This window comes from Vombatus ursinus, unplaced genomic scaffold, assembly GCF_900497805.2.
Source record: "Vombatus ursinus unplaced genomic scaffold, bare-nosed wombat genome assembly UNPS02007612.1, whole genome shotgun sequence".
Taxonomy (NCBI): domain Eukaryota; kingdom Metazoa; phylum Chordata; class Mammalia; order Diprotodontia; family Vombatidae; genus Vombatus; species Vombatus ursinus.
Genome location: NW_020947390.1, coordinates 2,986,872 through 3,275,229, shown reverse-complemented (window position 1 = coordinate 3,275,229; position 288,358 = coordinate 2,986,872). Strand labels below are relative to the sequence as shown.

At 37.0% G+C, this 288,358-nt stretch overlaps 1 protein-coding gene and 1 pseudogene across 1 annotated transcript; both read left to right on the top strand.

Annotated features, from left to right (window-relative positions):
* Positions 1–64,225: 64,225 nt before the first annotated feature.
* TRPC6 (transient receptor potential cation channel subfamily C member 6) lies at positions 64,226–223,692 on the top strand. Its single transcript, XM_027849550.1, has 12 exons — positions 64,226–64,746; positions 154,770–155,544; positions 175,439–175,624; positions 177,183–177,347; positions 180,064–180,280; positions 186,188–186,415; positions 190,765–191,029; positions 193,459–193,654; positions 195,146–195,349; positions 219,919–220,002; positions 221,304–221,379; positions 222,750–223,692. The coding sequence occupies exons 1-12, from the start codon at positions 64,583–64,585 to the stop codon at positions 222,899–222,901; spliced, it is 2,712 nt and encodes a 903-aa protein (XP_027705351.1). The 5' UTR covers positions 64,226–64,582; the 3' UTR covers positions 222,902–223,692.
* Positions 168,300–169,669, top strand: LOC114033877 (annotated as a pseudogene).
* Positions 223,693–288,358: the final 64,666 nt, after the last annotated feature.

Here is a 288,358-nt window from a genome sequence, read left to right as displayed (position 1 = left end):
AAAATGACATCACGATGTTAGAGTCAAGTCACAGTTTGTCTGGCTGTGGCTGATCAGACCAATATGAGCTTGGGACACTCTACCATAGATGGGGCCCAAATAGTCCATGTGAATATTTGGGGTGGATTCTCTAAATTGGTGCTTCTTGCATTTCTTTTGAGGTACTTCAATTCTGCCTTGCTCATAGAGCACAGCATCTTCTCTGATGAGGGCATGTCATGCTGGGCGGTCCTGTGCCAGTGTTTTCGATGCCATGCAATCAAAGGTGGCTCTACCTTAGGTGTTAAAGTAAGGAGCTGGGGGAGAAGCCAGATAATTTTTTGCTCCTGTTACCGTATAGCTTTGGCGAATTTCCAGGAGGTGTTGCCAAAAGTGATTCTGTTGGTCTTGCCACGTGACCTGGGTCTGAACACTTTCACAGGTGACCATAACAGTGTCACATAAGCCCACCTACACTCTGAAGTTTGTGTGACATAGGCTCTATGACCCAAATTCTAGAGGCAGGACCCTCCTTGCTCCAGGTCTATCTGGATAATGTTTCTTATAAAAAGTTTAAGGGACATAGTTTCTGGGTAATTAATCATTTTATTAATTATGCTAACAGATAATTAATAAAAGGGGTCAGTGCCACTTTTAAAAGCCAAAGACCCCTCATGGACTCCACTCAACACTTACATGCCTTTAGAAGAGTGGGTATTCTTGAGGGTGGCAATCAACTCTGATTGATTAACAATTAATGAAAAGAAAGAATATTGTAATGAGAGGTGGACATAGTCTAATGATGGACTAGGGGGTGATACGACTTTGATCACTCTCAATCCCAGACCACAGCCAGCCCCTAGCAATCTAGACAAAGGATCTACCCTAACCCAAGCCCAAGTAGAACACAAAGGAATTCTTTGTAAGGTTCTCTAGTTGGGTGGGGTCTTTCACCCATGGTCAAAAAGCACGTACTTTGGGGTTTTGGGCTATCTCATCCATCAACAATGTCCTTCAGTTCAATGTAATGCAATAATTGATTATCAATATGAGAGAAATAATTATTTCTCTCAATAAGAACTGAATCTGTGATTTTGTTGATTTAGGGAACTTCTAGATGAGGAAGCTCTCTACCAATGCAGGTTGGCACCTTCTTTGAAACTTACATTCTTAAAAGAGTTGCCCAGAACACTGAGAGGTTAAGTGACTTGCCCAATGTTACACAACACGAGGCAGAAGTCAGATTTGAATTGAGGTCTTCTTGGTTCTAAATCCAACTCTCAATTCCACTCTTCCATGGTAGGTTCTCTCTCCACAATTCCTAGTAAACACTAATAGAGAGCAGCATCATAGTAATATGGAGAACACCAAATTTGGAATCAGAGAGCCTTGGGTTGAATTGTGGCTCTGCACCTTACTGCTTTTGCTTCACAAAGAAAAACAATTCTAATAAAGAGAGGGAAAATAAAGGTGTGTTTGAAATGACAGATGTAGATGCAAAGAGAACTCACTAACCAATACAGATTTCTATCTATATCTATATTATATATATCTATATCATCTATATCTATATCTATACCTATACCTATATCTATCTCTATCTCTATCTCTATCTATACATACATAGATACATATGTATTCAAATATATATATTTAAGTATATATACACATATATTAAATCTATATTGGCATATATACATGTATATTTAAATTTCCATATGTATATATAATCTACAACACATACTTGTATGTACATATACACACATGTCACATACACACATGTGTATGTGTGTATACACACATGTGTATGTGTGTATACACACCTATATGCAGAAGATGGAACAAAGGATAAGTAGTGGAGGGTGAATACAAAAACATGACTGTACTGTAAATATATATATGTATGTGTATGTGTGTGCATATATATACATACATATATACATACACAACACACAGGTACACATTCATGTGTATGTATATGTCTATAGATATCAGTAGTGCTAAAGCTCAAAATGCACTGAGTTGGCAACAAAAGTCACAAAAAGACAGTGGATTGTTCCGACTATACTGAGGGAAAAAGGAAGATCAAAGAGGGTATAGGTCCACTGCCTGAGGCCCATAGGGCAATAACTGACATTAGAAAGAAAGCAGAGCTGCTTGATGCCTTTTTGGCTTTGGTTTTCTTTGCCATGAAGAATGGCCTCTGGATTGGAAAGCACAGAACAAAAATATTACAAGGGGGTCAGTTCCCAAGGTAAGGAAGAAGATAGCAAGGGAATATCTAGCTGTCCTTGATAACTTCAAGTCACAGGCACAGACGAACTATATCCTTGGCTGCTGAAAGAACTGATGGAGAGAACTGCTAAGCCCCTGTCAATTATATTTGAAAGATCATAGAGACTGAGAAAGTTACTACAGAATGACAGAAGGGTAGATGTATCAGTTTTCAAAAAAGGGAAGCAAATAGAGTCTATAAAGGAAAGGTCCCTGAGCTGGACATTCCTGCAAAATTTCTAGACCTAGTTTGTGAACTTCCAGCAGCTAGAGTGAGCAACCAGGTCATGCATTGGATAGAGCAAGCACTGGCTCTGGAGTAAGGAGGATCTGAGTTCAAATTTGGCCTCAGACACTTACTAGCTATGTGACCCTAGGCAAGTCACTTCATAACTGTTTGTCTCAGTTTCCTCATCCATAAAATAGGGATAATTATTGTACCTACCTCCCAGGGTTGTTGTGAGAATCAAACAAGATAATAACTGTAAAGCACTTAACACAGTGCTTGGCACATAGTAAGCACTCTATCAATGTTAGCCTATATTTATTACTATTATTGTTATTATCATTGTTATTATTCAGAAAAGGAAGGTTTGATCCCAAAGAGTTACTATGGTTTCATCAAAAACAAGCACTATTTGGGGGCAGCCAGGTGGCACAGTGGATAGAACACTGGCCCTGGGACCTGAGTTCAAATCTGGCCTCAGACATATAACACTTACTAGCTGTGTGACCCTGGGCAAGTCACTTAATCCTATTGCCTAGCAAAAACAAACAAACAAACAACAACAAAAAACAAGCATTATCAGTCTAACTACTTTTTGTTATTTGACAGGCTGACTAAACTGATAGATGAGAGAAATGTTATAGACATAGTTTATATATTTTTCAGTAAATCGTTTGATAAAGCATATCATGCTATTTTTGTGGAAAATATGGAGAGATGTTAGCTAAACCATAGTACCATTAGATATATTTGGAACTGATTAAATGGCCAGATGCAACTTTCAGGAATAAGGAGATGCTAGCTAGGACCACTGTATGATGTCATGGCCAGACTTTCTATGGAGTGAGAGATATAGTTCTGGGTGCCAGAGCTTAGAAAGGATGTTGGGGTAGTAACTTCATTCTTTGGGTTGCAGTCTTCTCATTTATAAAATGAGGGAGTTGGAGCACATGACCTCTAAGGACTCTTTCAGCTGTAAATCTAAGATTTTAAGATGGGAGAGGAAAATGAACATAGTAAACATGGGCAGATGAAGAATATGCATCCATCTCTGGAAAGAGATGGAAGCAGCTTGAGACATCACTTCATTCATAATTCAGTGACAGTGATCCCTGAGGTTGAACAAGCATGTATTGATCAACATATGAATCTATTCATTCTAATCTTATTCCACAAACATTTATAAAGTATCTACTATGTGTAAGTCACTATCCTTGAACCTGGAGATACAAAGACTAAACTGAGACAGTCCATACCCTCCAGGGGCTTACAAGTCTAGTGGGAAGAAGGGGAGATACAGAGAAACAAGTAAAGGTAATTTGAAGAGGTAGGAAAGACTAGCAGCTGGGGAGGGGGCAAGGAAGACCTCATGAAAAAGGTAGCACATAGGTCAGGCACTGTTACTACCCCATGAGAAAACCATTGGATGTATGGCACAATCTCCTATAAAACTGGACACTTTGGAATAGGTTAAGGGGGTAGGCTTGAGAAATGGAACTGCCAGGGATAAGAAGAGGAGGTATAAATAGTAGTAAGTTCAAGGAAATATGCAAGATATGGTTAAGGGGTCCACATTTACAGGAGAGTTCAGTTTATGATCTGCCCACTCAACTTCTAAAATTCCTTAGGACTAAGGATTGTCCTCTTTCCGAGCACTTCTTTTAAAATATTCCTTCAGCCATGAACAGGGAGGGATAATACATTTAAGTTATCAGTACCTTCATTTGCATGAATTTATCACATGGCTTTTCTCAATTACCAGAGAGAAGTGGCAGCATCAGACTCCTGGCCATCTGCAAGGGAAATGGGAAAGGCAACAGAGGAAAGGAACCTGAGAGAGGAAGGAGGAGAAGAGCACCAAAGACAAACTTCGTATGCCTGAGACAATGGGGTGTAAGAGAATAAGTACCAGCTTGATAGTCAGGAAACCTTGCTGCTGCCACTAAAGATCTGTGTGACCTCAGACAAGTCATTTCTGTTTTGAGTCTTAATTTCCTCTTCTATATGCACAAGAGTTGTACATATTCTAATATATTATTATTCTCAGTTATGTCTAGGGACAGATCTGATGGCAGACATCAGTGAAGAGAGGCTTGGACAGATCTATGCCAGGAAGGGAAAAAGGAAAAGAAAATATCTCATGATGTAAATGTCAGTCACATTGATGGAATACCCTTATGCAAAGAGCACTGTATTTGATGTTTTGACAATGAACAGAATATTAAACACACACACACATACACACAATTCTCAGTGTAATTAAAATCTCTCCATGCACATTGAAGACATGGGTATCATCAAAGTTTGACTCCAGAGCTTTCTTGGACAGTCTGAATTCTTATACAAAAATAGATCTTCTAATGCTTCACAATATATACAGAAAATTTGTTTTAAAATATGACACAAAAACATCTAAAACTATTTACCAAAAATTTAAACAACCAAGGGATACGCATCTTGAATGTTTAACTTAGTTGCTTTGTCTTAGTTCAATCAACAAGCATTTATCAAGTGGCTATAAATACAGAGAATGAAACAATCCATTCTTGCAAGGAGCTCACATTCCAATGGGGAAGACAACAAGGATGTATATAAGTATATGCAGAATGATTATTAAAAGAATAAATAACAAAAGGAACATAGTGATTAAATACCAAATAGTTTGGGAAGGAGGGCAGTAGCAATTGGAGGGATAAGGAAGACTTCATGAAGAAGATGTTTCCTGAGTTGTATCTGGAAGGAAGAGAGGATTTTATGAGAGAGACATAAGGAGAGAGTGCATTCCAGACATGGGGGATGGCCAATACAAAGGCAAAGATATAGGAAATATAGTGCTGTATGAAGAGCAGAGAGGCCAGTTTGGCTGGAGTTTATGAAAAATGAGTTTAGAAAGCAGTTTAGGCCAGGCTGTGAAGAGAGGAATTTATATTTTATTATAGGGGCAGTAGGGAGCCATTAGAATTGATTGAGCAGGAGAGTTACAAGGTCAGAACTGTGCTTAAGGAATCTTTAACAGCAGTATGTAGGATGGACTAGAGTGGTAACAGAAATGAAGTATGAAGACCAATCAGGAGACTGTTGGAGTTAATCCAGATGAGAGGTAATGAGGTCCCAAGCTAAGATAGTAGTTGTTCTTTACCTATGGCACTCCATGTCTCTGAACTGGCCATTCCCCTTGCTTGGAATACTGTCTCTCCTCACTTCCACTTTTAACTTAAGCATTATCATCTTCATGAAGTATTTCCTAATCCTTCCCTGCCCCAATTGCCGGTGTTCTCTCTTCCTAAATATTTTCTATTTATTTGTCGCAAGACAGTGTAGGGTAGTAGATAAAAAGCTGCCCTCAGAGCCAGGAAGATCAGACGTAAGTGATTAAGTCATGCTTCTGAAGCATGAAATCTGTGTGACCCTGGACAAGTTACATCTTTTAGCACCTCAGGAACTCTTAAAGACTGAATCACAAACAGGTACTGACCTCTATTGATAAGGAAAGCCCGTCAATGGGAGCTCCCTAAACCAATGAAAACACAGCTTCAGTCTCTATCTCTGGCTCGCCCCCCCCCCCCACCAATTCTATATTTGTACATTGGAAAAGCAGCCACTGTGGATGTCCCACATTAGAACAATTACCAGGGCTAGAGCAGGCTGGCAGTCCCTGGGCTTATGGGGCCATGCATGTGAGTGGAGCAATAGTGACCTTCCCTAGAAGGGTTCCAGGAGTCACGTTTTAAAACAGTAGCCAGAGGAAGCATCATCTAGGTTATTTAGGACTCTGACTTGCTGGGGTGGAGTGGGGTGGGGTGGGGGGAGGGAACTGAATGATGGTACCTGAGGTTGAACCAAGAAAATCTGTGGTCAGAAAAGCCAGACCCAATCTAATGTGGAACACTGAAGGCACTGTCAGACTTTGGTTTTCCCTGAAGACATAGTGTCTTCCTTTTCATGTGTGCATCACCAGACATTGCTGCACCATTTAAAGATTAAGTGGGAATCTAACACTATGGCTAGTCTGGGAGGGAGCCCTGACTCCAGCCACCTCCCGGGGGTACTATTTGATTCAGGAAGTTCTTAGCAATCATAGCCACTCAGCAAAAACCATACCAACAAAGCAGGTGCCAAATGTTCATTCTTTGTCTCAAATTTCATGATGAATAGAACGGAAGACAATGGGGATTCAATGGGGCTGATTTGCTGGGTGTAGTAAAGATGACCTTTTCCTCTCATAATAACAGAAGCAAATTAGACAGACTGGCTCTGCTAGAAGCTATGCAGTGATGGTTATAAAAGCGCTAATACTGTTGCAGATTCAGACTTTAGTAAAAAGAATTTCCTAAGTACTTTCTTTATAAAGCCATGCTTGAACTTCAGACCCACATTGAATCACTAATGGATGGAAGAATATAAAGCACTAGGCTAAGTAGTAGGGATATAAGTAGAAAAGAAAATGTCTTTTCTTAAGGAGTTTACGTTTCCTTGCTGAAAATGTTTGCATTTCCAGATGACACTACTGTAGGTGTCATCTACTACTGTGTCTAAATGTAACCCCAAAATAGACCATGGCATGGCTAAAATAAGTAGGACTCAATCCACTTGAGCCAGCCCACTTGGCTAATCAGTGTTGGTTTTAAAGGCAGATACAGATCACTACCCAAACAATGGCTGCAAGGATGGAGATCTATTATGAAGAATGGTGGCAGTGAGCACACATGAGCTAGGCATCTGTCTACTAACTATGTTCAAGTTCACTTTGTCCAATTTGAAAGAACCTGAAAAATATGTGGTTTTTTGGTTATCTTTTACTGTATGGACAATGTGCATGCTAGCTTTGGAATTAAAAAGACTTGGGTTCAAATCCTGCTTCTGACACTATCTGTGTGACTCTGGACAAGTCCTTTAACTTTTATGTCCTTCAGGTAATTCCCTAAGACTTATCTGCCAACTCACAGAGAGGGTTGCTATTTGATCTTCATGGGGTAAGGTGGGAGGAAGTTTCCACATTGAGAGTTTCCCCATATTGTGATGTTGGGATAATAGATCTTCCATCCTTATGTGCCATATAGTTTAAGTAATTATGATCATGTCACTCTAGTTCTCAAAAATTCTCAATGTTGTCCCATGGCCTTTAGCTTTTAATTCAAGGTCATCCATAATCTATCTCTAATTGATACTTCTGGTCTTTCTCACATTACACTTCATGTCACTCATACTTTAAACTGGCAGTTTCCAAACTTTTTGGCTTCAGGACCCATTTACACTCTTAAAAATTATTGAGGACCCCAAAGAGCTTTTATTTAAATGGGTTGTATTTATCAATGTTTGCTGCAATAAATAAAAATATCTTAATACTTTTGTGAAAATAATTTTGACCTCTCAGATACCTTGAAAGGGTCTCAGGGATCTCCAAGGGTCTCCAGGGATCTCTCCATCACACCTTGAGAACCACTGCTCTAGAAAAATTTGAGCAACCACCATTTCTCAAAGATGTCTTATACTTTTCTACCTCTGCACTTTTGTTCATACCATTCCTTGTACTTAGATTACCTTCTTTCCTTTGACCCCCATCTCTGTTGAAATCCTGTCTACTTTTTAAGATGGTTAAAATGTATCTAATTTCAGATGGAAATGATCTCCCTACCCCTATCCCTCCTTGGAATACTTAAAGGCTTTTCTTCCCATTTCTGTTTGGATAAAGGGGTAGTATATCTGGAGCTGGAAAGGACCTTAAAGGTCATCAGAGATAACCCCTTTAGTTGACAGATAAGAAAACTGAGGCTTATTAAAATTATGTGACTTGCCTAGGGTCACACAACCAATAAGTGTCTGAGGTAGAATTTAAATCCATGTCTTCCTGATGCCAAATTATGTGCTGTATCTGCTACACCATGCAGCCTGAAATCTTTGCTCTTCATTTTTACAAATTAAGGAAATGATGGTCAGAGAGTTAAGTAAGAAAGTTTATACTTATCTGTTCCTGAAATTCTCTTCCATTAATAGTAGCACCACTCACCCAAGAACATAAAAGAAGTAAATATTAAAATGAAGTATAAAGAATAAAAGCAAACCATCCTCAGAAGGTTAAAACTATACTGTTCCACCACAACCAAAACTGCACTTTATTTAAAAGTAGGACTTGTATTTAACAGACTCAATTTTACTTTTGTATTCAAAATTTCAGGTCAAATGGGTAAAGTGTTCTTAATAGAAAAAAGAATGGGTACATTATTATTCAAACTCTGAACGACAGAAATTGTCCTAAAATCACAGTCACAAATAGACACAATTGTGAGCCATTAACATCAAGGTGACCTTTTCTCCTGCCTTCCAGAGATAATCAGCTCTCTGCCTTAAACAAGCTATTGACATATTTATCTCCAACAACAACAAAAATAGAACATTTTTGGTAAGCTTCACATTTTTTTCTAGCCAGTTTTCAAATCCTGTTACTTTCTTTTATACCAGCTGCTGTACTTACTCTCTCTAGTCTCATTTTTTGAGAGTCACAACCCTCCTGCTCCCATTAATATCATCTACATTTCTCGGAATAAGTCTGACCATTTCACTGTACTACTTAAGAAGCTCAGATGACTCTCTATTGCCTTATAATTAAATGCAAACTTTTCAGGTTGGACATTAGAGTACTTCATGTTATTACTCCAATCTGTCTTTCCTTACACATGACTTTCCTTCACTCTCTCCCCCAGCAATCTGGACTGTTTGAGAGGCCAGAAACTGACTTTCCATCTCTTGCTTCCATATCTTTGAATGGACAATATTACAAGCCTGGAACTATAGCACTGCCTCACTTTTAACTTTCAGAGTTCTAAGCTTACCCAAGGCTCAATCACTTGTCATCTACTACAGCTGTACTTTCCTAATCTCCCTGGCTATTACTGTTCTCTCTCTCCTCAAAGTATTTTATACCTACTTCACTGATACCTTTAATATTGTATCCCCTCAACAGAATATGTTATTGAGGACAAAGACTGTTATTTTTATCTTCCCCAGTGTCTATCACTGTTCCTAGCACATAGCAGGTACTCAACAGAAGAAAGAATTGGTTCATTATTATTCAAACAATGAATGATAGAAATTGCCCTAAAATCACAGTCCCAAACAGACACAATTTTGAGCTTATTTAATTGAATTGAATGACCTACTAACTCATATAAACAATAACATATTTCTTAGGCTCTCCACTTTGTATCTGTTGCCCTGCCTGAACAAGATGTTCTTCTCAGGATAAGCTCATCACCACCTTATCATCTAAACTTACCACCAAGCTGCTAACTCATGCCTTGATTGACTCACTTTCCTTAGACTCTTCTCTCCTCTGATTGGCTTGTTGAAAGGTGGACTACCAAAATTCTCCCAATGCCTTCCTTTAGACAGGGCACAGACTGGACTCTCAGCTTCCTCCACTTTGTATCTGCTGCCCTGTCTCACCATGGAATAAGATGCCCCGACACTGTATATCCCCCTGTTGTCCAACAGGACACCCTGCTTTCCCCACCCCTGCTTTCTTGCCTCTTTTTGTGTGTTGTCTCCCACCTTAGATTGTAAGCTTCTTGAGGGCAGGGGCTTTCTTTTATTAATCGTATCCCCAGTGCTTAGCGTAGTGTCTGGCACACAGTAGGCACTTAATAAATGTTTATTAGATTAGAAATATTTACTGTATTAGAGAGAGAGTTTACAAAATATATTACTCCAAACAAACTTGTGAAATAGGAAACTGACAGCTACTTGGGACAGTCTGTAACTTGCAGGGATGAGGTACTAAATGGAAATTATCTTCTTCTCTCCCAAATATGAATCCATTGGGCTAGGTGTATCATTTATTTGACCCAATATGGTAAATTCTAACTTGTATTCTTTTGTAATATAACCCCTCTTTATGCTCCCCATCTATTTCAAGAGCTTTCTCCAGGGGATACTAAACACAATTGCTACCAAAGTTGTCTTCTCCAGCCATCATTTTGCCCAGGTCATTCCACTCCTCAAGGCTAAGGAATAACTTCCTATTAGATGTTAGATCACACCTTTTCTTGTAACTTATTTAATAATGTGTCCTTTTATACTCTTTTAGACAATGTCTCCATACTTTCATCAACCCCCTTCTCGCCTTTTGCATATACATTACCATTCCTATTAAAAGTACCATTCCAATAAAAGTTCTGTGTCCTGAAAATGTCTTCTTCCAAACTTTTAAATCAAGGAGGTTCTGCCCCATTAATGATAGAGAGCTGATGCATCAATCCAGTCACATGACTCAATGGAGCCCATTTTTCTGAAACTTATTGCTCTAGCTAAAGTCAAGTGAAGAAGGAGCAAATTCCATTATGACAATTCCAAATAGTCAGAAGTAACTCATTTTCAGTTGTAGTTATGATCTTACCAAGAATGGCAGGCAGGTAGAATTTTTTTCTACCATCACAAATGAGGGACGTATTCATCCTACCCACTCTTACTTTAATACTGGGTATAGGACAGAAAGAGAAAGCAGAAGATACATTTTAGGCCAGGTAATGGGGTAACTGGGAGCAGATAGGTAGCATAATGGATAGAACACTGGGCCTAGAGTTAGGAAGACCTGATTCCAAATCTGGTCTCAGACGCTTACTAGCTGTGTGACCCTGGGCAAGTCACTTAACCCTGTTTGTTTCAGTTTCCTCATCTGTAAAATGAACTGTGGAGAAATGATTATTAATAACCAGTATCTTGGGTGAGATTCAGAGCTCTCCCTTTCTTCCAAAATCCTGATTTAAGTTCAGTCTCTAGAAGGACATTACTGATAATGAGATTGATTTAACTCTCCTCAGTCTTGGTCAGACTACATTTTTAAGGAATTTTAATCTAAGTTGGGGAAACTCATTGTGTTCTATTTGAGTTGGGTGGAGATAGTCCTTTTGTCTAGCTAGCCCAAGGCTGGGAGTGCTCTGAGTATAGGGATAGTTTTTCTGTCTAAGGGTGACATGATGTCATTCAGCCCCTCTTTGAATACCTACTCTTTGAAGGGTATATAAACTGTGAGCCCTGCTGGGAATGATTGTCTTTGATCTAAGAGAGATGACCAAATAACCATGCTTTCATTAATAACATGCTGACTTTATTAATAAAATTATTAGATTACCCAGAAAATGTCTCTAGTCACAGCTGGGGAAAGAAATGGCAAATCACTCCAGTATCTTTGGCAAGAAACCCCAATTAGGTTCATGAAGAGTTGAACATGAATCAACAACAACAAAATGGGGTAACTAAAATGATTTGCTAACACAAAATGTGAGAAGCAAGAGCTTATTGCCATCAAGAAACAGAAAACTTATGAGAAAACTTTTAAGGATGCTTGGAATGGTAAATAGTAAATGGAAGACTGAAGACCCAAGTTATTCTTATAACAGTGCTCCTCCTTAAACAAACAAGAATCAATCCTAACTGATTAACTAATATAGAAAAAATTCTGTTTAATAAAATTAATTCATCCTTGGCAGTATTTTATAAAGGAAAATGCACTCCCCTTAGAAGCAGAAGATGGTGTCTTAATGTTACCACTTAGTATCAATGTGAGTTGAAGTTTTTGGCCCTGAACTGTCTCATCTGTAAAACAAGCATAATAATCTATCTTCTTAAATCATGGAGCCTGGACCAGATGGTGGCTTAAGATATCTTTCAGATCTAAGATCTATAATTCAAGCTTCTCAGCTACTAGCTTTTTTTAAAAAATATTTTTTTTTCATGAATTCCACACTGTACCATTCTTATATCTTTCCTTTGTGGTTTAGAATCATTCATTCATAGGATCATAGTTATAGAGGTGGAAGAAACCTTATATATTATCTACTCCAAAGCCCTCATTTTATACATGAGGAAATTGAGGCTCAGAGGTCTTGGTGATTTGCTCAAGATCACACAGTTAGTGAGTGTCCAAGAGAATCCACTCTGCAAGACTCTAAGTCCACTGAACTCTCAACTACACTATGCGGTCATTTCCCCATCCTAAACCTTCATCAATTCTCTTTACAGTATAGAATATAGTTTATAATAAGTTTTGTTTAATAGCTGCCAGAATCAAGGTTAAGATTTTGCCTTTGAGAAGTCTGTTGGTTTTACTTTTAATTAGTTGTATTTGGTTCTAAAGTTACTCTATATGTCTCATACCCATTAACCTGTAAACTCTTGGACCTAAACAAGGACCTCTGTAAGCAAGGAGCATAACTTATTTGAATTTTGAATATATATGCTCTGCATACAGAAGGCCTTTAATAATGAATAAAGATAAATAAGATTATTTCTACCCTTTAGGGGCTCACAATTTAGGAAAGACAAGATAAAAAATAATAACTAACATTTATACAGCGTTTCTATGTGCCGTGCACTGTGCTAAGTGCCTCACTAAAGTTTTTATCTCATTTGAACCTCACAATAACTCTGGGAGGTAGGTGTTATTAATTATCCTCATTTTACAGAGAGAAACTTGAGGTAAACAGAGGTTAAGTGACTTGCCCAGAGTCACACAGCTAGTAAATGTCTGAGACTGGATCTGAACCCAGGTCTTCCTGACTTCAGGTCCAGTGTTCTATAAACTGCACCATGTAGAAGTATGCACAGATATCCTAAAAATGTAGTTATGATTATTCAATAAACATGCATAAATAGAAGTCCAGGAAAATCATCTCCCCCCCCCTTGCCCCCCCCCCCCCCACAGCAGTGACCAGACAGGAAGTCTGAAAGCACATATATAATATGTACTAAACAAGAGCCTATTGGCTGGTGACTCATGGGAGTGTGGCTGGGCATGGACTAGTTACTTTGAGAGGTTGCATGAGAGAAATGGAACACCTGTGGAGTAGATGCCAAGAGAGGGCATCAGTGAGGCTGGATGCAGAGTAGAGCTAGAAAGACACTGAAAAGCACTGGAACAGAGGCTCAGAGAGCCATGGACCCCATATTTTCATGAAAGGTGCTCTACTTGTACTGTCAATGAGGCTGTGAAGCCCTTTATAAGGCAGGGATGTTATTGGATATCCTTATGGTTATCCTAAGGTTAAATCCTTAAAGGATAGGAGATTGAGAGAGAGAGAGAAGTATTGACACACACACACACACACACACACACACAGACAGAGACAGAGAGAGACACACACACAGAGAAAGAAAGTCTGATATTTCTTAACTTTTCAGAGTACACATGTGTCTTTATTGTATCCCAGACCCAAAGGAAAATAAGCTGAAGGACAACACACAGAGTGTGATGAGGAGAGTTAGAACCATTTCTTCAGCCTGAAGGCCCCGAGGCTGGTTTACTTTGAGCATCTCTATAGGTGGCCATTTTACTTTGAGGCTAGAGGCTGCTGAGTTCCTGGTTCTGTTGTTAATCTGGACTGATATTAGAAGACTTCTTGTACAAAACATAGAAACATAGACCCAGTGCTCCACCAAGGAGACTATATGCAATAGTTACTATTGCAACTTCATTTACCTCTGATTTGGGACACAGTAATTGTTTTTATGTGACAGCAATCTCAGAAAGAAATGTAAAAAAAAATCACTATATTATAATCTTCAATTATTGCCTTCATGCACTTAAAACTTCAGTAACTCTAGAATAAACAGAATGCATTTAATGAGCCTGGACAATATCAGAATCTATAGCAGCAAAACTTAGCACAATGCTTTTGTTAGCTAACAGTGTCTTTCTTTAAGATGCTACTTGAACAGCCAAAATTTTTTCATCCATGTGCTATGTTAACTAAAGTTGATGTTGAAAAGACATTTGTTCAGGAATGTCCTGATGTATCAATGACTGCTAAGTTATAAACACATATGTTAAACCTGGATTTGCCTCCTGACTTCTCAAATACTATTTTGTGTTTAACTACTACCATCTAATTTATTAAATTGCTTGCCTAAACAAAAACCTTATTCAAATCAGAATTCTCAAGTGTAGATTTTTTTTCTTTTGCTCTGTGTCCAGAAAATAATGTGCAGAAACTTATGATATAATTATGGAAAATTTCACAGCAATCCTCAACCCTGGAGAGATTGTGGCACAGTGAACAGTCAGGAAGACCTGGATTTAAATCCCATTGTGGAGATACCCCATTTAAAAGAATTGTAGATGATATAAAACACCTGGGAGCATATCTGCCAAGACAAACCCAGGAACTACATGAATATAATTATAAAACACTTTTTATGCAAATAAAGTCAGATTTAAATAATTGGAGGAATATTAATTGTTAATGGGTGGTCAGAGCCAATATAATAAAAATGACAATTCTGCCGAAACTAATATATTTATTCAATGCCATCCCAATTAAACTACCAAAAACTATTTTACTGAGCTAGAAAAAATAATAATAAAATTCATTTGGAAGAAGAAAAGGTCAAGAATATAAAAGGAATTAATGAAAAAATGTAAAGAGGGAAGCTTAGCAGTACTAGATCTCAAACTATGTTATAAGGCAGTAATTATCAAAACTATCTGGTACTGGCTAAGAAATAGAGAGGTGGATCAGTGGAACAGAGTAGACATGCAATACACAATAGTAAATGTAACCCTGAGTTTGACAAAAAGTAAAGATTTAAGCTTTTGTGATAAGAATACACTATTTGACAAAAATTGTTGGGAAAACTGGAAAGCAGTATGGCAGAAATTAGGTATAGATCAATACTTTACACGATTTACCAAGATTAGGTCAAAATGGTGAAACTTAGCACTGTGCTATCCACTTCCAGAGAAAGAACTGATAAATAGAAGTATGCATGCTATGATTCTACATATATTTATAAATCTGTGTCAAATGGTAGCCTTCTCTAATGTGGGATGGGGAGGGAAGGAAAGAGACAATTCAGAACTTAAAATGTAACCTAAATAAATAAAAAGTCCCATTGGCACTTATTACTTGTATGCTGTCTGTTTCACAGTGTTCTTGTGTAGCTCAAATTAGGTAATTTAGACAAAGCTCTTTGGAATCCATTTGCCACGAAAATTCAGGCTAAAATTTCCATGCAGCAGCATAGGCCAAATTCTCAAGGTTCCTCTCTGAAACTAAGTTATGCAAAGCTGGTGATGAAGTATAGCAAAAGACTCTGATGATCTACCTTTCAGCTTGGGTTGAGCTTTTTGTGTTTTTGAGTGCCAGATCCTCTGATTTGGATGGTATTTTTGGAAAATACCAAGCAATTAGGAAACAACAACAGCAAAACAAATATATCACTAATTCAGAAAAGGCAGTCAAAAAGATATCAATAATTACTAATCCATGTTCTACTTTCCATGTTTTCATAATACACATGTATTGAAACCATCCTTGATTAAGGTATGAGAAAACAAGTAGGCTTTTACAAACAATACTTTACATATCTTTTTTGTGTAGGAATTTTTGCATCGGAAACAAATGCAGTTGATGAGGGGGAAGGGAGTACAAAGGGTGGTCCACCTAGGCACATTCATACAAGGACAGGTGATGGTTTCATCTGACTTCACAAACAGCTGCACATGCACAGAGTGCAAGTGATGGTTTCTGAATCCCCTAACCCAAAGAAAGAGGAGGATGTGGTGTTAGAAAAAGTCATACTCTGGAAAAGGGCACCTTGGTGATCAAAAGATATGTGACAATCATAAATAGGTGCATTAATAGGTGCATTACCAATGACAAACTGCACAGAGAATACAGAGAATTTCACAGAGAAAAGGTATCATAAAGAATGACATATGGCTGGAAAAAGATGTGGGCCAGTTATGAAATGAGAATGAAGAATAATATTTGGGCAGACCATGTGTTCCACTGGTACCCACGTTACATTAAGGGACCTGGGCCATTAGCATACTGGGTAAATCCTTCCTTTTGGGAAATTAAATTATTAAAATTAATAAGGGTGGACAAGACCCACATTCCGACCCTCGACAGCATCTCCTCTCCTCGAGTCTCCCCTAGACCACCCTCCCACCTGCCCCAATGGTGGGGCTCCCGGGGCCGTGCAGCCCCTGCTGGGAGGGGGATGCATGTCTACACTATTATGGGCTGCAGTCCCTGCACCGCATGTTCCAGGTGGTGGGCGCCCAGCTGACTGAGCAGGAGCTGTCCCTGCTCTCCTTTCTGCTGAATGAGGCTCTGCCAACACCCAAAGATGGAAAGCCAGGCCGGCCCCAGTGGGGGCCCCAGGCCGGCCTCGGGCCAACTCTGGGCTGAAGTTTCTGCTGGAGGTAGATAGGAGGGGCCAGTGTGACAAGGCCTACCTGGGACCCCTGATGCAGCTGCTGCGGGGGCTTGCCCAGCAGGATCTGCTGCCCAGGCTCTCGCTCAAGTGGGCCCGCCCAGTGTCTCCCTGAGTGCTACGGGCTGTGGTCCTTCTGGATCAGACGTAGAGAGGCTGGAGGGTAGCTGTCTGGGCTCGGCCAGCACAACTTCCCAACGGGCTCAGTGGGAGGCAGGTTCACCTCCTGGGAAGAGGCAGAGGAGAAGAGTGGGCCGCTCCAGTGCCAGAGGGAGACGGGGGCGAGGACCCCAGGGGTCTTCGTGGTCAAAAAATCATCATCTCCACCAAAGTGACCCGAAACATCTACCTCCCAGTACTGGCCGAGTACTGAGAGCACGCGGGGCGGCCCTGGCTCAGGGTGTGATGGCCCGCGAGCAGGCCATGGTCGTGCTGAAGTCCAGGGACCTGGGTTCCGTGGTCTGTGACATCAAATTCTCCGAGCTGTCTTACCTGGATGCTTTTTTGGGGGACTATCTGAACGGGTCCCTGTTCAGGCCCTGCGCGGTGTCTTCCTGACAGGCTCTTCGAGAGGCCGTGGGCCAGGAGCCGATTTTCCTGCTGGTCGGCGTGGATGAGGGGGACTACAATACCGGCCGCAGCCGCCTGCTGCTACTGGGTGGCCGTCCCTCCAGGGGAACGCAGGCCCTGCCACCACACTGACTCTGGACTCTGCCCAGGGCACTGCTGGCTGCTGCCCTTGTACACTCGGGGAGGGTACTGCTGCTGCGTCCCCCCGCCCCCCGCCTCCTTACCATCCTTCTCTGACTCCTTTCTGGGACAACTAGGATGTCTGAGGGAGAACCCCCTCCCTGCTGTGGGTGGGCTTGTGGGGCCCATGATGCTGCAATCCAGCTAGCCCGGGGTGGGAGGGGGAGGAGGAGGGGTCTTCTTTCTGTTCTCCCCTCCTCCCACAAACCTGGAGTATCTCTACCAGTGACAGAAGAGTGTATACGCAGAAAGTAGCTCATGCAGCCTTTTTTCTTAGCCCACAGCGCTCCAAGGCCTTTATAGACACATCCCCGGACTGAACCCTAGAGGCTGGCCCTACAGTGCACCTCCACCCAAAGACAAGAACACCCCCTCCGCAGCCCGTAACCCCTCCCTTACGGACTCCACGCCTTCCAGCTGGTGGCAGGGTTCTAGGAAGGGCTGGTTATGGCCGTGGCCATTTCTGCACGTGAGCAGGGTTTTAGAGCTGCTGGGACTTTGGAGACCATCTAGTCTAGCTCCCGCATTTTACAGGTAGGGAAACTGAGGCCCAGAGAGGGCAGAAGGGTTTGCATCAAGATGACAGAGATTTGGAGGCAGGGCTGCAATTCCCAACCAAATCGGCTGGTCCTCAAACACATGCCTTTAACATTGGTCTACACTGGTTTTGGGTAGAGGCGTTTGTAGAACCACGCCAAAGCAGGATTTCTCTCCACTATCCTATAGGAGGCAGTGTGGAGTCCTAGCCAGATCACTGGCCTTGGGTCCAAATCCTAACCCTGATACTTAACCCTTCACCTCCTGAGCTTCAGTTTCCGTATCTGTAAAGGAAGGTCATAGAGGTGCTTGAGTTGAAAGGGACCTTTGAGGCTATTTCATGCAGCCTTCTTCTTGCATGTGAGGAAGCAGGACCAGAAGAGAGGAAGGAGGTTGCTCAAGGCCACGTTTTTGGCTGAATTTTGTTTCTGTGACAGGCTTTGTAACCTTGAGTAAGTTCCGAACCATACACAGGGAAATGGTCCCAGTTGTATGCCATACAAGTTGTTTGGATGGCTCGTAATGGCAGGTCAGAAGGATTCTTTGGGCTCAGGAAGGCAAGTGTGGGTAGCTGGAAACCACTGGATGTGGGCTTCAGAAGGCTCAACATGAAATTCTGGCTCTGTGAGACTTCAGAAAAGCCAGTGTTCTACTCTAGGCTTCAGTTTCTGCGTCTGGAAAATGGATTCTGTACATAAATGCTTGTACTACCGACCTCCCACAACCTATGAATGTTGAGCTAGAGAAGGTGATTGTCAGGCTAGGGCTGTAAACCCAGCTTGCTCCTGACACTCACCCACGTGTGGTCTGGGCACAGCTTCACTTAATCTTGGTGGAGGGTGGGCCTCAAAGCCAGCTCGTACCAGTCTGTGACCCCAGAAAGTCGCTCCCTGCACCTTAATGAAATCCCAAATCTTGTTCCTGTCCCTACATGTAGGGAAGTTCAGGTGGATCTATGCCATCTGGCTAGGGAAGGCACAGAAACCCCTTGGGCACATCTGTTAATCTTCAAAGTGATTTAAAGGAAGGTGGTTTTGTTGTTTTGGTTTTTTTTTTACACCCCCTTGTCCCAACCCCCTCCCAAGCATCCAGCTAGCCTCTGTGTGTGGAAGGGGTTGGAATGTTGGTGCCTGGGCCTCAGTGGGCACTTGGAAATGCGGTTGGAAAACCCTGGCAGGTGGAAGAAGAGTCCAACTGATGTCAAGGAGGCCTGGGAGAGGCCAAGCTAGGAAAAAAAAAATTAATAAGGATGAAGCATTGAAGCATGAACTATAGAAACTCAAATTGTATAGACTACAAAGAAATAAAAAAAGAATAATGCCTTGATATTTTGCCACTCTGTCATTCATACCAACAACTGTTCAATGGATAGGGAACAGAAAATGGCACATTTTTACTAGCCTGAAAATATTTTTTCTTCTGAAAGTTTTGTGAAAATTACTAGAAATCTATAATTAAAGAGGTAGAGGGGAGAGACCACAGATCAAATCTAGCATTTCAGGTCAAGCACCATGATTCAAATCTCAGAATCTTCTAAGCAGGGAGAGGGCTAAGTGGAATCTTGAAGGAATAATTAAAAATTGGTTCAATGTGATGGGCTCATTTTAGCTCAAAGGCAATTCAGTGTGTCTCAGCATGAAGAAAGTCACCCAATCCTGAAGGACAGAATAGCAGCTCTTGTTTCAAATAGAAAAGGGTATTCTCTCAAGGTTATGAACAAAACATCCAGAAGACTTTACTAGAGTTGGCATTAAGGGCTAGGGAGTTTCTTCTTGACATCCACATCTTCTGAAAACTTATAAACTTAAAAAAATACTCAACTAACATTCCTCTTCCTCGTGCTCTGCTCCTTTCCTCTGTCATAACTGCTCTTCCTTGGCCTCTGCATCCTGATCTAGGAGTCTTCAGGAATCATGGTACTGATGCTATGGATGGTAGACCAATCTCAGTTAAAGAATCACGACATTTTACTAATTTGCAGCATAGTGTGAGCTAAAAGCTCTGCAGGACATAATGATTCTGCTGTCTAGTGAGTCTCATTTAAGCCAATAATGAAGGCAAAGTTTTGCAAATGCCATTTGAATTTCCTCTTTGCTACAATTGTACAAATGAGCATTACAATGTATATGAGTGAATTAAGAATTCTATTCTATCTTGTATGCATTCCCAATTTTCACATTGATGAGGACAACAAAACATTTTTTTTTGCAGCAGCAGTAAGTGCACATGCCACTCATAAGGAAGAATGAAATTTGTTCAGTGGCATGAACCAATTTTTAAAACATATTATTGCAATGCCACTACAATGGTGAAGATGTGATTATTTTGATACTGTATGATGTTAAAATTATTTTCAAAGCACTTGAAGCAGATGAAAATATAAATGCTACATAAAAAGCCACCATTTGCAGAGGATGGTGTTTTTTTTTTTCAAAAATAGTACTCATGGAAAGAACAGTGCATTTCCTCAATAACTGCAAGATAATTTGAAGGAAATCATAAACTATTTTGTAGCAGTTTTTCTTCTTTTAATGACTTTAAATGGGGTGGGTGGAGAAGAGTACCTGTTAATCTGTGCACAGATTTAGTTTTGCTAGTTATTCTTTTCTCAAAAAAAAAAAGACCACATAAACTGATTTAAGGGCCACATAATAAATACTTGCTGAGCTGAATCAAACTGAGCTGACCACAATAGATTGGTTTAGACCATATAGGCAAGGGAGTTAGTACAAGCAAACCATGTTTCAGTAATACATGTGGGCAGTCACAAGGCAATTACATTATTGTGGACTGACTCAGCAAAGAGAGACTGGAATCCAGACAAGAATGTGGCTGGGCATGGTGTGAAGAAGCTACTATTTTTGTGGCTGAGGCAGAACACAGAAACCTTCTCTCATGAAAGAGAAATCCTGAGTTGGTAAGATTATGGAGCAGCTAGGTGGCACAGTGGATAGAGTGCTCTGTCTGAACTGAGGAAAACCTAAGTTCAAATACGGCTTCAGACACTTCCTATCTGTGTGACCCTGGGCAAGTCACTTAACTCTGTTTACCTCTGTTTCCTCCACTGCAAAACAAACTGGAAAAGTAAATGGCAAACTACTCCAGTATCTTTGCCAAGAAAATCCCAAATGGGGTCATGAAGAGTTGGACAGGACTGAAAAACTACTGAACAGCAAGAATATGACACTTAGAGATTTTAATATCCCCACAATCCAGCATTTGATTTTTTTTAACATTTAGAAGTGTTGTACCTTTAAAATGTATTTTACTAGTTGTATGGCCTTAGGCAAGTAACTACTTCTGTAGGCCTTACTTCCCTTACCTGAAAAATGAACTAGATGGGTCTTTAAGGTCCTTTCTAGCTTTAAATATACAGGATAAGCCTATGACTCCACAGTTTGTCTCCTTCCATGGAATCAAGACAGCATAATGTGGAGGCAAGAGCACTAAATTTAGAGTCAGAGGAATTGGGTTCAAAGCCCTTCTCTGCCACTTAATTACCTGTGTTACCTTCAGTAGGTTATTTAACCTCCTTAAGCCTCATTTTCTTCTTCTGATTTTAGGCTTGATAACCTCTAAGGTCTCTTTCAATTTTAAACCTCCGATCCTGTATGTCCTCGAGCAAGTTAATTCCCTCTCTCTAGGCCTCAATTTTCTCACATGAAGGGGTTGGACATTCTTAAAAGAAGGGAATTAAGCTACATGACCTGTGATGTCCCTTTCAGCTCTGATTCTGTGATCGTATGATTTCAAAGGCAAATATTTTTTCAGTTACTTATTTTCTCTTATAAAATATAGGATACTCAGCATTTAATAAATGTTTATGCATTTAAGAGAATCTGGGAAGAGGGAACCAGCAGCGCTACATGTAGTCTGTAATAACAAGGAAGGCAAATAATTAAAATTGCCAAGTGTTTTTGTTGTTATTGTTTTTAAGGACCCCGAGGCCCTTATGTAAAACTGAATTAATGACTGAACATTTATTTAGAGACCATTTTGTCTCTAGCACTGAGCAAAGCACTTGTAAGGGACACACACACAAAATATAAGGTATGGAGACCTACCCTCAAGGATTTTATAATCTAGTCGAAAAGACAACATCAGCACATGTAACAATGACAGAACAATAAATGCTAATCAGCAAGTGCTGGCTGTTAGTACAGTGGGAAGTTCAGAGAATTCAGAGCTCAGTGAGGGCTGGAATAGTTGGAGAAAATGTTGGAAGGGGAGATTTATTTGAATTGGGCTTTGAAGGAGAAATGGATTTGGATAGAGGGAGGGCATTCCAGATAAGAGAGTCTGCAAAATTACAGGTGGTGGGAATGAGCATGTGGTATAATAGGGATTATCAGGAAGGTGGCTGGATTAGGGATAGGATTCATTTGATCAAAGATATGTATCTTATTTTACAGGTGAGGAAATTGAAACACAGGGAGATTAAGGGACTTAACCAATGTCACACAAGTATTAAGCAGCATTCAATAGCACTCAAATTAAGGTCTTCTGAATCCAAATTTAGTATATTGTCTAATAATACACCAGAGCAGGAAATAAGTAAAACTCTTGCTCAGAAACTCTAATGGCCTGATCAGCCTGGGTACCATTCTAGAGTTTTTTCAAATCTCTTGGCTTATTTTCCTCCACCCTGGAAACCTGAAGAAATCTTCGCACTGCAGAGACCAATCACCAGTTGTCAGCACACCAACCCTAACATTTCCTATTAAAATTTTTATTCCTCTTACTTTTATATCCCTGTCAATTCTAGATATTAATACTCTTGCCTCTTCTCTCAACCCTACACTAGGACCTTCCCGGGTAACAAAGAATAACTGTGAAGAAAAATCATGAGATACAGTGACCACTTGGCTCCAGGTTGCTCAGAGGAAAGACCACTAGGCCCAGAGTCAGGAAGACCTGAGTTCAAATCTGACCTCAGGCACTTACTAGCTAGTGATCTTGGACAAGGCACTTACCTGCTTTTTGCCTCAGTTTCCTCAACTTTAAAATGGGGATAATAATACCTATCTCCCAGAGTTCTCATGAATCAGGGAAGATATTTGATATGCTTAGCATAGTATCTGGTACATAGTAGGCATTATATAAATGTTATAATGCTATAGCTATTATTATTAATACCACATATGGCAAAATATATATTTTACCCTAACAATTTGCTGGCTTTCTGCTGAGAAGAAGGAAATATATTTCTTTCTTATTTTCTGCATGAATATTGTTGGTTTTTCAATTACTTAGAATTTGTATTCTTTCGGTGTTTTTTTCACATATATTGTTGTAGTCATTGGATATATTGTTCTTCTGGTTTTACTTATTTTCCTGTTTCAGTTCATAAAAATCTTTCCATAATTCTTTCAATTACTACTATTTGTTGTTTCTTACTCTTCATAAACTATAACTTGATCAGCTATTCCCCAATCAGTGAATACTTACTTTCTTTCCATATCCTTGCTACCATGAGTGCTCCTAGGAATGTTGTTTGGCATAAGTTGGACCTTTGTTTATATTTTTTATTTCCTAAGGACATGCGATCAGGTAGTGGAATGTCTATGTAAAAGGGAATAAACAGTTTAATTACTTTTAGTGTACAATTCTAAATCATTATGCAAAATAGTTGAACTAACATCTCTAATAATGATGTATTAATGTTCCTATATTCTCATAGCATTTCTGACACTAATCTATTCATAATACTTCAAAAGATAGTCATATTGAAAGATAACAAAAAAGAAACCATTAAGTGAACACTTGTTATATAGTATAATATATAATATATAACATTAATATGTTAATATTTAAATATATTATAAAATAAATATAAATATATTGTTAAATAATATGTTAATAAATGTATAATATAATAATATATTGTCTAATATAATATAATATAAATTCCCATAGTAATTCACAGTGCCAAACATGAGTTCCTCTAACCGATAATTCATTACCTCTTTTCCAGAAGATGGAAATATGTTCCATCAGAGGCTTTCTGGAATTTAGTGCTGTTTTCAAAGAGATGATACAAGAAAATATATTATTCACGTTCAAATGTTGCTTAAACTGATGCTAAAAAGTCTGCATTTTTTCTTCTCTATGTAGAATGTCATCTAAAATATGTTGCAGATATGCTTTTAGATTCTCTTTTGCTTAATACAGGGCATCATGAACATCAAAGCTAGCAGATTGACCTTTGGTATACCATCTTGCCATAGATTCCAAAGGTGAGGTCAAATTGTTTTTAAGCTTGTCCATATTTAGTGGAGAGTGAAAAATCATATCTCTGTTAATATTAGTGTTCTAAACATCCATTTTCTGGTTCTTGATTTGTCCTTTCTTGGAATTTTTGGTAGCATTTCATTATTTTAAGCAGGTGTGATTTTGTTAGTTTCAATATTCCCTCCAATGATGCATATTGCAATTCCTTTTATGATTTAGTATATTTGTCTTCAAGAGTTGCTTAAGTGCTTAAGTTGCTCACCCTATAGCCAAATTCATCATTACCCACTTCAAAATTTGCTAGGCTGCTCCTTAAATAGTAGGCCTATAGATTAATCCTGGATCTATATTTGTCAGAGCTTGCATATGTTCTCTTAGCATAACCTTTAAACCTCAAGGCTTACCTCCACATCATAATAAAACATCCTAGTATGACTTTACTTCTGTGTATATTTATCAATATGGGAAACTTAGATTGTTGCCTACCAGAAACAGATTTAAAAAACAAAAAAAAGAACAAAAATGAGAATCTAGAAAACAATTTGCCATGTGTCAAGTGAATATAAAAAAGTAAGAATTATAATTATGTCATCAGACAAAACAATAACATTCAAAATATAAAAAGAATAAACAACAAAACTACATTATGCTGACAGCAATTATCAACAGCAAACCAATATCAATATCAATATCAAAAGGGCAAGTAGGTGGCACAGCAGATAGAGTGCTTGGCCTAGAATTAGGAAGACCTGAGTTCAAATCTGGCCTCAAACACCTACTACCTATATGACTTTGGGTGAGTCACTTTAATCCTGTTTACCTTAATTTTCTCATTTGTAAAATGAGAAGAAAATGAGAACCACTACATTATCTTTGCTAAGAAAACCCTAAGTGGGGTCATGAAGAATCAGATACAACTGAAATGATTGAACAACAACAACATTAAAAGGGAACCTGTAGAACTCTAAAAATTGCTAGAGAAACTAGATCTAAAAGGCTTATGACATTTTCTAAATGGAAGTGTTAAAGAATATATACATACATACATATACATACATCTATACACATACATCTCAGTGACAAAAGGAACTTTTAGATATGTTGACCAAATATTATGGCAGTGAGATATTTTAAAGAAATGTAAAAAGGTAGAAAGAGTAAATGCATCCTTTAAAAACCATAGCTCAATAAAAATAATAGTCACTTCAGGGATCACAAACAAAAGACACAGACACAAATGGAGACTTTGTAATGAAATCCTAAATAATGAGTGAGTTAAAGAACAAATTATAGAAACAATTAATAATTATGTGAAAGAAATATATAATGGGGGCAGCTAGGTGGCACAGTATATAGAGCACCAACCCTAAAGTCAGGAGGACCTGAGTTCAAATCCTGCCTCAGACCAAACACTTGACACTTACTAGCTGTGTGACCCTGGGCAAGTCACTAAACCCCAATTGCCAAAAAAGAAAAAAAAAGAAATGTACAATGATAATACACATAGAGGCCCATAAAATGGAGAATTGCTAAATAAATTATTTTACATGATTATAATGGAATTTTACTGTGCTGTAAGAAATGATGAATGTGATGAATACTAAAAAGAATGGAAAAATCTACTTAAATTGATGAATAATGAGGTAAGCAGAGCCAAGAAAACAACATACACAATGACTACAACAATGTAAACAGAAAGAACAACCACACACAAAAATCAAAAGTGAATGTTTTATATACAATATTGTATAAAGAACAAGTATAGATTGAAAGAAGGGCTTTGAGACAATACTACACAAAAGGGCCAAAGTTGTAGTATATTATACATATTTCAAGACTTTTTTGATGTATTGATCAGTTATGCTGATTTTTTTCCTCTTATTTTTCTATTTTGTCTTTAAAAATACTATTTGTTATATGCAATGGCACACTGGGAGGAGTAGGGGAGGGATACTGGAAGAAACAATGCTGATGTACAAAAAAAGACAAATGAAAATTTATTTAAAATATGGTAAACATACTAGAAAATTCAGACGGTCATGATTAAATAAGGAAATAAATTAAATAAGGAAATCTCTCTCAGAGAGAGAGAGAGATTTACCTCCTGTTAGCTTTAGGAGTTTGTCAGTATGAAAAAGTAAAGATGATGGTGTGGGGTTGGGTATATTTCTAGTTTGGGATCACTTACAGAGCCTTCTTATCCTAAAAGTTCATGCTACCTCTGTGACCCATTCCTCTGATTGGTTGGTTACTCCCAGAAACACTATTTTAAAGAAAGTGCTCTGGGCAGCCATGTCTTCATTCTTCTCCAGGCTTAAGTCCTGATTCCCCTGACCTTTTTCATTTCTTCCCTTGACTGCACCCCTTAGCTTCCTTTTATGTGTTGTTTTCTCCCATTAGAATGTAAGATCTTTGAAAGAAGGAACTATTTTCCTTTTTATATGTATTTGTATTCCTAGGGCTTAGCACAATTCTTGGTACATAGTAAATACAGTTATCCCTTCCACATTGTGGGGGTCAGGGGTGCAGTCTCTGGTGATGTGGAAAACCTACATAAAATTTTTTTGGCCCATACTCCCTTCATATCAGAGAAGAAGTCTGAATTTTTTCTTTTTCTTTTTCTTTTTCTTTTATGGGGTGTATGTAGTACCTTATTGTAAAATTTGGGTTGATATTATATAATACTACACATATATTTTATGCATTTCTGACTTTCTAAACTTTTTCGTGTCATCTGCTGGCCTTCATGTGCTATTTGTAGCTTATGCAAAACTCCCTCAAAATTCCCATTTAATTTCTTATGCTGACCCATGATACACTGAAATTGTGATGGGGAAAGTCATGATGTGGAAGGGATAACTGTCCTCAGTAAAAATCAGTTGGTAGTTGCTGAAATATAAGCTTCTTGAGAGCAGAGACTTTCTTTTTGCTTCTATAAGTATTTTCAGAACAGCACAGTGCCTGACACAGAGTAAGTCCTTAATAAATGCTTATTGATTTGACTTGATTGTAGGTAACTAAATTGTCAGGCAATGTACAAAAAAAGCAGTACTAGATGCCTATTAGCACCAATGACTTGCAAGTTAGGCACAAAGTGATTCTGAAAAAAACAAAATGGGTTAGATAATCATTTCAGTGTTATTTCAAGGGTTCTGTCACATGATAAGAATTTATAGCCACAGCCCCCAGTGGCACAAAGTTCTGTGCCCATATTGCTCTTCCATGTGAATTGTGAGGCTTCATATGGATTCTGTACTAAGTGGTGGAACTCCAGGTGCAAAGCAGAGGATTCCAGTCTGTGCAAATCTCAGAATGGGGAGAGGAGTTCATGAAGCCTTTGATAGTATTGTCTGTCTGTGAATTGTGGCAATAGACTAGGAGAAAAAAGATAACTGGTCACCTCTCAGAGAATTGAAAATAAGAATAAGTTGGTCCTGGGGGAAGGTCCTGATTAGTCTCTACTGATGTATTCCCTCTCTCAAGAGTAATATATATTAATTATATTATATTATGTTATATTATATTATATTATATTGTATTGTGTTGTATTATATTGTATTGTATTATATTATATTGTGTTGGGGTGTGAGTATATATATATTATATATATATGTAAATATAATTTTTTTTACCTGCACTTTCATTGGTATAGGGAACTCTCAGGTGAAGAAATTCCCTCTACCAATGCAAGTCTTAGAAAACTTTTTTAAAGCATTGAGAGTTGAGTGATGCCCCGGGTTACACAGCCAGAAGTAGTACCAGTAGTGGTATTGCTGGATCAGAGGGTAATGCATAAAGAATACTTAAAACTACACATGATCTTCAGAACTAGACTTTATAGTTTCTATTTAAAATATTATTAGTATATTTCTTATTATGAAACCACTATGCACTTCTATAGCATCTTTCATAAAAGAACTGCAAAGCTCATAAGCATTTAATGAATTCTTACAACACTCCTTTATGAAAGATAAGTATGACAGCTGCAAAATATAGATGAGGGAACAGAGGGAACAGAGAAGCAAAAGGACTTACTTCTTCAAATGCAGTTGTATGTCAGCAAGAGCTAGCAGCAGAGTGCTGACTGGACCTCAAGAGTTTCTCCAATGTTAAGGGAAGCAGCATGAGTAGAAAGAATGTTGGACTTGGAGTCAAGGGCTCAGGGTTTTATTTTTTAAATAGCATTTTATTTTTCCCCCAATTACATACCAAGACAATTTTTAGCATTCATTTTTACAAGATAGGCTTAGAGTTTTAATCCTGCCCTTCTAACCCTGTCTGATCAAGTTGTATGACCACAAGCAATTTGCTTCATTCTCTGAGCTTGTTTTTCCAAATGAAAATTGTGATTCAACAGACAATTTAAAGCACCTACTATGTATGGATCAATGTGACAGGGACTGAGAAGAATTTACTCATATGGCTCACAGTCTAAACAGGAGTTCTTAACCTAGGATAAGTGAACTTGTTTACTTTTTAAAATATTTTGATAACTTTGATTATAATTTGTTTTCTTTGTAATCCTGTATAGTTTATTGAAAACATTCTTCTTTTTTATTTATTTATTTTGATTTATCAATAATCATTTCCATATGCTTTTGAGTTTAAAATTTTTCTCCCCCTTCTTTCCCACCAACCTCCCTAAGATGGCTCACAATCTGATATAGGCTATACATTTACATTCATATTAAACATATTTTCACATTAGTGATATTGTAAGTAAAAATTAAAACCAATAGGAGGAACCATCAGAAAGGGGAAACAAAACTCAACAGAAGAGAAAAAATTCAACTTCCATAGTTCTTTCTTTGGATATGGATAGCATTTTCCATCACAAGGCCTCTGGAGATGTCTTAGATTCTTGTATTGCCAGGAAGGGTTAAGTTTATCAATATTAGTTATCACACAATGTGGCTGTTATGGTGTACAACCTTCTCTTGGTTCTGCTCACTTCACTCAGCATCAGACCATACAAGTCTTTCCAGGTTTTTCTGAAGTCAGCCTGTTCATCATTTCTTATAGCACAAATAGTATTCCATCACATTCATATACCACAACTTGCTCAACCATTCCTCAATTGATGGGCATCCTCTCAATTTCCAATTCTTTGCCACCACAAAAAGACCTGCTATGAATATTTTTGTACATGTGGGTCCTTTCCCCATTTTTATGATCTCTTTGGGATATAGCCCTAGAAGTGCTATTGCTGGGTCAAAGGGTATGCACATTTTTATAGCCCTTTGGGCATAATTCCAAATTGCTCTCCAAAATTTTTGGATCATTTCATGACTCCACCAGCAATGCATTAGTGTTCCAATTTTCCCAAGTGTTCTCCAACATTTATCATTTTCCTGTTTTGTCATGTTGGCCAATCTGGTAGGTGTGATGTGGTACCTCAGCGTTGTTTTGATTTGCATTTCTCTAATCAATAGTGATTTAGAGCATTTTTTCATATGACTATAGATGGCTTTAATTTCTTCATCTGAGAACTGTCTGTTCATATCCTTTGACCGTTTATCAATTGGGGAATGGTTTGTATTCTTATAAATTTAACTTAATTCTCTCTATATTTTAGAAATGAGGCCCTTATTAGAGAGATTGGTTGTAAAAATTCTTTCCCAATTTTCTACCTTCCTTCTAATCTTAGTTGCATTGGCTTTGGAAAACTTCTTCTTAAAAGGGGTTCATAGCCTTCATCAGACTCCCAAAGAGATTCATAACCCCTCCTCCACCAAATTTAAGAACCTTTCCCTAGTAAATAATAATAATGATCATTTTATTACTTACTATAGGGTGCTTATAAGAATCAAAGGAGATATTATATGTAAGTTATTTTACATATTATAAAGGCCCATATAAATGCAAGCTCTCATTATTATTATCATTACTCATGCCTAGACTACATAACAGTCTTCTACCTGCCTGAATTGACTTCTCTTTCTTTGCTCTGCTCCATATCTCTACCTATTAAAATTTCCACCTTCCCTCAAGGTCCAGCTCGAGTGATACCACATCTTGAATTCTTTCCTGATCCCATAACCATAAGTATGTCCCTATTCTCCAGTCTCTATACTACCTTGTGAAACCTCTTCAATGTATTTATTATACCTCAACTTTATTACATTAATTTGTTTATCTTAGCCTTCCTACTGGATTTTTATCTCCTTGAAGGTATGAAATGTCTTTCTTCTATCTTTATCTGTATCAACACCTAGCACAGTGTTTAGCACATAACAGACAGAAGCTTTACATGCCAGTGTTTGTTGAACTGAATTGTCTCCAGGCTCTCTCCATCTCCATCAGACAGCCATAAGACTAATGTTCCTGAAAGACTGTGCTTTCACCATATCAGTCTTTTGCTTTCAAACCTCTACTGAATTCCAATGTTTATGGGACAGAGTACATCCTTCTTGATATGGTAATATTCAAGGTCTTCAACAATCTGGTACTATTCTAATTCATTCAGTCCTTTGACAAATATTTATGGAACCCTCCCTATAGTCTTTCCCAATATGTGTCCTCTCCTTCAGGCAGACTGCTTTCTTCAGTTTTGTCTAAATATACCATGTGCATTCCTACTTTCCAACCTTTGATCATGCTGTTTCACTGCTACCTAGAATGACTCTTTCCACCTCTCTACCCCATGAACATCCTTCTTTTCCTGAAAGGCCCAGCTTGAGTCTCACTTCCTTTATGAAGATATCTGGACTATTCAGGTGCATATTGATTACTGATTCTACCTTCTCTGAAGTCCTATAGCATTTATCTTTTTTTTTAAACACCACCCATATTGATATTTAAACATGCACAAATATTGATAATCATTACTACTCAGTTGTTTCATATGTGTGTGTATCATCATCATAGATTTAGAACTCAAATCAACATTTGAGGTCACCTAGCCCAATATTTTCAATTTATAGATGAGGAACCAGAGGATCAGGAAGATAAATTTATGACTCACCAAAGGCTAAACAGTGACAGAGCCGAAATTTGAATCCATCTCCTACTTCCAACTAGAATTCAAGTTCCTATAGCATATGGGTCATGTCTAGCTTTCATTTCTTTCATAACCCTCTCACCAATAACTTGGTATTGGTCAAAGAGAAGATGCTCAAGCATTATGTTCCAATAAATACTTGAACTAACTAGCAATCCTGGCAGGGGCTGTTGTTTAGTCGATTAGTCATGTCTGACTCTTTGGACCCCATTTGTGGTTTTCTTGGCCAAGATACTGTAATGTTTTGCTATTTCTTTCTCTAGCTCATTCTATAGGTGAGGGAACTGAGGCAAACAGAATTAAGTGACTCGCCCAGGGTTACACAGCTAGTAAATGTCTGAGGCCAGATTTGAGCTCAGGTCCTCCTGACTTCAGGGCTGGCACTCTGTCTACTGAGCCACCTCACTGCCCCAAAGCCAGAAGTACTCTTTGGTTAATCAGTGTCCAGCTATACCACATCTGAGTTGATGGATAAGAGATATCTGATTTTTTTTTTTTAAAACACAAAATTGTGGAGTGGGAAAAGTGAAACAATCATTTTGCTATCGTGGAGTTTTAAGTGATCATTAAGAACATCCAAACTCTCCTGGACAATTATATGATGCAAAGACCTTCTCTACAAGGGCTTGAAGTGAAAAAAGAAGAAACTAAAATAATTCCCTCCACCAGTCCTATTAGAATGATCTCCTTCCTCCCCAACCCTAATGGAATTACCCCCTCCATCCCAACCAATGCCAGTGGAATTTTCCTGATCACCAAGGCTCATCATAGATGTAGATCCAGTAGATCTAGAAGAGCTTCAGAGGCTATCTAATTCAACCCCTTCATTTTACATCTAAGGAAACCGAGACCAGGGAAGGCATGTCCTAGTATACACAGGTAGTTTCATAGGTAGAATTTGAAACTATATCCTCTGATGACAGTCAATTCTCTTTCCACTGTGCCATAATCACTGTATATCTTATCAACCTTCCCTTCCTCCCCCACCATGCCAACCTATTTACTTTGGATTTTAGTGGAGAAAATAGGAGGAGAGGTGAGAGAAATGAGGCAGCTAGGTTGCACAGTGAGTGGAATTCTATACTTGGAATCAGAAAGACCTGCATTCAAATCCTTTTTTTGGCACTTCTGACACTGTAAACCTACCTCCTAGAACTGTTATGAGGACCAAATGAGATGACAGAAGTAAAAGGTTTAGCAAACCATATAGTGCTATGTAACTGCTAGGTATTATCAAAAGAAGAAGAATGAAGCAGAACAGAAGGGAAAGGTAGGGATTCACCACAGATAGTTTTTATCTTCTGCTCAGCAATGAGAAAGTGGAATTAAAACCATGGTAAGAAAGTACCCAAAGTACTCATAGACAATTTGTCATTGTATTCTGGAAATGGGCTGGTTGGAGAGGCAAGGAATGGAAGGGATACTATATATGTATATATATATCCCTTCTAACATTCTGAAGTAAGGATACTGACTTTTCCTAGGAAGAATATTAGATTTCACTTCTAAGGTACACTCTACTTTTCCCTTTCAATAATAGCAGGTTATCAAGCCTACTGAGAAAACAAAACTGAACAAAACAAAGCAAAGAAGAACCTAGTCTAAAGCTCTCAACCAGTACCAAACTGCAGATTCAGATTAAGGCATGCTAAAGGAAATAGGGGAGGAGGGAGGTAGCTAAAGAAGAGGGACTAGAGATAGGGAAGAAAGTTCAGGTAATCCAGAAGATACTCTTTAGATACTACCATAAAGAAAGCAAAATAAAAAATTAAGGTTATCTTCTCTTGCATTAGCCACTACCCAAGGAAAAACAAAGATGGCAGCCCTGACTGCATTTAAAGTTTTAAAAACTGGAATGATGATTGCATGCTTGAGCTGCTTTCTGAACTTCTAAAGTTTCAATGAATTTTAATTAGAGGATATCTTTGTGAGTTATTTTAAGACCTAGATCAGCACAATAACCTCAGGGATTTCAATTAAAAAAATGTGTGTGTGTGTGTGTGTGTGTGTATAAACACATGTGTGTATGTATAACTGTATCTTTATGGAGTATAATAAATGTGTTCCTGAAAATTTGTGAATAAAATGAATTTTTGGAACTTGAATCCTAATTGTTAATTGAATGGAAACCATCAGTTCATTCTTTTGTAATACATCTAAACACTCAGGGATGTATAGGTTTTGGACCTCAGAGTATTATTTCTCAAGTTTTCTTAGGTGTGTGTGTGTAGGACACAACTATATAATAAAAACATTGGCTGACAGTAGGGGTCCTGAGGGGCAAAGAGAATAGAGCTGGGAAAGCTGCCCACTCTGAAAAGTCAGTCCCCTGAGGAGGACACTGGAGGGAAGTTTTGGGCTGTGAACCAGTCATCTCAGGGGTCAGGGCAGCTCTTGATCCCCAGGGGAACTCTATCCTCTACAGTCTTGTCTTGGAGATGTCCAGAAGAGACCTAGGGCATGTTCGTGTGCTGAATGAACTGGGGTGAAGTTCAGAAAAGCAGCATAACTTGCTATTTTTTTTAAAAAGCAGTTGTTTTCAAGCCCACATGAGAGACAGTGAAGCAAGGGGAGAAGTTGGGGAACTGAAAAGGGTCCTGCACCAAATGGACGCTTGATTAATGCTTGTCTTCAGCATGAGCTGTTTAGGACATGCTCTCTGGTGGCAATATAGCATCTCTGCAGCCTTTTCTGAAGTACTAAAGACAAGCAATGCACAAATTAGTGAGCTCAACTAGTATTAGTTGTTGAATCCGACTCATTTTCATCTGAAATTGGAATCAAGAAGGAAAATATGTATCTCAGCTGAGAAGAAAAGTGAGACAAATGAAACAAAGATGAGAACTGAATCAAAGGTTTCTTTAAGACCCACCGAACACTAGCCAAGTAGGAAAATGGGGGAATCATTTGGCTAATTTAGGACAAAAAAAATTCACCTGAAGCGTCAATAAAATGGAAAAGTATTGTTTTACTTGATTCATATAAATAATTGCTTTGCTTTTCCATTGTATTTTAATAGTATAGATTTGGTCTAATGTATAATAAAACTTTAGACAAGTATTCCATAGGTTACCTGAAAAGGCCTTATACATAGTTTATATGGGAAGCTGACATGCATTTATTAAACACCTACCACATGCCATAGATACTGAATGCTGGAATACAAATATAGGCAGAAGAAAAAGACAGTCTCTGTTTTCAAGGAGCTTATAGTCTAATGTGAGAAGGCATCTCAAAACCAGATGCTGAAAAGTAGGGCAGTGGGGAAGGTACCCTTAATGAGGCATGGTGGAGACTCTGGAGAATCAGGAGTACAGGCGAAAGACGAATGAAGACATGGCTGGCCTGGATAATTTCCTTAAAGTAGAGGTTCTGAGAGAAACCAATAAATCAGAGGAAAAGTTGGAGGGGTGAAATGAGCTTCCAGGGTAAGGAGGCTTCTACAGCATGGTAGAGAAAGTCTGAAGAGTCAGGAGTGGAGCTTGAAAAGGAAAAAGGAAGACATGGCTGACCTGGGTACTTTCCTTAAAATGTAAGTCCAGATTATGTGAGAAGCCTTAAATAATACAACATGGGAGAACAAGTCTTTTGATTCCTGATCTACTAGGCCTCTTTCTATTAGGCCATTATTTCAATTTGCCATTGAATTCCCACTATCTGTGAGATTTTGTTTCAATTTAGCATTTTTCTTATAGAGAAAAACCATATTTTGCCAACAGTAAACTGTAGATGGAAGGAAAAAAAATTTGTAAAGAATATTTGAGAGATAAAGAGGTGGGCCTCATAGGGACAAAAACTTCATAATCAATCCTACCAAAGTCCAAAGGGACTCATTTAAAAATTTTTGGAACAATACATGTGTACTTTACCCTTGGAATTGAAATGTTTTATAACATCCACAGAAAATCAATGATGCTATTTTTATGCAAAATGTTAATAAGCTCAATTTATGGTCAATCATTTGAGATTTATTTACAAAAGTCAGTGGAGTCATGAATAAGGTGAGAATTGGGGTTTAGAAAGGATATCAAAATGGCAGAGCAGCCTCGTCTAAGCCACACATAGAGAGACAATGGGTCCCCTAGAGAAGACATAGAAGTAAACAAAAGGTAACATGACTTGTTCATCACAATGAAAATATTGGTACCAGTTGAAGCCTTTGCATCTGAGTTTAACCTTACCACTTATCCCTTCCTCAGTTTCATCCCCCTCTGAAGGAGAATCAATTGTTGACAATTACCTACCATTATTAGTACTTCCCATGAATTTTCACAACTATGGGAAAGATGCGACTAAAGGAATTTCACATTACTATGGTCCACCACTATTTCAAATTCAACATGTGCTCATGTGTAGTGGAAAGAAGGTTGGATTTATAGTCAGAGAAATGGAGTTTATATCAGTTTTTTTCTTAACTACTTGCACTATCTGTGTGATCTTTGATTAAGACACTTAAACTTTCTGAACCTGTTTCTTCATTTGCAAAATAAAGGGTTCAGACTAGATCAGAGGTGTCAGATAGACTGGTTGGGTCACACAACACTTCCAAATATAGCAGAAACCAGATTAAAATGTAATTAGGAAATATTTAACAAAAGAAATAAAAATACAATAAAATATAAATAACATATTTTAAAACTTAGTCAACATGCAGCCCAGAGAGATCCTTATTTATGGATATGTAGCACCCATTTCTATTTGTGTTTGACATCACTGGACTGGATGATTGTTTCTAAGTCTTGGTATGTGATTCTGTCCCATGCCCCATGGATCCTGTGTCCCATGAACCCCATGTCCAAAATAGAAAGCATAATTTTTCTTACTCAACCTATCCTTTGCCCAAACTCCTCTATTTCTGTTATACCCCATTCTTCTAATGTCCCAGATCTATAACCTTGGAGACATCTTTGACTCTTCCCTTTCCATCACCTCCATATCCATACAGTTCCTGACTCTTATCAATTATCTCTCCATAGTACCTCTTCTATCTGTCCCCTTCTCTCCACTGGCACTGATAAATCAAGCCATCATCACCTCTCCTTAGTACTATGATAGGGACAGGGAAAGCAAGAGAGAGCAGAAATGGATCTGGGATTTCATTGAGAGCTTCTGAGTGAGAGAATTCTATCAATGCAGGTCAGCACCTTCTCTATGATTTAGAGTCTTAGAGGGTTGGTTAAAGCATTGAGGTGAGTGACTTGTCCAGGGTCACACAGAATCAGAGTAAACAAACACCTAGTATGTACCAGGCACTGTGCTAAACTCTGGAGATACAAAGAAAGGCATAAAATAGTCCTTGTCCTCAAGGAGCGTACAGTCTAATGGGAAAGACAATAAACACATGGGGGCATAATGAAGGGTGGGAAATAATTCATGGAGGTGCAAATTATAGAGTTGAATTAATCTCACAGAATCATGAGTTTCTTGAGGTCATAAAGTCCAGGAGAGTAGCGGGGTGAGAAGTGATGATGGGAAGTTCCTAGTGTAAGATTTAGGAGGAGCTCTCCAATTTCTACCATCCATTCTCTTTAATCAGAGGGAGGGAGGAACTGTGGGGGCAAGGGATGCTGAAGAGGTGTGAGTTTCAGAATTTAGTTCATCTTACAGAATGATGAGTTTCTGGAGATAATGAAATCCAGGAAAGTACCTGGGTGGGAAATGCTGATACATAGGCAGTATTTGTCAGAGGTAGGACGTGAACTTTTATCCTGGAGGCCAGTTTTCTAGCTACTATTTATACTACTTGTCACAGACTATTGTAATAGTTTCTTAATTGGTATCCTTGCCTCTAATTTTCCCCCAATGTTTACTCTACCTTTAAAACAGTTGCCAATATAATCCTCCTTATCATACCCATGCTGATAAACTTTGCCACAGGAATGAAATATAGACTTTTTAGACTAACATCAAAGACTCTTCACGATTTGACATTTGAAAATATGTTTTATTTTGTTCCACTCCCCTTCATGGATACTATATTTTAGCCAGACTAAGTATTCAGGTACTACATGTTCCTCAAACACATCTTACCCTCTCCTATCTCCACCTGGAACCCATTTCATGTCAATTCAGACTATTGGAAATCTTTACTTTAAGGCCCAACTCAAATGCTACCTGCTGCATGAAGTTTTACCCTGATTTCCCCTAACTTACCCACCAACTTTTCTGAGCATATGTTTTCTTGATAATGGATTTCATACTATTTTGGGGGCACCCTTCAAGTTAGAACAAGTGGCTAGCACATGGTGAAAGCATGAATAGTGGGTATTGGACCAACTTGAACATTCTACTGGTGTTGCTATATGGTAGAAATACTGAAGGCTATAGTTTTTGAACTATTAAAATCAATATTATACTGAGAACAATGGAGAGAAACATGGTGGGTATGAGTAGACTGCAATGAGGAACACTGAACAAGTTGTGGTATATGATTATGATGGTACTACTGTGCTATAAGAAATGATAAGCTCAATGATCTTAGAAAAACATGAATAGACTTGCATGAGACAATGAGGAATGAAATGAGCAGAATCAAGAGAACATTGTATAGAGTAACAGCAATAGCTGTACAAACCCCTGAAGCTTGTGACAGTACAATCTCCACACTGGAAGCAGACTCCCACCTTAACAAAGAGTTTAAAACTCAAGTAATTGGCTGGGATCATGAGCAAACAAACGCTCAAAAAAAGTCAGACCATAGAATCCTTTTTTGGCAACGAAGAAGATCAAAACATACAACCAGAAGAAGACAACAAAGTCAAAGATCCTACATCCAAAGCCTACAAAAAAAAATATGAATCAGTCCCAGGCGATGGAAGAGCTCAAAAAGGATTTTGAGAAGCAAGTAAGAGAAGTAGAAGAAAAACTGGGAAGAGAAATGAGAGTGATGCAAGAAAATCATGAAAAGCAAGTCAACAGCTTGCTAAAGGAGACCCAAAAAAATACTGAAGAAAATAACACCTTAAAAAATAGACTAACCCAAATGGCAAAAGAGGTCCAAAAAGCCAATGAGAAGAATGCCCTAAAAAACAAAATTGGCCAAATGGAAAAGGAAATCCAAAAGATTACTGAAGAAAATACTTCCTTAAAAATTAGAATAGAGAAATTGGAAGATAGTGACTTTATGAGAAATTAAGACACTGTAAAACAAATCCAAAAGAATGAAAAAATAGAAAACAATGTGAAATATCGCATTGGAAAAACAACTGACCTGGAAAATAGATCCAGGAGAGAGAATTTAAAAATTATTGGACTATCTGAAAGCCATGATCAAAAAAAGAGCCTAGACATCATCTTTCAAGAAATGATCAAGGGAAACTGTCCTGATATTTTAGAACCAGAGGGCAAAATAGAAATTAAAAGAATCCACTGATCACCTCCTGAAAGAGATCCCCAAAGGAAAACTCTTAGGAATATTGTAGCCAAATTCCAGAGTTCCCAGGTCAAGGAGAAAATATTACAAGCAGCCAGAAAGAAACAATTCAAGTATTGTGGAAACACAATCAGGATAATACAAGATTTAGCAGCTTCTACATTAAGGGACCACAGGGCATGGATTATACCCTGAGGGCAAAGGAGATAGGATTACAACCAAGAATCACTTACCCAGCAAAACTGGACATTCAGTGAAATAGAGGACTTTCAAGCATTCTAGATGAAAAGACCAGAGCTGAATAGAAAATTTGACTTTGAAATGTAAGACTCAAGTGAAACATGAAGAGGTAAACAGGAAAGAGAAATCATAAGAGACTTATTAAGATTGAACTGTTTACATTCCTGCATGGAAAGATGATATTTGTAACTCATGAGACCTTTGTTAGTATTAGGATAGTTGGAGGGAAAAAAATTATATGTATGTGTATATATATATATATATATACATACATGTTTGTATGTATGTATAGATAGATAGAGGGCACAGGGTGAGTTGAAGATGAAGGGGTGATATCTGGAGAATAAAATTAAGGAGTGAGAGAGGATTACAGGGGGAAGGAGAAAGAGAGAGGTAGAATGGGGTAAATTATCTCACATAAAACAGACAAGAAAAGACTTTTACCATGGAAGGGAAATGGGGGAAGGTGAGAAGGAATGAGTGAATCTTATTCTCATAGGATTTGGCTTAAGGAGGGAATAACATACACACTCAATTGGGTAAGGAAATCTATCTTACCCTACAGGAAAATAGGGGGGGAAGGGGACAAGAGAGCAGGGAGATGATAGAGGGGAAGGTGGATTGGGGGAGGGAGTAATAGAAGCAAACACTTCTGAGGAGGGACGGGGTCAAAAGAGAGAATAGAATATATGGGGGGTGGGATAGTATTAAGGGAAATACAGTTAGTTTTTCACAACAATACTACTATGGAAGTGTTTTGCATAACCACACATGTATAACCTGTATTGAGTTGCTTGCCTTTTCAATGAGGGTAGGTGCGGAGGAAGGAAGAAAGAAAATTTGGAACCCAAAGTTTAAAAACAGATATTAAAAAAATTGTTTTCACATGCAACTGGGAAATAAGAAATACAGGAAATGGGGTACAGAAATCTATCCTGCCCTACAGGAAAATAGAAGGGGAAGGGGATAAAAGAAAGGGAGGGAGAGATATAAGGGAGGGCAGATTAGGGGAAGGGGTATCCAGAATGCATGCCACCTTGGGGTGGGGGGAGGGATGAGATGGGGAGAAAATTTGGAACTCAAAATCTTGTGGAAGTGAATGTTGAAAACTAAAAATAAATAAATTAATTTAAAAAAAGTACTAGAAGAGACATCTATATTAGATGGCTGAAGGTAGAATAACAAGCTGAAGGCAGAATAACAGGGTGATTTTCTGAAGAGTCTTATGATCTTGATTTATTGAAAATAACAGTTGAGAAAATATGTGACTCTGTAAATAATAAAATTTGGGAGTGCTTCTAAAAGTCATGGGGCTGGGGTAGCTAGGTGGCACAGTGGATAGAGCACTGGCCCTGGAGTCAGGAGGACCTGAGTTCAAATCCAGTCTCAGACACATAACACTCACTAACTGTGTGACTCTGGGCAAGTCACTTAACCCCATTGCCTAGCAAAAAACAAACAAACAAAAAAACAAACAAAAGTCATGGGGCCTAGAAATGCTCCAAAATGGGATAGAAAAAAAACCTACATAAACATTCAAAACATAGAATAGGATTATTCAGTTCTTTAAAATTTAAATATTTCAAACATAGAGATAGCAATGAGGAAAAATAGATCCTCCTGAAACACGGTGTTGGGAAATTATCTGTGCTTCAGCGTCTTCTTTTTAGGCAAGGGTGAAAAGTTCAATGATTCATTGAAGTCCTCTCACAGGCATTTCCACAGACAATGTTAGTTCTTCCATTGGATCCATTTTTTTTCTCCTATTTTTAAAATAAATGTATTATTTATTTATTTATTTATAACATTCTTTTCTTTTTAAATTGTGAGTTCCAAATTTTCCCTCTCTTCTACCCCTCCCCCACTTACTGAGAAGGCAAGCAAAATGATATCAATTATACATGTGAAATCATGCAAAACTATGGAAAAATATTTCCATATTAGCCATATTGCAAAAAATATAAAGAAATCAAGAAACTTATACTTTAACTCGTACTTAGAGCTCATCAATTTTCTTTTTGGAGGTGGATAGCATATGTGTGTATATATATATATATAAATGCATGTATGTGTGTATATGTGTATATACGTACATATATGTGTGTAAGTGTATATATACACACAGAGATGTGTGTGTATATTAGTGTGTGATATGTATATATGTTTACATATACACATGTATACATACACACACTCACACAGACATTTCTGTATATATATATATATACAAGTGTGTGTGTTTATATACACACATTTATATATACTCATATGTGTGTGTGTGTGTATGCACAGATACAGAGAGACAGAAAGAGAGAAGGGCTGGCTTGTGCAATGAGTAGAGCACCAAATCTGTAGTTAGAAAGTCCTGCCTCAGATACTGCTTGACCCTGGGCAAACCACATAACTGCTAATTGCCTCAGTTTTTTCATCTGTAAAATGGGAATCATTATAGCTCTTACCCCTCAGAGTTGTTGCAAAGCTAAAATGAGATAACATTTGTAAAAGTGTTTTTGCAAACTTTAAAGTGCTATAGAAATGCAGTACAATATTGTCATGGCCTAGTCATGAGCATTGCATATTCCCTCAGCTATTTAAGTCATTATTTCTTTAAGGATCATTTTTTAAATTAAATCTACATAATATTGTGTGTACTTTGGTGGATTTTACATACTTTGTAGTTGTTTAGAATGGAATTTCCCTGAAATGCTGTTGATTTTTGTGGGTTTATTCTGAGTCTATTAATTATCTTAACCAATATCTTTGATGATTCCTTAGGATTTTGTAAGTAAACCATCATGTCCTTTGCAAATAAAGATGGTTAAATATCCTCTTTGCCTCTTTTTACAACTTTAATTTCCTTCTCTTACCTTGTTGCTATCATTAGCATTTCTTGAAATCTATCCAGTAATAGAAGGAAGAGTGGGCTTCCTCATTTGCATTTTTGTTATGACAATAAATATTGTTTTTATTACCTTTTATTTTGTTGCACTGTGATCCTTTATGATGATGAATTTTGAAAAAAATAGATTTAGGCTTTGTACTTTTAGATATCTTGTAGCTTTTTTCTATAGCATTTAATTATCTAACCAAAATCATTGTAATGGTGAAAAGGCTTTATGTTTTAGGAAATGTTAACTGAAAACAATCAAAATATCTATGGGAGAAAGTGTATAAAAACTACACAGGATGAGAAAGCATGTATGGCTTGTCCACCTGCATGGATGGAGGGGATGTTTACACTGACAAGAGCACAGGCTTGCACAGCAGACAACTGTATAAAAATGAGATCCTCTCTGTCTCCCTCATTAGAGACAAACTGGTTATGTGTTTAGAGAACAAAAAACACTTAGAAATGAGATAACTAGGTTAGGGAAAATGAGAAGGAAAGTTAAAGAGGGAGAGACAGAGAGACAGAGAGGCAGAGACAAAGAGAGACACACAGAGACAGAGAGAGACAGAGACAGACAGACAGACAGACACACACAGACTTTTTGAATATAAAAGAAAATTGGAAAGGGGATGAATTTCCAAAAATGGCTGGACCAATCAGAGCTCTGCCAACAATGTATAAATGTACCTGTTTTCCCAGTTACAAAAGGCTGAGAAGAAAGTAGAATACAGACTATCCTGGGTATAAGGATTATGGATAAAAAACAAACTGGACTCAGCAAAATGTGCAAAAATATCTAGACCAAGAGAAATAAGTCAGAGTAGTCTTCAAAGCAGAATGTGGCTCTCTGCCTCTCTGTCTCTGTCTCTCTGTCTCTCTCTCCACCCTCCCTCTCTCTGTCTCTTTCTCTCTCCCTTTCTCTGTCTCTGTTTCTCTCTCTCTCTCTGTCTCTCTCCCTCTCTCTGTCTCTGTCTCTGTCCACTTCTCTTTCTCTCTCTCCACTACCTGATCTCACTGACCAAAATAAAGCAGTTAGTTGTATATGGAGGAAAGCTGACCTGAGAACTGAGTGCTATTATGGTGATTTATTGTAAAAGGGGATACAGCAAAGAAGAGATGATGATATTTGGGAGTTGTAGCTACAAGAAGGAACCCAAATCTTCAAGTGTTGGCAGCAAAGAAAGGGAAGCAGCAGCTGGCCAGCTGCTCTATGGCTACACCTGGGGAATGAATCAGAGCATTATTTAGTAAAGGTTTTTTCTTTCAGGACATTTTGGCCTTTGAGGACTTTTTGGGTGAGCATCATAATCTCCCAAAGTAGCTAACTAGCCCTGGCTTGGGACCCAGGCATTCTAGCATAAGGCAGCTAACTTTCCACCTGCTGGGCCCTTTATCTTCTCTCTGTGACTAACAAAAACTGAGTTATCTTTAGAACATGAAACCTCATTAAATACCTTTCAGGACTGACTCAGTATCATTCAGCTTGGGAAAAAAAAAACAAACCTTCCCTATCCTGTATTTTTCTCTAATTCCCAAGAGTCAAACCGGGCAGAGGCACAGCCTAAAATTATCTCAGGCTAAGTTGGTCTGGGTTAGGTTTTTATACTAAATTTCAAGCTACAGTGAATCTATGCTGTTTCTTCCCCAGTACATAAGAACATTCTTTTTAGAGTTTTCATTTACTTCTAGTCATTTTATTAACAGTTACTATGAGAACATCTATGGATATCCAGGACTTCTTTCTAGTTACAATACCTACAGCGGACTTTGTAAATAGCATACAAGTAAATAGATAATGTATACACCTAAGAAAGGTAATGTGGTATAATGGATAGAGATCTGATTTAGAGCCAGGAAGATGTTTATTCAAATCCCACTTCTAATATGCACTTGCTGTGTGATCCTGGACAAGTCACTAAACCTCCTAGTATTCTAGGCAAGTTACAGAGAAGGTGCCTGCATTGGTAAAGGGGATTTCTTCATCCCCAAATTCCCTGTTATCAGTGGAATCTTAGGTTTAGTCTCTATTTTTATGTAAGTATTATTTTCATTATTCCATTAAATTAATTCCCCCCTGAGTGATTTTATTTAGTACCAATTATTTTCCTTAAATCACATTTTAGTACATATATTTTTACATTATGTTAGCACACACATATGCATATCAGTGTTTATATTTTTAATGTAGCAATAAACATACTTTTCTCACCTTTTGCATGAGGACATATAATATTCAACCAGGTCAACAAGTCCATTCCTAGAATCTAAAAATTAGGGGTGGGCTTAAAAGAGAGCAACATACGCTGGATGCCTCTCACTTTCTTTTAGATTTGGTTTTCTAGGAAGTCTTTGTGCTGCTATAATCATTGCAATGGGGTGATCATGTTTCAAAATTCTATCCTTTATTCCAGTCAGGCTGCTCTCTTCATTCATAACTTCCTTTACACACACACACACACACACACACATATGCACATACACCATATTACACATACATACATACATACAACACACACATACACACACCACATGCACACACCCCACCACACATATAACCACCACACACATATCACACATATCACACATATACACTCCACATACCAAAAAACACACACAAACACTGCTCATTCCTATTTCTGTGCTTTTTGTCATGTTAGTTCCCATACACAAAATATCCTTTCCCTCACTTCCATTTAACACTTCTTGTACTTGAAGTCTGACTCTTCATGATTTCTTCATGATCCTTCCTTGATTTCTCCAGGCTAAACTCAGAACTCCCTTTACACTTAAAGGCAATACATTATGGTTTAGCAGTTATTCATTCTCTCATTGTTTAGGTTGGCTTTGTTTCTTTGTAACTAGACTATAAGCCACATGAGAGCAGGGCCAGTGTTTTGTACTCTTCTGTGTACCTCACAGTACCTCCCACTGAGTTTGTCAAACACTCAATATGCTTAGTTGATTGTTTATGTTATGGGATTATTATTATTCCCACCTTTTTAAAGTTAACTTTTTTAAATCAGCAAAAATTCACCTTTGCTTCCTCTCCCTTCCCCATTTCTTCCAAATAAGAACAAAAGAAAAACAAAATCCCTGTTACAAACATATATAATCAAGTAAAACAAATTTCTGCATTGTCCTTGTCCAAAAAATAATCTGCCTCAGTTCGTAGTCTGAGTTCATCACCTTTCTATCAGGAGGTGGGTAGCATGTTTCATCAAAAGTCCTATGGAATCATTAGTATTGATTATACTGATCAGAGCTCTTAAGTCTTTCAAAGTTTGTCTTTACAACATTGCAGTAACTGAATAAATTTCTCTCTGGGTTCTGTTTGCTTCACTCAGTATCAGTCTGTACAAGTCTTTCCAGGTTTCTCTGAAACCATTCCCTTCATCATTTCTTATAGCACAATTGTATTCCACCATTTCATATGCTATAATTTGTTCAGCCATTCCCCAATTTATGAACACCCTTCAGATTTTAATTCTTTGCCACTTCAAAAAGAGCTATAAATGTTTGCACATCTTTAGTTAAGGGTTTTTGTTTTTTGCTGAGGATTAATGCCTCCCTCAACCTCTTCTCCCTCTATTTCTCCCTTCTCCTCTTTCCGTCCCATTCTCCTGATGAGTGTATGTGTATTCTTCTCTCCTTTGACCAGTTCAGATAAGAATGAGGCTCAAATGTTAGCCACTCCTCCTACACCTTCCTCCATGTTTGCATAGATTTCCACTTGCACATCCTGATTATATGAGACAATTTTCCCTAACTTTCCTTTCCCTTTCCTCCACTTAGAGTAATCTTACTCTCACTTTCCATTCTTCTTTTTAAGATCAAGACATAACAGAAACTTCCAAAGTCTTCTAATTGCACTCCCTCTACGAACCCTGATGATGATAGAGTCTATAGGTGACACACGCATCATATCTCCATATTAGAATATAAATAGTTTATCCTTGTTTAGTCCTTTAGTTGTTCATGTTTATCTTTTTATGTTACTCTTAATTTCTGTGTTTGAATTTCAAAGTTTCTATGGAGCCCTGCTCATTTCATTTTTTTAAACCAGGAATGTTTGGAAGCTCTCTATTTCCTTTAATGCCTATTCTCTTCTGCCACCTCTCCCTTCCCCGCCCCTCCCTGTGGGATTATATTCAGTTTTGTTGGCTAAGTCATTTGTTTGTAAGCCTATATCTTTTGCCTTCTAAAATAGTGTACTCTAAGATCTTCACTCCTTTATGATAAATTATATGTGATTTTGATTGTGGCTCCTTGATACTTGAATTCTTTCTTTCTGGATGCTTTCAGTATTTTTTGATTGATCTGGAAGCCTTGAATTTTAGCTATAATGTTCTCAAGAGTTTTCATTTTGGGGTTTGTTTCAGGTAGCAATTAGTAGATTCTTTCTATTTCTACTTTGTCTTCTACTTCTAAGATATCTGGGAAGTTTTCTTTTAAGCCATCTTGAAATATGAGGACATATCTTGAAATAACTTTTTTTTGGTCATGGTTTTCAGATAATCCAATCATTCTTAATATTTTTTCTCTTTTATCTGTTTTTCAAGTCAGTTGTTTTTGAAATAAGATAACTTACATTTTCTTTAATTTTTAGGTTTTGTTTTTGCTTTAATATTTTTTGTTGTCTCATAGATCCATTCTATTTGATCCATTCCAATTTTCAGGGAGTTTGTTGATTGGGTAGCAGGGTTTTGTGCCTCTTATATCAACCTCTTAATTTCCTTCCTAATTTTTTCTTCCATAGTTTTCAATTGTTTTCCAATATATTCCTCTAGCACTCACATTTCATCTATAAGAACATTCCTAACTTAAAAAAAAACTGTTGCTTCATCTTTTCCAAGAATTCTAATTGAATTTGTTTCCACAGTATTTTTCTTTTATGTTTTGCTTGTAGATATTTTGGAGTCATTTTATTCTTCTGGGTTTGTGTCTTGAGTATCCCTGTCATTATAATAGTTTTTTATGGTGCAATTCCTTTTTCTTTTGTTTATTTATTCTTCCAGCTTACATTTTGCTCTTGGACTTTATGTTAAGGCCAGGCTTTTTGCACTTCTAGAGGGAAGGTCTGAGTTGGCTCTGTTTCTGCTTTTTTGGTATTGTGCTATTCCAGGATTTTGGGGACATCTCAGGATGGAGACCTGAAAGCTTTCAGTGCTCCCAAGGTGGTCTGATCCAGGATAAAGTCTTATCACTGCCCTCCCTGGTCTGAACTCTGCAAGTTTCCAACCTGGGTTTGAGCAACAGGAAATTGACTACTGCTAGACTTAGCCACGAGCAACCAGTTGGAAAGCTCTGCTGTTTCAGAGCAACAGAACTCGATGCTTCTATATGGTCTGGGATTCTTGCCCTGGTTTTTCCTATGTAGGCTTCAGATTGGACTAGCAGCTGGAACTGAGACCTCACTTAGGTTGTCTGAGACACACAGCCACTACTTGTTTCTGAACTTGGCCCTTGCTGGGTACAAAAACTAGGACCCATACCCACTCCTCACCTTGGACTGACATCCTTAAGAGCAGGTCCCCTCCTCTGTCTGCTTTTGATCTATATCCCAGAAATGGGGAGTGAGCAATAGGGCTGCTAGTTGGCATCTGTTCTTACACCTTAACATAGGTTTAGACCTCTCTGTGCTGGCTATGAGACCCTTTCTTGCATGTTACATTAACAAGACACTCCATCTTTTGGCTCTGGGCATTTTTTTCTGGCTAATCCCCCATGCCTGGAACACTCCTCCCCTCCTTTGCTCCAGCTACTGACCTCCCTGGCTTCATTTAAGTCCCAACTAAAATCCTACCTTCTACGGGAAGCCATCCCCAACCACTCTTAAAATTCTAGTGCCTTGCCTCTTATTATTTCCTATTTATCTTATATACAGCTTGCTTTGTATACATATGTTTGCATGTTCTCTCCCCCATTAGATTGTAAGCTCCTTCAGGGTAGGTACCATCTTTTGCCTCTTTTGTATTCTCAGCACTTAGCACAATTCCTGGCACACAGTAGGAGCTTAATAAATGTTTACTGATTGAGTCAGTGAGTGAATGGGTGTACAACCTCTCTTTACACTAGACTGTTCCATGTAGTATACTCCTGGACACATCTCACTCCTGATGTTCACAGACCACTCTGTCTCCCTATGCCTATCTGGGCAGGAAAATGACTTTCTGCAATTTTTTTTTCTTGGGTTTACCAAACATGATTCAGTCTGTGGATTTTCTAGATTTAATTGGAAGAGTTTCTTTCCTGTTTTAGAAAATTTGATAGGAGGGGTTCACCATGTTTCTTCTTAATATTCTGCCATCTTAGCTCCACCTTAAGGCCTCTACGTCCCCCTTGCAAGTGACTAGGGAAGCGACTTTTTTTCTGAACCAGACCTGTAGCCATAGAAAGCAATATTTGAAGAGGCAGATTGATAAAACTCTAGTCTCATACTCCTCTTGGAAATATGTAAGGGAAAGAGCAAATGATAAATGACAGCACCTGCCTCTCTTAAAATGGAAACCAGAGTCTGCCTTAGAGTTAGGCAGATCAGCTTCCAGAAGTATCTGTCCATGCCATCTACTAGTTGCACCTATATATTTAAATAGCCCAAGTGACAAGGCAGCTAGGTGGCAAAGTGGATAGAGTACCAGCCCTGAAGTCAGGAGGACCTGAGTTCAAATACGGCCTCAGACCAAACACTTGACACTTACTAGCTGTGTGACCCTGGGCAAGTCACTTAACCCTGTTTGTCTCAGTTTCCTCATCTGTAAAATAAGCTGGAGGAGGAAATGGCAAATCATTCCAGAATATTTGCCAATAAAACCCCATATGGGGTCATGAAGAGTTGGACATGAATGAAAATGACACAACAATAAATGATAGCAAAAGGAAGGTTCTGGCAAGACTTATGAAGCCAGAAAGGCTTAGAGATGAAGGGACTGGATGTGAATCCTATCAAAATCAATCTAAGTATGAAGAGACTCATCCCTAGGTTTGCCATATGGTGATAAGGTTTTAGTGAATATAACACTTGTAAAGTTGCTTTGTACAATGCCTGGCACATAGTAGGTGTTAAACAAGTACTTATTCCCTCCTCTTTTCTCCACCCCTCCCCCAATGAAAACAGCTCACTTCCTGACTTGCTCTATTTCTATTCTTCTATTTTTGGCACTGTTCTTCTAGGCATGAAGGCTAGAAATCTAGGAGTCGTGTCTGACGTCTTCCTCTCCCTCTCTTTCCTATCACTAGCAAGTGTCTAATCTGTTGCTGAACATTGTCATATCTACTTTCGCAACATCTCTTGTATACACCCTCTTTTCTCCACTCACACAGCGCAATATCCTGGTGCAGGCCCTCGTTACCTCACACCTCAACTATTGTAATAGCCTCCTGTTTGTTCTCTCTGACTTAAATCTATCTCCACTCCAGCCCATTCTCCAATCAGCTGCCAAATCAATCTTCCCATAATGCAATCTAACCATGCCTCCCCCTACTTAATAAACTCTAATGGATCCTCAGTGCCTCCAGAATCAAATATAAAATCTGCTGTTTGGCTTTGAAAGCTCTTCCCAACTTGGCCCTTTCCTATCTTTCCAATTTTCCTACATATTACTGCCCTCAACACATTCTACAATATAGCAACACTGGCCTTCTTGCTATTTATCACATGCAATACTCCATCTCTGGACTGTAGGTGTTATTATTATTTCCATTTTTATAATTGAGGAAACTGAGGCAAACAGAGGTTAAATGACTTGCCTAGGGTCACAACTAGTCTATGAAGTTGGATTTGAACTTAGGTCTTTCTGACTTCAGGCTTGGTCTACCTCTCTTAGAAAACTTTTCTCCCTCAACGTGTTCAGTGTTCCTGTCTGCTAATGTCCCATCTGATACCCTTTCCTCATTAATGCTGGCTGATCAGAATGAGATTAACAAGAAGTACAACTCTTCATGAATCTATGAGTTGGGAGGACAGGAAGGAGTGGTGCCTGCTGGAGACAGCTGCAGGTAAAGTAGTGTCATCGTATGAAAGTCTGTTTTCAGTGAGGAAGTGGAAGGCATTTGAGAAAAGGCTTGAAGATGTAGGAGAATTTGTTTGCAATACAAAGGGCATCCCAAAGATCATTGACCTTCCCTAGACCCGCCTAACTGATATGCTTAAAATACAGGTCTGACTGTCATACTGTTACTCAAAAATATTCAATGGCTCCCTATTGCTCAAAGGTAGTATAAAATATAAACCATCTACCTGGCATTTAAAGCTCCCCATAGTCCAACTCTCACTTACCTCTCTAGTAAAATTCTGTAATATTTCCCTTTATGTACTCTATGGTCCAGTCAAACTGATACACCAACATCCTATTTCCTGTCTTAGCCTCTGTGACTCTGTGTAGGTTCCTTTTCTTCCTCTCCCAATGTATGGAACACACCCTACTTCACTTCCAACTCATGGAATCCCAAACTTTCTGCAAAGCTCAGCTCAGATGCCACTTCCTACATGAGGTCTTTCTGATCTCTATCCTCTCTCTGTCTCTGGCTCTGCCTCTGTCTGTCTCTCTGTCCATCTTTCTCTTTGTCTTTGTTCTTCTCTGTCTCTTTGTTTCTGTCTATCTCTGTCTCTACTGCTGTCTCCCTGTCTTTTTTATTTTTCTTTGTTTTTGTCTGTCTTGGTCTGTCTACTACACTCCTTGTTCCATGCCCCAGCAATTTCCATGACTGTCAGCCAGGTTTCTCAGTTTGATTCTCCATTTTATGTAAAAAGAATGGACAAGAATGCATGTGTGGCAAAAAAGTAGCAGGCAAGAGAGAGATAGCACATTCAAGAAACAGGCATAGGCAGAATAGAAGCTTGTCAAGGACAGCTATTGTTTCATTTTAATCTTTGTATCTTCATAGTGTCTCACATAGTGTCTAGCACAGACGCTTACTAAAAGTTGAGGTGAATGATGTGTGTGCATGTGTAGGAGAGAGAAATGGAGATGGTCATGCTGCAAATTAGGAAGTGGGATAAAAGAGAAAGCAATAAAGGTGTTAACAAGTTGAAACTGCAGTCATGGAAAACTCCTCACTAATTTCTTTTCCTTCCAATTCCTCTTGACTTTCTACTGCACCATGCTGCTTCTCTCAAAGAGTCATCAAGTTCCTTTAGTGACGCAACTATTTTTTTTTTAAAAAAACATGGGTGGCAACTAGATTGTGTAGTGGATAGAGCAGTGGGCTTGGAATTAGGATGACATCTTCCTGAGTTGAAATCTGGCCTTAGAAACTTACTAGCTGTGTGACACAGGGCAAGTTACTTAATCCTGTTTGCCTCAGCTTCCTCATCTGAAAAATGAGAATAATAACATCCACTCTTCCTACCTTATAGGATTGTTAGGAGGATCTGATGAAGTAATATATTTTAAAATGTTGGTCGATGATAAAGCCCCTCATGGATATGCTATGACTAGGGGCCAAACCCAGGAAGAATAAATTAGAGGATGATATAAGATTTATAGCAAGCCCTTGTTTAGCCAGAAATCACTTTTCTGGAAACTTCAACTATTTGGAATGCAACCAAGTAGCAGGAAGTAAGAAGACAAGTGGAGGCAAAAATGGTTAAGTTAAGGTTTATGAGCTTGGTTCTGAGCCTATGGACTCTATTTTTATGCACACTTCTAACATATGTGGGTATCTGTCCACAGTGGATTACAAGTCCGTAAAACAAAAAAAAATAAAGTGATAGTGGAATGGTAATGGGGGAGAAGAGACATTAACCACAATGAGGAGACAAAAACATAAGTGAACACAAGAACTCAGAAAACCTAACAGTCTTGGACAAAGTGAGCTGGGACAGCAGGCTTTACACATCTCAGTGGAATCTAAGGATATTGCATCGTTGTACAGCATAGGGATCCAAACCCAGCTTTACCACTTATTAATTGTAGACTAGTCACTTAACTAAGTGACTTTAGTTATGTTCCTCAACCTTTTTGGATCTCAGTTTTTTCCTTTGTAAAATGAAGGAATTCTACTAGATTACATCTCTAGTCCCTTCTGGCTCCAAATCCTGCAACCCAGATGTTCACAACTATGATGCTGATTCATCAAGAAAAGGCTTCAATTATGCACAAGCTCCATGTAAAGAGGTAGAAAACCCTATAATCCATTTAAGAAAGATTTTCATCTCAGATGTTTAAACTAAAATTAGCTTTGGTATCCAAAAGGGCAAGTTTCACTTTTCCATCATTTGGACCATAAATGAGTTGTTACTGTTGATAATCAAATGCTTAATTGTATGCTTCAGACTATAATCACTCAAGTGGATCAAAGAAGGGAAAGATGACAATATGAAAAATATGGATTTCTATATGTGGCCATGAATGGCATTGAATATTCTCTTTTCCCCTCCATTAACCCTGCTTGTAAATATTACACCACTGTGCTAGCCTTTCTTCCCATAGTCCTAGGACATAAAGTCAACATCAACAACGACAACGATGATGATAACAGCTAGCATTTATATAGTGTTTTATGGTTTGCAAAGCACTGTACATGTTATATCATTTGGTTTTTAAAATAACTTTGTGAGGTAGGTACTATTATTATCTCCGTTTTACTGATGAAGAAACTGAGACTGAGAGAAGTTAAGTAACTTGCCCAGGGTCACATAGCTACTAAATATCTGAAGTAGGATTTGAATTGAGAGCTTCCTGACACCAAATCCAAGGCTCTTACCTACTCAGTTACTTGTGTGTTAATTAATTAACTTAATGAATTAGTTAGATTTGTATCATCTCCAGCAGGGTTTCTTAACCTCGTTGTTGTTGTTATGGAGTTATTTGTCAGTCCAATAAAATGTTGGTCTCAGAATAATATTTTAAAATGTATACAATAAAATACATAAGATTACAAAGGAAATGAATAATATTGAAATACAGGTACCAATTCAAAAAATGAATTCTTAGACCCCAGGTTAAAAAAATTCTGAAATACAGGAACATCTCACATTTATGAAGTTTTTTTTTTTTTAACAGTTTAGGAAGCTAGGAGGTAGAAGGAAAGCCAGGGAAAATGCTCAGTTAGCAGATAGCATGTCACGTGTGAGGGACAGCGAAGCCAACAGTATCACTGGATTACAGAGTATACGGTGGAGAATAAGGTATTAGCAGATTAAGAAGGTGGGAAGGGGCTAGGTTATGAAGAACTTTAAGAGCTAAGCAGAGGATTTTAGATTTGATCTTAGAGGTGCTAAGAAATGACTAGAGTTTATTGAAGGGGGTGGGATTATGTAATTAGGCCTGTGCTTTAGGAAGATCATTCTAGCAGCTGGGTGGAGGATGTATTGGAGTAGGGACAGACTTGAATCAGAGAGACCAATCAGCAGGTTATTGCAATAGTCTATACGTAATGTGGTGAAAGGAGAGAACAAGCATTTATTAAATGTCTACTATGTGTCAGGCAATATGCTAAGTGCTTTACAATAACCTGAAGAGGTACTCCATCAGGGTGGTGGCAGTGTCAGAGGAAAAGAGAGGGTACATGTAAGACCTATTATGAAGGAAGAAATGAGAAAGCCTGACGAGTGATTGGATAAGGACGGATGGTGAGAGATAGAGTGAAAAGTTGAGAATGACACCTAGGTCATAGATCCAGGGTTGAAAAGGGATCTGTGCTCAGTGGTGGCACTCTGGATAATGGGCAGTCTCAGGACCTATCCTGTGCACCAAATAAGGAGCAAGTTCAGAAGCAAGCAACAATAGCTTTTGGTGTGGCTCAGACCCTCAGTTCCAGCCTCCAGCACAATTTGAAGCCTGCATAAGAATAACCACGGTAGAAGGGAAGCATAAGTTCTTACTCTGAACCAACAGAGCTTTCCAGCTGACTGATAGAGCCTGAGTCCAGCAGCAGTCAGTTTCCTGTTGCTCATACCTAAATCTAGGTCAGGAACTTGCAGAGTTCAAAACAGGGATGGCAACCAGACTTTGCTCTGGATCAGATCACACTGGGAGCACTGAAAACTTGTAGACCATCACCGTGAGCTGTCCTGAGATCCTGGAATAACGTAGCAATCAATGTCCCTAGAAAGTAGCAATAGGACCAGCCCAGACATTCCTTCCAGAAGTGCACAGAGTCTGACTTTCACAGCGAGTCCAAAGTCGAGAAGTAGGATGGAAAAATGAACAAGCAGAAAAAGAATCCCATCATAACAACCTTTTTTGGGGACAGGGACACTTAAGATATAAGTCCAGAAGAAGAGAATGACTTCAAAACATCTACAAGCAAAGCCTCAGAGAAAAATATAGCTTCAGCCCAAATTAACTAAAATTTCTGAAAGAGATGAAGTGAGTGTTTAAAGATAAATTTTAAAAATGTATTTATAAATGAAATGAAAGTTCTAGAGGTAAAAAAGGAGAAGAAATATGAGCTACAGAAGAAAAAATTAGAGAGGATATTAATGGGTTGTCACAAAAAATACATATTTTTACCCAAGCAACACATTTTGAAAATTAGAATAGAGCAAATAGAAGGCAATTACTCCATTAGACAATAGGAAATATATTTTAAAAAATCAAAAGACTGAAAAAATTGAAGATAATATAAGGTACCCTGTAGCAAAAACAACTGAGCTGAAAAACAGATCAAGGAGAAAAAAGATTAAAAATCATTGGACTATCTGAATTCAAGTATTGTGGAGCCACAGTCAGGATCACACACAATATAGTAGTCACTACTTTAAAGCAATGGACATATTAGAATACAAAATTTCAGAAGGCAAAGAATAGAGACTTACAATCAATAATTAACTCAGCCAGTAAAACTGAGTATAATCTTACAAGGGGGGAAAATTGGAATTCGGATGAAATAGATGGCTTCTAAGCATTCCTTTTTTTATTTTTTTTTTATTTTTAACATGTGTTTTTAAAACTTTGAGTTACAAATTTCCCCCCTTCCTCCCTCCCCACCCACCCTCATTGAAAAGGCAAGCATCTTGATACAGGTTATAGATATGTAGTCATGCAAAACACTTCCATAGTAGTCTTGTTGTGAAAAACTAAGTATATTTCCCTTCATCCTATCCTACACCCCATTTATTCTATTCTTTCTTTTGACCCTGTCCTTCCTCAGAAGTGTTTGCTTTTGATTATCCCCTCCCTCAATCTGCCTTCCCTTCTATCAACCCCCTGCTCTCTTGACCCCTTCGCCCCTTGTTTTTCTGTAGATTAAGATAGATTTCCATACCCCATTGTGTATGTTATTCCCTCTTTAAGTCAAATCCTATGAGAATAAGATTCACTCATTCCCTCTCACCTTCCCCCATTTCCCCTCCACTGTAAAAGCCTTTTCTTGTCTGTTCCATGTGAGATATTTTACCTCATTCTACTTCTCCCTTTCTCCTTCTCCCAGTATAATCTTCTCCCACTCCTTAATTTTATTTTCCAGATATCACCCCTTCATCTTCAACTCACCCTGCATCCTCTATCTTTCTATCTATACAAACATATAATTTTTCCCTCCCACTACCCTAATACTGACAAAGGACTCATGAGCTACAAATATCATCTTTCCCTGCAGGAATGTAAACAGTTCAACCTTAATAAGTCTCTTATGATTTCTCTTTCCTGTTTACCTCTTCCCTGTTTCACTTGAGTCTTGCATTTGAAGGTCAAATTTTCTATTTAGCTCTGGTCTTTTCCACAGGAATGCTTGAAAGTCCTCTATTTCATTGAATGACCATTTTTTAACCCTGAAGGATTATACTCAGTTTTGCTGGGTAGGTGATTCTAGGTTGTAGTCCTAATTCCTTTGCCCTCCAGATTATCATTCTCCACACCCTCAGGACTCAATGTAGAAGCTGCTAAATCTTGTGTTATCCTGATTGTGTTTGCACAATACTTGAATTGTTTTCTTCTGGCTGTTTGCAATATCTTCTCCTTGACCTGGGAATTCTGGAATTTGGCTACAACATTCCTAGGAGTTTTCCTTTGGGGATCTCTTTTAGGAGGTGATTGGTGGATTCTTTCAATTTCTATTTTGCCCTCTGGCTCTAAAATATGAGGGCAGTTTTCCTTGATAATTTCTTGAAAGATGATGTCTAGGCTTTTTTTGATCATGGCTTTCAGATAGTCCAATAATTTTTAAGTTCTCTCTCCTGGATCTATTTTCCAGGTCAGTTGTTTTCCCAATGAGATATTTCACATTCTCTTCTATTTTTTCATTCCTTTTGATTAGTGTTTCAATGCCTTGATTTCTCTAATTGTCCCTATCTTCCAATTTCTCTATTCTAATTTTTAAGGAAGTATTTTCTTCAGTAAGCTTTTGGACTTCCTTTTCCATTTGGCTAATTTTGTTTTTAAGGGCATTCTTCTCCTCATTGACTTTTTGGACCTCTTTTGCCATTTGGGTTAAGCTATTTTTTAAGGTGTTATTTTCTTCAGTATTTTTTTGGGTCTCCTTTAGCATCACTTTCAGTTTTTCCTCTACTTCTCTTACTTGCTTCTCAAAATCCTTTTTGAGCTCTTCCATGGCCTGGGACCAATTCATATTTTTCTTGGAGGCTTTGGATGTAGGAGCTTTGGCTTCGTTGTCTTCTTCTGGTTGTATGTTTCGATCTTCTTTGTCATCAAAGTAAGCTAATATAGTCTGATTCTTTTTGCGCTGCTTGCTCATGATCCCAGCCAATTACTTGAGTTATAAACTCTTTGTTAAGGTAAGAGTCTTTTTCCAGTGTGGAGAATGTATTGTCCCAGGCTTCAGGGGTTTTGTGCAGTTGTATTCAGAGATACTTCTAGGGACCTGTAAATTTTCAGTTCTTCCAAGGTGGTATGATCAAAGAGGAGGTGTTTACTCCTTTCCTGGCCTGTGCTCTGGTCTATGAGCACTCTTTTCTTTCTTGGAACTGTGAGGAGGGTTTCCTCTCCACAGCCACTACAAGCTCCACCATGCTAGAGCTCCTCCTTGCCCCAGGACCATCACCCAGAACTGTGACCCAGAAGCAGGCACGGGCAAAGCAAGAGAATCCTGCACCAGCAGAGAGATCCCTGCAATCTTCCTCTGATCAGCCACCCGATTCCCTCTCATTCTATGGGCCGGAAGCTCAGGAGGCAGTCGCTGCCCCCACCCAGCTTGGGTACTGGAGCTGAGACCACCAGCTTCTCTCTCTCCCTGCTGACATAGACTTACCCCACTGACCTTCCAAGTTGTCTTTGGTGTTCCTGGGTTGAGAAGTCTGGAAACCTCCACAGCTGCCCAAGATTCAGTCCTCTGAGGCCTGCTCCAGGGTCACTACGGCCTGCAAGCCCACGTAAAATTGCACTCTCCCAGCCCGGTGCAATATACCTTCGATCAACCATCCAGGCTGTCTTGGGCTGGAAATTTGTTTCACTCTGTCTTTTTGTGAGCCCTGCTGCTTTAGAATTTGTTTAGAGACATTTTTTATAAGTATTTGGTGGGGTTTGGGGGAGAGCTCAAGCAAGTCACTGCTTTTACTTTGCCATCTTGGCTCCCTCTAAGCATTTCTGATGCAAAGACCAGAGTCGCATAGAAACTTTGACGTTTAAACATAGGAGTTAAGAAAAAGATTAAAAAGATAAATACAAATGAATAATCATAGAAGCTACACAAGAATAAATTGCTCACATTCTAATATGGGGACATGATCCATATGTCCCTTCTGAATCCTATCGTGATTTGGGGTCAGAGATAGAGTTTCATTGTACAAGGCCTGGGAATGGCTCTGTTATGTCTTGATGATCTTAAGAGGAGAGATAGGAAGAGAAATACACTGGGGATGTGGAAAGGAAAAGGAAGATTAGGGAAAATTATCTCACATAATCAGCTTATGCAAGTAGACATCTATACAAACAAGGAGGAAGGAGTGGAGGGAGTGACTAACACTGGAACTTCACTCTCATCTAAAACAGTCAAAAGAAGGAAGAACACACAGACACATAACTGAGTGCAAACATATATTTAATTCAATGCAGAAATAGAAGGGAAAGGAAGAAGGGAGAAAGGGGAATTGGAGAGAGGGTAAATTAATGGAGGTATTCATTCCTCCTCAAGCTAAGGATACAAAAAAAATTTAAAGCTCTCTATGAAGTGGCAAAGAATTAGAATCTAAGTGGGGTGGGTATTCATCAATTGGGGAATAGCTGAACAAGTTATAGCACATAAATGTTGGGCACTAGGTGGATAGGTGGACAGAGTACAAGCCTGGAGTCAGGAAGACTCATTTTCCTGAGTTCAAATCCATCCTCAGACATTTACTAGCTAGGTGACTCTAGGCAAGTCACTGAACCCTGTTTGCTTCAGTTTCCTCATCTGTAAAATGGGTTGGAGAAGGAAATGGCAAATCACTCCAGTATCTCTGCCAGGAAAAACCCATCAGGGTCACAAAGAATCAGACACAACTGAAAAATGACTGAACAATACTATTGTGCTGCAAGAAATGATGAAGGGAATGATTTCAAAGAAACCTGGCGATACTTGTATGAACTGATGTAAAGTGAAGTTCAGAGAACTAGGAGAACAATTGACAGCAATATGGTAAAGTCAAACACCTTTGAAGGAATTGGGGACTCGATCATCCTGCTGACCAAACACAATTCTAGAGGATTTATGATGAAACATGCTACATACCTCCTCTTTGTTGTTCTTCCTACCTTTTTGAAGAGGACCAGTTAGATCACAGGGTGATGCCTTGACTTGAGCATGAATTGAAGTGAGGCAGAGTTGCACAAAGTCATCAGCCTCTCTCTCTCTCCCAAAGTCATCAAAGTCCAGGGACAAGATAAAAGTCAGGATGACTGATGATGGCCCAGGTTGCAGTGGATGACCTCAGCTTCTTCAATATCTGACCAAGCTCTGAGTGGTCTGCTTCAGCTGCCTTCATGGCCTTTGGAACAAACTGTTCTCATTCACCCATTCTATTGGGGAAGTCTTCACATGCTTAGGGTAGGCATTCCCCTAATTCACCTATGGGTTTGAGGCCTTTTGGTTACCCTCAATCTGGTTTAGCACATCTGCTGAGACAGTTTTATCAGTGTGGTCATTGTGCATGCTACAGCTCCTTTGAGCCACAGGTAAGAGCTGAATGACAGGTGTTCAACAAAGGTACATGAGCAGCACTGAAAAAGGTGTGGCAAGGCCTCCTACCAGAGGCTCTAGTCCTCTCTGAACACCTCATTCATTCTGCATACCTCCTCATAGAAAGGAGAAGGGCTCAGAGTACAGAATGACTTTTTTTGGATGTGGCCAGTGCTGAAATTTGTTTTCCTTGATTATATATGCCTATAATCGGGATTTTGTCTCTCATTCTCGTTGGTATGGTTGGAAGTTGAGATGGGAAGGAAAGAAAAGGCATATTTTTGCTAATTGAGAAAAATGAAATACAATTTGAGGCAGGGAGGGAGAGGAAGAGGTTCCTGTTACCCGTAGGATCAAATACAAAATCCCACTTGGCTTTTAAAGGTCCTCATAAACTTGTCCCTTCTTACCTTTCCAGTCTTCTTACACCTTACTCCCTTCTGTGTCCTCTGTAATCCAATGGCTCTGGACTTCTTGCTGTTCATTGCATCAGGTATTCTGAGTATATATCTTGTTTCTAGATAGTTGTTTACATGTTGTCTCCTCCATTAGACTGAGCTCCTTGTAAGGACTGCCTTGCTTCCCTTTGCATCGCTAGTGCTTTTCACAGTGCCTGGCACATAGTTAGCACTTAATGAATGCTTTTGGACTTAACATTACCTCTTTATCCTTGCTTTCTTCATTAGAGTTGAGAGAATTGGACTAAAGTCTCTAAAGTCTTTCTCAGCTTTAACATTCTGTTTGTTTGTTTGTTTGTTTTTTGCAAGGCAATGGAGTTAAATGACTTGCCTAGGGTCACACAGCTAGTAAGTGTTATGTGTCTGAGGCTGGATTTGAACTCAGGTCCTCCTGACTCCAGGACCCGGTTCTCTATCCATTGCACTACCCAGCTGCCCCCCAGCTTTAACATTGTGAAGTTTTGATTCTGTGCCTGTGTGGTAAGTACTTGATATGTGTTTGTTAGCTGTACTTCTTCACTAACTAGTCATCAAATGCTACATTACAGGATGACAGGCCTTGTTTTGTGAAATAATAAATTAGTTTCACACCATATGTTATAAAGGGATTAGTTTGTCCAGTGCCAAGGATGTTACATGAGAATGAAATACAGTGTTATGATGAGATCTACCAACACCTAAGTCTGTAACAGTAAACAATATTTGATTTTCTCTTTGAAGCTAAATCTGAAGTGGCACCACTGATGTTTGCTAACTTTTTTCTAATGCACAATGTGTTACAATGTGAGTAGAAAATAAACTAAAATCTGTTTCTTTGCCACAATTTTTTTTTCTCTATGTCTGGTGCCAGCAAACAAATTAGCTTGTTATTGTTGTAATGAAGTATTTATTTTGTTGTCATTTCAAATATCATATACATTGTGGTTTTAAATGTAATAGCTGTAATAAACAAAATGGTAACTCATTTAGCATCTAATAACTTTCTAATCATTAGTTATTTTAATTAGCCAATTAAGTTTTAATTGACTTGTGATTTCACCAGTGCGGGATTCCATCCATGTAGACCACAGTTTCTATGTTAGAGGTAATTGGTAGCACAGTAGATAGAGCACTCAACCTGGAGTCAGGAAGATCTGAGTTTAAATCCAGTCTCAGACATTTACTACAATACAATAAACAATTATTAAGTGCCAATTATTTGTCAGGCACTGTGCTAAGGCACATACTAGCTGAATGATCCTGGGCAAGTCACTTAACCTCAGTTTTCTCAAGTGTAAAAATGGTGATAATAACAGAGTTGTTGTGAGGATGAAATGAGATAATATTTGTAAAGAACTTAGCACAGTGCCTGGCACATAGAAGGTGCTGTATAAATGCTTTTTCTCTCCTAACCTCCCCACATAGAGATCAGCTTATCCTTAACCTATAGTTTTAGAGAGTGGGTAGGGAAGAATGAGAAGTTAAGTAACAGGATCACAGATGAAGAGCTGGAAGGAACTTTAAAGGTCATTTAGTCCTTAGCCTCATTTTACAGATGAGGAAAATGAGGCCCAAAGAGAGTAACTGACTTGACCAAAGTCATATAGGTAGTAATTAGAACAGCTCAGATTTGAACTCAGGCCCATGTGACTCCAAACCCAATTATCTTTCAATTGTACTACATTGCCCATTGTCACACAACTAGAAGGTATCAGTGGCAATATTGGAACTTAGATCTTCCTGACTACAAGGTTGACTTTCCATAGTAAAGTGGCATTGTGGATAGTATACCAGACATAGAGTTAGGAAGACCTGGGTTCAAATCTGGCCTCAGACATGTAATAGTTGTGTGACGCCGGGCAAGTCATTTCACCTCCATTTACTTCAGTTTCCTCACTTGTAAAATGGGGATAATAATAGCACCTACCTCTTAGAGTTGTTGTGAAAATGAGGTACTATTTATAAAGCATTCTCCAAACTTTAAAGTGCTATAAAAATGCTGGCTAACACTATTATACTTTATCCTCTCCATTAGTTATTAGATAGCAACAAACATGCTTTAGGTATGACTCCACATGTCTTAGGATGGAGAAACATAAAAACAGCTTTCTGTTATCTGGTTGATAGACACTCCAATTACTGTGGATATTTTTTTAATATAGTTGTGAAAAACTTTGTGTTACTGTTGGCTGAAGGTCTGGCCTTCATTTTTTTTCCCCACACTGAGAAAAAAAGTAAGCTTCATAAATCTATAAATAGCAAGCTTCCTCCCCTCTTTTTTATTGTTATTTGTTTTCCCAATAGTGATAGTTACACTGGCACACCTTTGAACAGCAATAATACATTACAGGCAGGTAGGAATATCTCAGGTAGTTCTCAAGGCAGGAGAGAATAAATTCAATGGCATAGTTAGAAGAATGAGCCTTAGAGAAAAATAGATACACTTTTGTGACCACTGAGGGAAAAGTCATAGAATGTTAGAGTTGGAACAAAGCTTTGTGGTTATTTTGTCCAACTTTTTCCAAATTAAAGGATCAGACAATGTTCAAGAAAATCACTAACCAAGCAATGTACCTTATGGCTGTTTATAGCCATAACCACTGATTCTAACTTGCTATTCTACCACTTAGTTTTAGTTGAAAAATAGTCCTTAATGTGAGTGAATCTTTCCTCAAGATGCCTTGCTGAAACAGCATACCTGGGAAATGCATCTACCTTTTAAGAAATTGTATTCCAATTAGATATGCTATGGTCAGTACTTCCCTCAAAGAAGTGATGGTAGGGGATACTCACCTAATAGGTATGCCTTTTAGATTGGGTCTTACAAAAAAGTTGAGAAATGGAGACTGGAGATAATCATCTGGATAATATGACCATAAAATGTTTTAGACAGAAATGTTTCTGGCAGATGGGTCTTGATTTGTTTCCCAAATTGGCAAAATTTTGAGTCTTTCTTTGTGTGTATAGACCCAGTCAGAGTGTGAAATTTATTCCTGCTGCTCTTTGACACTGTGGTTCTGTCTACAGACATGTGAAGGTGCATTGGTGGAGAGATTTGTAATTAATCTTTTCTTTGTATTTACTTATCTAGGTTACATCTTGTCATTCTCCTCTCCCTCCCAGAGTATAAGTAGTTCCAAGGAAGAGACAGTTTTCTGATTTTGTCTTTGCATCCCCAGAACCTAGTACAGTTCTTGGCACATAATATGTACTTAAGAGATGTCAGATTGGATTTAATTGAACATTTCAATAATACAGTACCAAGATGCAAACTATGATGACATTGCAGTATCATTTGATACTGGTTATTGTATAGTCTTTGAGATCATTACTAATGTTATCTGCCTTGCTCTAGTGGAAGCATTTGCTGCTTGTATGTAGATGGCTCAAAGATTTTAAAACAAACTTCTCCAAATAAAATGTGGAAAACACTGGCAAATAAGGAATATAGGCATTCACAATTATTTCATTGGATTGGGAAGAAATTATTTTATAAACCTTAAAGAAATATAAAGTGCTTAGAACAGTGCCTGGCACATAGTAGTCATTTAATAAATGTTTATTGACTGACCATATAAGGATTATTATTATTTTTAGCCAGTCAAATATTATAGTCATCTGTCCATGTGTTGTAATCTTCTGAAGATAGGGTATTTCTTTCTCCTCTAGCACCTACCACATTGCTCATGGCACAATAGGTGTTTAATAAATGTTAAGTTGAAGAATTTCTTTTCTAAAGATGTCCCATATGTAATTGTTGAATTGAATTTTAAAAGAAAGTTTAGTGAACACTTACTGTGTGCTAGGCATTGTTTTAGGTTTTGGGTCTACAGAGACTAAAAAAAAAGGGAGAGGAACAATCCTTGCCCTCAAGGAGCTTACATTCTGAAATGGGAGTTTATAGTCTACTGAATAAGACTTGCTTGTCTTTATTTAGACAGCTGTGATATAGCAGAAATACTAATGCAATGAGAAAAACCCCATTCTTGCCCTTCTTTTCCGTTTTCTAGCCGTGTGATCTTTGACAAATCATTTAGCTTCTCCAGCCTTTTGTCTCCTCATCTGTAAAATCGAAATAGCAATATCCAAGGAATGAGATAACTTAGCCCTTATTCCAGTGCTTTGCATATAGCAGCAGCACTAACTTCTCTTCTACCCTTGAGAGGCAAACTTGACGGGAGTGAAAAGTGTGTGGGGCTGATAGCCTGGCTTCAAACCTTGGACTGTTTTCAGTACTAGTTCTGTGACTCTGAGCTAGTCATTTAAAGCTAATTCCCCAATTTCCTTATCTATATTCTCTTTACCTCACTGGGAGAACCAAGAGAAATAGAAGAAGGTCTTAAGGAGAATGGAAAAAGGTGCAAGCCCTTGAGTTCTGTAAGTTGTGAAGCATTACTATAATTTGAAAAGACATTATTGGAATGCTGTGCAAATTTTTTTTTTTTTTTTTGTTCTCCCTTCTTTGCAGCGGCGGGAGACCTATGGGAATATGTGCTGTGTATTTCGGAGGAGGGTCCTGACACTTGCGGGGGTGGGGGTGGGGAGACAAGGAAACTGCTAAAAAGGCATAACCTAAAGACGAAGCTAGCAACGTTGTGGCAGACCGCACTGAACCTTTGGAACCCGTGGACTTCCTCTTCGAGTTGCGCACGGAAGAGAACCACTCCGGAGAGAGCCCGGTTCGACGGTGTAATCGAAATACCTGGTCTGGCAGAGCCTGGGCCTCAGAAACAGTCCTTGCTTTTGATCCTTTCGAATTCATCCCATCCCAGGAAGCTGGAACCAGAGGGAAGAAGCGCAAACTTCACCCTAGTCGTTCCAGGGACCCGTTTGGCTCCCTTTGAAGGTGGGACAGTCAACAGGATCATGACGCTGGCTGCGGGGAAAGAAGGCGGGGAAGCGGGGGGCGGACAGTCTTGGTTGACATAGTAACTCTTCATCACTCCCGCTCCCCCTGGTTTTCTCTCTGGCGAGCTAGTGAGAGCGCTCGGCTGTCTCAGTGACCCCGCCTGCCCGTCTGCCTGTCTGCGCTCTGCTCTGCCTCGGGGAGTGGGGAGCGCACGCTTGCTTCCCGTGGGGCTCCGAAGATCCATTCTGTTGGGACAGGAGAAACTTGGGCCCCTTTCCTGTCTGCTCTTCAAAGTGCCTTGCTGGGCAGGAGCGACGGCGGCGGCGTGCGCCTTTCCGCTCATCAGCGGTGTCAACCCTTCTCTCCAAGGAGTGTCTGCCCCGCATCCAGCCGGGCCCCAGGGCCAGCCCTTCCTCCAGCACAGGAGGCGACACCTTCACTCGGTGTTCTGGCCTGGCGACTCTGGACTGTAGCTGGGGCAGGGACTGAGCTGTCCCGGGGTACCCCGTGACCTGCTAAGCGCGGGCCATGAATCAGAACTCTCCCTATGGCCCTCGGAGGGTCTGCACTCCTGGAACCGGGGCCCGGAGAAATGAGAGCCAGGATTACCTACTCATCGACTCGGAGCTTTGCGAGGACAACTCCCTACAGCAGCCCTCGACCCTGCCTCCCTATGGCTACTATCCCTGCATGTGAGTTCTGGGTACTGCCCAGGGGCGGGAGGAGTTCAAATGGTGCGTGTGTGTGTGTGTGTGTGTGTGTGTGTGTGTGTGTGTGTGTGTCTGTCCGTCTGTCAGTCTGTGTGTAGAAACATAAAATGAGAGAGGCAGAGGTGGGATATACAGAGATACAGAGACAGATACTGAGATAGAGTAAGAAACAGAGACAGGCAGAGATAACCTATATGCAGAGAGAGGCAAAAGCGGACTCTTGAGACTGTAACTGCCAGCCTATTGGTGGAATTGTGTATGTTTTGGATGTTTGTGGCTGCATGTTTATATGCATGTGTTCATCCATACTTGAACGTGCTAACTTCCCTTCAACCGTGATTTGCCACATAAAAATGCATTCTGCTGAGAAACAAAGGGGCCAGATACTGCACTCTTTTCGAATTTTCCTTTCCAGGTAGGTTTAGGAGCAGTGGAGGAAGAAGTGTGAGGAAGCTAGCTTCTCTTGTAGCCTTTGTGGGCTAGACTGGGAAATTTGAAATACTGCTAGCAGATGCCTCCCTGTCCTTGGGGCTGGAATTCGCATCCACCTTCTCCTATCATCCCCCTTCTCCTGTATCTTCCTTTTCCTACTTCTTCATTTAGCTTGTTTTTTTGCCCTTCAGTTGGTCAGTTGGAGCTGACCAGGTTGGGCACTGCCTGGAATCTTAAGCACTGATATGTGTTTTCGGGTGAAGGCATTGAATCACATCACTGATACTCCCAAATATCCTGCCACCATATTCTTTGGGAAGAGAGAGTCATATTTATAGCTTCTTTTTCTATCATAAGCAAAAAAAGGACATCTGTTTGTTAGTCTTGGAAACATTTCCCAAATATCCAAATCTCTCTCCTGCAGCTGTGAGGCATCATGATGGGCAGAGAGCCCTCATGGTAGCTGGAGGGTTAATACAGTTAAGTAAAATCTTGGTTTTCCAGGATCTTGGGAAAAGATTTCAGTAGGCATGGAGAAACAGTCTTTGGGATTGGTGCCAACATGAGGTCAAGGAGACTGGAGAGGGTAGTACCCTTAGTCTAGGGATGAATAGTCAGAAGTTATTTAAGTATTTGCTTTTGGGAGAAAGAAGACTAGAAAACAGTCTACCTCTTCCTCACCCTCCTAACTCTCTATCATAACTAGGTCTGTCCCCTAGAGAATGTTTTTTCTTTACCCTAAAGCACCCCCCACTTTTTGTCGGTAATGTTTCCTGACCCTTACACTGTAGTTTGCTAATAGAAGAATATTGCACTATTACAGGAAACACTGAGATGATATCCTGCCTTGGGGGTTCTGACAAGCCAGTGGCAATTAATGTGAGGGCACCCAAACTGGCTATGGATCCCTGGAAAGGCTATTTATACAATGCAGAGAGTGATAAACTAGGCCTCTGATCAGTGCAAGTGCCTGAATGCAGTACTTTTACTTATGATGAAAGTTGATCCTTCTTTTCTGTTTTCTAAAGAAACTCCTCCCTAAAACCCAGAGTGAGCTGGCACATCTAAAACTGTGTTCCTGAGGCAACAGTTAGTTACTGATTTGAAAATGCTGCCTGAAGATATAGGACATCAAAGAGAAGTTCTCTCTAATGTATTTATTCATACCTTATGAGAATTTAATGCATTTTCTATTGCTAGTTGATGATGATTTTGATTTTTAAAAATTACCCTATCTCATTTTGAAACCAACAAATGTATATCCTCTCTAAGGTTATCTTCCATTTACCATGTATGTATCTTCTATGTCCCTTTTTATTTATGTGCTGGTGTCCCCTTGAGGATAGGTACTCTCTGTGTTTTTGCCTTTGTTTGTATCCTCTGTGCTTAGCACAGTGCCTGCCACAAGTCTCTCCCCACACCAGTCCATTTTCCATTCAGCTGCCAAAATGATTTTCCTAAAGCAAGGTCTGACCATGTCACTCTCATACTCAATAAACTTCAGGGTTCTCTATTATCCTGAGGATCAAACATATCCTTTGTTTGGCAGTCAAACTCTTCATAATCTAGCCCCACTCCACTTTACTTTTCTAGTCTTCTTACACCTTCTCCCCCCCCCACACATCCAGTGACATTGGCTTCCTTGCTTCCTTGCTGTTCCTTACAAGACACTCTATCTCTCAGCTCTGGGATTTTTTTCTGGCTATCTCTTATGCCTAGAATGCTGTCCCTTTTCATCTCTGCCTTTTGGTTTCCTTCAAGTGCCAACTTAAATCTCTCCTGCTACAGAAGGACTTTATTTCCTGTTTATCCTGTATATGACTTATTTGTATGTATTTCTTTGCTTGTTGCCTCCCGCTTCGGATTGTGAGCTACTTGAGGGCAAAAACTCTTTTGCTTCTCAATGTATCCTAGGTGCATAGCACAGCACCTGGCACATAGTTACCACTTTATAAATGCTTGTTGACTGACTGGCACATTGTAAATGTTTAATAATATTGATTGATTGAATGATTCCATTTTGCATTCATTTTGCAAAGCACTGTAGATTTCCACACGGGAACTATCTTACAGATTATTTAATACAAATCATTTAGGTTACAGATGGAGAAACTGAGGCTCATAGAAGTTAAATAGCTTGCCCAAAGTCTCACAAGAAACTAAGTGGCAGAGCTAGGATTCAAAATCATATCTGCTTATTGATTCCAATGTTCTTTCTTCTGGACCATTTCACATTGACTCCTCAGGCCATTCTTTGAGCCATAAGTAGATGAACTTTTATTTGGACATAACTTAGTTCAGCAAACATTTATTGAACATTGTCTGCAGGTAAAACATTCAGCTAAGTTTGGGAGGACATACAAAAATGAATAAGAAGCAATCTTTGATCTCAAGGAGCTTACATTCCAATAGTTAAATCCATTGATGCTAATAACAACCACCCACATTTATATAGCACTTTATAAAGCTTACAAAGTATACTTTCTTTATAACATCCCACTGTGATAGGTAGTGCAACAACTGTTATGCCCATCTTACAGATAAAAAAAAATGAAGCTCAGAGAGGTTAAATGATTTGTTCATGGTCATATAACTGGTAAATTGCATAGACTGAGCTTGAAACCAAGTTGTTCTGATCCCAAATCCAATATATTTTCCATAACTTAAAAAATGAGACTTAAAAAAGAATGCTGCTTCCTTTTTATTAGGTTTCACATTGAATACAATTTTCTCTAGTTATTTATTATCATCTTGGCCACTCTGATTATCACTTTTTCCTGTGCTTATGGGAAAAGCCATTTTGGTGAGAAATGGATGGTTAGAGTAAATATTTGTAGGAAATTTAAAGGGGGTAATTTGAGAAGAAATGATTCAAAAACATTATGTAATTTCCTCAACCACAAATATATATTTTTCCTTTTGCTTTCTCTAATTGTATATGCTGGCCTAACTGGAGTATCTGATTCTGTCATAATTAACTACATTCTGCTTACATTGTCTCTCACCCCTTCCCCTGACAATTCCCAGCACTCACACAGGCACAGTAGAATGTAAACTCTTTGAGGGCAAGGTTTGTTTTTTTTTTCATTGTATCCAATGCATCCAGTCCAAGACGTGGTTTGTAAATGGCTTAATGCTTATCAAACTGAATTGAAATGAGCAATTAGGGAACACTTATGAGGCCCATAATTTTATGTTTCTGTGTTTAATCCCAGACTCCTAAAGTACCATAATATTAATGTCAGAGACTTTCTCATCACTAGAAAGGTCCAGGCATGCTTTTTTGGCCCAAAACTCTTAACTTGGAAAATCTGAGATGACCTCTGTGTGGAGCCCTTCCATTCCCAACACAACATTACACAACCCCTGCATAGTGAAGTTAGTTACCTGCTCGAATGCATGGCATGAGGTTGTTTTAAATGGAGGGAAGCAAAATAAATACTTGATTAAGCAACCTTTAGCCCCCCAAATTAACCCTCTACATTCATTTTCTGTTCAGGTTACAATAGCTTCTCTGAAAAGTCCCTGCCCCACCAGTCCTATCTGGACCCAGGTCACCACTGCCCAAAGACAGCTGAAGTCAGGGAATGGGGGCAGCTGTGTTACTCTTTCTTGTTTCAGCTTTCTAAGGATCTTCATGCCTCCACAGCATATGCAGCCTTCTCAGGCATGACACACGAGTCTCTACAATTCCTTCTAATCCTTGAATAACATTTCCCTAGTACAAACTAATGGCATTTTTTTGGTCAAACTGTCAAACTCTCTCTCCATTTCCCTCTCTCTCTCTGTATTTCTGTCTGTCTCTCTGTCTGTCTGTCTGTCTCTCTCTCTGTCTCTCTGTCTCTCTCTCTGTCTCTTTCTCTGTCTCTCTGTCTCTCTCTCTCTCTTTCCTTTCTTTACCAACACTATCTAAGGGAGAGGCAGAGCAGGGAAGGTGGTTCTGAATTCTTAAAGGGCACATCATTCCTTAAAGAAAGGAAGGAAGAGACACAATTCACATATTGCTATAATATGCCTAATGGGTTGAGCTGAACAGCAGACAGATGAACAGAAATGACTTAGTAAGTTGATTTCATAGAGCGTGTGTGCATATTGTATGGAAAGAAATTTGAACATTTGCAAATCCCTATAATGAATGTTACTTTTTCAGAGCCTCTGCTTTCTAAAGATAAGTTAATAGTTTATCTGCTATGGTTATTTTTGTCTGTTAGTTTGACATCTAAATTATCATATTAGTTTGTATCTTGGACTCTTTTTGGTGATGTTTAAAAATTTTGTGTTGACAAATACCCTGAGTTTTCCTAAGACCAGTATTCTTTTCCTATCAGTCCACTCCTTGGTCTGTGTGGCTAGCTCATCATCTATGTCTCATGTCTTAGCCATTGTTCCCAAAAGTTCTCCTCTCAAACCTCTTTTCTTCTATTAATGGACTCTTAGTGAGCTCATTTCCCCTTTCCTCCTCTCATGGGTCCAAGTATTATTTCTATGAATATGATTCCCCAAACTACACATCCAGCCCTCTCTTTTTTTCTTAAGCCCCAGTCCTACATCACCAGCTATCCATTGCACATCTCTGCTTGGATATTTTTAAGCACCTCAAACTCAATACATCCAAACAAGAATTCACTCTCTTTTTCTCTAAAACTATCCCTCTTCCTAATTTCCCTATTTCTGTTAAAGGCAGTACCATTTTTCTACTTGCCTATGTTCATAATCTTGAAGTATCCCTCAATTCCTCACTATCCCTAAATTATAATTTCTGACCAGTTGCCAAATCTTGTCTATATCTGCAACATCTCTCATGTCTCTATTTATGCACAGCCACCCTACTTTGGGTCCTCATCACTTCTTGCCCTGACTATTGTAATTGTTTCCTAATCTATTTCTTTATTTCCCAATCTCACTTCTCTCCAATCCACCCTCCAATTTAAATGCCAAATTAATAATCCTAAAGCACAGATAAAACCATGCCACTCCTGTGCTCAAGAAGTTTTGATGGCTGTTTTTTGCATGTTAAAATACATGCTCTTCTCTTTGTCTTTTAAAATCCTTCACAATCTGTCTTCAGCCCATCTTTCCAGAATGATTTCCAAGTATTCCCCCTCACACATCTCTGTTCCAACCAAACAGGTCTAGTACATGACATGTCATGTCCCATCTCTGTACCTGAAATACACTCTTTTACCTCCATCTTTTTGAATCCTTGATTCCTTTCGAGGCTAAACTCAAGTGCCACCTTCTGCAGGAGGCATCATTACCTGTTTCCCCCAGAGGATAGTGCTCATTATGTCGTCCCCCCCCATACAAATGGGCTCTTTGCAGTCCTCTTCTTATTTGTGGAAATAGAGCTGGAGAATAATTTAGAGGTCTAAATCTCTCTTAAAGATAGGGAATCTGAAGCTCAGAGAGGTTAAGTGAATTTTCCATTGACAAACACATAGTAATTGACAGGAAGGAGATTTAAATCTAAGTCCACTGATATCAAATCCAGCCCTTTTGCTGTTTCTAAATTGTTCTGTTCTTCCCTTTACCTTGAGTGCAAGAACTATTTCACAGTTTGCTCTTGCATACCTAGTGCCTGGCCCACAGCAGGTGCTTAATAAATGCTTGTTGAATTTGAATGGCACATAGAGATTTCATAAATCTTTTTTTCCTGGTAGTTAAAACTCATTTCTGGGTTGGGATGATGCCATATAGTGCACTTCATCTTTCATTCACGTCCTTTTTTTCACAAAGAGTCAGAAAAACATTGTTTTCATTCCTTTCATCATCTTTTTCATAAAAATGCTAAGTATTGTTGGAGCATATCAGTGAAAATTGCTATTTGTGATTAACAATTGTTGAACTGAATGGAAATCAGAGGTCTGGACAAACAAATAAAAAGTATGTTTAATGATTATGTATTGACAGAATTTGTGTTTACATGCAAAATTTTCAAGAATAACTAGCCCGGCATATTGTGTTATGCTTTGAGGATACAATAATGAGGATACAACCCAAGGTCCCTGCCCTAGAGGCTTCTGTAGTCTAATTGACAAGGAATATGAATATAAAGGGAAAATAATGAAATAGAATATGTGTAACATACATAATACATGTAGAACTGCCACAGGCAGAGAACCTTGGCTGTCTGGATATCGTCTACATTTTGTCAGTACAGGGATTATATTCCAAAAACTGCATATGTCAACTGTACACTGTAGCCTAACACAGACAATAAGGACCATGCTTAGATCTCTTTAGTCTGTTCCATTGAGGAATTCAGAAATTCACAGAGCCATTTGTCTTAGTGCAGGGGAGAGGAGAGGAGAGGAGAGCAGAGGAAAGGAGAGGAGAGGGGTACGAGAGTGAGGGAGAGTCACCTATCCATGAGCCCACAGAGCTTTAAGGTCTTTTCTCTTCCTGAAGGATCCTTCACTACAAGGTATGGCTTCATTGATGTGCAAGTTGCATTATTATTCATCTGTGCTGGCTCTTCAAAAGGTGCAGTGTCTTAGCTGGCCAGGCTAATCTACTGCTGGGTTGGGTTAATCAGGTCACTTGGTGATTGTGCAGGCTTCTCATCAGGCTCTGATGCTGCTAAACTGGGCTTCTCTGCTGCTGAGGAACTGCTGCCTGACAATACACATAGATTGTACTACTGTTTGGACAGAGGCTGCCAGGCATGTTTCTTAGCCAATGGAGTCTTTTCAGAGCACGGGTGTTTCTGTTGGATAGACTGATCCAGTGGGGTCCCAGCCTTGCTCTTTGATGGACTGGCTGCTGCTTTTTGTTCCTTCAGACACTAACTTGGCTGGACAGTACTGCGAGCTCTTCAGCTGTAGTGTTACAGAGCTTTTTTATCTAGGGCAGCAACCCTTATCTTAGGACAGTCAAAAACTTCTTCTCTTGACTTCCTCAGAAGTTGCAGGGGATGTTAGAAGATTCATTTGTCCCTCCAACTGATAAATTCTTCCCAATTCAAAAGCCTAGTAAGTGACCCCATTTTATCTTAGGCTGATTAGTTTCAATTGACTTATTTTCTGTCTCTAACATTCATTTGAAAATCATATATCTATCTATATCTATATATCTATATTAATCTGTATCTATCTATCTATCTATCTATCTATCTATCTATCTATCTATCTACATGAGGCTAAGGACAAAGAATGATGACAGTCTGTTCCCTGGAAGCCAGTCCATTGCCTTGCTACCCTCATCATGGGCAATTGAGGTATTTAAGCCTCTTACCCTTTCTAGGGTAGAGAATGTCAATTTTGTACCTCCAGGCTTCCCCTTAACATTGGAATGTTTCTGTTTAAATCCCTAAAAGTGTTTAGCTTTGTCTGAATTTTCACCCTTTTTCCATCTGCATCTTGAAGGTGCACAATGAAGAAATACAATGACTGGCATATAGTAAGTGTGTAACAAATTCTTGTTATTGATCAATAGAGGTTTCAGTGGATTACATGTTCAACACTAATCAGCAGCTTAAAATGGTAGCTCTCCCTCGCCCCCCCCCAAAAAATGAAAAAAGATTGTATTGGACTTCCAGGTCTTAGGAACAATAATATGGAGGACTAGATATTTCCTCTGATCCCTTCAATCTCTCAAACCTCTCCAAAATACAAATTAGTCACCAAAGATAAAACAACTTCAATTGTCTCCATGATCTAAACCATCTAGAATCCAAAAGAAGGTTAAAAAAACCCACACTAATTGATGTTCATTGACCCTAAGCAGCTCTTCCCCTATTATCCCACATTATCAATAGAAAGGGTACATATATGACCAGACATAAGTTTACAAAAAAAAATCCTCATATCCTGGTCCCCTGTCCCTTTATCTAGTGCTGTGGAGACTCAAACTCACAAATAGACACCAACTGCAATCCTTCAGAGCAAAAACCTGACAGGGCCATAGCCCTAGAGCACCAGTTTTGCGAAGCTCTGAAGTGCCTGTGTCAGAGTAGAAAAGACTAGTACTAACTTGGCAGTTCTCTGAACTGTTGGCGTTGGGCCAGAGAACTGTGAACTAAGGAACAAAGGGAGTAGGGTAGGATATCTGGATGGTACACCATGTATGTAGGAAATGGGAGGAGGAGGAAGAAATGGCTGGAGCCAGTTATGACCACCCAAAAGCCACCTGGAGCAGAGATCTAGGCTGGTGAACCATGAACTACCAAGTTTAGGAGGCTGAGATACTTTGAGATCCTGCCCCCAAGGAAACCACCATCAGAGAAGACAAAGTCAGAAAGGGAATAGGGGAAAATCAGTGATGGGGGGGGTTGGAGGGGAGGGTCTGAAATTACTAAAGATCTTAGAAGGAAGAAAATTCAAAGACCTTTAACATAAGCAGAGAAATGAACAGGGAAAACAACAAGAAGAAAATGTGACATTTAAATCTAGCAAGCCAGTTCAGGCATCTGTGAATAAATACAGCAAAACAAAGAAAACTAATTTAACACTTGATGAGACAGAGGACCCTGTAGAATGTGAGGAGAACATGGAACCACAACACTATGTTACAGAGTGATAATTTTGAGGGGAGAATTTATGTCCTGCACAGCAAAAGTAATGGCAGAAGAGAAAAAGTGGAATCTGCAATGACGGGTTTAAGAAACAAAAGAGAGAACAATGCAAATATGTAAAAATGGAAAACAATCTAGGAGAAGCAAAAAAGCAGTAACTATGCAAGCAAAGTACACTGATCTTCATGATGGGATGGGTAGAGATAACTTAAGGATCATAGGTCCCCAAGAAGAACATGATGGGACAAAAAATCATTAACACTATAATACATGAAATAATAGAAAAGAACTGCTCAGAACTTTTGAACATAGAAATTAAATACCAACTGGAAGAATTCACAGATCACCTCTAGAAAAAAAAAAAAAACAAAGCTGCAAACTCCAAGGCATATAGTGGTTAAATTAAACAATTCATTTCAGAAACAATAAGATCTGTAAGCAATCAGGAGAAAGACCTTCACATATAAAGAAAAAGAAATTTAAATAAGAAAAGGTTATTCTGAATCAAGCAGAAAATGTAGGAGAGAATGGAATAATGTATTCTGAAGAGCAATGGAGCACAGGATGCATCCCGGCGTGACCTACCCTGCAAATCTGAGCTTAACCAAAAGTGAAAAAAGATGGACACTTAATAATACAGATGTGTTTGAAACATTTTTTAGAAAGAAAACCAGAAATGAAGAGATTATTTGCTTCTCAAACATCCCAAACAACAGAAATGTAAGAGGAGTGAATCCAAAGATGGCGACAGCAACAGAGTGACAACAGAAAGAGTAGTAAGAGACTTCTTCCTAAATGTACACGAGGAGACCTTCCCCTCATTGCTAGCCTTGATTTGGGGTCACGAAGGATTAGACACAACTGAAATGACTGGGGTCAAATCAAGGCTAGCAATGAGGGGAAGGTAGCCCTTGTTGTCTCAGAAAGAAAAGAGCCTATAGGAGAGGGGTGGGGGAGAGGATTGAAAAATGAGGAAAGGAAACAGGGCTTACTTTGGTGGTAGGAGGAAGTTCCACTGAAGAATGCAACAGTTTGTGAAGGAAGATGGGACCTTGCATTGGGTGTGGCCTGAGGGATTTGATATTTGAAATGTCTACTTGTCCTATCTTGGGAGAGGGAGAATTAGAACTTTTGGGGGCAACTGGCATCTGAGGGGGCAAGAGAGTATGGGCCCAGAGAGGAGATATTGAGAGAAACGTAGGGCAAAAGGTAACCAGAGGAGGGTATATATTAGTGGTGGGCTGCATGATCAGGGACATCATGGAGAAAGTGAGCTACTGTGGGGCATTGTGCTCACTGACATCTGCAATTGGCATTGTTATGGGAGTGAAGAACCATGGAAAAGGGGAATCCAAGAGGCAAGCTCTACAAAGCAGCAGCAGAAATCACTTAGAGGGAACAGTCTAGGTTGGATACCTTGAAAGTTTTATTTGCATAAGGAATACAGAGAGAGACCTGATAGTTAAAGAGGTCATGAATCAGATAAGAAGAGTCTAGAATAGACAGAAAGAGAGGATGGATAATGAAAAGAGTGAGATATGCCCTTTTTGGAGGAGGCACAGGAAAAGAAATTAAAAAAAAAACTAATGCACAGGACTAGTTGAAGGGGAAGAGAGGAAGGAGGAATCTACTTGAGTAATTGAGAGGGAAAAAAGGGGGGGAGAATTATATATAAGATAAAAGCAAAAGAGAAAAAGGAACTAATAAGCAAAATTCCAAATGGAAAGGTGTAACAAACAAGAGGATGGGATCAGGTGTTGAGGGAATGAGAGCCAGGAGGAACAAACCTTCTTAAAAAAAGAATAAAGTAAAGTAACTGAAGGAACATGTTAGTATGTTTACAGTAGAAGAGGCAATAAAACCATAATTTGAAAAAAAAACCCCAATATTAGAGAAAGATAAATCTAACTCACAACTTTATATGTGAATAGATTAAACTATTCAATAAAATGAAAAAAATGGCACATTGGATAAGAAAACAAAAGCCTACAATTCATTGCTTTTAAGAAATAACATTTAAAAACAAAGACATACACAAATTAAAACTGAAGGGATAGAAAAAAAATTACGACATATTAAGTGAATCCAAAATAGCAAGAGTTACAATTGTGCTATCTGACCAAAAAAAAAACCCCAAACATTTAAAAAAATAAAAAAGGATCAACAAGGAAATTATAATGTGTTGAAAGAAACCATAGACAGCAAAACAATATCAGTAGTAAACTTACACACTTCATATGCCTTGGCAGCTAAATACATAAAGGAAATGTTATCTGATCTACAAGAAGAAATAGACACTAACACAATAATGATAGGAGGCTTCAATATCCCTCTTTCAATTTTAGATAACTCTAACAGAAAGATAAACAAAAAGATAAACTATGCAACTGAATATGTACACATATTTTTGTCATAACCCCATGGAACTTTTACTAAAACTGAACATATACTAGGGCACAGATATTGCAAACAAATGTAAAAGGGCAGAAAGTTACTATATCCTTTGTAGACTATAATACAATAAAATAGTAATGGGTTCAGGGACCACAATCAAAAGATACAAGACCTAAATGGAATATTAACAATGAAATCTTAAATTGTTGTTTATCTTTCATGCTGGAATAGGATCAAAATGACATCATGATTTCAGGGTCAATTTATAATGTGTCCAGCTGTGACTGATCATATCAATATGAGCTCAGAAGGCTCTGCCACAAGTCAGGCACAAACAGTCCATATGACCATTTGGGAGAGAAATGTCTCTAAATCTGTGCATCTCCTGTTTCTTTTGAGCTACCACAATTCTGCTTTGCTCATAGAACACAGGGCCTTCTTTGATGCAGGCATGCCATGTTGGATGATCCTGTCTCAGAGACTCCCATGTCTCACAATCAATACCAAAGTTCTTCAGAAAGACCTTGAGATTGACCTTTTATCACTTCTGACCACCATGTGAGTGCCTGCTTTGTGTGAGTTCTGTGTAAAATGGTCTTTTAGGCATACATACAGAGTTGGACTCTCTGCAATAGAATTTGGATGCTTGGCAGCTCAGCTCAAGAAATGACCTCCATGTCTGGTACCTTATTTTTTTGAGATGAACCTCAGAATCTTCCTAAGACAATTCAAATGGAAGTGGTTCAATTTTCTGGCATGGTGCTGATAGACTGTCCAGGTTTCATAGGTATATAATAATGAGGTCAGCACAATAACTCTGTAGACCTTGAGAAATCCTAGACAATGACTGGGTGAAAGAACAGATCACAGAAATAATTAATAATTATGTAAAAGAAAATGATAATGATGAAAAAAACATATCAAAATTTCTGGGAAGCAGCTAAACCCATCCTCAGAGAGAAAATCATATTCTTAAGAAATATACATTAACAAAGTAGAAAAAAAGAGAGGATTAAGGAACTATTATGTATTTAAAAATTAGAAAGCCAACAAATAAACAAACATCAAGTCAGTAGAAAAGAGGAGATATTAAAAAGTAGAGAGGAAAAAGATTAATTGGAAATAAACCCACAGAAATGATAAAACTAAAAGCTGGTTCTCTGAAAAGACCAAAAAAATTGACAAACTCTTAACTAATCTGATTAAAAAGAAGAGAATAAAATCAAATCAATGAATAGCAAATGAACAAGGTGGAATCACAGCAAAACCAGAAAAAAGTAAAAAAGAATTATCAGAAGATAAGTAGAATTCTATGATGACAAAACTGAGGACACAAAAGAAATAGAGGGAAACCTTCAAAGATATAAAATGCCCAAACTATCAGAATACAGATGGAGATCTTAAACAACTCACTCTTAGGAAAGCTGTAAAGCAACTACAAAAGAAAAAAAAATCCACCAACTCCTGATCCTGATGGAATCACAAGAGAATTCCATTAAACCTTTAGGGCACAGTTAGAACTTATACTTAATAAATTATTCTCAAAAATTGAGAAAGAAAAGTTTGAGAGAATTCTGGTGTGAATTCATCAGCACCAGAAGTTATTTCCTTTGGTAGTTCCTTTAGAGTTAATTATATTTCCTTTCCTAAGATTGGGTTGATCTCTTTGGTCTTCTGTCAGTTGTGGTGATAATTTATATTAAAAAATTCCTCTTTCTTTTATTTTCTCGGTTTTGTTAGGATATGAGTATATACTAGGTTCTGATAATTCTTTTTTCCTCTCTTCTAGTTGTATTGTTATTTTACCTTGTTCATCTGCTATTTTATTAATTTGATTTTCTGCTCTCCTCTTTTTAATATATTCATTAAAGGTTTATCAATTTTTATTGATCTTTTCAAATAATCATCTTTAAGTTTAATTTATAATTTGTATAATTTATTTTGTTTCCAGTTTATTTCTCCTCTAAATTTTAATATCTCCTCTTTTGTGCTTATTTTAAGTTTGCTTATTTGTCAGCTTTCAGTTTTTAAAAATGCATATTCAATTCCTTCATCCTCTCTTTTTCTATTTTTTAAATATTTATTTATGGGGATATGATTTTTCCCCTGAGGATTTCTTTAGATGCATCCCAGAAATTTTGGTATATGGTTTCTTTATTATCATAGTTATTCATAATGTCTATGATTTGTTCTTTGACTCACTCATTATTCAGGATTTCATTGCTAAGATTCCATTTGGGTCTGTGTGTTTTGTTTGTGGTCACTGAACCAGTTTCGCTTTTTGTTGCATTATGGTTTATAAAAAATATACTAAGTATTTCTGCACTTTTACATTTATTTGCAATATCTGTGCCTTAATAAATGTTTAGTTTTTGTAAGCATTCCATATCATGCTAAGAAATATGGATATTTGTTTGCTGTCCCGTATAGAAGATGCCATCAGTGTTTTTAACTCTAATTTCCAGGAATTTGTTCAGTTGTATATTTTCTCTTCTGTTTATCTTTCTGTTAAAGTCAACCAAAACTGAGAGAGGAATATTGAAGTCTCCTATCACTATTGTGTTACTGTCTAGGTATTCATGTAGTTCAGTTAATATTCCCTTCTTGTATTTAGATTCTAAGGCACATTAAATAAAAATATTAAACTTAGATACTCTAAAAAGCACCTAATTTAATATTGATATTAGTTTGTTGCCTATGGTTTCTTTCAGCATAATGTAGACTCCTTGTTTATTCTTTTTTTGTTTTGAATATTTGTTTTTGCTTTGTCATAAAGCATGATTGCAACTCTTGCTTTTTTGAATTCATTTCATTAATAGTACATTTTTCTGACACTCCATCCCCATTTTTATTCTGTATATACCTTTGTTTTTTAAATATATCTCTTGTAAGAGTGTAGATTTTTTTTTCTTATCCAATCTGTGTCTCATTTCAATTTTATCAGATTGCTTAATCTATTCAGTTAGTTATGCATTTCAGGTTTGTATTTTCCTCCATTTTCTCTAATATTGGGGTTCTTTTTCAAATTAGTATTCCCCACCTCTTCTGCTGTAAGCATAGTACTGTTTCTCCTGAGTTATTTCCTTTCATCTATTTTAAGGTGCTCTTATTCCTGTTGAGTCTCTAAGCCTTTCCCACATCCCCACCCCAGTTGTTTTTTACCTTTCCCTGGTTTTTGGAGTTTCACTTATTAGTTTCTTTTTCTTGCTTGCTTTTATTTAGTTATTCCATTCTTCTTCTTCTTCTTCTTCTTCTTCTTCTTTTTATCTCTCTCTCTCTCTTTCCCTCCTTCCCTCCCTCCCTCTCATGCCTATTTTGTTTACTTTCTTCTAAATAATTCCTAATATTGCTTAATAGTCCCATGGCTCCCTTTTTCCATTTTGCCTCACTTATAGAAATCCCAATTCCTGAAGGTGGTAGAGCTGATGTTACTTCATGGTAGGACTCTTCCTATGTCCCCAATTGTACAGTTCATTGTTGACCTTTGCCCTCTTCTTGGTCATCCCCCCTCCCATTTGTCTAAAAACATCTTTCCTGGGTCCATGCCCTCCCATTCTTCTGTGGATAGTTGCCCCCAGGAGCTCTGGTTCCCCTTCTCTTGAGACAGTATGAGTAGTCTCTCTAAGCACCAAATCCCTACAGATAATATCCATTATGAGGCCTTCATCTGCCTTTATGGAATATCTTTCTTCTCCATAAGAGTATTCATCACTGGTGTCCCCTCCCACTACTGAAATACCCTTTATTTCTCCCCTTTTAAAAACTCCTCCTTTTGCCTCCTCACCTATCCCCTCACATGCTCTCATCTTCCCGAGAGATTACAAGAATAATTTTTCTTTCATTGTTAGCCTTTGATTTGATTAGGGGACATCACAATTTCCCTCTTTCTTTTCCCTCCTCTCCCCTTTTTTATCCACTCTCCCATTCTGTAATTTAGTTCCACAAAAAACAATGATTCACCTGTAGGCAGGATGTAATCAGGCTCAGTCCCTGATGTTTCAGTCTTCTTTCTCCACCATCACTTCTATTTGACTTCTGCTTTCAACTCAATCTTTTAATTTACATTCGGAAATAAACTGTCTTTTTGTTGTCATTTTGTTGTTGTTGTCCTTGGTTGCTGTATTTCAGTTGCTCAGTCAAGAAATATTTGTGAAACATCTACTATGTGCCAGGCACTGTGCTAAGCACTGGGGACACAAAAAGAAAGAAAAGAAGGAAGGAAGAAAGTTCTTGACCTTGAGAAGCTTATAGTCCAATAGGGGAAAACAGCACACAAAAGGAAGTAGAAAAGCAGGACGGAGTAAAAAAGCAGGACTCAGGAAAGTACCTGATGCAAAGGCATGTTGAAGTCCCAAGGTAGTGCAGCCAAGTGAGACATGAGGAAATGTTCTGAGCTAGGATCCCTTTTTAAATGGAAGTTTGGGAGTTCATGGTTCCACTCTCCAATCAGAGGGACAGAGGGTGGTGAAGAGGTGGAGTGCCAAGGCTGATGGGATCTTGTAGGATGATGAGGTTATTCCAATAAGCTTCCTGAAGAATGGTGGAAAAGTCAGAGAAATCCTAAAGTAGTGCAGCTAGGTGAGAAAAAGGGAGAAACAAGTATTTGTTTATCCTTATTTTTTTTGGCTGGGATGTTTGAGAAGCAAATAATTCCTTTAGGACTAGTTTTCTTTCTAGGAATCTTTTAAACACTTCTTTATGATTGAGCATCCGTCTTTTTTTTTTTTTTTTTTTACAGTTAGGCTCAGATTAGCAGCGTAGGTTACCTTGATCTGCACACTAAGCTCCTTTGCTCTTTGGAACATATTATTTCATTCTCCCTTGTGTTTTGGGTATAGAATAGTCATGTGGTTTTTTAAAAATTTCTTTTATATTTGAAGTTCTTCCTTCTAACCAATTGCAGAATTTGTTATTTCTCAGTGAAATTATTCATTTTAACCACTATATGTCTTATAGTTTGAAGCCTGAGGTTGTTTTGTTTTCCTGGAGGTAGTGTGTGGATTCTTAAGATTCACATTTTATTTTCTGTGTTCAGAAGTTCTGGACATTTTCTTATGTTCTTTTTTGCTTCACGGTGTTCTGGTGGCACAGCGGATAGAGTTGTGGGACCAGAGTTAGAACTTGAGTTCAAATCTGACCTTAGATGCTAACTAGCTGTGTAACCCTGGGCAAGTCACTTAACTCTGCCTCAGTTTTCTCATCTGTAAACTGAGGGAGAAGGAAATGGCAAACTACTCCAGTATATTTGCCAAGAAACCCCAACTGAGGTCACAGAGAGTCAGACACAACTGAAATGACTGAACAAATGTTTTTCTGGGTGACTTATAATCCTCAAATTATCTCAGTGCATCCTGTCTTTGAGATCAATATGTTTCACTTGCACGGAGATCATGCTTTCTTTTAATTTTACTGCTTTGTGCTTCTCTTATTACATTTTGTTCTTTATGTTTGTGTATTTGCATTACTAATCATTTGTTCTCTCTTTTGTTTCTTTGTTGATACTTGCCACTGTAGATGAAAATTTTTCTATTTTGCCAATCAGTTCTGCTGTGCAGACCATAAATTCAGCTTTCACAATTCTTATTTCTCTTTTAAACCATTAAGGAACAGTGTACTGTGTTCTATACTCTTTACATAATCTGCAGGTTTCTCTGCCTTATCATGTGTTGAATCATTTTCCTTTGTCCTGTCAGCTTCTGTGGCCAGGAATATGGTAGATGGTGAGTGAAGGAGTGTTGGGTAAGCTCTCATTAGAGGTTAGAGTATATTGGTCTTATATGCTATTAGTTCACTTTGTTTTTATCTAGTTTGGGTTCTTGGCACCCTAGACTGTGGAGACAGCTTTTTATCTCTGCTTCATAATTGCTATTTTGGAGAAGTTTGAGAAGTCATAAGTATCATAGAAAATGTTCAGTTCACCATCCTTTTGTTCATGTGACCCAGAAGGCCACTGCTTAACCTACTTAATATCACCCAACTCCACATTCTCTTCCCCTCACTTTCAATCCCTTCCTCCTTTCAGTTGATCAACTCTTTTGCTGGTTTTGGAGATTTACTTAAATTACTGATTTCTTTTTCTTTCTTTTTCCCTCCAATTCTTCCTCTCTTTCTTCCCCTTTATCCTCCTCCCCCAGCTAAAGTAGTTAATTCAACTCTCAATTCTCCTCCTCATTAATTTTTGTTAGTTTTTTTCTGCTTCCTTTTAAAATAATTTTTTACCTTGTTCTCTTTATAAATTCTCTTCTCTTTTTGTCTATTCTGAAGCTTTATTCTTTGATTTCGGTCTGTATACTTATTTATTTCTTCTTTATTCATTTTGTGTACCATTTGTGGAATTCAAACTTTGAAGTATTGTTTGAGTATCCTCTACTAACTTATTTTTCTGTTGATACCTTTACAGATCTTGTCTCACCATCCATTTTTTTGGCTGTGCATCACTCTTAGAAGTATTCATTTGTAAGAGAAGTAATGAGGATAGACTTCACCCCATAGTAGAAATTTCCCTGTGATTAACCGGCAATTTGATTAATTGAGGCAGAGTGTCCGCCCGAACAAAGGGAAAAAAGGCACAGTTCAAGTGCAAAGTCAGAACACACACACATACAGAGAACATCAGAACCTAGTCTGACTCTATAAAGATTGGGGGTTTATGGAGCCGTTTAGATGAGCAATACTCATTCTGCCTCCTGATTGGTGCATTCTGATTCCCAACTTATTTTGGCCTCTCCCAAATAATAAGGGAGCTCAAGCAAATCAAGGTGATTAGTAAACTCATTGTTCATTCTATATCCACACCTGTATTACCAATCATTTGTTTGAATTGTACCTCCTACCTTCCCCATTATCACTATCTTTCCCACTTGCTCTCTAACCTCCTCTCTGGGTCCAGGTCTTCCCACTTTTTTGGGTGCTAGATATCCTTATGGAATCTGATTTTCTTTCCCTTGAAGCAGGATTTTATCAATGGAGGCAAAACTTTCAGAGAGGTATTCTTCCTATGCCTCAAATCTCTGCAAATTAGACCTACTGTGTGGTCCCTGTCTCTCCCTATATGTCTCCTGTCCCACTGTAATACTCTTCAGTGGACCCTCAATCCAGAATGGGTTAAGACTTAACAATTTCTTCCCAACCCACCATTTTAATCCTTTCTTTTGCTACTATTCCAATTCTCCCATAGACCATCTTCTTGCTGAGAAACTAGGAGTTATCTTCCCTTTGCTTTTTCATAGGGGCTTGATTAAGGTAGATAGCACCCATTCCCTACTCTTTTCCACCTTTTCTCTCTCCTTTTATGTATCCTTCCATTTGACAGCTTCATCCCACAGAATACCTGATACATCTGCAAAGAAGGGAGCAGTTGTGGGATTTAGTGCGTGGTGTTTCAGGCCTACTCCTCCACCATCACTCTTTAAATTCTACTTTAATCTTTATCATCTTGTGAACTTTTAAAAGGAAATCTTAGTGATCAATCTGTTATTCATTCTGTTTGCTGTTAACCTAATAGGTGTCATTCTCTTTCTGTTTTTTTTTCCCTTTTAGCAGTCTCTAGAGATGGGGTAATTTCATTACTTTTTGTTCCTTCATAGCTGTATTATTTATTTTTTCTTATATTTCTATCAATTGAGGTGTTTGCAAGTCAAATAGTCCGCTGACAACTGACTTTTTTTTGTTGTTTTGCAGGAATGTTTCAAACTCCTTTATTTTATTGAACATCAATATTTCAATATTTGTCACTGAAAATTAGGCTCAGGTTTTATAGGGTATGTCATTTTGGATTGCATTGTGAATTCTTTTCCTTTTTGGAATATATTTTCCCATTTCCTCCTGGGGTTTCTGGAGGGTATGTTCTTATGCTATTTGGATTTCCTTTCTTTTATATATGATAGTCTTCTAGCTACTTGCAGAATTTGTTGATTTTCATTGGAACTGTTCAGTTTAATCTCTGTGTGTTAGAGTGTGAAGTATTCTTTTTTTTCTTTTCATGTATCACTTGAAAGTGATATATGAATTCTTTCAATTGGTATTTTGTTTTTTTTTGTTTAGAAACTGAGTATTTTTCTTATAGTATTTCCTGCATTGTGTATTTTTTTTATTTGTTATGTTTTTATGGGAAATCTATGTTCCTTAAATTGTGTCTATGTTTCCTGTCTTTGAGATAAATGACTTTTGTTTATATGGAAATCATGTGGTCTTTTAATATTACTTCCTTTTACTTTTCTTCTTCTAGATTGTCTTTCACTTTAGTATATTTGTATGTCCAAACTGTTACATGCTCCTTTGCCTTTTTCTTTGTTTCTTTTTTTTAGATACTACCACTGTGAATTCAAGTATTTTTTCCCCATTAATCTAAGTATTTCAGCTATACAGATCATAAATTCTGTTATTTGTTCTCATCTAACTTCTCTGTTTTGATTCAATCTGGACCTGCCTGTTGGGGTACCATGTTCTCTTGGGAAACCACAGCGTTCTATGTTCTATCAGTTGTTTGTTTAATTTCCTTTGTCTTACAGTATTTATTTAGAAAGGGGAGGGAGAAGGAGGTTAGGGGAGGGGGAAGAGTTGTGGGAAAGAGATCAGATTGAACTTGTGGGGAGGTTATCAGTCTAAAATGAGTCAGGGCCAGGTTTGATTGGGGAGAAAGGAGCCTTAAGTGGGACCTTTAGGCTTGGAGTGAGTCTGGGAGTAGCATGGATTTGGATTGAGAATAGGAAAGAATAACCAGCCTGTGATGATTCCAGAGGATAGGTTATATTTGGGGGGTATGGAAAATGGCTAGTGAATTTTGGACTGTAGGGAAATAGGGTGGATGGGAGGTGCAGGGAGTGAGAAAGAATCTTTGGTCTGGCTCATCTTATGGACAGTGCATTGGCATTGTCAGTAGGATAAGCTGGACAGGACAGCCTGTGGAAGAGCATCCGGATGAGTGGGTAGGCTGAGTACAGATTGAATCTGAAAAGGAGTGAGATGGTACTATGAATCCTAATTTGGGATTATACTTTGAACTTGGGGTCAGGGAAAAGTTGGTTTGGGAGGGGAATAAGGGGATCTTATGGGCTTGGGTTGGGAGTACATAGTGGTCAGAAGAGACATTGGATTTAGTTGGGGGCATAATGATAGTATTATGGCTAGGTAGCAGGTCGAGTTTAAATATGAGGAATTTTTAGAGTTCTCAGGGGGCACATAGTTATAATCTGGGAGGATATGTCATACCAGTTCTCTTAAAGGATCCTGGGAGATTCTGCTTGCTATATAGCTTTAGGCAACATTAACCCTTCTACTGCCTCTACAAACAGCTCCCCTGTACTCCCCTGCTCCCTCAGTCTACATATTTTCCTCAATTACAAGTTGAAAGGTTTGGACTAGATGGACTCTGAGGTCTATTCCAGCTCTATATCATTATCCTTTTTAGAAATTGAACTTTCACTGGCATTTTGATGTATATATTTTCTTTCTGATCCAATTCTATCCCTCAACTCTATGCTTTTTCACTGGCCGCTCTCTATACTTGTGATGTTTGTTCTCTTCATCTTCACTTCCTGACTTTCCTGGGTTCTTTGGAGACTCAACTCAAATACCTTCTTCTGCAAGTGACCTCACCAGGTTTCTCCTTCCCAATTCTCCTCCCTCCTCTCCCACCCTTCACATTCCTACTGCCTTCCTTCTGAGATTACATCCTGTTTTCACTGTGTATATCTTTTATGCACATAGTTATTTGCATGTTGTCTCCTTCATTAGATCATGAGCTCCTTGAGGGCAAGGACTGTTTTTGCCTCTCTGTATCACCAGCCCTTAGCACAGTATCTGAAACATAGCAGGTGCTCAATTAATGCTTATTGACTGACTAACTGGGATCAGAGTTTCTTAAGCTATGATCCATAGATCCCTAGAGGGTCTGTAGAATGATTTCAGGGGATCTATGAACTTGGGTGGGAAAAATACGTCTTAATTTTAATTAACCTATAATTGAAATTTAGCATTTCCTTTGATTGTGAATTAAAAAAAAATATTCTGAGAAGCAGTCCATTGTCTTCTTCAGCCTGACAAAAACCATTAAACCTATAATTTTAAAAGTGTGATGTTATGAATCAGGACAACAGGGTAAACCCCACATGTTTACAGTACTCTCACAAACCACTTATTGAGAATTTGTAATATGCAAGCACTATTCTGGACCCTGAAAAAAAAAGATATGACCCTTGCCCTCACGAGCCTTGCATTCTATCACTGGGGCTTTGGCACAATCACAAATATGCAATACTATACAATAACCAAATAATTATATTAAAGTAATCATAAAATTATGAGATCACAGATATAGAGGTGAAAGGAAACTTAGAGGCTTTCTAGTTCAATCACCTCATTTTATAGACGAAGAAACTGAGGTATAGAGCAGTTAAATGACTTGCCCTGAGTCATTCCTCAGGCAAGTTTACTGCAGGAGGTCTGCATAACTTGGGGGAGAGGTGGCACTGCTTCTTTCCTTGCTCCTGACATCTAAAGCATACCAGTGGAGCACATGGACTGTGCTACCATTTATCCTTTACTGCCAACAAGTGACCAATCCATCTTTTTTATCATAAATTTATCAATGATGTATTGATTGGTTGTGCTAATTTTTCTCTTCCTCTTTTTTAAAAAAATATTATTTGATATATGATATTAACAGGAAGAAAGACATAAGAGGGAATTGGAGAAATTTTGGAAATCTAAGAACAAAGATATGAATAAAAATAATACATTTATCGATGATATTCTTTCTTCAAAGTTCCTTATTTGTTTGTTGCCCTGATATCATCCACCATAATCCTTTCCCTTTCTCTTCCAAAGAAGTCTTCTTGGACATCTCTGATCCTCCCAGTTGAGTACTTCAACATTTTCTTGTAGCATTTTGGAACTTTTTACCTTTTATCATGATTATTTGTGTGTCAAGGCACCCAGTCACATTCAGTGTTAAGCACTTGAGTTCAGAGTCTGGATCATGTTTCATTTTTTATCTATTATCCAGCAAAATGATTTATACATTATATGTGCTTACTAAATGTTTGTCAAATTTAAATTAATTGGAAGGGAAATGGAATTCCTATTGCTGTTCCTGAGTTCCATCCACTTAATGGAATGGATATTACATTCATATGTAACAGATTTATTGAAATTGATCATTTCATATCTGTATGTGGGGAAGAAGAATAATAAGACAATAGAATCATAGATTTCAAGGGGACATTAAATCCAACACCCTTAATTTACAGGTGAAGAAACTGAGGCCCTAAGAGATTGAATGGCTTGCTTAAAAATAAATAATGTCAGAGGTGGGATGTGAACCCAGATTTTCCTGACTCCAAGTCCAGCACTCTACCCATGGTACCCTGAAATAGGTATCTACAATACCCATTGTATTTAATTGTTTTGGGTACAGTTTGGAACACTATAACAGCTGTAGCTGGTATGCTTCTGATGTTGTTAGATGTCTTTGAATCATAGAAGCAACACTGTGTCAGAATAATAAAAATTGCAGGTGACTCAAAAGGTAATAGAAGGACTTATGGTGGGTGTGTGAGTAGGCTGCAGGTTGGAAGAGCTGCAGTCTTCAGTGATGAAAGGAGTGGCTACCTAGTGAGATCCTAGAATCATCAAAGAGTCAAGGTAATAAAAAAAATCAAACAATAAACTCTTTGAATTGTTTGGGGTACAAAGAAACCTTGAATTTTAGCTGGTTCCTACCAAATAACTGGCAAAAAGTAAAGGAGGCCATATGTCACTTAAGAAGTGATATGTTAATGGTAGGGTGTTTTCTTAAAACTGATGCATTTGGGCTTTATGGAAGGTGAAGGGTTCTAGCTAAATATTTTATTCTCCATTCTGTAAGGAGACAACCAAAATGGCCTGGTTGGGTTGTTATCATTTGGTGCCAGTGCTATAGTGCTTCCTGCTCCATTCTTGTGCTTGACATGTGGATATGTAAGACAGACATGGATAGATGACATGTGGACATTGAGAGTCAAATAAAATAGTGCAGTTGGAAATGCCTGTCTTGTGCTATCTTCATTGACAGTGTTTTTTCTTCTTCATAATCTGTTCCTATTTTTTTTTGTTGTTGTTGTTTGGTCACTTCAGTCCTGTTCAATTCTCTGTGACCTCATTTGAGGTATTCTTGACAGAGATACTGGAGTGGTTTGCCATTTCCTTCTCTAGCTCATTTTACAGATGAGGAAACTGAGGCAAACAGGGCTAAGTGACTTGCCCAGTGTCATACAACTAGTAAGTGTCTGAAGCTGGATTGAAATTCTTGCAGATAAGTCTTCCTGATTTCAAGCCCAGTGTTCTATCCACTGTGCCATGTAGCTGCCCTTTCTTTTGTTTACAGCTTCCCAAGTAGGGGTGATTTACTGTCTGATGGGAAATGTCTATTGAAAACTATGGCTTTATCTAATTAGAGAGGAACATAAAGTCATATGGCCTGGCAAATCCCTCAAAGGGGTTTGTCTTTTCAGAACAGATAACAAAATGTAGCTTATTTTCAGTCAATTGTGCAAAATAAGCCTGTGAAGGTTTATTTTCTCTCTTGTCCTAATTGACTAAGAACATAGAATCATAGCTCTGGAACTGGACAGGACTTTAAAGGCTGTCTGGTATAACCCCTTCATTTCACAAAAGAGAAACTGAGATCCAGAGAGACTAAGTGATTTGGATAAAGCTGCCGAGGTAAATATTAGTCTGGGTTTTGGAATCAGATCTTCTGACTCTGATGATTATTCATTGGAGCAAAATGGTGGCATTTTGTTAAGCTTGCTGACAAAGTTATAGATGTAGTTGTGATTATAAAAGGAAATAAAAAGGAGACTAAAACAAGCTTGAGATTGAAAAGTCATCCTTAACAGTTTTTAAAAATATAATTTCTTGGACTCACTTAAAGAAAATTATCTGGAAGCTTATATCATGACAGTAAAAAAAATCATGTCAAAATCAAAATAATGAAAAATTTTCATTTAAATATATAGTAAGTATATAGTTTGTCATGGCTCTATTATATGGTTTAGTAGTTCTTGAAGAACTATTTTAAAATACTTAATTATTACGAATTTTAATCTAAGTTATAAAGTTCACAACTTTATACACAAAAACATATAGTTGTATGTATGAGTATACAGTACAGAATGTCATTTAATTTAGTTGTGAGATTGGGTGATTGTGTGTACTGATAAAATTTTAAATATCCCTTTCCAGCCTGTTTGAATTTAAACTATTTATAGTAGAACAGCAGGCCTGGAAAATATGTGCTTTTATAGGGAAACTTTTCTCTCATTACTAAAGGACAGAACCTCTGTAAGCTAGAAAGTGTATACTTAACAGTTGATATCTTGAGCAGTAGTTGTTTGTGTGTCTATAATGTCTTATAATTGAGACAATTAGTTTACATAGGATTGCACTTCCAGGTTCTTTTCTCTTGATCATGATTTTTCACTTAGGAATATAGATTTAGAGCAGGAAGTTACTTTAGATATAATCTGGTCCAACCCCCTAATTTTATAAATATATCTTACTTTGGTATTTTATGTACTCAAGAAGCTGCCATTATCATATGTGTGGTTCTCTCCCTTTTTCTATAGGGTGCTCAACACTTTAAAACATCTATGATTTTATCATGTGGCCCTGCCAGTGTCACAAATCATATGTGACCTAGCTATACCATAGTAGACAGTCTTTATTCTCGACATTAGAATTTAATAAAATGCAGAGCTCTTGTATCTCTCAACTAAACTGTTCTGACTAAATGTTCTAACTAAAGTGTATAAAAATTCAAATATTGTGTAAGTAGACAGTCATATTATTTAAAAAAATAAATATATATGAGAACTGAAATCAAAGTTAATGTGGAATATTAAGGAGAAGCAGTGTTCATTCTTCCACATAAGGGCAGATCTTCCCCCAAAAGATGATCATATGATCCTTTTTTTCCAGTCTTATCTCATATTGTGGCATTTCATTTGTTTTATTTTTCAAGTCAAATTGTACTATTTTCAATCTCCTGAATGGTTACTTACAGTAAAAACTTTACTTTGGGAGCTTTAGATCAGCAGTACTCATCTTGTTTTATCATTCATGGTGCCTCCACATTTTGAGGTAATCATGAAGGAAACTGAAACTGAAATTCTATTGTCATTCAATGTAAAATTTTATCATTTTGCATTAGTGCTTATGACTTTTCAATCAGGCTATCTAAAAAGTCAGGCTTGTGACATCTCTAGCCCTGTCTTCTCTTTCAATTTCCAGACTTGTTTCTGCAACACTCTATAGGGTATCTCCACCGAGATGTTCCTCTAGCATCTCAAAATCAACATATCACAAAATGAACTCATGGTCTTTCCCTCCATACCTGTTCTCCTTCTGACTTTTCTGTCTGTGACATTGATGTTCATTAAGTCTTATGTTCAAAACCTTGGTTTTTTCTTTGGCATTTTTCCCTACCTCAGTTCACCTCTGCAATTAGTTACCAATCCCCATGGATTTTTAGCTCTCTTAATATCTCTCACCCCCATCTCTTACTATCTCTGCCATGGATCAGGCAAATGGATCCCCCAACTACTGTCTGCATTAACAGTTGCAGTGACTCTTCCTTTCTTTGCTTATCTCTCACCATAGTAAGACTAATTTTCCTTATGCTTTGACTTTATGTTAATCTTCTGCTCAAAAATCTTCTCATTGCTCTATATTTATTTTGTACAGAGTAAAGCTCAAATTCTTTTACCTGTGATTTCATTTCATGTATAATCTGGCACCACTCATTATAAGGAAGCATCAATGGTTTGAAAGATCATTACACCCTGGCTTCTGGGATAGGAACTCCATTTGACAAAAACTGCAAGGAAAACTGGAAAACAGTAGGGCAGAAACTAGGCATAGACCAAAGTCTTACACCCTATACCAAAATAAAGTCAAAATAAGTACACAATTTAGATATAAAGGCTGACACTATAAGCAAACTGGAAGAGCAAGTCATAGTTTACCTGTCAGATTTATGGAGAACAGAAGAATTTATGAGCAAACAAGAGTTATAGAACATTATGAAATGCAAAATGGATAATTTTGATTACATTAAATTGAAAAGTTTTTGCACAAACAAAGCCAATGCAACCACGATTAGGAGGGAAGCAGAAAGCTGGGAAAGAATTTTTATAATCAGTGTCTCTGATAAGAGCTTCATTTCCAAAATATATAGAGAACTAAGTCAAATTTATAAGAATACAAGCCATTCCCCAATTGATAAATTGTCAAAGGATATGAACAGGCAGTTTTCAGAGGAAGACATTGAAGCTATCTATAATCATATGAAAAAATGCTCTAGGGGCAGCTAGGTGGCGCAGTGGATAGAGCACAGGCCCTGAAGTCAGGAGAACCTGAGTTCAAATCTGGCCTCAGACCAAACACTTGACACTTACTAGCCGTGTGACCCTGGGCAAGTCACTTAACCCCAATTGCCTAAAAATAAAAAAAAAATGCTCTAAATCACTATTGATTAGAGAAGTGCAAATCAAACCAACTTTGAGGTACCACATCATGCCTATCAGGGTGGCTAACCTGACAATACAGGACAATGATAAATGTTGGAGAAGATGTGGGAAAATTGGAACACTCATACATTGTTGGTGGAGTTGTGAACTGATCCAACCATTTTGGAGAGCTATTTGGAATATGCCCAAAGGGCTATAAAAATGTAGATACCCTTTGATCCAGCAATACCATTTGTAGGGCTGTATCCCAAAGAGATCATAAAAATGGGAAAAGGACCCACATGTACAAAAATATTTATAGCAGCTCTTTCTGTGGAGGCAAAGAGTTGGAAATTGAGGGGATGCCATCAATTGGGGAATGGCTGAACAAGTTGTGGTATATGAATGTAATGGAATACTATTGTGCTATAAGAAATGATGAACAAGCAAACTTCAGAAAAACCTGGAAAGACTTGTATGGACTGATGCTGAGTGAAATGAGCAGAACCAGGAGAACATTGTACACAGTAACAGCCACCTTGTGTGATGACTAACTTTGATAGACTTAGCTCTTCTCAGCAATGCAAGGAGCTAAGACATCTCCAAAAGTCTCATGATGGAAAATGCTATACACATCCAGAGAAAGAACTATGGAGTTTGAATGCAGATTGAAGCACACTATTTGCTCTTTTTTCCTCTTCTCTTCTGTTTTGTTTTGTTTTATTTCTTCTTTCTTGTAGCTCCTCCTATTGGTTCTAATTCTTCCTTACAACATGACTAATGTGAAAATATGTTTAATAGGAACATATATGTAGAGCCCATATCAGATTGCATATCATTTTGGGGAAGAGGTAGGGGAGGGAGGGGGTGAAAATTTAAAACTCAAAAGCTTATGGAAGTGAAAAAAAGAGAAAGATCATTGCATTTGAAGTTAGAGGACCTGGATTTTATTTCCAGTTCTGCTACTAACTACTACCATTAAAAACCTTGACCTCTCAGGGCCTCCATTTCCTCACCTGTAAAATAAGGGGATTAGATTAAATGATCTCACAAGTACCTTCCATCCAGTTCTATATATCCATGATCATATGATCCTTTTTTTCCAGTCTTATCTCATGTAACTGCTTTCCATGTGTTTTATTTTTCAAATCAAATTTACTATTTTCAGTCTTCTCTGAAAGTTATTTATAGTTTTAAAAACTGTGCTAAAACTAAAATTGTAATTTTCTGTCTTGTACCTTTCTCATGTTCTTTCCTATGCCTGTGTAATCTGTAGACCATTATTGAAGTTCTAGATTTTCTTGTATTGGGGTAAATCTTGGAAACTTCTTAATAATTATTACTCTATCCATTTTTTTTTTGCTGGGAACATCAGAATCTGGCTCATGTCTAGGTCTCTCCAAATAAGGACCTTCAGCTCCTGTGTAAGCTCTTAGGTTGACAAAATGTTGGCTACAGAACAGGCTTTATTTAACCTAACAAAAAATGTAAAGGACTCAAAACTGAGCCAATAAATAGTCAAGACAAATTCCTTTTTTCTCTCCAGCCTCTCCCTCCACCTTTCTTGGGGATCTATATAGCCCTTCAGAATTATAATACCATAAATGCTCCCTTCTCCCAATCTTGCAAGAGGAAAGAGCTTGGGGTTGTTAGAGTCAAACAATATAAAAGATATAGGATAGGGGAAATTTACACCTTGTCAAGAAGCACATATGAGGGAGAAAGGGTTCTTTCTGTAGCATTCCTAGGCACACCTGGAATGTCTTCCCCCTTCCCCATTCTGCTATTGAATTCCTATATATCTTTTAAAGCCCAAATCATATTCTTCCTCCAACCAAGAGACAGTTATAGGACACAGTGTCCTATACACTTGAGTTCAAATCCAGCCTCAAACACTTACTAACTGTGTGGTCCCAGAAAAGTCACTTCACTTCTGTCTCAGTTTCCTCAACTGCAAAATGGGGAAAATAATAGCACCTACTTCACCCAGGTTGTTGTGAGGATTAAATGGGACAACAATTCTGTACTTGGCAGTGTCTGGCACATATTAGGCACTGAATAAATTCTTATTTCCTTCATTCCTCTGTGAAGCCTTATTGATCAGGAATTTATCATCTTCCCCCCACCCCCAGACTTCACATTGCATTTTGTTTTGCATATCTTTAATGCATCTTTATCTTTATCTTTAATTTCTTTAATTTATCCTATATTATACTATATTATAACTAGCTGTCTATGTATTATATCTCTTTTTAAAGTTGTTAACTCCCGAGCGCAGGGACTGGGGTATTTTAGTTTCTCTTTATATCTCCCCCTACTTCCCATACCTCCTCCCCCACAATCCCCCATCTCCAGTGGTCTATGTAGTGTCAATAAATGTCTGTGAAATTGAAAGGCATTAAATAGACAACTATAGGAATTTATTCTTGCTTTTGTGATTAAATTAGTGTATTTATATCTAGATTGGTGGTTCTTAATGGCTTTTATGTTAACCAAACAGAAATTAAACTGAATACTTGAATCATTTTAACCTTTTAGTAGAAGTTGGAAAAAGTAGAGGGTGCACAGTGCTCCTCCCAGAACCTTCATTTAGGAGAGCAACAAGGACAGTCATCTTGGAATTCTGCCCTTCCATCCCCTATCCAGCAACCCCTGCTGTTGGTTCTTCCCCCTTTCTCCTTTTTCAACTTCTTTTTAGGTGTTATTTTCCCACTTTAGATTGTGAGTTCCTTGAGGGCAGGTACTGTCTTTTGCCTTTCTATCCTCAGTTCTTAGCCCAGTGCCTGTCACACTGTAGGAGATTAAGAATGTTTATTGACTGGGTGACTATAACCTCAGAAAGAGGGAGGCTCTGGGATGACCAGTATGTGGAATACAGAAGGGGGGTGGAGACAGTTCACATCTGGAAATCATATTGAGTTTAAAGGTCTTTTTTTTTTAAAGGAAGTGAAAAACATTCCTAAGAGTGAGACTGGTACAAATTGTAGACTAGATTACTGAGAGAGGCTGTGGAATTTTATTCCCTGGAAGACTTTAAAAATAGTATGACTTCTGTTTGGGAGAGTTTTAAACAAGTCTTGCTTGAAGGCATCAGAATGGACCAGATAACTCTTGGATTCTATTACCAAATACAGAGAAATACTATTGTTGTTTTGAGCAAATCTCTAAAAACAGCAGTATGACCATCCTACTATTTTTTTTGTTATTTATTTTTTTCTGCTTTAAAATTATCACTTATGATCTTGACAGGTAATTGAAACTCCAGAGGAAGATCTTCATCATTTCCTTCTATTATGCTCCAAGCTCCTCTGGATCAGCCTTACAATTACATACACAATAACCCCCCAACTCCTCACTCCCACCCAGATTCATTTCAATGAAAATGAATCCCTGATTGTTTCATTGATCAGATAATAAAAAGCATGCTATAGTCTAGACTAGATATCAGTAGATCTGAGTTCAAGTCTCAGCTGCCATCAACTCACTGTATGACCTTGAGGAAGTTCAGTTTTCTTCAGAGATTTGACTGGCCATGGAGGTTTGGGGCTTTGTCCAAGCAGAAATTTAAAGGCTATTTAAAAAGACTTAATGTCCTTTCAATAGCTAGAAACAACTGATTGTAGAATCTATTTAGGAAGAATAATTAATTACATTAGTAATCAATGCAATGGATGCTTCCTACACTTCCGTTTCTCCCCATCAGTTGCAACTCAGGTGAATTCTTCCTTGGCCCAGTGCAGTCTTGCCCTATCCTGCTGCATCAGGTGAACCTTCGCAGAAGTGGCCTAACTATGTGAGAGGGTCCCTATCACTGTTATTTTCTCAAATTAAATCAGAGCTCATTTTTAGGTCACTTATTCTAGATGTAAAATTGCTGTAACTCTGGTTTCCTTAACTCTATGATCAAGGACTTTGCCTAAATAATCACTAAGAACCCTTCTAGTGCTGATATTCTGTGAAAAGCTAAAATATGTGTATTCTCCTTTTCACTAAAATAATTAAAAGCCCTCTTTATATTCTCATTATTTATGTAGGGGCTACAGGTGAGAAAAGAGGATATAAGAAGTGAACAACTAATTGAGGAGATGATGTTGAAGAATGGGCTTTCAATTTCTGGATCAAGACTAAAGAGAATAAAGACAGGCTGTTGGCTTGGGAAGTGTGCATCTAGGGTAATGATGGTGATGATGATGATGATGATGAACATTTATATAACATTAAGTGCCAGACTAAGCACTTTACAAATATTCTCTGATTTAATCATCATATCAATCCAACCCTGGAAGGCAGGTGCTGTTATTATCCCCATTTTAGAGTTGAGTAAACAGAGACAAACATGTTAATTGACTTCCCCAGGGTTACTTAGCTTGTAAGTATTTGGGGCTAGATTTGAACCCAGGTTTTCCTAACTCCTGGTCTAGCACTTCATCCACTGAGCAACTTAGCTGCCTGTAGATAAACTGGTGGGTATCAGTAAAGATAGAAAGGGAAGCAGTGATTTCATTGACATAAGGAATTCCCAGAAAAGAAAAATTACTCTGCCAATGCAGGTTGGCACCTTTTTTTAGAGCTACTTTTTAGCATTGAGAAATTACATGACTTGCCCATGGTTCCAACTAAAATCCTACCTTTTATAGGAAACCTTTCCCAATTCCTCTTAATTCCACTGTCTTCTTTCTGGTAATTATTTCCATTTATTCTGTGTAAGCTTGCTCTGTATGTATTTGTTTGCATGTTGTCTCTCCAACTGGATTATAAACTCCTTGAGGGCAGAGAGTGTCTTTTGCCTTTTTTTGGATGCCCAGCACTTAGCACAGAGTTTGGCACATAGTAGTAAGGTGTGTAATAAATATTGATTGAATGAATTTTTTCTTTAATTTCATTTTGTTTCCCTTTTGGAATACACCAGCACAAAGTATCAGTCTCCTTTTTATTTGGGGTCTGTAAAATCTAGTCTCGGTAGCAGTTAGGGAATAGGATTGCTCACTTTGCTGAGATGTCCAGGGCAAGTGGGCAACATGCAGATAATAATGAAGTGAGCTAGAGATCTCACTCTGCCCAAGTCTAGTTGGTTTCTTTCTTTTTATTCTGGAGTTGAGTGAGTCATGGCCTACTGACAAAGGTGTACTTAAGTCTACCATGATATATCTTATTGCTCTACAAATAACAGAATATCACCTAGAGTTTTACCATTGGATAGGACTTTTGATTTCAATCACCTCATCTTATAGAAGAGGAGGCTAAATATGAGTGAGGTAAAATTCCTGGCCTGAGGTCACAAGTCTAGTTCTAGAACTGTAATGATCCTCTCTCTCTCTCTCTCTCTCTCTCTCTCTCTCTCTCTCTCTCTCTCTCTCTCTTTCTCGTCCTCATGTTATGTGTCTTCACAAAGCAATACACAAGTTTATCCATTAGTATGCTTCTGGAACCCTGAAGAAGACTGGGAAAGAACCCCTTTAGCCCTGTGGCCTTTAAGGAAAGGAAGTGTTGGGTTAAGGGGACTCTTGCAGGCAGAGGGCAAATTCCTTTTTTTTTCCCTCCTATATGTGTGATTTGAAAGAAAGTCATTGATGTATTTCATCACTGGCTGCTCTTCTCTGCCTCCTGTCTGGATCTTTTTCTTCTTCTAACCTCATAAATTTACAACCAAAGTGAATTGAATAAATTATAAAAAATAGTAATTCAGCTATTGATTAGGAAAAAGTACCCCCTCATATTTATCAGAAGTGACAAATGCTGGAGAGGTTGTGGGAAAATAAGTACACTAATGAACTGTTGGTAGAGCTGTGAATTGGTCCAAAAATTCTGGAGAAAAATTTGGAACTATGCCTATAAGGCTATAAAACTGTAAAAATAAAAAGGTATAAAACATATCCTTTGACACAGCAATACCACTACTAGATCTGTATCCCAAAAAGATCAAATAAAATGGAAAAGGACTTATATATATAAAAATATTTATACAGGCTCTTTTTGTGGTGGGAAAGAATTGAAAATTAAGGGGATGTTGATCAATTGGAGAATGACTGACCAAGTTGTAGTATATGATTGTGATGGAACTGTATTGTGCTATAATAAATAATGAGGGGAATGGTTTCAGAAAAACCTGGAAAGACCCATATGAACTGATACAAAGAGAAGTGAGAAGAACCGGGAGATCATTGTACACTATAATAGCAATACAGTAATGATGACTGACTGTGAAGGACTTAGGTACTCTGATCAATACAATAATTAAAGACAATTCAGAAGGACTAACAATGAAAATTGCTTTCCACCTTGAGAGAGGGAACTGATAAAAGTGCAAATCGAAGTATAATTTTCTCACTTTATTTTTTTGTGACATGGCTAATATGGAAATATGTTTTGCATAATTTCACATGTATTATAAATATTATATTGCTTGCTTTCTCAGTGGATGGGGGAGGAGCTGGAGAAAAGGAGAGAATTTGGAACTATTTTTTTAAATGCTAAAATAAAAAAATAGAATTAAAAAAGCAAAACCAAAAGAATAAAAAAACACAGTGATAACAAAAAATAATAATTCAGGCCAATACTATGCCTCAGTGGCCTGGATTTTTCTGACACATACTAAATTATCCATCTAATTGTTTCAGTTAGCATTAGGCATGTTTCATGTAATTCTCTGGAGATAAAAATGATTTTGGAGGAGTCTGAATTGTTTAGATAATTAGCTCATATTTCTACCATATACTATAAGTATAAATATGGTTAAATTACCACATAATAATTGGAAAGAGTCTTGGAACTTTGTCTACAACATATATAAATTACACAGGCTCACCTTCAATACAATAGGGGAATAGAGAAATCTTTAAGACTGATGTTTTGTTTATTTGTTGTTTATAGTTTAATGGTGAGAAACTGTGGCATCTTTGTTTTTTAATGAATTTCAAAAATTCATGAATTTTTCAAATTTCATTGTACTTTTTGAGAGGTAACACGGAGGGGTGGGCATAGTGTTGACCTCAGAGCCAAATCAAGACCTACTTCTGACACATAATGTCTGTGGGACTCTGGGCAAATCCCATAAATTCACAGTGTTTTAGGGATGCCAATCTGCATTGGTAGAAGGAGTTTCCTCATCTGGAAATTCCCTATTTCAATGAAATCACAATTCTAGTCCCTATCTCTATTGATACTTTTTATATAATTGTCATTTCCAAAATATAATCGTCTCCCCAACATACCAAGTGAGTTCCTGTGTATTTTGAAAATAGCATTCAATGAATAAGTTATTTTTACTATTATAAATACCCAAAAGAACTATAAAGGACATATGAAGAAAGATGTATATACATCCAGAGAAAGAGCTAATAAATAGAAGTATGAATTGAATAATTTTACATATATATATATATGTGTATATATATATATATATACCTATTTTTGTCTAATGGTAACCATTTTTAGGGTGGGGGGTAGGAAGAAAAAGGGTAAAAAAGAAATTTACATGATAATTTTGTTGTATATTTGAAAGGAATACCAAGTTGTGCATAGTAGATTTGCAGTTTCATGTGCAATCATCTTTTTCATTGTACTATGTTATGGAAATGCTTGTTTCATAGCATAAAATTAAAATAAAATTTAAAAAAAGAAAAAAAAAGATATTTCTATGCTTTGAGCATGAGGGTCCACTAATCTTTTTCAAATCATTTCTTAAAAACACATATATGTATGCATATGGTCTGTCTTTGTTTTGTCATGTCAGTCAGTCAACAAGCATTTATTAAGCACCTATTACATGCTAGGCAATATGCCTACTTCTAAGGATATTAAAAAAAGGACAAAAACAGTCCCTTCCCTCAAAGAGTTCACTTTGTTTAAATCTTCAAGTTGGCACCAATGAACGTGTTCCTCATAGACAACAATTTGACAAGAGTTCCTGTAGTCAGTTTTGGGGAGACCTTTGAACCCTTGAAATTGCTTCCTCTTCCTCTTCTTAAGGCAGTTTCAGCATCTCTACAACAAGGATGTTTCACCCACATCCATTGCTAAGAAATAAGATCCAGAATACTCATGAACAACTTTCTCATCTCCATATATGACTCACAAGTTCCCTTACTGCATTTTGACATATCTGTAAGTCTAAGATGTTTTCCCATTTCAAATTTATAATAATGGCAGATTGTGAAAAAGTCATTTAATAGAAACTTCCAAAATTGACCTCATTTGAACACTTTCATATATCAGTCTCTTAGCACTATATGTACTCACTTGGTAAAATACATGAGTGATTTTCTTCAAGAACACCTAGTATACCTCATTCAAAATTTCAAAACAGATGAAGAATGCTCGTCCTGGGTACATAAAAGGATAGGTGCTAAGATTTCTGCTGGAAGCTGCACTTGCTTCTTCCACAGGATTTATCCCCAATTGCTTTCCCAGTAGATGATGACCTAGAATTGCCATTATTCTCCCATTTGATACCTTTTGGAAGCACCACCCCCTAGTGCCCATGTCTGATTTTGTGAATCCTTTGGAAAAAGGGAGAATTGAGTACATAATGATGTTTTAAACAAAGGTACCCTTATACCCTACCCATCCTATACCTGCAAACATTTCTCACAATTTTACACCCAAATCCTTCTGTTCCATTTAGCTTAGATATCATTGTTATCTCTCCTCTACTTTCTTACCAACATATCTAAATTTTACCAGTCTCTATGCCTTTCCTCATGTCCTCCCTTCCCACTTCCTGGCATGCCATCTCACCTACTCACTAACAACAAGAATTTACAAAAGCCTTGCCACATCCATCACCCTCTGGTGTAGGTAGTAAAAACATTATTATCCCCACTGGGGAAAAATAGGATTCAGGGAGTATATAAGTGACTTACGATCATATGGCAAGCAGGTCATGCAGCTGAGATCCAAACCCAGGTCTTTTGATTCTTTCCCCAATATTGCCTCTCCTTAGTCAAAAGTGCCTTCTTTGAACACTAGAAATTACAGGGAAGTATTGTGTTGGCAGAAGTTTCATAGCAGTAGTTTCCACACCAACAAAATATTGACCACCTCCAAAATTCCAAAGGCATGAAGGACAAATCATTTTTCATATCTTGTTTCCACTTTCTGGTGATTCCAAAATTTAGTGGTCAAAAGATACAAATGAATGGGGTGTTAATTAATAGCTGTATTTTGAGCAAATTTTTGTCATAGGGAAAGAGCTGGATGTGGTCAAACAACAGATTAAAATGAGGAAGGAAATAGTGAGGCACACACTATCACCAGATAAACTAGAGCAACAAGAAATTAAAATTTAATGCTTCCAGAAGAGACCTGAGGAACATTTTCACTCTAAAATAATCATTTACCTAACTACTTGCAGTTATCTGAGCTATATATTCAAACAGTGCTTATGCACATTCATGTGAGTGTGCACACACACACACACGAATTATTGTACTCTTCTTTAATGTGAAAATATACTCCTTATTTTTCTTGGTTGCCTAATTCATTTATGCGTTTAACCAGTCTTCATTTCTAAAACACAGGTCTGTCTGTGTCACCCACCTGCTCTGAAATCTCCAGTAACTCCCAATTACCTTTAGGATAACTATAACCTCTTCCTTATAGGATTTAAAGCCCTTCACATTTTGACCTAACCTACCTTTTCAGGTTTATTAATATCATTTCCACTGATAAAACCATATCTGTTTCTGATGTTGAACCTCTTGAGAATGTCAAGGACTTTGCTGGCAAAAAAGTTCTTTGGTGTGTCTTCGGTAGCTATAGTTAGAGCACCTGTAGGAACAGCTTCCAGGCTGCATTACCAGGCTTACTTACCAGGATGATGGCTACAGGCACTGGTCTGGAAGCATTGCTATTCTAAAGACTCTTGGGTCCAGGATGCTGAGCTATCACCATAAGGGTGTGAAGGGAGAGGGTCAAGGTGGTAGTGGTGGTTTGACTTGCATGGTACGTGCTGTCTACTGTCTTCCCTCAAGGTGCTCTGCTGCTTCAGCTAGTTTAGCTTGCCTGCCCTGTGAGTGACAGTTAGTTGGTAGTTGGTAAGAATGGCTGACCCCTTCCCTATAGTAATTGCTACCTCTGATGATGGTTACAAGGGCTAGCTTGGAAGTAGGAATGGTGTTCTTTTAGGTGCTGCAATTCCCAAAGCTCTTGTACCTATCTTCCCACTGGTCGGCAGCTGTTGCTAGTGATGATGCAAGATATAGGGCCTTTCTCTACAGTGATTTCTTCCCACAATTATGGATGAAGGAGATGGGCTGGAAGTGGGTCTGGTATTTTGGGGGACACTGCAATTCTCAAGGCTCTTGGGTTTAGAGTCCTAGGATATCTCCATCGGTGTCTGAGAGGAGATGATGGTCAAGGCATATTGGTGGTGGTTCCACTTGGTTGGCACATGCTGCTTCCTGTCTCTGCCTTAGGGTGTCCTGCACATAGTAGGTGCTTGTTTTCTTGCTGACAGATTTACATGGACTCAAACCCCTTTACCATTTTGGTTGCCTTTCACTGGATGTTCTCTAACTTATCAATGTTCTTAAACTGTGACATTCAGAACTGAAACATAATACTTCAGACATTATCTGACTAGGGCAGAGTACAGGGGAATTATTACTTTCATACCGCTGGAAGTTATACCTCTCAATGAAATCCAAGATAGTATTAGCTTCTTTGACAGCCACATCACACTACTGACTCATATTGAACTTGCAGTCCCTTAAGACCCTCAGGTCTTTTTCAAACTGCTGTCTATAACTTTGCCTCCCTCATCTTGCATTGTACAGTTGATATTTTTTTAAACCCAAGTTTAAGGCTTCACATTTATCTCCATTGAGTTCTATCTTATTAGATGCCTGTCAAGGTCAGAATTATTATTTTAATTATTTTTATAATATTAATCTATAACATTATTATACTATATTAGTTTTGTAATATTAATTTTTATTATATTATTATTTACAATACTAATTTTTTTTTATTATTATTATTTAGAAAACTGATGCAAAAAAATTAAGAGTAATCCTATAGTAGACAAGTGGTAAATTTATTTTCATGGTTTTCACAAGAACAAATGAAAGATCTCAACAATCATCTCAACAATTATTCAAAATCATTATGAGGGAAATGTAAGTTTAAAAAAATTGAGATATCACTTCACACTTATCAAATTAATAAATCTCAGTCAATCAGCACCTCAAAACTAATTGTTTTCAATTCCTTTAAAGCTCAAAACAAATTCTATTGCTTACATGAGACTTTTCCTGATTACTCCAGCTACTTTTGCCTTCTTCTGAGAAATTACTTTTCTACTGTGTTTTTTTTACTATGTTTACTATACATACACAGATATACATATGTGTGTGTATATACATATATATATACATACATATATATATATATATATAATTTTCCTTGATTGAATATATATTCCTTTATGCTGGGCTTGATTTACTTTTTTCTTTTATATGTCTAGTACAATGCCTAACACATGAATGAATGAATGAATGAAGCAAGCATTTACTAAGAATTTACTATGTTCCAGGCACTGAACTAGGCATTGAGAATACATAAATAAAAGCAAAAATAATCCTTGTCCTATGGGAGCCCCTGCCAGAAGAGAAGATGGAGAAACTAACAGCTAGCAGGGCTGTGAGAAGATAGACATGCCCCTTTCACTGCTAGTGGAACTGTGAATTGTATTGAATGTTCAATGCTTCTAGAAAAAATAATATGAATTTATACAAGAAGTTATTAAATTGTTCATGCCAACTGACCCAGCAGAGATCTCAGTCCTGGGTTTATACCCCAAGAAGATTCATGATTTCAAGAAAAATAAAATCTAAACATACAACAATATTTATGACATCATTATCTGTAATAACAAAAAACTGGAAACAAAATACTTGCTCAGTAACTGGGCACAGCTAGTCGGCACAGTGAATAGAGAGCTGGGCCTGGAGTCAGGAAGACCTGAATTCTAATCTGTCTTCAGATACTTAATGGCTATGCAAGTAAGTCACTTAATCTCCTTTTGCCTCAATTTTCTCATCTGTTAAGTGGGGATAATAATAACACCTATCTCCCAAGATTGTTGTGAGAATAAAATGAGGTAATATTTGTGAAGCACTTAGAACACTGCCCAGCACATGGTAGGCTCTATATCAATGTTAGCTATTGTTATTATTATTGTTATTATTATTAGGCTGTTATCATTGAAGAAACTATGGTGTGTGAATGTAAATAAGTAATATGAAAATTTCATAGAACTATGGGAAGTTTTTGTGAAGAATTATAGAACAGAGACAATGACTGGTTATATAAATAAAAATGGCAGTAAAAGAAAACAAAGTTCAGATCAGATATAATAGTCAATATTGGGAGCACACAGCAATATCAAATTACTCATCTTTATTTTCTATTAACATGCTGCAAATTATAAAAAATGGAAAGTAACCTGTACTATCACTCAGAATCATGCTCCTGGGTAATTTTGTTTTGTGGGAATTCCAAAAGTGGACTGGGCTATCCTTGATTGGAAGTCTTCCAGCCTTGGCTGGATGACCATTTGTCAGGTACAATGAGAATTGTTTTCTCTTTTTAATTAATTAACTAATTTTACATTTTAAGTTCCAAACTGTCTCCCTCTATTCTTCCCTCCCCATACCACCCTAGAGAAGGCTACCATTTTACACACATGTACACACACACACACACATTCACAAACACACACATGTAAAAATCATACTATGCACACTTCTATTAATCAGTACTTTCTTTGGAGGTAGATAGTACCTTCCTTCATAGGTCCTTCATGATTGATTTGAGTATTACAATGCTCAGAATAAATTAGTCATTCATAGTTATACTTCTAAAAATATTGCTGTTACAGCGTACAATGTTCTCTTGGTTCTGCTCATTTCACTCTTCATTATTTCATATAAGTCTTTCCATGTTTTTCTAAAATCAACCGGCTCATCACTTCGTACAGCACAGTCCAGTTATCCCTTCCACATCTTGGGGAGGGGGATGCCCCCATGATCTGGGAAATCTGCATAAAAGTTTTTGGCCATCCTTTCATACCAGAGAAGAAGTCTAACTTTTTTCTTTTTCTTTTATGTGGTGTTATTTACCTTATTGTAAAATTTGGGCTAAGTATTTGGTCATAAGTTCTGTGTCATCTGCCTGCCTTCACATCTAGTCTGCAGCTTCCACAAAACTTCCCCAAAATTCCCATTTAATTTCTTATGCAATGCACAATATACTGAAACCATGATGGGGAAAGTCATCATGTGAAAGGGATAACTGTAATATTCCTTCACAATCATGTATCACAACTTGTTTAGCCATTCCCCAGTTGATGGTCATCCCCTCACTTTCCAGTTCTTTGTCACCATAAAGAGAATTGCTATAAATATTTTAAAACATATAGATTTTTTTCCTTTTTTCCTGATCACCTTGGGAAATAGACTTAATTATAGTGATATTGCTGGGTCAAAAAGTATATACAGTTTTATAACTCTTTGGAAATAATTCTAGATTGCTCTCTGAACTAGTTCAATCAGTTCACAGTTCCATAAGCAGTGTATTAATGTCCCAATTTTTCCACATCCCTTCCAACATTTGTCTTTTTTCTCTTCTCTCATTTTAGCCAATCTGCTAGATGTGAGATGATATCTCAAAGTTGTTTTAATTTGCACTTCTCTAATCAATAATAATTAAGAGCATTTTTTCATATGATTTGATTTCATTTTCATTTGATTTCTTCATCCAAAAACTGCCTGTTCATATCTTTGACCATCTATTAATTGGATAATGACATATTCTTATAAATTTGACAAAATTCTTTCTATATTTGAATTATGAGAACTTTTTTTGAGAAACTGTCTATAATTCCCCCTCCCCCCCACAATTTTTTGCTTTCCTTCTAGTCTTGGCTACATTGGTTTTATTTGTATAAAACCTTTTCAATTTAACATAATCAAATTATCCACTTTATATCTTGCAATTATATCTCTTGTTTATTCATAAATCTTACCCTATCCATAAACCTTATAGGTAATATGTTCCATGTTCTTCTAACTTATTTATGATATCTTTCTGTTCCATTGATCCACTTTTCTACTAATCAGCCAGTACTAGATAGTTTTGATAATTAACGCCTTATAATGTAGTTTAAGATCTGGTACTGCTAGACCTCCTTCTTTTATATTTTTTCATGAAACTTTGATATTCTTGACCTTTTGTTCTTCCAAATGAATTTAATTGGGATAGTATTGAATAAGTGTATTAGTTTAGGTAGAATTGTCATTTTTATTATATTGGCTCTGCCTATCATGAACAATTAATATTTCTCCAATTATTTTAATGACTTTATTTGTGTAAAAAGTGTTTTATAATTATGTTCATATAGTTCCTGGGTTTGTCTTGTCAGGTATCCTTCCAGGTATTTTATACTCTCTACAGTTATTTTAAATGGAGTATCTTTTACTATTTCTTCTTGCAGGGCTTTGTTGGTAATATATAGAAATGCTGATGCTTTCTGTAGGTATATTTTATCCTGCTATGTTGCTAAAATTATTAATTATTTCAACTAGTTTTTTAGCTGAATCTCTCAGATTTTCCAAGTATATTGTCACATCATCTGCAAAAGAGATAGTTTTGTTACCTCATTGCCCATTCTGATTCTTTCCATTTCTTTTTATTCTCTTACTATTGCTAGCATTTGTAATACAATATTGAATAGTATTTGTGATTATTGACATCAAAATTATTTTCACATATGGTTCTACTCTACCTCTCAAATTTTGTGGTTATTTTTTGTTTACTCATGTTTTAATGATCTGTAATTTTCACAGGGTGGGATCAGGATTTGGGGATGCTGGATAGGAAATACATGATGTGGGAGAACAAGATTATGAACAAAGAAAGAAAAAAAACTTTTTAAAAGCATAAAAATCTGAAAAAAACCCATTAGTTTAAGCAACTAATTGTCGTTTTTAATCTTTAACAAAAGTTTTATAGAAAATTTGCAGTCTATTTGCCTAGAGTATCAATAGCGCCTGGTAATCTGGTGCCTCTCGAGGGGCTACCCAGACCTCCAGCCATGGTACTCATATAGCAGATGACAGAGAGAGGGAGAAGACCTATAATTTCCTTGGCATAGCGAATTCCCACATGAGGAAATTCCTATCAATGTGGGTGAGCATTATAGTATTTTTTCATTTAAATATATTTTATTGTGATCCTTTAGTTTTACATCACCTATATTTCACTGAGTCCTTCCCAGACAGCCATCCTTTATGAAAAATTATTTTTCAAAAAGAGAAGAAGAAATCTTCTTCTGGGAAGAAGAAATCTTCTGGGAAATCTTATATGCAAAGTTCCAAACTTGTGGACCCCTCCTCTCCTATCAGATACTGGAGATGGGGCTTGAACTAAGCTTTGCTTGGTTACAAGTCATACACTCTTTCCTCTGTCTCATACTACTGCTAGTAAATGAGGTAAAGATAAATCAGGATGATTGTCCTGTTATGTTAAGTTTTCTTTTTCTTTCTTTCTTTCTTTCTTTCTTTCTTTCTTTCTTTCTTTCTTTCTTTCTTTCTTTCTTTCTTTCTTTCGTTCTTTCTTTCTTTCTTTCTTTCTTTCTTTCTTTCTTTCTTTCTTTCTTTTTCTTTCTTTCTTTCTTTCTTTGTCTTTATTCCTTCCTTCCTTCCTGAGGAGAAGGGAGGATTATTAGAAAATCCTTTTGCTATTACCATGTAGTCAAGTAACTCAGGACAGGAAACTAAAATGTACCCCCTTCTTTAGTGCTAAAATGAGGCCTAAGGCTTATATATCTACACAGACACTCTGCTTTTCTCCACCACTCCCCCTCACTCCAATGAGTCACTCCATACCTGAGTCACCAAAAAGTGACTGTACACATGGACATCACCAGATGGTCAATATAAAAATCAGATCAATTATATACTTTGCAGCAAAAGGTGGCGAAGCTCTATACAGTCAGTTAAAACAAGACCTGGAACTGACTGTGGCTCAGATTATGAATGTCATATTGCAAGATTCAGACTTAAATTGAAGAGAGCAGGGAAAACCATCAGACCATATAGTATGACCTAAATAACATCCCTATGAATATGAAGTAGAATTGAAGAATAGATTTGAGGGATTACACTTGATAGAGTGCCTGAAGAACTCTGAACACAGGTTTGTAATATTGTACAGAAAGTAGCAACAACAACAAAAAAAACATTCCAAAGAAGAAGAAAAGCAAGAAAGCAAAATGATTGTCCAACAAAGCTTTAAAAGTAGCTGAAGAAAGAAGGAAAAGGAAAGGGAAAGGAAAATGGGAAAGATATACCCAAATGAATACAGAATCCTAGAGAATAGCAAGGAGAAAGAAGAATTTTCTTAAAGGAACAATGTAAAGAAATAAAAACAATAGAATGGGAAATACAAGAGATCTCTTCAAGAAAATTAGATATATCAAGGGAATGTTTTATTCAAAAATGGGCATGATAAAAGACAAAATAGTAGGAAATTAACAAAAAGAGAAGAAATGGCAATAATACACAGAAGAACTGCACAAGAAAGATCTTAACATCACTCATAACCACAATGGCATGGTTATTGATCTAGAACCAGGCATTTTGGAGAAACAAGTCAAATGGGTCTCATGAGGCATTGCTAACAATATGACTAGTGGAGGTGACAGAATCCCAGCTGAACTACCTAAAATACTAAAAGATGATGCTATTAAAGTGCTGAACTCAATAAACTTGAAGATTGGAAAAGTAATATGACAATGACAAGGATGTGTCTTGTCACCTTATTTATTTTACTTCTATGCAGAGTATACCATGTAAAATGCCAGCCTGGATGAATCAAAAGCTGGAATTAAAGTTGTCGGGAGGAAATGTCAACAATCTATTATACAAATGATACCACTCTGATGGCAGAAAATGAAGAAGAATTAAGAAAGCTTTTGATGAGGGAGAAAGAGCAGAGTGTAAAAGCTGGCTTGAAGTTTAATATTAAAAAAATTAAGATCTTGACAACTGATCCTATTGCTTCCTGACAAATAGGGAGGGAAGAAATTGAAGCATTGTCAGATTTTATATTCTGGGTCTCAAAGATCACTCAAAGAAAATGATGACTGCAGCTATGAAATTAAAACACACTTGTTCCTTAGAAGGAAAGCTTTGGCAAATCTGGACAGCATACTAAAAAGCAGAGACATCACTTTACCAACATAGGTCCATATGGTCAAAGCTATGGTTTTTTCCAGTAGCAATGTATGACTGTGAAAGTCGGACTGTAGGGAAAGCTGAGTGCCCCAGAATTGATGCTCTTGGATTGTAGTATTGGAGAAGACTTTTGAGAGTCCTTTGGACAACAAGGAGATCAAATCAGTCAATACTTAAAGAAATTAATTCAGGCTATTCACTGGAAGGTCAAATACTGAAGCTGAAGCTTAAATATTTTGGCCACATAATGAGAAGAAAAAGACCTAATGTTGGGAAAGATTGAAGGCCAAAGGAGAAGGGGATGGCAGAGGATGAGATAGATAGTGTCATGGAAGCAACAAACATGAGCTTGGACAGACTTTAGGAGATAGTGGAGGACAGAAGATCCTGGAATGCTATGGTCCATGAGGTCATGAAAAGTCAAACACAACTGAATAACTGAACAACAAATAATGTCTTTTCAGGATACCAATAACTGAAAACAAAGTGTGATGATTAAAAATGACCGAAACCACTGTGGTTTATAAAGCATCACTGCCCAGCACACTGTAGGCACTCTATCAATGTTAGCTATTATTATCTCAAACTCCCATCCAACCAAATGGGCAATTCTAAATCAAGGCAGTAATTTATTTTTTGTTAGTTGTCTAGACTTAAGAAAATGATACAGAAAATTTTTGTAATGCAGATCAAACCCTAATGTGGGGTGTGTGTGTATGTGTGTGTGTGTGTGTGTGTGTGTGTTTCAGAGAACAAGTCATAAACATTTACAGCATGCCCTTTCCTCAGGGTTTCAGTGACAGGGGCTGTTTTGAGAATGTACTGCCTCGACAAGAGATTTATGCTGTAATCTCAGCTTTCAAGTTGAATGATCCTGGGGAAGTCATCCAAGCTAGCTGGTCCTTGACTATGGATATTCAGAGTTGAAATGGACCCCAGGGATCATGTAGTGTAGTCCCATCTCTAAAATGATAAAACAAAAGTAGATGATCCCTGAAGTCCTTCCCAACTCAAAAATTGTATTGTAGCAAGTGTGCTGTGGTCTCACTCTCCCAGAAAAAGGGTGGCTACACCTTTTGCTCAGGGTTCTAGGAGTACTCTTTGACTGTTTGGGGTGTTTCTCTAATGTTAATCACTCAGGCCCCCGTTTTGGCTATGTCCTCCCCCCACCTCCATTAGGTAGTAGTGAGTAATACCCTGCTTCAAATTAACCAATTAAAATCAATTAGCTTTTGCAAAGCAATATTTATTTAGAAGATTTAGCAATAACAGAAGTACAAATATTTCCTTCCAATGCCTCAGGGACACACTCCCCTATACATCGGTGTCCAGAGAGTGTAAGTTCAGACTTAGAACAGTTTCTACATGGTTTTGGTCCCACAAAGTTCATGTCCAAATGGGGTATCTGCCAAATAATTTCTCATCTTAGCTACTGCTGGGCTGGGTCCCAAAAGCTGTTTCTTACTCTTCTCACATTCTTGGATTCCTTGACTCTTAGCTCGTTCTATTGACCTTTTAAAACTCATAAGGCTGTAAACTCCAACTTCCTTTCCTAAAACAAAAGAACCCAAAATGAGGCAATGAGCTAAGGAGGCCTATATTTTCAGGGCCATTTGTTAGCCTCAGGGGAAGAGGGCCCAAGGACTCTCCCCTTACAGCATTATTTCTCACTGGATATAAAGGAATCAAACCAAGAGAAGCAAGCCAACCAAGAGAGTGGATAATGGTTGATTAATGAATGACCTTTTGAAAGCTTATGCAGCCAGCCAGAACCTTCCATTCACCACGAAGTTAGTTGACCAGAACTAGGTATAGGATGTCAACAGTCAATATGTGTTCAAAGTCTCTCTATCACAACTCCCCTGGAATCAGGTTTTCCAGCCTCTTCCAGGTAGAGAATTACATCAGCCAAACATGTTGTGTAGGTTCCTAAGGACTGATCAGTCCCTCATTACACCATGAGACAGCCTGGGTAAGAGGTCTCAATGAAAGTCACAGTGAAGTTCACTCTTTCCTACTCCTCCCAGACCCTTGGGTTGGGGAAGGGGGAGGAAAGGATGTTAGCCAAAGCAATAAAATTGTGGCTTCTGAGCACAGCCTAGATGACAGACATGACAGCTATCTTCAAAAGTTTAAAAGTCTGGTCTTTATAAAAGGGATTAAACTATGGCAATAAAAAGTCAGTATGGTTTGAGTGGCATGTGTAAAACAGTGACAATTAACAATTCATATTACTTGACAGGCATGTTGTAAAGAAAATACTTGTTAGGTAAGAATTATTTATCCATTGGAAGGAGAGATTAATTCATATGATTTCATGTATTTTGCCAGGGCATTTAGTGAAATAGTTGGCCCTGTTTTGTTTTGTTTTTTGCTATTGAGAGATAATTCCAAAATGCAATAATTTTTACAGACCGGAAGTCTTCCTGGCATTCAGTCTAGATTTCCACTTCCTTCATTTCATTGTCTTTCTCCTAGTTATGAATATACGTATGCATTATTATATTCTTAGCCTAATCACCATTTAACCAGGCTATGAACTTAATCTTCCACCAATATATGCCTCTCCTATTCCCTTAGTGAAGTTCTAATGCTTTTTTCTAAATTTTTATTTAATTTTGGAAAACTTGTGTCTCAGGATGAGAGAAATTCAGCTGAGATCATTGAGCTGTCTGAAAACACACAGGAACTGAGTGAGTGGCTTAGTGCTTGCCTGGCAAGCCTGCTGTCATCTCCCATGTGTGACTTGTGCTTTTTTCCTTATCAGGTAAAATGGAGAACAGAGCACATTCCTCTTCCTGCTAATGTGTCTGTCCAACCCATCACTAATATGATTATAAAAAGGGCTGAGAGGAGAGGTTTATTATGGTTTTAGATAAGAACTCTTCTGTAACAATTATAGTCTTTTTTCCTATTACTTTAGATTATTTTTCAGTCCCCCCCAAGTAACTTTCAAAACCTATAATTTCTCAAACTTCTATTTAGTCAGTCAAATTTTTATAGCCACCAACCACAGCTACCATTGTCATTCAACTCTGAGCCAATGACATGTCATCCTAACCCTTATGACATTTCTTTGTTCCACTGGATAGCCCTCCATTATCAAAAGTATTACCCTCAGTGAAAATGGCCATTTCTTTTAACAGCAACTAAAACAAAATAAACATACCAATTTCAGGGTAAAAGGAAACTTAAAAGTGAGAATCCTAGTGTGAAAGGCACTGTATTAGGTTCTGCTTTTCTCTTTACTTATTCAGGATGAAAGTCCATATGTTCTTTCTTTTTAAAAGTATATTTCATTGATATCTTTTTTATACTACTAAAATCTTCCAGCATCTATCCCCTACCCTCTCTAAAAAGCCATCTTATATAACAAATAATATGTTAAAGAAAAAGAAGATAAAAATCAGCAAAATTGAACAATGCATTGAAAAAGTCTGAAAATACATGCAATGCACCATACCTACAGACCTCTCAGCTCTGCAAGGGAATGGGATGGGAGTATCTTCCCATATGTATTACTTGGAGCTTGACTTGTTGATATTTAGCAAAATTCAACGTTTTATTGTTTCATGTCTCTTTTTCCCCCGTTTACATTGTAATCATTGAATATATTGTTTCCTTGGCTCTGCTCACTTTACTCTCCATCAGTTCATGTATTTCTATGATTGTCTGCATTGATCACATTCATCATTTCTTAAAGCATAGTGCTATTCCATTACATTCATGATCACAATTTCTGTAGCCATTCCCCAATCATGGGGCATCTACTTTGTTTCCAATCCCTTTCTATCATTGGATATCATATGATATACTATCCCTTGCTGCTATAAATATTTTGAAGTATATGGGGATTTCTTCTTATCAATAACTTCCTTAAGCCAACTAGTGGGCTCTCTGAGTCAGAGGGTAAGGAAATTGTGGTATTATCCACACTTTATTTGCATAATTCCAAATTGCTTTTCAAAATGGTTATATTAATAGATGCACCAATAATGCACCAGTGTACTTATCTTCAACAGTCTCTTAACATTGACTATGCTGACTTTTTACTACCTTTGCCAATTTTCTGTGTGTGAAGTAGAACTTCAGGGTTTTGATTTGCATTTCTCTTATTATTAGTGATTTAGGGCATTCTTTCTTACGGTTGTTTATAATTTGAAATTCTCCATATTTTCTTTCATCTACAAAACATAACACTATTGGCTAGTAGAGAAGTAAGCTTTAAATTGTTCTTGCAAATTTTCAGAATGGAACTATGGGGCCTCTATCTCCTTAATCCTAAACTTTGCCTCTCTTAATTCAGCCTGATAAGGTATTAGCTTTTTTGATTGCCTTAACATTCTGTCAGCATACATGTTGATCTGTCACTCTGCCAAAATCCTCAGTTCTCTTTTTTTTCCAATGTTGAATTCAAAACTAAATAAGATGAGCATTTCCACACACAAAGCAGAACCTAAAATGAGGATTGTACATGAAGCTTTGATTATGGGAAGCTTCCTTTTCTGTTTAAGCATATTCAGGATGTTATCCGCAAAGTTGTCCTGCCTGTCTGTGTTTTCTATGGACTTTTCTGTTCTCTTCTATGCATTTATTTAATGCTTTAATTACCTTTTTCTTACTTTAATTTTTTTTGCAATCCCCTATGGTATTATTATGTTGTATATGTTATATGTATAATATATTATAACCTCTTATCCCCTCTTTAATCCCACCAACTTATTTTGACATTGACTTCAGAATTATATCCAATGAACAAAGCTGAGGGAAAGTTTTTATTCAAGAGGATCTTTGGTTGTCTTATTGCTCTACAATAATTTCTATGTGTTAGAATGCAAAACAGTACCTTTGGAATCATTATTTTCCATGTAATGATGATGATGATGATGGTGATGATGATGATGATGATGATCATTTATATAGTGACTACTGTGTGACAGATATTGTGCTAAGCACTTTATAAACATCACATTCGATCCTAGCTATTATTATTTATCCTGGGTATTATCATTATTGTTGTTGTTGGAGAATAATTTTCAAGTATTAGCATGCAAAGCAGCATCTTTGGAGTCATTATTTTTAATTTGTAGTCTGTTGGCATTACGCTGTGTAGACCATAGCAATGAAATTTTCTTAAAAAATATGTATTTTCCATTCTAATTTTTCCAAGGTCTAATTTCCCAGTTCATCAAGGGAAAACTGACACCTTTGGCTACTAGCACTTAATAATTTCTTTTTTTTATCAGATAGCATGAAGATGAACAATGAGCTATATTTAATGCAACTAGCTCATATTTCACATTGTCGTAAGAACTCTTAATGTAAGAAAACATCATGTTAAGTGTCTTGGGAGAAGTGGTTGCCTATTGATTGGGGAGCGGCTGAATAAGTTGTGGTATATGAATGTCATGGAATCTTACTTCACTGGAAGAAAGGTCAAATATGAGGAACATAGCAAGAGTTGTTTGGGGTTGTGCTAGAAGAACCAGGAAACCAATATCCATAATGACTACAGGAATATAAATATAAGAAACAATCAAATGAGACTGAACTCTGTGAAATTATAGTCATCATCCTTGGATCTGAAGAAAAGATAGGGAAATGTACCCCTCCCCCAGCCCCCCCTTCATTGGTGTGGTGACAGACTGTGGCTGCAGAACATTGCATATACTGTTGGATGTGGTTCTTTGGGGTCTTTTTTTGTTTTGTTTTGCTAGATTGTTTTTCTTTGTCACAGTGGAAAGCTGAAGGTAGGACAAGGGAGTAGTGATCATAGGTTGTAGCCCCACACCTGGGTGGACTTCAGAGGTCATTTAGTCCAACTCTTTCATTTTCCAAATGAAAAGCACGAGGATTAGAGAGTTTGGGTGACTTGCTCAATGTCACACAGGCAGGGTCAGAAGCATATTTGGACCTCTGTTAACAAAGCCAGCACTCTTACCATGCTGCCATCCTCACTAGTAGAGAATGAGTCAAGAGGACATGTCCATACTTATAGAGAGATGCCCCCCAAGTCCCCAGCCAAGGCTTACCTCCCAGTTAGAGCATTAAGTTGGTCATGGATTTGACAGAGGCTTACAGATTTAACAATAGTTAACATTTATATACTACCTACTATGGCATTGTGCTAAGCATTTTACAATTGCTATCTCATTTGCTCTTTACAACAACCTTGAGACATAGCTGCTACAATTATCCTCATTTTACCAATGAGGAAACTGAGGCAAAAGTGAAGTGACTTGCCCAGGGTCATTGGGGCCAGATTTTTGTACTCAAATCTTCCTGACTCATAGTATCCACTGTGTCACCTAACTCACCTGGCTGGGGGAGAACTTTGAGGCCATCATTTTCTACCTTTTCATTTTATAGATGAGGAAACTCAGGCCTTGAGAAGTTAAAATAGTTCCTCAGGGTTACGTAGCTAGCTAGCTAGCTAAATCTGAGGCAGAATTTAAATCCAGGTCTTCTTGATTCCAAGTCCAATGCCCTGACCACTATACCATGCTACCCACCAGATCAAATCCCTGAGTCCCAACCCACAGGCCAAGGTCTTGGATATAGTTGATAGGATAATATGACCATAGATTTAGAGCTTGAAGGGGCCTTAAAAGGCATCTAGTCCAAGCCCCTCATGGGACTCATTTTACAGATGAGGAAGCAAAGCCCAAGAAGTTAAGTGATTTGCCTAAGGTCACATAGATAGAAAGCAGCAGAGGCAGGTTTTGAACTTAAGTCCTCTAATTCCAAAGCTGCTAATCTTTCCACTGCGCCATCCTTCCCAAAATGATCACAAGCTAAAGGCAACAAGTAAACAACAAGTAAAAAAAAAAAAGTAAACTATTTGGAGAACAATTTCACATCCCTCTTTGGCCTCCATTTTGGGGAAGGCTTTATTTCTTTCATAAATATTGAGAAAACACTGAAACCGAGAGCTCCTAATATTGTTCTTGACTTCAGCAACATTAACCACTGACCCTACTAGCTTAGGACAGCAGCAGGGTCTACAAACAGAATACAATACAAGGAACAAACATAAATTGGAACTGCTAGGTTAATATAGAGGATGATGACAGGTTATTCAAATATGTAAACCGGGAAAACTCTATTTCCCTTCAAGATTTTACAAGAGTACTTGTTTGTCCTTATGTCCTAGTCATTATGGCTACAAATGCTCAGGCGAAATAACCTGTCCTCAGAATTTATTCAAAATGCCTTGAAGACTTCTTTTCCCCCCACCAAACCCAGCAATTGTAGCTGTTGTTTTTTAAAAATATAATAGTAATATGGAGAAAACCTAGTTATCAAGGAAGATTTAGAGGAAATAAATCATCAGAATAATAAAATTCCTAAACAGTATCCTCCATTTTAAACAGATGTATGAATTTCAGAGGAGAATAAACTGTTACATGAAATGCAATCCCTTCTACTTTTAAATATATGAGCCTACAAAAGGCACCAAGCAGAAATAAATTTTTTTTTTCTCTTAGAAAGAATTGTAAATAATTAAAGGTCACTTTTATGGTCAGTCTTTGCTTTCAGGGTCAGCGACACTTGTATGAAATGCTACAAAGCATTCCAACCATACACTAACCTCTAAATATGTCACCCTCATCATCCCTTTGACGTTTGTATGTTAATAATGGTAGCTAACATTATACAGTTCTTACTAAATGCCAAGTATTGTGCAAAGTGCTTTACAATTATTATTTCATTTGATCCTTACAACAACCTTGGAAGGTAGGTGCTACTATTATGCTCATTTTACAGATGAGGAAACTGAGTAAGACAAAGGTTAACTGAGTTGCCCGAGGTTACACATCTAGTAAGTCTGGGGCCAGATTGGAACTTAGATCTTCCTGACTCCAGGGCCAGTGTTCTATCCACTGCACCACCTAACATTCTGTTATTTTTCAAGGTCAAGAATGTTATATTGTAGCTAATCAAATGTTTTGTTGAATAACTCTTTAATAAAACATACTTAACACTGAAACTATACTGATTCTGATTTAATCTTTCTTTCAAGATTTTTTTCTTTGTTGGCTGATCCTGATTTGAGGGATGAGGAAGTATTTATAGAATAGGCATGAACTGGAGGGATATGATGGCAAACAACTTTCCAAATAAAAGTTTTGATTAAAATTTTCTGGAAATTCTTATATAAAATAGTAAAACCATATCTTGGCATTGTAAATGTAACTGTTTAGTATTCAGGATTCCCCAAAATTAACATCACAAATATTAATAAAACAAACTTTTATTATCATGATACATAAACATATATGAACCTCTGCTCCTGAGTATAACAAGAACCAGATTAAAATGTAAGTGGATTTAACAAAATGAAGAAAAATACAATATAAATAATGTTAATTTGTAGCTTTCTAAGTTAATGTGGCTTCCATTTCTATTTGAAATTGAGACTACTATATTAGATGACCTCTCAGTCCTTTATATGTACATATGCATACATGTACATGTGTGTTTACATATCTATCTATAGATATATCAAAGTCCAGCACTTAGCATAGTACCTGGCACATAGCAGGCACTTAATATATGCTTATTGATTGACTATTAATAATGTTGATAATGATTGTGCATTTATATAGAGTTTTAAGGTTTATTACTTTCCTTATAAAAATCTCATGAAGTTGGCAGTATAGCCCCCTTTAACATGTATTAAAAATTATCAATAGTTTGCACGAATTAATAAAACTACATCTTATAACAATTTCTAAAAGTTCTATGAATAATGTATTTGTAATGCTCAGCCATCTCCTATCTTTGTGCATTTTCATGGTCTATCACTCACACCTGGAAGGTGCTTCACCTCTCTTTTGTAGACTTGCCCAAGGTCTATCTTTGCTAGCATTCCCTACACACTCTGTCTGTTTGTTACTGCCTTCTCCCTCCTGAAATAATTTTGTTTTACTTATCTACGTAGCTGTTACATCACCCCATGAGAAAGTTAATTTCTTGAGAGTAGAAACGGTTTCATTTTTGCCTTTGTATCTCCAATCCCTACTTTAGCAGATGCTTGACAAATGTGTTTTAAGTTGAATCAAGTGTTAAAGTTTACCAATAATTCTCAAAACCTGTGAATTCATTATCTCAAGCAGCTCAGGTATGACTCTTGGGTGACAACATATTTGAAAAGTAGAAGATGTTACTTCTCCAGGTGTCAAGGTCACCTCAGAATTTATCTCTAGATCCAAATTACTACAGGCCACATGGATTTGGCCCTCCTAAGAGACAAGAGCTAGGAAGTATTTTTCAATTAGGGTACACTATGGAGGAAATAGAGCATCCAAAGACACCCAAGGAGTAAACCAACCAACCAAACTCAGGTATTCTTAAAATTCTAACTTCTTCGTGGAAGGGCTGGGGTAGTAGGAATAGGAGACTGACATTTTCTGGTCTAGAAAGGCCATGGACTTAATTTTAAAGCTCAGGTCTAGTTATTGGGAAGCCATTTTCACTTTTGGAGTTTTTAGTTTATTACCACTGTTACTATTGAAATTAAGGTAGACTGAGGCACAAAGTTCTGAACACATTCAATTTATTGGTAAGGCTAGCATTACCAATAAAAGGGATCTCTCAATTCCTCAGTAAGCCGAAAGACCATGAGGTAGGGCTTACTAGCATTTATATAGTCTTGGGAGGTACAAGAGACCAAAGAACAGGAAACACAAAACAATATGATTGGTTACAAAGTCTGAATAGAAGATGGAAAACAGTATGGTTGGATGGAAGTCAGGAGTGCAGGGCTAGCAACAACTCTTCCTTCTATCTTGTTGCTATGGAAAGCTCATTAATGTTGTCCACCTGCATGAGTAACAGTCAAGACTTTCTTGAAGAACAGCCAATGTTGCAGAGATAACAGACTTTCTGGAATCCACCTGCATCTTTCAAGGCTTGTTAGCAAGGATAATAGTTCTCCCTTAATTGCACATGGGAACTAAGATGTGTACAGACAATATGTTTACTTGAATTAAGGTGATTTGTGGAGCAACCTACCTAGATCAGAAATAAAAGCTGAACTTATGAACTTAACTCAGAAACAAAGACACATGGATTAGGCAGTTTTGCAATATATTGGGAGTGGTATAGAATAGAATCAATCACAAAATGGAATCAGAATCAATTTGATTTCTCACCACTAGAAATTTTTGTGATCATAGGCATAATTGAAATTTCAGTTCATATATGATTCAATTTGATAAGATGCCAGTTAAGAACATTTAGATGTTCAATAAGGGCTTATTGAATCATTTATGAAATGAGATGGCTGGACTTCAATCACACAAAAGCAGCAAAACTCCTGAGTGCAGCAGGAGCCAGATTAAAATGTAATTGGATTTAACAAAATAAAGGAAAATGTAATACAACATTGATAATGTTAATTTGTGGTTTTCCAAGTCAATATATGGCATTCAGGGATCTGTTTCTATTGAATTTGACATTACTGTGCTAGATGACCTCTCTGGTCCTTTCTAGTTCTAAATCTGTGGAATTATTAACTTCTCATCACATTGCACATATCAAATTTAAATTATTCCTATTTTTCTGTCATTGGATCATCAGTGCCTAGCATCAGACTTGGCATATGCCAAATGCCTAACTGTTGAATTGAAAGCAGTTTCCAGCTTTTTCATGAACCCATATTGCAATAATTCTAGAAGTCATATGGCGTTAGTTCTAATCCCCACTCTGCCATACCAACTGAATGACCTTGGGCAAGTCATTCAATTTTTCTGGGCCTCAGTTTCCTTATCTACAAAATGAGGGGATAGGACTGTGATCTAATGAGATAAGAGTATTTCCAGGATTCTGACCCTCGGATACTAAAAAGCAGCCAGTGCCTCATTAGCTTCACCCATAGAACAAGCAAGTAGCAAAGTGGACTCTAGAACCCCTAACAATACTCCTCTCTTCAATAACTCCTCATTTTCCAAAAACAAACAAACAAACAAACAAACAAACAAACAAACAAAAAAATCCAAAAAACAAAAACAAAAAGGTTCTCTTAAAGCAAGGGATACCTTTAAGCCAGGTGGCACAGCTTCGGGCAGAGCTGCTTCTACATTTCTGAGACAGGAAGAATGGTAAGATTTGCAAGCATTTATTAAGTGCCTACTATGTGCCAAGAACTTTACAAATATTATCTCATTTGATCCTCACAATAACCTTGGGAGGTAGGTGCTATTATTATCTCCATTTTTCAGTTGAGGACTGAGGCAAACAGAAGTTAAGTATCTTCGCCAGGGTCCCATAGCTACTGTGTTTAGAGACTGGATTTGAACTGAAGTCTTCCTGACTCCAGGCCCTATACTCTATCTTCTGTGCCACTAGTAGCCAAAAAGCAGTACTTTCGTTTGTGGTTTAATTTCCTTTCCATTTCTGAGGCTTATGCACCATAAGATTGAAGGATTACTGAAACTCCAGGGCACTGATTATTCCTCCACATCAAAACTGTAGGTACCAAATCTTCCTCATCCAGGGGAGTTAAGAGGGAAACAGAGATAAGGAGGGAGTAGGAGGAGGAACATTTGGAGGAAATGCTAAATAGCTCTCTTCTTGCTCTACACCAACTAATGGCAAGCACTGACAGCCTCTTGAATTAACCTTTTGTGGATGCTTGAAATTTTAAAATATATTCTTAGAGCTTTGGAAGAAATAGGTGCTGCTTTAAAGAAAGAAAAAAAATCCTGGGGGAGAGAAGTGAGTAATATAGGCAGGGGAAATACACAAAGAGATGTCTCCTCTTCAATCTGATTAGAAAATTTTAAAATAAAATAAAATTTTAAAATGCATATACACCTAACACACTTCTTGCAAGTATACAATAAGTACTTGAAAGCCTAGAAAAAATTATCATAAAAGAGAGAGTTATAGAAGTGCATCATATTGATTTTTTTCAATTTTGTCAGCTCAGCATACTCCAGCAATTAGGTATTTGAAAACCAAATTGGGTACTTGATTAAAGGGGTGGGCAGGAGAGGGGAGAATCAGCAAAGGTTTCAGGAAAATATCTTTTAGAAGAGCTGTGTACTATACACACTTGTGTGTATGCACGTGCCTGTATATATACCCATACATATGCTTATACATATATAGCACATAACTATGTACACACATATATGCTTACACACAAATAAAAAATATATACCACATGTGGCATATATATGGCATTTTTGTATACACATACATACATACACACGTATATTTCCCTCCAAAGATTTCAGAGCAGTAAAGTAGATTAATAGAAGCAGGGGCCACTAAACCATACATAAGGATCCTTGCAGGCCATATATTGACTTAGAAAAAAATGCATATGAACATTACATATGTTTTATTGCATTTTTATGTATTTGATTTAATATTTCCCAATTACATTTTGATCTGGTTCAGGCTGTATTGGGCTGTGTATTTGACACCTGTGAAGTTGATGATGACTAGACCAATTTTTCATTTGTGAAATCCCAGTGGAGAAGAGGAAGCATGTTTCAATCACATGGACTTTCTAATCAAAGAATATTAGGGTGGATGTTTTCATCCAGTTTGAAGTTGATTCAGTTGATTAAAAATATTTCATTAGAGAGGGAATGAAATGAACTTTGGGCATTTTCACTTTCAAGGTTATCAAAAGCTGTAAGTTTCAAGGACAAGGGCCTAGGTATTCTGCTTTTTGGACAGAGGGGCTGGTAAATGTTGTTGGCCAATGATTGGGTTGTAGTGCAAATCAAAACATAATCTTATTTATGATGTTCCTTTGTCAGGAGCAGTATAGGCTTCTGGAAAGTGTAGGTAAAGGCTGAACCTTACTTTAATATCCTGGGGAAGAAATTGTCATATGCTGCAGATAAAAATAGAGACACATATAGTTTTGTGGAATGGAGTCATTCAACTCCTTTTTTTGGTGGGATCCAGCTTAAGACACAAGCAAAGCATTTGATCAAATGGAAAAAAGAACAGCAAGTTAGCTATCAATAAACAAGTAACTTTAAGCATCTAATATATGCTAAGTATACAGATACAAAAATGGGACAGTTCCTGACCTCAAGGAACTTACAATCTGTTGGGTGAGACAACAAGTATATGAAAAAATAGATACAAATATGATACGAAATAAATTCACGGTAATTTTAGGTACACTAATAGCTGTAGTAGTAAAAAAAAGCTTTGCAGAAGGTGGCTTCTGAGTTAAATCTTGAAAGAAATGATAGTCCCTTAGGCAGAAGGTTCAAAGGAGTATATTCCATTGAGTGCAAAGGCCCAGAGAGGGGAGAGGAAATGGCTTCTGAGAAGAAAGACAGGACAGCTCTCAAAATGTATGAAATGGAGCAGTGTGCAATATGGCTAGAAAGGTACCTTGAGCAAAATTGTGAAGGTCCCCAAATGCCAAACATTAATCCTAGAGGTACTAGGGAGCCATTGCAGTTTTTTGAGTACGGGAATTGAAATGGTCCTATCCCCTTGGGCATGATAAGTATGGTAGGAAATGCTGACTAGTTTCTGTGTTGTTTTAGCAATTGCACAGGCCATTCCTATATATTTATGTCACTTATTGGTATCAGTTATTTGCTTTTCTCTCCCATTAGACTGTTTATGGTGTTTCTAATGTTTTTCCCATTTGAGTGATCTTGGCCAAGTCACTTAATTTCTCAATTCCCCTCTTAGATAGTTCTCTAAGATATAGGTTGCAGAGCTGGTACACACCTGCATGCATAGAGGGAATTTTCCTCATCTAGATTTTTCCATATACTAGTGAAAGTACACTCTCTATGTATATATACCCCATCCCACATACACATACAAACACAATAAACAATAGTATCTAGCACAGTGTCTTGCAAAGAGTGAGCATGATTAATAACTGTTTGTTGAATAAATAACTAGTGTGAAATTGACTGAAAAGGTGCAAAGATATGTTGGAGTCGGTTTGTGGAGAGCCTAAAATGCCAGGTTAAGGAATCTGTAATATAAATAAACAAATAAATATATATATATATATGCAATATATATATATATGCAATATATATGAATAAGCCTTGACCTAAGTATTCTGGACTGCTCTTGAAACTCTAGCTACAATGAGCAATACCTAGAACATGAGGACAGAAACTTTGAGTTGTGCACCTTTGTATCCCCTGGACTATCTAGCTCTGTGCTATGCACATAATATGAACTCAAGAGACAGTTTGTTGAATGAGTAACTGAACATGTTGCTGGCTTTTTTATAAAAGCTCTCTCTCTCTCTCTCTCTTTCCTTTTGTGTGTATGTATATATCCACACACACACACGTGTACGTGCGTGCACACTCACACATGTGTATATATGTATGTATGACAGATTTTTAAAAATTCAGGTGAATTATTCCTTTCCACAGTGATTATGTTAAGATTATTTCATTGACACGAGTCACAGCCTCCATCATGTTTCTTTGCTACGTGACCTCATTAGACAAAGGGTTCTTACTCTGGAGTCCATTAACCTCACACATAACCTTGAGGATCTCTGTCTGGGTCAAGCTCCAATTTGTTTTCCAGAACGGTTGGACCAGTTCATAACTATCAAGAATGTATTAGCCTATCACTTTGTCCAAAAAAGATTTTAAGGTTTTGGTGGACTGCAAGCTCAATATGAGTCAAATGGGGTGATATGGCAGCCAGTCCAGGAATAAGGTAGTGATAGTCACTGTACTCTGCCCTGATCAGACCACACCTAGAGTATTTTGTTCATTTCTAGGTTCTACTATTTGGGAATGACATTGTTAACCTGGGGAAGGCCAGAGGACAACAACAGGGATGGTGGGGTCTTTGAGCAAATGTCGTATGATAAAGCAACTGGGGATTCTTAGCCTGGAGAAGAGAACCCTTAGGGGCACATGATTTCAATTATTTGATTTGTGATGTGGAAGAGGAATGTAACTTTTTCTGTTTAGCTCCATTGGGCAAAAATAGAAACAATAGGCAGAATTTGCAAAGAAGCACATTTAAGTTTGATGTAAAGAAGAGCTTCCTAACAATTTTGTTATTAAGTTGTTTTTCAGTCAGGTCCGACTCTTTGTGACCCCATTTTGGGTTTTCTTGACAAAGATACTGGAGTGGTTTGCCATTTCCTTCTCCAACTCAATTGAAAGATGAGGAATTGAGTCAAACAGGGTTAGGTGATTTGCCCAGGATCACACAACCAGTAAGTGTGAGAGGCTTCATCTGAACTCAGAAAGATGAGTCTTCCTGACTCCAGGCCCAACGCTGTAGTGCTATCCAAAAACAGAATGACCTGCCTCAGGAGCTAGTGAAGTTCCTTTCATTGGACTGAAAGTCCACTGGCTAGATTCATTGTAATAGGGATTTTTTGGGGGTCTTGATTACGTTATATGGTTTCTTAAGTTTCTTCCAACTCCAAAATTCTGTGATTTTATGATATTAAAAATGCAACTTAAAAGAGTCCAGTTCTCCCCTTTTAGCAGAAAGAATGAACAGGAAGAACAAAACCTGAAAACAGTAAAATGTAAAGATGAGAATTTCTTCTATACCCATGTTTCTTTTGTGGTTTTGTCCAGCAGCTTGGAGCCATGGAATGGGCCGAATGAATGAGTCCATTTAATGACGAGCCGTGTTAAAGGCTCATAGATTTTGAGCTGGAAAGGATTTTAGAAACCATCTAGCCCATTCTCCTAATTTTACAAATGAGGAAAATGAGGCCCTGAGAAATGAAGTGAGTTACGTGACACATGTATAACTATTAGAGCCACCATTATAATCTATTAGTTGTGGCTCTAAATACAATCTTCTTTCCGTTGCGTCATGATGAATAGAGGTGAGAGAAGAGATGCTTAAAGTGATCTGGTTTTGAAAGCAACTAGAATACTAACTTTTTAGGAGGCAATGAGACTATTTGGTATTTAGGAAATGGGGTATGATTGCTATTTCCAAGTATTTGAAGGGCTGCCTTGTGGAAGAGGGATTCTATTTGTTCTCCTTTGCCCTGGAGCACAGAACCAGGATTAATAGATTGAAACTGTGAAGAAGCAGATTTAGACTTAATGTAAAAACAAAACAAAACAAAAAAAAACCAACAACCTTCTTAACAATCAGAGCTGTTAAAGTGGGCCACCTGGAGAGGTTGTAGGGCCTCTCCCCCCATTAGAGATCTTCAAGTAGAGAATGGATGACCAGCTGTTGGATATTTGAGGGTGAGGGATTCCTTTCAAATACGTGGACTAGGTGGCTACTTTGGTCCCATCCTAATCTAAAATTCTGTGATCATCCCTTTTGTGATAGCAGTAGATGGGGAATGATATGGCAATGGCATCTCCCAACTTTCCCATCACAACTTGATTCTCCTATTAACTGAATTGTTAAACACTTGCTTGGACGAAGGTTCTCTCCTGTTGTTTGCTCCCAAAAGCTTTGTTTGGTTAGAGGGAGGAGGGAATGGGACTCTTTGTGTGTTGGGGGAGTTTTACCAAGGGATATTTTGTTTCCTTCAAAACTCAGTTTATGTCACTTTTAACATAAAGTCTTTCATGATCCCCTCATTTCCTTTCCCCCAAATTATTGGATATGTATTATGTATATTTTGTACATACCTATAAAGGACATGCTATCTCTCCCAATAGAATGTAAATTTATTAAGGTCAAGGAGTGTTTGCTTTTTTGTTTTTATATTCCAAAATAAGAACTGTCCTTGTAGCTAGGAAGACCCATTTTTAACTCTTGCCTCTGACTGTATGACCTGGGCAAGTAACTTATCCCAATGACTCAATTGCCAGGGCCCTACACAACTCTCTGATTCTAAGTTGCAAAGAAGGGGGACCAACATATATTGATACAGAAATTCCCTCCTCTAAGTGTTCCCTATATTAATAAATCAGATTCAGTCCCTATGTCCTATCCCAAGCATGCAACACAATGGTTGGCATTTAGCAAGTGCTTAAAAAATGCTTGTTGCTTGATTAATGGGTAGAGGCTAAAGGCAGCTGGGTGGTGGGATGGTTAGAGTGCTGGACCTGGAGACAGGAAAACTCAACTTCTTGGTTGTTTTTTTTTTTTTTAACTCATCTTCTTGAGTTCAAATCTGGCCTCAGACTCTTATAGCTGTGTGACCCTGGGCAAGTCACTTAACTCTGTTTGCCTTAGTTTCCTCATCTGTCAAATGAGCTGGAGAAGGAAATGGCAAACCATTCCAGTATTTTTGCCAAGAAAACCCCATAAAGGGTCATGAAGAATCAGACACGACTGAAACCACTAAACAACAAGAAAGGTAAAAATCCTTGTAGCTGCATGTTCACTTCACTTTTCTGGGCCTCAGTGTCCTCATTTGTAAAAATTAGGGGCATGGATTGGATGTCCTTTAATGTCTCTTCCACACCAAATCTATGAAGCTGTAGCATATCTCATCATTAAATGGATTTGAATATATTATAGGCCTAACTGAGGTCTCCCATTAGGTATAACATCTATACATAAGAAGCCTCTGATTTAACATGGCTATCCCTTAATGTAATTTCGGGGTTATTTCCCCAACACTTGCATTTGTAAAGGGATTCTACCTACTTAGAAAGAGTAATCAAGGAAGTTTTTTTTTAGAGAACTAGTACCTTATCCTTGGACACTTGCTTCTTGTAGGAGTAGCTAGACATTTCAGCTTGTCCACAAGAAATGACTTTTACTTGGTTTTCTGTTAATTATTTTAACCATTTATCTTATGACCTTGAATGCCTGCCTACCTTTGAGTGTTTCATTTTTTTTCTGTTCTTTGACCGTCTAAATTTCTAACCAATAAAAAGTTGGACTCTGGCATAAGACACGTTTATAGATCACTGGGAGAAAATTCATTGAATCTGGGGGACCAAGTTTCTCATATTCTCAAAAATAAAGTGCTAGTTTGTGGGATTATAAATCACTTTCATAGATGACAAGAGTTTTGTGTGTGGCTGATTCAAAGCTTAAATACTGTATGAAGTTTTATTTAACATTGCTGCTAAATTCACAGAAAACAATCAAACATAAATTCACCTATGAGAAGTACAAAGCGACGAATTAGCCTAAAATACATTAGGAAACATAAAAGCAGTTTTTCTTTCTGATGTGTTTACTCAAATTTAAATGAGCAGTTATTAATTAGACACTTTCTTAAGGCAGAAAAAAAAGTATGTAAAAGGAATTGGAGGAAGAAACTAAGAAAAAGTAATCTTTTAAGGTTCAATTTTTGTGGGAGTTCCCATCCTTCACTATTATCTCATGCCTTCCCTCTGATTATCTTCAATTAATCCTTACTGGCACATAGTTAATTGTGAGTTGGCTCCCCTATTAGATTATGGATTCCTTGTGAGCAGGGCCTGACTTTTGCCTTTTTATGTGTCCCCAGTGGTTGGCCTACTTTGACACAGTAGGCACTTAATAAATGCTTGTTGATTGACTGCTTACAATTGAGAAGATTGGTGAATATTGTAAAAATGAAGCCAATCTATTGTTATTGTATACAACATTTATTCAATAAGCATTAATTAAGCCTTTGTTTTTGAGCATTCTGTATTGTGCATTGGGGTAGAGACAAAGTTTAAATAAGACTTGACTTCTAACCTCAAGGAGCAGTCTAATAGGAGGATCAGATACAAACACAGATAAATATCATGATTGTTACATTAGAGAAATTTTTTAAAAAGCAAAAACAAAAACAAAAACAAAACACTCTTCTGTGAAATCTAAGGTTGGAAGCCCAGTCCTGAAAGGTTATGATACAGAGAAAAAGATAATAAAGATGGTTAGAACTATTGGAAAGTTATTGCAGTGGTTCAGATGGGTAGTAATAAGAGAGACTGGTTGCCAGTAGTCATAGATAGTTGTTGGACGTGAGAAATACTGCAGACAAAGAATCAGCAGGACTTAGTAGTTGATTGGATATAAAAGGAAGAAAAAAATAGCCAAAATTGAAAAACATAAAAGACTAGGTAAAACGTGCAGCCACTGACAGCAACAGTTAAATCAAAAGGAGAATCAGGTTTAGAGGGAAAGGTAATCAGCTCAGTTTTGTACATGTTGAACAATTCTTTGCCCCTATAAAATTCTGATTCCTTTGTCATAGCCACTCTGCTCTAATTCAATCTAATTTAATTCAATAAACAGTTAAGTGTTTACTAGAAGCAAAGCTATGTGCTAGAACCTAGAAATGTAAAGACATAACCTCTGTTTTTGAGGAATTCATAATCTGTTAGGAAGGATGAAATACATTCACTCCATGGTAGATTTTTCCTTCAGGACCGGGACTGTCTTTTGCCTTTTTTGTAACCCCAGCATTTAGCACAGGGCTTGGCATGTAGTAGGTGCTTCATCAATGTTTATTAATGGATTTGGAGCTGTATTCAAATCCTGTCTCTGCTACTTACTGTGTGTTTGGGCATGATATTTAACCACTTAGTTCATAATTTTTTTATTTATAAAATGAAGGGTTTGGATCATTAGATGATGTCTAGGATATGTCTCAGTTCGAAAAGTCTATGAACCAATCAGAATGTTATAAGAGCATGGCAAAGGTTCAATAGAGAAGGATGAAAGATTCAGAGAGAAATCTTTTAGCTTCCATGCTCTCCTTTACAAGAATAAACATAAGAAATATGGAATGAGATAGCACATTTTCAAATCAAAGAGGAATTCAAACAATCATGTCTTTGTAATTCATAGAAGTTATGTGCTTGAATGAACTCTGTAGGGATTAAAAAGTAGTTCTATTGTCCATAATATGTGAAACAGTCAATAAGCACTTTTTAAGTGGGCAGGTACATAGAGCACTGGCCTTGGAGTCAAGAGGACCTGAGTTCAAATCCAGCATCAGACACTTACTAGCTTTGTGACCCTGGACAATTTACTTAACCCTCTTTGCCTCGGTTCCTCATTTGTAAAATGAACTGGAGAAGGAAATGGTAAACCACTGTGGTATCTTTGCCAAGAAAACTTCAAATGGGGTCATGGAGAATCAGACATGACTGAACAACACCTGTGCCAGGCACTATGCTAAAAACTGCTGGGATACAAAGAAAGCCCCAAACATAGTCTCCTCCTCCAGGAACTTACATTCTAATGGGGGAGATAATATGCAAACAACTATATACATATAAAATTCATATAATGTAGAAGGGAGGTAAGCACACTAGAAAGAGGAGAGGGGCTAGGAAAAGCTTCTTCCAGAATGTTGAATATGAGCAGAGTCTTGAAGGAAACCAGGGAAGAAATGAGGCAAAAGGAAGGAAGGAAAGTGTTCCAGGCATGGAGGACAAACAGTGAAAAGTCATAGTGTTGCCAAGAACAGCAAGTAAGCCAACATTACTGGGTCGTAACGTAAATGGTAAAGTGTAAGGAGACTGGAAAGGCAGGAAGGGGACAAGTAAAGAAGGATTTTAAGAGCCATAGGATTCTATATTTGATCCTGGAGGTAATAGTGAGCCCCTGGAGTTTATCGATTAGGAGAGTGAAAAGGTCAGAGCAGCACTTTAGGAAAATCACTGGCAGCTGAGTGGAGGACAGAGAGATGTAAGACAGGGAGATGAACCAGAGGATTGTTGTAGTAGTCCGGCATATAGGGATAAAGGCCTGGGGATGGTAGTTGTATGGGTGGGAAGGAGACCTATATGAGAGATGCTCTAAAGATAGAGAGGACAAGCCTAGGCAACAGATTGGTGTGAGAGCAGATGAGTAGATGACACTTAGTTTGTAAGTCTAGAATGATGGCGGTTGCTCTCACCATTAACAGGGAAACTGGAAAGGGAGGAGGACTTGGGAGGAAAAGTCATGATTTCTGTTTTGGACATGTTGAGTTTGAGATGTCTACAACATGTTCAACATAAAGTTCCCTTATACAAAGTGGACCTCATCTAAATTCTTCATGTCATAGGTGAGGAAAAGAAGACTCAGGGATGACAAGTGTTTCATCTTGCCCAAAGTTACACACCTTGCCTACCCAAGAAAACTGGAATTATAACCTAGGTCTACTTGTCTTTCAGTCCCAAGCTTTGTGAGTCATATTACACTTTTATAAAATACAGGTTTATATCATTTTTGGTCACTTAATTGTTTAAAAATGTAAATAGTATTTTTTCTCATTACATGTAAAGACAATTTTCAATATTCAGTTTTTATAAGATTTTGAGTTCTAAATTTTTCTCTCTCCCTTCTCTACCCCTTCCCCAAGATGGCAAGCAATCTGATATAGGTTATACATGTGCAATCATGCAAAATACATTTCCACATTTGTCATGTTGTGAAAATGTTCATATCATTTTAATCCTGTCTCTTATTTCTAAATCTTAGAAGAAAACATTATCAAATGATCTTTTGCATTTATTAGATTAATCACAAGTGAATTTTGAATAAGTATCTGAGTTGAGAGACAGGCTCTACTAAATGTAAGCCATTACAGAAACAACCTTAAGGATGTGTCTTAGAATAAGAGAGGGCAAAATGGGCAAGCATTGGAGGGGATGAGTCTACCCTCTCATGAGGTTTATGGTGAGAGTTAAAGCTAGAATACAATATAGCTTAAACTACTGTGGCAAATAGCATAATTAAGCAGAATCTGGCAGCATATCTTGTAATTTTCCATAGTTTTGTCTTAGTGTCAAAATAGGATCAGAGTTACAACTTAATGCTTAACTCTACTGTTAGTTTGCTATTTGGCCTTGATCAAATGGTCTTTCCTTCTCCCCCTTTCCATCTTCTCAGTCGCTCTTATTTTATTTATAAAATTCAAGTTAATATCAACTTTCCTTTATCTACTATCTTGGTATTTCATAAAGTAATAATGTGTGAGGACAACTCAGGATGTATAGCCACATATGAAGAGAGAATATTACATCTATGGGATGTTATGGAATATAAAATAAGTTCTCAACAATGTACATATGAATATATTTGCTAATATATTACATTCACATATATTTATATAATTAATATTATCCATAATACATCAATTATATGATACATTTATATATTTAATATCATTAGTAACATTGTATAGGCATATGATATGAAGAATTCTACCTTATTCCCACCAAAGCATGATAGAAATGCATATTTTTCATTGTGTTAAAGTTATAATTTCTTTCCATTTGAATCCATTATCATTTAATACAGTGAGATCATGGGTCCACTGAATAACAAAATAAATGTGTTATTATTTTTTCTACTCATGGTCCTATGTGTGTATGTTTATTTCACCTGCTTGCCATTCTACCATTTTAGCCTACTTTGTAGAAGGACTCTTTAGTAGGGAGATGGCTAAACTTACTAATACATCAGGTTCCAAAGGCCTCTGGTCAGATTGAATGTCACTGGCCCACAGTAAGAAAAAAGCTAATAGATAACTTTTTTTTTTCTTACAGCAGTCTTTTAGGTGAATTTCTAAACATTAGCAATTCCAAAATTTTTCTATTTATATGTTTCTATATATGCATATATATATAAAACATGTGTATTTACTAAACCAAATATTTATACTTTCTATCACTTTCTCCCTTTTTAAAAAGTATACTAAAAGGGCAGCTAGGTGGTGCAGTGGATAGAGCACCGGCCCTGAAGTCAGGAGGACCTGAGTTCAAATCTGGCCTCAGACCAAACACTTGACACTTACTAGCTGTCTGACCCTGGGCAAGTCACTTAACCCCAATTGCCTAAAAAAGAAAAAAAATGTAAAAAAAAAAGCATACTGAGTGGGCAGCATTTTCCTCCCCAGTAGCAAGTCTCTGAGGCAATCTCTTCTCTCTAACTTCCATTTGGGGGCTACAGGACCAATAAGAACATTTCTTCCTCATCCCACAGTGTTAAGTTCATGGAAACCAATGGAAGACTGATGCATCATCCTAAAGTAAAAGTCCTTCAGGGCTAATAGATGTGCTATCAGAAGTAACCAGAGTCACCCAAATCAGCTTCACATTCTCCATGAGTTGTGCCACAATCCACCCACTCGTGATGCTAGAAAAAGTATGCACAACTATATACACAGTAATCTCAAGAGGTAGAGAGCACTGGCAGTTGGGAACATCAGGATAGGCTTCGTGTAGTAGGTGGCTCTCAAGCTGGGCTTTGAAGGGAAGCAGAGATCCAAACAAGTAGAAGTGAAAAAGGAACATATTCAAGACCTTATCATTACTGTTTGGATCAAGTCAGTCAAGGCACACTGACCCTTCCTACCTGCACAGTTCTCTAGATAGCTCTCTTCGTCTAGTCCACGAGGATATCATGAAGGACCTAATCAAATGTTTTGCTCTAATCCAGGTATTTTGTTTTTGTTGTTCAATTGGTTTTAAGTCACCTCCAACTCTTTGTGATGCTATTTGGGGTTTTCTTGGTAAAGATACTAGAGTGGTTTGTCATTTTATAGCTCATTTTACAGATGAGGAAACTAAAGCAAACAGGGTTAAATCACTTAACCAGGGTCACACAGCTAGTAAGTGTCTGAGGCTGGATTTGAACCCAGGTATTCTTGACTCTAGGCCCAGCAATCTATCCACTGCACTACCTAGCTGCCTAGGCATATTATGTGATGTCATTCTTGTGATCAACCAGTCTAATAACCATCCTAAAAGGAGAGGAGATCAGTCTGGCATTTTGTGTTCTTCATGAAGCCATTTTAGCTCTAAGAGGAACCACCACTTACCCCTCTCAGTGCTAACAAACAATCTCTTTAAAAATGTATTTTTAAAATTTTTCCAGGAATCAAAGTATGAACAATCTACTCCACCCCCCCCATTTTTTTTTTAAATTAGAATCACGTTTGTCTATCTCCTGTTTCCGACAATTTTTCAAAGCTCACTAACAATGGCCCACTTGTTGCATCTCAAAGTTCTTTCACACTGTTAGGATGCAGTTTACCTGGTGCTGGAGCTCCTTGGGAGCAGCCAAGTTTTCTGGGACCACTGGTACCTACTAGACTTCCTGACCATTTTGTCTTGAGATCTAGAATTCTTTAATTGTCACAGGTCCATTAGCTAAGAATGGCCATGATATTAATCAGATTACAGCCTTCTGGTAGAAGACATCATAAATGAATTGACTGTCGTTTATCTGGAAAGTGAAATAAATATGGCTTAATCTGCAGTGCACATTCTGTCTACATTGCCATCTTGACGCCTGCTTAATGCAATAATCATTATGAAAAGCAAAGCTTTCTTGATAAATACAGAGATGCATATCAATACTTAATGTTTAACTCTCTGATGACCAAGGTAACATGTACAGCACATTATATCTCTGTAAACTGTATAGGAAACCATACTAGACCTATTCCAATTGATTTTTCTGCTTAAGTACTGTTATTGTCAATGCTTGTCTGCCAGTCATTTAAAATACTGAGCTTGCATTTTCAGTCAATCTGTTATGAAAATTATACCCATATTCTCCATCAGTTCTTTTTTAAGAAATGCTACGCTGAGAATGTATTTGGAGGTCCAGTTGGCTAGCCTTTCAACCCAGCCACTTTTAGGATATTCAACAAGTAGGCCAAAACTTACTCAATAAAATAGAAACAATTTTCTTTAAAGAAAAATTTTAAAGGAAATTTTTCTTTAAAGAAAGAAGGGAAACTTAGAAGGACAGGACCTTCTGGTGAAATTTCTAGCTCAATACAAACATGCAAATTTTTCCAAAAGGACTTATGTTATTTGATAATGTGCTTTTAGCAATAACCCTAAAGTTTCAGACCCATAAACCCTCCTACAAAGAGAATGAAAGTAGATGATCTCTCTCCTAAGACCCCACTGGACTTATTTGATATGAAGTCATATAGTATTCCAGCTCCAAACTAGAAGCAGGAGAAGGATGATGGGGGTTAGGGAAAGTAGTAGTTTGAGAAAAACTATGGTTTACCACTGTCCTGACAGCCAGAAAAGACATGGCAGGGGAAAAAAGGCAATACAGCCTCTTTCCTAGTCATAAGAAGAGAAAGCTTTGAAGAGAAAGTAGATTTTATGTGTCTCTACAATATACTTCCTAGTACTTCAAATATACTCAGGATATGTGTACTTACTTTCTATCTGGCTAGAGTTTCTATAGTCTGCTTCTCTGCTGCCTCTGAACATTAAGAAAATACCACCCCACTGAATTCCATGTTATGTGCTAGATATGAGGACCCTATATTTGAATTATATCTTTTCAAAGGGCAGATCTGTTTTGAGAAAATGGAGGAAGCAGTGACAAAAGCCAAGAGAGCGTTTAGCAGGAAGGGGTGGTCAATGGTGGCAAATGCTTCAGAAAGTTCAAGGAGAATGAATGCTGAGAATAAACCATTGGATCTGGATTTCTGGAAGTCAGGGAGAGGAATTCCAAGGTTTGAGAACCTAGAGGTCCAGGAGACCCAAGGGCTGACTAGGTCTAGAATGTGACTATGCTTGTGAGGGTCTAAAATAGAGTGGTGGTTAAGGTTACTGGCACCTGACACTTACTAGCTGGGTAATTGTGGGCGAGTCACTGGGTCATGCTGAGCCTCAACTTCTTTATCCACATAATTATGGACCGAATATAATAAAGCACCCAAATGACAGTATTGCAGTGAAGATCAAAATAAATAATATATGTAAAGTACTTTATAAACCTTAAAGTAAAATAGGATTAACTAAAAGTGAAATTAATTGAAGAAGCTAAGGAACTATTGGGCCATTGTGTGAGATGAGGAGGTAAGGAATAAGCATTTATATAGCACCTATTCTGTGCTAGGTACTGTGCTAAGTGCTTTTAGTCCTCACAACAACCTTGTGAAATTATTAAAATCTCCATTTTACAGTTTAGGAAAACTGAGGCAAAAAAGATTAAATGACTGGGGTCACATGACTAGTAAGTGTCTGAAGCTGGATTTGAACTCAAGTCTTCCTGACTCCTGGCCCAGGACTCTATCCAGTGTGCCTCCAGCTATCTGTATGAAAGGACCCTGACTAATTGGAAATGTGCTGAATATGTTGACATTTCAGAATGCCCATGAACATTTGAGGGAGGAAGAAATTGTATAGTCTTTGTGTATCCAACGGCCAGAGGCTGGACTCTCTGGCTCCACTAAGGGAGTGAGGTTTAATTAATTTAAGAGACAGAAAGAGATTTGATATAGATACAAAAGAAACAATAAGTCAAAATAAAATTTAGATTTATTTAATGAGATCTACACACCTCCCTATCTCCCTAGGCCCCATTTGAGCATGGGGGGGGAGGCTTAATTTACATGGCTGACAGAAGAGGAGAAATCATAAGCGTACAAGATGTACAAATACACAAGATGAAATCCAGCAATTTAATGAGGTCTATATACCTTTTTCACCTTGTTCGACCTTTTCACTACTTTCTAGAAAGTTCCTTCTACTTTCCTGGATTTTCTCTTACTAAGCTCCTTTTCCCCTCCTCAATTCCCTCCTATTTCCTTTCTACTCCCTGTTTTTACTCAGATTTAATCTTTAAAGGAAGTTTTCATCCATTAAAAAAGTGAAACAATGCATCAAATTTAGATATGCTCACCAGGCAATTATAGTACTTAGGTGATGCATTACTTATTACAAGGCTTAAGCCATAGACATATTTTGTCCATGATTCAGATAGGGCCTCCTACTTATCAAGAAGAGAGTTATAAAATCTTTTATTTAAATAGTTAAATCAAAAAAATTCAGAGATAATTCTTATAGACCTTATTGTACCTGGGAACAATTTGGTATCTGCCATACTGATTTTTAATTTTTTAAAATTATTCTAATCATAATATTGCAAAAAACCCCACAAAACCCCTTAATTGTAATATTCTGCTTTATTATTATTTCTCCCTATGATATAGTCAAAAGTCATTTTCAGAACTCATTCTTTATTTTTTACTACAGTTTCTGATTATCAAACAAGTAAATTCTGATTAATAAACAGTAAACAACCTTTTATTAAATGTTTACTATATTCCAGGCACTATGCTAAGCTCTAGTAATATAAAGAGAGAGATAAAAAAGTATTGTCTGTGACTTCAAGAAATTCTCATTCAAATGGGGGAGACAACATGTAAATAATTATTTTTGTTGTTCAGTTGTGTCTGACTCTTTGTGACCACATTTGTGGTTTTCTTAGCAAAGTTACTAGAGTAGTTTGTCATTTCCTTCTCCAGCTCATTTTCCATATGGGGAAACTGAGGCAAATAGGGTTAAGTGGCTTGGACAGGGTCACACAGCTAGTAAGCATCTGAGGCTGCATTTGAACTCAGGTCTACTGGCTTCAGGTCTGGCACTCTATCCACTGTGCCACTTGGCTGCTCATGCAAATAATTATGTACATACCTATAAGTAGATACCAGTAGATAATATTAGAGGGGAGAGACGAGGTTTGGGGGGGGGTAGGGTGAGGAGAAGGCTAGGAAAGGCCTCTTACAAAGGTAGGATTTGAGAAGAGTCTTGCAGAAAGTCAGTAGTTGAGCCCAAAGAACATTCCAGGCATGAGGGACATTGTCAATGCAAAGACCCAAAGTTGAGAGATGGAATGTTGGGTGAGAGGAACAGCAAATAGGTCAGTATCATTAGACTGTGAACTGCATGGAGGGGAATTAAGTATAACAAGATTAGAAAGGTAGGAAGGGCCCAGGCTATGAAGGATGTTAAAAACCAAAAGAGAGGATTTAATACAAGGTGTCCCAAAAGTCCTCATGCAGTTTTAAGCTTCTAATGGCTTAAAACCAAATACCTTGTATTTGACCATGAAGCTAACAGGAAGTCACAGAAAGTTTATTGAGTAGGAAGGTAACATGGTCTGATCTGAACTTTAGGAAAATTACTTCAGTAGCTAAGTAGAGAATAGATTGAAGTGGGAAGATGAGTCAAGGAGACCAACCAGAAGTCTATTTCAGTAGTCCAGGAGAAAGGTGATGAGGGCCTGCACCAGCATGACAGGTATGTGAATGGCAATTAGGGGAATCCATGGAAGAGTTATTGTAAGGAGTTGACAACAGATTAGATATGGGGAGGTGAGTTTGAGTGAGGAGTCAAAGATGATACTAAGGCTGAGAAGTTGGGTGCTTAGAAGGATAGTGGTGCCTTTTAAAGGAATAGGAAGATTGGGTAAAAGGGTGGGTTTTAAAGCATTCTGTTTTGGATCTCTTTTGAGTGAGATGATTATGGGTACCCAATGAGATGTCCAAAAGGCAGTTGGTGATACAGGCCTGGAGCTCAAGAGATTAGGGTTGGATATATAAATCAAAGAATCATCTACATAGAGATGACGATTGAATCCATGGAAGCTGATTTGATCACCAAGGGAAAAAAAAAGTATAGTGGCAGAATAGGAGAAGGCACAGGAGAGAGTCTTGGGTCTGCAGTGAGCGGGCATGACATGGATGAAGATGTAACAAAGGAGACTGAGAAGGAATAGTTAGAGAGGTAGGAGGAGATGTAGGAGGGAGCAGTATTGTGAAAAGCTAGAAATAAGAGTATCAAGGAGAAGAGGAGAATCACTAACATCAAAATATGCAAAAAAGGTCAAGAAAAATGCAAATTGAGAGAGGATGTAGATTTTAAAAGGCCATTAGAGCTGAGAATTAAGAGATTATTGGTACCTTTAGACCAAGCTATCTCAGTGGAATGAGGAGGTTAGAAGCCAGACTACAAGGGGCTTGGAAGAGAGTGAGAGGAGAGGAAATTGTAGGGAAACAACTACTTGTAGATAACTTTCTTGAAAAGTTTATCCACAAAAGGGAGGAAAGATAAATACAGGATGATAACTAGCAGGGATGGATGGATCAAGAGAGGATTTATTTTAGAGGATGAGGGAGATGAGCATATTTATAGGTAGCAGAGATATAGTAGATAGGAAGAGATTGAAGATTAGTGGGAGTAGTGATGAGAGCAGGGGCAATCTGCTGGAGAAAATGGAATGGAATAGCATAATTTATTCATGCAGAAGGGTCTGTCTTGCAAAGGAGAAGGGCCTCCTCTTCATGTGAAACAGTGGTAAAGGAGAAAATAGTGGGAAAGGCATTTGAGTGAGGAGAGATGAGGAGGAGGGGGAGAAAAAAGGAGCTCTCATCAAATGGCCTCAGTGTTTTTTTTGGTGTAATATGGGTCAAGGTTCTCAGCTAAGAGAGTAGGGTAGGGGGAACCCTGGGAGGTATGATCACACTTAGTTCCCCTTGCTTCAAACAGCCCTTTCTTACTGAACCAGTAATCATGTCAAATGTTTCTGTGACACAATTATGTCTTCCTTGAAGATTTTTAAGAATATCTATAATTGTCTGTCATAAGATGGATATGAATATTAACTTGTAATGCAGATTGATAGATTTTACTTAGAGATTAAAAAAGCTGGTTGCATAAGATTGAATGTGGATGTGTTTCACAAGATGTTACTATTTATAAAAAGGAAAAAAAAATCTAACCAGATAGGTTAAAAACCAATCATGTGTTTTTCAGAGTGAGAAGTTAAATAATTGACCATTTTATGGGTGAGTGTCATTTATTTCATCAGGTGATTTTAGAAAGAACTAATGAAAACGAAGTATATCTGTCTTCAAGAGGTGGCATGCAGAACGAAGGGGGAAATAATTTGTGCAATCCACAGAATGGTGGTAACTCTTTATCCAGAGAAATGAAGATTTTTGTGTATAGCGTTGGTGAGATAATTGAGCTTGGTTTTGTTTATATCACATAAACTCTAATCACTTTTCTTTATGAAGCTTTTGGAGGTCAATGAAGAGCTTTAAGGATGAACACTTTATCTTTTTTTGTAAATAGGATTTTATTTTTTCCAATTACATGTAAAAATAGTTTTCAACAGTCATCATTTATAAGATTTTGAGTTTCAAATGTTTTTTCTTTCCTACCCTCCCATCCCCTTTCCCCAAGATGGCAAGCAATCTGATATAGGTTATACATGTGCAATCATCTAAATATATTTCCACATTAGTCATGTTGTGAAAGAAGAAACAGAACAAAAGAGAACAGACACTTATCTTCATAGTGAGTTCAAAAAAAAAATTTTCATTTTCAGTGGGTTAGGACACCAGAGAAAAATAAAGAGGCAAGAATTAGAGAAAGAATGAGATGTACTCTAAAAGAATATGCAACTGTACCTGAACATTTAAAGTTCTCTATCTGCTTAATTACATACTCATTCTTTTTTCATCTCTGTATCACAGGCTTTTTCTTTTGATTATAGATTCTGAAACTTATAGGAAATGCTAAAGGTCATGAATTCCAACTTATTCACTCTATCCAGAAATTGCCTTTATAATATCAATTGGTAAAGATGGCAAAAAAGGAAGATGACAGATGTTGGAGGGAGTGTAGGAAAATACGCACATTAATGCATTGTTGGTGGAGCTATGAATTGACCCAGCCATCATGGAAAGCAATTTAGAGATATTTCACAAAAGTCAGTAAATTGTTCATATCTTTTAACCCAGAACTGCCGCGATTAGGCCCATATACCAGAGATCAAAGAACAAACAAAATAATCCATATGTACAAAAATGTTTATAAGAACTCTTTCTATAGTAGCAGAAAACAAAATTAAGGGTGTGACTACCTGTGGAATGGCTAAACAAATTATGGAATAAAAATTTCTACTTGAAAGTTAGTACACTATAAGAAATTAAGAAATGGTTAGTTTCGAAGGAAACTGGGAAGACTTCTATGAAACTGTTGCAGAGGTAAGTGAGCAAAACTAGTGGAACGATTTATACAATGACAACAACATTGTAAAGACATATTTCTTGAGACAGGGAGCTTAAGAATTAGTCTAATATATGTTTCGAGAGAGGTCTACTTATTTTTAAAAGAGGCTTACTCAACCCAGTTATACTGAGCTAAGCTGCAAAGGCATAATGACATATAAGCCCTATATCTGAAGACCAGCCCAGTACAGAGAGGTTCATCACCAGATTGAAGTGCCTCCCTCATTCATGCAGGGAGATGAATTTGTTTGCCAAAGTACAAAGACCACCTGCTAATTTACTGAGGAGTCGTAACCTGCATCAGTGAAGGGGTTACCAAAGATGAAATTACAGATCCTTGAAGTGTTGAAGTATGATGAACCGAATTTTATGCCCCTGTAATTTTTGCCTGTGGATAGGGAGACAATGTTGTCCAGTGGAAAGAGCAGTGCTTCTCTAAAGTTAGGACCTCAGATCAAATCCCATCTCTGATGCTTACTATCTGTATGACCCTTGGCAAGTCATTTAAATGCCCTGGGACTCAGGTTCCTTATTTATAAAACAAAGGGTCTGAATGAGATGGTTTCTAAGGACCCTTCCAGTTCTTCATTCTTCCTAGAGTTTAGTCCTTTGTCCACATGACAATATAGCAGATAATGGAAAACACCTATCCTAACTTTTTTCTTTCTTTTTTCTTTGTGGCAAGCACCCATTTTCTTCTACCACTATACATATGGTGTGGTTTTTAAGCTTGTCACCATCCTAATCATCCTCCTCTTTATGAACAGGAGTTTGCAAATGTACCCCTTTAAAGGTGTTCCTTGAATTAGACACATTACTCCAGATGTAGTCTAAGTATAGTAAGACCATTATTTCCATATACATACACACATATATAAACACCCACATATATACATTCACATATATGTGCATATATAGTTATAAATATATGTTATATATACTTTATATATAGTAAATATATAGAATATTTCCTTTCATGTATGTATGTACATATATGCACATATATGTATATATGTGTATAGATACACACACATACAAAATCCTACTATTATTGTGGAAAGAGTTAGATTTCAAGTCAGAACACTCTATATCTGTGAACAAATTACGTAATCCCAGGAATTCATTTGTAAAATTAGGTGGTTGAACGAGATAACTTCTGAGGTCCGTTTCAGATCTAAGTATATGATCCATTAATGTAGAAAAAAAATTCATATTTACTTTTTTTGGTAGCCACATCACATTAGGCTTATTTTGAGTTCTGTGTATGTACTGTGTTCAGTTGTTGTTTCAGTTGTGTCTGACTCTTTGTGATCCCATTTTGGGTTTGTTTGTTTTTTTTGGCAAAGATACTAGAGTGATTTGCCATTTCCTTCTCCAGCTCCTTTTACAGATGAGGAAACTGAGGCAAACAGAGGTTAAGTGACTTGCTCACGGTCATACAGCAAGCAAGTGTCTGAGGCCATATTTGAATTTGGGGAGATGAGTCTTCCTGATTCTAAGATCAGTGCTCTATCCACTGTGCCACCAAATTGTAAAATGTAAAAGATCCAGTTCAAACATAACTATATTAGCACATTAAAGTAACAAGTGGAAATGGCTTTGGTTATTATAGTTGTAGTAACTGTCTCAGATAACTAGAAGGGGGAAGGGAGAGCTAATGCCTTAAAAATACACTTGAAAGAGACGGTCAAGAGCAGTTTGAGTCACTGTTTTATAGGCATAAAGGAACAAACAGAATTTCTTTTTCTTCTCTCCTCCCACTTTTTTTGCATGTGTGTTGGGGTCATTCTCACAAGTATTGCTCTCTACCAGTCTATACTTCTGAAGTTATGTTGATTTTTTTTTAACTTATGTCCTAAATTTTTCTTTTTGCCTATCAGTCTAATTCTATTAGATTCAATCCATCACTCTAGCCTACTAAAACTTTTTGGGATCTTCATCCTTTCATTTCCAGTAGTAATAATCCCTCCCAGTTTTCATGTCAACTACAAATTCTGTTCCATGCAACTGATTTTTTTGTTTGACAGTTATTGGCATTAGTAATAAAAAATAACATCTAGGGAATTTTTCAATATTTTCCCCATTTTACTTCTACGTTCTAATAAGCAAATTTGACTGAAACATTACCATGTCTTGGAGAGGCTACTTTAAGTTATGCTTATGAAACATTTTCAGAGGCTCTCATTTTGTTTTGAAATTCAGGATTGTAATAATTGCATCTATTTTTCCATATATAGGTGGCTCCTTGAATTATAAAACCAAATAGCAGACAGCAAAGCAAAAATAATAAGCATGACCAAGGGCAAATAGAAACATCCCAGGTGAAACATCGTAAGCATATGTGCTAAAGGAGTCTATACAAGGCAGGTCTAGGATGCCCAACTTCCACAAGACAGTGTCCTTTGCTTATTACAGTCAATGGGCTATAAAGGATCAGAAAGGAATGTTCTTGAGGCAAACCGAAGCTAATTCATCAAGTTTTATTGTAAAAATATACAATTTAAAAACAAATTTTAGAATTAAAGGGAGTTCTTGGAAGATTTGGAATGAACCAGGTTGTAAGGGTAATATTAACATTGCCTCTAAGATAAAATGTTAGAGAAGCAGCATGCCTTAAAGGATAGAGAGTTGGGCTTGGTACTAGCAAGGTCTGTGTTCAAGACTTATCTCTGACACAGTGGCTTTGTGATCCTGGACGAGACAAGTAAACTCTAAATGATATAGGCAGACCTTTAAGACTTATAAGTTTCAGAGAAGGTACTGATCTACTTTGATAGAGTTAATTTCTTCAACAGGGAAATCACCCAGTCTCTGTCCCTATCCTCAACACAAAATGAGTCACATAGTAGGTGCTTAATCAAATGCTTGTTGGCAAGACTTGATTTCCTTCTGGTCCAGGAGTGAGACCCAGGTTTGCCCTCCTCTCTCACAAAATCACCCCCAACACACACGCAAAAAAGGTGGGAGGAGAGAAGAAAAAGAAATTCTGTTTGTTCCTTTATGCCGATAAAACATTGACTCAAACTGCTCTTGATGTCTCTTTAAAATGCATTTTTAAGGCATTAGCTCTCACTTCCCCCTTCTGAGTATCTGAGGACAGTTACTCCAACTACAATAACCAAAGTCATTTCCACTTGTTACCATAATGTATTAATATAGCTATGTTTGAACTGAATCTTTTACATATTTTTTTCAGTGACAACTAAACCATTATACTGAGTATTTGATCATTGAGTTTAATGTGTATACCAGTGATCACATTTAAGAGAAATGCATTTTTTTTCTTCCAAAAGGAAGTAGATAAAATTACAGCATGTGCTCTGGGCTCAAGTAATAGAGCATATCCAGTCTATCTTAGTCTCATACTAATTTGCATTGTTGGCTTCCCAGACAGAAGTGGATTTTTTTCACTTTTGCTCTCCTGGTATACAGAGATATATCAGATCTATTTCTCCAGCATGAAAAGGACTGGAAAAAATGAGGTAGGTAAAACCTACTTTTTGTTTTCTTAGTAGAACTAAGAAATTTCTGAGATCACCAGGATAATTCCTAATTCTTCCATGTCCTGAAAAATATACTTATATCATGAAAATGCTTACCCAGATTGACTTGAGGAGAGAATGATTAGAGATGGCTTTTTCATAACAGATAGAAATCTTCTCCAAAGTATAGCTTCTTTCTTTCCCCCTGTTTGTCTACCTGTTGCAGATATAATGTGTGGGGACTGGGCTAGTTATTTTCTGGTGGTTAATTCTGGACTACCACTGAAATGAACGCAATTTCATTTCAATATATGTTTTGATATTTTTATATTGCAATTTCATTGCAATAGATTTCTTAGAAATCTATTTTTATTAGAAACCTATTTCCTTCTTAGAAAGAAGGGAAGAAGGAAGAGAATACAATCAACTAACAGTCTTTTGTACCAAACAATTGTTTTGAGCAACATTTACAACAGCTAATGTCTCTTTTCCTTGGCTTCACATTGTGGACTGTTTTTGAGCTTCTTGTCTACGTGAAACATTATGACTGAGCAACCCCGCTCTCTGGTGCCGAGTAACGTATTCTTGTTCGTAAAGCAAAATTGATCAGAGGTATTGAGAGTTAGCTTTGTTGTCAAGAACTGGGTTTAAGATCTAATAGGTGCTAACTCCGTGTGGCAGATGAAAGACGAAATAACTGAGGGAAAAGAGATCTTCTGAGCATATTGGCTTCTTAAGCAATGTTTGCCAATCGTCCAACAAACCAGGAACAGGCCCCTTCCTCAGCTTGGGGATGGACGCTGAATATAGGAGACAGACTTTTATACATTGAAACAATCATATAAGGCCAGTTAATTAAAAGGAAACAATATATTAGGCAATCTGATTTCTAATTGGAGGAAAAATTAAGAATTTTCCAAGTTGAAAAGGAGAGAGTGAACAGGTGAAATCAGAAATCAGAAAAGGAAGCTTCCAACTCCCCAAAGTATCTGTAAACAATCAAAGCAACATGGAAACAATAACTGATTGATCTGTACAGGACCAGTTTTCAGATAAAACATATTCATTGCTTGAGATGTACAATTTTGAGAAAACTCTTTGTGCCAATATTTGAATCGGAGCAGATATCTGGCCAGGATAAGCTTAGGTCCTTAGTTAATCATCATTAAACAGTGGGGACAGGTGGTCCAGTTTCCCAGCTACACAGGGTTAGGTTCAAACAATACAATAAGATTTTCTACTAATTCTCACAATTGAATAAAGTTTTCTTACGAGACAGAAGTTGGACTAGACACATAAATGAATAGAAAGGGAACTGAGGTAGCTCCAGAATTGAGTCATAAAATGGAGTGTGGTTCACTCAGTTCCCACAATTAACTACTTGTCCTAATCCCCTCAATTCCTTCATGTGACCATGGGTAAGTAATTTAGCTTCAGAGTGCCCTGAGCAACTGAAAGCATAAATTATACTTGGGTTGCTAATCTGCATAGGTTGATAGAGTTTTTAAGCCAAGAGCTCCCTTCACTAATGAAATTACAGGTTGGTACTGAGAAGCAGAAACAATATAGCTATTCTGTCAATGTATAGACGAAATTTACTCTTACAATTGCCATGTCCTTCAGTTACTGACTTCATAGCACACATATTTTTTGTTTTGGTGTTTCTAAATGTCTTAGGAATAATAATTTTAAAATTTCACATGTATATAGCAGTTTGCAGGTTACAAAAAATTTTATATTTTTTTTTTCAAATTTGAACCTTATAGTTACCCTGTGAAATAGGTAGTTTGGGTATATTTAGTCTAATTTTGCATTTGAAGCTCAGCTGTAAAATTAGGCTTAAAATACTCTCACTGCCTATTTTACAGGGCAAGAATCAAATTAAAGTGTACATTTAAACTTAAATGCCTTTTAGCCTTTAAAGTATTTTAATAGTTTGAAAAAAATTATTTGAAGTGATTTGCTCAAGGTCACAGAGCTTGTAGTGGCAGAATTGAGATTTGAACCAATGCCCATTGTTTGCCCTGCTACTTCTGTCACGTATTTTGCTTTTCCATTGATGAGAAATATAATACCATTTTTAACACTATGTAACTACATCCTGAATTTATCCCACTGCATTAATATCAGTGATAACAAAGATTCAGATATTAATATCTTTAAAATGAAAATTGTGACTTTTGCAGAAATGTAATGGGACACTTATCAAAAGGTCAACACTATATGCAATATTGGAATAGCAAGATAAAAGATATCTGTTTAGGATTAGTCAGTTTTCTAATTAAACTGATTTCTTGGAGTTACTTTAACAAGTATTAATAATTGCTGGAGAGACATCAGGGAGCCAAGATGGTGGAGTAAGCAATAAAAGCTGTAACTTTCCCATATTTGCCTCCAAACAATGATAAAATAGTGCCCCCAAACAAATCTTGGAACAGCAGAACTGGCAAAAAGATGGGGCAAAACAATGTTTGAGCCCAAGAAACTTGGAAAATCAGCAGGAAAGGTCTGTTTCACTCAGGTAAAAGGACAATGCAATCCAGGACAGGAAGCATCCCAGTAAGTCAACAGAAGCTCCACCTCAGCAAACCAGCAGTAGATCCTGAGCCCCAGTACAATGGAGCAGACAAACGCCAATACCATACCTTCCATGTGCCTCAGCATAGCCAGAGGAACAGGCAGAATCCAGCTCTGAGAACCACCACATGCTTCTGTATAGCCCCGGGGAAATGCAGAAACACTCCACCAGCCTCAGCACTGGCCAGACATCAGCATTAGGATCCCGGCTCAATACCATGTAAGCTGCCAGGCCCCTACGGCCTCCAGTAGCACCAGCCATCCCCTACCCCACCCCTTCAGTGCAGCACCAGACATGAGGGTCCCCCATGGGCCTCAGGGCAACATCAGTGCGGCACCTGTAATCCCTGGCATAAGAAACCTGAGACAATGTCCCTTCTACCCTGCGAGCAGAGATCAAGAACAGAAAAGAAAGGGAAAAGGCTAAAAAAAGATGAGCAAAACAATAACAAAAACAACAAAAGAATCTGACATAGAAAGTTATTATGGTGACAGGGAAGATCGAGACACAAACTCAGAAGAGGACAACAATGTCAAAACACCTGTGGTTAAAACTCCAAAGAAAAATGAGAAGTTGTCTCAAGCCTAGAAATAATTCATGGAAGAGCTCAAAAAGGAGCTAAAAGTCATATGAGAGGTGGACGAAAAATTGGGAAAAGAAATGAGTGATTCAAGAGAATTATGAAAAAAAGAGCTTCCCAACAGCTTGGAAATAGAAAACAACTGCTTAAAAAGTAGAATTGACCAAATGCTAAAGGAGATACAAAAATCCATTGAAGAAAACAACTCCTTAAAGAGTATAATTGGCAAAATGTAAAATGAAGTACAGAAACTAACTGAGGAAAACAAGTCCTTAAAAGTTAGAATTGGGCAAGTGGAAGCAATGACTGTATGAGACATCAAGAATCAATCAAACAAATTCAAAATAGTGAAAAAATAGAAGAAAATGTAAAATACTTCATGGGAAAAACAACTGACCTAGAAAATAGATCCAGGAGAGACAATGATAGAATCATTGGGCTACTGGGAAGCCGTAATCAAAAGGAGGACCTGGACAGGATCTTTCAAGAAATTATCAAGGAAAGCTGCCCTGATATCCTGGAGGACAAAATAGACATTGAAAGAATCTATTGATCACCTCAGGAAAGAAATCCCAAAATAAAAACTCATAGCCAAAATTCAGAACTATTAAAAGATTATAGCATACTCATTTTTAAATGAATGTACTCCAGTGATTATACCTAATTTAACTATGACTTAGGGAAAAAAAGATAGATGCAAAGGATAAAAGAAATGTCCACTTCCAAATCTGAGATTTTTTTTTAAATCAATTTAGTTTCACAAATCTAGAGCTGGAAGGAACCTCAGAGGGTATCTGGTCCAACATTCTCGCTTTACCAATCAGGTAACTAGGAATTGCCCAACTCAGTTCAGTGAGTTGTCTAAGGTCACACAGGTACTAAGCATCAGAGGCAGTATAGGTCCTCTGCTAGAGAAAACCTTTCCCAACTCTTAATTAGAATGCCTTCTCTCTGTTCATTATTGCCTATTAAAATGTATATAGCATTTTGGTACATAGCTGTTTGCACGTTGTTTCTCTCACTGGATTGTGACCTCTTCAAAAGCAGGGACTGTCTTTTCCCTTTCTTTGTGTCCCCAATGCTTAGCTAAATGCCTGGCAACAGTAGGTGCTTAATACGTGTTTAGTGATTCACAGACTGATTCCAGAATTCATGTTATTTCCATTTTACCACACATGAGAAATTCTCCTGCATCCCTCTCTTTCCTGGTATTGACAATTCACCTTTATTCCTGCCTTCAGTTCCTTTATTTTCCAGTTTTGCATTTCTTTTCTTCCTCAGAAAAGTTTCCTCCAGCCTAAAAACCTACTCCCTCCATGTCCCCACACCCTCTATCTTTAAGGCTCCTTGTGTTTGCCACAGGATCTGAGAAAGGAAATGAATGCAGTATAAGAGAGGAACTGCAAGGCCAGATAAGTTATCAAAAGGTCAGTTACCAGAAAAAAAGGAACAGGGAGAAAAAGAGACTTTTAAAGGAAAAAGAATGTCTTAAGAAAATCTGAAAATTGAACGGGAGCTCAAATTATTAACAATTTGGGGATCTGTTGGAAGTTGGGATCTACTCAGAGAGCACAGGCTTAACCAATCCCCACCCCCACCTCCAAGACAAGGCATGAGAGCTAAAACAAAAGAGAGGATAGATCAACAAGAACAGAAAGTCCTAGGATGAATTCCCGTGTTAGTTAATATGGTATAACATATACCAAGTCATGCAAATTCTGTCTGAAGATGAATCTTGTTAAATGTTACCATCCTGTCATAGGTCAATAGAGCCTTTCAATCACTCCTCTGACTTGCACACCTGACTTCTTAGTTAAACTGCTGTTTACCAGCTATTGCCTTTTCTGATATTATCTTTGCAAAGATAAATACTGGTGACTTCCTAGCTTATTAAAAGATATCTCTAGCTGATATTAGCCTTTCATAATCAGGTACTAAGATGGCAGGAAACTCCTTCAGGACCCTGTGTGTAAATTTAATGGGAATTATTGTGGAGCTGCAAGCTGCAGAAGCCAGCTTTCAGTTAATGTACATCAGGATACTTTTGCCAACATTAGTTGGGGATTTGGGTCAAATACAGAAAAGAACTACAAAGCAAAAATTCAAAGAATGAAAATTCACTTATCAAACACTTACTTAAGTGCCAAGCATTGTATTAAGAGCTAGAGACACATATTCAAAAGTAAGGAAGTTCCTGCTCTCCAGGAGCATACATTCTAATAGGGAAAGATAACATTTAGACAAAAGGAATATTTGGGTCTGAAGTCTTTGTTGTCCTTAGAGATGACCCTGAGGTTTCTGGGCAAGCAGAGACTGAGCCATAGTCAGTCAGTCAATAAACATTTATTAACCACTATTATATGTTAGACACTGTGCTAAGTAGCAGGGATACAAAGAAAATAAGAGAGTCCCTGTTCTCAAGGAGCTTTCAATCTAATGGAGAAAATAACATTCAAACAACTATTTAATAAGATAAATACATGAAAAATGGGAGCTAATTAACAGAGGGAAGACATTAGCATTAAGTGGGGTTAGGAAATGTTTCTTGCAGAAGGTGGAATCTTATATTATTTTATTTGTATTCATTTATTTATAACATACATTTTTCAAAAAAATATTTAAGTTCCAAATTCTCTCCCTTCCTTCAGCCCCTCCTCTACTCACTAAGAAGGCATGTAAATATGAAGTCAATGATAAATGCGAAGTTATGCAAAACATATTCCCATATTAGCCATGTAGCAACAACAATAACAAAAAAGCAAGCAAAATAAAGATGGTGAAAAAGCTTTAATCTGCATAGAGCTGATCAACGGAGGTGGAAAGTATTTTTCATCATGAGTCATTTGAAATTGTCTTGGATTATTGTCTTGATCAGAGTCGCTAAGGCTTTCACAGTTGATTACTGTTGCAGTATTTCTGGCACTGTGTACAATGTTTTGCCAGTTCTGCTCACTTCACTCTGTATCAGTTCATATAAATCTTCCCAGGTTTTTCTGAAACCATCCTGTGCATCATTTCTAATAGCACCACAGTATTTCATCACAATCATATACTATAATTTGTTTTGCCATTCAGTTGATGAGCACCATCTGAATTTCTGATTCTTTGTCACCACAAAAAGAGCTGCTGCAAATATTTTTTGTACAAGTAGGTTCTTTCTCCTTTTTTTGATCTCTTTGGGATACAGACCTAGTAGTGATATTGCTGGGTCAAAGGTTATGCATAGTTTTATAGGGATTTGGGTATAGTTCCAAACTGTCCTCCTTAATGCTTAAACCAGTTCACAGCTCTACTAATAGTGCATTAGTTTCTCTATTTTTCCACATCCCCTTCAGTATTTATAATTTTCTTTTTCTGTAATGTCAGCCAATTTGATAGGTGTGAGGTTTTCGAAGTTATTTTAATTTACATTTCTCTAATCAGTAGTGATTCAGAGTATTTTTTTCCTGCTACTATTGATAGCTTTGATTTCTTCTTCTGAGAAATATCTATTCCTATACTTTGACCAATTATCAATTGAGGAATGGCTCGTGTTTTCATAAATTTGGCTCAGTTTGAGAAATGAGGCCTCTATCAGAGAAATTAACTGTAGAATTTCCCACCTAGTTTCCTGCTTTCCTTCTAATTTTGGCTGCAGTGCAATTTTTTTTTAATTTAATATAATTGAAATTATCCATTTTACTTCCCATGCTCTTCTCTAACTCTTGTTTGGTCATAAACTGTTTTGTTATCCATAGATCTGACAGATAAAATTTTCTATACTTCCCTAATTTACTTGTAATATTGCCCTTTGTGTCTAAATGATTTACACGTTTTGACTTTATTTTGGTATACAGTGTAAGATGTTGGTCTATGTCCAGTTTTGATAGTTACTGTTTTGTAATATAGTTTGAAATATGTCACTTCTAGATTGCCTTCTTTCACATTTTTTCCCCTGATTCCCTTGATACTCTTGACATTTTGTTCTTTCAGATGAATTTCATTTTTTTTTCTATCTCTATAAAATAATTCTTTGGTAGTTTGCTTGGCATGGCAATGAAAAAGTAAATTAACTTGGGTAGAATTGTCATTTTTATTTTATTGGCTCAACCTAGTCAGAACAATGAATAGTTCTCCAATTGTTTAGATTTTGTGTATGTGTGTGTGAACAAAGTATTCTGGTTTTATGCAATTGGTTTGTAATTGGTTATACAATTTGTTTGTAAAACATTTGTGTTGGCAGGTAGACTCCCAAGCATTTTATACTGTCTGCAGTTATTTTAAATGGAATTTCTTTTTCTATCTCTTTGTGCTGGGTTTTGTTGGTAATATATAGAAATACTGATGATTTATGGGAGTTTATTTATATCCTGCAACTTTGATAAAGTTGTTAGTTGTTTCAACTAGTTTTTTAGTTGATTCTCCAGGGTTCTTTAAGTATATCATCATGTCATTTCTAAGAGTGATTATTTTATTTCCTCATTGCCTATTTTTATTCCTTCAATTTTTTTCTTTTCTTATTGCTACAGCTAGCATATAATATTGAATAGTAGTGGTGCAAATGGACATGTTTGCTTCACCCCTGATCTTACTGAGAAGACTTCTAGTTTGTCCTCATTACAGACAAAGCTTGCTCTTGGTTTTAGATAGATATTACTTATCAGTCTAAGAAAGGCTCCATTTATTCCTCTGCTTTCTAATGTTTTTAACAGGGATGGGTGTTGTATTTTGTCAAAAGCTTTTTTGTATAATCATATGATTATATGACTAATATAATCATATGATTTGTGTTTGTATTATTGCTATGGTCATTTACATCTATTTTTTTCCTTACATTGGACTGTCCCTGCATTCCTGGTAAAAATCACACCTGGTCATAGTGTATGATCTTTGTTATATATTGCTGTAATCTCCTTGCTGGTATCCTATTTAAATTTTTCATCAATATTCATTGGTGAAATTGGTCTATACTTTTCTTTCTCTGTTTTTGTTCTTACTGGTTTAGGTATCAGCACCATATTTGTGTCATATAAAAGGTTTGGTAGGACTCCTTTACCTACTTTTTTCAAATGGTGTAATTAGAATTGTGATTACTTTTTTCCTTAAATATTTGGTAGAATTCACTTGTAAATCTATCTGGTCCCAGGCATTTTTTCTCTTGGGGAGCTTATTGATGGCTTTTCATTTTATTTTTCTAAGATAGAGTTATTTAAATATTCTATTTCTCCTCTGTTAATCTGAGCAATTTATATATTTGTAAATATTCATCTATTTCACCTAGATTGTAAGCTTTATTGGCATATAATTAGGCAAAATAGCTCCTGATGATTGCTTTAATTTCCTTTTCATTAGTGGTGTACATACCCTCTTCATTTTCAATACTGGTAATTTGATTTTCTTCTTTCTTTTTAAAATAAAATTAACCAGTGGTTTATCAATTTTCTTGTTTTTTTCCCAGAAAGTGGAATTTTAGTTGATACTTAAAAGAAGTCAGGGATATTAGGGGGGTGGTGATAAGGAAAGAGGGTTCCAGGTATGGAGGACAGAAAATGAAAACATCCAGAGTTGGGAGGTAATTGTCGAGAATGAGGAACAGCAAAGAGGCCAATGTTACTGTATTGCAGGGTATTTGGGGAGGTATGGAAGAGGTAAAGAGTAAGAAGATTATAGAGGTAGAAAGGGGAAAGGTTATGGAAAACTTTAAAAACAAAATGGAGAATTTTATATTTGACCTTGGAAGACAATGAGGAATACTGGAGTTGATTGAAGAAGGAGATGACATGGACAAGCTTTCATTTTGGGAAGGAGATTTTGATAGATGAGTAGAGGATGTACTATACAGTAAGGAGAGATCTGAGGCAGGAAAAACAACCACAGCAGCTTTTTTCAATAGTCTAGGTGGTAAATTGATGAGGGCCTGTGCCAGGATGGTGGCAATGTCAGAGGAGAGAAGTGGGTATATGGTCAAGATGTTGTGAAGGGATATACTACAGGATTTAGCAACTGATTGGAGGGTTGAAAGAGTGAAAAGGCAAGGATGACAACGAGTTTGCCATCCTGGATAAGTAGGAGAATAGTGGCAATCTCCACAATTATAGGAAAGTTAGAAAGAGAGAACAGTTTGATGAAAAAGATGAGCTCAGTTTTAAGCATGTCAAGTTTAAGATGTCTAGAAGACATATAGTTTGTCTGTAGGCAGTAAGAGATGTGAGACTAGAACTCAAGAGATAAGCTAGGGCTGGACAAATATGTCTGAGAATAATCTACATAGAGATAATAGTTAAAGACATGGGAGCTGATGAGATCACTAAATGAAATAGTATAGAGACGGAAGAAAAAAGAGCCAGACCTTTGTGGGACATCCACGGTTAGCAACCATGAGCAGGATGAAAATTTAGCAATGAAGACTTAGAACAAGTGGTCAGGCAGATAGGAGATGAGCCAGAAGAAAGCAGTATCATGAAAACCTAGAGAGAAGTGGGTATTGATGAAAATTATGTGATTGATACTGTCAAAGGCTGCAGAGAAGTAAAGAAGTATAAGGATCAAGAAAAGTCCATTAGATTTGACAATTAAGAGATCATTGGTAACTTTAGAGAGAGTTATTTCAGTTGATTGATGAGGTCAGAAGCCAGACTGCAGAGTTAACAAGGGAGAAGAAAGGCATAGATTGTAGACAGTCTTTTCTAAGAGTTTATACAAAAAGGGAGAAGAAATAAAGGACAATAACTAACAGGGATGGATGAATTAAGTGAGGTTTTTTTGAGGATAGGGTAGATATGAGTATGTTTGTAGGCACTAGAGAAGCAACCAATAGATAGGGAGAAATTAAAGGTAAGTGAGAGTAGGTTGATAAAAAAGGCAATTTGGTGATGAAGACAGGCTAGAATGGAGTCACTTATACATGTAGATGGTTTACTTGGCTAGAAGGGCCACCTCTTTATGTGAAACAAGGGTGAAATAGAAGGAAGGGGAAGAAAACATCTTAGTAGTATGAGATGAGGAGGAGGGGTGAATATGGATCTCACAATGAATGACTACAATTTTTTTCTGCGAAGTATGAGCCATGATTCTCAGTCGAGATGATGAGGGGCAGGGAAGCCATGGGAGACTTGAAGTGGGATGAAAAGATTTGGAAGAGTCATTCTGGTGGGTGGCATAATGAGTCAGTTAGGTAAAAGGTGGTAGCCCAGTTGAGATTATGTAACAAATTTGTAGTGGATCCAGTTAACACAGTTTTGTAATACAGAAGCAATGTGGAAGAGGAAGTATACTTGTTTTGTTTTGTTTTTTCCTGAATTTTCAAAATGGCAGAACTAGGAAGAATGAGTCAAATGAGTAAAGGAGTTACGTGTGGTTTTATACAAGGAAAACATTTTTCAATGATTAGAACTATACTATAATAAATTGGACTGCCTTCAAAGGAGGTGGTTTCTCCAACAATGGAGGTTTCCAAATAAAGATTAGATCACCATTTGTCAGATAATATTTTAGAAGGAATTTTTTTTACATGTATGAGTTATACTAAATGCCCACTGAGGCCCCTACCAACACTAAAATTCTGTATTATTTTATGTTCATTCCTAGCACATCCTGGGGTCTATTATAATATTAATCCTTGAATTACTTGAGCAACCAAAGATGACTACTTTCTGGGCTCTATACCAATTCTTCTTCCCGATATACTGCAGTTGGAGTGTAAAAGATCATGTTAAATAAAGCTCTTTGTAAATTTATGTCATCATATAAATGTGATTTTCATAAATAAACACTCAAATGAATTTGTATATGATCATTTTGAGTTTTTCCTAAATGAATGGAATTTAAATGGGTCAAGAATGCCTTTTCATTCTGTGACTCCTGTCCATTTCTTCTAAGTTCACTAACCAACATGCTAAAGGCCCTTCTCCCTTTGTCCTGACATTATCAGGTTACCAGCGAAGTACATAGGCAATTCATCCCTTTCACCTTGAGATCATTCAGTCCTCTTTTTCCATCATATATTTCTTTGATAACATTCTTACTCTAGTTCTTCTTTGTAGGTCTGTATGTGTTATGTGTTGCAAACTTCTTACACCCACAATGCCTCTCTTAAATGCCCTCATGATCTATAGAGGTGAATTGTGATGGTGTTTGCATTGGAAATGATATTCATTATTTAATTATTTAGAAAATTCACATGACTAAAATAATAATTTTATAAATAATACATTTTATATGCTGGTGCTTACAGTGTTAAGAGTGATATATATGATATGAATTGTCATATATAAACTATATAATATACATATCTAATATTATATATGTATATATAGTATATTATATGTAATGTATATATGGGGATATATATTTCTAGAAATATTTGTTAATTAAATCCACCCTTCCTTCCACATGATCTATATAGGTGGGTTTTGATGGCATTTTCAATTTGGATATTTTAAATAAACAAAGTGCTTTATATTTTTAAGGATAGTCTCTGTCAATCCATTAACAAATCATTGCATTTTAATTTAATAATAGAGTTAGTCCAGATATAATGATACAGCTGTCTAAAATACTTCAGAATTTGTTAGATGAGTTACAGGTCCTACAGTACACTAAAATGCACATAATTTGATTTGTTTGCAATTTTTCTCTTTTGATGCAGTCGGGGCACTGACAACAGACTGGCCCATCGTCGTCAGACCATCATCCGAGAGAAAGGGAGAAGGTTAGCAAATCGAGGACCAGCATATATGTTCAATGACCACTCAACAAGCCTATCTATTGAGGAGGAACGCTTTTTAGATGCAGCAGAATATGGCAACATTCCTGTAGTGCGAAAGATGCTAGAAGAATGCCTCTCACTTAATGTGAACTGTGTGGATTACATGGGCCAGAATGCTTTGCAGCTGGCTGTGGCCAATGAGCATCTGGAAATCACTGAACTTTTGCTTAAGAAAGAAAATTTGTCCCGGGTTGGGGATGCCTTGCTCCTGGCAATTAGTAAAGGTTATGTTCGGATTGTTGAAGCAATCTTAAACCATCCTGCTTTTGCTGAGGGCAAGAGGCTGGCAACAAGCCCTAGCCAGTCAGAACTCCAGCATGATGACTTTTATGCCTATGACGAAGATGGAACCCGATTCTCTCATGATGTTACTCCCATCATTCTGGCTGCCCACTGCCAGGAATATGAAATTGTGCACACTCTTTTGAGGAAAGGAGCCCGGATTGAAAGGCCTCATGACTATTTCTGCAAGTGTAGCGAATGCAACCAGAAGCAGAAACATGACTCTTTCAGTCACTCGAGATCCCGAATTAATGCCTACAGGGGTCTGGCAAGCCCTGCTTATTTGTCATTGTCTAGTGAAGATCCTGTCATGACAGCCCTAGAACTTAGCAATGAGCTGGCAGTGCTGGCAAACATTGAAAAGGAGTTTAAGGTATGTATGTCATCAATAGGTGATGGATGCTCTGAAGGAATTGAGGCCAAAAGTACTGTGTGCTCATCCTTATGCTAGTAACTCTGGAGGATTAAGAACTACTTCACATTGTTAGCGTAGGACTCCTATGCAACATAGCCATTCTTGGCAAACCCAGACATCCTACCCCAGCCCCATTCTCACTGCTTCTTTATGAGGAAAATGTAGACGTCAAATTGTTTGGGCCCAATCATTGGTTCACATTTTATTCTGTGGTAGAAAACAAGACTCCTAGGATCATAGAATCACAGATTAAGAGTTACAGGGACTTACAGTTACAGGATATATGTTCATATATAAGTATGTGTTATCATAAGTCCCTATTAATATTGAGGAAGGGAGTGGCATGATGGTTAGTGGTTAAGTGTCATATGTCTGAAGTGGAGACTATTACATTGTTCATACTAGTGTTTGGTGGGAAAGTAATATGTATACAACTAAGTAAAGAGAAATACAAGAAAGGAGAGCCATGTAATCACAAAACTAGAGGGTAATCACAGGCTTTGCACCAAAAGGAACTATATTCTTGGTAAGTGTACCTTGCACAAAGGAACCTGGTATGTGTATATTGGGGGAGGGGTGTCTTATTTTAAATATAAATAGTTTCTGAAGGAGATTTGATTATATATAAGAAAGAGTCAGGGGATACTTTTGAAAAATCAGAAAAGGACTAATATGGATATGTGTTAAAAAGGATAAAGGAAGAAGCCCTAAGCCAATGAATAGGTCAACATAACTTCCATATGTTAAAAGAAGTTGAACATGTTAGCTTCAAACCACATATCTAACCAGACCCACTCTCCTAGTCTGATAGATTTATTGTGGTTATGGGGGGGGGGGTGTCTCCCAGTAGCTGTTTCAGATTATAAGGGCAGGACTTGTATGCAACATAACCATTGATGGCAAGCCCAGACACAACCCCAGCCCCATTCTGACAGCTTCTTTGTGAGCAAAAATGTTGAATGTCAAATGGTTTGGACTCATTCACCAGTTGCTATTTTATTCTATTGTAGAATGGCAAGCTCATCAGCATCATAGGATCATAGATCTGGAGTGAGAAGGGGATTTAGAGACCATCAAATCCAACCTCTTATTACAAGTGAGGCCCATAGAGTTTAGGTAATATGCCCAAGGTCACATGGATAGCAAACATAAGATGTCGCATTTGATCCCAGGCCCTAGAGCTCTGGAGCTAGTCTTCCTTTGCCAATACAAATATTCCTTCCACACAGCAAAATCTAGTTTAGTTTTCATTCTTCACAATTTCTACTGGGGACGAGAATGGCCAATGTATCCTCTCTTCCTGGACATGACTTCTACAGTGCCCATGCATAAGCTCAGATAGGCAACTCCAAGAAAGTTATATGCTAGAAGGCTCTGAAGAGGACCCTGGGGGCCATAGGCAGGTAAGTCTCCCTCCTATATCTGGCAAGATATGGGAAGAATAATAAAGCAGAATCAGCTAACAGATGGTATAGTGGGGGAGAGGGGAACAAACAACCCTACAAGAGGAGTTTGGAGACCAATGTTCTAAAATGTCATTAACTAGTTAAGAGATGTTGGACAACCTTTTTCATGTCTTTTGGCCTTAGTTTCCATATCTGTAAAATGTGGAGGTTGGATTAACCTGTCTCTAGGATTTTTTATTGCTTGAGATAAAGGACACATGGGTTGTAGGTGGGGTAATTATTCCTCACTAAATTACTCTTACTGTTTTAGCAGACCAAAAGGCATGTGAGTAAGTATGAACCAGTGACTTTGACACAGTTCAACTTGAAAAAAAAAAAGCCTTGAAAAATTTCTACATGATAAACTATTAAAAAAAAAACCCTGAGTTACAATGGGGAGTTGTCATGAGACTGGAGGCTTTTTAATTTCTTTTTTAGACAAAGACTGAACAATGTATTATTTTCAGAAAACAAGCATTTCTACAAATGGAGAAAGGTAATCACCCACGGACCAGTCAGTAGATGGCAAATCCCAAGGGGAATACATAACAAAGTATTCTAGTTTGTAGCTAACACAAAGCAATTTCCAGATAAACAAAACTACTGAGATGATAGGAATAAACTTTTGGAAGATTAACAATGTTCATGCTATTGTTGACTTTTTTAGATAGGCTTCTTTTAGGAAACAAGTAAGGCAGTGCATCTAGGGGGGAAAAACCCCCAACAGCCTAGATTTGTCTTAGAAGGTGATACACTCTAAGCCATAACTTAAACCACACAGAATCTTAGAGTGAGAAGATATTTTAGAGTCTTTTTAGCTCAACCCATAAATTGCTGAATGAATCCACTCTATGGCGCCCCCTGGTTATCATGAATGTCTCTAGTAGTAACACAGAAGCCATTACCTCACAAGTCAGTCTATTCCATTTTTAGATGTTTGTTAGAAATGTTTTCTTTGTATCGAGCCAAAATCATCCACTCTGAAAATCCTACCCATTGTTAATAGCTCTGCTTTCTGAAACTATATAGAACAAGTCCATAGAAGTGTGGTACAGTAGAAAGAATGAAGGATTGGGAGTCAAAGAGCATGGGCTCAAATCCTGTCTCTGCCACTTAACTACCTATGTGACCTTTAGGAGAGGTAAGGTGATACAGCAGAAAGCAAAATTGATCTAGAGTCAGAGGAACTGGGTTCTAATCTCACCTCTGCCACTTACTACTTTTGAGATGTTGATCAAGTCACTTAACTTACCTGTACCTCACTTTCCTCATTTGTAAAAAGAGACATTTGAACTAGGTGATCTCTAAAATACCCTCCAGCTTGAAATATTTGATCTTTAAGGTCCATTGATTTTGAAGAAGTCACTTCACATCTGAGGTTCTGCATCTTCAACTATAAAATGAGTCAGGAAAGATAACCTCAGAGGTCCCTCCATCTCTAAATCAATGTTCCAGTGAAACCTTACTCCTCTTCCAAATGATAGCCCTTCTGATAATTTGAAGATAATTATAAAGTTCCTTTTATTTAGGTGAGACTTCTCCATTTCCTTCAACTTTCTTCATATAGTTTGGATTGAAGTCCTATCACCTTCCCCCTCAACTTCTGGACATAGTTCCACTTTCCAACACTTAGTACAGTATGTGGCACATGGTAGGCATTTAATAAATGGTCATTGACTAATAGTAACTGACCTGTCAAAGTCCTTTTTTAAATGTTAACACAAAGAACTAAACACAGTACTCCACATGTGGGTTGAGTCAGGGAGACTAGAGTAGGATTATTACCTCCCTTGTCCTGAACTCTATATTAAGTCAACAAACATTAAGTGCCTACTATGTGCCAGGGACGACTCTTAGAACTGGGGATAAAAAGAAAAGTAAAAACAATCTCTGCCCTCAAGGAGCTCAGTATTAATGTAGGATAAATTAAAATAAGCTCTCTTTGACTACTATATCACAACGTTGACCCATCATGAGATGTAGTCAATGAAAACTTCTAATTCCTTCAAATAGGCTATTGTCTAGGCATGTCTCCTTTGACTTGTATGTGTGTGGCTGATTTCTAAAAAATCCAAACACAGATCTCTGAATTTATCCCTATTCATTTTTATCCTGTTAGATTCAACCCATTGTTCTAGCCTGCCAAGATCTTTTGTCAGCAAATGTATTAATTGTTCTTTTCTTTCCCCAAAGAATTAAACTAATTGTAGGCATTTCCCTGAGCACATACAAGCAAAGATAATGAACACACACACACACACACACACACACACACACACACACACACACACGATATTAACTTAGTGACCATGGAAAGAGTGCTATTAAGGAACAGAAAGCAGAATCTTGCCTTTGTACAAAACCACAGTACATCAGCAGAAAAATTATAGGCAGTTTTAATGTAATGAAATCGGAGGAAGTCTAGAGAAGGACAACTAAAATGATCAGGAGTGGAAGGACTTTCATATGAAGGTGGCTTTTTAAAAACTTTTATTATATTTCTATTTTAAGTTCCAAATTCTCTCCCTCCAGCCCCTCCCCAAACAAATGAGAAGGCAAGATATATGATACCCATTATATATATATGAAATCATGCAAAACATTTCCACATTAGCCTTGGTCAAAAATAAATAAATAATGAACAAATGAATGAATGAATAAAAATAAAAATAAAGAAAGAGAAAAATATGCTTCAATCTGTATTTCAATCTGCATCAGTTCTCTATCTGGAGGTGAATAAAATTTTTCATCGTGAGTCTTTTGGAACCGTGGATTATTGATTTCAGTTGCTAAATCTCTCACAGTTGATTATCGTTACAACATTGCTATTCTTTTTTACATTGTCCTTTACTTTTGCTCACTTCACTTTACATCAGCTTATATTTCTTCTCATTTTTTTCTGAAACCATCCCCTTCATAATTTCTTACATCATAATAGTATTCCATCACAACAATATACCATAATTTATTTAGCCATTCCTCAGTTCCTAGGCATGCCCTCATTTTCTAATTCTTTGACCCCACAAAAAGAGCTGATATATTTTTGTATATATGAGTGTCTTTTCTTTTTTCTTTGATCTCTTTAGGTATAGAACTAGTTGTGGTATTGCTGGGTCAATGGGTATGCACAGTTTTATAGCCCTTTAGGCATAGTTCAAATTATTCTCCAGAATGATTGGACTATTTCATAGCCTCACCAACAGTGCATTAAGTGCATTAAGTATTTTTCTACATCCCTCTAAACATTTGTCATTTTCCTTTTCTGTCATGTTAGTCAATTTGACAGATATGAGGTGGTACCTCAGAGTTTTAATATGTATTTCTTTGATTATTCATGATTTAGAGTATTTTTTCACATGACTATTGATATATTTGAATGATTTCTCTGAAAACTGCCCATTCTGGATTTTGGCTATAATATTCCTGGAAATTTTCATTTTGATATTTCTTTTAGGAGGTGATCAGTGGATTCTATCAATTTCTTCTTTGCTTTCTGGTTTCCTTTATAATTTCTTTAAATATGATGTCTAGGTTTTTTTTGTTATATCATGGATTTCAGGTACTTTGATAATTATTAAATTATCTTTTCTAAACTATTTTCAAGGTCAGCTTTTTATATTATTATATTTCATATTTTCTTCCTTTTTTTATTCTCTTGATTTTGTTTTATTGTTTCTTGTTACGTGGAGTCGTTAGCTTCCACTTGACCAATTCTAACTTTTAAGGAGTGAGGTTCTTAGTGAGGTTTTCTACTTCTTTTGTAATTTGGTCAATTTTAATTTTAAGGAGTTATCTTAACAGTTATGTTAAAAGTAAAAAATATGTTTAAAGAATATTTTATTGCCACTTTTATCAACTTATTAATTCTCTTTTCATAACTTTCCTACATACCTCTCATTTTCTTTACCAATATTTTCTTCTAACACTGATTTTTACAATTACTGATTTGTTCACTTTTATTTCTTTCTTATCTCTTTTAAGAATTCTTGTTGGGCTTTTCTTCAATCTCCATTTTTCTTTAAGGCCTTTTTTTTGTGAGGCAATAGGGTTAAGTAACTTGCCCAGGGTCACATAGCTAGTTAAGTGTCAAGTGTCTGGCTGAAGGTTGGATTTGAACTCAGGTCATCCTAACTCCAGGACCAGTGCTTTATGCACTGCACCACCTAACTGCCCCCCTTAAGGCCTTTCTTGCAAATGTTTTCAAGTCATTGTCTTCTGAGTTTGTGTCTTGAGCTTCCCTATCACCATAATAGTTGTTTTGGATCAATTTTTGTTGCTTTTTGTTCATTTTTTTCCAGCCAACTTCTTGACTTTAAATTTAAATACCCTAGAGTTGGGCTGTGCTCACTTTGGGGGAAGGAGTGGAGGATGACTGGCCTGAGTGTTTGTCTATGCCTTTCTGCTTTCACAGCTCAGTCTGAGGACCTGTAGATTTTTGGTGCCTCCAAAAGTAATGTGATCTAGGGAGAGTCCTGGTCACTGCCTTCCTGATCTGCAGAACTTCCTTTCCCAGATAGGGCTCCTGCTCTCTTGTGACTTTGATCCCTCATCTATGCCCTGAAACTGTGACCCAGAATTGGGTAATGGGTGATAGAACTGCCAAGTGGTCCTACCTAGATCCTGTGCCTAGTGCTAAGAACAGGGTTCCTTGGGGATCTCTTTCTGACCAAATGTTCAGATCCTACCCACCACCCAGTGCCACTCCCATAGCTGAGCTCTCAGCCAGCATCCACCACAGTGTCCACAGGCCTCTTTTCCTGTTTTCTTAAGCCTTCCTGCCTTTTTTTTCTTGACTTTTTGCTTAGAATTCTGTTTGATATTTTTTGTGTTTCATTTTGTAGGAGAGATTTTGGGTGAAGTCAGGCAGTTGTTTCACTCTGACACCTTGACTCCACTCTCCCCTTATTCTGAAGGCAACATTTCTTTCAAAAGAGGACTCTTCAGTCTGAAATCTCAAGACTTGGGGAAGAAAGTAGTGCTAAGCAGTTTGGAGTGACGGGAGGAGGGGTCTAAGAAGATCTGGATGGGAGTGGCTAGTAAGCTGGGGTGAACAGAACTCCTGGGTCCTGGACCTTGTGGCACCTAGCTAGGATTAAGGGTGAGAAGTGACCAAAGGCCATAGGAAGGTGAAACAATGGAAGGGAGATTGGGTGTAGCCACAATGCAAGGCCAGTTGAAGGGGGCAGGTGATAAAGAAAAAGGGCCCAGGTGGGAGTTCCATTTGGAATGTCTGAGAGATTTGAACAGACAATAAGAATAGATAATGAAGGGAGCTGGAAGGGGAAGTTTGCTTTTAAAGGGAAAAAGTAGTTTCTAAAACGTTAAGGTTTTCCTGGGACTGATAAACAAACTGAAGCCAGGTTCTTTTTGGGGTCAGGAAGGAAAGTACATTTAAATAAGATTTCAAAGAGAGAATCTAAAAGTTTTAAGGTTTTGCTGGGAATTGTAAACAAAGGAGCCAAATTCCTTTTGAAAAGGGGCAAAAAGTTGAAAAAGGGGCAAAGATAAACCTCTTCAGATCCCTTGATTTCAACTACCATTTGTCTACAGATGGCTCCCACATCTAAAACTCCAACTCTCATGTTTTTTTCTGAGATTTAGTCCCATATCTCCAGCTACCTGCTGGACATCTCCACCTGGATATCTGATAGACATCTCAAATGCAACTTGTCCAAAATAGAACTCATTATCTTCACCATTAACCAAGCCCCTTCCTCCTTTTCATTGTGTTTCAGCTCCTATATACTTCAGCTGCCAAATCTTATCAATTTTACCTCTTTATCTCTCACAACTCTTTCCTTCTCTCTACTCACATAGCTATCAACTCAATTTAAACTCTACATACCATTTCCCCTAAACTGTTAGAGTAACCTCCTAATAGGTCTCCATGTTTCTGTGTCTCCCCAGGTGAATCCATCATCCATCCAAATTGCCAGACTGATATTTTTAAAGCACAGAAATGACCTTGTCACACCTTTGCTTAAAAAACTTTACAGTTTAGGAGGATCTGCTGGAACCAAATAGTCTGCTGACAGAGTCTGAGAATTTAAAATCACCTAGATACCTCAATAAGACATCTGAGTAGGCAATTAGTGGAGAATTCTATATATGATTATGCATATATTACTAGTAAATTCTTGTAAATACTTATTTGAACCTATTTAAATTATGTGGTTTATTCAACATCTTGGGCTAAAGACTGTCTTATTTTTACTAATATTGTGTAAAGATGTGCCTCCTTTCATTTTCTACTTTAAAGCTTCAGAAAAGCCCTTCAGATTCTTTGCTTCTCAGATGTGGTTGTTCTTCTGTCTTTTCCTGCTCCACTATGTCTTTCTTGAGGTTCAATAACTACCTCCACACATTTTAGTGCATCGACATTTTGATTCTGTATAGGGTTAAGTGTAGGGTTGGCATGTTTTAGTATGCATGTTCAAAAATAATGCAATATTTTGAAAGAGTAGATGTTCCTTAGGGACATCTATGTTAAAGTGAAATTTCAGTGAGCAGAAAATCTATCTGGATCAGCCCTTAGAAGGGACAAAGAGAAGCAAACAACTTCCAATGAGTGTGAAATAACTTGAACTGCAGGCACACAGCAGAAGAGAAGATTCATACCCCCCGAATTGAATGAACACACAATAATAAGAACTGGAGGGACTTTTCAGATGCCTTATTTTTTTTGTCATTGTATGGTAATTCTGACAATGAGAAATTTTCCATCAAAAACAATTTTATCTTCATAGAACTTAAAGTGATTATTCAAGCACGGTAATTTAACTAATTAAAAGGCTTCAACACTTAAAGCACCTCATTTTGCGGTTCTTTGATTTTTTTAAAATCCAGTGCAATTGAGAGAAACATGGCAAAACTTATGTGAATGGATTCAGAGTAAAGCAAGCAGAACCAGGAAAATCATGTAATTGTGTATTTAAGTATGTGTATGTGTATATATGTGTATATATATATATATACATACATATACATATATATGTACATTATATGTGTGTAGTTGTTGTTAATCAATCATTTCAGTCACATCTGACTGTTTGTGTCCCCATTTGGAGTTTTCTTTGCAAAGATATTGGAATGGTTTGCAATTTCCTTCTCCAGTTCATTTTACAGATGAGCAAACTGAGGAAAACAAGGTTAAGTGCCTGGTCCAGGGTCACATAGCTAATAAGTATCTGAGGCCAGATCTGAGCTCAAGAAAATGAGACTTCCTAACTCCAGGCCTGGCACTCTAGCTACTGCATCACCTAGCTGCCTGTGTATGTATATAGATATAAACACACTTATATGTAAGTGCACATATAGAGATGCACCATATATCATTTGTATATATGGTATGTAACAAAGATGCACAATTGTGTATACATACAATATGATACACACAACACATGATACATATATAGTATAATGTATTCTATATCATAGATATATAATATATATCATTTATAAATTATTTGATACTTATATATAATTTATAGATATGTGATATATACATATATGTATATATGCACACACATATACATATACACATATGTGTGTGATAGTATCTCACAACTAAAAAGAATCCAAACACTACATATCTATAATGACCAATCCCAATCTTTGCTCCTAGAGAAATGATGAGGAAATAAACCTTTTTCCTTTTCTTGGAAAGGTGAGAGACTAAGTATAAAGAATGGTTAGTATACTCTCAGATGTGACTTGTGTCAGTGGTTTTGTTTAACTGTTTCCCTTTACTACAAAGGAAGCCTCTCTCAGTGGCAGTGGGGGAATACATCTGAAAATAACTACCATGCAAAAACAAAAAAAAATAATCACCAGAGGCTTCAGATAGGAAGAGGTGAAGAATATTAGATTAAGGTCAATACCAATAATGATAAGAAGACAGGAAAAAAAGTAGTCAGGACGTCTCTCAATGTCTTTGTCTTTAATTCTTGCTTTAAATGGACATCTAATTTCCTTTAAATGTTCTTGTAGAATATGTTTAATTCAATTCAGCTAATATTTATTAACTACTTAGTATAGCATGAAAGACACTGTCTTAGGTGAGAAGGGAGGTGCAAAGAGGAAGATGAAGGATTCCCTGTCATCAAGGAGTTTAAAGTGTAGCAGAGTAGATAAAAACATGTAGACAAGTTGATTAATATACATATAATAATGAAGATTATTTTTCTGGGAAAAGTCCGTGACTGTGTTGCGGTCTGAGAGGTTAAGACCCCTCAAAGACTGAAGTACAGGACGGGGTCATCTGGAATGAATTCACAGACTCAAGCATTCTTTAAGTCAAGGTGGCAAAGATTTATTGTTACGCTTTTCAGTGGGCAAGGATTCTTAAGGAACCTGCAAGAGACCGAGGATGGAGCTAGGGTTTACATAGAAAAGGGCATGGGAAAGGAATGCCAGGGATACCAATTAGGTAATCCAAAAGTCCAGGTGTCTGTGGGAGCTATGGATGGGAAAGTACAGGAGTACACCAGACAGGGAGGAAGATGACAGAGGCATGGCTTTTGGGAGTCTGGCAGGAGGAAGAGTCCTTGGGCCAGTCAAGGACAAAACTCCTTGGGCTGGGCAAGGCACCCCTCTCTCTGTGTCTTGATGAGAGAATGCTCTGCAGCAAGGGAAAGCTTTCTCACCAGACAGGAGCTTACTAAGGAATTGGGAGGCTTCCAGAAACATGATCTGAGGGCTGGGGCCTGAGCAGCCCAGCACTCTCTCACCCAGCTTTATGTAGCTGCACCAGGGAGAGAGATAAGGTTCTTGCTGAGGCCCACGCATGAGTAATTGCTAGGCACAGTGTCCTTGGGCTGGGGAGTGATTGTCAAAACAGTGTTTCTGAGACTAGGGAGAAATTGGGGTCCAAGTACAAGCACAAGCACCCAAGCACCCTATCAACTGAACAGTCCTGTCTGAACTCTTTGTCTGCTCTCGGTCCACTGGGGCTCAGATCATTTAAAGCACCTGTTCAGCACCAAATTCCCAAGTCCCAAGATACACCCAGCAGATAGGATCTTGTATTTTGTTCTTCTAATATACTTCCTCATAATACTACCAAAATCCTCCACTTCCTCTTGTCTTTACACATATATAACCAACCTTAAGCCAAGTGAACCTGAAGACAGCCTGCCATTGGTAATAAGAATGACAATATTGATAATTAATCTTTGAAATTAACTATTTGGAGTTGAAAGGCATTAAAATTTCATAAGAACATTGCAGCTCCCTCTATTATATCTTTCTTTTAGGTAGCAAGGTTTCTCAGTGGATAGAGTGTTGAAGTTGGAATGAGGAAGACTTGAGTTCAAATCCTTCTTCAGATACTTAGCTATCTGACCCTAGTCAAGTCATTCAGCTTCTCTCAGACTTAGTTTTCTCATCTGTTAAATAGAGATAATAATTATGCTTCCCTCACAGGGTTGTTGTGAGGATCAGATAAGATACAGGTTGCTGTTTCCATTTTAAATATTGCTATATGAATTTCTGGGAAGGGAGATTTAAAGCTTTACATATAGATTTCCTAGGAAGGAAATGTATGTAGATGGCTAAAAAGAAATACTATTTGTTGTTAGTAATATGGCTTGCTTCTGGGAGGATGTTGTCACCATTTAGTCTGAAATAACTTTGAACACCAAATTATTTAAGTACACAAAGGCAGCCTCTTCACTCATAAAGACCAGCCAAATAATTGACAATCCTAGATGTTTTTAAAAAGTTTTTAAAACTTGATATCAAGTGGGCATTTACATTTGTTTTTATTTTCTTTATTGACTTATTTATTTCTACAAACATTTATAATCTTTCCTTCCCACTGCTCCTCCCCAATCAAACAAGAAAAAAAAAAAGAAAACAAAAGCCCTCATAATATACATGAGTAATTCAGCCAAACAAATTACTCCACAGGCCATGTCTAAAAATGTATTCCTCATTCTGCGTTTTAAGTACATTACCTTTCTGAAAGGAAATGGGTGCTATATTTCATATCCAATCCTCCTGACTTACTTATCATTGTATTATTCAGAGTTCTAAAATCTTTCGAAGTTCTTTTGCTCATTATGTTGTTTCTGGTATAAATTATTCTCCTGGTTCTACTTTGTTCACCAATTCATAAAGGTTTCCTGAATTTCATCTGAAACAATCCCTTTCATCATTTCTTATATCACAGTAATATTTCATTCTATTTAGAAACCACAATTTGTTCAGTCATCTTTCAATATGTGGGGACCCCCTTAGTTTCTAGTTTTGGGACTACCACAGAAAGAGCTGCTAAAATGTTCTTATACATACACATCCCTTTAATCTCTTTTGGGATTATGCTAGACTTGAAGAATAGTGTAAATTTGCACCATCCTACCTTTCAGGTAGTGAAATTTCAGAGATCAGAGGTCATCGTTATAACTATATTCTTTTTTTTTTCAGAATCAGCAGATTTTAGAATTTACATTCTAGAATTTATATTCTCCATCAAGTAATTGGCATTCTCCATGAGAAGCCAAATACATTTAGTTCTTTCAGAGTTCCATAGTATTTTATGCATATCAAGAAACTTCTCATTGGGAATGGGCCTTTCAGCATCTCCTTTTAGGAAACTAGCCTCAGATGGCTCTTGAGGTTGTGACATGCCTGAGAGTTAGCTGACTTTGCTTATCTTGTTAAAAACAGACAGATGGGGTTATGCAGACATGGCTGTTTCTTGGTGGCCCTGTTTACACTTTTGGAACAGCTGTCTGATTAGCAGCTGTGTAACTGAACTCTATGCAGCAGGATGGGCTACACTTTGATTTACCAATTTATTTCTGTAGAATTTACTCCAGGGCAAAGTAACCTTTGAGTCAGTTAACATTTATCAAAAGTCTCCTTTGAGAGAGTAATAAAAGAAATCACTGTAAAATTTAAAATACCATTATTATTTCTGGTACTGTTGACATTATTCTAATCTTGCAAACTGTGTCATATGTTGTAGCCATTTTTTTTTTGTTATTGCTGTGTAGACCTGTGATTTTTGTTGTCATAGGGGGCAAGGAAACTTCTTCCACCAATGCAAATATGTAATCTGTCTACTAGTGTTAGTTATCAGGGCACAGAGAGATTAAATAATTTACCCCTCTGTCAATTATATTTTGCTATTTTGTCATCAGTGACAATAAATAGATAAATTTCTTGCTCTTGGGGAATTTCAGGATCAATGAAGAAGAAAAGACTTATGAAAAAGCTCTATTATTATATCTCATAAAAACAAATGTTGTCATACACATGGACAGGATGGATGGTGAGAGCTGTGTACCACAGCCTTTCTCCCTGGGTTTCCCAGGCAGAGCAGCGGCAGCAACGATGGGTACCGGAGATAGCCCCGTGGTGGCCATGGAGCCGCAGTTCTGCTACAGTTTACGGTGCTGGACCTAGGTCTTCAGCAAGGAGGCCTCCCTGATGGACGTAAGCTCTTGTAGTCCTTTGATGCCCACAAGATAAACCAATACAAATTTGAAGATGAGCCAGACTTGAAGGACATTTTCATTATAGTTGATGTTCCCAAAAGCCACATTACCGCAATTGAAACTTTCATCACATACAGAGTTACAACTAAGACATCTTGGGATGAATTTGATTCTATTGAATTTGAAGTTTGAGGATTTGTTTATAATAAATATTTATTTATTATTATTTATTGGTTAAAGGGAAAACTTGAAGAAGTACATCTCACTCTCATTATTCCTCATTTATCAGAAAAATTCATAATGAAAGGCATGGTGGAATGCTTTAATGATAACTTCATTGAGACTCGAAGAAAGGCACTGCAGAAATTCTTAAATCAAATTGCTGATCACCCAACCTTAACTTTTAATGAAGACTTAAAATTTTTCTTACTGCCCAAGCCTGGGAACTCTCTTCTCACAAGAAACAAGGTCCTGGATTGCTTAGCAGGATGGGGCAGACAGTCAGAGCTGTAACATCCCAGTGAGAAGACTTAAAAACCACCCAGATAAATTAACTGAAAGAATAATTACGTGGGAACATTTAGCCAAGAGATAAACTTAATAGACAAAATAGCTCAGAGAATTTACAAGGAAGACAAGGAGTCTTTTGAGGAAATGAATGGATACAGACCAATCTACATCTGGTAGTCAGTTTCAGAAGAGCATCTGATTGACTACCTGAAAGGTGTGGCCAGCTGCATTGATAAGTGTGGTAAGGCCACTGAAAGATGAATATTTGGCCTTTCAGAGACACTGACTCCAGTTGTAGATGAATATGTTCTTTATAGTGAAATATTAATGGCAGTTATGATAAGAAGAGACTAAATTCAAGCAGAGTTAGATTCCAGAGTTGAAGCTTTGACCTACAAAAAGACTGAAAAGTTGCTGCTTACTGAAGAGATTGAAAAACTAAAAGATAAGGCAGAATGTGCTAATAATGCACTGAAATCTAACTGGGACAGATGGACACAAAACATGCAAAATGATATCAAGTTGGCATTTACAGATATGGCTGAGAAAAATATTAGCTACTATGAACAGTGCCTTGCCACATAGGGGTCCTTCCTTACAACTCAAGCCCACCTTCATCTGGAAGAAATATCTGAAGATAAACCTGGAGCATACCTAAGGGCTTTTGCCCAACATTTGGTGATATAGTGCCTACCAACCAAAGACCTTCTTTATGGGGTGGGCTGCATTTAATACTGTCTTGTGTTAGCTGTGTGCTGTGGATAAGTCACCTAAAGCAGCACAGCACAATGGAAATGGTATTGAACTTGAAACTACATATGGGACCCGACTGAATTCCTTCAGCTCTGCTACTTAATACCTATATACCTTTGGTCAAGTCACCTATTTTCTCTGAGCCTTAGTTTCCTCAGGCTCAAAGTGAAGGAGTTGAACCAGAAATCTTCCAAGGTTCCTTCTAGCTGTGTTTGTGGGTGTGTGTATATATATATATATATATATATATATATATATATATATATATGCACACACATATACACCCACACCCACACATATATATATCCATAATAAATAGACACTAGTTATTTTATGTGCTCTCTATTGAGATATAACAATGAAATAGAAGCACAACGTATATTTCAATCAGTCTCTGGATTCCTCTGGATTCCTTAATTTTCAGCTTGAGCCAGGTGGTTGCTGAGGTCCTTCCAACTCAAATTATGTGAAAATGTGCTTCTGGTTCTCCACGTCCAGGAAATAGACACAGTGGGTCCATCTGAAAGACAGAAAAGTAAATGGTTTTGTTGTGTGTTTGTCTGCCATTGCAGTGTGAGTGATCAGAACCCCTTGGATAGCTTTATGAGATGCCAGGGATCCACAGAGCACACATTTAGGAACATTAGGCTATATCACTGCTAGCATCCCTTCCAGCTTTGAAATTCTATGATTCAAAGTGACCTGGTAGTGATAAACTAAATGGTAGCTTTCCTTTAAGAGATAATAAAATCCCAAATACCATTTTGTGATCTGTAGATATTAGAAGCACACTTTGGGACCAAAAGTATTTGCTATCTGTTCTTCCCTATGGTGTCTATATTGCATGGAGCCAATGACTCTAGTCGAGTGGTTCTGGTGGCTGCTGATGTTGTCAATGCCAGCGTTGACAGATGGAACGGAAAACTCTTCTAAACCCTATTTAGTCAATCTTTGACTGACATAGTGATACTAGTATGGAAGAAGAAGAGAAAATCAAATAGAACATGATCATCACATTTTTTTTCTCTCTGTAGTGAGAATTCAAAACACTAGGCCCACCATTTAAAATTACCAGTAAGGAAATTTCTACATTGAAGGTCACAAACCTCAATTATCCTGTAATTCCTGGAGGTCTTTAAGCAAAGACTATATGCCCATTTGTGGAAGATGTTATAGAGGGAATTCTTCTTCAAGTATGTATTGCACTCAATGGACTTAGAGGTCCCTTCCAACTCTGAAATTTTGTGATTCCATGAAACCGTATGACCTAACCCTTCTCTTCTTTGCAGAGATGGGAGAACAGATTTGTAGCACTACATGAAAGTCAAACTTAATAGATATTTTGGTTGGTTTTGCTGAACTGTTTTGTTGTCAGAGATGGTTCTCTGGGAAATGGGGCTGAGCAGGCTATATAGGGAAATGTAGGTTATATAAAAACAAAAAAAATTTTTAATAAAAAAAAGAAAACATATCACTTTCCTGATATTTGGAAGTTCCTAATGGGCATAGAGTCAGGTTCCCTTTAACAATAAAATTAAAGTTTGGATTAAATGATCTTTAAAATCCATGTCATCCCCAAAGGTCTGAATTAAAAACTCTCTCAATTCAACCTTATGTATTACTAGTTGCCTTTCACTTCTCCTTTTGCATTGTCCCTTCTCCCTCATTCCCTTGACCTCAATAATACTTTGACTGTCACTTAAGACCAAGTCTTAGGCTAGAGAGCTGTGATCATAATATCCTGCATATAAAGTACTTTGCAAACCTTCAAGTACCATAGAAGTATTACCTATTATTATCATCTTATGTTCAAAAGTAGTCACCCTCATAAAGATGGCATTCTGATTCGTAACAGTGGAAGCAGAGATGGGTCTCCCATTCAGGCAGCCATTTATATGTGTGAATGTACCACTGCAAGCAGTCTGTCATAACTTGGCCTCTATCTATCATGGGAACACATAGCCATTCCAGTTGTGATTTATTTTAAAAGCAATGTTCTTAGGAATAACAAAGTGGCCTTTCACCCGCTCAAGCATTATTTTCTTGACTGCCAGGAAGGTCCTGGCAGTGACACCGCAGAATTGAATAAGGTCAGATCCTAGAAAATGAATCTGGAAAAAAAAAATCTATTCCCAGGAATAATGCCATTTTATTTCTGTCAGGATTCATGAAGTGGGGAATGCTTTTCCTTTCAGATTTTTTATTTTTGTTATAGTTATTTTGATCAAGTTAAGGAGCTGCCAATGAGGAACTCCCCCCCACCCCCCACCAACATAGATCAACATCTTAATAGTCTTAAAGAGTTGTCTGGGGCACTGTTAGAGGCAGGGCTTGAGTCTAGGTCTTTCTTACTCTTTGGTTGGCCCTCTATCGACCACTGCTTGCTGCCTCTTAGCCTCAATTTGACTGGATAGAGAGAGTGGTTATGTGATTTCACTTATAGAGAGAACTCCCAGATTAGGAAAGTTTCTCTGCCAAAACTCCCTTTACCATCTATAGAGCATGGAAATGTAGCTTAATAGGGCCAGAACATAACAAAAGAGGATCTTTCCCATGCTGCCCATCTCAAGAAAAGCTCGTGCTTAAAAGTCTTCTTAGAAAAATGATCACAGGCAACTATACTATTCCTAAAAGTCCATAGGGAAGGTAAAAGTAATACTAAATTGGATGGGGGTGGGGTGGGGTGGGGTTGGAGGAGTTGGGGAAAATCTCCTTCACAAATCATTCCTCCTAGTTACTCTGGAAGTTCAAACTCTCTTCCACTATTCCTTGTTGTTGTTTTGTCAATTAGTTGTGTCTAAATCTTCTGTGACCTGATTTGGGGGTTTTCTTGGTAAAGATACTGGGATGGTTTGCCATTTTATTCTCCAGATCATTTTATGGGTGAGGAAACCAAGGCAAACAGTGTTAAGTGACTTGCCTAAGGTCACTTAGCTATTAAGTGGGTGAGGCTGGATTTGAACTTAAGTCCTCCTGACTCCAGGGCTGGCATTCTATCTACTGCACCACCTAACTGCCCCTTATTCCTTACTATTTCATTATTCATTTTGTAAAACCCATGGAAGACTTGATAACATTGTAATTCCCTCAGGCTTCTCTACTCTTAGGAGAAAAATTCTAATCAATAGTGGCTGTATTTTGGTTTATATAATAATCCAAAGTAAGGCACAGCTTTCAGGAATGAGGAAATAATTTCATGGGAGTGTGGGGATAGTGGTGCTAGAGGGGTAAAGTTCTAATACTATATTATATCACAAACCCCTACCAGTGTGCTCTCCTCCCTCATTAATTATCAGGTCATAGGATCATATATTTATCATAATTGGTAGCAGTTAGGCTGTCTGACTTAATTAGGTTTTAGAAACAAGCATTTACTAAAGGGGTATAGTACATCTCTCTCCTCTCCCCCTAAGCCTGGGACATATTCTCCCGCAAATACACATACAGTCCTGAAGGAAAGTGACTCAAGTGCTTTTAAAATATTATCTCATTTTATCCTCCCAACAACCCTGGAAGGCAGGTGTGATTATCATTCTCATTTACAGATGGGAAAACTGTGACAGTCAGTGGTTAAGTGATTTACCCAGGGCCACACACCCAGTAATTGCCTGCACCAGAATTTGAACTCAAGTCTTCCCGAATCTATGACCAGCACTCTAACCACTGCACCAGCAATCTGTTTCCGAGCATGTGGCAAAAGGGTAACTCATCACTGCTGGTTGTCAAGAGTTTTTTTTTCTCCCTTTCTTGGTCTCTTCATGAAGTTCCCTTTCAGTATGGTGTAGCATTCTGCTGAGCTCCTGATTGAGTCCTTAATATGTCATTCTTCAGAGTTTCTGGTTTGTCTTCAACACCTGATGCAGACACTGGTGCTCAAGGACACTCATCAGAAGTCCAAAATCCTTCAACCTCTTGAAGTTCATAAGGTCAACTTTGGGTCAAAGGGATGTGAAGGAGAGAGAGGCTTTCTCCTCCTGCAATCCCTCTGCAACCCCTACCCCTCTGACTAGAATTGTTTCCATCACTAAGCCTGACCAAGCTTGTTATCTTATACAAGACCCACAGGTTTTGGGAATTGACTGAGTTTCGTCAGCCAATCCCAATACATTTTTTATGTAGGGTCATTCCATTTCCTCCAATGATTTTCACTGATGCTCAATTAATTAAGGACTTTTCCTGGTTTAATGCCTGATCAAAGTATTCATTACAGATGTTCTCATCATTCATTCAACCTACCCCCACTCTTTCAACTATGAAAATCTGTGATTTTATGAATTTCTAATAATAAGATAGTTCCAAATCTTACATATCTCATAGTGTAAGTAGAAGAAAAGTACTGAATTTGAGATCAGAAGACTGGGATTTGAGTCCTTATTCTGCTATTTACTATCCATGTGGTTTTAAGTCACTTAACCTTTTCCTGCCTTAGCCCCCTTATCTGTAAAATGGGAGTAATAATTAAAATACTTGCATTGTTTATCTCTCAGTTTTGTTGTGAGGATTGAATGAGATCATTTGTGTTGGGTAGTTTGTAACCAGAATGAACTAAAAATAATGTGAGTTGATATTGGTAGTGATAGTAATAATAATAGTAGCAAATTGGAAACGTTATTCCAAGAATTTGTCAAATGTGTACAACAGTCTGTTGGACAAGTAAACACATCGACTACCATTTCTTACTAAAGAGACACAGGATGGCTTCTAGCGCCTCCCTTGCTAGCTGGTTTGTTTTTGATCCAGTCAGACAGGAAGACAGGAATGGAGTCATAACGAGGGGTTAAATAAGCTTACTTTATTCTTGTCTGATCTTCTCAAAGGGAGTTTGCTGATAATAGGAACACTGACTCCTACAGCATTCCCTAACAACCCTTCTTGCAGGGGCCGGCATGATGGGGTCAATGGAGACCAGCACAATTTGTACGCTCCCCTAAATCCCCTCAAGCCTCAGTGGGGACCGATTGAGGAAAACACACAGATTCCCCCTCCCAAGCCTTGACGGGGCCAATTAAGGCACTACAGCATTCAGCCTGAACATTCACCCCTATGGGGGTCCCTAGTCACTGACCAATGCCCACTTGCTTTATAGGGCAACAGACAAAGAAGACATGTTGCCAGCAATAGCTTCACAATTTTACATCACTTCAACCCTATATTTACCATGACTACACAGTAGGAACTGTTTTGAACCATGATCGTGAGAACTCATAATAACACCTGGGAAGTAGAAATTGTTATGGCTATGGATCCTGGGAAGAAAACTCTAAGAAAGAATAACAAAAAAATCCACTTTACACACACTAAAACTCACCTTTCTTACACAGTCCTTTCTAACAGAGATGTGAAAAAAAATAGATAATTCATGTAAAAGTACTTTCAGAATGCTGGAAAAAGAATTTGAATACAGGTTATTATTTTTTCCTGCTGTTGACTCATTACGTGATTTTGATAAAGTTTACTTTTGCTAGTCTAGAATACATCCAAATTCCATACAGATGCTAGTAAAATTTCCTTCTTTATTACGGTATAATAGTAAAGTTTTATGCTTTGCCATTATAATTTAGTGGAACAGTAAGAAATATTAAAGAATGTTGAAGCAATAAATTTTTTTCTCTGAAGTTTTTGACAAACTTACTGGTCCGAGAAAATTTCTTCTTGAGTCTAAAGTTGTAAAATCAGCTCTGTTATTATGTCTCCTTCTCCTAGAATGACTACAAAAGATTGTCAATGCAGTGCAAAGATTTTGTTGTCGGACTTCTTGATCTTTGCAGAAACACAGAAGAAGTGGAGGCCATTCTGAATGGGGAAGTTGAAGTGAGCCCTAATAATGGAGACTATGGGCGTCCAAGCCTCAGTCGTTTAAAACTTGCTATTAAATATGAAGTCAAAAAAGTAAGTTCAGGCATTTAGCCCAGTTTTTTTTTTTTTGCTTGTACTTTTATTGATGCTGAATAGAGATGATACATGGATAGCTTAAACATTATCCCCTCCAAAAAACAAAAACAAATTCCACAATTCCATGCAACTGTCTAACATGTATAACTTCAATGGTTAAATGAACAGCATTGAACCAACAGAGAAAGTCAATGAGAGGCAGCATATTGGTTAGAATGCTGGACCTGGAGTCAGGAGAGATCTAGGTTGAAATACCATTTCTGACACTAACTAGCTTTGAGACCACAGACAAGTTATTTAAACTCTTGCAGCATTAGTTTCTTTGTCTGAAAACAAGGATGTTGATACCAGTGCCTATCACACAGGATTGGTGTAAGGCTCAAATGAACTAAGGTTATAAAGCCTTCTGTAAACCTTAAAATTTACAAATGTCCTTAGACCCACTCTCACTCTTCCCAGTGGCAGTACCATGGCAAAAACCCTGGGCTTTTCTATCTGCAGTGCAGATGAACTCTCATAGATATGTTATTTCTCTTAATTAGAGTGTGAGCTCCTAGATTTGAATCCTCAGCATTTAGGTGTTCTCATCTGATTAAGGTAGTTATTTTAAGTGAGTTGGAGCGATTGATTCGTTCATTCATTCAACTTACCTCAACCCTTTCAACTCTGAAAATGTTATTTTATGAATCACTATCAGATGATGGTTTTCCTTTGGTTGCTTTCCAAATTTTACGTATCTCATAATATAAGTGGAAAGAAAAACATTGAATTTGGGATCAGAAGAATGAGATTTACTATCCATGTAATCTTAAGTCATTTGGCCTTTTTGTACCTTAACCCCCTCAACTATAAAATGGGAGTATTAATTAAAATACTTGCATATAGTAAACACTTAATAATACTTCATTCATTTAACATTCAAAGTGCTTTATAGATAGGTGGCCTCAATTGAAATGGAAGGAATGGAGTGAAGCAGGAAGGAGATGGCCCCAGCCAATTATTCTTGTTTAAGTAGATGATAAACACTATTGTTTCTATGCTGCTGAAAGGTTTCAGGTACTTTCAGTATCTTCTAAGTATAGCTCCCCAAGTAAAATTTCTGGTTACCGTGTTCTGGGTGTGTTTCTAATGACTTGAATTGGGATTGAAGTTAGATGAAAATAAATATTTTGCCTTATTTCTGGTCTAGTCTAATTTAGGATCCCAATTTGGGAATAATATCTTTGAATCCTCTCTTGCAATTCCTTCTTAGTGAGTCACTCCTCTTTCTTCCTTTACCTCCGTCTCCCTCTCTCCCCTTCCTGCTTTGGGAGAGTCTTAGCCAACACTAGGCAGGACACACAGTCTCTCTTTATATTGGTCTACTATGGTAGATAAAACACATGCTGGAAACACTTGCTAATTGGTTTTATGTTCATTAGCTCAGTGTTTTTCATCCTACATTTGTACTCTGATAAAATGTTCCACCTAAAGGGCTTAAAATGATATATTTAAATAAAAAGTAGGATATGTTAATTTCCATTAATTTTTTCCTTTCATTTGATCTCTGTTCCAGTTTGTAGCTCATCCAAACTGCCAGCAACAGCTTCTCTCCATCTGGTATGAGAATCTCTCAGGTTTAAGGCAGCAGACAATTGCTATCAAGTTTCTAGTGGTCCTTGCTGTGGCAGTTGGCTTGCCCTTCCTAGCTCTGATTTACTGGTTTGCTCCATGCAGCAAGGTGAGTTGGTAAACTTAAGCATCTCAGTTTGGAGAAAAGCCTATCCAGTTAGACTGGACAAAATCGGTTGAAAAGTAGGCAATATAATCAAACATTAGAATGAAGTGAGAGGTTATTACAGGTACCTGATAGGATGCTATTATGGTCACTCACTTTTAAAATATACCTTACTCACTGTTGTTGACCTTTTGGGAACTTCAGGATAGACTCTGAAGCTTTAACGAAGCTGTTTTGCCCCAGTAATGCAAAAAAAATCATGTTTATATTGTAAAATGGATCTTGAAATTGTTCAAACTGGTTATTATTTTGGGAGGAGAATAGAAATATTATATTATCAAAATGAATTGCAAAATTAACCAGATTTACCAGTAACTATGAAAATGATGTCAGGTCAACTATAACCCTCTTCACCTTGTCAATGTCCCTTTCCTCATTTGGAATAATTTTCTTCCAAAATGTTACCTCTAACTTTTAAAAAACAATCTTGTCTCTTCATTATTCTCATTTTCTCCCTGAATACTTAATAAAAACAATCTGTCACCCTCCTAACAAAATCTATTGCCCTGTGCTCTCTAATTGTTTTAGAAAAAAGTATCCTTTCCATTCCATCCATATGGCAGTGTTTGGTAATAAGAATATAATGAATATCAATAAATCCTGATTGACCTGTAAGCAAGCATATAATATTAACTATCTTATTATATAACACACATACATTATATACTTGAACACATTAATGACCTTTGATTGCCTCGATGTGGGAACTCCTTGAACTGACACATCACAATTATTCTGTGCTTTAATATTAGGTTGTATAGAGTTGCAGTGTCTAAAAATATTTATCACCTTGTACCCAACCTGCCGTTAAAGCCTTTTCTGGACTCAGGTGGTTGTTGGACCATAGATATTCAGTCCATTGCCCTTACCTGAAGTTTTTCCAGCTTGCTTAGTTTTTCTAGATCTTGCCTTATAGTGGCAGAGTCTTCATTTGAGTAAGACTTTGGCTGTGTGTGTGTGTGTGTGTGTGTGTGTATTTGGAGAGTGGAAGACAGACTTGTGTTTTCAGTGATGTTAGAAGTTCCCAGGGAGGAATTTCCTCCACCAATGTAGATCAGCCTTCCCTGCAGCTTGTATGTATATTTGTGATTATACATATAGTTGTATTTACAGTGGTGTCAAACTGAAATAGAAACAGGGCCACTAAACCATAATAGAGAACTCTACAGGCTGCATGCTGACTTAGAAAACAACATATTAATATTATCTATGTTCTACCATGTTTTTATTTGTGTTATTAAGAATTTCCCAATTAAATTTTAATCTGGCTCAGGCAGCACTCAGGAGTGTGGTGGGTCATATATTGGCTTTAGGCCATGTTTGAGGTATTATTTTCATATAAGCTATTTGTGTTATATATGTTTCATATATGTGCATGTTATATACATATGTGTAGACATAAGTAATATTTAAAAAGAAATATGCTCTCTCTGATCTTCCCTAGTTTATTAGATACACTATCCATATTAACTTCACTTGATTAGTTCCCTTCCTTTCTCTACAGTAAAGGGTCATGATGTTTATGTTCTATAATATACAAAAGTGTGTGACCAAAGACACCCAAATGAGGACCTAGAATTTAGATTCTAGATTTAAGTTATCCAAGACCACTGAGCGAAAGTCAGAAAAGCAAGAATATCTTTTTAAAGATATGGTTCTCAATTATTTGTAATAAAGAATAAATGATATATGGATAAATAATATTTCTAGATATTTCAAAGACTTCATTTCAGCTAGTCTCTTCTCCCATCATACCTTTTACCTGAACTACTAACAGAAAGCAAAACTACCCTTGCCATTGATCTTAAGTGGAATAAAAAACAGTATAGTAATCATTTTCAATCGAGTGTTTTATAACATACAGATAAGCCTAGGCATCTGTATCTGCCTCATCTATCAAAAGAGGAGGTTGGACTGAGTGGCCTCTTCCAGCTCTAACTTACTATGACATCTGCAGTTCTACTGCCAAATGAAATGGAAGAGGACAAATGACCAAGCCTGCCATCGAAGCATTTAGCTTCCATGTCAACTTTCTGAGGGAATAAAAGATTGCCAATGATTAGATATTAAGATCTTGCCACAAAATGAGAATATTTAACTTTTATACTTTTTGGTGCTCTGCAAAGGTGATAGAAGTTCTCATTTTGGTACCATGATTATTTTGGGGGAAATCGATTATAATCTCAACAAAATATCTTCATCATATGGGGCCTGAATTTCCTATGTGAAAATGAAATAAATGGATTTGTCAAAATAAATCAAATAATGATCAATCAATATTGCATTTTGCTATAGCATAGGCCAATATCTGTGTGCTTATTTTCATGTCTACTTCTTCAAGTCTTCAACATGCCCAATTATATAATGTGTTCCTTTTTTAATAAAGCTGCTATTAAAGAATTTATTTTGAAATCAATAGTAATAATAACATGGTTTGCCTTAAAAGAAAAAAAATTCTCAAAGTGTTAAACACAGAAAATCATACATAGGTAAGGAAAGAATTTACAGAAAAATAATCTTTTATGTTTGTTTAATTTCATCACTATATACTGAATTTTGGAAACACCATTGTATATAGATATAACATCTTCACTTTGTTTCCTAAGTACATAAAATTTAGTTGACTCTGTCTTGGTGTGTATTCTGTGATATGCTACAGATGGGAAGGATAATGCGTGGACCATTCATGAAGTTTGTAGCACATGCTGCCTCTTTCACCATTTTCCTGGGACTCCTAGTCATGAATGCAGCTGACAGATTTGAAGGCCCCAAACTCCGCCCTAATGAAACTAACATGGAAAATGGAAAACAGCTGTTCAGGATGAAAACATCCTGCTTCTCGTGGATGGAGATGCTCATTATATCCTGGGTAATAGGTAAAGTATAATTTTCCATTATAATTTAGTTTTGCAATCCTAGCAGTTGGACTGAATGACACTGATTCCTTCAGACTAAACTCATACAAATGTATGCCACATGAAGGGAAAAATGCACCAAATGCTGTGATTTCTTTTGTGTCTTTAAGGCTCTGTTGTTTTGTGTTCATTACTGACTTCATATTCTCCTCGCGTGGGTTATGTTTTTCATATATTTAGAGAATGTACAAAAAGGGAATTCAATGGGAAATTATGATCCAAATCCTGCTGATCATAATTGCACAAAGCTGCCATTCACATTCAAAAGAGTCATGACTTCAGTCCCAGAGCAACATGAAATCTCCTATTGGTTCATTAACATGTGCTCAGATTGATTATTCAACAAGATAATGAAATAAAAGTATTTTGGGTCCATGAGAGTTTAGAAATGCATCTTTGAGCTCACATAGGAGTTTTGCATTTTAAACCCTAGGTGGCACAGTGGATAAAGCATTAGGCCTGAAATCTGGAAGACCTGAGTTCAGATATGGCCTCCAACACTTACTAGTTGTGTAACCCTGAGCAAGTCATTAAACCTCTATTTGCCTCAGTTTCCTCAGTTGTAAAATGGATATAATAATAGCAACTACTTTCCAGGGTCATTGTGAGGATCAAATGAGATACTATTATACTTCAAAGATACTTGTGTAGCTAATATAGGCATCAGAAACTTGAGCTTCCTTGGCCATGTTACCCATGTGGGATCTCATATAGGACAGCAATGGAGAATACCAGATGGCTTTAAATCAGAAATCTCTTCTGTAGTTCAGGGGACAATCTAGATGACTTCAGGAAGTTATCATGATTTTGCACAAATATTTTATTGATTTGATACATATTCTTCTTACATTGTAGGTATATGTATTCCCACATATGACTTGTAATCTTTATGCTTTTACCAACTCACGTTATTTTTATTGTGTACAGTTACGAGCCTATCGACCACAGTTGTTCTTTCCGTAGAGATGATCTAATCCCTGCAGTCTGCCATCACAGAGCTACAAGGTACCCTAGTGATCATGTGGCCCAACCCCTTTATTTTATAGCTGAGGAAACAGAAAATAGATCTTTTTTGGAGTCAATATTAGGATTAGCTATATAAATAAATAGATTTATACATGGGAAAGAAGAAATTAGTCAAAACATGCCCATTTTGGTACTTCTCTTAAGTAATGTTTTCGGTGTTTTATAGGTATGCTATTTTATGTGAGGGAATATTTTGCTCACCAGTGCAGCTCACAACCTTGCCATTGTCTTCAGAGTGATCCCCCTCCATTTATTTTTAAAAATAATGTTGTATTCCTGCTCTACCCTCCCCCCCAAAAAAATATTCCCTACAATAAAATGTGAAGAAGAAAAAAAAAGTTACACAAAAGTAAAATTTATGTCAAAAATGTCTGATGTTATATGCAATATCTTACATCCATTATACCCTACTTCTTCAGTATAGCAGGGGTGATTTTCTTTTCTTTTGAAGCCAAGCTTAGTCACTCTAATTTTGTGAAATTCAGTTTCAATTGTTTTGTTTTTGTTATTTCCGTTTACATCATTGTCATCCTTCCATACATTGTTATCCTGGTTCTGTTTATTTTACTTTGTATCAGTTCATGTGTGAACTAATGCTTCCCTGTATTCATCATGTTCTTTGTTTCTTACAGCCCAGAAATAGTCCATTATACTCATGTACCTACATTTTAAAAATAAAATTTTATAAATACAAAATAAAGTATATTTTATAAGTCTTTTTTTAATATAAATCTTTCATCAAAGGCATATTCATCAGGCAGATGGCCTTACTCTGGTTCTTCAACATTTCATAGAGTTACTTCATAAAAAAATTCAAATAAAGTTTATAGGTTTATCTTTTTCACCCTTGCAGAGCTATCTCATCATAAATAACACCTTATCCTTAAATTAGATATGATAATGGAATTTGAACTGCACAGCAGTTTGCTACACTGGGTGTTTCTGGTCAATGAATATTTATTTAGTCTTTTTATTTGTGGAGGAATAAAAAGATTTTACTAGGAAAATATCAGTTCACTGACCTTTGTATTTGATTTCAGAGAAAGTTTCCTTAAATCATTTTAGAAAGTGGCATATAAGAAGTACTGTTAACTAAGTATTTACTAATAATATTTTTCTACCATAGGTCAGTAAACCTCTAGGATCAATTGCTGAAACCAGTATTTCTTTTACTCATTAATGTTCATTCTTGCAAAAATACTGTTATCTCTCCCCATGGGAATAGTGAAAGGTTGCTTATCTAGGTTCCATTTCAATAAAGGTCAGTAGGTAACAGGTTGATATAAACCTACAAACATTGCCACTAAAAAGGCACTTATTTTCTCACATTTCTCATTTACCTTCCTACTGCTGATCTGATGAAGAGGTGCCGTTTATTGGCACCAATGCCAATCTCTCTGCCTTTCATTCTGATTCTACCCCCTGTCACTTTCCGCTATAGATTGTCCTAATTGTAAGGGTGTGGTCAAAATCACCTAACCCCACCTAGCCCTGATGTATTTGTCAAGTAAGAACACATCTTTGTGTTGTTCACTAAGTCTCTTGCCCTTTCCCTAAGTCTAAACAATCCTTGACACCTCCATAGATATGAGGAGAAGTCTGTTCAAATTGGTGGAGGGACTTGATTATACCCTTTGGGGACCGTATAAAACCATCAAGCAAGTTGGAATAAAGGACTTGAGAGGCAAGCATAGATTTTTGAATAGCTATTGGGAACCCTCAGAGCAGAAGATATGTTGGGGAAGTCAGCCTGAACATTATTTTCTAGTGCTTTTTAAAAGAAAATAGAAAAAGAAAAGAAAATTTCTTGCAAGGGAAATAGCCAAGAGTATTTAGTGCAAATATATTCCTGGAGATAAGCCCTCAAATGTAAGATTATACATGGATAATATCTATGCAGTATTCATGGCTTAAGTTGCATGGATACATATCCATGGATAGATATCTAGTAGTGTAGATAGATATCTAATCAAGTATTTGACCTTCTCTTCAAAAGACACTATGGATTTCTACTGTTTGTAAGGAACAAAGGAAGGCTTCCTTTCCCTATCATCAAGAGGCAGGTGGGGGGGGGGGGGTTACCTATGTTAGGGGAGGTTACCTAACTTAATATTTAAGTTAAGGTAGTACTTACCTTGCCATGTCTAATTTAGCTCCTCACCAAAATACCATCATAAATAGATAATACATCCCTGTATCAAAGTAAATAGAAATCAAGGAAGTTCTATAGAATAGGACATACCAGAGAACATACAAAAGTAAAGGAGTTTTTTGGCTTGAGAATAAGATAAAAACCACCTAAGATCAAGCAAAGAGAATGATAACAATATCAGTGGAGGATCCACTCTTCTCAATCTCTAGGGTTGCAAGCACTGGAGATCAAGGGACATCTTGGGAGTAGCCTATATGTCTACAGCTCTGAGGTCTCCTAGTAGTCATTCAGGAGTCCACAAGGAACTTTGCTATCTCTCTAAAATCTCCAATAGTTTTATTTAGTCTCTGGGGAGGGGGGTGACCGAGTATCTCAGTCAATCTAAATAGACTTCTTGTTGTACCTAGGCAGGTATTCTCTCCTTGTTCTCAACTAGTGCACAAGAGAGTTAACTATAGAGATGTGTTTTCACCCAATAAATGTATCAGTGCCAAGTAGGGTGAGGTTATTTCAATCCTAACCTTACACAACTTCATTTTTTTCTCTCTACTCTTCAGTAACTACCACTCTACTGATTTCCTGTTCTGCTACAACACCCTCACTAGAACCCACCATTCCTGCTAGCTTCTATCCTGTAGCTCTCCTCTCTTTCTCAATCAAATTACCTGAAAAAAAAAGGCTATCTAAACGTTCTGTCCAAACACATAAACCCTCTACAATCTGGCTTCTAATAATATCACTTAACAGAAAGTTATCAATGATTCTCGAGTACCAGATCCTATGACTTCTTAATACTCATCCTTTTTGACCTCTATGCGGCTAATTTTACCCTATTTATCACCCTCTCCTCTTTGTTACTACCTTCTTTCTGGCTTTTCATGACATTGATCTCATCCTGGTTCTCCTTCTATATGTTTTAACAACTCTTTGATCTCTTTTGCTAGATCATCATCCATGACATGCTGTGGGTATGCTTCAAGGCTCTCTGTCCTGGGCACTATTCTAAACACTGTCTTTCTCTCTGTGCTCTCTCATTTGGAGATTTCATCAATTGTCATGGGTTCAATTATCATCTGTATGCAGATGATTGCCAGATCTATAACCCAATTTTTGCCCACAGTGTGTGCAATAGTACATTATAAATATCAGGGACTAAATTAATTTTTGTTGATTTGAAATGAACATTTGGATATAGAAGGTATACACATCAAATCTGTGGATAGAATAATGATAAAAATAAAGGAAATCATTTATGGACTGTATAGAAGAATTCAAATGAAAAATGCATTAAATAAGTTGAAATAGCCAAAACTATGAAGACAAACTTTAACAAGGATAAATGTGAAGACCCACCAATGCTATGTAATCAGTGTTACAAATATAGAATAGAAGGATATTTATTGTTTTTCAAAATATGAATCATGTTCCATATTAGCCAAAACCATGATATAGCTTTTAATAACATGAATTCATTCCTAGGCTGCATTAGAAAGCATAATGTCCAGAACAAGAGAGTTAATAATGCTTCTGAACTTAGCAAGGGGCAAAACATATTTAAAATGTTGTGTTCAGTTACAGGGAACTATACTTTAAGAAGGACATTGATTAATTAAAGAATACACAATAGAGAATATTAGACTGAAGAGAAACTTAGAGGAGGTCAGGATCTCTGTCTTCAAATAAATCAAAGGTATATCATGTGGAGGAATAATTTTTTTTTCCTAGAGCAATTAGAGTTACAAAGTTCTAGCAGTAGAAGAGATTGTCTTGTGACATAGTGATCTTCCCACCCCTAGAAGACTCCAAGCTGAGGCAAGATGAACACATGTTCAGAGAATTGTCTGTATCATTCCTTAATTTAATGGGAGATTGGACTAGATGACATGTAGGGTTCCTCATAACTAAGATTCTTTCTCTTTGGGAATAGACATATACTCTGGCTCATCTTTGAGGGTAACTCTCAAAATCCAGATAAAGGAAATCTGCTTCCCATTCTTGAAGTCCTAAACACGTGATGTGTATACCAAGCACTGTATTTGAGTTGGAAGTTGTTGTTTATTCGTTTTCAGACATATCCCAATCTTTATGACACCATTTGGGGTTTTCTTGGCAAAGATACTGGAGTGATTTGCCATTTCTTTCTCCAGTTCATTTTACAGATGAGGCAACTGAGGGAAACAGGGTTAAGTAACTTGCCCAGGGTCACACAGCTAGTAAATGTCTGAGGCCATATTTGAGCTCAGGGACATGAGTCTTCCTAGCTCCAAGCTTGGCACTCTATCTCCTGTGCCACCTAGCTGGAGACAAAGGGTCTAAGTTCAAAACCTGGCTCTCCCAATTACTACCTATGTGGTTTGGGGCTAGACATTTCCTCTCAGTTGAGGAATTTTTCTTAACTATAAAATGAAAGGGTTGAGCTTGGACTCTAAGGCTCCTTTTAGATCCTTCTTCTGTCCATAAGGGAAGAAAGTAAGCAATTTCCTTTGATTATTTTTATTTTTGCTTGCAAACTTGTATAAAATAATTTTAGGCTAAAAATTTTTTTCCTGCTCTGAGGATGATTTGAGAAAAATAAAATTTTCACTGAAGTGCTCTGATAATCAAAAAAGTTTCACCCTGCCAGCACCATTAAAGAGACTATGTATATTTTTAAAAGTATAAACTTGTATTTTCTCCCTTTTCACACACAGGAATGATATGGGCTGAATGTAAAGAAATTTGGTCCCAAGGTCCCAAGGAATATTTGTTTGAGCTATGGAATATGCTGGATTTTGGTATGTTAGCCATCTTTGCAGCATCGTTCATTGCTAGGTTCATGGCATTTTGGCATGCTTCCAAAGCCCAGAGCATTGTGGACGCAAATGATACTTTGAAAGACTTGACCTCTGTGGGAGACAATGTGAAGTACTACACTTTAGGTGAGTTTATGCTATAGAATTAATAATACCCCTGTCTGATGTTTGCCTTTTCAAATGCTAATGAATTGGTATAAGGTCTGTCTGTCTTTTTCTGCTGTGAATTTCACTGGGGTTGCCTCCTCTAATATACACATTCTGAACTGATAGGGTTAAACCTGTTTAAGTTTAGCTGGTCACAGCACATTTATTAATTAGGCTTTCTATCACTAAGCACATCAATAGATGCAAATGATATTATGAATTTTACTTTGAAATGTAGTTTTCATCCTACTTTATTTTCTTTGCCTAATTGAAAAAAAATCCACTGCCTCAATTGATGTAGCTTGGTCCTTTGAGATATTATTAAATTCTAGTCTTTCTAGTGATATTTTTCCTCTTGAGTTAGGAGGGGGTGGGTAGAGTACCTGTGGTTTTTGTCAGTTAGAAAATTTCCAGTGTGGAAATTCCCTCCACTGAAGGACATCAGCAATTCTTCTGTAACTTATGGTCTTAGTGAGTTTTGAGGGCACTGTGATGTTAAGCAATTTGTTCAAGGTCACACATCTATTATGTGTAAGGAAAAATAAATTGAATTCAGGTCTTGCCTTCTGTCCACTACTCCATGCTGCCTCCTATGATTACTTACTTTTTGTAACTTTTTGAAACACTCCTAAAACCAGTGGTTCTCAATATCTTTGGACCAAGTACCACATCATTAGGGCCAGTACAAAACATAGTTTAAATGAACCCAAGAGTTCAACCAATACAATTGGTTTTGTTGTTCAGTCATTTCAGTTGTATTCAACTCTTTATGACCCCATTTGGGGTTTTCTTGGCAAAGATACTGGAGTGGTTTGCCATTTCCTTCTGCAGCTCATTTTACAGATCAGAAAACTGAGGCAAACATGGTTAAGTGACTTGCCCAGCATCACATGGTTAGTTAGTATCTGAGGCCTGATTTGAACTCAGAAAGAGGAGACTTCCTGATTCTAGGCGTAGCACTGTATCTACTATGCCACCTAGCTGCCCTCATACATACTTGACCAATAATTCCCTCTACAGCACACTTGACTAAATGGTCATCCAGAATTTGCTTGAAGATTCCCAATGAAGTGTAGCCAGTCTCCTCCCAAGTTAGCCTATGTCCCTTTCAGATAACTCTAATTTAGTAGAAAGCTTTTCTTTGCAAAACAAACAAACAAACAAACAAACAAACAAAGCAACTCTATCTTTCTCTATGGCACACAGCTTTTTCTTACACTTCCCTCATCTCTACTTGATCAAACACTTTGTCCAAAATTTTTTGTAAGGGTTCAGTTGGTCACTAGACTGTTATTTATGCTGCTATGAAGGGCAGAGTGGGAACTGATTGAGTGCTACATAAGACTTCATACCCTTAGCAGAAGGTGGAGCTAGTAAGATAAGGACTTTGAGAACCTAGGTAGCCAAGGGCTCCTGTCTAAGGAAGTCATAAAAGGTACAAGAGTTCTACTATGTGGTTTCTTCAATTCCCTTATCCTAAAAGTCTCTATGTTGGGAGCTAGATACACCTTCAGGGCAAACGGAAGGATCAATTGTCCCTAGGAGCATAGATTTCCTATCACACATACGTAAGACCCTAACTAACCATTTATTTTTTTACCTTCTAGTGGTAGAGCCAGAGGTTTTATCACAGAACGGAAGACAGGATAGACAAACCTTGGAAGGAAGAAGCAAGTAAATGGGGCTCTTGGATTAAGAGATTCTTTCAGACCCAGAAATAGCTATATAAACAATCAGTGCCTTCTGAAACCCCTTCCATTCTTTGTAGGGTGTTGGTGGGGACATGACAACACAGCTTTTAGTGGGATGTTTTTTGGGCCTCAGAGAGAGCACAATTGCCAAGATTGATTTTCTGGCCTCAAATTTAAAAATTCATTAGACATTATACTCTGGTTTGACCTTGTTAATATACTGGAGAAAGAGGAACGGCAACTTGGTGAGGGGATGTCTTTGCTTTGAGGTGATGTTCAGTTGATGTATGAAGGTATAAACTTTCAAACAATGTGAGTAATGCTACAGATAATGGGAAAAGAGCTGTAGTCAAGATTATTAGATGGATGATTTTATGGTCCTCAAATGGTAGCTAAACCTTTCTCTGTAAAATAGGAGTCACACTTGGTAGTTCTGGTCTACTTGTTTTGAGGATGGTGGGGACTTTGGCAGATTTACTTGGCCTTCTCAAGCTAATGAATCAGATTGATGTGTTCTGGATTCAGATGATTGTATTACTTGGTCATGGTGGATACCAGTGAGGAAACTGTTGTTTCTTACAACCTCAGATCTAAAATTCTAATGTTTAGTGTGATATCAGAATAGTGTAAAACTAATAATTGTCATAGTTATACTAAACTGATTGGATGGGGTGTTAATTGCTGTATAATAATTATGTAAGAGCTATAAAGAAAAACCTTTGTGGAATCCAAGGAAGCAGGACAGGATTGTTCTAAAATCTGGTTCATCCTTTCCATGTCATTATTAAATCTGGGCATAATAGGGTATAAATAGTCAGAAGTAGAGGCTTTGAGTCAGGAGGAACTAAGTGGGAAATGAATTGGGCCCTTGGTTGGAAAGAAAGTGCAGAGGGAAGTCACAACGAATTAAAACATTATGTAACAAGAATTCTTGCTGTCTGGGCCCCTATGTCAAGGCCGGACATCTAGATTGTTGTCAATGTAGAAAGAAGTATTTGTAAAGTAGCCACAGGGGCTTTGGGATCCAGTATTTTTATCTATCAATTAGCTAAAAACCCTACTGCTTGGAATGCTCATCAAAATGACAAAAAAGATGAGAACGGTCAATAAATTAGATGACAAAATCAGTATCTAGATACATCTCACAAGGTTGGAATGATGGGGCAAAACTAATAAGGTGAAATTTAATAGGAATACATGTAAAGTCCTACACCTAGGCCAAAAAAATTGTCAAAGTATAAGAGAAAGACAAGACTAAATGTCCATTCATTAAAAAAAGAGCTATCACTTTTTTTTTTTTTTGCTTTTTAGGCAGTTGGGGTTAAGTGACTTGCCCAGGGTCACACAGCTAGTAAGTGTCAAGTGTTTGTTCTGAAGCCAGATTTGAACTCAGGTCCTCCTGACTTCAGGGCTGGTGCTCTATCCACTGCACCACCTAGCTGCCCTGAGCTATCCCTTTTCATGAACTGCAACATCAATATGATGCAAAGATGTGAGATGGTGACCAAAAAATTAATTTGATCTTAAGCTTTGTGAATAAAAGTATGGTGCCTCAAATGTGCGAAGTGATAGCCCTTTCATACTCTGCCCTAGTCAGACCATAACTGGAATAACATGTTTAGTTCTGAGTACTGCATTTTTGGAGAAGAACAATGACAAATGAGTGGTCTCAAGCAGGGTGACCAGGACAATGGGATCATAGGGTCATAGATTTAAAGCTGGAAGGGTCATACTTGGCCAGGCCATCTATTCCAACTTTTCATTCATTTTACAGATAATAATGAGGAAACTAAAAATCATGATATATTAGATTAGGCTGAAGGAACTAGGGATGTTTAACTTGGAGAAGAGAACACTTGATTGTGATTTTCAACTACTTGAAGGATTATTATACGGAAAATAAGACTCATACTTCCCTTGGCCACAGAATGTAAAATTAGGATTAATGGCCAGAAGTCAAAGGGAAGTAGATTTTGCCTCAACATTAATAGGGATTTCCTAACAATTAGAGCTAACAAATAATGGAATGAATTGTTTCATACAGAGGTGAGTTCCTTGATGCTGGTCTTTCAATGGCTGCTGAATGACTTTTCATCAGGGATATTGTAGAGGGAGTTCATGTTTCATGTAGGGGTTGAATTAGATGACTTTTGACGTAACTTCCATTTCTAGGATTCCTAGATTTGACATTTACTAGCTTTGCATCCCTAGCCAAGTCACTATATCCCTTGCAACCCTAGTTTCCCCATATGTAAAGTGAGGATAATGATACTTGAACTAAATCACAAGTTTTTTTGTGAAGAATGCTTTGCAAAGAATAAAGCAATATATAAATTATTTTATTATTCACAGTGGAGATAAGAAATAGGGCAGCATCAGGCAGTAAAATGACTGTGTAAACCATTATCCATTTGCGCCTTTAGATATCACTCCTACCCCCTTTCTTCCCACAGAGGTGTATGTTTACTCTGACCTTGATCAAAAATTAAGATGAGGTAGGATTCTACTATATGTGTCTGTCACTGTCACTCACACACACACACACACACACACACACACACACACACCTCACAGAGAGGAAAAGAGAAGGGCTAGGCCCATTCAATATATTCATCAAAACTATTGTTCTTTTCCTAGCCAGGATAAAATGGGACCCATCTGATCCTCAAATCATATCTGAAGGCCTATATGCTATTGCTGTAGTTTTAAGTTTCTCTAGAATTGCCTACATCTTACCAGCTAATGAAAGCTTTGGGCCTCTACAAATATCCTTGGGAAGGACCGTAAAAGACATCTTCAAATTCATGGTTATATTCATCATGGTATTTGTGGCTTTCATGATAGGGATGTTTAATCTCTACTCCTATTACCATGGAGCAAAGCAAAATGAAGCCTTCACAACGTAAGTACTACTGAACCGTAGGATTTTTTTGGTTGCTTTTTTGTTTCATTGTTTGGTGTAGCAGATAGAACATTAGACTTGTAATCAGAAGGATTTGGGTTCAAATTCTACCTCAGATAATTAATAGCTATGTATGACCCTGTACTATTCACTTAACCTCTCTGGTCTCAGTTTCCTCATCTGTAAAATTAGTGAATTGGGCTTGATGACTTCTAATATTCCTTCAATCCTTAAATCCATGATCCTATGATCATAATTTAGATATATAGTTTAATAAATATTTGTATACTTAGCCAATGAACTATGTGGTGACAAAAATGTTAGCAAAACCAATTTCTCTGCTTCCCTGTTTCTTCAACTGTGGAAAAGGAAGTTTAGATAGATGATCTTTGAGGCCTCTTCCAACTCTAACATTCTTTAATTTTAAATTGATCTGTATTGACATAAAAGCCAATAATCTCCTAGTTTGGGAATTTGCTCTTTTCCCTTGTATATACAGTAATTCTGTTCCTCATTGAGATGACCTACCACTATGCATGGTGTGGGGGATATTTGTACCTCATAAAAGTCAAACACTTATTTGTGATTCAATTATAGTTGATGACTCCTCCACTGATGTGGACAGTAGTCCTTCCTTGCTATGTGATATTCATTGGTTGTTGTGGTAAAAATTAAATAAATAGAAATCTGAGCTCCATTCAACATAGCTAACCTGGGTTTTGGATGAGAGGCACACAGTCTAACAGCAGACCCATATTCAAAGTCTTACCAGGTTACTAGGATTTGCCAGAACTGGTGATCCATTGGCATAGATTCTAAGAATTTCTACATCATAATGAAACATTGGAAGAAGACTTTATTGAAGAAATCAAACAATTTTTATTGTAATGGTTAAAAGAAATTATCTTTTAATGTATTATTCAAATATCATGTTAGATTTAATAGTGAAAAGCAAAAAATGAAGAATCAAATATTTCCTTGTTAGGAAAAAACACTCTGTGGTAACCAGATGAATTAACATAGGCAAAATTAGCTTTAGTTACTAATTATATCCAAGTCATTTCAATGCTCAAACCCAGCTCAGGGGCTTTGTTAATCTTCTCTGACATTTTTCTTATCATCAGTTCTGTTTGAGGTGATTGAATATATGTAAATATATTATGTAAATATAACCTGGAAGGAAAACCCCAAATCTCAGGAACAAACTCATAGAAATGTCATTGTTTAGTACAGGGGTTCTTAACCTGGAGTTCATAGACCCCTAAGGGTTCTGTGGATAGATTTTAGGGAATCTGTGAACTTGTATGGGAAGAAATGATACCTTTATTTTCACTCATTTCTAAATGAAATTTAGTATTTCCTTTATTGTTAATTTAAAAAAATACTGAGAAGGGGTCCATAGGCTTCACCAGACTGCTAAATATATTCAAGACACAAAATTAAGAATTCCTACTTCAGTATAACTTTATTACTTGTGATTCTGAAGTAGTGTCTAAAGTTTTTTTTTTTGAAGGTAAATCTATCCTAAGGACACCACCAAAAAGCAGTGCATTTCTAGAAAAGATGAAATAATGGAATTTAAAACTTGAAGAGACCTTGGAGATCATCTAGGTCAACTCAAACATTTATGCAAAAATTAAAGCCTAGAAAGTAACTTGCCCAAAATCACTCTGCTAATAAGTAAAAGAAGCCAGGATTCAAGCCCACATCTTCTAATTATATTCAATTGAACAACACATTTTTATCAAGTACCTACTATGTACAAATCAGCCTGTAGGTATAAAGATGAAAAATGGTCCCTTGAAGCCAATGAATCTCTGGTGGCTTCCTACTTCCTCTAGGAAAATACAAAACCCTCAAACTGGCATCTAAAACCATCCACATTATGACTCTCACTTATTTTTCCAATCTTGTTCCATATTACTCCCCTTTATATACACTCTCTTTTTCAGTTGAACTGGTTGTTAGCATCTTTTTCCTTCCCATCTTTGAACAGGTGATTGCCCCATGTTTGGAATGCGCTCACTCCTCACCTCTGCCCAGTCAAATTTCTAAACTTGCTCAAAGAACAGCTCAGATGCTGCCTCCCACAGCAAGTCTTTTTTTCCCCCTAGTCCCCATCCCCAGTTGTCAGTGCTGTCTCCCTCGTGACATTATTTCATATAGAGTTTATATTTACTTCTCCATGTACATGTTGTATTTCTCCAGTAGAATGTAAGCTCCTTGACATCAGGGTATATTTCATTTGTCTCTGTATCCATGCTCAACACCTAGCACACGGCCTGGCACATAAAAGGACTCAAATGTTTGCTGTATAAATCACGTTCTCATATCATTTAGCTACTATGAATGGAAAATTAGTTACTGCTTGTGATATCTTGAATGACATTGTCAAATATAGTAATTTTTATTTTTTATTTCTTTTTCAGAGTTGAAGAAAGCTTTAAGACATTGTTCTGGGCTATATTTGGACTCTCTGAAGTGAAATCTGTTGTCATAAACTCTAACCACAAATTCATTGAGAATACTGGTTATGTTCTTTATGGAGTATATAATGTGACAATGGTCATTGTTTTGCTAAATATGCTCATTGCAATGATCAACAACTCATTCCAGGAAATTGAGGTAACATTATCACCAGAAGAATCGTTTTCTTTTTAATTAAGCTGGTGTCTACACATTTTAATCACTTTGATTTAAAAAACAAAACTTACTGGATTATCAGTCAAAAAAACTCAAAATATATTTTTTCCTTTGGATTTATTTTATTGGCACTTTTGACTGGCTGGAACCATGAACCTGAAAGCCTCATGTATATCAATTGATTTACAGCCACACAAAAATGAGAGAGTAGGGGAGGGAAAGGGTAAAGAAGATAGATAAGCTTTGTCTTGTTTTTGCTGTTTAGTTAAATTTGATTCAACAAATATTTATTAAGCACCTATCAGCATGGCACTGGATTTTCTTGTGGAGAGCAATACAGAGTAAAACAAGGTTCCAGTTCTCAAGGAGCTAATAAACTAGTGGGAGAAGATATTTACTCAATTCTTTATAATATACTTAGAAAATGAGTACGGGTAAAAAATAAAAATAAAGTATTGTCAAAAGTTGCAGATTGAGGAAAATTATGAAGGAGATGGCATTTTCATTGGGTCTTGAAGGGTAAATAGTATTCCAACAGGTAGGATGAAAAGTGCTATACCGGTCAGGAAAAGGGGAGGGGAAATTCAGGGAATGGCAAGGAGTTCTATTTAGCAGAGTTAGAGAGTGTGGGAAAGAAAGTAATGGGAGGCAGAACTTGAAAGGTAGTTTGGAGGCAAATTGTAGATGGCTTTGAACGTTAAGATAATGAGTTTGGTCATTATTCAGTAGGTAATGGGGAGCCATTAAGGCTTTTCAGTAGTAGAATAATATAATCAGAACTGGGTGTCAGTATGATAACTTGACAGTGTTATGTAAGACAGATTTGAGTAAAAGAACCAAGCCCTGTAAAAAGGTTACTGCAATAGTCTACTCACAAGGTGATGGCTAAGAGAAATATCACAGAGTCAGACTATACAGGAGTTAGCAACAGTTTGAATATGGAGGCAAAGAAAGGGAGGATACATTATTAAAATACTGTAGCAGCCTATGACTGCTTAGCAATTTTGCTACCACAAAACATTATAGCATTGTTTAGGGATTTTTTTTTGTCCTGGAAGTCTAGTTTTGAAATTCTTCAATTATGTTTAAAATGATATTTCATAATGTTAAGCCATAAATCTTACACAAGATCCTATGATTAACAAGTAGAAACTAAAGGCCTTCCCTCTAACACCTTCAGGTCCCAAAGATGACCCCTGTATTCCTCCAACATTGTTCATGTGCTCCAGTTAAAAGAGCTAGAAAAATGCTTCTGTGTTTGTTTATAAGAATAAAAGGCTAAAAACTTATACATATCATATTAATACTTTAGAAATATAAAATGAGTTTTCTTACATTTTTTAAGAGAGCAAGAAATGGTTTCTCATACTGTGTTTATTTTACAAGAGATTAATAACCCAAATGTGAATTACTGGTAGAAGTGTCTTAATAATTCTGTGAGTAAATTTCCTTAAAATACATTGTGTTTTATAGGACGATGCTGATGTGGAGTGGAAGTTTGCAAGGGCTAAACTTTGGTTTTCTTACTTTGAAGAGGGACGAACACTTCCTGTTCCCTTCAACTTGGTGCCAAGTCCAAAGTCCCTGTTCTATCTCTTACTCAAACTTAAAAGATGGATTTCTGAGCTCTTTTGGGGTCATAAAAAAGGGTTTGAGGAAGATGCAGAGATGAACAAGGTAATTCAACTTGATTCCACTGAAGAACACTTTTACATGCTTCAAAGGCATTTAACTTTCATTACCATTGTCCACGAAAAGACTTTGTGATATGACCAGGTTATCTATCCTCCAAATATAGGTAGCTGCTTTGCCAAGGGATATATGTTTAAACTGAGAAAACTAGACTTTTTTCAATTTATAAGTAAGAAATGGCCAAGGAATGAAACATAACCCACATAGGTGAGATGTTATATTGTATGTATGTTGTGTAAAAGAGGTTGCAAGATTGATTCTTACTATATTGTGATAGACAAGTCACTCTGTGTCATTTCTACTTAATAACTGAGGCAGTCTGCTCTAGTACACGGGAAAAGTGATACTCTTAGTTGATTTACTTTTATAATAAAAGGTTAAAAAATCAATGCCATAAGCTCCAAGTATGGGAGGCCTGGTTTGGCATGTGTGAAAATGAGCTGAGAGTTTTCATGGGATCATAAATTTAGGTCTGGAATAGGTCTCTGAGATCATCACATCCAGTCCTTCTTCCTCCTCTTTTTGCAGGGAAGGGAATTGAAACCCAGAAAGGTTAGGTATAAGTTACTTTTAGATCATATGGCTAATAACTGTCGGAAGCAGAATTGGTCCCCAGGTCTCCCTGCCTCTAAGTCTAGTGCTCCAGCCCACAATCTAGAAAAGTGACATGAAGAGAGCACTTGTTCAGGAGTCAGAGGACTTAAGATTAAATCCCACCTCAGCGACTTTGGGCAAGTCAGGAAAACTTGAGAGGAGGCATTGCACCATCCATAAAGTATATGTCTTCAAATTTGGTTTCAAATCTAGCATACACTTACTAACTTTGCTCCTGGGCAGGTCATTTAACCCTTCTTGGCCTCAATTTTCTCATGTTTAAACAGAAGCAGCAGCACCAGCAGCAACGACAAAGAGGTTAGACCCAATGTATTCTATGGACATTCCAACTGCAGAGCCATGATGCCAAATACAAGAGTCTGATGTTAAAAGTCTAATATGTTCTTAAACTACTATAATGAAAGTACGGTGCTCAGATCACCACAAGAGGCAAACCAAGGCTGGTTGACTTTTGACAGAGATATCTTTGAGAATATTTCTACTTTAAGTAGGTGTTTGGACAAGATGACCCTTTCAGCTCTAAGACTCCACAATTCTCTATTTCTCCCTGGTAAAAGGTTAGAGAGGGAAAGAGGGAAACTGTGGAATCAAATTTATTCCATATGATGATCAGTCCCTTTTATCAAAGAAAAAATGGATATCAGAAAGGCAATAAAATATATCCTTCCAAGGGTCTGATAACATTCTGTTCCTGTTTTGGGGTTAACAGAGAGGGCCTCTCTTAACCATGCTGCAATCATACTCTTTTTAAGGCCCTGACAACAAAAGGTGCACAATTGTGCGAACAGACAATTTTGTTTTAGGTTTGTAATTTGGTTGCTTCTCTATGTTTTGGGTCAACGTAAGGGAAGTTAGCATTCATTATTGGAATAAGTACCAGACAGTGAATGAGGAGACCTATGTAACAATCTCATTACTGCCACTTATTATGTGACTTTGGACAAAATACCTAAGTTCTTTATGCCTCAGGTTCCTCGGCTGGAAAATGGACATACACACATACACACATATATACACACACATATATTTTCCAATTAAGGAATCTGAGGCATAAATAAGTTAGATATTTTGCCCAAAGTCATATGGATATATAAACACATGTATAGATTTATAGATATATACATATATGACACACATGTGTGTATGTATATACATTTATATGTACATTTATATACACATATTACCTCACAGAAATGCTGAGAGCTGGAATTCAAATGAAATTGTCAATGAAAGCACTTTGAAACTAAAAAGAGCTAGGAAATGAACGTGTGATTTCATTGGTATAGGGAATTCCCAATTGAATTCTACCAATTTAAGTTCATAGCTTTCTCTGCCACTCAGTCTCAGAGAGTTGCATAGACAGAATGGAGAGAGGTTCTATGACTCGTCCAGGATCACACAGTATGTGTGAGGGTAGCACTTAAACCCAGGTGGTCCTGGCTTTGAAAATAGCTCTTTATCTACTTTAAGACAATAATTCTGCTAGTACAGGTTGTTACAAAGTCTTAGTACAATTTTATGTTATCAAAGTTTAAGACTGCTGGGACAGTCTGTATTTGCTAACTGTGAGAGTTCTCCTAGATCTATCACTTAACAAAACTTAATGAGCCAAGTGGCATGAAGTTACCTGCTGTCTCCTCACATAATGGAAGCTTGCTGCCTCCTATTTCAGATACACAGTTTCACTCTTTGAAAAAAGACAACGTATAAAGTAGCTAAGACAATACAAAGGGAGAAACCCAATAGGAATATGCTAGTTTCATTAAAGCTTGCTAGAGAATTAAATAAAGAATCCTTTATAAAATGCATCATGAGAGCCTAGAGATAAGCTAGTTTCATAATAATTGCAAATGGCCAAGAAATTGAATTCACTTAAAAATTGGTCTTTAAAAGATGAATGAGTGAATTTATCAAATTAGGAAGACTTTACAAAATTATCACTTGTCAAAAACAGGTAAGATTTTTTCTTTCTAATATGAAGACACACAAATCATCAGGCCTTCTTAGTGAAAGATAGTTCCTCATGATATGAAACTATTTCAGGAGGCAGATTTTGGGAAAGCAGTCACAAGAAACTAATCATTACCTAGAGACTGAGATAAGCATGTGTTGAATTGGTCAGCAACAAGGATTAGAAGAATAACAGGAATCTAGATATTACCAGGGTAGCCAGGTGACACAATGGATAGAGTGCCAGGCCTAGAGTCAGGAAGACTCATATTTCTGAATTCAAATCCAGCCTCAGACACTTACTAGCTGTGTGACTCTGGGCAAGTCATTTAACCCTGTTTGTCTCAGTTCCCTCATCTCTAAAATGAGCTAGAGAAGGAAATGGCAAACCACTCCAGTATCTTTGCCAAAAAAAAAAAATCCAAATGGGGTCATGAAGAGTTGGACACAATTGAAAAATGACCGAAATGAAACTGAAAGAAATTCCCATTTGATTTGCCTTCAAAAGCAATCCTGAGTAGGAGAACCAGCACAGATCTCCATGGTTAAGTCCCAATTACCACATTTACTGACTGTTAGATCATGTACAAGTCTCAGTTTCCTCATATATAAAATGGGAATAACAGTCATTACCATTTCTATAATGGTTAAGTGTTTGAAAAAGCACTTTATGTACATTATCTCATGTTGTTCTTGTGAGGAAGTTTCCATTACTCTGCTACTGAGGCTTAGAGATGTCCATGGACTGCTCCCATGGTTAGTATGTGTCAGAAGCAGTATGTGAGCCTACCTTTCTCCTGGCTCCACGTCTAGGCTCTCTTTCCACTTCACTAAGCCATCTCTCCAGAATTAAATCTTGCACTACCTGCTTTATAAGGGTGTTGCAAGGGAATTCTTTAAGTTGTACAGAAAGCTCCATAAAAAGCATAAGTTATTATTGGCTGGCACAAATCACTTAGCAATGAATAAGCAACAAACAAAAAAGAGGACATCTGTGAAGGTTGTTGTAATCATGAACACTAGGAGCAATGTTCATCCTGAACAGTTGGGCCATATACATTTTGGATCAAACCTCTAAGAAGTGGCCAGGATTCTGTTCCTACTTCTAATCCTCATTACTAGACCTAAGTATCCCCCAGCTGCTGCTTCCAGTCTAGCCCCTTGGCAGGCAAACAAAGTACCACACCAGTTCCATAGCTGAGTTCTTTGGCATTAAATCATAAGCTACAGGGCCCATGTTGACCTGGTACCTTGGTTCCAGTAACTGGACTCTTGTTCTTTGTGAACACAACCCTACGTCTTCCTTTTTACCCCCTTCATTTTCTTCATTCCTCTCCACCACCATGCTTATCCTTTCCTCGGTTCTCTCATTTGTAGTCCAATAATTCCTGCAGATTCTGGTCATACAACTGGACACCAATTCCCTAGGCTTGGTCTTTTCATCCTGACCATTCTGCCTGCTTGCTTGAATAGATGTAAGCTTGCCCAGTAGAGGCAACTAGGTGGCACAGAGATAGCCAAGTGTCATAGTGGATAGAGTCCTGGTCCTGGAGTCAGGAAGACCTGATTTCAAATATGGCCTCAGAAACTTACTAGTTGTATAACTCTGGACAAGTCAATTAATCTTTGTACACCTCAGTTTCCTCAATTGTAAAATGAAAATAATAATAGCACTTACTTTAGGATTGTTGTAGGGATCGAATGAAATAAAATTTATAAAGTGCTTAGCATGGTGCCTGGAATATAGCAGGCTTCTTGCCTTCTTTCCTTCCTTCTCTGATGTTCTTCTTATGGTTTAGGACTTCTAGCTCACATGGCTGCTGCTGTTCCTGTCCTAATGTTTTGCCTTGAAGGGTCAGCCTAATTTCTAGGTCCTCACTGTCTCCATTCTGACTTCAGTTTTGATAGAAATTGGCAGCATGCTGTTGACATTTGTATTTTAAGCTAATTAAATGGAGAATCTAGAAACAGATGTCTACTTGAGCCCTAATTTAGAATTTAGCAGGTCTGGTTGGAAAGGTAAGTTGAGTGAAGTTTGAGATGACAGTGTTCTGAAATGGTAGCATTCAGGATTACAAAGAGAAGACTGTATCTCAACATAAATGAAAACAAATATACCTATATTTTTATTAGAAGGATATGGAGGTATTGAGGATTAAAAACAAAACAAAATAAATTTTTAAGGTACATAACTATGAAAAACAGGGGGTAAATTCATCCCAGTCACTAATTCAATAAACATTTGTTGTGAGCTCCATATGTATAGGGCATGATGAATAAATCACAAATCATCAGCCACATGCTTAAAGACTAGGCAAACCAAATAAAACAATTTTTTTTCAAACAACCAACTAAATTTTGTCAATGGAAAAGCAGTAATGTGATGTGATTCCTTGGACCTAACAAAGTATATGATACTGTCATGAAATTCTATAAGATAACTCTGCCAACTCCAGACTATACTAGCCAAGATCCCTATCAGAACACTGTGCTATATACTTAATTCACTCAAGGTTCCTTAGTCATGAAAGATTTGGAGAATTAAAAAAAAAAACCTTCCAAGACAGACACCAAAAATATTAAAATACCTGAGCAAAGCCTCTTTGACATAGTTCATGAAACTGGAGTTATTTAGCATGGAGAAGAGAGAGCTTCAGGATGACAAATGTTCAAGAAATTCTCTAGTGGTTTGATAAACATGCTTGGTCTCTCTATTCTAATTGTAAGCTTTTATAGGGCAGGCAGTTCCATTTGTTTTATATTTCCTAAGAATTTTGCACAATGCTAGATAAGCAACAGGGGCACCACAGATGCTTGCTCTCTGGATGAATGGAGGAGAGCAGATGAATGAAGGAGGTGAAGAGTTAAGTGGAGGACAGTCACCAGAGAGCCTCCATTTTGATTAAAGAGAGAAACACTAGTAGTAGGAACCCAGAAACAAAGATTTGTGGTAGTTATATGTTGATGAAGAACTGAACAGGCTATTGAGAGAGCTTATGGGCTCAGTCCCTGAAAACTTTTTTTCTTTCTAAACTACAGATACTTGGTGTCATTCAAGGCAGGAGTCTGAGGCTTTTCTGCAGCAGCACGGCTTAATAGGAATTAGATTAAGTCTTGTGAGAGGGATGAGACAGATGTGCTTTTGAGGCTTGAATTCCTTTAACTTTAAAAGATAATGACTATAGAAGATATTTTAAAAAGGTTTGGGTGCTATGAGCAATTTACTGAAAGGGAAGGAAGAAAGGAAATTATGGGAAGGGAACATACAAACTTTGAGCAGCTGTGAATAAATGTCCCACAAAACTCCAGGCTAGATCACAGACTTGTTCTCTTTATTAATGAGCTGGAAGAACAAATATAACCATACAAAATTGGGTAGTGTTACTAATATCAGTGAAAAGGAGAGAAATAATCTAATTAGCCCTAAATGGATTGGATTGGAATATATAAATGTAAATAGAAAATTAAGGAATGAGACAAATTAAAATGCAAATTGATGTATCTTGGGAAAAGGTTAATTTGAAATAAATCAATTAGTACAATGGAAGAAATCTAAAGAATAGTTCTTCCACGTGAGATTTGAAAGTAAACATGTAATAATAATATTAATTCTTCAAAAAATAATGTGCTTAAATTATCTTGCACATTGAATGAGCTGTGAAGGAAATGGTTCAACTGACCATTTTTTCCCTCAGTAATAACACCTTTGGAATAATCTGCTTGTTGGAAAACAAATGGGCTTCCTTATGCCAAGAAGAAGCATATTGATAAATGAAGTTAAGTAGTTGGAAAATTAAAATTACAAATGAAAATAAGCACTCTATTGATAATGGCCATTCAAGAAAAGCACAAAATTCTTACATTATTATCTCAAACTTGTGATGATCATCAGGTAAATTTACCCCATGTTACACATAATAATGTCTAGCATTTACATAGCATTTTACAAATATGATCTAATTGTTTTCTTAGAACAATGTTGGGAGATGGATGCTATTATTATCCCCATTTTATGGGCTAGGAAAATGAGGTAGACAGAGGTTAATTGACTTGCCCTCATTCACATGTGTAATAAGTGTCTGAGGCAGGATTTGAACTTAGGTTTTCCTAAGTCTAAGTACAGCATTCTATCTACTATATCACCTAGATTCCATCCAAGGAAGAAACCAGAACCCATATCAATTTATCTGTTCATGGTCAAAGTACATGGAGAAGAATTAAAGCATGATCATAGAACTTCAGAGTAGAAAAGGGCCTTGGAGATTATCTAGTCTGACCATTATTGGATAAGAATCAATTCTACAAGAGTGCACCGAAACGGTCACCTTCTCCCCTTGAAGACATGCAGTGGTAAAGTATATCACCACCTGGTGCAGCCTATTCATTTAGTTGAAAATCACCCAACTCTCCAGTCATTCCACTTATATCACTTCATCTTGTCACAAAGGTATCCTGAAAGACTTTCAAAAGTTTCAGCTGAAATCTAGATATACTCTGTCCACAGCATTCATTTGAGTTACCAGTCTAATAATCATGTCAAAAAAGGCAATGCAGTTATTTTGCATGATCTGTTGTTGATGAAGCCATTTTAGTTCTTAATGATTAGCATTTCCTTTTAAAGTGTCTAACAACAATTCCTGTGATCATATATTCTAGATTTTTGCCATGAATTCAAGTCTAGCTCATTAGCCAATAGTTTGAAGAGTCAACTCTATTCTCTTTTTAGAAAATCATTATGACATTTGACAATTTCTAATCCTTCAGTACTTTTTTTCTGAAAGACCATTGAAAGCAGTTTAATAAAAACATCAGACAATTCTTCTAGTAATCTGGGATTGTATGCAGCTAATTGGTTTCTTACTTATCTTGAGATTCAGTTTCTTCTTAACCCAAATTTTTGAATACTTCTCCATCCAATTATTTTCCTTAGAAGAAAAAAACAAACAAACAAATAAGCCTTCAGTAGCTCTGCTTTCTATAGATCATTTTTGTTAAGCCATCTAGTCCAAGCAGCAGTCCTGTCTCCTCTTCAGTCTTCCTCTTCACCCCCAGCACAGCTTAAAATACAAAACAACTTTTTTGTCATCCTTATTTATCGGCAGTCAGTACATTCTGACTGGCAAGATTCTAACTGGACAACTCCTTTTTTGCCTCGTCCTTGCTTCCATTTTCTATACAAGTTTCTATAAATTCAAAGTTAGGCAATGCATTCCCTAGGCCTCCATATCCATCTCTTTAAACAGCTGCCCTTTTTCTTCCTCATCAGAATAATTTGTATCTTCAGCATTTCCTTCTTGAAATTGTCCTTCTCATGCCTATTGAGCCTACTTCTTTTCTAGAATTTTAGATGATAGACTTCTATCTTTCCTCGTTCTGAATCTTTTGAAATCTTTTCTCTCAAAACATATTGTGGATACCAGACTACTAGCAATTTTCCTCTCCTCTATCTTGAAAACTAAAAAAGAATGATCACTTTCATCCAAGTTTTCCATCATTTCCACCTCAGCAACCAATTATCCCTTGTAGATGAGAATCAGGCCCAGGATAACAGTTCACCTTACTGGTTCTTTCACCTTTTGAGGAAAGAAATTTTAATTAAGCTAAGTCTAAAATTTATTGACTACTCTGATTCAGGATAGAGAGACACTGGGTAGTAGATAGCTGAATAGTTGACTAAGACATCTGGTAGCAGGTACCTGATAGTCAACTATATCATATCACCATGTCATATTGGTGATCATTTTCCTGAATATAACTACCATATATTTCATCTTTATGTTTTGCTGCACTATAATGCATAGAACTATAGTTCATATAATACATAGCATTATATGATAGTATATCATTGCTTCTACTTCTATTCATCCTCACTTTATTGTGCTTTCCTCATCATATTCCTATAATTCATACACACATATATGCATACATACATACATATATCTTCAACAAACATTTACCATGTCACCTTCTTAATAAGCTACCCCCTTCTCTAATCTCAGTAGATAGTCTCCTGTCTAATATGTGACACAGTCACTGTCAATCAACTAACCATGCATTTTAGTTTGGGTGATTTGGGTATAGGCACAACAGTACTGTCAATACTTGATTGAATGATTAAAAAGTAGCCTATCCAAGAGCTGATTATTGGGACCCCCTGCTCCTTTTCATTTTCCCTTCACTTTTCACTGCTTATTAGTATATCACTGAGTGGTGAGCCTATAAAGAGAGGTTATATAGTGAATTTCATTAGGTTCATTCATTCATTATGTAGTGCAATATTAAGCCACACTTTCTGACCCACATTTAAAGACTAAAGCTAGGACTTCTGAGGGTGGAGCCAAGATAGTAGAGCAGTCCAGAAGCACTCAACCAAGGTCTCCCAAAATTTCCCTCCAAACAACTTTAAAATAACACTTTATATCGAATTCTAGAGTGGAAGAACCAACAAAAGGTCAGACATAGGAGATCAAAAAGACAACATAGGTGGTCAAAGAAAGAGATCTGTGACATGGGGGAGGGTGCTCACCTGGAACCCACATGGAGGAAACACCAGTGGTAGGACTAGGTCGCGGTGACGGAAGCAGCAGAAGCTTAGGGAGCCTTCAAGTCAGAAATAGTAAGGGGACTTGGCAATTAATCAGAAAGAGATTACAGGGTATCTTGCAGACACAGGACCAACACTGTTAGTCAACTCCATTGCCTGTCCCACTTCTGGGTCACAGGTCAAGGGTGGAGAGAAGCACTTTTGGTTAAGAGGGAGTAGTAGTCTGAGGAGCAGTTTCAATGCAATCCCAAGGAATCAGAGGCATTTCTGTGTAAGGCCTAGAGTGCACAAGAGCAGTAACCACACCTCTCCCCAGATCACACCACCTTGGACACACCAAAAACTTCCCAAACCCCTGAAAACAGCAATGCAAAAAAAAAAAGACTGAAGCTTGAGACAGAACCCCTCCCCCCATGCCAGGAACAGAACCAACTTTAACATAAAGTTCCAGATCAAGCAATAGCATAGAAAAATGAGCAAACAACTAAAGAAAACCTGATTATAAAAAGCTACTATGATGATAAGGAAAATCAAGACACAAACTCAGAGGAAGACAATGAAGTCAAAACAGCTACAAACAAAGCCTCAAACAAAAAAATGTGAATTGGATATAAGCCCAACCAGAATTCTTGGGAGAGCTAAAATTGATTTTCAAAATCAAATAAGAGTGGTAGAAGAAAAATCACATAAAGAAATCAAGGCAAAGGAAGAAAATCATGAAAAGATAATTAACAGCCTGTTAAAAGACGCACAAAAAGTATTGAAGAAAGTAACACCTTAAAAAACACAATTGGACAAATGGAAAAAAAAAGAGATATAAAAGTTCATTGGAGAAAATAATTTCCTAAACATTAGAATTGAACAAGTGGTAGCTAATGACTCCACGATACATCAAGGAACAATAGAACAAAATTTTTAAAATGTAAAAATAGAAGAAAACATGAAATTGGAAAAAAACAGCTGACCTGGAATATAGATCAAGGAGAGATAATTTAAGTATTTGATCACCTGAAATCCCTGAGCAAAAAAAAGCCTAGACATCATGTTTCAAGAAATTATCAAGGAAAACCAATATCCTAGAACCAGAGGGTAAAATAGAAATTGAAAGAAACCACCCATCACCACCTGAAAGAGATTCCAAAATATAAACTCCCCGAAATTTTATAGCCAAATTCCAGAGCTCACAGGGCAAAGAGAAAATACATCAAACCACCAGAAATCAACCTTTCAAATACCATGGAGCCACAGTCAAGATGAGTCAGATAACATTTAGCAACAGTCACATTAAAAGAGCAGAGAGCTGGGAATATTATATTCCAGAAGGCAAAAGAGCAGAGGTTACAGCCAAGAATAACCTATCAAGCATAACTGAGTATAATCTTTCAAGGTAAAAATATGGATATTTACTGAAATAGGGAACATTCAAGCATTCCTGAGGAAAATACCAGAATTGAATAGAAAATTTGACTTTGTAATACAAGATTCAGGAAAAACATAAAAATGTAAATGTAAACTCAATAAGGTTAAACTATTTACTTTTCTGTCTTCCAAGAACTTTATCATATTAGGACAGTGAGGAGAATTCTACATAGAAAGAGAATGTAAAAGTGAGTTGATTATGTTGGGATGACATAAAAAGTGAATAGGTGAGAAAGAGTGATGTTGTAGGAGAAGGGGAAAGGGAAAGGAAGAATTGGGAAAAATTTCTCAAATAAAGAAAGGCATGGAAGAAAAAGCTTTTACTATAAGCAGGAAATAGTGGGAGAGGAGGCAACTTTTAAAATTCACTCACATTTATATTGGTTCAACAAAAGAATATAGTTTCACCACCAATAAAGATGAAATTAAAGCAATTATTAGGAGTTATTTTGCCCAATTATAGGCCAATAAAACTGATAATCTAAGTAAAATGGATGGATATTTACAAAAATATAAATTGCCCAGATTAACAGAAGAGAAAGGAGAATATTTAAATAACTCTATCTTAGAAAAATAAAGTTAAAGTCATCAATAAGCTCCCTCAGAAAAAATCCCCAGGACCAGATGAATTTACAAGTGAATTCTACCAAACATTTATGTAATTAATCCCAATACCATTTCAACCATTTGAAAAAATAGATAAGGAAGGATTCCTACTAAATCATTTTTATGACATAAATATATTTTTAAATTTTTTGGGGTGAGACAATTGGGGTTAAGTGACTTGCCCAGGGTCACACAGCTAGTAAGTGTCAAATGTTTGGTCTGAGGACAGATTTGAACTCAAGTCCTCCTGACTCCAGAGTTGATGCTCTATTCACTGTGCAACCTAACTGCCCCACAAATATGGTTTTGATACCTAAACCACAGAGAGCAAAAATAGAGAAAGAAAGTTATAGACTAATTTCTTTAATGGACATTTATACAAAAACTTCAAATAAAATACTATCAAGGAGATTACAGTAATATTTCACAAAGATAATACAATATGACAAGTTAGGATTTATACCAGAAATACAGAGCTGATTCAATATTAGGAAAACTATTAGCATAATTGGCCATATCCATAAAAATAACAACAAAAATCATATGATTTTATCAGTAGACCCACAAAAGCCTTTGACAACAATGCCCATTCCTATTAAAAACAGTAGAAAGCATAGGAATCAATGGAACCTTTCTTAAAATGATAAATGGTATCTATCTAAAACCAAGAACAAGCATTATCTGTAATGGGGAGAAACTTGAAGCCTTCCCAATAAGATCAGGAGTGGAGCAATGATGTCCATTATCACCACTATTATTCAATATTGTACTAGAAATGCTACTTATAGCAATAAGACAAGAAAACAAAATGAAAGAATAAAAATAAGCAATGTGGAAATAAAACTACCACTCTGCAGAAGAGATGATGGTATTCTTAGTGAACCATAGAGAATTAACTGAAAAATAAGATGAGACAATGAACAACTTTAGCAAATTTGCAGGTTATAAAATTTTTATTGTTGTTCAGTCATTTAGCCATGTCTGCCTCTTCATGATCCTGTGGACCGAACTGTCCATAGGGTTTTCTTGGCAAAGATACTAGAGTAGTTTGCCATTTCTTTCTCCAAGATATAAAATAAAACCACATAAATCATCAGCATTTTTTATATACTACCAACATAACTCAACAGGAAGAGAGAGAAAGAGAAATTTAATTTAAAATAACTGCAGATAATATAGCATACTTGGGAGTCTGTCTACCAAGACAAACCTAGGAACAATATAAACACAGTTTTCACACTAATAAAATTCAATCTGAACAATGGGAGAAATATTAATTGTTCATGGGTAAGCTAAGAACATACAAAAATGACAATTCTAAGTTAATTTATCTGAGTGCCACACCAATGAAACTACCAAAGCATTATTTTATAGAACTAGAAAAAAACAGTAACATAACTTACCTGGGAGAATAAAAGGTAAAAAATGTTAAGGAAGGTGGCCTAGCAGTTCCAAATTTCAAACCATATTACAAAGTGATAATCATCAAAACAATCTGGAACTGGCGAAGAAATAGGATGCTAGATTAGTAGAATGGATTAGGTACACAATAAATAGTTGTAAATGACCATAGTAATCTAGTGTTTGATAACCCAAAGAACCAAGCCTTTGGGGTAAGAACTTACCATTTGACAAAAATTGCTAGGAAAATTGGAAAGCAGTTTGGCTAAAACTAAGCACAGACCAACATACCAAATACGAAGATAAGGTCAAAATGTATAAATGATTTAGACATAAAGAGTGATATCATAAGTAAATTAGGGGAGCATTTTGTACCTGTCAGATCTATGGATAAGGGAAGAGTTTGTGACCAAAACACAGGTGGAGGAGATTATGGGGAGTGAAATAGATAGTTCTGATTGCATGAAATTAAATCGTTTTTGCACAAACAAAATTAATGCAGCCAAAATCAGAAGGAAAACAGGAAATTGGGGAAAATTTTGCAGCAAGTTTCTCTGATAAAGGCCTCACTTCTGAAATGTATATGGAACTGAGCTAACTTTATATATTATATTAAAATTAAATTAATTAAAATAAATAAAATAAAATATACATATATTAAAATATAAGTGATCCTCCATTGATATATGACCAAAGGAAAAGAACAGGCAGTTTTCAGAAGAAGAAATGAAAGTTACCAATAATTACATGAAAAAATGCTCTAAATCACTTCTGATTAGAGAAATGCAAATTAAAACAACTCTGAGATGCCACCTCACACCTACAATATTGGCTAAACTGATGGGAAAAAATGACAAATGATGGAAAGGATTTGGAAAAATTGGGTCACTAATGCACTTTTGGAAGAGTTGTGAACTAATCCACCCTTCTGGAGAACAATTTGGAACTATGCAAAAGTACAATAAAACTGCATACAATTTGACCCCAAAATACCACTATTAGCTCTGAATCCCAAAGAGATCAAAGAAAAAGTGAAAGGACCCATTTATATAAAAAAATATTTATAGCAGCTCTTTTTGTGGTGGAAAGTAATTGGAAATTGAGGGGATGCCCATAAATTGGGGAATGGATGAACAAATTGGGGTATATAACTGTGATGAAATACTATTGTGCTATAAGCAATGACAAGCAGGATCATTTCAGAAAAACCTGGGAAGACTTATATGAACTCATACAAAATGAAGTGAGCAGAACAGAGAGAACATTGTACCCAGTCACAGAAATATTGTAAAGATGATCAACTGTGAAGGATTTAGCTACTCTTATCAAGACAATGATCCAAGACTATTCCAAAGGACCCATGATGAAAAATGCTTTCCACTTCAAGAGAGAGAACTGATGAACTCTGAATGGAGATTGTAGCATACTTTTTAAAACTTTATTTTTATTTTTTTTCAACATGGCTAATATAGAAATGTGTTTGGTATGACCTCACATGTATATTTGAAATCAAAGTGCTTGCCTTCTCAAGGAAAGGGGAGAGGCAAGAAGGAAACAATTTGGAATTAAAATTTTTTTAAAAGATTGTTAAATTTTTTACATGTAATTGGGAAATATATAACAAAATAAATAAAAATAATTTTAAAAAAGAATAGAGTTACATAGGGAAAATTCTTTGAAGTTTTTCCCTGGGGGAAACAGTATCTGAATTGCCCAAGAATGACTTAGGAGGTACTACTTGAAACCTTTCTACTGACAACTGAGATAAGCTATACAATTTGACTTGGTAGTGTGATCCAAGAAATGCTGCCTCCTGGTGTTTCTGGGCATTTATTTTCTTTGTAACTGGGTGCAGCCTATGGTTCTTCTCTTCTGAAATGTTTTTTATCAATATTAAGGAGGTATGGGAAGATGTAGGAGCTAGTAGCCACATTAGAGGCAGTGTGGAAAAGTAGATAAAACACTGGACTTGAAGTTAGGAAGAAAAGGACTTCAATCCTGCTGAAGACATTTACTAGATGTGTAATGTTTTGCATGATACTTAATCTCTAAGATTCAATTTTCTCATCTTTAAAATGATAAATGTCACACCTCCCTTTTGAGGTCCTTGTGTAGTCCAAATGAGATAATGTATGTAAAACATTTTGTAAAGCTTAAAGTGCTATCCAAGGTGTCCTACTAGTCTTAGTTCAATTTTTACTTTACTACACAAATCCTTTTGGGACACCCTGTATAAAATCCAGCTATTATTAAATAGGCATCCTCTTTGGTTGACAGAAGAAAACCCTAGTTGGAAAAAACAAACATGGAGGAGTACAAAAGGTAAGATTTTCTCCTACAGTATTCTAGAACCTCCCAACATCATGGTGCTCTGGTGAGGGTTGAACAAGTCATTGAACATCATGATTTAGAAATGTCTTTTAGATTTTGTCAGTAGTTTTAAAATGAAATTTCATGTTTTTTAAACTATTTATGCTATTATGAAAATCTTTGTTTTTCTTCACAAAGAATCATTAGTCTGCATATTCATCTAATCAGAGGAATGAAAGACTATAATATTGCCTTTGAAAAATCTAAGTAAACCAAATCAGCCAAGGGTACGAAATCCTAGCATTACACTACTAGATTTAGTGTGTCCACTCTTTTTTCCCTCCATAACAAAGTTCTAAGCCACTTGAAGTTATAGACTGCCTCTCTTACTTCTTACTTCTCTATAGTGCCTAATACAGTGCTAAGCATTAAGGAAATGCATAATAAATGTTTGCTCAATGAAGGAACAAACAACTAAGGATGATCAGCAAAATTAAATTTTATGATAAATTAATAATATTGAACTATTAGTCCCAAGAAGGAAGAGAAATATTTGTGTACAAAGCACTTGTACATACCAGTTAAAATCCTAGATCAAAATCTTGTCATCCTGTTAACATAGAGTGGAATCTAACAGATGGCCAATAAGAAGTCAATAACCAAACTTCGGTTCCTTAAAATTCCCCACTCTCTTTGCCACAATATTTGATGAGCACCTTATTCTGTGTGTCTGTCTATAGGACATAACACTCCATAGGATATGAAGATTGTAGCACAGTCATTGTTCTCAAAGGATTTGCTTGAAGTTTGGGAGAAAAGGCATGTATATAAATGACTATAAAAGAAAACAGGATGAGCAAGTATGATAAAAAGTAATAATAGTAATAATAGCTATTTAAGACTGTCTCTTTTTATAGAAAAGGAAACTGAGGCTCAGAGAGAGTAAATGACTTATATATAGTCACAATCCAATAAATGTCAGAGACAGAATTTAAACCCAGCTCTTCTTGACTCCATGTTTATTGTTTTTATCCACTATGTTTCACTGTTTCATGAAGTAATAAAATGGATTGGAGAAAGGAGAAATCATTTCCAGTTAAGGGTATCATGTTCAGATGGACTTTGAAGGGACTGGACAGGTAGAAGTAAAGAAGGGAGGATATTTCAGACAAGAAACTAGAATGAACAAAGGCTCATAGAGGAAAATGTGAATGAATTAATATATTGAGTATTTACTTTATTAAGTGCAAAGTGCTGGGGTTGAAAATAGAAAAGTAAACCAGTCTCTGCTCTTTAGGAACTCATGTTCCAATTGTGGAGATAACACTTGGAAAATTTAATCTTCAAGTCAGATGGAAAGGTCCCATGGTCCTTAGGGTGTAGTGGCAAAGCAGGTGCTAGCAAAGCCTCTTTATTAGTATCATTTTCACTGATAAAATCATATCCTTTTCTGATGTTGAACAGCATGAAGGACTTTGGGGACAAAGACTCTCTTTTCTGAATCTTTAGTAGCTATGGGAGTAGCACTGGCAGGAGCAGTTGCCAGGCTACATCTCCACAAGGGTTGCTTCCTAGGATGAATTCTCTGGGAAGCTATTCCCAAAGCTCTTGGGTTCATGGTCCTAGACCGTCTCCTTCAGGGTCTGAAGGAAGATGATAGTCAAGGTAATAGTAGTGACTGGACTTGATAGGCACATGTTGCTTTCTCACCCTTAGGGTGCCTTGCTATTTTAGATAATAATAATAGTAATAATAATAATGGCTAACATTCATATAGCACTGTGCTCACCATTTTACAAATATTATGTCATTTGATCTTCACAATAATGTTGGGAGGTAGGTGCTATTATTATCCCCATTTTACAGATGAGGAAACTTGGGTAAACAGAGGCTAAGTGACTTGCCTGGGGTAACACAGCTAGTATGTGCCTGAGCCTAGATTTGAATTCAAGTCTTCCTGACACCATCAGTCTACTGACACATTATCTACTGTGCCACATAGCTGCCCAGCTAGGCTGGCTTTCCTGCCCTATGAGTGGTTTTTGGTTGGTGAATATGGCTAGCCTCTTCACAACAATTGCTTTCCTCGATGATGGTTCTTCAGGCTGAGACCAGTGGCCTGGAGTGGTACTGCCACTCCTGGGGCATTTGTGGTTATCTGACTCTTGGTGGCAGTTGGTAAGTAGTTGGTGGTGGCAGTGGTAGGGAATATGGGTGGTTGTGGGGGAGGAGGCACTCTTATTCTTTTTCTAAATTAATTTATTTTTAGTTTTCAACATTCACTTCCATAATCTTTTTGAGTTTTAAATTTTCTCCCCCTACCTCCCATCTTCCCTCCCCAAGACAATATGTAATCTGATATAGGCTTTACATATACATTCCTATTAAACATATTTTCATATTAGTCATGTTGTAAAGAAGAATTAGAACCAATAGGAGGAACCACAAGAAAGAAGAAACAAAACAAAACAAAACAGAAGAGAAAAAAAAAGAGTAAATAGTATGCTTCAATCTGTAATCAAACTCTATAGTTCTTTCTCTGGATATGTATAGCATTTTCCATCATGAAACTTGGAGATGTCTTAGATTCTTGCATTGCTAAGAAGAGCTAAAGTTATCATCACAAAGTTAGTCATTGCACAACATGACTGTGCATTATTGTGTACAACGTTCTCCTGGTTCTGCTCACTTCACTCAGCATCAGTCCATACAAGTCTTTTGAGGTTTTTCTAAAGTCTACTTGTTCATCATTTCTTACAGCACAATAGTATTCCATTACATTCATACACCACAACTTGTTCAGTCATTCCGCAGTTGATGGGCATCCCTTCAATTTCCAATTCTTTGCCACCACAGAAAGAGCTGCTATAAATATTTTTGTAGATGTGGGTCCTTTTCCCATTTTTAAGTTCTCTTTGGGATACAGCCCTCGAAATGCTATTGCTGGGTCAAAGGGTATGCACATTTTTATAGTCCTATGGACATAGTTCCAAATGGCTCTCTAAAATGGTTGGATCAGTTTATAACTCCACCAACAATGCATTAATGTTCCAATTTTCCCACATCCTCTCCAACATTTATCATTGCCCTGTTTTATCATGTTAGCCAATCTGATAGGTGTGATGTGGTATCTCAGAGTTGTTTTGATTTGCATTTCTCTAATCAATAGTGATTTGGAGCATTTTTTCATATGACTATAGATAGCTTTAATTTCTTCATCTGAAAACTGTCTGTTTATTTCCTTTGACCATTTATCATTTGGGGAATGACTTGTGTTCTTATAAATTTGACTCAGTTCTCTATATATTTCAGAAATGAAGCTTTTATGAGAGATGCTGGTTGTAAAAATTGTTTCCTAGCTTTCTGATTCTTAAATGTCTCAAAATCCTTTTTGAGCTCTTCCATGGCCTAGAAATGATTCATATTTTTCTTGGAGGCTTTGAATATAGGAGCTTTGACTCTGTTGTCTTCTGGTTGTATGTTTTGATCTTCTTTGTCACCAAAGAAAGATTCTATGGTCTGACTTTTTTTGCACTTTTTGCTCATGTTCCCAGCCAAATTACTTGAGTTTTAAACTCTTTGTTAAGATAGGGGTCTGCTTCCAGTGTGGATAATGTACTGCCCCAAGCTTCAGGGGTTTTGTGCAGCTGTTTTCAGAGATACTTTTAGGGACCTGTAAATTTTCAGTTCACCTAAGGTGGTATGATCAAGGGCGAGGTGTTTACTCCTTTCCTGGCCTGGGCTCTGGTCTATGAGTGATCACAAGCACTCTTTTCTGCCTTGGAACTGTGAGAAGGATTCCCTCTCTACTGCCACTACAAGCTTCACCATGCCAGCACTTTTCACCCCAGGACTGCCACCCAGGACTGCAACTCAGATCCAAGTATGGGCAAAGCAAGAGAATCCTGCCTCAGCACCAGCAAAGAGATCCCTGCAATCCTCCTCTGATCAGCTGCTTGATCACCCCTCTGTCTCTGAGCTGAGAGCTCAGGAAGCATGCATCACCCTGGGGCTGTGCTAGGACTGGGGCTGGGACTGAGATCATCTCTCACAGTAGTCAGACACACCTTTCCCACTGACCTTTGAAGTTGTCTTTGGAGTTTGTGGGTTGAGAAGTCTGGAAACCAACACAGTTCCCCTTGATTCAACCCCCAGAGGACTGCTCCATGTTCACTGAGGCCCTGGTTTTGCCTGTGTGGCCCACACTGAACTGCACTCCTCTCCCAGCCCAGTGCAATAGACCTTTCCAGGTCTTGGGCTAGAAATTTGTTTCACTCTGGCTTTTTGTGGGTTCTGCTGCTCTAGAATTTGTTTAGAGCCATTTTTACAGGTATTTGGATGGGTTTAGGGTCACTCCTTTAACTCCACCATCTTGGCACTGATCCCCCATTGCCTTTTTCAAGCCGAGTCTACCAATTTGCACTATTTTTGAAATTATCTTATTTACTGAAAGAAAGACTTCTTAATTTCCTACCCTGTTTATGGGTTTAACTGTTTTTTTCTGAAACTGAGTTCCAAAACTTATTATTGTCCTAAAGCTGAATCTCCATAAGAATGTGACAGGGCAGGGTATCTAATTGATACCGATCACTAAATTTTGTATGTGTTATTTAATTGTATGAAATCAAAGGAGATTGAAGCTCTCAGCAACACTTCTTATGAAAAAACAGGATACTATCTAGTTATTAGTTACTTCTAGGTCCTTGGGCACGGCTTTTTGACTGAGTCCAAGTTTTACAGAACAAGCCCTTTTATTAAGGGGGTTTGTTCTGTGAAGTTGGATTCTGCCAAAGGGCTGTACTTGAGGACCTAGAGGCCTACATGGCCTCGAAGCTGCAGGTTTCCCACCACTCATCTAGTATATCTCACTTAGAGCACCAAACGTGGAATAATTATCCAGAAAGGTTTAAATTCAGGCTAATTATCAGGAGAAGGAAGAGAGGGGGAACCTCTCTCTACTAAAGACTGAAATATAGATTTTAAAGTAGAAAACTACTTAATAATCTCTTTGGATAAGATATTATTAATTTCCAGCGGTACAAGGTTCTCTTAATAAGTCATGCAGAACCGAGAAAAAAGATTATATTTATTCACTCACCACATGTTCAAAGATATTTTATCTTAGTCCTTTCTGTTTTACCCAGCAGGATTTTCTGTTCAAATATTCATATATCATTAAGGATCACAAAATCACCAAAAAACACCCCAAACAAAACAAAACAAAAACAAAACTCCTTAATCTGAAGCTTCCAGATCTAAAGCCTTAAGTGTTACAGGCATGTCAATTTGAGTTGTCTAGAATGAGCAGATTAACAATAGATGTGATCTTCACAATGAAGCTACTAGGTTTTTTTATGTTCGTGTTGAGCCCTTAGTCATTATGTCTTTGAATTTTCTGCCCCCAGGTGGCTATGATGTTTTTATGCAGCCATTGGATAAATTTTCCTTTTTTTCCCCTAGGCTTAGAACATTTATCAAACTTGCTCTTTTTATACTGTATGTGCAGAAGTAGTCATTTCAAATCTAAAACAGCATGAACCACCTAAAATTAACCTTTATAGATTAATTTGTCTCTTTTTAAATCAATTATTGAGTTAGTTCTAGGTAAAATGTTTTTAAAGGGATAATGGCAGAACATCTTAAGGAGGGCAAACAGGAAAGTGAAAGTCCTAAAAAGTATGTCATACAAGATTCACTTGAATTAATTGAGGCTAGCCTGGAGAAAAGTAGACCTAAATGGGACATGGTCATTATTTTCAAGTATTAGAAAGGCTCCCATGATACATGGATCAAATCAGAAATTCTTAAATCTGTGGTTGGTTTTGTTTTTGTCTGTTTTTTTTTTTTTACATTTTGAAGACTTTCAGTATAATTGCTTTTCGTTACAATTGTATGTATTTAATTTTATATATTTAAAGACATTCTGAGAAGGAGCCCATAGGTATCAGCAAACTATCAAAGGTGACTGTGACCTCTCAAAATGCTAAGAAGTCCTTGTCTTAATAGCTACAGAGGGCAAACATAGAAGTAATGGGTAAAATCACAGAATATCTGACTTGGAAGAGACCTCAGAAGACATATAATTCAACTTGCACCTAAACAAGTATCTCTTCATTAATGCACCCAATTCTTTCATTGGAAATCTCTAGTGAGGGGAAACCTACTGTCTGTCATAGCAGCCCATTTCTCTTTTGGAGAGCTCTAATTGTTAGGGAGTGTTTCCTCCATCAAGCCTAAATCTGCTTTTCAGCAACCAGACCCATTCCTAAGCTTAGAGATTGAAGCTTAGAGAGATCATTTGATTTGGTAATAGACATACACCAAGGATAAGAGCTGTAATTTTAAACTCAGGGCTAATTTCATGCTGCTTATAGGAGGTATTACATGAAAGTGCCACAGATCTACCCAAGTCTAAGATTGTTGTTTTCCAGAGAAGGTGTCTATTATAGCCTAAATTTGTATATTTTAGATCTTGTATACACTGAAGTTAGAGCTAAGGAATTTGAACTTGGAGATCTTAATGACCATTGAGCCCTTAGGAAGGAATTAAGTAGAAAAAAATGGGTGATTTGTCCAAGATCACAAATTCAAATGGTTAGTGGCAGAGCCAAAAAAAAGGACCCAAGTTCTTAATTACTAGTCTAATGAATTTTAGTCCTTTCCACTATTGCCTTCATGTTGCTAATGTGTTAACATACCCTTTGCCATAGTCCCTTGGAAACTATATTCAGTTTTTGACACTTTGGGTCAACATCTATTCAAAACCTCAAACTTGAGGCCCCATCCAGTATGTTCTTTTGAACACCAAACCACATTTGACCTACAGTCATCAGTAAAAAAGGAATTTTAATAACAAAAGAGAAGGGCAAAATACACAAAAGAGAGGGGTTTTTTGGGGGGAAAGTTAATGAGTTATGTTTTAGAATTGTTGAATTTATTTAAGATGTACAAAAGGCAACTAGTAATGCATGAGTATGGTTCAAGAGAAATATTAGGGCTAGATATATACATCTGGTAATCATTTACATGAAGATGGTAATTGAGCCCATAGTTGCTGATGAAATCACCAAGAGAGATATTATAGAGGGAGAAAAGAAAAGGGATCAGGTCAGAGACTTAGGGAACATCTACAAGTGGGGGTGACATGAATGAATGTCCAACAGGAGACTAAGAAGCAGTGGTCAGACAGGTAGGAGAAAAACCAGGAGAGATGGGTGTCACAAAAATTTAGATGGGAGAGAAATATCCAGGAGCATATGATGATTGATAGAATCAAAAGCTCTAGGGAAGACAAGAAGGATGAAAAAAATTGAAATAAAGACCATTAGATTTGCTAATTGATCATTGCTAACTTTGGAGAGAGCAAGTTTGGATGAATTATTAGGTCATAAGCCAGACTGCAGGGCATTGTAGTGAGTGAGAGAAGAGAAAAGATGGCTTTCTCAAAGAGTTTAGGAGGAATGGGGAGAAGAGCAATAGGACAATAGCTAGGTGGGATAGTGGGATTTACTGAGGGTTTTTTAAGGATCTGGGAGACTTTAGTGTGTTTATAGGCAGTGATAAGGGAACCAACAAATAGAAATCACACAATGAAAGCTCTTGACAAACTTCATCAGGCATTACTCAGAGCAGCTTAATTTAGCCAAGTTGTATTGCTCAGTTATGTCTGTCTTTTGAAGAGGACTCCAAATTCCTTTTCTTTTGCCAAATTTTGAGAATCATTTCTTCTTCAAGACAATTGTGTTTTCTAATTGGCCATCCTGCTAAGACTTTTTTCTAAGATGTTACAAATTTAAAGTTGATTCAATTTATTCAACTATTACTACTTATTTTCTCCTTGAACACTTTTATCTCTTTAATATTTTAATTAACAAAGTTTATAAAGCATACTCCTTCATATAGCATGTTGCTATTTTGTGGATTATGTAGAAATAACTCATATCAATCAATGCTCACTACATTCCATATGCCTATGTAATAAAAATGTGATGAATACATTGTCAAAATAGTATCATAGGCAAGTGTTTAAATTTAGATTCCTTAATGCTTACTCTGCATAAAAACTCAATAACAAAAGATTCACTTTGATTTTTCTTCAGTTGGTATCATCCATACATACAAGGCCATATATTTTTATTCTTGTGAAATTTTCCATTGGCATAGGCCATATTTGCTCAGAATATTCAGTGGAAGTTCAGCATATTTCATTGTTTTTGAAGGCTGAATTTCTTGTGGGGGTTAGTGGATCATACGATCACCATGAGATATTATAGCCAAGAGTACCAATATGACCTTCAACTACATAGTTCCTAGTGAAGGAAGTGACACATTTTTAGGAGGTAATTGGCAAGTTAGAGTGTGTCCAGCTAAAAGCGATCATGGTGGTGAAGGGACTTGAAATAATGAAGGATCTAGGGATGTTAAACCTGAGAAAATATGAGGAATATGAAGATAGAGTGGATAGTGTGGATAGAGTGCCAGGCCTGGGGTCAGGAAGTATCCTTTTCTTGAGTTCAAGTCTGATCTCAGACACTAGCTCTGTGACACTGGGCAAGTCACTTAATCCTGTTTGCCTCAGTTTCCTCTTCTATGAAATGAACTGGAGAAAAAAAATGGCAAACCACTCCAGTATCTTTGCCAAAAAAACCCCAAATGGGGTCATGAAGAGTCATACATGACTGAAAAATGACTGTACAATAGCAACAAAAAGAACATTTGGTGTAGCATGTGGAATGCACTATAGAAATTTTCAAGTATTTGATGGGTTGTTGTATGGAAAAGAGATTGTATACAATCTGCTTGGTACCAGAAAACATAAATGGGACCAATGAATGGAAGTTTAATACGAAATCAATTGGGGCTACTAGGTGGCTAGCAGATAGAGTACTGGGCCTGGAGTAAAGAAGACCTGAGTTCAAATCTGGCCTCAGACACTTACTATCTGTGTGACCCTGGGCAAGTCACTTACCCTTTATTTGCCTTAATCTAATGACAAACCACTCCAGTATCTTTGCCAAGAAAACTCCATGGGCAGTATTGGTATGCTATGGTCCATGGACTCACAGAGTGTTGGGCACAACTGAATGACTGAACAACTAAATCAATTTAAGGAATAACTTTCTAATCATTATAGTTACCCACAATGGAGTAAGGTGTCCTCAGAGGCAGTGAGTTGCTGGTGGTCATCAAGCAGAAACTGGATAACCATTTGTTGAGAATGCCTTAACCAGGATTCTGGTACATTGGTCCCTTGCAACTCTAACATACTCTGAGTTATGAGCACTACCGGGTCATCAGGAACTTACTAGTGCTTCTTCCAGGTTCTAATGGCTTTTCCTGATCTTGTCAGGATACTTAGCCACAGCTATTCTGCTTCTATTGACCAAAGGTCCAACCTGGGGCAAGGTCAGTTGACAAAGCCAGCAGTACAAGAGAGTCACTGAGACTCTTTGGAGACTTTCTTGTGTCTCATGATTCTCATGTGACTTGGTCAGTTCAGGGTTGGTCCAGCATTCAGTCTATTTGTTATGGTTGAAGTAATTTCTGACATCTTGTTTAATGTATGGTACTTCTTTAGCTACTGTATGCTGATGAATCATTTCTTGCTTCTAATTAAATCAATGTAATCATGAATATGCCACAGAACATTATTTAGAACTAGAAGTTTAAGATAAAGCTCTTATAATTCTTTCCAACTTTTTGATTATAGCTTGGTCACAGTAAGCAGTCAAGCATAAGGAGCTCAGAAGATTTGCATCTAAACAGTTTCAATAATCCTCCCAGACAATACCAGGTAAACATGAGTGTTTGCTCACCAATGGCTCTGAAAGAATGAAGGTGGCCATTATTACTATTTATATTTCGTTTCACAGTAACGTGGGAAACACAGGAAGACAGTGCTCTAGTTCCAGAGCAGGAGATATTTAAATGACAGTCCAAATGCCTCAACTGACCATCACCTGTACCTCCTGCTTATTGTCACCATCATGAAAAGTATTTCATCAGTTACTGCAGGCATTTGGTACTGGAATGGTCTCTGCTCATCACTGCGGACACGACATTGGGTGTCCTAGAATCAATACCTAGAATCAAATGCTACCTCAGTTGATCACTGAGTGGGAAAGTCACTTAAAGTTTTCAAGTTGCAGTTTCCCCATTTGTAAAATGTGATAATACTATCAACTCCCTCATAAAGTTGAGGTGAGGCTCAAATGAGACACAGGTAAAACATTTTTCAACTCTTAAAACGCTATATGAATGTCAACTATTTTCACTGTTGTTGTAGTCAGATGGAGACAAATGTAGGCCACATTGGAATAAATATTGAGTGTTTAAATAGAAAAACAAACAAAAAAATTGGCCTCACAACTCAGTTAAAAAATCCACACATAATACCTACTAATTGAATTCATGCATTCTGTTTCCAATCAAACAAATACAGCCTTCACTGAGTGGGCTATACATTTACTGAAATGGTGTTAAATTCAGGATTAACTTTTACATAAATTAACTTTTACATAAATTTCTAGGTAAGCCAGAATCTTTTTTAAAAAAAAAAACAAAACAGTCTTGGAGGTTGTGAATTGCTTGCTAAATCCTCAGAGCCATAATTAGGGATTCTTATGCTGGTGGCAGGGATAGGGAGCTTTGTGGCAGTAGCAGTAGAAACAGAAGATAGGTAGGATACGGGTACAATAATATCAAGAGAGGAGGCAGCTAATCCCTCAGAGAGTGTAGCTCTCGTTATTGCTGAAGTTGGAGAGGGACAGGAAACTGGGTTCCAAAAGATGAATGCCAAACCATCAGGATTGTAGATGATGATAGCCCAGGAAAGGTAGTATTGCTACGGTAGGGTGGAAGATGCCCTCCTGGAGAGGAAGCATATTCCCCCTACCTCCACCTTGAATGTCAGCACCGTGGGCCAAAGCCCCATTCATCTCATGCTAGTTCTGATTCTGTCAATCCTCTATAAATTTCAATAGGGAGTGAATACCAAAAAGTGTAAGAGTCAATTTACAAATGATGGCAATTGAAAGTTACTTATAAAATCAAGGGGAAAATTAATGATATGAGCTCTTTCTTTTCTTTACCTAGAAAATAATGAAGCGGCTCATCAAAAGATATGTACTGAAAGCACAGATAGATAAGGAGAGTGATGAAGTCAATGAAGGTGAGTTCAATACAGTACTAAGCTACTTTCTCAGAGCTAGCAGAGGTAAGGTCAGGGACAAGGTTGTCAGCAAACAGGGTTTGGAGAAGTGGGCTTAGATTAGGTATCATGTTAAGAGGAGAGGATAAACGTGATCCAGTCAACCAAATATACGCTTTGGAGCAAAACAGAAAAAATGGGAGGTTTTAGAATAAAGGAGTTGAGGGTGGGTGGATCGGGAAGCATGCTATCTAATCCTGGGCCTGGAGACAAGAAAACTGGAGTTCAAACCCTGACTCAGATACTCACTAGTTGTGTCAACTCTGGGCAAATCACTTTACCTCAGCTTGTCTCAGTTTTTCCTAACTTGTAAATTGGGGATAATAATAGCAACTACTTTCCAGGGTTTTTGTGAGGATAAAATGAAATAATATTTTCAAAGTGCTTAGCACAGTGCCTGGCACTTAGTAGGTATTGTACAAATGCTAGCTATTATTATTTGTAGTAGCATTGGTATTATTATGATTATTACTGGTAATAATCATAATAATCCCTGAAATGACCACATATTCTTCCTCTTTTAGTTTATATTGGAGAGGATTTTTACCTATATCTCCTTCAATCACTAGTTACAAGGAACATCTGCTTATTTAATTGTTCAGATACACGGTGTTTTCTATAGCAATTTTTATATATACATGTCAGTTCTTTAAGGATTTGTGATTTCATCAATGTTAGCATGCCCTCTGAAGGCAGAGATTGAGACCTCTCTCCAACCTGGATGGACCTTGTAAGATCAGCCTTATAGCTGGAAAAAATTGGCATCTTTCAATCTAATGATAATTCTCTCTGAACTCAGCTATGTTGATTCTTGGATGGCATTTAGATCATCCCTAATCAAAGTTTTTTCCACTTTGACTGATGCTACCAGGATTTGTGCTCTACTCTCATAGCCTTTTTGAGGTTAGCAAGGTGGCATAGCAGGTAGAGTGCCAGCCCAGGAGTCAGGAGGACCTGAGTTTAATCCAGCCTCAGACACATCCTAGATGTGTGACTCTGGGCAAGTCACCTAACCCTGTTTGCCTCAGTTCCTCATCTGTAAAATGAGCTGGAGAAGGAAATGGTGAACTGCTTCAGTATCTTGACAAGAAAACTCCAAATGGGTTCATGAAGAGTTGGACATGACTAAAATGATTTAACAACAACAACTCAGCCTTTCTGAAGGCAGAATCACCTCCACACTATGACAAGGAATCAGAATAGTCCTTTAGTGTAAATCACATACACTTGCATGGTTTAACACAGTCTTTGGGTTATATGTCTAAAGGAATTGATTTTGTATGTTATTTGTACAAGCGGACTTAAAATCCTCATAATGTTATTTATTATAGGTGAATTGAAGGAAATAAAACAGGACATCTCAAGTCTCCGCTATGAACTTCTTGAGGAAAAATCCCAGAACACAGAAGATCTAGCAGAACTTATTAGAAAACTTGGGGAGAAATTGTCAATTGAACCAAATCAAGAAGGAAGCAATAGATAACATGAACACCTTTTAGACACTGAAATTAAATTGCCCACTTGAAGCCATATTCTTTACCAAATAAAAATGATACAATAATAACTTTCCTCCCATTCTTGAATAGTAAAAAGTCACATTAAAACTTGGGCTACCATGCCATATTATACTGAACCTTAATATTGCGTGTCATCTGCAATGAAAGTCTTCATTGTACTCCTATATAAATATGGCCAAACGCGGAAGATTGTGCTAACTATTCGTTTGGTTTGTTTTTAAACTCTCTAGGTATATAAGAGTTATGCAATGAGCAGCAGTGTAATTCAAAACCAAGAGCTTTTTTGGTTACTAACACAGGAATTGTAGAGGACAGAAAGGCCTTTTCTGACCTGGTAAATTTTAAGGCAAGGCATTTGTCTTATCTCCACCCATACTGATGGCTTATAGCAGTTGATTTGCGATGAATATTATTATGTCTTTGCAGACAGTCCACCCACTTAGATGTATTTTTTTCCAAATAGCATGATAGACAGAGCTTGTTCAGAAATGGCCTTAACTCATCCTTACATTTTTCCACTCATCTCTCAAGGATAAAAAAATTGCTACTTCCCTACAGTCCTGGAGATACTGAAGTTAATTTGGTTCTAAACATTTGCTCTGTTCTTTTTGTAGATAAGCAAATGTTAATGATGAAATGATATTTATATTGTTCATTTTAAAACCATGGATGGTGATAAATGAAAGTTTCCTGGCAAATTAACATTCCAGCACTGGTGAACAACACCCAGACTATAAGTGAATTATTTTTAATGTAAGAATTCAAATTGTCCTATAAAAGTATTCATTTCTTAGTTATGAACATTAAATGCCAGCAGTTGAACATTGGAAGCACAAAGCACTAAAAATGAGGTGAGAATGGCCAATTATTCATCTGGGATTGTCAGCTTCTTCCAACCTCCTATAAAAACACATAAAACCAGAATTTCCACACCTTGATTGTTGCCAAGAGGTTATTGTGACTCTTGACAGAGATGGATGATTAAAACACAAGAGTGATAGCAGAACATTCATTTTCTCCATATATCAGGCACCACCAAACAGTCATCCTTTAGACTACCCTGGAGTTTATAACTGGCAAAAGCTGCACTAAGCCAAAATTGGCAGCAAGGTGGCACAGTGCATAGAGCACCAGGCCTAGAGTCTTGAAGACTTGCGTTCGAATTTGGCCTCAGACACTTGCTAATTGTGTAACCCTAGGCAAGTCACTTAACCCTGTTTCCCTCAGTTTCCTCATCTATAAAATGAGCTAAAGAAAAATGGAAAAGCACTCCAGTATCTTTACCAAGAAAACCTCAAATGGGATCACGAAGAATTGGACGTGAATGAACAATAAACAACAACCACAAAGACTAACTTTGAAACATATATTTTTTTAGATTTTACTTTAAAAGGTAAATGGACAATGAAAACCTGTTTAAGCCTCATTTATGACAACATAAAACTGAAGTAACATTGTATAGCTAGCTCATGAGAAAGTAAATTTGAATTTCTTAGTCCATGACATTTTCTTTGTGGCTATTACAGAGAAGTTTAGCAACAAAGAAGAGTCTCATTTTTGAATGTGTTATAACAGTATTTGATGAGCTAGTTGTCAAAAAACCCCACATTATAGCAAGTTCACTCTCAAAGAAATTAAATAAGCTAATGATACTCTAAATGTTTGTTATGTTGTGTTACAGGAATGGATTTTTCTGTTGTCTTCATTCCAGTGGCTATTTAGAAGTGATTAATGTGTTTGACTTCCCAAAGCAGCAGGAAGGTCAGTTGGATGAATACAGCTACAATCTTTAATTTTCTTCCATGATGACAAAGAAAAAAAATGGACTAATGCTGATGACCACAACTGCAAGTTCTTTAACGTAGGACCTAGGTTTCACTCTGTGAAACATTTTATTGTTTCAGATTGAGGCACTCCAAGCTATACTACAAAGCCTATTCTGTGTTCTGCCATGAGTACCACGCCAATCTGTAAATGAAATTGTGTACCAAATTCCCCTTCCTATCACCCAGAATCTCAACAATGGCAATAAAAAAATTTATAGTGGGCCTCCCACCCCAATAAGATCTCCTTGAAAAACCATGATGGGAGTTGGGGGCATATATTTATAAAATAGACACACCTAGTTAAATTATTATTTTGAAGAAATCAGCTAAAAAACCCAAAAAACTTGAACTGAGCTGTTTTGATACCAAGCTTCTTTTCCAAAGAAGAACATGCAAATCTATCAAAATAGCTTATACACAAGAGAAGTCAGCACAGATGCAGAAATATTCAAAAGCTGTACTTGCATCAAGTTCACAGGCACAACTAACACAGCTTCTCGGGCTCTTGGTTTGGAAGGGCATCAAGTTTACAGAAAATAAAACAAAGATAAATTTGCCAAGAGCTGCATACCTCAGCTTGATCCAGAACAAAAAGATAGAGCCTCCACTTCCCAGAGACTTGAGAGATGATAGAAAGGGAGCAAGATGTAACATAAACTGAGTCTTTTATTCTCGTGTGGGTTTCACAGGCCACGAGCCTGAATAAAACTCTGCCCATCAGGTGAAGATCTATTCCTCACAGGAGCCAGATTTAGCTACTAGGTATATCCAGATACAAACAGCTCAGTTTGCTACTATTCAACAAGACTTTTTAAAGACCTACAATGTTCCAGAATCATGTTAAGCCCTAGGATACAAAGGCAAAAAGTGAAAACAGACCCTTCCCTCAATGAGTTTGCATTCCACCAGAATCCAGGCACATTAGGGGATGTTTTAAGAGCTATTAAGGGATAATTTCTAAAAGATAATAAACTCTTTGAGGGTAGGAACCATATTTATTTCTGTCTCCTACTTAGTACTTTCACAATGTCTTCCTAGTCCTCCCTCTTCTTTCTGATCTTTCTAAATCTTATTCCTCTGTCCCTGATACACTCTGAAATCTAATGACAACGGCCTTCTTGCAGTTCATTATATATAATACTCCATATGCAACTCCAGGCATTTTCCAAGAATGTTTCAGATACTCTATTATTGGACAACAATCTTTTTTTTAAATTTATTTATGCTTAAGCTCAGATTTGCAGGGTAAATCACCCTGAGCTCCACCTCCGAGTTCCACTGATCTTCGGAACATATTATTCTGTTCCCCACTATGAAGAAAGCAAGGTGGTCCAATTGTACTGATGGTAGGAAATATAATAGCAAAGGGATTTTTTTCCAGTGGGAGCTAGCTGGCTGTTTTTGTTTTTTGGCTGTTTTTTGTTTTTGTTTTTTGTTATAGCCACATGGATTTCAATCCAAAAGCTCAGATTTGATCTGGCCAGTATAACTCAGCAACTTGGGGCTGTGCCCATCTTAACTACTGTTAATTCTAAACGAATTCACAAGGTAGGTGAAAGTTTCCATTTATGGCAGGCTGAATGGTTGCCTGGTGTAGACACACAGTAACAACAACGACCAGCCAGTCTAGGTAGAGTGAGAATTCACAGTACAAAAACAGACGATTTTTTTTCAATCCTGTCACCTCTTTCATGACAGCTTAAATTGCTGCAGATTATGCCATCATGTAGAATTTATGCTCCTTATAAATGTTCCTTCTATTATTGTTCAGCTGTGTAGAGCTTCTTATTGACCAAGTCTCATATGACAAAACTGTTGAGAAGGAAACCATAACTATTCTAGTAATAACTGATAGTGTAATATTCACCAAAACTAGTTTATTCCATCTGGTTCTAAACACAAACCTGTTTTGATACCAAGTCAAAGTACCCTGATAAAAAGTGGAAATATAGTTAAACATCTAATATTGCATTTGCGTGACATAAAACATTGAAAGACTCCATGGGGTAGTGGTAGAGAGCCAGCCTTAGAGTTAAGTAGAATAGAGTTCAAATCCTGTCTCTAACATAGACCAGCTATTGGATCATGAACAACTCACTTGACCACTCAGTACCCCCAAGCAACACTTAAGATTATGCTATAATCAGTCAACAAACCTTTATTAGATGCCAATTATGTGCTATGCACTGGGATCCACATTTAGAATACAAAGACAAAAGTGAAACAATCCCAGCCATCAAGAAGATTATATTCTTTTTGGGAAAATTATGTGTGTTTGTGTGTATGATTAAACATGTATGCACATACATACATATTACATAGCTACACATACATGTAGGTACAAAATATATGCAAAGTAAGGGAATTTGTTCTATAAAACTTGAACTCAGTCAAAAGGCCACACCCAAGGACCTAGAAAGCCAAATGGGGCCTGGAGGCTTCAGTTTCTCCACTCCTGTACTAAGTAATCTGTGAGGCACTAGCAGCTGGGGATCAAGAAAGGTCACATGAGGAGGTTGTACTTGAACTGAGCTTTGAAAGAAGTTTGGAATCCTAAGAAGGTAAGACTTGGAAGCACAAGCATGGAGATGGAGGATGGGATTTCATGTCAGGGTCAGCAGCTAGGTCAGTTTGTCTAGACTGTACAGAGCATGGAAAGGGTGGTAATTCACAATTAGTACAGAAACATAGGCTGGAGTCAGATTGTGAAACATTTTAAATGTCAAACAGAGAAGTTATTATTTTTATTTTATCTTAGATGCAATAAGAAAATTCTAGAGCTTTCTGAGCAGAGGAACAACTTGGGCTTTAAGAAAATCCCCGTGGTGACTATGTGATGTATAGAAACAGAGTGTGGAGAGAATAAAGATAGAAGGCAAGGAAAACCAGTAAGAGTCTATTGCCATGGTCCACATAAAGAGTGATTGGGATCTGAATGAATATAACAGGTTTTTGTGTGGAGAGAAGAGAACAGATCCAAGAGATGTGGAAAGAGAATTGACTGAATTTGGCAATTGAATGGATATGGAAAGTGAGAGTGAAGAGTAGAGAATGATGCTGAGACTGTAAATCTGGATAGCAACAAGGATGGTGATGTTCTTGACAGAAATAAGAAATAAAGAAAGATTTTTTTGTGTGTGTTAAAAAGTCTCTAATATGGACATATTGGTTTTGAGATGCTGACAGGACACACCGACTTTGTTCTGGATCTTGCATTCTCCTAATTATTCAGCCTAAAATTCCCAAGAACAGCAACATAAGATAAATTTCCAAAATATAACATTTGTAAAACATTGTTGGATAGTAGTTTGTCCAAAAAATGATCTGAGGGGTTTCAGTAAACTGTGAACTCAATGTGTCAATAGCACTTTAAAATACAATGTAATGTTGGGGTCCAGTGAATTAGAAATTTCAAAAACGAGGTTTGCTGATGTCACATTGATTCTCAGTAGAGAGAGAGGACCATCAAGGTCTGAAGATCTAGGAGTCATTTACATAGAAATGATCATTAAACCCATAGGAGCCAATGGAATCCCCCAGAGAAAAAGTGTAGAGATAGAAGAGAAGGCCCAATACAAATCCTTGAGCAGGATATGAATGTGATCCAGCAAAGAGTTGGTGAAGTGACCAAACATATAGAAGAACCAAGAGAAAAGCATCATGTAATCTTAGAGAGCAGGAAAATATGCTTCAGAGAAGTTCAAAAGGTTGAGGTCTGAGAAGAGGTATTTGATTTTGACAGTTACTGGTAACTTTGGAGAACAGTTTCATTCTATCAATAAGGCTGTAAATCAGACTGCAAAAAGTTAATGAGTAAGCGAGGGGAGAGGAAATGGAGGCAACTAGTGTGTTGAAAGCTTTTTTTCCCACTAAGAATTTGATTGTGAAAGGAAGGAGAGATAGAGAACAATAGCTTGAGGGAATGGTTAGGCTGAATAAGGTTTTTCTTATTTGTTTGCTTGCTTGTTTTTTTAAGAATAGGGGAGAAGATGGGCATGTTTATAAGCAGTAGGGAAGGAGCCAGTAGGTAAGAAAGATTGGATATTAGAGAGAGTGGGGAGTGGATTCTGGTCACATTCCTGTCATGCAGCTGTCCCATTCCACCCTCCACTTCCTACCTGGTCCTTGGGCTCTTGACCCGGGATAGTGCTCTCCTAATTGATAAGAATTCACCATACTATTAAACCCCAGATGCAGCATGTTGCGCTTCCTGCCATGGGGGGAAATGTATTACTTCTTCACATCTTTACCCTCACCTTTTCATTCTTTGCTCTTGAAACAAACATTCAAATAGATACTGCCATTGCTGGAAAGGAATGTCAACCTATGATTCCATTCACCATCCCTGTGATTTTCAAATGAAAATACCCATCCCTAGCCACTACTCCCTTATATGTATTAGAATATATGCTCTTTGAGGGTGAGAACTGTCTTTATGTTTTGTATTTGTATCTCCAGCTCTTAACACACTGCCCAACACATAGAAAGTAATTAATAAAAGTAATTTCTTTCTTTCAGTCATTCATGACCCTTAGGGTATATTGACAGAGGAGATAGGACGGGAAAGAATCAAAGTTACAAGTAGAGGGGTCTATTAAAGAAATGGAGCACTTCCTGATTAGACACTAAAGTAAAGGAGAGAATGGGGAAATATGTCAAGGGATTTTGCAGATGAATATTAAAGAGGGAACTCGGGACAAAGGGCCTTTATTTTCTCAGAAACCTATGAGTTAAATTTGGAGAATTTGAAAATTGGAAATTACCTCAGTTATCATTTAGCCCAACATATACATGAAAAAGAATTCCCATTATAACAGAGACAACTACTCATCCAAGTTCATGCTGAATGGGTGGGAGGTGGTGGTGTGGGACATTTGAGGTGAGAAAAGGTTTGAAATAATTTCTGTGAAGCTGATAGAAAGACAATTATGGAAAATAAATGGAAAAATTTCTGAGCTTAACTGATGAAATTAACCACACCAAAGAAATTATAGTTCACCCTACCCCTCTTACCAAAAAAAGAAAAAAAAAGTGCCTGGTATACTGTCACTTTCATATTTCACTCAGATGTTTCAATTATTTAAAGACAGTACATGTCTCTAATGTCTCTAATAACAACAGTGAAATACCCAGATAATTAAGGTAAACATCAACCTCTTCCAATGATCTATTCTATATCACATTGGAATATATAGCCTATATCATGGAAGTTGAGGAAATTAACTTTTTTTCTCATTTATATGCAGTTAAGTCAGAGCAGGTATTCTCACACTTTTTGGGAGGTAGTAGTTACAGATCCCTTTGGCAGACTGGTGAAGCATATGGACTCTTCAAGATGTTTTTAGTCCCAGGCAAAGACTCATAGACCTATAAGCTCATCAGATCATTTGAGGGAATCCTTACGATCAAACCCTTACACAAATGTTCTATTTTGCATTTTGAGAGCTGTAAGAAAGCACAGACTTTCTTTTTTGGAGTACAATATACTTAATTACAAAAATAGTATTATTATTTATTAGTAAATGTTTCTAAATACACAAAATACATAGGAATTCAAAGGAAACTAATTATATTAAATATAATTATCAAAAAATTAAGTTCATAGATCCCACGTCATACTGATGTAGAGATAACCAACCTTGAAGCCAGAAAGATCTGAGTTCAGGTTCTATCTCTGTTACATACTGGTTGCGTGAACCTGGGCAAGTAACCTCTCAGTTCTCCAGGCAACTCTCTAAGACCATAATTCACAGAGGTGCCAACTGGGATCCCTCGTGTTGATGCAATCACAAGTCTAGTCCTCACCACTATCTCTAGGCAGTTATATTGTGTTTAGAGCAAATTTTGTAGTTTAACCTACCTTAATGGAGTTCCCAAGAATCAGATTATGCAATTTAATTAGACATTGGGGAAATTAGCTATTGAAGCCCAGACTATTTGTTTCAAAAATTTTTTTTAAATTCTTAATTGAACTCCCATGGTTTCAATTATGTCAATGAATGTGATACCCTGATCTATTTATCTAGCCTTGTTTCTCTTCTGAGCACCAGTCACATCCCCAATTTATCAGGCATTTTGAACTGTATTATAGACATCTCAGAAATTAACATGTCCAAAACAGAACACATTCTCTTTCCACCAAAAACCTCTCCTCTTCCTGATTATGATCAGGGACTCCATTATCATCCTAGGCCCCTACGTTTGCAACCTCAATGTCATCTTCAACACTATACTCTCATTCACACCACATATGCAATTTATCTACAGTTTCACCAGTTGCTGAATCTTAGCCTCTTTCTTCTGTATCCCTTCCCCCCTACTCACACAGTCACCCCTCCAATAAGATCTTCTATCTACTCTCTCTGTGTCTTGTATGCGCCTACTTTTTGTTTAGACCTTTTTCCTCTCCAGCAGAATATAAGCTTCTTGAAGGTAGGGGTGGTTTTGTTTTGAGCACAATGCCTGGCATGTAGGTGCTTAATAAATGCATATTGATTGATTGAATGATTAGGTCTAACCTTTCAAAGACACCAGATGCAAATGTCAATCAGTCAAGGAGTTCCCTTTCTTATATTCCTTACCTAAGAAACCTGAGTGTCAAAAGTTTGCATAATCAGTATAGAATTACTTAATTCTACTACAGGCACTTAATCAGCATGTTCTTCCCTTATGCTCTTCTTTACTGCCCAGTTTTCTTTTTTCTGGACAAGTGGAAATCCCAATTAAGAAACTATAGAATTTTGGAGTGGGAAATTGAGAGATAAGATCTGACCAAGGAAGATTACACTAGGACTGTCACCTAATTTATTCTGTGCCTTACATATTTCTACTAATACAAGCTAAAGTTGTCAATAGAACAGAAATAAAATCAATTTCACAAGCATTAATGTGAGAAATATGGTTAGACAGAAGTGTGTCTTCTTCATGGCCTTCAAGTTCAGCGTGAATCAACATTGTAATATAAGGTTTAATAAGTTAATGCAAGTTTAGACTCCTTTGAGAGACACAGCTTCCAAGAATAAGGAGGTGATAATCCAAATGTGAGTGGGAATATGGAACAGCTGCTTGAGAGTAGGCCTTGGAGTCAGGAAAACCTAATCTTGCTTCTGACACACACCCTGGGCAAATCAATTAACTTATCAGTTCCCTGGGCAAGTTTCCAAGACTTTAAATTGTGGATAAGGTACTAATTTGCATTGGTTGCAGAAATTCCTCTGTAGGAACTTCCTAAACTGATGAAATCACATATCTGGTTAAAAAAAAAAAAAAGACACTTTACCATGCCCTGGTTAGATCAGACACGCAGTGTTCTGGACACCACTATTAAAGAATTACATGAATAAGCTGAAAAGCATCCAGAGGAGAATAACAAGGACCCCGAGTTCATGCTGTATGAAGACTGGCTGAAAAAAGGAGGGGTGTTTAGTTTGGAGAAGAGAAATTACAAGGAGGCCATCATAACTGGATTCAAGTGCTTAAAAGTCTGCCATGTGGGAATGGGATTTTAGACATTTTTTTTTCTGTTTGTCTCCAGAAAGCAAGCTTAGGAGCAATGATTGGAAGTTCCAAAGTGGCAGATTTAGGTTTTATATCACAGAAAAAAAAAAACTTCTTGACAATTAGAGCCATCTGAATGGGCTGCCTCCTAGCACTGAAAGTCTTTAAGCAATGTCTCCATGAATTGTTGAGTGTGTACTAAGGAGGCTTCTTTTTCAAGTGTAGATTGGACTAGTCAACTCTGAATTTCTATGTGATTCCATGGTGAGGCAGTCAAAGGCAACATCAGGTTGGGACTTAAAATCATTACCAAACCTAACAGAAAAGGAAACAAAAGTCATTTTTATAGCAGTAGTTCTCTAGTGGTATTCTATTTTTCCTCTTTTTTTTCCTATTTTCCATTATTCTTCCTCAGTCTCAAATGTCCTCATTTTAGCATACATTCATATCTGACTCCATTATTCCTTTTGTGCTCTTTACAATTTCAATTGGCAGCTACCTTGTGACTTTTTAGAGCAGTGCCTAAAGCTCATTGGTGAGGTTTTCAGGTTTCTAAATCACAATATCAGATCACCTACTTCTTAGAAAAAGAAAGCCAATCCCATTCATAGACTAATAGATTCAGAATTAGACGGGACCTAAGAGGCCATCTAGTCCAACTCTTCATTTTAGAGGAAGAAGTTAAGATTCAAAGAGAGGTTAACAGACTTGTCCAAGGCCACACAAGCAGTAAAGCGCTTCTGACTCCAAACTGCTACATGTGAATTCTAGCAAGTTTCAAAGATTGTTCCTTTCCTTGACTTTGCTTTTTTTTTTTTTCTCAAAGACTATTTTCCTTTTCCACTGTGCATTATTGGCTCTAACTTACCCTATTTCCTACTGCTCACAAATAGCACCACAAGTAGAAGTAGACAACCTCTGCGCAATTATGCTAATGTGGCAAAGCAGTTTGTTCAAAGCACATTAGAACACATTGGTGGTGACATTTGGGAAGTCTACCTTGAACTTCATCATTTGACATCGTTGTTCAAAACACTGTAACACGAAGCAATTCTTATTTCACCACAAAAATCTTTTTCCTCAGAATGAAATATAGTGGCTGTAATGTCTCATGTGAAAAGAATTAAGTAATGTCCTATTTCTATCTTAACCTTTTCAAATTTCTGTGATTCAGTCAGTTGCCATTTACCCTTTACTCTCCTTCAAAAAATGGGTGATACATTAGAACAATTAGAAAAGGTCAGATTTCATGATTCCATACTGTTTCACTGAATAATATAATGTCATATTGTTGCTGACACATTTTTTGGAAGAAATGGATGAAAAATATATTCTGATTGAATGAGCACCTAAAATTATTTTTATAAGTATTGGGGAGCAGCTAGGTGGCGTAGTGGATAGAGCATCGGCCTTGGAGTCAGGAGGACCTGAGTTCAAATCTGGCCTCAGACACATAACACTCACTAGCTGTGTGACCCTGGGCAAGTCACTTAACCCCAATTGCCATCACTAAAAAAAAATATATATATATATATATTTACAGATGTATATATACATATATATATACACACACACACATATATATGTATGTATGTGTTAGGAAGTATTTTCTTTTTAAATTACAATTCACAGAACAGGCAGGAACCCCCAAACGTTGTGCTTAGGGATATGTAGTTTTTTTATTTCCTTCACTTCCCTTAATTTTGTCTTATTCTTTCCCTCATAGCATCCTCTGTTTTCCTCTTTATTCTGTCCGTTTTAGCTTTTAAAATTGTTCCTCTTTAAAAAAAAAAAAGCAAAAAAAGGTTCCTCTTTTTTCTACCTCTACATTTCCTCTTTTCTCTATGAGCTTTTTAATTCCTTTGTCCTAAGTGTTCAAAACAAAAAACTATAACAGCAAATGAATACATTTTCTTGGGGCACTGAGGGTTCATAAGCTAGAAGTGGTAAGGTGAAATCATGGATTCCTGAATTATAGAAGAAATATACTTTAAGCTTTCTGGATATGTACTAACCACTGAATCTGTACAGAATAGTATAGATATATAAACCTGGGAAGGTCCATTCAATAAAGGCAAAGGAATATGTTTCCTTGGGGATCATATTTCATTTAGCACTTACGATCATTATTGTAATATCTCAAGACAGAATTCTTGGGGTAGTTATATATGTTTCCTTTGTAAAGGGGCTTTGGTACATACCACACCACCTAAGATGGAGAATCCTACATCCCTGGAGAGGACTGATTTTTTTTAGTGTGTTGTTCTTTACATTTACCTCGTTGTAATTATTGTGCATAGTTTTCTTTGGCTCTGCTTACTTCACTCTGAATCAGCTTATGTAAATTGTTCCCTGCTTCTCTGTATTCATCACCTTTCTAATTTCTTACATCACAGTATTCTTTCTACAAATCTCTTACTAATAGCTTCCTTGGAATATAAGCCCAGTAATGGAGTCTCTGATTTAAAGATAATTGGAATCTTAGTCACTTTATATGCATAATTCCAAATTGCTTTCCAAAATGGTTATACCAATTTACAGTTCCACCAACAATGCAGAGTGTGTCTATCATCCCACAACCCATCCATTGTTGATTATTGCCATTTTTGTCATTTTTACAATTTATAGTATAGGAAGTAAAATGTCAAGGTTGTTTTGAAATACCTTTCTCTTTATTAGTGAGTTGGAGCATTATTTCAGATGGTTGTGATTACTTTGCAATTCTTCTTTGGAGAATTGTTTATATCTTTTGACCATTTATCTATTATGGAATAGCTATTGTTGTTGTTATTGTTATTATTAATTTTTATATATTTTAGATAACAAACCATTATAAGAGAAATATGATATAAAGATATTTTTCCTAAGAGAAATATGATATAAAGATATTTTTCCTCATTCAGTCACTTCCTTTCTTATCCTAAGTGCAGGTTTTTAGTCTTATGTAACCAAAGTTTTCTTTTTTGTCTTGTAAAATTGCTTCTATCTCTTGTTTGGTTAAGAACACATCTCCTACCCATAGCCATAAAAGGTACATGATCTGTTTCTCTTCCAAATATTTTATAGCATGATCTTTAATACTAAGATCATGTATCCATTCAGAATATATGTTGGAATATAGTTTAAGGTGTTGATTTTAATCCAAGTTCTGCTAGACTGCTTTCCAGTTTTCCTAGTAGTTTTTTAGAATTTTTTTCCTTGAGAAATTTGCGTTTTCCACATTATCAAACACTTGGTTATTGAGTTTCATTTTTTCTGATCCTCCTTTTTCTAGTCTGTTCCACTAATCTATCTATAACTCTATTAAAAAAAAATACCAGATCAATTTGATGACTGTAATTTATAATATAGCTTGATATCTGGATGGGCTATTCCCTCTTCATCCCTATTTCTTTTCATCATTTTCCTTGATATTCTAGGTCTTTTAATTTCCCAAAAGAATTTTGTTATTATTTCATTAAGTTCTATAAAAGTATCCTCTTGATAATTTGATTATGGCATTAAAATGCAAATTATCAGTATTGTCATTTTATTATTTTGGCATGACCTCACCAAGAGCATTGAATATTCCTCCAGTTATGTAAATTGCTCTTTATTTTTTAAGAAGTACTTTTTATAATTTAATCTATACAATTTTGTATGTTTGTGCATGTGCTTCAATTGATCAGTTCCCCGATAGGTCAAGCATTTTATAGGTTACTTGGAATGGAATTTCCCTACTTTTGCTTTTTGTGTTTTATTATTATATAGACATACTATTGCTTTTTGAAGGTTTTTATTAGTTGTCTCAAGAAGTATTTTTGTTGATTATCCAGGATTTTCCAAATATGCCATCATATCATAATTAAATAGGAATAGTTGTATCTCTTCTTTACCTACTTTAAGCCTTTAATTTCTTTCCCTGATATTACTGTATATTGCTAGCATTTCCAGAACTATATTTAATAACATTAGGAGGAGTGAACATCGTTGATTCACTCTTCCATTTGGCTGAGATGGATATTTTCATCTCTGAAGTCCTAGAATTCTGTGGCCCCCCTTGGTGTTAATGCTACATCCTTCCAATCACCTTGAAATCATCTTTTGCTAATCTCTGGCTCATCACAGTACTCTATTGATCAAAAGTCTTCATTGCCTAAAGATAAATCATTCAAGAAGATTTGAGCCTGAGCCTTACTTTCCAGCTTTATTTCCAACTAATTGACTACATCTCTTCTGTGTTCCAGTATAGAACTGAATTTCTCAAATATGTTCTACACTACCCTCCTTCAAGGCATTTGATCATATTATTCTCTATGTGATGCTTTTTTTTCCTGAATGTTTACTTTCAACCCTAAAGGTCTTTCAAATTAAAGTTTAAGTGCCACCTCCTACATAAAAGTCACCTCCTCCATAAATGACACCTTCTATGATCCTCCCAATAAAATGTGACCCAGGATTCCTCTAAATCCCATTAATACTTGGTACTTCTATAGCACTTAGAATGTTTTGCCTTTTGATACAGTTAACTTGGTTTGTCTTATCCCTTATCATCTATTCCTGAATATCAGCTTTATGAAGATAGGGAATACGTCATACTCATCTTTGTATTACCTAATATTTATCATAAGGACTTGAACACAGCATGTGATCAATAAATATTTTTGGTATTTAATTGAATTAAGGAGTTAAAATTTGCTTATCAATTAAATTCAACATAGTCAACATATATTTATTAGGTGGCCACCAAGGTAATAGACTGTATACACTATGGGTACAATGATAGATACAAAATATATCCTATTTTTGTGGACCTTACAATCCAACAGGGGGCAAATTTAAAATAAAAATAAAAGGGGAAATTTCAAAGATTAAAGGAGAAAGTTAAAAACTGGTTCTTTGAAAGAATAACAACCTTTTGAAAGATTTATGCCAACTTAATAAAAAGAGGGCAGAGCCATTTTGGAAAGCAATTTAGAACTATGTCCCATGTCTACTAAACTATGCATAGTCTTTAACCCAATTATATCATTATTAGGCCTATATCTGAAAGAGATCAAGAAAAGAAAAAAAATTACCCATAAAAACAAAAGAAATGTTAATAGCAGTTCTTTTTTTGTGAAAGCAAAGAACTGGAAACTGAGGAACTGCACATCAATTAGAGAATGTCTGGACAAATTACAGTACATGCACATAATGGAATAATATTACTCTCTAAGAAGTGATGAAGGAGATAGTTTCAGATAAACATGAGAAGGTTCATATGAACAAATGCAGAGGGAAGTGAACAGAGCCAGGAGAAAAAATTGTGTTATAACAGTAACATTTAAGACAAACATCTTAGAAAGACTTAGGAACTCACATCAAAATGATAAATAATAGTTACAGAGGATTCAAAATGAAATATGGTATCTATTTCCTGATAGAGAGGTAATGGACTCAGATTACAGAATAAATTCACTATTTAATAAGAACTTCTGGGAAAACTAGAAAGAAATTTGGAAGAAATTATCTTTATACCAACATCTTGAACAAGACACTTCATCTCCCAACTCTGGGCATTTGTATGGCAATCTGCCATCCCTGGAATGTTATACCTCTTATTCTCTACCTCCTGGCTTCTTTCAAGTACCAGATAAAGTCTCACCTTCTATAGGAAGCCTTTCCCAATCCTCTTTAATTCTTGTACCTCCTTTCTATTGATTATTTCTAATTTATCCTCCATATAACTTGTTTTTACATGGTTGTTTGCATGTCTTCCATGTCTTTTAACATTCTTTGTATCCTTAGTGCTTAGACCAGTGCCTTGCACATAGTAGGTCCTAAATAAATGACTAAGTGATCTTAAACATCTTCCAAAATACATTCAAAATAGATATGTGACTTGAATGTTAAAGATCATGTGTTTAAAAAATTAGAAGTGAAGCAGATTATACCTTTCTCAGCTGTTTGTAGTGGACAAATTCTTAAACAAATAAGGAATAAAGTAAATTACAAACAATAAAATGGACAATTTTGATTATATACAATTAAAAGGTTTTTGTCCAAACAAAATTACCACATCTAAGATAAGAAGTAAATCAGGTGACTTGGAAAAAAATCTTTGCATCAAATATCTCTGATTAGAGTTTAACAGACAATATGCATAGAGAAGAAACAGAAACAAATGACCAAAAATCATTCTCCAATAGTTGGCAGTCAAAGGTTATAAACAGATAGTTTGTAAAAGAAAAAAATTACAAACTATTAATAGTCATATGAAAGGATCCCATGAATCACTAATAACAAAAGATATGGAAATCAAATCAAACCCTAAGTTTTCATGTCACACTCAGAAAATTTATAAAGATGACAAAAGAACTGAATAGTCAATGTTGGAGGGGCAGTAGATAAGCACACTCATATATTGTTGGTGAAGCTATGAATCTGTATAACCATTCTAAAGAGCAAATGTCCATTTATTCAAATAAAGTGCACTACTACCTCAAGAATTTCATTCACAAAACTCCATTTTTATTATATTAATATTATAGAAATGTTTCTATATCATAGAAATATTGTATTTATTATATTGTATTATAATATAATATATAATATACAAAATAGATACCCATTGATTGGAGAATGGATAAATATATTGTGGTATATGAATATAATGGGACATTATTGTGTTATAAGAAACATTTAACATAATGAATACAGGAAGATATGGAAAAAAGCCTGGAGAACAAAAAACAAAATAACTGTAGTAATAGAAATAGAAAAAACAACCACCACAAAAGAGTAGAAACTGAATGTTGCAAAATTATGAGGAACTAGTTTGTCTGCAAATAAGAGAAATACATATCTCTCTGCTCCATTGCAGAGGTGGTGGTATATGAATATGGAACATTGCATATGGTAAGATTTTTTTTAGTGTGGTGAGTGTTTTTTCTCCTATTCTTTTTATTTCTTTTTATAAAATTTAATTATATAAGGGATTGTCATTTAATTATATTAAAGATGCCAAAAAAGGTTTTGACAATATACAATAACTTGGTTTTTTTTTGACTAAGAATAGACCTTTCTTTAATATGATAAATAGTATTTATTTAAAATCAAGTGCCATCATTTTAAATAATGCACATAAAATAGAGCTCTTTCCTATAAGACCAGGAATAAAGCAAAGCTATCTATTGTCATCACTAATGTTTGACAAAATGCTAGAAATGCTAGCTATAGTAATAAGAAAAGAAAAAGAAATTGAAGGAGTAAACACAAAGAGGAAACAAAATTATAACTTTGTTTCATACGATAAGAAGTTTTCTCAGGGAATCATGGAGAGTCATACTAAAAAGTAAGTAAAATAGTGATTTCATCAATGTTTCAGGTTATAAAATAATACCAGATCTCAAATTATTTTACATAGTAGTAATTATCAAAATGATTTGGTATTAATTAACAAAATAGATCAATCAATAAAACTAATTAGGTATAAAACATATAGAAACATATGAACACAACAGCTTAGAATTAAAAACCCAAAGACACCAATTAGCAGGTTAGAAACTCACTATTCCACAAAAACTGATGGAAAAACTGAAGAGTCATCTGGCAGAAATTAGGTATAGATCAACATCTTACACCATATATTAAGATAAACTGTAAATGGACACATGACATATGTAAATGATACATTATAAACAAATTAGAATAGCAAGGAAGAAATTATCTTCCATATCTGTAGATAGAGGAAGAGTTTAATACCAAACAAAAGACCACAAAAGATAAAATAAGCAATTTTGATCACATTAAAAAAAACCCAATGTAGGTAAAATTGAAAAGATAACAGGAAAAAAATTCTGGAAAAAAATTTCTGATTAGGTTTTAATACAATTTTCATTTCTAATCAATCACCAATCATTTATTAAACATTTACTATTATGCCAGGCATTGTGCCAAGTGCTGTGGATACAAAGGAAGGTCAAAAAAGGAGAAAAAAGGTTTTGCTCTCAAAGAGCTCACAATCTAATGTGGAAAGAACATATAAACAAGCATGTACAAACAAGACACAGAAAGATCAATGAAGATGGTCAACAGAGGGAAGGTACTAGAATTAAGGAGGACTGGAAAGACTTTTTTTTTAGAAGGCAGGGTTATAGCTGGGAGTTGAAAGAACCCAAGAGGGGCAGCTAGGTGGCACAGTGGTTAAAGCACTGGCCCTGAAGTCAGGAGGACCTGAGTTCAAATCTGGCCTCAGACCAACACTTGACACTTGTTAGCTGTGTGACCCTGGGCAAGTCACTTAACCCCAATTACCTAAAAAAAGAAAGAAAGAAAGAACCCAAGGAAATCATGAGGTGGAAAAAAGTGGAAGAAGAACATTTTAAGCAGAGAGGACAGACAGCCAGCGAAAATTCAGGAACCTCAAAGAGTGTCTTACATGAAAATAAAAAATCCAATGTCATTGGATTGCAAATTCTGTAAAGAGGAGTAAGATGCAGGAAGACTGGAAAGGTAGGAAAAAGTAAATTTACAAAGGTATTTACAAGAATCAAAAGATTTTATATTTGGTTTAGAAGATAATAGGGAGCTATTTAAGTTTATTGAACAGGAGATATTGGAGATATTTATTTAATTATATGGTCAGAACTTTGTTTTAGAAAGATCAATTTAACAGTTGAGTGGAGGATAAACTGCAGTGTGGCAGAGTGACCAACCAGAAGGCTATTGAAATAGATCAAGAGTGAAGTGAAGAGCACCTATTTCAGAGTGATGGTAGCATCAGAGGAGAAATGGGGATATGCACCAAAGATTCTACAAAGGTTGAATCGATAGGACTTAGCAAGTGATTGCAGAGGGGATTAAGAGAGAGTGAAAAGTTGAGAATGACACTTAGGTTGTAATCTTGGGTGACAGCTGAAAAGTAAGCAAAAAGTTAGGAAGAGAGGAGAACATGGGTGGAAAGATGGTAAGTTCAGATTTGAACATGTTGAGTTTAAGATATCTACAGGACATATTGTTAGAGATTATCTCCAAGATACACAATGAATTGTTTCACAATTATAAGAATAAGCCATTCCTAAGTGGACGAAGGGTCAAATGACACAAATAGAAAATTTTCTAAGGAAGAAATCCAAGCTATCAATAGTCATAGTTTTTTTCTTTAAATCTCCAAATCATTATTAACTAGAGAAATGTCAGATACAGCAACTCTGATGTTCCCTCTCATAACTATTAGATAAGCAAAGTTGACTTGAAAAAAAGAAAGAAAAAAAAAATGGAAGAGTAGCAGAAAAAAGGCACACTGTTGTATTGTTGAATCTGAATTGTTCCAAGTGATCCTGGAAAACAATTTTCAAGTATGCTCAAAACTTCCCAAACTGTGCATACCCTCTGACCTAGTGAAACTACTATTAGTATCACTAATACTAAAAAAAAAAAAATTAAAGAAATTAGAAGAAATTTAAAAAAGGACTCATATATACAAAAAATATTTATAACAACTCCTTTTGTGGTAGAAAAAAAATTTAAACTAAGGGTGTACCCATCATTTGGGGATGGTCTAAACAAATTATAGTATATGAATATAATGGAATGATATTATGAGCTAAGAAATTATGAAGATGTTTTATGAGAAATGTATGCTCAAAGAGAAGTAAGTGTAGACTCAACAAAACAATTTATACAATAACAAAACCATTGTAAAGGAATGAAATTGAAAAAGGAATAAGCACACCTACTATGTGCCTGGCTTTGTGCTAAGCACTTTTACAAATATCTCATTTGATCTGCACAACTCTGAGAGGTAGGTGCTATTATTAATCTAATTTTAAATTGAAGAAACTGAGGCAAACCAAAGTAAAGTAATTTGCCCAGGCTCACACAACTAGTAGGTGTCTGAAACCAGATTTGCACTTAGATCTGATTCCAGGCCCAGCATTCTATCCATTGTATCACCAGCTGCCAATAACAAATAACTTTGAAAGACAAGAACTCAGATCAATGTAACGAACAACCACAGTAACATCGCATGCTATCCATCTCCTGATAGAGGGATATACGTGTGTATGTATTTTATAAGGGTTTTGTTTTTCTCTCCCTCTCCCTCCACCTAGGTAGGGGGGAGGAATTGTAGAAAGCAGAGAAAATGAATTTTTATAAAGTAAATAAATAAAAATCAAATGTGAAACAACAAAAAAGAAATTAATCTGAGTTTGACTGCTGTGTTCTCTTCTTTTACATTATTGTAGTCATCATGTATAATTTTATCTCAATTCAGTTCCCTTCACTTTGTATCAGTTCACACACAGGTTTCTCAGAATTATTCATATTAGTTTTCTTCCTTAAGACATAGCAGTATTCTAATAAATTAATGCATCATAATACATTAAGATATTACCCATTTAATTGACATCTGTCTTGTTTCCAGTTTGAGGCTATCACAAAAAGTACCACTATGAACACACAGATATATATTTATAATACACACATACATAGATACATAGATGCATATGTACATACATACAAACTTTCTTATTTTGACCTCCTTGGTGTTTAACCTTATTAATGGGATGACTGGATATAAGGTATGGACAGCTTCCTGATTTTTCACGATTTATTCTTTTTGAAGTCATTGTGTCTTTTAGTAATTTACTAGCTTTCCCTTTTTTGTTAAAATAATTGGTTTTCCTCTTCCATTTTAAGAAGTCAGATAAGCTGATTATCTATCTATGTTTTTTAAACCAGCTTCTAGTTTTACTTATAATTTATTTTTATTTTTAACTTTGTTAATCTCTGCCTTGATTTTCAGAATTTTCCTTTTGCTATTTAGTTGGATTATTTTTATTTATTGCTTTTTTTGAATGTCTTGTTCATTAATTGGTTCCTTCTTTTGTTAATGAAACCATTTAGTTTTATAAATTTTCCCTTGAAGACTGCTGCTTCCCATAAACTTTGAGAACTTTCTCTGAGCCTTACTGTTGTTGTTTTCTTTGATGTAATTTCCTCTTGTTTCTGTGATTTGGTATTTGAGACATTAATTCTTTAGGATTAAATTACTTTCTAGGTAATTAATAATCAATGAAATGATGAGTATTTATTATTTACATATAATTTACAAATAATTACTCAACTATTTATCATTAACAAATGGCTAATCATTATAATCATTAATAAATCAGTGATTTTACAGCATTTTAAAAATATTTTATAACATTGTGTTCAGTCAAGAATGTATTTATTATTTATGCTTTTATTCATTTCTTTGTGAGGTTTTTATGCCCCAATATATGGTTAATTTTTGTAATTGTGCCATGTGCAACTTAGAAATGCTTTCCTTTCAGTTCCCATTCATTAACCACCACACATCTATAATGCCTAATTTTTCAAACATTCTATTTGGTTTTTAACTTCTTCCTTATTTTGTTAGATTTCTTTAGGTCTGAGTTTGGAAGTTCCCCACCATTACAGTTTTGCTATATGTTTTTTCCTACAATTTGATTAACTTTTAAGTATTTAGATGCTGTGGTATTATGTGCATGTATATTAAGTATTGATATTGATTTGTTGTCTATAGTCCCATTAAGCATATGATTATTTCCCTGAATATCTCTTTCCATTGTGAATTTTTTTTGCTGTAGTTTTATCTAAAAACATAATTGCTACCCTGCTTTTTTGAGTTCACCTAAAATAGGATAAATTTTGCTCCAGCTCATTATTTTATCCCTCTGTGAATCTTTATGTTTCAAGTGTACATTTTTTAAAATATATGTTGCTGAATTCTGTTTTCTAATTCTGCTATCCCTTTCCATTTTATGGGTAAAGTCATATCATTCGGATTCATGGTTATGATTGTTAGTTATATATTTCCCTACATCCTGTCCTCTTGTATTTTTCTTCTGATCCCCCTCTGCACTTTCCTCTTTACAAAGAGAAAGGTGCAAAAAAAGATCACTTAACACTAGTTAATTACATTTGAAACAATCTATTTCCACTCTGTTGCACCTCTCCTTTTCCCCTTCCCCCATTCATGGGGTTTTTACTCTTCATTTTAATCCCTCATTCATAGTATTTTGATTCACTGCAGATATGTAATGGAGTCAGTACTCCAGGCAGTAAGATGTGATTGTTATGGAATAAGGAAAAACAAGAGTCCTCTCTATCCTGGCATCACAGTTATCCTGCCTACTTGAAGAATAGCCCCAGGGAACGTAACTAGCCCCATCTGAACCTATCCCAGGAGTCTTGGGTTGTTTTTGCCTCTCTCTTTGTGTCTCTTTTCCTTTGGTAGGTAAGTAACTTTGTAGATTTACAAGGTCTAGAGTGGTCTGTGAAAAGGTGTAAAAGGTCTGTGAAAAGTGAGAGGCAGTGTCTGCTGGAGTGGTTGCAACTGCAGCAGAAATAGGAATGGGAAGGTAGCAAGAGAAACATCAGTATCAGAGAAAGAAACCATTGAAAAGGCTAATTAATTGAATAATGCCAAAGAGAGGTGAAAGAAGGCTTCGAGAAAATATTTTATGTGCAACTGCTATTAATTTCCAGACATCCAGGGCATTTCGCTAGTGATTACAAGTGAAGGTACTGAATTCCTTTATAATTGTTCTGTTAATTCATATCATGATTCATCATGCTTTGCATTTCTTTCTTGTGCTTAGCAGTAAATCGCCTCTCCTACACCTTAATGATGTACATTGGGACTCACTTCTATTTTTCTCTCTGCATATACACGTACACACTCAGACACTTATCTTCCCTGATAAGAGTTCTTGACAACAGGAACTGTTTTACTTTTTTGTTTATATCTCCAAGGCCTGGCACAAGACCTAATATAGAATAGGCATTTAATAAATGTTCTTTGATAGACTGATTGAACCTACTCTTTAAGTAATGTCCACCACACCACGCCTACTAAATGGTCATCATGCCTTTTCTTCAAGATCTTTTCTGTAGAATCCATTCATACAACATCCCCAACAAGCAGCTATCTAGCTTTTATTTAAAGCCAGCAAGTAATTGGGAATCCACTACCTTCTAAGGCAGCCCATTTGTGTAGCTCTAGTTGGTAGGAAGTTTTTTGGATATCAAGCCTAAATTCTCCTCTTTGGACCTTCCATCCATTTCTCCTAAGTCTGCCCTCTGGGAACAGGGAGAACACGTCTAATCTTCCACAAGACAAAACTTCAGATACCTAAAGAGAAGTATCTACACTTTTGCCTACCAATTCTCATATAGCATGAACCTGAGGCCCTTCACCATCCTAGTTGTCCTCTTCTAGAATCTCTCCATTTTAGCGGAGTCCTTCGAAAAATGTGGCACCACCAATTCAACCCAATATTTCAGGTGTGGCCTGACCAGAGCAGAGTATAAGTGAACTATCTTATTCCTATGAGTCATGGTTTTGGGTTTTTTTGTTTGTTTGTTTGTTTTAATGCAGACTGAGATTGCATTAGCTTTCTTGGCAGCTGTATCATACTTTTGACTCCTATTGCACATCCAGGTCACTGGTAATCCTTTATTACCTGTTTTGAAGGAACTAGATCATTGCATGTAACTTTGTGACAAGTTAGGTGCAACACAAGACACACTTTGGGTCTCTCTTTTCTCCAGTATTTCCCTAAGGTGTCTTTGTGACCTGGAAGGGGTATGTAATGCTGGCTGAGGCCCCTAGATGTGAGTAAATTGCAGTCAGAGGAACAGCTTGTGATTCATCTTTCTCTGGGAAGTTTGCCAAGTAACACAGAGCACAGCAACAAAGTCAGGTTAGTAATCCCAAGCAGATGGACTTTACGAGGTCATTTGTAAACTTTGATTAGAGTAGTCATAACTAGGATTTCAAAAATGGGACAGTGAGGGCTGCCTGAAGAGAAAATGCTATTGTGAGCACCAGGAAGCCATGACTTGCATACGAGCCACTTACAAGGAATTTTATCTTATTCACTATTTCAGCAGTGGGGCTAAATCGCATACCAGTTCAGGTGTGAAACAACTACTAGAAGGGGCTAAGGTTATATCACAGGGATCTTGTAATGGGATTCCTAGTATGCCCATCTGTCAGTAAGTCAGTCAGTTAACATTTATTAAGTGCCTTATATGCCAGGCACTGTACTACGTGTAGCGGGAAACAACATGCAAACAAGATATATATAGTATAAAGCAGATAATCAATAGAAGGAAGGAAGCATCAAGAGGGAGCTGAGTTTAGCTGGGGCTAGAAGAAATTGAGGGAAGCCAGGAGGCAGAGGTGAAGGAGGACATTCCAGACATAGGGAACAGCCAGAGAAAATGGGCTAGAATTCTGGAGATTGAGTGTCTTGTGGGAGGAACTGCAAAGCAGCCAGTGTCACAGTATTGCAAATTACTATGAGGGGAATAAAGTGTCAGATTACTAGGTGGGAAAAGGTGTGTGTGTGTGGGGGGGGAGAGTTGTAAAGAGCTTTGAATGCCAAACAGGGATTTTATATTTGATTCTGGAGGTGATAGGGAGCCACTGGAGTTTATTGAATACTGATGTGACATGATCAGGTCTGCACTTTAGGAAGATTAATTTGAGAGCTGAGCAGAAAGTGGACTGGGATGGAGAAAAACTTGTGACAAGGAGACCAATCACAGAAGGCTATGGCAGTAATTCAAAATATGATGGGAAAGAAGTCACCAAATGTCTAGGGCTTGAAGGATCTTTTTTGTGCTTATCCTGGGTTTTAGAAGTTTACTAAGAAAACATTTCTATGGTTCTATAATTAAAAACCTAGCTAAGCACAAAAACCCTTGGGCATATGATGCATGACATCCTTTTAAAAGGGCAAATCATTCCCATGTCATGAGAAGTCAAAAGAAATGCAGTATAAAAAAAAAAAAACATGTGTAATAACATTTTGAAGATTTTCAATTTCATTTTTGGGGAATGAGTCTATGAAGAAGTAGGTTAATAACATAAAGCTAGGAAATCTTCATAGTTATAGATTTAGGGGGTTATAAGGGGCTTGAGAGGTCATGGAGTCGAGTTTTCCACTGAGGAATACTTTCTACAGCATCACTGATGGATAATCATTCAGCCACTGCTTACACTTCCAGTAAATGAGAGCTTACTCACTGCCTTTCATGTCCACTTCTTCCATTGATATGATGGATACCTTGGTTAGAAAGTTGACAGAAAAGGCAGGGAGATAAATATGATTATTAGAACACATGGTTAGATTTATTTGTGACCTTACAATTTCAAATAGAAATTATTTGGGGATTTTCCCTTTTGTCCAAACCATTAATTTTTGTTAGTGTAGGCAATTCCTAGTAAGAAAACTCTCCCAATGTGGATGGGCAGATGTTCCACAACTTAACAGTATCAGACAGTTCCCAGGGGCAATGAAAAATTAAATGACTTACCAAGGGTAACATGGCCAGAGTAGAAAGAGTACTGGGTCTGCAGACAGAGGACCCAGGTTCTTCTGATGCTTACTGCTTTAGTGATCTTGGGCAGGTCATGTAGCTAACCTCTTAGCCTCACTTTATTTGTGTGTGTGTGTGTGTGTGTGTGTGTGTCTGTGTGTCTGTGTGTCTGTGTGTTGGTGGAGTGAGAGAGTTTGAATTAGGTTGCTACTGAAGTCTCTTTTAGCTCCAATCCTATGTAAGAGGAAGAGCTTGAGCCTAGGTCTTCTATCCATAATATCATATGCCACATTGCCTCTTAATTAGGGTATTAGTCTTTGTTTTATATTTTCTCTGCCTATTGAGTGGACACATGATCAATCAATACTTGGCAAATTGAATGGAATAGATGAAAGTTGACTTGAGTTAGCTTTAGGAGCTCAAAGAAAAAAAAAGCTCCATCCTTGCTGGCCCATATGTACAAAGCTACACGTATTAATCAGTATTGCTGACTACTCACCCAAAATTCTGACTATCTATAGTCTCTGAGAGACAAAGCAACCCATGTGGGAGTTTCTACACAAAACTACAGGCTAGTTCTAAGTGGCCACAAAAGCTAATGCCAGAACTGCTTTATACTTGAGAGGAAAAAGGAACCTTTCTCAAATGTGCAGGGGGTCCAACACAAAGACATCAACAATAAATATTGTATGACTATTTAACTGTTCAAGGGACACCAATAAGCAGTGTTGATATTCAAGTGCCCAAATTCCTCACCTCCCTATATTAGGTGGGAGTACACCAACCTATGGGCTTTCACGGTTATTGAGACCTATCATCATGCCACTGCGACAATTGTCCCCCTGAACGGTATAAATATGTGGCTGCTGTTCCCCACCTCACCACCCTAAATGGGAAAATGATGGCTATTACCTGCCTCCAGGGCATCCAGAGATAGGCATAATCATTCAGGGTGACCATGAAACCATGCCAAACAATCAAGCTTTCTCCAGATCTCCAATGAACTAGAGAAACATTGGATTCATCTTGTCATTTTGTGGCATATGGGCAAACTCTAGGAAGTAGACATAGGTGGTTTAGTACTATGGGTCTCAGTCATCTTGTGGGATGCACTTTATCAGATCTTTAAGCTCCAATCTATTAAGAGATTCCTGCCCATTCTCAGGGTATCACATCCCATTGTTTCCTGTTTTGCCTTTCCTCTGAATCAGGACCTCCAGTCACTTTACAAAGATCTACCTATATTATATGCATAAACAGGGTAATCCTAGACTTGTCCCATTCCACGAGAAAGAACATTCACACCAGTCCTAATAGCCTTCCAATTGTCTATTACTTCTGCTTTGCATGACTTGCTCTGCCCACAATTTAGTCAGGCTGAGACTGCCATGAGGGAATCAATTGACCAGGAAGCCAGAATCTTTTGCCAACTGACTAACTGACCAGTGTTTGCCAACATTCCATGTTCAAGTCCAGGCTTCTTAGTAAGGCTCATACAAATGTTCATTCTTCATATTAGATGTCACAAGATTCTTCTCCAAATTTCATACCAAATTATGACTTATCCATAGCTCCAAATATAGAAACCCTGATGTAAAAGTTCAGGAAAAAGTTGTTCAGACTTCTTACCCAGATGCCCTATTAGCTGTCTGAGTCAAATAAAAAAGTGTAAATGGGATCCTACTTAAGGGGAGCATTTGGGAGGATCCCCTTACAATCGTGAAATCAATCTAACCTTCCCTTTGAAATCAAAGGCATGAATGATTTCTCCAAGGCAGTGATTCCCTGGACATTCAGGACAGGCTTACTCAATGTATAAGCAATGTTCAGCTGGGGAAGTCATTCTCCATTTAATAGCTATTTGAAAACACCCCCTCCCCCATATAGTAATCTTATTTTCTTAACTTAGAGGCCAAGCCCTACTGCTATATAACTCAATTACCTCTCATCTGAACTACTACAATAACCCCTGATTAGGCTTCTTGTCCCAAGTGTCTCCTCTTTCTAGGTTATACAGAGCTTCCAAATGAATATTTTTGACCATGCTCTTTCCCTTTTCAATAAAATCAAGTGGCTTCCTATTTCCTCTAGGATAAAATAGAAACCTCTCTGTCTGACATTTAAAGCCCTTCACAACCTGACCCCAATCTACCTTTCTAGACTGATTTTGCATTACTCTAATACATTATCTTATGTATCAAACTGGCCTACTTTTAGTTAAGTGAATATGATTTTCCATCTTCCTTCTCCAAGACACCCAGCACTGACTTCACAGTCAGATGAGGCACACAGATGCATTATTATGGCTTTAATATGTCATTCATGATTATTCCAGAAGTATTCTGTCAATGTCCCTTGGTCTGTAGATTTCTGTTTCATCAACATGCTCACCACATTAATAACAATTTCTAGCACCAATTTGGTCTTTCAAGAAAATCAGTTTGCTAAAACAGAAGTGTCCAATCCAAAGTACGAACTAGGATTAGATTAGGATCACATGAAGATAGTGAAAAGTACCTATTATAATAATAATCATTGTTAATAACAATAATATTTATATAGCACTTTAGGATACAAAGTGTTTTACACATACTATCTCCATAGTCCCAATGGATTCCACCCACAACATTTGTTCTATCATTTAAAGTCTTATACTTAGGTCCAAAAAATCAATTTCATAAATATAGAGGGGTAGAGATTATGACTAGATAGAAATCCTTCTGAAAACATTTATAGGGCTTAAATGATAATAGTCTTGCTATGAACTGCCCTGATCAGTTCACATCCATAGTATTATGTCCAATTCTGGGTGTCCCATTTCAGGATGGACATTGATAAACTGAAAAATTTCCACAAGAGAGTAATGAGAATGATGACAGGTCTTGAGATCACTTGAAGGAAATGGGAATGTTTATCCTAAAGAAGAATAGAGGTATGTGGGGAAAGAGGGAGCATTGTAACAACTATTTTCAAGTATTTGATGGGTTGTCATGTACAAAAAGGATTAGGCTTGTTCTGTTTGGCCTAGATGTAACTATTGGGAGAAGTTATAACATGGCAAATTTAAGCTTAATGTAAGGCAAACCTCCTTGCAATTAGAGCTATCCAAAAGTGGAATGGACTGCCTTAGGTGGTAGTAAACATTCCTTCACTACAGGTCAGCAATCAAAGGCCCAGTATGTTGTAAGAAGGATTCCTTTTCAGGGGAAGATCAGACTAAATGTTCTTGGAGGACAATTTGAACTCTGAAATTCTGTGATTTTGCAATTTCCAATCATTCCAAGATGTATCAAACTATCTAAATAGATATTCTTCAATTATTGACAATTTTCTTCCCTACACTAATGGTTGCAAGTATATAATTAGTTTTCAACCACACTATGTGATACAGCAATCAGGATGTAAATCATTCTCTGGACTTCTCAAAATTTCAATGTCTCTATCAATCTTTCAACACAAAAAATCAATAAAGACTAAATCAGCATCAGGGGATATCCTTATTCCACAAATAACAGTTCATGTTGTGTACATACTAAAGTCACCAAAGAGAATACCTAATTTAATACAAAATACCCCCACATAGTTGGGGCTTTCTCCTATTAATGACAACCTAAAATGCCATTGATAGGTTAGGGTAACATTACAATTAACATTTTAAAATGGGACACAAAGTCAAAGTCCATTTTTAATATAAATATTCTTCTAATGCTGATGTATAGCTGCTATCTTGAAAAAAAACCTACAGCTTTACTTTACATGAAAGGGAACTGAGAGACACATGATGTGAGTAGAAATTGTAGCATTTTATTAACAAAAAATCATACACCAAGTGTTATAAAAGATATCATCAAAGAAGTATCAATCAACAAGCATTTTTGTTAAGCATCTACTATGTGCCAGGTATTGTGCTACATGCTAAGGATACAAACCAAGGCAAAAGGTAAATCCTACTCTCAAGAAGTTCATGTTTAATGGGAGGACAACCTACAAACCATTATGTACAAGCAAGATATATACAGATAAACTGAAGATGAACAATAAAAGAAAAAACACTAGCAATATTAAGGGTGATCGAGAAAGGCTTTCTGTAGAAGGTAGAATTTTATTGGGACTTAAAGGAAGCCAGGAGACAGAGAAGAGGAGGGAGATAATTCTAAACATGGGGGAGAGTCAATAAAACTCCCTTGAGTCAGGAGATGGAGTATCTCATTTGACTAACAGATAGGAGGCCAGTGTCATTAGATAATAGAACACACAGGGGAGAATAAAGTGTAAGAAGACTAAAAAGGTAGGAAGTTACATTCATAAAAGAATTTAAAAGGAAAACAAAAGATTTTATATTTGATCCTGAAAGTGATAGGGAGTCTCTGGAGTTGATTGTGGGGAGGGGTAACTGCCAGATTTCTGCTTTAGGAAGATCATTTTGACCACTGAGTGAGGACAGACTTGGGACAGGGAAATCAACCATCAGGCTGTTGCAATACTTCAGGTGAGGTGGTGAGGGCCTGCACAAGGCTGGCGAAAATGTCAAAGGAAAGAAGAGTGTGTATGTGATTGATGTTAGAAAAGTAATTCAACAGAACTTGGCATCAGATTGGATATGGGTGGCCTGGGCAGGGGACCAGGGGGTGGTGAGAGAGAATGGGCAGTTAAAGATGATACCTATGGTATGAGCCTGGGGTGATTGGAAGAATGGTAGTACTTTCAATAGTAATTGAGAAGTTTGGAAGATAGGAGAGTTTGGGGGAAAAGATGATAAATTCACTTTTGGATATGTTGAACTTAAGATATCTATGGTAGTTCCAGTTCAAATTTTTGAATAGGCATTTAGATATGTGAAACTGGAATTTAGAAAAGGGGTTTTATATATGGAATAGTAAATCTGAAAATCATCAGTATAGAGATAATAATAGATATGAATTGAGTGAATCTCAAGGAGAAGTTACTGAGTGATGGTGGTAGAGGGTGAATTTGAAAGTAGCAATGGGGGTGGGCTAGGCGGCACAGTGGACAGAGCCCTGGTATCAAATCTGGTCTCAGATACTTGATACTTCCTAGCTGTGTGACCTTAAGCAAGTCACTTAACCCCGATTGCCTCACTAAAAAAAAAAAAAAGTAGCAATGGAGAGCAAGGAATATTCCAAATCTCTCACCTTGACTAAAGAATCAAGGGGGGGATGAGTGAAAGTGCAATTAGTGCTGGAAAGAGTTTCCAAGGTGGCTGTATCATCAGGAGGGAGGCAGGTCTCAGTGAGAGTCAGAAGAAGGAAGGAGGGCAAAGAAAAAAAAAGATGAAAGCAAATTTGTTACCTATGAACCAGGCATTCTAGGGAGCACAGTTTAAGGGTGCATAGCTTTAGAGTGAGGGGGGAGGAAATAGAATGGGGAAAGGGGAGGCAGTACAATGAGGGCATTGGGAATAAAAGAATGGACAGTAAGGGAAAGAAAACCAGGTTTCAATAATGATAGCCAATGATTAAGAATCATTGGGATGGGGAGGGTATGACCAGATAGGAATTTGTTAAACACTGAGGAATAAATTCAGTTAGGCTATTAACAACTCTAGGGATTCAGCCTGAAAGTGGAGTGTCTTTAGGCCTTAGGCTTCAGGGTGTGACTGGGATGGGGAAAGAAGTGAGGAGTACTTGCATTGAGGCAGGCTTAGGTGAGGGAATTAGTGGAGGAAGAAAGTGAAATGGCATTTCTTTCCTTCCTTTGCAGGCAAGCCAAGGTAGGCCAGCAGCCTGGCAGAGGGAGCACCATAGCATGGCATCTGTCTCCTTCTCCTGGGCTCATCATGCAGAGAGAGAGAAGAATTATAGATAAACAGTCCATGTGCTTGACTATAATCTATACGATGACAAGAGACCTAGAGGAAGGCCCTAAGACGACTAGGTGAGCCTGAACCCCTTGTGGAGGCTGTATAGCAATGACTGGACATAAGTCACACCTGATGAGCAAAAATTATTGTGTCTGCACTATTACAGGAAATAGATAAATTGATGAGATCACAGCCCAGCAAATCATATCAAATCTCTATTTGAATCCCATTGTCACAGGGGCCGATTAAGATATTTGCTTTTGGAAAGAGACCTCAGACACTGTACAATACAAGCTGTAGCTTAGGTAACCTCATAGACCTATGTCATGTTTTCCCACTTTGCATGAGTTTCATTTTCCTGGCCGACCTCTGAGCTCAGGAAGGTAAGGTAAGGCTAATTGTCTTTTCATTATTCATCTTCATGCTCTGCTTGTTTGCATGTTTAATCTCTTTTGGGGTCACAAAGTGCATGGTTTGGACTTTTTACTCAGCTTTATGAATTCTACATTGGGCTTTTGTTAGTGCTTCTTAGAGGAAGATGCTATTAGTTTCATAAAGTTGCCTAATTCCCCACAGCCCGGTTCAGTCATGCTGAAAGCTTTTACACCACTGCTGAAAGTGGACATCTTCATCCTTAATCCTGTCACGTACAGTAGAAAAAGGAGCGGGTTCAAAATCAGAGAACCTGGTTTCTAATCCCAACTCTTCCACATACTACTGTTATGACCTTGGGCAGAACAATTAACTTCTCTGGGTCTCAGTTTCCTAATCTGTAAAATGAAGGGATTAGACCAGAGGATCTCTTACACTATAAATCAATGTTTCTATTATTCTGTCTCCCCACCCCCAAGACTCTGCAGCTTTAAGAGCACTCACAGTTTGCATTCTATCACTTTCTGGGTGTGTCAGATAAGAATCCTTCCTCATAACCAGATAAGGTAATCCAGTATGTGATCTCAAGGAACAGAAACATAATTCTATATTCTATAATTCTATGACTGTCACAATTAAAATAACTAGATTGAAAAATACTCCTAGTATTGCATATACAGAAAAAAACATGAAAGGACACATGTACTAATCTGCTTCACTAGGGCCCCAAATCTCAGCTGTGTGCCCTGGTCTATGAGAGATGAAACGACATAGTTCTGGTAGAAGTACATTAGTGGAACCTAGTAACTCAAGAGATTTAAATTCAGGTAGGAAAATGGAATTGAATCCCACATACACCAAAATATGTATAGCATCACCGTTTGTAGTAACATAGGACCAAGTCGATAGTCACTGACTGGGGAATGGATAAACAACTTGTGGCATGTGAATATGCCTATTTATATACACATTGTCTCCATTATTAGAATACAGCCAGTTTACAATAAAAGAAAATAATGAATCTTATAATGTAGTTGCATGCATTCAAATTAATACTACTCAAAGATAAATTATATAAAACAGGTTAATAAGACCCTTGAGAGCACATTTGTTTTTTTTTTCTCTTAGTATCTCCAGTGATTATCACAGTGCCTGGTACCAATTAACCACTTACTAAATATTTATTGATACATTCATTGATTGGTATATTAGTATATTACTGTAGGAAACAACAAGCATGGTTAGTGCATATGATCATGAGATTTATATGAAATGAAAAAGTAGGAAAATATTAGACACCTAATGACTATAAGAAAAAATGGAATGACAACAACAACATGACATAACTGAATGATATGAAATTATAACGACCGAGCTTAATGTCCCCTGAAAAGAAATGAGAATGCACCTCTCTCACTTCTTTCAAAGGTGGGGGGCTATGACTGTGGAATTCTGCATAACATATCAAACTTAGTTGTGTTTGGTATGTTTTGATGTGTTGGTTAGTTTTTCTAAATCTTTTTTTCATTTGTTATTAAGGTATGGATTTCTCAGAAGTGAGTGATCTGGTACATATAGGGAAATGTAGATGATATAAGACCAAAACTTATCAATAAAGTGAAAAAAAAAGAAAAAAGGAGATGGGTTCTTTTACAAATAAACCAGTCTAAAAGAAGCAGACCTCAGACAGCTTTAGAATAGACTATGCAAACTAAAAGATAGATGAAAAGTTTTGTAGAATAGCTTTGGTATCTGAAGCTACACCCATATATTCTTTAGTCATTCTAACTATTTCTGTTTTCCTATCCCTACTTCTCCTTCTAGAAAAAAAAAAGGCTTGATATTGTCAGAATTCATCATTACTTTAATGGTAATATGCAAAATGGCAAATTTCAAATGAAACTTTAGGAGGAAATACTAAAAATAAAATCTCATCGGGGGGGGTGGTTACTCAACAAATTTAGTAAGTTTCCTGACCTAATAGTATTTAAAAATAAATAGTTAACCTTGGAGTGCATCATACAGGAAATAAACCCATACTCAATTTGCAGTAAGAATGAAGGCATCAGAGGAAAACCTGAGAGAGATTCCTTAATGGGTTTTCCATGGCTAGACTGATTGACTGTTGAGAACAGAAAGAACAGTTCATTCTTGATATTCTGAGCACTATTATTTAGTCATTCGTGACATCTATAAGTCATGCATCTATTTTACCATATGACTAAAACCATACTTGCACCAACCCAGATTTTCTTATCCATGCTATAAACTTAGAGGATAGTTCCTAATTTTTCATTCAAAAATAAGTAGGTATGTTATTTTATGGTGGCATATTCATTTGTAACATATAAGTTTTCTACTAAACCCAGTTTGGGGTTTTATTCTACTCTTTGCAGTAAGAAACATGTCCACCACATCCTATACCCTGTTCTTGGAGGTAGAAAGGAAAATAGAAATGTAACTAGTGTTATTCCAGGCAAGGTACTCAGAATTGTCATCCCTGGTTCTAGCAAACCATGTTGGAGAACCAAGTTTTTGTCACAAAAACCTAGAGAGAAGAGAGTTTCAAGGATGAGAGAGTGATGTCAGTATCAATGGCTGCAGAAAGGCAAGAAAGACGAAGACTCAGAAAATGTCGTTAGATTTATCAATTAAGAGATCATTGGAAATTTTGGAGAAAGCAGATTAATCTGAATGATTAGATTGGAAGGCCGACTATAGAGAGTTAGGAAAAACTGAGAGGTAAAGAAGTGGAAGTATCAATTGTAGATAGCATTGAGAAGTTTAGCCACAAAAGGCAAAAATATACGGGGTAATAGTTAGCTGTAATGAATGGCTTAAGAAAATGATTTTTTTTAGTATGATGGAGATATAGGCATGCTTGTAGGCAGTAGGGAAGGAGCTAGTAGACAGGGTGGGATTGAAGATAAGTGAGAGAATGAGAATGATAGAAGATAATCTGCTAGAGAATATGGGATAGAATGGAATCATATGTGCATATAGAGGGGTTTGCCCAATGTGAGATAAGGAAGAGGGCAGAACAGGAAATTCTTGGTGAATGGCCTAAATTTTTTAAGTGAAATATAAAGTGAGGTTCTCAGTTGAGAGGGTAAGTGAAAAGGGAACCATGGGAAGTTCAGCAGAGAATGGAAAAGTTTGGAAAAGTGTGTGGGATAGCAAGTCAATTTGGGAGGTGCAGACTTATGAATCACATGACCAACAAGATGGAGAACTAGAAATTTTCTCCAATCCTTATGACTTCATAAAACTTTTCCAAGATAAGAATTATGTGCCAGAAATAAAACAATTTCATCTGTCTCCACAATCTAGAATACCAAAGAACCCAAATGGAGTAAAAATTTGATGAAGTAATCACAGATGGATAATCCATAACCTTTAATACTCTCACTCAATATTTTCTCACCACCCACCACTACCAGATGCAATACTATACAAGCTGAAACATGGGTTTGTAAGAGAACTCAACTGTACATTCCAACTTCCCTCACTCCCACCCCAGTGCCAGAGTTACAACCTGTAAACAACAGATATTGTTGAGGCTACTTTATCAGTTTGGTAAAGCTCTATGCCTCATGAAAACTTGGACAGAAAGTGGAAGAACAGAAAGAATAGAGCAGGAAATGAGTGTGTGTGTGTGTGTGTGTGTGTCTGTGTGTCTGTGTGTGTGTGTGTGTGCATGAGAGAGAGAGAGAGAGAGAGGGAGAGAGAGAGGTTGTGCAGCACACCATGAAAGACTAATAAAAAGTGCTCAACATCAAGTTGTGGCCAATTCTATCCCATCCCCTGACCCATTTGTGGCAGAGATCATGTTAACCTTGGCAAACAATGAATTTCACAGAGTGGAAAGAGACTGAGAATCTTTAAGATCAAGACCCCAGGGAAACATCAAAAGGAAGACAGTCAGAAAGTGAGCAATAAGGGAAAAAAAGGAGCAGGGGAAGACTGAAATTACTTAGGATCTCAGGAGAAAGAAAACTCAGTTAAAAACTTTGATTAAGCTTAAGTAGATAAACCAACAGAAAAGATACTAATAGCAGAAGAAAACATACCCTTAAGATCAAGTAAGAGTTCAAGCACATATGAATAAGTATTGCAAAACAAAGGAAAATGAATCAGTATCTGATGAGGATTCCCACAAAAGTGTGGAACTATAGTAGATGTTCCTGAATAGTTTAAAAGATAAAAAGTTTAAAGCATAATTTATGGCCTACGTGGCAGAAAATGATTAGTACAGTAGAAAAAAAAAATGAATCCACAGTAGTGTCTCACCAAAAAAAGACAAAGAAGAAGATAATTCACAGGGAGTGTGTAAATACATGGAAGTAAAAGGCAATCAGGAAGATGTATAAAAGAATTGCCTTGCTCCATTGAGAACCCAGTTGATATTGTGTAACATAAATTTGTAGTGAACTCAGTGAACACAATTTCATTATTTTTTCCACCTTTGCCCAACAGCACATGAGTAGAAGCAAAGACAGAAGACAGTAGTAGTAATCCAGGACTATAGCTTGTAGAGCAAGATCAAAAATAAGAAAAGGGGGCAAGGACCTCAATGGAGAAGATAGTTAAACTAGTTCACCACAGGGTCACAAGGGAAGGAAGGAGAATATAGCCAGTACAAGGATAATGGCCCAGGAAAGAACTAGGGGGTTGAGGGATTGGAGGTCATAGTAAGGTTTAAGACCGGGATTTGGGTTTGTAAGGCAGAGGGAGAGGGGAGCTATCACCAGATTACTACCAGATAAGGGAATTTCATAATTCATGAACATGGAAGTTGTGAATTTGTGGGTGATGGCAAGATCAAAGGTATGTCCATTTCTGTATATACACGAGGTAAGGTGGAGGAGTAGGTAATGATAAATTAGTAATTTTAGGAACAGAGGGGCTAGAGTATTTAAGGAAATATCAAGATGTTTTTTTTTAATTTAATTCATTTATTTTTAGTTTTAAACATTCACTTCCATAAGATTTTGAGTTTTACATTTTCTCCCCCTTCCACTTCTTCTTCCTCCTTACCTTGAGACGGTGTATAATCTGATATAGGCTCTACATATACATTCATGTTAAGCATATTTTCCCATTAGTCATGATGTAAAGAACAGTTAGAACTAATGGGAGGAATCATGAGAATGAAGCAATAAAACAGAACAACAAAGGAAAAGGAGAGCAAATAGTATGCTTCCATCTGCATTCAGACTCCACTGGTGTAGATAGCAATTTCCACCATGAAACTTTTGGAGTTGTCTTAAATTCTTGCATTGCTGTGAAGAACCAAGTCTATCAAAGTCAGTCATCCCATAATATGACTGTTACTGTGTACAATATTCTCCTAGTTCTTCTCATTTCACTCTGCATCAGTTCATGTAGGTCTTGCCAAGTTTTTTTTGAAGTCTACCTGCTCATCATTTCTTATAGCACAATAGTATTCTATTACATTCATATACCACAACTTGTTCAGCCATTCCCCAATTGATGGGCATCCCCTCAGTTTCCAATTCTTTGCCACCACAAAAAGAGCTACTAAAAATTATTTTTGTATGTATGAGTCCTTTTACTGTTTTTATGATCTCTTTGGGATACAGACCTAGTAGTGATATTGCTGGGTCAAAGAGTATGCATAATTATATAGCCCTTTGGGCATAGTTCCAAATTGCTCTCCAGAATGGTTGGATCAGTTCACAACTCCACCAACAATGTATTAATGTTCCAATTTTCCCATATGTTCTCCAATATTTATCATTGTCCTGTGTTATCATGTTATCCAATCCATTAGGTGTGATGTGGTACTTCAGAGTCATTTTGATTTGCATTTCTCTAATCAATAGTGATTTAGAGCATTTTTTTCATATAACTATAAATAGTTTTAATTTCTTCCTCTGGGAACTACCTGTTCATATCCTTTGACCATTTATCAGTTGGGGAATGACTTGTATTCTTATAAATTTGACTTATTTCTCTATATATTTTAGAAATAAGGCTGGTTGTAAAAATTCTTTCCCAGTTTTCTACTTCCCTCCTAATCTTGGTTGCATTGGCTTTAGTTGTGCAAAAACTTTTCAATTTATTGTAATCAAAATTATCCATTTTGCATTTTGTAATGTTCTCTATCTCTTGTTTGGTCATAAATTCTTCCCTTCTCCACAGATCTGAAAAGTAAACTATTCCTTGCTCTTCTGGTTTGCTTATGGTATCAGTCTTTATATCTAAATCATGTATTCATTTTATTTTATATTGGTATAGAGTGTAAGATATTATCTATGACCAGTTTCTGCCATACATTTTTCCATTGGTCTTAGTAGTTTTTGAAAAATAGTGATTTCTTATTCCAGAAGCTCGAGTGTTTGGGTTTATCAAATAGTAGATTAGTATAGTCATTGACTGTTGTGTCTTGCATACCTAATCTATTCCACTGATCCACCACTCTATTTCTTAGCCAGTACCAAGTAATTTTGATGATTACTACTTTATAATACAATTTAAGATCAGGTACAGCTAGGCCACCTTCCCTTGCATTTATTTTCATTAGTTACTTTGATATTCTGGATGTTTTGTTCTCCCAGATGAATTTTGTTATTGTTCTTTTCTAGCTCTATAAAAATTTTTTGGCAGTTTGATTGGTATGGTACTGAATAAGTAAATTAATTTAGGCAGAATTCTTTACCTATTTTAACAAATAGTTTATACAGTATTGGAATTAATTGTTCTTTAGACGTTTGATATAATTCACTTGTAAATCCTGGAGATTTTTTTCTTAAGGAGTTCATTGATGGCTTGTTCAATTTCTTTTTCTGCAATGGGGTTGCTTAAATAGTTTATTCCCTCTTCTGTTAATCTGAGCAATTTAAATTTTTGTAAATATTCATCCATTTCACTAAGACTGTCAAATTTATTGGCATATGGTTGGGCAAAATAAGTCCTAATTATTGTTTTGATTTCCTCTTCATTGGTGGTGAATTCACCCTTTTCATTTTTGATACTGGTAATTTGGTTCTATTTTTTCTTTTTTTTAAATCAAATTAACCAAAGGCTTATATATTTTATTGTTTTTTTTCCAAAAAACCAGCTTTTAGTTTTATTTATTTATTAGTTCAACTGTTTTCTTAATTTCATTTATTAATCTCTCTTTTGACTTTCAGAATTTCTAATTTTGTATTTAATTGGGGATTTTCAATTTGTTCTTTTTCTAGCTGTTTTAGTTGCATGCCCAATTCATTGATCTCTTCTTTCTTTATTTTATGCATATAAGCATTTAGAGATATAACTTCCCCTAAGGACCGATTTTGCTGCATCCCATAAGTTTTGGTATGTTTTCTCATTATTGTCATTCTCTTGGATGAAATTATTGATTGCTTCTACGATTTGTTTTTTGATCCACTCACTCTTTAGGATTAGAATATTTACTTTGCAATTAATGTTTAGTCTATCTTTCCATGGCCCTTTATTACATGTAATTTTTATCGTATCATAATCTGAAAAGATGCATTTAACATTTCTGCCTTTCTGCATTGGATTGTGAGGTTTTTTATGCCCTAGTACATGGTCAATTTTTGTGTAGGTGCCATACACTGCTGACAAAAAAGTATATTCCTTTCTGTCCCCATTCAGTTTTCTCCAGAGGTCAACCACATTTAACTTTTCTAAGATTTTATTGATCTCCTTAACTTCTTTCTTGCTAATTTTGTGGTTATATTTATCTAGTTCTGAGAGGAGGAGGTTGAGGTCCCCCACTGGTATAGTTTTGCTGTCTATTTCTTTCTGTAACTCCCTGAACTTCTTTAAAAATTTGGAAGGTATACTACTTGTTGCATATATGTTTAGTAATGATATTACTTCATTATGTATGGTACCTTTTTAGCAGGATGTAGTTTCCTTCCTTATCTCTTTTAATTAGATCTATTTTTGCTTTCTCTTTGTCTGAGATCAGGACTGCTACCCCTGCTTTTTTTTTTTTTTTTTTTACTTTAGCTGAGGTATAATATATTCTGCTCCTGTCTTTACCTTTACTATGTGTGTTTCTTGTAGATCATATATTGTAGATTTATGGTCCTTAATCCACTCTGCTATCCATTTCCATTATATAGGAGAGTTCATCCCATTCACATTCACAGTTATGATTACTATCTTCCTCTCCATCCTATTCCTCTTCCCCCTCATTTATGCTTTTTTCTCTCCTTTTTCCCTTTCCCTCCTGAGTAGAGTTTTGTTTTTGACCACTACCTCCCTCAGTGTTTCCTTCTTTCTATTAGCCCCTTCCCTTTTCTTTTACCTTTATCCTTTCTACTTCCTATAGGGTAAGTTAGCTTTCTATACCTGATTATGTTATTCCCTCTTTGAACCAAATCTGATGAGAGTAGGGTTCAAACAATGCTCATCTCCCTCCCTTCTTTCCTTCTACTGTGTTAGGTTTTTGTGCTTTTTCATGTGATGTAGTTTACTCTTGTCTGCCTCCTCCTTTCTTCTTCTCCCAGTACAATCCCTTTTCACCACTTAATTAGATTTTTTACCATCACATTAAAGTCAATTTAAGCCCACACTCTCTAAGTATACATCCTTTTAAATGTCATAATGACATTACAGTTCTTAAGAGTGACAAGTGTCATCTTCCCTGGTAGGGATGTAAACAATTTGCCCTTATTAATAATATGTTATTTTTTTCTTACTTGTTTACCTTTTTATGTCTCTCTTGGGTCTTGTATTTGAATGTCAAATTTTCTGTTGAGCTCTGGTCTTTTCATCAGGAAGATTTGGTAATCCCCTATTCCATTGCATATCCATCCCCCCACCCCCCTGAAAGATTATGCTCAGTTTCTCTGGATACTTGATCCTTGGTTGTAATCCAAGCTCCTTTGTCTTAAGGAATATTGTATTCCACACCTTCTGATCTTTTAATGTAGAAGCTGCAAGGTCCTCCATAATCCTGTCTATGGTTCCATGATATTTAAATTGTTTCTGACTGCTTGCAGTATTTTCTCTTTGATCTCATAGTTTTGGAATTTAGCTACCATATTCCTTGGTGTTTTCAATTTGGGATCTCTTTCAGGAAGTGATCAGTGGATTCTTTCCATGACTAACTTACCATGATGATTTCCTGAGGGATGTTGTCCAGGCTCTTTTTTTCATCATGTCTTTCAGGTAGACCAATAATTTTTAAATTGCCTCTCCTGGATATATTTTCCAGGTCAGTTGTTTTACCAATGAGGTATTTTATGTTTTCTTGTATTTTTTCATTCTTTTGTTTCTGTTTGACTGATTCTTGCTCTCTCATAAAGTCATTAACTTCCACTTGCCCCATTCTAATTTTTAAGGAGTTGTTTTCTTCTATTAGATTTTGTACCTCCTTTTCCATTTGGCCCATTTTACTTTGTAAGGAGTTCTTCTCTTCAGTGAATTTTTGTGCCTCCTTTTCCATTTTGCCAATTCTACTTTTTAAGGAATTATTTTGTACAATTAATTTTTGTCCTTCTTTTCCCAAGCTATTGACTCTCTCTTGCATACCTCTCATTTCTTTTCCCAATTTTTCTTCTATTCCTCTTATTTGACTTTTTAAATCCTTCTTGACCTCTTCCAAGAAGCTTTTTTTGTCCTTGAGACCAATTCATATTCCCCTTTGAGGTTTTGTGTGTGGTTATATTAACCTCTTCTGAATTTATTCCTTGATCTTCCCTTTCCCCAAATAAGAATCTATGGTCATTTTCCATTTCTGCTTTTTTGTTCATGGTGTTTGCTTATTTTTTGACTTTTTATTAAAAAAAAATATTGAGTTCTCCTGCTGGCACAAAGGGGGCACTTATTCAAGCTTCTTTTCCTGCTCACCAGGGCCTTGCACTTGAATCTTTGGCTCCTGGTCACCTGGTCCTTGCACAGGGATGTTTCAATGCTGGTGGATTTCTGTCAGCCTAGACTTTTGCCTTCTGGAGTTGTGTTGAGGCCCAGGGTGATTTTGCTGCTGGAGAATGTCATCACCCATGGTTGTTTTCTGAGCTGGTGTCTACCAGTTCCCCTTCCTGTATTGAGGCTCTGGGGGGGGGGGGGTCCTGGTGTTGGCACTTGCCTGCTCCACCAACCTGGGTCTCGGGATCTCCCCTTGTTATGCTGAGTTGGGGCTTGCTGATGGCTTGCTGGGACACCTTTAGTCCTATGTTGCCCTCCCTCCCCCAGAGGGAGAGGGGCCTTTCTCATTAATCCCCCAAGCTTCCTGGGGTACAAGACTGCTTCACTGGAAGACTTCCACTGGATGCCATCTTGGCTCCCAGAAGTGAAAGTCTATCAATATGTATGTTGAAGTTCTTTTATATCAGGTCAGGAGCTGATAACTTTTTTTCTGGTATAGGGTAATGGTAATTTCCCATTATGTCTCCACTATGGCTACAATCACCATTGAATATACTCTTGTAACAAATAAAAACAATTTAACAAAACTAACTGACAACATAACTGTGTCTGACAGCATATGCAACATTCAGCATTTGCAGTCTTCTGTATTTCTAACTGGGACCAAAATTGTTCATTGCAATTAATCAAAACTTAATTGCCTTTCACTCTTATTTTCATTTACATTATTTTAATCATTGTTTTCTGGTCCTGTATACTTCATGCTGCATCAGTTCATACAAGTCTTCCCACATTTCCCCAAATTCTTCATATTTATTTTTCTTACAACACAAAATCCCAGAACATTTATACACCATAATTTGTTCAACCATTTCTGGTACTTTTTCTATTAGTATATTTCTAAAATAGAAAGGCATCCTAACCCCAAATATCTTAAACCCTCAAACAGGAAGGCAATTCAAGTCTTCTTTGAAATAAATTCAGTTTTATCTGGCTAAAATCTATTTTCGTTAAATTATATTAGAAAAGAATGTGAGACCAGCAGAGAATATTTTCATGTATGTCAGTGGAGTACCCCCTGTGAACCACCCAGGGAATACTGGAAGGTGGGAGGGATTTGCTGTCCCTCTTCCCTTCTTATCTCCCTTCCTATCCAGTCATGTGGCAGTCCAACCACTCTCATCACCCAAAGCTAAGAGGGTATACACAAGTTCTCTTTCCTTCTCACTCCAAGATCACTACAGTTTATTAGTCACTGCCACCTCTGTCCCCTTCCCCCAGTCCAAAACCAGCAAAGGAAACCCAAGATTCACAAACACTCCAATGCCAGATATTGAACTCACTGATTAGTCAACAGCATCGTAGACTCATCAACTCACATGAGGGTTTAACAGTGACTTGTTCTATATTTATGCACTGTCAGTCTCAAATGCCTGTAAGCAACTTGGTTCAAATTCCACATTCTAAGAAAATAGCATGCAAGAACTAACTGTTCCACAGTGGGGCAGCAATTCCATATGCATTGCAAGGCTGGAGTATCTCTCTTGTTTTTTTTTGTTTTTTTTTGCTGTTGTTTTTTGTTTCTTTGCTTTTTGTTTTTTCCTCCTGAAGCCTTTATCTCTAAACCAAACATGGAATCTATGGAACCATAATAATGCCCCAGGGCCCAAAGGAGGCTCAACACTGTCAGAAAATAATTTACCCTCCTATGAGGTGCTTCTCCCCAGTGTAGTTCCTCACTGTGAATATCAGCCTCTCACTAAAACCCCTTTCATTTGTTGTAGGCTGCTTTGTCTGCCTAGGGGTGCAGGATACCATTTCACCTAAAAAGCAGCCCCCCAACTCTGGAGTGAAATTGGCAAACTGGCTCCAAATCCTCTGGATTATCTTTAGGCTGTACAAGGATGGAGGGTGAGGGGGGAGGTGGGACTCATTAAGCATTATGCACACTATGGGAGTTCTCTGAATTCTTAATGATGACAATCAACAGACAAGAATATAAATTTCAACCCAGGAGGCCATAAAAGTGGATGATAATCTGTACAAATGTCTGTGACTGCAGGTTATGTAAACAAGAAAGATTTATTTAGAAAACAACTTGGAAATGTTAGTGGGATGAAAAGAGATGGTATATGGATACAATCCAAGTCCCAACACCACTGAATGAACTGGAACAGTGATATATCTCTCTAAGCTACTATAAGTGTAGTTTTTGATGGGCCCCAGTTGAAGGCTGAGAAATGATGAATTGGAACAATTAATCTGATGCCACTCAGTCTTGATCTGGTGGTGTTTGAAGAGGAAGCCAGAGACTCATTTGAAAAGCTTGTGTTTTGACAATGCCAGCCTGCATAAAACATCCAGGAATTTAAAATGGCATCGCTCCCAGCTTTAAACCCTCTTGGCAGCATCATGCAACTTAGGGGGACTTAGTTGTGGGCTCTGTATGTTTTGTACCAGAAGGAAACAGAGCTTGGGAATGGCCTCTTACATTATTGTCCTCTCCAAGCCTTGGATTTTCTGCTAGCAAACAGTTGACCTATGACGGTTTGGAAGCAGCTGTGAAAAGGTCAGGATGTCCTTGTCATTCCCAGTCAGAGGAGCTTTAGTGCACATGTAGGAGAATGCCAGAACTGAAGGGAAAGAAGAAGAGGATATGCTTTTAGACAATATGCATAAGTTGACAAAAAAAAAATAAAAACAGCACCATAAATGATCAGTTTGGTATTTGGATCCATATTAACTGTCAAATTGTACCAATGGTTTAAGCAATTTGGTCACTCAGAAACAGTCATCAAGATGTGTGTGTGTGGGAGGGATGGGGATTCCAGAAAATGCAATCTTTACTGACCATGTAGTCCTACTTTCAACTGAAATCCAGCTATACCATCGGGTCAGTCAGTCAACATTTATTGAGTAGCATTGGTACACAAAACACTAATGTCTGAAAAGAAATAAGTATAAGATAAATAAATACAAATCTACTTTTAAATAACCCATACTCTTAAAGGGAATAAGAGACAAATGCACACATAGAAAACAAAAACAGAAAAGAAACAAAATAACCTCATTAAACCTTCTTGCACCCATCCTTTTCTTTCGCTCCACAAAGCCACTACCCTAATTCAGGCGAGGGCTTCTCACAGGGGTTATTGTGATAACTTATTAATTATTCTCTCCATCTTAAGCCTTTCCCCACTCTGATGCCCCACACAGCTGCCAAAGTGATTTTTGTTTAAAGCAAAGATCTGACCATCTCATTCCCCTACTCAATAAACTCCAGATGCTCCCTATTACCTCTGGGATCAAATGGTAACTCCTCTGTTTAGTATAAAAAGCTCTTCACAACCTGGCTCTTTTCTACTTTTCCAGTCCTTTTAGACATTACTCCCTTCTATATACTCTGTTGGTCAGCCATGATGACCTATTTTCTCCTATTTCTGTGCCTTTGCCTTGACTCTCCCTTAAACCTGAAATACATTCCCTCCTCTTCTCCATATCTAGGAATTTCCAGGTTCTTTCAACACCCAGTTCAAGTGACATCTTTTACATAAAACCTTTCCTAACTCCATCTCAAAACAGATGTTGGAGCCCTCTCCCCCCAAACTACCTAGAATTCATTATGTATATATTCTGTATATACTTAATATGTACATGCTATTTCTGTTGATAGAATGTAAGCTTCTTGAAAAAAAGAGACTGTTTCCCTTCTTAGTATCCCAGTGCTTAAAACAGCACCAGGCGCATAGTAGGAACTTAAGCAATGCTTGTTGATTGATTGGTGGACTGGTACAGAAGGAGAGCCAGAAAAAGAGACTCCTAAAATATAGGGAGATAGAATTTGGGTTAGAGAACATCTTCTCCAATCCCGTTGTTTTGCAGACAAGAAAACTGGGGTCCTGGAGAAGCTAACTGACTTGCCCTAGGACACACACTGTATTAAAAAAATTATGTGTATTAAGAAAGATTAATTCCTCACTCATTAAGTCTGTTAACTTCACAGTAAAAGGTGGTCAGTCACTCATTACCTATTGAATGGGAGCCTAGTTGGTGGTCAGAGGGTTTTGCTGAAATCCAATGTGCTTCATATTTCTGGAGACCACAGTGACTTTTGTACCTGCCAGGCCTCCTTACAAGTAGAGAGCTGAAACTAAATCCTCTGCAGCAGTCCTCCATTGGATCACAAAACCACTTGATTGGATTAAAGTAACCAGTAGGAATCCCTAGGATGAGTATGATGTAAAAGGGGATTTTATTATCCTGATTTACCTAATGGGTCAATAACATATAACATCACCATGAGTAACAATTACAGACTGCTACTATGTCTCAAACTACCTTTCTCTATCTCTCTGACTATGCTTACTCCTTACTATGCTTTTATTCTTTATATCCCAAACAGACATCCCCCCAAAATTCTATATCCAATCAATTCCTTTCTCTTGCTACATACTTTCTTGTGGCAACCTCATAGCTTCCACAATTACCAGGAGATGCCTAAATCTAATTCTCTCTTTCTCCCAAATTTCAAGTTCACATTTCTGTCTAAATATCTACATCTGGGGGTCCTACTGGCAACAAACTCAACATTTCAAAAATTAAGTTCTTAATATACGCTTTTTTATTTATTTATCTTCTCTCCATCTTCAAAATTTGTTCCTCTTCTAATTTTTTTATTTCTATGAATGACATGAAAATTATACTAAGAACTCATGCTGGAAAGATCATTCTCCATCTTCTCCCTTTCCCTTCCTCCACACTATTCATTTGGTTCCCAAGTCATATTAATTCTAGCTAATAACCTTTCTCATGTCTGTCCCCCTTTTTATGTTCTCACTGCAACCTGTTTAATCTATGACCCCTTTGCCAATTTCCTGGCCCATCATGATAACATCTACATGGTTTCCTCATGTCCAGTTACTCTCCTGTCAATCCATCCTCCCCACCATAGTCAGTTTTGCATTCTTAATGCATAGGCATGATTAGATTATGCTAATATAAAAAATTTGCAATATTTCCAATTGTATATCCAAGAGTTCAAACTTCTTAGTCTGGAATTCAAAGTCCTATATAACCTAACTCCAACACATGTTTCTAGTATCATCTTCTCACTCCTTTTGATGTACTTTATGCTCCAGCTAAAATGGGATAGTTTCCATTTTCTTGTCTTTATGATTTCTCATAAAATTACTAATGTCAGAATTTTTTAAAGGTCTCATTTATAACTACCTACTCTTCAAGAGCCAGCTCAGATACCAGTTTGTCCATGAATCCTTCATTTAAAAAAGTATCCCAAAGTGTCATGATTTGGGAGGAAAAATATTTGCATCAAATAAATCTGGCAAGGGCCTGATATCTAACCTAGGTTAGAAACTAACACAAGTATATAAGAACAAATTCCCAGTGGATAAGGGAGCATAGACTATGTATAGTTCTCAAATAAACTGGGAACTATTCATGATAAAATGACATATTGCTCCAAATCATTACTAAAAGAAATGTAAATCAAAACAACCCTGAGGTTTTGACTCACACCAAGAAAATTATCAAAGGTAACAAATGGTTGAAAGAGACAATGTTGGACAGATTGTGGAAAGTGAGGCACACTAATAGACTCTTGGTATAGCCATGAATTGGTCTGACCATTCTGGAAAACAATTTCAGATTATGCTAAGAAAGAGACAGAAATGCCCATATGCTTTGACTCAAGAGATCCCACTGTTGTTAGTGCCCATAATGAGAGAGATCAAAGATAAGAAGAAAAGTCTCACATACACCAAAATATGCATTTTTGTAGTAACAAAAACATGGAAACAAAACAGATTCATTTTGGATGGATGATGGCTAAACAAACTGTGATACATCAATGTGACAAGAAAGAATAAATATGAAGAATTCAGAGAATCATAGAAAGACTTACATAAACTTTTACAAAGTAAAGTCAGCAGAACTAGGAAAACAATATACAAAATAATTCTAACTGTAAATGGAAAGAAAATTAAATGAATCTGAATGCCATCTACTGATAATGACACACCTTGGCCATGATGAGGAGAAAATGAGCTTCTTTCCTTTCATTTGAAAGTTGGTAGATTGTGAATGTGGAACATGACATATATTAACAGATTCAGTTGATGTGCAGGTAAGGTTTATAGAAGTTCTTTTTCTCTCTTTTGTCTTTTTTATCTTTGTTATAAGAGATGGCTATCTGGAAAAGAGAGGGAGGATGATTTATTGGGAAATTAAGGTGATGTAAAAATAAAAGATATAAATTTTTTAAAAGTAAACTACATCTGTGTATCCAAATGTATATGTGTATATATTTATATATGTATACAGTGAATCTCTGGGCACCTAGGTGGTACAGTGGATAGAGTGGTGGTCTTAGAGTCATCTCTGAGTTCAAATCTAGCTTCAGACACTTACTAGCTGTGTGACCCTGGGAAAGTCACTTAACCCTGTTTGCCTGAGTTTCCTCATCCGTAAAATGAGCTAGAGAAGGAAATGGGGAAACCACTCCAGTATTTTTTCCAAGAAAACCCCAAATGGGGTCACAAAGAGTCAGATACAACTAAAATGACTGAACAATAAAAATTTTGAATCTCTATACTCACAGATATTTATTTGTACATGCAATCTCTGCTGCTAGACTATAAACTCCATAGGGATAGGAGCTTTGTCTTATTTATCTTTGTTTATCCTAGTGCAGTATTTCCTCAACAAATATTTGTTGAATCTAAGAATATTAATTGAAACATGAAAAATTAGAGGACAACATAAAAGAATATAGAGTAGTACAAATTTCAGGCCTGGAAGGGATCTGGGAGATCTTCTTATCAAATCATTTTCTGTGGTAAAAGAGGAAAATTGCTTGTAAAATAAATATTAAGTATCTCACCTAATTCCACACAGGTAGCAACTGGAAGACCTGAATGAATGCTGGATTTGCTATCAGTGGAGCTGAGTTCAAATCCTGACTGTGACACTTAATACCTGTGTGAGTACACTTAATCTTAAGAGCCCTTACCAATGTACCCACCTGCCATGATTATCAATTGATATCAATTACTCTGCCAGACTTAAGTTTTTTAGAAAGGGGGATTACAAAGGTCTTATAGTAAAAATGATTGGTAAATTCTACAGTCATCCATGCTCTCTATTTCACATTTGTGAATAAAATTTTCCTAAATTCAACAAAAGTCTGACATGTACACATCTACACACAGTTGAGGGAGAAATTAATTCAAGCTTGGAGAGGGTATATGGCAAAGCATTGTTAACTCACAGCTCATGCCTGCTGGAAGTTCTTTATTCCTCTTCATGGTATGTTCATACAGCTCCCCTTGGGCATGGTGTGGTCTACCTTCAAGGTTCCTTGTAGAGTCAAGAAGCTGCCTTTCTTCAGAGTTTCCAGTTTGGCTCTTAATATAGTCATTGCCACTACAAGCTACTATCACAGACAAAATGCTAGGACCAGGATGCCAATGAGAAGACCCAAATCCTTGAATTTCATGCTTACACAAGGCATATCATCTCATTTAAACTACTAAAAGCTTATCCTCTAGTAGTGTTATTGGCAAGTATTATTATACCATTTTTTCCCGGAGGCCCCAAAATTTTTTGTAGTAACTTTTAATAAGTCCCATCTATTAAATGATGGAGTTAGGACTAAAACTCAGGACTTCTATCTGATAGGTTAGTGTTCTTTCTACCTGCTATGGTTCCACATACTTCAACGCTAATGGGAACTCAAATTTTTAGAACACTTAGGTTTACAAAGTGCTTTCTTCAAAATAATCCTCTAAGATAGGTAGTGCAAGGATTATTATGTCCATTTCACAGATGAGGAATTTGAGGTCCAGAGAAATTGAATGAACTGTTCAGCATCACACAAATTGTTTCATAACTAAGATTCAGATTGATGCCTCTTCTGACTCCAAATCCCATGTTCTTTCCTTTATTCTGTTTCTTCTCCCAAGCCATCCTCTCGTCTCTCCTTGAATTCTTCCAATAGTTATATTCATGTTGCCAAACTGTCATTCGACATCACATACATTGCGTGTCTAGGTATCCTTCATCCCCTCAAGTGGGTCTCTTCTTTAAAATAGCCTAAGGAGAGTTCAGAAGATGCCCTTTTAAGAGAAGCAGTACAAGATCAATATTCTCTTATCTTCATTCTTAATACTTGGAGATACACTGCTATGTATATGATGGGAAAAGGAAGTGGAGAGGTTACTAGGACCTAGTACTCACTTTTCTTCTTTCTTCCATACTACTCGCAAGCCTTCTCTTCGACCTAGTCAATCTCTACAAGCTCTTTATGAGCTCCATTCTGAATCCCTCTCCCTGATTTACTCTTCCTCAATCACATCTCTTCTCCTTTATCATTAGTGAATTTCTCCAGTCCCACTCCCCATCTCACTACTGTTCTCTCACTCCACACACTGACTCACAGACACTAGTTCTTAGTCCTCACTCCTTCCTTCACTATTTCCAGGCCAGGTTCCAATAATCAAAACAAGTCCTGAGGCTGCCCTTAAGGAGGACTAGGGAATAACTGGGGGCAAGGTCCTGCTGTGGATAGTTGCTATTCTATGAGTATCTATTTAATGAGAAAAAATATAATGACATTACTGAATGAGCACACGGGCATAGGGACCTCTTAAAAATAGGACAGATATGCATGGGTCCAAGGTCTAAAAGTTAGGATTCAATGGAATATATGATAGTATTGTTAGGTGAATTCAGAACTGGTTGAATTAACAGACTTAAGAGTAGTCTGAGTTGATGTCAAAATAAAGGAATGGCTTAAGTGGAATGCCCAGGAGAATCTATACTTGACCTAAGCTGGTAAATATTTTTATCAATTGTTAAGTCAGAGGTGGCCAATATATGATTCATGAGCCATATACAGCCCAAAACACTCCTAAGTGTGGTCCAAAGTAGATTAAAATGTAGTTCTTAATTATTTTTGTGTGTTTCTATATTAATAAAAAAGAAATATATAAACACGTGTGGTTTTCTAAACTAATATGTGGCCCACAGGTATCCTAATGTATGGTTGAATGGTCACATTTCCTATCTGAGTTCTAATAAAATTAAATTTAGGATGCATACTTGGATCAAAAAAAAAAAATAAAACTTCCCAAATACGATATGGGGATTGTGTGAGTAAACAATTGATAATCTTGATCTGCCTGCCAATAAGAAATAAACCTGAGTTTAGCCCCTGAGACATAATGCCTGTCTCATAGGGAAGTCTCATAATCTCTCATAACCATGACAGACAGTTATGTAAGATGATACATTGAAGAACAGTTGCCTACATGTATTGGTAGAGAGACTTTTAACCATGGTGTATCCTTACACAAAAGAATTCCAAGGTCCCAACCATCCTCCCTCCAAAAGAATTCTGGGATTTTCTTGGACCAGAAGGTAACTATGAAGCAAAGGTGTGACATGGAATTCAAAATAAATAAGTAGTGTGATCTCAGGCTACATTTCCAAAAGAATCATGTTCAGAGCTATTGTTTCTCTGAAATATCATTGGACAGACATCTTAGAAAGGACACTGAAAATCTGAAATGCATTCAGAGTACGACATCCAGGATGGGAAGGGTTTTTGAGGTGATATCAAAGTAATCTAAGGAAAAAGACCTATACATACAAAAATATTTATAGTAGTTCTTTTTATGGTGGCAAGGAATTGGAAATTGAGGTGATACCTATCAATTGCAGAATAGCTAAACAAGTTATGGTATATGATTGTGGTAGAATAATACAATGCTATGAGAAATGAGGAGCAAGATGGTTTCAGAAAAATCTGGGAAGAACTATATGAACTGATGCAGAGTGAAATGAGCAGAATCAAGAGATCATTGTACACAGTAACAGCAATATTGTAACAAGGGGCAACTGTGAAAGACTTAGTTACTCTAATCAACACAGTAACCCAAGACAATTCTGAACAACTCATGATGAAAAATGCTATCCACCTTCAGAGAGAGAACTGATGTAAATTGAACTATAATTTTTTGACTTTTTAAATTTTTCTTCCTTTTTTGTGACATGGCTAATATGGAAATATGTTTTGCATGATTACATATGTGTAATCAATATCCTATTGCTTGCTTTCTCAATGAATGAAGGAGAAATGGGAAGAAGGGATAGAATTTGGAGCTCAATTTTTAAATAATGTTAAAAAATGAATTTAAAACATGTTAAATTTAGGCTAATGGTTTGGGATAGTCCTTGGTTATTGTTAGAGTAAATGTTAGTATTGGTAATAGAGAGAGAAATACAAAGTCAGAGTGTGTCTCAGGGCAGAAGCATCATCAGGATGGGAAGGCTAAATACGAGGAGTGAAGACAAGAATATCACAGAACCCAATACTAAAGCTCATGTACTAGAAGAAGTCCTCAGCAGCTCGTTCCAAACTTATTTACTGATTACACATAATTATAATAGGACTGATTATGTGGTTTCATGGACCATACTCACAAAGATCAGAAGAATAAAACAAATAACAGTTTGGTGCCATTTAAGGTATGGTGAAATAGCCTTAATCAGCATAATAGGTTATGAAGGTAGTGTATGATAGCACTCTATAATAGCTGGTGTTCATTATAGTGTTGATATTTATATCAGTAATGGTCCTCACTTTTGATAAAAGTTTATTTTCCACATAGTCAGTTTAAGAAGGTAAGGAAGTATATAATACCTCGTATTTCTAACAAGAAAGGTTCTCATAAAGAAGTGTAGGTAGTGGTAGGAGTAAGCTTCAGCTCTCTGGAAAATTCATTTGTAAAATACTTGCTTAATGAATGATGTAGGTTGAATGAGGGATATGCATGTGGGCATATGCATGTATAAATTCTTATACAAAGGTTTAACATGACATCTAGGTTCTACAACCAAAATGAAAAGGAAGATAATTTAAATTAATGTAATGATCAGGAGGAAGAAGGAGTTGAAGTGAGGAGGATATTGGAATCAGATTAGTATAAACAAAATAAACCAAAGAGACAAAATATTGACTTAAAAGAGGAGCATGTTTATGTGTGTGTGCCTGTGTGTATGTTCACATGTGTATATATACACACAAAGACATAGGTGTACATATTTGTGTGTGGATCTACACATACAGCTATGTTGTGTGTAAAGTCTTGGGCCAAATGGATTTATAAGTGAATGCTATCAAGCATTTAAATACTGAGTAAAATATTTGATAGAATCCACTAATATATAATCACAAAGCAGTAAAAATTATCCTTAAAAATACATCAAGAAGGCATTTTTGCATAATGTATGTGAAAGTATTAACAGAAGAAAATGCAAAATTAATATAACTCTACATATGAATGGATTAAAGTCTCCCAATAAAAAGATAGAAAATAGATTTTAAAAAAAAGCAAAATCCAACAATTTACCACAGGTCTTGTAAGAAACATCAAGACCTAAAGCAATCGAAAATTATGAGATGAGGACTTTCAGGCAAGATGGCTGCCTGAACAGAGGTTAACTGTGAAACTGTAACATAACCACTCCAGTAAAAATCTGAAATTTACACCAGATTGAATAATGATCAAGAAATTCAAAGGAAAATAATAGTGACTTCTACCTCAGAACTGCACAAAAAGCCCTCCAGAAACTCAATAACAAAAGGAAAGGGCACCACCAACAAAATCAACCCCACTGTAGACAGATAAGCCTTTGATAAATCCTTTGAGAACATTGATGAGCCAGAGACACTTGTAGGCTGCAAGTCTTGGTGAATAGAGGCAACAGGAGTGGAGGGTCCCCTGAGAAAGACTCATGTGGTCAAAAAGCCCCAATATGAGGATCTTGGAAGTTTCTTGAATAGACAGTGATCCAAGAGGTGTGGCAGTGCTCAGACCAGGATGCTCCAGGCTTCCAGAGGTCTCTAGCATTCTGTTCTAAGATGTCTTAGAGAACTCTAGAGACCTAGCACATTAAATATCATAGATCCAAGGGTGAGGAGGGAGAGTTAATTCTTGAAGTGGAGATTAGCATGGAACCCAGACTGCCCAAGGGGAGACCAATCAGGGACAATCACCCAACACAGAAGTACTCAGTCCTTAGCACAAAGGTCAAATTCAGGAACTAAAGATGGGAAGATGAATAAATCAGAGAAAGTTGACTAGCATTTTTAAAAATTATAGATATAGAAATTCTCATAAAGGATCAAGTAATTTCATGACAACTAAAATAGTGATTCAGGGAAAAAAAACAACCCTGATTTTCCAGATGGAGTACATAAATACCTTTAGAAGAAATGAAGTAAGAGGTAAAAAAAGATTAATAAAACCTCTGGGGAAAAATTGTAAAGAGAATAGCTTACCTGATAAATAGTTATCCAAAGAACAGACTTCATGAAAAATCAAATGGGCCAAACAAAAATCAATGACTCTATGAGACAGTAGGAAATATTAGAGCAAAATCAAAAGTTTGAAAAAATTAGAGAAAATCTGAGACATAAATAGTCAGATATAAAATCTAAAATAAAAATAAATTGACCTGAAAAAAGTTAATGAGATAACTTAGGAATCATTGAACTCCCTGAAAACTAAACACTTGTGTATACACACACACACACACACACACACACACACACACTGGACATTTTATTTTTAAAAATCCCAAATCAAAACTGCCCAGATCTACTAGAACCAAAGGACAGAATAAGGTAGCAAGAATCCACTCATTGTCTCCAAAAAGGAAAAGTCCCAGGAAGACAATGACCAAATTCCAGAGCTTTGATGTCAAAGAAAAAAAATGTATGTATCTTTCTAGGTGCATCCAGAAAGAAAGAAGCAATTCAAGTTTTAAAGACCCACAGTCAGGATCACACAAGACCTGGCAACTTTGACTAAAAGCAAAAAGAGATCTTAGAATGCAATATTCCAAAAAGGCAAAAGATACAATCTCACAACCAAGAATAATTTACCCTTCAAAGCTAAGTTTAATCCTACAGGAAGAAAATTGATCTTTAATGGAATAGTGAATTTTGGGTCTCATTGCCATAGTATTTCCTGCAATGCCCAAACTTAAATCCTCCATGATCAACCATGTCATTGAAAAATTTAAGACCTTTAATTAATGCAATGATCAACCTTGTCTCCAGAGGCACACTGATGAAGCATATTACACACCTCTTGACAGAGAGGTGATGAACTCAATATAAAAAAAGGGACATTCATTTTTGGGAATGGCAATAGTATGGATTTGTTTTGTTTGACTATGTTCATTTGTTGTAAGGCTGTAAGGGAAAAGAGGGATTGAAAGGAAGATGGAAGATTAGCAATATTAATGCCCACCAAACGAGGGTCATTGAAACATTTTTAAATGCAGAAAAACAGAAAAAAAATTTATAGATAAGCACAGATAAGCAAAATATTTTTTTAAAATAATGCCTGGAGTTATTATATACAGTTTTTAAAGCAAGTGGTATGAAATGGAAATTCATGGTTTCATATATAATTTTTGGTGTGTTTTGCTACATACATGGAAATATTCTTTTTTTTTTGGTACTTAAAATTTAAAAATTTTTTAAAAATATGAGAAGGGGGCGGAGTCAAGATTGCTTGAGCTCTCCCCAGAACCCTTTCAAATAACTGTAAAAAATGGCTCTAAACAAATTCTAAAGCAGCAGAACCCACAAAAAGACAGAGTGAAACAAATTTCCAGCCCAAGACAGCCTGGATGGTTGATCTGAAAGGTATATCATGCAGGGCGGGGAGAGGAGCACAGTTTGGCATGGGTGCACAGGCAAAATAGGCCTCGGTGAACCTGGAGCAGGCCTCAGAGGACTGAATCACAGGCAGCTGTGGCAGTTTCTAGACATATCAACCCACAAACACCAAAAACAACTTAGAAAGTCAGTGGGAAAGGTCTATGAATTCGGTGAGAGGGAGAAACTCCATCCCAACCCCAGTCTCTGAGCTCAGCCCTGGGGTGGCGGTTGCCTCTGGATCTTCCAGGGCCACAGACTGAGGGGGAATTAAGTGGCTGATCAGAGGGGGATTGCAGATATCTCTTTGCCAGTGCTGAAGAAGGAATCTCTTGCTTTGCCCATGTTTGGATCTGGGTCACGGTTCTGAGTGGCGATCCAGGGCAAGGAGGAGTGCTGACATGGTGGAGCTTGTTGTGATGGCAGAGAGGAAATCCTCCTCACAGTTCCAAGACAGAAAAGAGTGCTTGTGATCACTCATAGACCAGAGCACAGGCCAGGAAAGGAGTAAACACCTTGCCCCTTATCATATCACCTTGGAAGAACTGAAAATTCACAGGTCCCCAGAAGTATGTCTGAAAACAGCTGCACAAAACCCCCAAAGCTTGGGACAGTACATTCTCCACACTGGAAGCAGACCCTACCTTAACAAAGAGTTTAAAACTCAAGTAATTGGCTGGAATCATGACCAAGCCTCGCAAAAATAGTCAGACCATAGAATCTTTCTTTGGTGACAAAAAAGATCAAAACAAACAACGAGAAGAAGGCAACAAAGTCAAAGCTCCTACATCCAAAGCCTCCAAGAAAAATATGAATTGATCCAGGCCATGGAAGAGCTCAAAAAGGAGTTTGAGAAACAAGTAAGATAAGTGGAGGAAAAACTGGGAAGAGAAATGAGAGTGATGCAAGAAAATCATGAAAAACAAGTCAACAGCTTGCTAAAGGAGACCCAAAAAATACTGAAGAAAATAACCTTCAAAAATAGCCTAACCCAAATGCCAAAACAGATTCAAAAAGCCAATGGGGAGAAGAATGCCTTCAAAAGCAAAATTAGCCAAATGGAAAAGGAAGTCCAAAAGCTTACTGATGAAAATACTTCCTTAAAAATTAGAATAGAGCAATTGGAAGCTAGTGACTTTAGGAGAAATCAAGTCACTGTAAAACAAATCCAAAAGAATGAAAAAATAGAAAACAATATGAAATATTTCTTTGAAAAAACAACTGACCTGGAAAATAGATCCAGGAGAGAGCATTTAAAAATTATTGGACTATCTGAAAGCCATGATCAAAAAAACAGCCTAGACATCATCTTTCAAATGAATTCTTGGGAGGATAAGGGAGAGAGTTTTAGAGGTGAGAGTGAGGGAATAGGCCAATAGGGTGTACAAAAGGGTGTTTTGATTTATGGCAAGGGGAGGATAAGGGAAGGATTTTTGTAAGGTGGGCAAGTTAAACAATAGGAGGGCAAGGTAGCTGGTAGAAGTAGAGGAGTTGAGAAATCAAAACAACTCTGAGGTACCACATCACACCTATCAGATTGGCCAACATGACAAAAAAGAAAAATGATAAATACTGGAGAAGATGTGGGAAAATTGGAACACTAATGCATTGTTGGTGGAGTTGTGAAATTATCCAACCATTTTGGAGAGCAATTTGCAACTATGCCCAAAGGGCTATGAAAATGTGCATACCCTTTGACCCAGCAATAGCACTTCTAGGGCTATATCCCAAAGAGATCACACAAATGGGAACAGGACCTATATGTACAAAAATATTTATAGTAGCTCTTTTTGTGGCAGCCAAGAATTGGAAATTGAGAGGACACCCATCAATTGGGGAATGGCTGAGCAAGTTGTGGTATATGAATGTGATGGAATACTATTGTGCTATAAGAAATGATGAACAGGCTGACTTCAGAAAAACCTGGAAAGACTTGTACGGTCTGATGCTGAGTGAAGTGAGCAGAACCAAGAGAACGTTGTACACAATAACAGCCATGTTGTTCGATGACTAATATTGATAAACTTAACCCTTCCCAGCTATACAAGGATCTAAGACATCTCCAAAGGCCTCATGATGGAAAATGCTATCCACATCCAAAGAAAGAATTATGGAAGTTGAATTGTTTTTTTTTTCTCTTCTGTTGAGTTTCATTTCCTCTTTCTGATAGTTCCTCCTATTGGTTTTAATTTTTACTTACAACATCACTAAGGTGAAAATATGTTTAATATGAATGTAAATGTATAGCCTATATCAGATTGTGTGCTGTCTTGGGGAGGGTGGTGGAGAGGAAAAGGGAGAAAAATTTTAAACTCAAAAGCATATGGAAGTAATTATTGATAAATCAAAATAAATTAATAAAAAAAGAGACACACAAACATAAAAACAAAGATTAGGAGTGGAATCTCTTAGGAAAAGCATATGTTTATATATGTATGTATGTGTATATATGTATACATGTGTGTATATATCATTATCTATATGTAAATATATCCATGCTTAATTGTAGCTTGGGTGGGGGAGAGGGGAGAAAGGGGGAAAAAAGAACAAAAGTGTAGAGCAGAGAACAAAAGAAAACCTACAAGGACGCAAAGATGGGCAGCTTTCAACATAATGCACAGTATTTAATATATAGGTTTTCTTGAAATGGAAAGTTATTGCTATATATTCTGAATACTCTCCTACATTCCATTGCACATGTGATAGTTTTTCTTTCCTTATTTTATATTTAAATATTTAAGTTTACAATATTTCTTTTTCTTTTCTTATTATGTATTTGTTTTAGTATTTGCCTAAAATAAAAAACAAATTAAAAAGGAAGTGTAAACTTCCCTCACTTATCTTTAACAATGCTCTAATAAAATTAATTTGTACTACTGTACTTTGGGTCTCATTGCCATAGTGTTTCCTACAATGCCCAAACTTAAACCCTCCATAGTCAACTATGTCTAAGCTCTTGAAAGAAAAGCTATGTGAATTTTTAAAGTCACTGATAGCAACACAATAACTGTAGAAGACTTTCATATTCCTCTCTAAAAATAAGACAGATAAACCAGAAGGAAACTATAGAGCTGAAGAGACTGTGGGAAAAATTAGATTCTACTGGCCCATGGTGCCTTCTGAATGGTAATAAGAGTGTTTCAATTGAAACAATTAATAGCTTCAGTAAAGTATCAGGATACAGAATAAATCCATGGTAGTCATCAACATTATTATACTAAAATAAATCAGGAAGAGATAATCAGAGAAATTCCAATAAAAATAACCACACTATATACTATGCACAAATTGTCTGGAGTTAAGCTAACAAGACATGTACAAGTTTTATGTAAACATAACTACAAAACAGTCTTTACCAAAATAAAAGAAGACGTAAAATTGGAGAGTAGTGTGGAGTTGACCTAGGGTTTTTGAAGGCTGTTCCAGCAGTACACAAGCTCTAGAAGGTTCTACCAAGCTATAAAAGCTTCTAGGGTAGACATGGTGATGGGTTGCTGTCTGAAGAACAGCGTAGCTAGGGGACATGGACTCATTACTAAATGGACCACAAATTGAGGATTTTTTCCAAACAGGGAAACTTTTGGAGGCAATATAACAAATTATGTAGAGTCTGTGATCTCTGTTGAAGGAAGGATAAGTCATGTCAATGTAATAACATATTCTTGAAGTGTTAAATGTTCCTTTCCTTCTTGACTTCTTTAGTCAATATGACAGTTCCTGAGGGAAATCTTGTGCTATTTTTATCTATACACAGCATTTTTGACAATGAACAGTGAAAGAAAAGCTGGAATAAGATGTTTCAAGTTTGTGGGAGCCTATCTCTTATTTGTGTCTTGGATTTGCTGTAATTTCAAATAGAGCTACGTTCTTAATTACTTTTTTTGTTGGATAGTTCCAATTTGCCAACATTCATTCTGCCAGTCTTGACATTGTTCTTCTGAAACTTTAATTCACTCCATGCAAACGGAGCTTCATCACATCTGAATTTACTGGAAATGATTAAGGTCATGTTTCTAGCCTTTTGTTATTGCTGCTGTTCAGTTGTTTCAGTTGTGTCCAACTTTTATGACTTCATTTGAGGTTTTCTTGGCAAAGATACTGGAGTGGTTTGCCATTTTCTTCTCTACTTCATTTTACAGATGAGGAACTGAAGCAAACAAGGTTAAATGACTTGCCCAGGGTCATACAGCTAGTAAGTGTCTGAGGCCAGATTTGAACTCATGAAGATGTCTTACTAACTTTAGGCCCAGAATTCTATCCACTGTGCCACCTAGCTGCCCGCTCCCAGACTGAAATCTTCTAAAATACAGAATTTCTTTGACGCCTTTAATATATGTCCTACCAGAAATGTCAGTTTTAACCCAAATCAGAATGGACAGAATTAAACCTAACCCCTCATATGCTTAGGAATCCATGGAAGAAGATACAAAGCAACAGAAATAAAATTATAATAGATAAAGCTAGTTTTTCAAAATTCATCTCTTCCTCTTTTCTTCAGATGCTTGTACCAAGTAGAAAGGAAAAGACCCTAATTATTCAGTTCAAATAGTCATAGAGTCAATTTTTTTTTTCAAAACCAAAGACAACAGAATTTTCGAGTCATCTGAGATCCTGACAGCAACTTTCCAAACTAATAAATATCTTTCTGGAAGATTAGATCCTACTGGATTCCTTAAACCTTGTACTGGAGGACTATTAGAAATCCCAGAAGTAATGGACACTGTGGCTTTATGCTACATGATTTATGTGTGTATATGTATATGTGTGCCTATAGATGTAGATGTTTTACAGGTGAAGAGAAAAAAAATTGTCTCCTCTGACTCCTTACAAATACTGTATATGTCAGCCTCCTATATTTCTACAGTTACTACAATCAGGGTAATGACATCTGGTAAATCACCAATAAGAAATATTCCTTGACTTCCCATGACAGAGCTCTCTCTTGTGTTTTTGGGGAGAAACACATTCCTTGGCAGGCAGAATAGAAGTATATGTATTACTTTTTTATTTTTATTAATAATGCTAATTGTTAGGGGCAGCTAGGTGGCACAGTGGATAGAGCACTGGGCCTGAAGTCAGAGTCAGAAGTCAGCCTGGAGTCAGGCTGCTAAGGCAGCCTTCCAACTCAGCTAACCCCAGGGCTTGTTGCTCATTGTTTAAGAAGTTACTAGCCTGGAGGTGTTTACTCTTCACCCCTATTCTTATTTATTTTCACCCGTATGTTCGCCCTGAGGCATTATTTTATCTCTTTTGTGGAGGAAAATCTTGAGTTAAAATCCGACCTCAGACACATAACACTTACTAGCTGTGTGACTCTGGGCAAGTCATTTAAGCCCAATTGCCTTGTCCTCCCAAAAAATAGTGAAAATTGTTTCTGTATTTTTTCAAATAGAATTTTAGTACAGAGAGAGACCCAAGTACTATTGTCATCCAAAAATAAGGTTTTAGAGAATTAGAGCTGCTCTCTATAGATCTTGTGGTTTCATAGAAGAAGAGTCATACATAGTCTTTCCAAGTTATTCTGAATGACCTGATCTCATTATTTTTAAAAATATTCACTTTCCACAATGGCATATGAATATATTGTTGACATGAGAAAATATCTTGCAGTAAGCCTCTACTAAACGGTTTTTGTTGTTAGTAAACTTTAAAGAGATTTCAAATGTTTTTGTGTGATAAGAATGTCACTGACCTCTGATGATTTTTTTTCCGGAAGCTGGATTAAGATTACATGTCATTTATGACTGTTTCTGGGACTCAAGCAGAACACCTTGACACTGGTTTTTACGTTTTGCTTTCTAAAGAACAGGATGATGAAACGTTACATAGATTCTAGAGGGCCTGGGGGAGTACAGCATCTGCCTGGTTTCTCTTGGATGACAAAAACAAACAGGTAGCTTTATTCAAGGTCTGAATTTGCAGGTAGAGATGAAGGCACTACAGTGCTGACTCAATATTGTATTTGTAACTATCTCCACCCAGTTGTGGGTTTATATACACTGCAGTGCTCTCCAAAAAAAAAAAAAAAGGATGCCAAGTTCTCTAAGATTCTTCCCTGAAGAGAACATGTGAGAATAAGAAGTGGGGAAGGAGAGGAAGGAAGAAAGAACAAGCTCAGAGTTGATCTTGTACCTAGCTAATTTATGTAGTATGATTTTATGTAGTTATGATTTTTTACCCCCAAATTTCTCCAACGTAGATGTTAAATACTTAAAATTCTGTCATTGGAGATTAAGTGCCTTGTGTTCAGAATTACCCTTTTCCTGTGACCTACTATTAAAATGTGTATTACACTCCAGGAGGAAATTAAACATTCATGTTGTAATAGTCTCAGATCTGGAAGAGATGGAAGAGATTACAGAGGCCAAATAGTCAAAAACGCTCATTTGCAGATGAGGAAACAATCTCAGAAAGGTGATATGACTTGCCTAACATCAAACAAGCAGGACTTGGCGGGGCTAGGATTTGCACAAGGCCGTCTGATTCTAAACACATGGATTTTTCCACTGCACCTTCCTAGGGTTCTGTAGAATCCTGTTCTAGGCCCAGAGAGAGATCATAAGAGATATAGTCCCACTTGTGGCCCAGTCTGGCTAAATAAGCAAATGTTTGGAGGGGAATTGTGAAAAGAAAAGAAAGCAGTTTGGCATGAAACCATAGAGGTACTTAACAGGACTGTTCATTTTATTCCCTAGGCCAGGCATCAGCAAAACACTGCACAAGGTCTCTTTGCCTTTTCTATTGCCCATGAGCTAAGAATGTTGTCTTACGTTCTAAAATAAAGGGTTTTTTCAAAAATGCAGAAACTATTGTTAGATGTTGACCATGTGAAAACAAGTAGTGGGATCTGGCCCTCCTTCTGTAGTTTGCCAACCACTGTGTATAGGTAATAGAGAGCCACTACTGGTTTTTGAGGAATGAAAAGCTAACTTTTAAGATTACCAACACTGTGCATTAGGAGCTCTGTGGGAGTTCCTAGCTGTACTTGCCAGTTGAATATGGGAAAAGGAAGATGTCTCCAATAGCCTTTTTGGTCATGTCATTTTAAAGAGAATGTTCATTTATAATTCTGTTCAATTCAACAGGGATTTTTTTGAGCTTCTACTTTGTACAGGAGACAGGAAGAGCTGTGTTCAGGTCCCATATCTGACCCAGATGGGCTGTGTGACATAGGACAAGTCGCTCATCCTCTCAGTGTCCCAGACAACTTCCTAAGGCAGTATGCTGCAGAACAGGTACCTGCTGATCTGCATTGCTAGATGGACCTTCCTACACCAATGAAATAATCACAAATCTGGTAGAAAAAAAACAAACCAACAAATCAACTACAAAAAGGCATTCTGGGAGGTACAATGGCAGATATAGCCTTAAATTAGACCGACATTTTTATCTTCAAGGTCCATGATTTATTTCAACATTACCAAAGTTGAACTGGCAGGCCTATACTTTACTCCATTCTCCTTTTCTCTTTATGAATGTAGCCTCTACTTCTTCTGGGCATGCCCAGCTCCAACATGGAGTCTACCTTGAGGGGCCTTTTGAGCATGCCTAGTTTGCTTAACATGGTCCCAGCATATCCGTACATTATGAATGGGGGTCATTTCCTTCGATTGACTGTCTATATCTTTAAAGGCATTAGCGTGGACCCTTTACTCTCTTTTCTACCATCTTTTTGGCTTTGCTCCTTTGGGAGGGACTCCTGCTGTGCCCAGCATGTATGTCATGAACTGAACTGGTGAGAAAGGAAGGATTTGCCTCCTTCTATTTTCTTTCTTTTAGTCTGGCACCAAGAAATGAGCCTGGGGGTTATTTGTTTCTGTTCTGGGTTGTTCATCCTTGGTGTGGGGTGCCAAAAGTGATATCCATGGACCAGGAAGTTTGAGATATGATGATTTTTGGAGCCAGGATTATAGGCAGCCAACCCAGCATGGAAACCCTGAGAAGCCTGGAACTAAAACCCAAAGGGGTTTTTGTACTTTTGAATTGGTACTCTTCTGATCTAAGCTATGAACACAATCTCCTTCATCTCCCCAGGAACTGTGGTATAAAGGAGGAGGAGAATTATGCCTCCTACATATTGGCGGAGCAGTAAGTTTGTATATTTGTGATTATACCTTCTGAAGTGAATATTTCTGTGTAAAAGCTAATCTGTCAGGGGCTAAATGGAACTGGAGTGCAGGGGACCTCTCCCTACAATTAAGGGAACACCATTAATGGGGGCTGGAGTCATTAACAAAGAGTCTAGAAGACTTTCCCCCAATCTTCTTAGGAGTACTTTAGAATCCTATGGGAGAGTAAAAACATAATATACTTGGCCTTTAGGCAGTGGGGGCCAGGGTCAGTGTTACATAAATACAGACACGATGTTTTCCTTCTTTCCATCTCATGGCATCCCATTGTTTTTTGTTTTATTTTTAAGAGAGAAAATGAGAGCAAGTAGCTTTCTGATAACTGTGGCCAAATCGTTTTCAACAGAGAGCTCCTCCTCACCCCCAGGCTGGTGTGGGAGCTGAATCTAGTCCAGAGCAGCCCTGACTGCATCAGCTTCCTCAGGCTTGATTCATCTCCAAAGAGGCTGGAAGCATCCCAGCTTCCAGGACAATATTTAAAATTAACCCTCTCCCATCTCCCACTCCAGTAAGCTGATCAAAACTCCCATTATATCAGGCAGATAAGTAGACATAGATGAGAAATTTTGCAGTTACCTTCCTTATACACTCACATTGTAACACATAGATGACTATTAATGAGACCCGATCTGTGTTGACTTGAAGAAATTAAGATTACTAAAAGAATTTTCACCAGATACTTCTTTATCCTGATTTTGCCTCCTATTCACTCATCTCATTATCCTGCCTTGATCTTAGATGATTTTTCCTTTTGGATAAAAAGTACTGAATAAACCTGAAAAGTTAACTTCAAAGGCACTAATAATAGATTTCAGACATTAGTCTTGTTTGAAAAATCAGAATTGTACATTGTAAAATCTATTTATTGTTTTTAATCTTGGCTACAGGATTATGAAATATACGGATGAAAAAATATGATCATTAATTTACAGAAACACAGTGGGCAAGTTATTTGACCTCTTTAGAGCTTAAAGTCACACAGTGAATCTGAATCATTTACTCTTTCTGGGCTTAGGTGACCATATGTCAACATATGGTTTAGACTTTCAGTTAACAGACGCTACTGATTTAGAATTCACAATTATAGGAACTATCTAAACATCATGGAGAGAGATCACATGGCATAGTCAATACAGAGATGGTCTTGCAGTCAGGAAGACCCGGATTAAATCTTATCCCCCATTAGGGGTGGGACCCTGGCGCATGTATCCTTGCTTGGAAGCCATTTCCCTTACTTTGAAATTAAATTTCTGTTTGATTCCTGACTCTCCTGTCTCTAGCTTGCTCTGTTTGGCTCTGACCAGCCATCAGTTAGAGGTTGGTTCTGTCCAATTGACACTTCTGACAAATACTATCTGTGTGACTATGAGCAGGGCGAGTAATTCTCAGTGTCCTTAGGAAACTTCCTAAGACTATAAAGTTACAGAATGGTTACTTGTTTGCATTATTGGAGGGTGTTTCCATACTGGAAGTCCCCTATGCTGATGTCATGACATTTCTAATTCTCCAAACCCCCCAAAAATATTTCATGATAAAAAGGTATATCCCTTTTTTTTATGAAGTTTAACAGGAGCCTCTTCCAAAGTCCTTATCCAATCCCTCATCATGGGAAGGAGGTGACTCTGGATTCTTAAAGACCATGCCAGTGTCACTCAGACTCTGGAACTTCCTACCAAAGTGGCAAGGTTTTGACACCAGACCTACTGGTAGACTTCATGTCTGAGGACAAAACTGGCTAAGTTCAAAGGGCTCTTCACCAGTTTGCCCTTGGGATGGTGGATTTTTCCACCATAGCAACTCTGGAAGATCACCTAGTAATTTATCAAAGGGCTTCAAATTTGTATTTGTGGCAGCAGGACCTGCACCATGGAAAGTGTAGATCCTTAAGTCTTAACAGGAGGACTCATTATATGTCACAGAGTAGTTATTTAAATTGCTTATGAAATAGTTCTTTCCTAAACTCATTACTTTTCAGTTTTTGAACAGAATACTTAGTCTTCCATTCGTCCTTAGATTCCCCTCCCCTACCTGCTGTCTCCCACCAAAGATAGCAACTTTTGACCTAACTTTTTGAGTTTGCAAAAAATATATCAGTCCCATCCTTTTATGACAAGGGCTGGTACACTGGATAGGGGTTACAGAAAGAATATATTGGGAAATGAAGGTGATATAAAAGCAAAATATATACATATACATTTTAAAAGGATTATAATTTTCTTGACCTATATAGGAAACATGTGTAACTTTTTATAAAATAACTGCTTAATCAGAGTTTAGATGTGCTTTTCTCTTCTTCCTTTTAATCTCAAGATGAGATCACTGTCTTCCTTATAAAAGATAAACCTTCAACATATATCCTTGAGTCTTTTACCTCATACTATACCTATTGGCCCCTTCATTATAAAATTTCTGGAAAGTGTATTGAATAAAGACTACCTGTACTTCCTTATTACTCATTTACTTCTTTGCCTCATGCAAAGATGGCTTTCTACACTGCTCTATCCACTATCACCTAATTTTCAAATCCAGTGAAAATTAGACTGTCTAGCGAGTCTAATAAAAATATTTTAATGAACTGCCTTGATCATGTAATTCCTCAACTCAACAGCTTTCAATAGCTCTTGTTGCCTGCCAAATAAAGAATAACCTGAAATTTAAGACCATACAAAATGTGGTACCAAGCAACCTTTCCAGCTTTATCTTATGCTGTTCCATTTCATATATGCTATGTCTCTGCTTAATTAACCCATTTGCCATTCTCTGTTCTTGTTCAATCCCCTCCCTTTACTTAGAACAGCCTTCATACTTGCTATATCAGGTTCCCAATTTTCAGG

Bases quoted from the DNA above. Each gene is read 5' to 3' on its own strand.
- TRPC6 (XM_027849550.1), top strand. From the start codon at position 64,583: ATGAATCAGAACTCTCCCTATGGCCCTCGGAGGGTCTGCACTCCTGGA. The intron at 175,625-177,182 runs GTAAGTTCAGGC...TCTCTGTTCCAG, and splicing joins TTAAATATGAAGTCAAAAAA to TTTGTAGCTCATCCAAACTG. The intron at 186,416-190,764 runs GTGAGTTTATGC...TTCTTTTCCTAG, and splicing joins TGTGAAGTACTACACTTTAG to CCAGGATAAAATGGGACCCA.